At 39.1% G+C, this 288,358-nt stretch overlaps 15 protein-coding genes and 1 pseudogene across 20 annotated transcripts; 9 read left to right on the plus strand and 7 right to left on the minus strand.

Moving 5' to 3' along the window:
• The first annotated feature begins 5,294 nt into the window (after nucleotides 1-5,294).
• Nucleotides 5,295-15,843, plus strand: LOC115426835 (UDP-glucuronosyltransferase 2B10-like; annotated as a pseudogene).
• pdgfrb (platelet-derived growth factor receptor, beta polypeptide) lies at nucleotides 15,758-51,302 on the plus strand. The gene is made up of 23 exons (XM_030145614.1): nucleotides 15,758-16,440; nucleotides 26,134-26,208; nucleotides 27,190-27,507; nucleotides 29,390-29,647; nucleotides 31,425-31,555; nucleotides 32,618-32,783; nucleotides 33,909-34,089; nucleotides 34,477-34,592; nucleotides 34,752-34,875; nucleotides 35,006-35,217; nucleotides 37,234-37,328; nucleotides 37,466-37,598; nucleotides 39,251-39,355; nucleotides 40,314-40,424; nucleotides 41,735-41,891; nucleotides 42,122-42,288; nucleotides 42,741-42,853; nucleotides 44,405-44,527; nucleotides 44,691-44,802; nucleotides 46,394-46,493; nucleotides 46,590-46,695; nucleotides 48,564-48,835; nucleotides 49,857-51,302. The coding sequence occupies exons 2-23, from the start codon at nucleotides 26,160-26,162 to the stop codon at nucleotides 50,002-50,004; spliced, it is 3,297 nt and encodes a 1,098-aa protein (XP_030001474.1). The 5' UTR covers nucleotides 15,758-16,440; nucleotides 26,134-26,159; the 3' UTR covers nucleotides 50,005-51,302.
• Nucleotides 51,303-51,591: 289 nt separating this feature from the next.
• Nucleotides 51,592-65,317, plus strand: csf1ra (colony stimulating factor 1 receptor, a). 2 transcript variants are annotated; one of them, XM_030144996.1, is made up of 22 exons: nucleotides 51,592-51,899; nucleotides 52,248-52,317; nucleotides 53,750-54,037; nucleotides 54,709-54,996; nucleotides 55,098-55,234; nucleotides 55,564-55,729; nucleotides 55,812-56,013; nucleotides 56,421-56,536; nucleotides 56,665-56,776; nucleotides 56,861-57,060; nucleotides 58,248-58,339; nucleotides 58,462-58,588; nucleotides 58,994-59,098; nucleotides 59,263-59,373; nucleotides 59,824-59,980; nucleotides 60,065-60,147; nucleotides 60,266-60,369; nucleotides 60,713-60,835; nucleotides 61,146-61,257; nucleotides 61,389-61,488; nucleotides 63,431-63,542; nucleotides 63,892-64,038. In XM_030144996.1, the coding sequence occupies exons 2-22, from the start codon at nucleotides 52,266-52,268 to the stop codon at nucleotides 64,036-64,038; spliced, it is 2,934 nt and encodes a 977-aa protein (XP_030000856.1). In that variant the 5' UTR covers nucleotides 51,592-51,899; nucleotides 52,248-52,265. The 2 variants fall into 2 exon arrangements, with proteins under 2 accessions (XP_030000856.1, XP_030000855.1); XM_030144995.1 differs by having other exon boundaries at nucleotides 51,593-51,899; nucleotides 52,207-52,317; nucleotides 63,892-65,317.
• A 4,217-nt stretch (nucleotides 65,318-69,534) lies between these two features.
• On the minus strand, nucleotides 69,535-82,631 carry hmgxb3 (HMG box domain containing 3). The gene is made up of 21 exons (XM_030144994.1): nucleotides 82,436-82,631; nucleotides 81,775-81,934; nucleotides 81,481-81,655; nucleotides 79,426-79,935; nucleotides 79,242-79,349; nucleotides 78,765-78,899; nucleotides 78,384-78,628; nucleotides 77,906-78,015; nucleotides 77,732-77,809; nucleotides 77,482-77,564; nucleotides 77,261-77,368; nucleotides 76,991-77,134; nucleotides 75,949-76,256; nucleotides 75,647-75,774; nucleotides 74,989-75,120; nucleotides 74,690-74,874; nucleotides 74,365-74,587; nucleotides 73,839-73,972; nucleotides 72,563-72,682; nucleotides 72,180-72,389; nucleotides 69,535-71,035 (listed from the first exon to the last, which is right to left on the minus strand). Exons 2-21 carry the CDS (start codon nucleotides 81,909-81,911, stop codon nucleotides 70,451-70,453), a joined length of 3,858 nt encoding a protein of 1,285 aa, XP_030000854.1. The 5' UTR covers nucleotides 81,912-81,934; nucleotides 82,436-82,631; the 3' UTR covers nucleotides 69,535-70,450.
• Nucleotides 82,632-82,831: 200 nt separating this feature from the next.
• LOC115426776 (SLC35A4 upstream open reading frame protein-like) lies at nucleotides 82,832-84,676 on the plus strand. Its single transcript, XM_030144999.1, has 3 exons — nucleotides 82,832-83,114; nucleotides 83,462-83,560; nucleotides 83,734-84,676. Exons 1-3 carry the CDS (start codon nucleotides 83,100-83,102, stop codon nucleotides 83,929-83,931), a joined length of 312 nt encoding a protein of 103 aa, XP_030000859.1. The 5' UTR covers nucleotides 82,832-83,099; the 3' UTR covers nucleotides 83,932-84,676.
• A 42-nt stretch (nucleotides 84,677-84,718) lies between these two features.
• On the plus strand, nucleotides 84,719-86,141 carry LOC115426775 (probable UDP-sugar transporter protein SLC35A4). The gene has a single exon (XM_030144998.1). It carries the CDS (start codon nucleotides 84,749-84,751, stop codon nucleotides 85,727-85,729), a length of 981 nt encoding a protein of 326 aa, XP_030000858.1. The 5' UTR covers nucleotides 84,719-84,748; the 3' UTR covers nucleotides 85,730-86,141.
• Nucleotides 85,809-94,756, minus strand: LOC115426774 (kinesin-like protein KIF3A). Its single transcript, XM_030144997.1, has 13 exons — nucleotides 94,698-94,756; nucleotides 94,529-94,611; nucleotides 94,284-94,394; nucleotides 93,947-94,075; nucleotides 90,599-90,735; nucleotides 89,798-90,009; nucleotides 89,649-89,714; nucleotides 89,466-89,565; nucleotides 89,257-89,381; nucleotides 88,959-89,078; nucleotides 88,593-88,760; nucleotides 86,398-86,548; nucleotides 85,809-86,258 (listed from the first exon to the last, which is right to left on the minus strand). The coding sequence occupies exons 1-13, from the start codon at nucleotides 94,746-94,748 to the stop codon at nucleotides 86,191-86,193; spliced, it is 1,521 nt and encodes a 506-aa protein (XP_030000857.1). The 5' UTR covers nucleotides 94,749-94,756; the 3' UTR covers nucleotides 85,809-86,190.
• Nucleotides 94,757-101,968: 7,212 nt separating this feature from the next.
• On the minus strand, nucleotides 101,969-109,517 carry cd74a (CD74 molecule, major histocompatibility complex, class II invariant chain a). The gene is made up of 9 exons (XM_030145976.1): nucleotides 109,327-109,517; nucleotides 107,418-107,587; nucleotides 105,897-105,994; nucleotides 105,159-105,215; nucleotides 104,986-105,069; nucleotides 104,833-104,911; nucleotides 103,842-104,042; nucleotides 102,877-102,939; nucleotides 101,969-102,737 (listed from the first exon to the last, which is right to left on the minus strand). Exons 1-9 carry the CDS (start codon nucleotides 109,413-109,415, stop codon nucleotides 102,724-102,726), a joined length of 855 nt encoding a protein of 284 aa, XP_030001836.1. The 5' UTR covers nucleotides 109,416-109,517; the 3' UTR covers nucleotides 101,969-102,723.
• Nucleotides 109,518-110,923: 1,406 nt separating this feature from the next.
• On the minus strand, nucleotides 110,924-159,924 carry ndst1a (N-deacetylase/N-sulfotransferase (heparan glucosaminyl) 1a). Its single transcript, XM_030145974.1, is given in 16 exon segments — nucleotides 110,924-112,977; nucleotides 113,086-113,188; nucleotides 113,332-113,441; nucleotides 114,076-114,246; nucleotides 114,482-114,656; nucleotides 115,412-115,535; nucleotides 115,753-115,849; nucleotides 116,207-116,389; nucleotides 117,019-117,147; nucleotides 119,014-119,199; nucleotides 119,781-119,935; nucleotides 120,685-120,772; nucleotides 123,042-123,524; nucleotides 125,338-125,718; nucleotides 125,721-126,359; nucleotides 159,599-159,924. Coding segments are annotated over 15 exon segments (2,667 nt in total). The 5' UTR covers nucleotides 125,883-126,359; nucleotides 159,599-159,924; the 3' UTR covers nucleotides 110,924-112,857.
• A 1,837-nt stretch (nucleotides 159,925-161,761) lies between these two features.
• On the plus strand, nucleotides 161,762-167,534 carry rbm22 (RNA binding motif protein 22). Its single transcript, XM_030145975.1, has 11 exons — nucleotides 161,762-161,881; nucleotides 163,086-163,139; nucleotides 163,225-163,254; nucleotides 163,362-163,494; nucleotides 163,582-163,682; nucleotides 163,885-164,057; nucleotides 164,244-164,444; nucleotides 164,615-164,779; nucleotides 166,046-166,134; nucleotides 166,448-166,576; nucleotides 166,820-167,534. Exons 1-11 carry the CDS (start codon nucleotides 161,828-161,830, stop codon nucleotides 166,972-166,974), a joined length of 1,284 nt encoding a protein of 427 aa, XP_030001835.1. The 5' UTR covers nucleotides 161,762-161,827; the 3' UTR covers nucleotides 166,975-167,534.
• A 27-nt stretch (nucleotides 167,535-167,561) lies between these two features.
• On the minus strand, nucleotides 167,562-172,323 carry LOC115427426 (myozenin-2). Of its 2 annotated transcripts, none has more exons than XM_030145978.1 (6): nucleotides 172,198-172,323; nucleotides 171,076-171,148; nucleotides 169,947-170,107; nucleotides 169,644-169,725; nucleotides 168,824-169,004; nucleotides 167,562-167,942 (listed from the first exon to the last, which is right to left on the minus strand). In XM_030145978.1, exons 2-6 carry the CDS (start codon nucleotides 171,140-171,142, stop codon nucleotides 167,759-167,761), a joined length of 675 nt encoding a protein of 224 aa, XP_030001838.1. In that variant the 5' UTR covers nucleotides 171,143-171,148; nucleotides 172,198-172,323; the 3' UTR covers nucleotides 167,562-167,758. The 2 variants fall into 2 exon arrangements, with proteins under 2 accessions (XP_030001838.1, XP_030001837.1); XM_030145977.1 differs by having other exon boundaries at nucleotides 169,572-169,725.
• A 1,321-nt stretch (nucleotides 172,324-173,644) lies between these two features.
• Nucleotides 173,645-185,156, plus strand: LOC115426780 (soluble guanylate cyclase 88E-like). The gene is made up of 19 exons (XM_030145002.1): nucleotides 173,645-173,674; nucleotides 173,817-174,022; nucleotides 174,234-174,374; nucleotides 174,492-174,631; nucleotides 174,744-174,878; nucleotides 176,249-176,372; nucleotides 176,464-176,583; nucleotides 176,773-176,857; nucleotides 177,251-177,337; nucleotides 177,579-177,696; nucleotides 178,209-178,338; nucleotides 178,530-178,676; nucleotides 180,804-180,950; nucleotides 181,034-181,190; nucleotides 181,272-181,381; nucleotides 181,853-181,942; nucleotides 182,519-182,677; nucleotides 182,777-182,914; nucleotides 184,302-185,156. The coding sequence occupies exons 2-19, from the start codon at nucleotides 173,903-173,905 to the stop codon at nucleotides 184,452-184,454; spliced, it is 2,301 nt and encodes a 766-aa protein (XP_030000862.1). The 5' UTR covers nucleotides 173,645-173,674; nucleotides 173,817-173,902; the 3' UTR covers nucleotides 184,455-185,156.
• Nucleotides 185,157-193,352: 8,196 nt separating this feature from the next.
• Nucleotides 193,353-197,475, minus strand: arl3l1 (ADP ribosylation factor like GTPase 3, like 1). The gene is made up of 6 exons (XM_030145009.1): nucleotides 197,252-197,475; nucleotides 196,184-196,327; nucleotides 194,965-195,081; nucleotides 194,361-194,411; nucleotides 194,066-194,251; nucleotides 193,353-193,837 (listed from the first exon to the last, which is right to left on the minus strand). The coding sequence occupies exons 1-6, from the start codon at nucleotides 197,267-197,269 to the stop codon at nucleotides 193,790-193,792; spliced, it is 564 nt and encodes a 187-aa protein (XP_030000869.1). The 5' UTR covers nucleotides 197,270-197,475; the 3' UTR covers nucleotides 193,353-193,789.
• Nucleotides 197,402-201,167, minus strand: LOC115426782 (uncharacterized). The gene is made up of 8 exons (XM_030145008.1): nucleotides 201,108-201,167; nucleotides 200,950-201,004; nucleotides 200,798-200,866; nucleotides 200,660-200,707; nucleotides 199,194-199,223; nucleotides 198,853-199,101; nucleotides 198,610-198,708; nucleotides 197,402-198,400 (listed from the first exon to the last, which is right to left on the minus strand). The coding sequence occupies exons 2-8, from the start codon at nucleotides 200,999-201,001 to the stop codon at nucleotides 198,318-198,320; spliced, it is 630 nt and encodes a 209-aa protein (XP_030000868.1). The 5' UTR covers nucleotides 201,002-201,004; nucleotides 201,108-201,167; the 3' UTR covers nucleotides 197,402-198,317.
• Nucleotides 201,168-202,026: 859 nt separating this feature from the next.
• rgs14b (regulator of G protein signaling 14b) lies at nucleotides 202,027-223,924 on the plus strand. 4 transcript variants are annotated; one of them, XM_030145007.1, is made up of 19 exons: nucleotides 202,027-202,147; nucleotides 207,651-207,672; nucleotides 207,838-207,989; nucleotides 208,088-208,180; nucleotides 208,601-208,744; nucleotides 208,826-208,999; nucleotides 209,153-209,231; nucleotides 209,344-209,450; nucleotides 209,553-209,750; nucleotides 209,985-210,061; nucleotides 210,385-210,511; nucleotides 210,936-211,017; nucleotides 211,803-211,855; nucleotides 212,934-213,033; nucleotides 215,388-217,342; nucleotides 223,062-223,155; nucleotides 223,243-223,320; nucleotides 223,393-223,446; nucleotides 223,529-223,924. In XM_030145007.1, exons 3-15 carry the CDS (start codon nucleotides 207,846-207,848, stop codon nucleotides 215,657-215,659), a joined length of 1,650 nt encoding a protein of 549 aa, XP_030000867.1. In that variant the 5' UTR covers nucleotides 202,027-202,147; nucleotides 207,651-207,672; nucleotides 207,838-207,845; the 3' UTR covers nucleotides 215,660-217,342; nucleotides 223,062-223,155; nucleotides 223,243-223,320; nucleotides 223,393-223,446; nucleotides 223,529-223,924. The 4 variants fall into 4 exon arrangements, with proteins under 4 accessions (XP_030000867.1, XP_030000865.1, XP_030000864.1 ...); XM_030145005.1 differs by lacking the exon at nucleotides 202,027-202,147 and adding an exon at nucleotides 202,244-202,471 and having other exon boundaries at nucleotides 212,934-213,012; XM_030145004.1 differs by lacking the exon at nucleotides 202,027-202,147 and adding an exon at nucleotides 202,246-202,471.
• Nucleotides 223,925-226,311: 2,387 nt separating this feature from the next.
• On the plus strand, nucleotides 226,312-241,601 carry LOC115426784 (sodium-dependent phosphate transport protein 2A-like). The gene is made up of 13 exons (XM_030145010.1): nucleotides 226,312-226,478; nucleotides 227,639-227,706; nucleotides 227,815-227,979; nucleotides 228,394-228,537; nucleotides 228,830-228,973; nucleotides 230,836-230,947; nucleotides 231,426-231,621; nucleotides 231,796-231,891; nucleotides 232,055-232,142; nucleotides 233,380-233,547; nucleotides 233,696-233,812; nucleotides 240,088-240,212; nucleotides 240,602-241,601. Exons 1-13 carry the CDS (start codon nucleotides 226,363-226,365, stop codon nucleotides 241,193-241,195), a joined length of 2,133 nt encoding a protein of 710 aa, XP_030000870.1. The 5' UTR covers nucleotides 226,312-226,362; the 3' UTR covers nucleotides 241,196-241,601.
• The last annotated feature ends 46,757 nt before the right edge of the window (nucleotides 241,602-288,358 follow it).

Consider the following 288,358-nt stretch of genomic DNA (forward strand, 5'->3'; position numbering starts at 1 on the left):
TTCTAGCCTGTTTTTGGGGGTGCTGATCACCCCTAAATTGAATCCCAGCACCCCTAAAATTTGAGAGATTTTTTTTTATCATTATTATTATTATTATTATTATTATTATTATTATTATTATTATTATTATTATTATTATTATTATTATGTATTGAGCATATTGGGGTTATTGGCCACTACTGCCACCCGTTGTTGTGCGTAGGCATTACGCTATTCACTGTCCTGGGTACGTTGTGTAGAAAACAATAAAGCAGGCACATGTTGCTCCCTGTTCCCGAGCTGAACTGTTCCGTTCATTCATGTTGTATGAAGTATAAATTGAGGAAATACACAGAAGATACAACAAAGTGGCGACGAGGATTAACGGCATCCACGTTTGTTTTCCGGAATTAACTGACCGAGCTGGAATTTTGGCCGTGACGTTGGAAGGCTAACGAGCTGAAAAGCTAGCTTCACCATCCGGAAAAGTCAAAAAAGGTGCATGTCTGCATAAACGAAGGACTTGTGAGTACTGTTAAGCTAACGGGAGCTGCTACTAAAGACAGTAATTTACGAACGAGCTAAAATGTCTGGGATTATCGGCAGCATTGGTCCGTTTGATGAAAATGCAGAGCAGTGGAGCTCTTACACGGAACGATTTGAGTGTTTTGTGGAAGCTAATGACATCGACGATGAAAAAGTTGTGCCGACATTTTTGACCGTCATGGGACCGAAAACATTCAACTTGGTACGTTGCCTTGTTCAGCCAGAAAAACCCGGGAACGAAACCTACGACAGCTTAGTTGCTATATTAGCTGCCCACTTCTCACCTAAACCCTTGGTTATTGCCGAACGTTTTCGCTTTCATAAGAGAAATCAGGAAGAAGGGGAGTCGGTGACGGTGTTTGTGGCTGCGCTAAAAAAGCTTGCGGAGCACTGTGAATTTAAGGATGTGTTAAACGACACCATCAGAGACAGGCTTGTATGCGGGCTGAGGAATGAAGCAACACAGAAGCGTCTGCTAACTGAAAGTGCGCTTACTCTGGATAAAGCTATCGAGATTAGTGTGTCAATGGAGCTAGCCAGCAAGGAGGCTCATCAGCTTAGCACGAATGGAAAAGTGTACAAGGTCTCCACCGAAGGACACAAAGCTCAGCACAGATGTTATCGCTGTGACAAAACAGGACATTTTGCTGCAGAGTGTTGGAGCAAGGATGTGAATTGCAAAAAGTGTGGCAAAAAGGGACACATTGAACGTGCATGCAGAAGCAAAGGACCACAACAAACTAAGAACACAAAACAATGCTACACCACACCAAAGCAAAAGTTCAAGAAAAGACATTCTGTACACAATGTTCAGCAAAGTCAGGCTCCTGTGGACAGCGCCTCATCGGATGAGGCTGCAGTGTATGTGCTGTCAGTGACCGGAGGAGTAGAGGGATACTGGGTCTCTCCACTGCTGGATGGAAAGCCAGTGCGCATGGAAATTGACACAGGCTCAGCAGTCTCCCTGGTGTCAGATGCAGTTTACAAGAAAACTCTACAGCACCTTCCTTTACAACCATCCAGCCTCATCCTGAGAACGTACACCGGTGAGCCAGTGCCAACAAAAGGAGTCATCAGTGTCACAGTCCAGGTAAATGGTCAATCGGCTAAATTGCCCCTGTATGTGGTAAAAGGGAACTTTCCATCTCTGCTTGGACGCTCCTGGCTAGAGGAAGTCATACTGGACTGGCCTGCAATCCGCAGGCTGTGCAGAGGAGATATTGGCCTGACAACAGTGCTTGACAAACATCCTGATGTGTTCAAGGAGGAACTGGGAAGCATGAAGGAAATCACTGTCAAACTGAACATCAAACCAGACAGTAGACCGAAGTTTCTGAAAGCCAGACCTGTTCCTTATGCAATAAGACCAAAGGTGGAAGCAGAGCTGGACTCCCTGGTTAAGAGTGGTGTGCTGGAACCAGTCAGCCAAAGCGACTGGGCAACTCCAATTGTACCAGTTATAAAAAAAGACGATTCAGTGAGGGTCTGTGGGGATTTTAAAGTGACCTTAAATCCCGTACTGGAGGCTGAACAATATCCGCTTCCTCACATTGACGATCTGTTCACAGGTTTAGCTGGTGGACAAAAATTCAGCAAGATTGACCTGAACCAAGCCTACCTGCAGATGAATGTGGATGAGAAGTCGAGAGAGTTACTAACAGTAAACACTCACAAAGGCCTTTTCAGGTACTGCAGGCTACCATTTGGCATAACTTCTGCTCCTGCCCTTTTTCAGCGTGCGATGGACCAGATACTGAGTGGACTGTTGGGTGTTCAGTGTTATCTGGATGACATCCTGGTCACCGGAAAGACTGACGAGGAACATCTGAAGAACCTGGATGCCACGCTGCAGCGCCTGGCAGAATATGGACTCAGGGTGCGCAGATCCAAATGTGAGTTTTTCCAATCTTCAGTGGAATACTTGGGGCATGTGATTGACTCTAAGGGCTTGCACAAGGCTCCATCCAAGATTAAAGCGATTGTGGATGCACCAGCCCCCCAAAATGTAGGTCAACTAAGATCATATCTGGGACTGCTCAACTATTATGGACGTTTCATCCAAAATCTGTCATCTTTGTTGAAACCACTCCATCAGTTGCTGTGCCATGACAGAGCCTGGAAATGGACTGAGCAGTGTGAGCAGGCGTTTCTTCAGACAAAAACGGCATTGCTGGAGTCTAATGCTTTGACACATTTCGATCCAACTCTACCCATACAACTCGCCTGTGACGCTTCCCCTTATGGAGTTGGGGCAGTTATTTCACACATAATGCCTGATGGTGGAGAGCGCCCCATTGCATTTGCTTCACGCACACTCAGCGCAGCAGAGAGCAAATACGCACAAATTGAACGAGAAGCACTGGGAATTGTGTTTGGTGTCCGGAAGTTTCATCAGTATCTTTTTGGGAGGAAATTCATTCTTCTGACCGACCACCGCCCCCTCACTACAATCTTCGGGCCATACACTGGAATTCCACCATTGGCAGCCAGTCGGATGCAGAGGTGGGCCTTGATGTTGTCAGCTCACTCCTACGACATCAAATATCGAAGGTCGGAGCAGCACGCAAACGCAGATGGCCTCTCTAGGCTACCCCTACCAGAAAGTCATGTTGGATCACAGCAGGCTGACATCTTCTACTTCAGGCAGGTGGAGGACGCACCTGTCACCTCTGCTCAAGTGAAACGCCATACCAGAAATGATCCAGTGCTATCAAAGCTGTTGGACGTAGTTATTAAAGGAGAGCGTGGAGATCTCCCTGAACTGAAACCTTACATGGCCAGACGAAATGAACTGTCTGTGCAGGGAGGATGCCTCTTATGGGGACGCAGAGTGATTATTCCACCAGCTTTGCAAAAAAGACTGCTACAGCAGCTACACACTGGCCACAGTGGCATGGTTCGCATGAAAGAGTTAGCCAGAAGCTACATTTGGTGGCCGGGACTTGACGCACAGATCGAAGAGACAGTTAGAACATGTTCATCGTGCATGCTAATCAGCCGCATGCCACAACCAGCCCCTCTCCATCCATGGGATTGGCCAGCGGAACCCTGGCAACGTGTCCATGTGGATTTTGCTGGTCCTTTTGAAGAAAGGATGTTTCTGATAGCAGTGGATGCTCATAGTAAATGGCCAGAGGTGTCCATAATGAGATCTACAACGACAGAGAAAACCATCGAGAAACTTGGTGAAATGTTCAGTCGATTTGGCTTTCCTGAACAACTCGTGAGTGATAATGGACCTCAGTTTATCTCACAAGAATTTGAGAGATTCCTTGAGATCAATGGAGTACAACACATCCGCTCTGCCCCATACCACCCATCCACCAATGGAGCAGCGGAGAGATTTGTCCAGAGCATGAAACACTCTTTGAAAGCTTCACAGGGACAAGGCTCCCTCCACCAGCGACTGAACAGGTTCCTGCTGTCCTATAGAAACATCCCTCACTCAACCACAAGGGTTGCTCCAGCAGAGCTTCTCATGAAGAGACAGCTTCGCACCAACCTTGATCTTGTGAAACCGCCGAAGACCAAAGACGTTGTCTCTCGGAGACAGCAGGCTCAAGTTGAGAGACGCAGTCGAAGTAGTAAAGACAGGATTTTCCACCCAGGTCATCCAGTACTGGCTCGTAACTATAACAACGGTCCAAAATGGATTCCTGCTACAGTCATAGCACAAACAGGCCCAGTGTCATATACGGTTAAGACCACCACAGACATTGTGTGGAGGAGACATGCTGATCAGCTGCTTCCTGGAGCTACACCGCCAGTGGAAACATCACCAGGTCGTGCTGAGCCAGCAGAGCAGACCAGTTCAGCCCAACCCACACTCACCCCGGACCGACCGTGTGCCAGAGAGCCTGAATCTACTGCACCTGTTTCTTCAACTCTCCAAGAGTCTGAACTGTCACCATCATCCTCCATGACGTCTGTTCCGGGGACAGCCACAGTGGCTCTGCCGGATGGCAGTGCCATCCGTCGATACCCTCTAAGAGAACGGCGACCTCCTCAACGCCTTAATCTGTAGTTAGTGACTTACCCTGAAGAACAGGGCAGAATAATCCCTGGGGTAATGTCAGGGTCTGAGCAGTCTACCTCATTCCCTTAGTTAGAAAAAAAAAAAAAAAAAGGGACATTTGGGACATTCATGTTGTGAAATGTTGCATTTTGGTTATGCTGACTGAATAGTTAATATGAGAGATGGCATGGCTATATGCTTAACATATGTGTTTGTGATTTTATGATTTTGTGGAATTGGTTGCAGTTATATGGTAACGTGCAATACATTTTAGTTGTCACTGAGATACTTAGTCATTTATATTAATGCCATTATACTCTATTTCTCAGCAGCATTTCTAAGTTGTGGATGCAACTTGTTTACTAAGTGGGGAGGAGTATGTTATGTATTGAGCATATTGGGGTTATTGGCCACTACTGCCACCCGTTGTTGTGCGTAGGCATTACGCTATTCACTGTCCTGGGTACGTTGTGTAGAAAACAAATAAAGCAGGCACATGTTGCTCCCTGTTCCCGAGCTGAACTGTTCCGTTCATTCATGTTGTATGAAGTATAAATTGAGGAAATACACAGAAGATACAACAATTATTATTAATTTATGTTAAACTTTATGTCCATTTTTGACAAGCTAGCTAAACGTCAAAACCATATACAGTACATAGTTGAAACGTAATATTTTAACAACAAAAATACAGCCCCCCCCCCCCCCCCCCCCCCACACACACACACACACACACACACACCTTATCTCGAAAATGGTCTGGTCCATTCCACCCCTCCCTCCTCTCCCCCACTGGGACTCTGAGGCTCAAACTGGTGAGATTCAGTACCTAGCTTAAACCAGGATATGTGACACATTTCTTTACTTCTACCACTCATTACCAACACAGTATTATCATCACCAGTCCTTATTTTTGCTGTATTGAAACGTAGATCACTGTTTATGTTGTTAGGTAGGAGTTAGCTGATGTTTTTTCTAGCTAGGAAATGTTCCAGGTGGTTCAGTCCACCTCTGTCCTCTGTCTGAACTGGAGTCAGAGGAGCTGCTGTTGTTTCATGTGCATGTGTATGTATTAAAGCCAAGACAGACGGACATCCAGTCTCATTATGGATGTAAGATTGATTAAAAAAAAAAATTAAAAAGTTACTATCTATTATAATTTGGATAAATGTATCAGTTTATGTCTCTTATTAGATAGAGAACGCATTGTTTGGTTATTTGCCTTTTGGTTAACAGTACAGAGAGAGAGAGGGCTTTATTTATTAGTATTCTTATTAGTATTTTCTCATGTATGTCATTTTTCATCTAGCTGAATACAATATATTTGTGTATGATTGTCAGTGCAAAGACAGAGAGATGAAAAAAGGGAAGGAGAGGAGAGAGAGCAAGATCAGGAAGAACCGGGTAAGAAAACAGACAGATAATAGTGACAGAACAGTAACTGTTGTGCTGAGAAAGAAAAACATTCCATTCACTATATAATTTTATATCATGAAGGTTATGTGTTCTCCATACATTAAGTACTTTCTAGAAGCACACATACACTTAACATACATCATTGGACTTTATTCTAAACAGGACACAAGTTTATTTTTATTTATGTATTTGTATTATATAATACAGACAAGAAAGAAAAAGGCAGAGACAAACAGAGACAAGTCCATTTATATTTATGTGTTTTACATGTTGTGCATTTCAAGTAAAAGTCCAAAAAATAAGTACAAGGTCCATTTTTGGTACTCACAATAGGGGGCTGTTTTACACCGGAAACATACATATACTGTTTATTTGTATATATGTTGAGGAGCTGCTGCATCAAAATGAGTTGGCCTCCTTCAGAAATTAGAGTTAGAATATATTTATTTTATGATTCCAATCCATTTCTCTTTTAGTGTGGGTCAGCATTTAAATAACTTTTATCAGATTTGATGGTTTAGTCAGAGTTTCTCCTAGCCTAAAAGCGTTATGCTTTTCTTTCATAAATGTGGAGATGAAGGTCCAAAATTATGTTAAAATGTACAAAACAGTGACATTTCTCTTGCCTGGTTGGCCTGGATTCGGGGTGCTCAGCACCCCTAAACCTCTGATCCTAGAATCCCCCCTGGGTTTCATGATTATCCAACAAGTAGTAACACTGAGAAACTATTAAAAATAACTAACTATATAAATAACTAAAACAGAAAGGTGCAGTATTGTAGTAAAATAAAAGGAGTGGATGCACCAGCACAGTATAAAAATAATAAATTACACTCTCAAACTGTGAAGCTACAGCATATTTTCCTCCAGTAAAAACATGACAGTCATCATAGACCAGGGGTCACCAATCCTGGTCCTCGAGGGCTACTATCCTGCATGTTTTAGATGTATCCCTCTTCCAACACACCTGATTCAAATGATAAGCCTATCATCAAGCGCTGCAGAAGTCTGATAACGACCGTCAGGTGTGCTGGAAGAGAGAAACATCTAAAACATGCAGGATAGTAGCCCTCGAGGACCAGGATTGGTGACCCCTATCATAGACTTTTGTAAAACCATCTCTACTCATAGACTCTACAGTGCCTCCAACAGGGCTGTGCATGTACTCGCAGGAGTTATATCCATTAACCACTAAGTTTTTATTTTATTTTATTTTATTTTTTCTAAAATGTGAATATGAATTGAGCTGACACAAGAACCTAATATTTTGTGTCAAATTCAGACAACAAAAAGGGAAAACCAGGAAAAGGTTAGGTATTTATATATTATGAAATAAATAAATCAACTAGAAGCACTCGGAGAGCGCAGACCTCCGCCAAGGTTGATCAGTGGCCCCCCCTGTGGGCCCCCCCACCCCCGATCACCACCAAAATTTAATCATTTCTTCCTTATCCCATTTCCAACAAACCCTGAAAATTTCATCAAAATCTGTCCATAACTTTTTGAGTTATGTTGAACACTAACGGACAGACAAACAAACAGACAGACAGACAAACAAACCTTGGCAAAAACATAACCTCCTTGGCGGAGGTAATAATTAACATGTTTCTTGATTTAACCACTAGGAGTGCTGTTTGCTGGCTCACTAAATAATTTTAAAGTTATATAGCATAGTTGTACATTACGCCTCAAAACACAAGACACAATAAAGCCTGAGCATGTTCAGGAATCTGGTTGAAATGATAATTGGAATGAATAAAGTCAGGCCTACATGTATAGTATGAATAGATCCCACATGCAAAGACAAAAAAGAGAATTGCGTTATTTACTGAATGGTATGTTTTACAGGCATAAACTAATGAGAAACTGCAGAACACAGCTTAATGTGTCCTATGTGTCAAAATGAAAGTTACACCCATGCACTATTTCTTTGGAGATATATCAGTGTGAAGAAATGTCAAACGCAAAAATAGGAACTATCACTGTGTCATGAGCTCCTTTTTTAGAAATACTGTAGCCTGAGTTATTCCCCTTTTACCAAACTTTAGGATTAGCTCATTATGTAGTAACTGTCATTGGAGTGCTTCGATTAGCAAACACATTTTTTTTTATTATAGTAATGGATTACCATTGCTTTTGTTTTGTTACTATGTACAATTATGTAGCTGTATGACAAATTCACTGAGATTCTTCTCCTTTTGTCACAGTCTATATTTAACCTATATGTATATAATGAAAAAGCATAATTTCAAAACCTGTTGTGAACATGCAACTTGTGACAGAGTGACACGTATTTCATCCAAAATCTGCTGTTATGACCTCAGGTAATAGATAACAGATTAAGCTTTTTGTATCGATATCTGTTTTGCTAATGTAGTTTGTGGTTGTTTGTTGCAAATTAATATCAGTAACATGTATGTACCACTCAGAAATGATGAAGATGATGATGATGATGATGATGGAGGTTGAGTGCTTTATTGAACATATCAGTCCCCTCTTGGGTGTTCAGCTGGGTTAAACTCTGGTCTGTGAAAGACATATAGCTTACAATTCACATAATTTTCATCAAACCATTCAGTCTGACCCTAAGCAGTACAGACTCAGGGACTGTAAACCTAGAAGAGACCACCTCCATCAGGTTCCTGGTAAGACCCTGAGGGTGTAGATCTGTCCTCATGTAAACCTTTGCAGTGACTGAGTTCTCAATCACAGGCATTTTGGACCCTTTATATGACCACTTCCTATATGTCAGTACCTCCTGATTTTACCTGAGAGGATTACCCATAATTCATTGTGTTACGATGTTAAACCGTGCAGTGAAAACCCTGAACCATTGAATGAATGAATGAATCAGTCAATCAATCGATCCTTTCTTTAATCAGATGAAATCCTCACTGGGCTTAAAAATCCCTTTTTCCAAACTCAGACACAAAAAATGGACAACTGCAGCTACAATAAAAAGTAAATTTTCATTTATGATTTCAGTGCAAATTTAGAAGCAATTATTTTAACAGGGGATTAAAAATTTACATAAATGCCAGGTGTAATAGAAACACATGAAATTAGAGGAACAGAGGGATTTTATTACACAAAAATTAATCAATCATTTCTTTTTATTTTATGATGCTCCTCTTCCAAATCATTAAATTGATTATTTGATAATTCAGAAGTCCCAAACCCACAAACATTTACTGCTTGTACCTAAATAATGACACAATTTAACATTATTTGATTTATTTTAATTTAACTTTATTTTGAGCTGCAGGCTGTGTCAAATGAATTTTCCTCACTTGTTTAGTAAATTTACACTCATGCGTTCATCAGTGGTGTATTCTTGTCGTCAAGGTAACATCACATGATAGGTATGTGATGTACTGTCCCATTACTTTTATACTGTGCAGACTTTCACACTCAGACCATGACCAGCTGATGTGAGTGAAGTCTGTGGGGGTTTACTGATCAGGGTTTAGGGTGGACATTGGGACTGGGGTCTTCGTCATTTGTTTAGAGGTTGGTTTCTCTCTACATCCCATCTTACAATGACCACATGAGGGCACCAAAACCCAAAATTTTCCTGAGCTTCACTCTTTAGTAACTGAACATACCCTATGATCATAAAAAAGTTTGTTTCATCTCCTTGGCTCTTTGCTCTGTACTTTTCCACACTTAGCTGATGTACATTATGTATATCCCACTTGTCAAGCTCTTCTGTGTGTCCATCTGAACCTGCTTACATGTTCATGAAAGATTAATGTTAGTATCTTGGTCAGAACAGTCATTATCAGCTGTAGCGTCCATCAGCTGTTTGCATGAAGCAGGCATACAGTACAGTACAGCTAATGGAGATGAAAGTGCTACAGGAAGGCAATTGCAACACAAATACCACATGAAACACTGGAAATGCATTACTTCAAAGACATCAAATGGAAACAACTTGGCTAAAAATAAAGGAATGTGGTTTTAGCACTAACAGTATATATTACAGAGCATGTATTAATGCACTGCACTGACTCTGCTGTGTAATATATCCATTGTTTTGTACACTAATGTCTTCAGTGTTCACACCCTCTGGTTTTCTTTTCTTTCCAGGTTGTATAAATCTTAAGTATTTACATTGATGAGTGCTTACTGGAGCCGACAACGTAGGTACAGAGATTTATCTTAAATACTGCAGCGTAAACAGTTTTCCCACCAGCCTCCTCGTCCAGACATTCAGGTTCATAGAGGGGGAACTAATAAGAGGTTTCTATTCTGTTTTACCAGCTTTAAAAGCTCACATGTGTTAGAAAGAGAGCGGCTGTAGGTGCTGAGACCCACCCAGTGCTTTCATCCTCCATGGTCACACGTCCCATAAGACTGATTACAGTCTGCACCAGGCCTGCAGAAAGCAGCTTGTGATTTTGCTGGTTTTTAGAAGTTGAGTGACATGAAGGGAGAACTTATGATATTCCCCCCAAAAACGGGATTTGGCCTTTTATAGAGTGAGAGAGTTGAGTTCAGCAGATGGCAGAAAGCAGTATACATTTGAAATTTTCCTCCAAACTTTAGGCTCAAAATGTGCTGTCCTGGTGTGTGGATCGCTCTCTGCATCCTCTGTCCATGTCTTGCTTTTGGTGGGAAAATGTTAGTTATCCCCATAGATGGAAGCCACTGGTAGAACATGAAGATCATAATTGAAGAACTGCATTCAAGAGGCCAACAGGTTTCTATTGTATAGTCATCAGACAGCTGGTACATCAAGGAAACCTCCCCGTTCTATACTTCACTTACACTTAAAAATTCTGGATTTGATGAGAACTTTGTATTGACTTTTGTGGCCAAGTTAATGGAAATCCAGAGAGAGGGAAAGTCTGCCTGGATGAGCCTAAAACTCAAAAAGGAAATGACACAAAGGTCTCTGAAATCCATGAAAAAAAGCAAAACAATTGAGGTTCTTCTTCAAGACAAACATCTAATGGAGTCTATACAGGATGCTAAATATGATCTTGTCCTGACAGATCGTGCTGCTCCAGCAAACGCCATTGTTGCTTGCTATCTCGGCCTACGTCTTGTTTTTAAAGTTGGGTGGACTTCACATGGTGAAGGCCATATGCCAGTTGCACCTTCCTACTCTCTCTTACCTTCCAATGATGGGGACTGAGCTTCCAGATAAAACAAGCTTTTTCCAAAGACTTATCAATGTCCTAGTTTACTGTCCTCTCAAAAATTCAATATGCATTTACCACAACAAACTATGATGCTGTGATTGAAAAATATTCGGCCCAGACGTTGACTATGTGTCTCTGTTTCAAGCAGCAGACCTTTGGCTCATGAGAGTTGACTTTGTATTTGAGTTTCCTCATCCAACTGTGTCTAACATCTATATGAGAGGATTCCAGTGTAAACCTGCAAAAGCTCCACAGGGTCTGGAGGATTTTGTCCAGAGTTCTGGGGACTATGGAGTCACCGTTTTGTCTCAGGGGACTTTGATTGGAGTGCTTCCCCATGACCTGACTGATGAGATCATTGTAGCTTTTGCCAAATGACCTCAGAAAGTCATGTAGAGGTGCACAGGTGACAGACCGGCCTCAGTGGGAAACAACACTTTACTGATGACTGGATGCCACAGAAAAACCTTTAAGGACATCCCAAGACAAAACTATTTCTAGCTCACGGAGGAACTAATGGAGGTCAAGAGGTCATCTGCTATGGAGTCCCCATCCTGGGACCTCCACTGATGTTTGATCAGCGTGATAATCTGTTTAGGATTAATACAAGAGGAGCTAGGAGGGTCATTGATATTTTTACAATGAATCAAGACATCTTTTACCTGAGTATTCAGGACGTCCTGAATGATCCTTCGTACAGGATGAACATGCAGACACTCTCCAGACTCCACAGTGACCAGTCCATGAAGCCTCTGGATAACGCCCTCTTCTGGATGAAGTTTGTCATGAGACACAAAGGTGCAGCTCACCTGAGAACACAGTCCTACAGATTGCCTTGGTATTTTTACCACTGTGGATGTGATGCTCCTCTTATCAGTTGTTCTCATAACTGTGGGTGTCATTGTTGGGTGGATATGATCCTTGTGGTCCAAATTGTGTCTGAGACGAAAAAGAAAACATGATTAGCAAATAGTAGCCAGGACAGGTTGGTACATGCAGGGATGCTGACAGGGATTTGGGGTCCAGTGGAAAAAATATCACTTTGGACCCCATGACTTCAATGCTGCACACCCTAAAAATGTAACACTGCAAACATGGATTAATTTTCTGCTTACAATAGATTTTATGATTTTGTACAAGATTGGTGGGGCCTAGAAAATAGTAGAAAATTAGTCTACTATTTATCTAGAAAATTAGTCAAATGGCCACTTTTGTCCCCCTTATGGTGACCCCAGGTGCATCTCATTCTTTTAAAATCTTTTGGTTTCATGTCACATTTTCCTTTTGTTGTAAATACAATATGTGACCCACTGCTGTCTAATCTGACAGACTATCATGTCAGTCTGTCTGACTGTTGCTAAGGATTTTTTTCTGCATTAACATGGTCCTGTCTTTTAATTTGGTTGAAAGAAAAGGCAAATCTGACTAAATACAACTTTCACTTATAATTAAATTCTATATTTGCTCATTTTATTGTAATACTGCCAAATTTGGAATGTGTGATATGATATGTATTTTCATATTTCATTGGTTATGCACCATTTATAACATAATGCAAATCACACTTTATATGATTAAAAAACTGCATTTACAAAACAGGATAATAAATAACAGGGATTATTTGTATGGATGTTCTCAGGAGGACTGTGATATGTTATGTCCAAGACCCATAATGCCTTATATAACTTTTTGCAGATGATATGAGTTTTCTTCTGATGAAAGTAGTCATGGAATTCTAATAAAATAAAAAGGCCATTAGAAAAATCAGTGTTTACATTCTGTTTTCACACATGAAATGAGTGAAGAAGACATGAATGATATAAATGTACAATTCAGCCAAACACACTGGTTGTAAGTCCTCTCATGAGGTAGGCCACATTGGGAAGCCTTTGGTACTGATACTCTTCAGTGGTTGGTTCTAAATCAGAGGATTTTGGAAAATTAGGGAGACATTTGAACTGTTAGAGTAAATAATCCATATTTCGTGAAAGTGATCCCTCTTTTTCTCTTGATCTTATGAAGTATCAATATCCTAATTACCACCACTGAAACCACCTCTGAAATTAAATCTAAAAAACATTTGGACTTTGTATTCTTAATTCCTTTCTGTGTGCTACACCTCTAAAATACTGGAAACAGATTCATGATTTTAATCTATTTAGTTCTTGATTAACATTATTTTCATCAAGAAATAATTCCCTTCGATGGCTTTATCAAAATTTGTTACAGTTTTTCTGAATCACACTAAACCCCATTCTCTGACTTGGATTAATTTATTCCCAATAGACGATTCCTCTCATTTCTTAGCGTTTCTTTTGGCTTTTCTGCTTCCAGTACATGTATCTGGATATGGATGTAAGATATTTTGTCCAATCAGATATCACTCTCTATGTGTTGCCAGGGTTAATCTAATCTGCCCAGGGCTGTCAGAATCAGTAATGATGGTCCCATGTAACTTAAACTGTACAGCATGGGGACTGTTCCTTTAACCAATCAGATTTCAATTTCACCTCACAGGACCAGCTAGCTGGCCCCCAATGTCCTCAATGAGTCATTGAAGTTTTCCTGCACAAAGAAAAGAGGTTGGATTTTGTATGTAAATAATGAGCAGATCTGGTGAGTAGGCTATGATGTTTTCTGTTTAAATTTTTTATGTTTTTGTCATGTTATTTGAAAAATATTGATTGTGAACTGCTCCATATTATATACAGGGCACAGTTGGGGTTGTAGTGTTGAGGTTTGGAGTCATCTTAACTGGGTTTCTTGCTTTAGTCATTTTTATTTTGTTTTTTTTAATTTAAATTTTAAAATTTCAAATAGCAAAAAAAACCCAAAACAACTAGGAATGTTGTAAAAAAAAAAAAAAAGAAGGAAAAAAAAAAAACATTCGAAAAGGAGCAGGATGAAGTACAGCTTATTTACTCCCACCCCCTGACCCCATCTTTTTCTACTGATCACAAAGTCCCATGTCAGTTCTTCAAAGTAACTTAACAAATCTTACACATGTCAAAATAAATTCAAAACAATCCTGCACAAATAATGGTATTCACCCTCAATACACCAAATGTCTCTCTCTGTAAGGCCATTTTGTGTTTTTTTTGTATATATTGATGGTTTCTATAATTGTGATGTCATAGTGGTAGTATTAACAGGTGGACTAAATTCTGCCTATTTTCTGTTTGATTTTTGACTGATTTGTAGCAGAACTAGTCATAAAGGTGATTGCTATTGCTTTTCTATATTAAATATTTGCTTTGTTTCTGCAGCTCATATTTCAGATTTGTGCTTAAATCGAGGCTATGCGAAGCCTCTGCCATCAGATCAAACATTTCATTTCATCATCATCATCGATCACCTGTAAATTGGGTTCATCTCCAGGCCCAGGCCATAGCCCTGGTGTTTCCTGTTTCTAGTTGCACCCCTTATTCTTCAGGAACTGAAACAGGGAGGTAACTAACTTTATCTGAAAACCAGCAGAACACACGAGCAGCAGTCCTTATCAACAGTGAGAGACAGCAGAAAGGGGAATAGACTGGGCATTGTTGTTGCAGAGCAGCTCGGAGTCTTGTTTGTTAGGCTTGTTGCGGCTGTGTGGAGCTGTCGAATAAAATATGAAACAAAAACACCACCTAATGTCATTGTCACCCAACACTTAATGAATCATTTAACATGAATTTTCCATGTAGTGTTTCCTGTCAGTGGTTTAAGTTGCTCCAGGATGTTTACAGTGTGTGTTATCTCCAGCTGATATGGGTTTTGTTTGTGGTGCAATTATGATGCATATCATTGCTGCTTTATACTCTCTTATCTCTTGACATTGCATTCTAATTGACAGTAACAGCACTTGAAGTACATTTATTGGGTAAAACTAGTGTATTTAGAGCAGTTTTATTGCAAAGAGGTGTTAATTACACAGACAGACTTGGATAGATTTTAAGGTGGGACAATCCTGTGTGGTGTTGTTCACTTCTATCTGGTAATTGGGACTTCACGAGCTCTCTAATTACTGCTAGTAGGGCCTTTAGATTTCCCCTCACAATTAGAGGAGAACATGGGTACAGTCCAATTTAGCCTCCTCCCCTGCGTCTGCCCCTCCACCCCTCTTGTACCGCTTCCCGACCCCTTGTTCGAGAGAAAAGGCTTTTGTCTGCCGTTGAGTTGTGTTATACATTTCAAGCCGTCCATTCATATCCTGTGAAGGGAACACATTAGGAAGAGGGGTGAAGTAGAAAAAAAGACATATTTGCATGGTGTGTGCATATGTTTGAAAGTGAGAAGAGCTGAGAGAGCAGAGAAAGAGCGATAAAAGACAAAGAAAGAGGTGCTGAGTTATTCAATGTGGGCTACAGAGAAATAGAAGCAGTTTTAATGAAAAGAAAAGCTATAACGTGAGAAAAACTGTTTACTTGAAAGTATTCTATGTGTTTAACCTCACTTACACCTGATTCTAGAAGAGGGATTATGTAAGTGGAGTTATTTCCCTGAGAAACTGAGACTTCCATGTTTGTTTCCAAAGCAGGCCACCACCGGCTCTGCCAAAACCTTTTTTCCTCGGGCCCTCTCACTCGCTCACTCTCTCACTCTTTCTCTTCCTTTTTATTGTGTTTGTTGTTTTATGCAGGGTTAGATGCGGTCCAGATTTCTGTTGCCAATAGAGACTGTCTCAGTTCACCTCCAGTTGCTCGCCAATCCATTCATAAACAAATCAGTCCAGCTTGGGTCCTCAGAGCCGCCACCTAAGAACAACAAGCAGAACTTGATCTGTATTTTGAAGTTTTTTCCCTCTGCCTTTTCTCTGTCTCAGGTCGGTGTTTTTTGAAACTTCCCTCTCTAGCTCTTTGCTCGACTCCCCTTTACAATTCCCTCCCACCTCTTGCCTCCTCAGTCGTACTCTAGCTGCAGCAGGGCCGGACCACTGACACTCCTCTGTGTGAATCTGTCAGGGAAGGACTGTATACTTGTGCATCTCCAGTGGAGCGCTTTTTTTTTTTTCTTTCTTTTCTTCTTTCTTTTTTTAACTTACAGCTCTCTTTGGGGGCAGTGGCTAGGCTTTTTCAGAGTGTGAGAGAGGGGAGGAGACCCCCATGGTGCTGTGATTTGACTAAACAAACAGCCAGACTCAGAGCGGTACCTCCTCCAGTGGGCTCCTGGGACAGCAGAGATTAACCTCGCAGCCCTCAGACTCTGTACATCTGAGGGATCTATACATCTGAAGCAGCAGCCCCTGTAGAGACGACCAGCTGGAAAAGTCTCCTCTGATTTCAGAAGGAGGAGACCGACTGTTGGCAGGCAAACCTCGGCAACAGACTTATCTGTGCTTCTAGGATCTCCGTGAAGGTAAGAGGTCTGTCTTATCTGTCACTGTCAAGGATTTTACTTTTAGTCACAGCTGCTGGTCAGCTTTTGACAGAGGTGAAGATATACTATATGAAGCAATGAACATTCACTTAGCCTCCACAGGAAACCCACTGTGACAAATTAAATTTCATAGTTGCCTGTCAGAGGAGGATGCCCCTCAATCTCACTGAAGTGTTGGTTCTTAAACTTCAGCTAGATCTCAAAAGTGAAGACACATTTCTGGCTGGTTTTAACTCTACTTTTCTGTTGTTAGGTGATGTTGTTGCTAGTTTGTGGTATCTGTTACCACATATTTGAATGTGTACACATCAGGCATTACAATGTGAAAGGGTGCAAGCAACCTGTTCAAACATCAACATGGTGATGACTTGCATCTCTGTACACAGACACCTTTTCACTCTTTACATGGAGCAACTTTAACAATGTTTATCTTCTCGCTAAGGGAATGCATTTGACAAGGTATCCCAGGGTTTCAGACACACACACTCTGGGCTGTATAACACAAGCTGTTTGTATGCTCTTCACTTTGTGCTTCACTGCTAAAGGGGTTGTTTATACAGACCTCTTCAGTCACCCTGAGTGAACTGTCGGTCATCACTGCTGAACCATCAGGTTTTCTCTTCCCTTGTCAATGGACGTAACTGAATCAATCTTCTCTGCATAGCTACACAGAGAAGCCCATTGAGCAGCGTAGCTTCACAGTGATATCAGGTATGACATCTGTCACTTTCGCCAGGATCCTCTTCATCTGTTGTGGATTTACTTTAAGTGATAATACCTACCTGCTCTTGTAAAACACATTTATGGCTTCATGCCTCGGTCATCCTTTTTAGAAGTACATCCTTCATTGACTAGTGACTGTATCTTGTGTGCAGATGGCAGACGTAAACAACCGGTTGAATCATCTCCTCACATTCATCACAGGAGAAGGTTTTAGTACCTGGAATGAGTTACTTTACAGCAATGTGAGCTATTTCATGGCTTAAACACATGTGGCATGCATGTCTTTTCTCTCTAATCCGCCATATGTTTTGCACCTGAAAGCTCCGCCACTTCCCTGCATGTACGGTTGCTGCTGCGGTGTGATCTTGTTGATATCACAGTATCATAATTAACTTGTTGGTTGTAAAGAAAACATTGTTGGCATGTGTTTTGTAGCTGCTGCTCTCCTCTACATTTAGGAGTTCCCTTTAGAAGTATTTGATTTGTCTTGTTTGGCTTTGTAGATATTTCTGTCCAGGAATAGTGTGTTGTTACAGACGAGCTGTTGGAAAATTGCATGCATGTCATACTTTTACCATCAACGGTATTAGATGTTATTGCATTCATATCATAGTTTTACCATCAGCTGGATGTCTCCTGCAGGACCTGTCATAGCACCGCCATAAAAAAAATGGTCAATTTACTCACAAACTTCTACGGCGCACATTTGTAAGACATAGTGAAGTTTCATTTGTCTCCTGAGTGGTGGGGATTTCTCTCCTGTGCGTCAGGCTGCTGGTATGCACCACAGCAGAGCTCTACTCCCCTGCCCCGACGCTCTGCGCCCCAGTCGACTCCATTCCCCTGGCCCAGACCTAATCCTTCGTCATCAGCTGTTTCCTGGCTCTCTGGGCTCTTTGCATGCCAGCCACACTGAGAAAATGTGCTTCACATTATGACCATGCAGAAAACATGCCAGGAGCCTGATTCGACTCACTTGTTCTGATATGTAACAGTTTGAGGACCGTAGTGAGTTTGGAAACACATTGATCCCATTCTGTCCTTTTTCTGATTTATCATCTGGGAGTTAAACACACAGCTGCTTAACGGGCAAGTCAGCATGACACGGATTTGAGTGGAAGTTTTGAGCATAAAAAGTAACTCAAAGCACATCTTTCCACATGATCTCAATCAGTAATGAGAAAATACTCCTGATTGTATAATTGTATGTTTTAATTTGGAACTATGACTCATTCTCTGTTGGTCTCTTCTCGGCTGATTCATAGTTCATCATTCATAGTTTTTGACTGAGTTATTGTTTCTATGGAAAGCTAGCTGTCTTAGCCTCCTAACGGTCACTGCTTCTTCAGAGATGTTGAGATTTGAGTCATATAGCTTTAATGAAGTGCACTAAGTGGTTCTGTAACACAGCATCCTGTACGGCTGCCCGTCCATCTGGCCTCCCCCTCGTCCTCTTCTTCTTGCTTCCCTCCCACCCACTCACACAGGCCTGACAGGCAGCTGCATCTCTTCTTCAGTCCAAGAGCACAACCACTCCTGGAGGATGATGTTTCTGCGACGAGTTACAACATGAAGACTCTGGAGTAATTTTCTAACATGACTGAAAGGGAAGAATAATATACTTTTTTTTTTTTTTTTATTAAATGAAATTCTAAGAAATTTCCAGTCAGTTCAAAAAACATCTGTGTGTTTGAGTACATACCACAGTGGAAATTAGGTTCACCTCAACCATAAAATGCTACTGATCCAACATTACATTATGTTATATTACTGTTAGCCTGGCCATCCTACATAAGTTGTACCTTTCAGCGTTTAGTGCTTTAAGACAACTACACATTTTCAGTAGAATGTTTTTGGTCTCCATCAGATTCTGTTAAAACAGCCTAGTTTGTCTCTGGAGTTTCACTGTCCAGGATCCAACAATAACACACTGGATGTGCTGATACTGAACAGTGAGACAAGAGGACTAAGGAAAACAGCCTGTTGCTTTTTCAAGATAGGAATATTCTTCAACACAGTGGAAAATGAACTCCAATTTAGATTATTTTCAGCTGAAACAGGCAGACAAACATATATCACATTGATATGAATAAGCTGTTGTGATTTGATGTGGTAACTACAGTTTGAAAACTGGATTTATTCATGTTTAGCTCTTGAAAAGCAGCACAAAATCATCCGGAAATGCTTCTCTGTCTCTTTCTCTTCCATTATTTTGTTTGGGGAAATGAGTGGAATTTAAGGCCAGTCAGTCTTAATTATATTCAGCTGTTTCTGTTTCTTTCTTTCTGGGGGTGTGTGTATGAGTGGAGAGAGGTGAAGTGTGTGTACGCGTCCCCCATTTCTCATGAAGCAGGTTGGGAGGGGTTCTTATACCCTGAAGTGCTGGGGAGGGGGTGTGCAGGAAAAAGGAGGGAAGGTGGTGAGTTCCATGCAGATGAGAATGAAGAAGAAAATAACACGAGAGGATGTTGTTTGTGTGTATCTGTGCTTTGTTTGAGCAGAAACTGTTTGCACTGGCTGCGACTGCTTATGATCACTGAGCTTTTAAGTACGAAATTACAACCTAACTCAAGATTTACTCAACAGAAATGAAATAATGACTCAACTTCAATCACAACAGCTGCTTCAGTTCTTGATAACGTAATGTTTTTCCCCTCATTTGGGTTCTAGAACGAGTAGAAAATTAGATCATTAAGCTTGTATCAAACACAACCCACATCTGAGACGCTGTGTACAACCAACAGTTCTACCCAGAGGCCCTTTAAAACCCCCCTCCACCATCTCCACAAACAGCATTTACAACTCTGTTTGAAAGGGAGCTAACCAAAATCCACAGTTTCCCAAACATGTGTTACTTCAGTGTCTGTAAAGAGTCATTTAGGCTCCTCAAGCAGGACCACTCACATCGAGTCCTGAAGCTGAACATAAAATAACAGAGGGAGATTTATGACTGGAATAGTGGTGAGGATTTTTATTAAAAGTACCAGAATCTGATAATGTGCATTTGATATGGCTTCAGTGCAGCTTCAAGATCTCTGGTTACAGGATAGAATTAGATTTTTCGCTGATACAGATCCTTTTGCTTGCGTCCAGCTGCCTCAACAGATAAACCCTCTCAAGTCTTAACTACTTGCCAGAAAGTTACCCAACATTTGGCAAGAATATTTTAACACAGATGTTTCTAGAGTTGACAAATATGCTGGGTATTTGTGACGCTGATGTATGTTTGTCATTTGACCCAAACTGTCAGGCACTAAGTAGCTGTAGTTAAAGAAGGTGATTAAAGGTCCAGTGTGTATAATTTCAAGCATTTAGGGAGGTATAAATACACAATAGTATTGCATAATATTCATATTTATGTATTGATTTCATTATAATCACCTGAAAATATGGACTGCTTTGTTTCCGTAACCTTCGAACAAGCCTGTGGAGAAAGAGTCTGCTGTTGAATCACCATGGTCTACAGTATCCCTGAGTGGACATTTTCTTCTTTCCATTTCACAATCACTGACACCCAGTTTTAAAGGAGTGATATTTTGCTTTTTTAAATGGAATTTTACATTTTAAAACATTTCCCTGTGGTCTACATAAACTGTAAATGCTATGCTTGGGTCAGAATTCTTCATTAATTCAACTCCACAGGTCCATCTTCAACCCTATTTCTGAGTAATGACACCAGAAAGGTCATTTTGAGCGCTGGCCCTTTAAATGCACATGAGCCACTTCACGCCCCACCCCCTCCAGGTTGTTGACCATGCTTTCAGTCCCATTCAGCCACTTGTATTCGTTAATACAATCAACAACTGAACATTTTAGGTAATCGGCTCAAAGTTTGGACATATTTTCAGTTTTTACTACAACCGCTGCTGCTGATGAACAATTATGGTGTACTTGGAGAATGTGTTCGTCAGAAGTCTTGACCTTATATGCGCAAATGTCATGACATAACTATTTATAAAACGTAACAAATTAAGCAGGAATTGAAACAGGTTGTAGAAATCCACTCGATTTTTACCAGAATGAATATCAAGACAGGTTTGCAGCACCTGGAGGGTTCAAATTCAAACTTTATGAACTATTAGGGTCCAAATACACAAATAAATGTATCAGAGACTAATAAGAGTGGGTTTAGCAAAATATGACCCCTTTAAATCTTAATTGGGTTCTATGCAGAATTGAAATCAGAGGCAATTATTGTTCTTTTCAAGTCAAAGTCTTTCATCAGTGTTATTCAAGAAAGTCTCTAGTCCTTAAAATGGCCTGTTAGCATTGAATCTAACCTCATATTGTGATGAATATCATTGCAATAAATGCTTTAATTTTATCATTATGGTTAATTTTGTCATCTGTGCTTACAAAATGATTGAATTATGATGTCATGTAACACTACACACTTAGCCTTAAATAAATTATGTTGGATGTACAACTTAGATATACAAAGGCTTAAAGGGTTGTTTTAAAAGTGTTTAAAATGTCTTAAAAGTGCTGTTGCATTCCCTTCTCTATGAAAGATGGATTACTGTGATGTATACTCCAAAAAAAGAGTGCACACTTCATCACACTTGAAGCATTTCCTGCTTACAGTAACTCACATCTTCCAACCGCATGTTGGTGACATGTGTTGCATGTATTGCTGCACGCACTTTATCCCTCATTATTACAGCTCTTTGTCATGGAGAAAATGGGGGACTGCGAGGCCGTTTGGGGCAGTTCTGATGCTGAGGGACCATAAGGTTTTCCTCAGGGGGTTAGTCTATCGGAGTCAAGTGATAAAAATGGAGGTTTGTTTAAACTAAGACACTCTGGGTCATTTTTTTCCCACAGAGCTCGCCAAAGTCCTGCTGTTCTGAGATATGACAAGAAACCTCGACATCCGTCTAAACTAAAAAAAACAAAAAAAAAAAAGAAAAAAATAACCTGGGGGACCTTTATGGCATGTACATTTACTCTGCACTGAGGTTATTTTAGAGACGTGATTTAGTGCATGTCCTAATAAAGTGTTCAGTACCACTGATGATTCCTATAGTTGTTTGCTTTGGAACGAAGTTACCATTAAATTGGAGCTGTTTGTTTTGCAGATCACAGCTTCCTGTACACTTCAGTGCAGTAAACATCACTGTCTGTGATGTAAGCCTGTGTGTGTGCTCCCACTCCATGCTTTGATGTGGAGTTTGCCATAAATTGTATTCCGTATGTCTGCATGCTGCCCTCACTGTTTTTCCACTGTCTGGTGCTTTGTGTAGTATTCTTGCGGTACGTTGAAGCGCTGTCATGCTTTGTCATTTGTCTAATTGACCTCTTCTTGTGTGCTGATTGTGTATTTTGTTTGTTTTTGTTTGCTCGTTTTTTGTTTGTCCATCCAGTGTGTCATTTGAGGCAGTTTTTGCTTTAAAAAAGTTTCATTATGTTTTATTTTCTACTCATTGTGGCATGTTTTGTTGTCTTTGTGAGTCTCTAGTTAGTGGTGGTCTGCTGTGTCACTGATGCATCACTGGTTTACACCCACACAAGGCCAGAAAATTTCCCTCTACAGGAAATCAGAGCTTTCCAGCTGCACTACAGGAGGCTTCTTGGACATCTTTCTCGCTTTTGTTATTGATTTGATTTTTTTCCCCTTTTTTCCAAGTGCAACCTTTCCTCCCTTGGGAAGTGCTCAAGCAAACTCCTCAGAAAGCAGTTCCCACCTCAGCACGGACTGCTTCATCATTGCCAGATGTTTGAATCAAACATGCTGCTCTGGTATATATACTGTAGATAATCCCAGAAGTGGGATTACAGGCAGCTAAGGGAATTGAGTTAACACAGTCGAGCTGTATCCTGAGGCTGTGCGTGGGCTGCGTCCATCCCGCTGAGGGCGAGTTTACCATTCGTCCTTGTTAGATGGTGACACTTTGAGTGTAACAGCGTTGTTTGTGAAAACTGGGAAGGGTCAATCAGCCACCAGATTCCCAGCATCTGTGGGAAATCTCATACAGCAGGATCACAGTTTATCCCTCACGGTGATTACTGTGCCATCGCTAGAAATAAACAGACCTCAGACCTCTGTCAGACCTCCATGATCATTACTGGAATAGGGTATCCTGTTTCAAAGATTAGAAACACAACAATAAACTCAAGCGTTAGGGAAATGTTTTGCAGATTGTTTTAGTCTTAAAGACCCTGTACAAGATCTTATCCTCTGATTTAGACCCACTTGACTGGATGTGACTTGACAAATAGATGCTGTAGATTTTATCAAACAGCATTCTACTGTCTCTTAGAAAGGCTTTTAGAGTCTTAAGGGTCAAACTACTAGTGTTTGCATAAAGCGGGAAACAAAGTTGCTGAATTGCTGCCAAACCGTCTTGGCAGATTCACTAGTGTTTTATTGTCAGGGAGTGTCTGGACTCTCTTAACTCTTCATAACATTGTCTATTCCTTCCTTGAACAAAGACCTGACCAGAATCGCCATTAGCAGAGTAACAGCTATGTTTAGTACAACAGTTATCTCTTGGGCACAGGACTACTACCACCCTGATTCTTCTGTGGCAGGTTCCTAAATCTCCATCATCTTGATCTTAAAAGTCATCCTTTCAGTGTTTGAAGTGGTCTGCTGGCTCCCTGTAGGGGTCAGATTCCTCTGTTCAAAGTCTCCCACTGCCCATTGGTCAACATTAAACTTCATCATGTTGCAGTAGCCAAACATTATTTTTCCGTCCCATACAAAGACCAAAAACATGATTTGAACACACCTCGATTTTCGTTCAACAAGGAACGTTTTTCTGCAGGTCAAATGTAACTCATATCCAGCTGCAGGCCTGACATAGCTGTTTTTCTTGTTGTAGTAAAAATAGCGCCAGCAGCCAGTCACAATAAGATTTGTTAGTTCTAATACTGCCAAGTGACACATGCCTTTGGAGTCACCACTTTTGCCCGCCATCGCTCACCAGTAACCCCAGTGTCACTGTCACTGACACTGGAGTTACTGGCACTTTTAAGTGCTGATGTATGGCTTCCTCAGTCCCCTGTGGTTGGCCGCTGGGGTCTTCGGGATAAAGTGACCCCTCTGCTCTTGCCGTCGTCACCAGGAGGGTCCCTAGTGTATCACCCATCCTGGGAAAGTTTTAGGAAAATACTGTGGGAACGTGAACTGTACACAGAGACCAGTGACAAAAAAGGGAAGAAGGGGAGGTCTGTGTGTGTGTGTGTGTAGGTGTGTGTGTATGTGTGTGTGTGTGTGTGTGTGTGATGGGGAGGCTGGGATGTAATACAGCGTGTGCCTGTAAGTACACTGTGTGTTTTATCGTATATGTTGGCATGCAGTGTGTGCTGTGTGCCTATACAGATGTGTGTGTATGTTAAAAAGTATCTCTCCCTCTTTCCGTCATTCCTTGTTGCCTTTTTATTAGAAACAGAAGGCGGGGGAGGAAATGGTCCAGTCATGTTTTTGGAGCAACTCAAGAGCTTTTCGTTTTGGGAGCGGAAGTGCCAAAGGCAGTTAATTTAAAAAGACAATGTGTATCTGGTTAAAGTAACAGCTTTAACCTCACAACTACCAAACTGATCACTCATCTCTTTCATTGAACAACATCCACGTATGACTCATAACGAACTTCAGCACAAAGTCTAGAATAATCTTCAAGGTGATTCTGCCAAACATTCTCCGTTAATCAACATAAATGACAAGAACACTGTGTAATTCATGATTTCATAGGAAAATATAATCCTTTAAGCATGTTTAAATGACACAATGCACATAGATAGTCCAAGTTCTTAAAATAGAGCCCATAACACTGGATTGCATTATCAAGTAAAACACTAAGTGGCTGAGATTTCTCAAGATGCATTTTGAAATGTTTCCACTGACTCCCTCCTTCTTTTCCTCCTCCACCCTCGGTCTTCCCAAGGCTCGCTCTTCCGCCCTCTCTCTCTTTCCCACCCTCTTGCGTAGAAGCCTGTGATCCATCCTTAACTGTTTCCAGACATATGTGTGCTGCAAGCCTTAACCCCCATCCCAAAACATAACAGCAACCCACCCCTCCCCTCCCCTCCCCTCCCCTCCCCTCCCCTCCCCTCCCCTCCCCTCCCCTCCCCTCCCCTCCCCTCCCCTCCCCTCCCCTCCCCTCCCCTCCCCTCCCCTCCCCTCTTTCTTCTGCCCTTTTAGTCTTCAGTCCAGTTAGAACATAAGTCCAGAGCTAACTTTGGTTAATGCTGGCGTGGTAAAGATGCTAAGTATTAGTCACCTTTAACCGTAAAAGCTTTTGAATGAGTTTTGTGATGCTGATAACACATAGGTGTACAACATGATATCCCATTAGTATCACAAAACCATAGCAACCCTTTCAATTCTCAAAGTGCATTCCTGTGTTAGCAGCTGATGCGAATGCCCTCATTTTCACTTTTGTTTACACCAAAACCAATTAATGGCTCAGCACGGCTGCTAGAATAGCTCGGACACAGCATTGTTGCCATTGAGCATGTTGCAAAGCCACACACAGTGACCTGTTTGTTAGCAGGCAGAATGGCGGTGCACCAGGAACAAAAAGAGCCAGACATTGTCACTCTGTCCCAGTGCAGTGAGGCATCAAATACCTCCAGAGCGAGCTGCTTCTGCACCTCACACTCTGTGAGCCAGCCAGAAGCTATTAAAAACACCCCCTGACAGCAAACTCAATACTTTTTGTTTCACTTTGTACAAATAGTGCGTAGTTTTATGTTATTTCCTTTGACTAGAAGCAGATTGCAGTGACATTTATTTTCTCAACTCTCACTTAACCCTTGGGGTCTCATGAAGGCAGGAGCACGATCTATCATGTTGTCAAGCTGATCTCCTCTAGAAAGATGCTTGTTATGGTGTTATTTATCAGTTGGACTGAATGCAAACAAGAGCGTTCCTGCAGCTGTGTTACTTTGCACTGAATATTGAAAAAGTTAACACGAAAGGTAAAATCATTCATTCTGTCCTTGCAGAACAAAGTGCATTGACGACGTCCAACATGAGGAGTGTGACAGTGTCCACTCTACATCTGACACTCACAGTTACCGGTAAGAGCTTGTTTCTTAGTCTGCCAACAAAAACTGAAAATGACTGGAAAAGCAAAAAGTGATGCTACAGATACTGATAGTGGAGTATTTCACATTAAGTAAGGCATCAAAACATGACATAACTTACTAAAGTAAAATATAGCTAAAGTAAAATGAGTAAAATATAAGTAAAACAACAAAAAGTTATCTCAGCTCTTCTGCAGACTTCTAGAGAAAACATATACACAGAAATCCTGTGGTTTTACATCACATGATCAATCATCCTGCAAAATTATACATAATGTGCAGAGAAATAGTTTAAGGGAAAAAAAATGAATTTTTTTCATAATATATATAAGACAACTTTGGGGAAAAACTACAGTATTACAAATATATACAGAAGAGGGAATTCAACTAAAAAGTGTAGACCCAATATTTGGTGGAAAATTAGGTTACATAGCCATCATATATACTAGATATGTAGAGGTAAAGTGTTGAGGGAGTCAAAAACTTCACTCTATTTTATGTTTATAACAAATCTTATACATGTACATGATTTCATTTGAACAGGTTTAGAGGTTCTATTTGGACAAAGGACAAATAATTTTCTTTAGTGTAAAAACAAGTAGTATTTAACATTAATTTCAGGGTTTTATTTCAAGGTTAAGATGTTCTGACAGTGGAAGAAGTTCTTAGAGACAGTTTTATTTAATTGCAGTAAAGGTCAGAACACAGAGAGTAATTTGTAACTGGCCTTAGACATAACACCATACTTTGATGTGAAAGACAACAAATGGATATAAATCGACCTCTGTCATTATAAACACATCTGTCACTGACACAGCATCACTATCCTCCCACTTATGGCTCCAGACAACATGTATCCTTCATCATTTAGAGTCTGAACAGAATCTGTCCTGTGCTGTTGATTTAACCTCTGACCCCTCTGCTGCTGATTCCTTGACCTCCCACCTGACCTTTTCCTTGTTTTGTAAACTGCAGCTCTCCTGTATCTCTGTCCTGAGCTGAGCTGCCTGGACATCACACCTGGTGACAAAGACTTCGTCCTGACTCAGGGATCTTCCCTCACCCTGACTTGTACTGGCTTGGGGGAGACGACCTGGGAGTTTAAGAGGGACGATGTGCCTTATGTTCAAGTGGAGCAAACCCAATATGGCAGGCAAAGCTACCAAATAGTGCAAAGCGGTGACACATCCAGTGTTCTGACGCTGTGGGATGTCAGCTGGAAGCACACAGGGGTCTATCAGTGTATTGATCGACGAACCGGAGAGACCGAGGAGGTGGCGGTGTTTGTTCCAGGTGGGACGGTTTACCCATTCATTTATGATGAATATGTAAATTACTGTATGTTATTTCTATTGTAGTTTCATTAACATAAGGTAAGGTAAGGTAAGGTATGATATGATATGATATGATATGATATGATATGATATGATATGATATGATATGATATGATATGATATGATATAAGATAAGATAAGATAAGATAAGGTAAGAATTTATTGATACCACAATGGGAAATTCACCAATTCAAGTGCAAGAAAATATCCATACATAATAATAATAATAATAAATAATAATAGTAATAAAACTCTACAGGCTATATACAAATTTACATAAGAAGCACAAATGCAGTATGTCTGGTACAGATTAAAGAGAAACACAAAAGAGACTGTTGTGTTTCATCAGTTAAAAATATTAAAATGCAGCAAAAGTAGCTTTATTAATCCCATTGAATCTATAGAATAATGAATGTGATGATAACCAATAAAAAGGATTTGCTACCGAAGTTACACATGTAAAGGAATATCTGCAATGGAGCATCTACAAGTTGAATGGCAGAGAGAATTACAATAATGACTAGTTTTTCCTCTAAGATAAAACATAACAATGTTCCAATAAAAACAGAACATATTCCCTAAAATTTGACCTTCACCAGCCATATCAAAGCTGTCACCAAAACATGTCGTCCATCTTAAGAATATAAACATAGGCCTTTTTTTGTTTTGTGTCCTAAAATGACTAAGAGAAGCAGATCCACACTTTCATCTCCAGGACAGTTGATTCCTTTAATAGTATTTTTACTGGACTTCTAAAAAGAGCATCAAATGGCTCAGAGCACATTAGAGCAGGGCTTAAATCTTCGCACCGGCCTCTATTTAGTCACAGAATAGATTTGAAAGAGCTGGTACTGGTCTATAAATCACTGACTGGTTTAGGCCCAGAATACATTAGTGATACGTTCAAGGAATATAAACTGTTTCGGACTCTTAGATCTATGGACTAAGCCCAGAGTCCAGACTAAACATGGAGAAGCTGGATTTAGCGGCTACGTTGCAAACAACCCACTCTTTCCTTATCACACTGTAAGTCTAAATGTTTTTAGATCCAGTATTATTTTTGTGACAACTTGTAATTGAATTTCCCCCTAAATCTGACCATTCGCAGGTAATTTATCTCCTTTTATTATAATAATAACAACCTCTGGCTTATGTATTTTTCAATGACAGGCAGGTTTTTCCAAAATATATATTTAGTTACCATAAAGATGTTCATAAAGGCCCTGGAAATGCAAACATTATAATATCAAAATAGAGAAAACTGTAGAAAAGCCAAATATATCATTAACTGAACATAAAAACAACCACTGTCATTTTGAATCAATGATGGTGTTTCCTTGTTCACTATGGAGACGCTGAGCGTCCATATTGGTCATATCTGATACCAGTGAAAAACTGACAAACTGTATTTTACCTGGATTATTTGCATGTACTGATAGACTTAGTGGATCAAAAGTTATTAAACATTTTAGATCAGTAGATAGTTTTAGTTAACAGAGGTATCTTTTATTCTTTAGCTCTTTGTTTTTATTTCCTTGCATGTATGTAAAACATATTTTCCATTGCGTCTGAAATGCACCATATACATGAACTCACCTTGCCTTGCACATGTCCAGAAGAATCCAAAATAAACTATAAAGACATTTTTCTTTCTTTCATTCATTTTTTTCTTTCATTCTAATGATCTTATAACTTATTTTACTGATGCTATTTCAGGTATTTCTATCTTTGACTGTGAGAATTTTATGTGAGCAAATAAAATATTAATGAAAGTAAGACAGGACTGAATGTTTCATCCACATCCATCCATTTTCAATAATCAGTCACGTCTCCATCCACAGACCCTGATATGTGGTTCATAGAGACCTCTCATGGCATGGTCACTAAGACCAGCGAGGAAAGCACCATCCCCTGTTTGGTCACCAACCCCAACATCAGCGTCACCCTTTACGAGAAGGACACTGACCTGCCTCTGAAGGGCGTTTATGTCCCCGGTGAGGGCTACAAGGCGGCGCTGGAGGACCGGACCTATGTGTGTCGTGGAGAGCTGAACGGGGAGGTGAAGGACTCCCAGGCCTTCTACGTCTTCAGCATAGTGGGTAGGTGTTGAAGAACAGTGGTTTCCAAAGTGAAAATTCAGTTGTGTTGGAACTCCCCTAAAACTCTCATACACAGAGTTAGCACGTCAGCCTACGCCACAACAGTTAAAGTTAATGAATCTTCTCTTTTTAAAGCTTCATAATAAATCCCATAAAATATCCATCGCATTCCTCCAAATCCATGTAGCGTAGTTCTCTAAAATTCATTCCCACATCATCAAATACATAGTGAAGCTGCTAGGGTTGCTAAGAATAATTGCCTTTTATTGTTTTTATCACCTTTGTTTATCCAAGTTTCTTGTTTTATTGTTTACTGAATTGCCTTTTTATTGGTTTCATTACCAGTTTTTGCATATGTATATACAGGTCTGGAAAAAATTAAGAGACCACTGCATTTTCCTGTGAAGATTCAAGATCAAGATTCAAGATTCACTTCATTGTCATTCAAACACAATACCACCACGGATACAGTGCAGAACGAAATTACGTTTCATCTGCATTTCTGCATAAACACAAGAATATGAAAACACCTCAGCAGCCTAACATATCTGGGAACGGCTTACAGAACAAATAAATAAGTCAATCAGCATGTGTGCATGTATGACAGCCATTCCATTCCTTTGTCTGTTAAATTCCAACACAAGCACACCTTATTCTACTGAATAAACACAATCCATGGCTTATTTAAGAAGGAGAAGTATAAAAACCACTACTGGGGCCATCACTATCTTCTTACAATAGCCAAAAACGGTACTATTAGTACTGCAAAAGTAATTGGAATAAAAAAAAGTAACTATTGAAAACTACTGGACTTCTGCTCTGACAATGTTCCCAAACTCTGAGGACTGGTTTTTCTATCAGGACAATGCTCCTGGCCTCAGCTAGGTCAATAAAGGTCTGGATGATGGACCACCAGATGAAGACCCTGTCATGGCCAGCCCAATCTCCAGACCTGAACCCGCTTTGAAAACTTCTGGAATATAATCAAGAGGAAGATGGATGGTCACAAGCCATGGAACGTTGCTGAGCTTCTTGAATTTCTCTGCCAGGAGCTGCATAAAGTCATCCAACAGCAACGGTGGAGAGCCAAGACACATGAAAGCTGTCATTGAAAATCAGGGTTATTCCACCAAATACTGATGTCTGAACTTTTCCCAAGTTACAACATTAGTATTGTGTTGTTTAGAGATAAATATAAACTTGTTTTCTTTACATTATTTGAGGTTTGAAAACACTGCATCTTTTTGTTATTTTGACCATGTGTTGTGTTCTGAAAATACATGCTCTAAATAACAATATTTTTATTTGGAATTTGGGAGAAATGTTGTCAGTAGTTTAGAGGATAAAACAAAAATGTTCATTTTACTCAAACACATACTTATAAATGGTAAAATCAGAGAAAGTGATCATTTTGCAGTGGTCTCTTATTTTTTTCCAGAGCTGTATATTGTAAATAAGGCACCTACTTCAGTACACTTCAAGATATGTTGGACTTTTATAGGAGGATTGTTCTTTAAAGCATTGAAAGGTTAAAAAATATGACTCGATGCATATTTTGTTCCTGTGTGGGTCTATAAAGTTCCTGGTCTCTCTGGATGGAATTGTAAAAGACAAGTAATTTTTTGAGTTATGTTAGTATGAATGGATGAAAATAATTTTGGGGAAAGATGTTATTTTAAAACATTTTTATATGTGATTGGAGACTCTTCTGCATGTGGTTTTGTTAAATCATGTCAGTAATGCTTCCTTCTCCTCACCCCCACACTCTCTGTTCCAGTCCCAGAGGCCATCGACGCCTACATCACTGCATCGAAGACCGTCCTGAAGCAGGGCGAACCGCTGACAGTGAACTGCACGGTACACGGAGTGGAGCTGGTATTTTTTTCCTGGGATATCCCCAACAGTCAGGTGAGTGGGAGTGGAGCAGAACAAGAGCTTTTGTTCGGTTTTCCCCTCATGATTTCTGTCAGTTCTCGTGACCGAGCCCAAATTGCATCAAGATGTAGAGACACACCTCACTTTTGATCGATGATGGACTGTGAAAACTGGATCTTAAATGTGGAAAGTTTGCCACAAATCTGACAATTTTTTTCAGCACCATGTAGTGGCATCTCACAGATCATAGATTTACTAAAGAGAAACTCACTAAACCTCAACATGTTGAAGTAAACTCAGCATTATAACACAGTTAACAAACTGTATATAATAATCCATATAGTACAGATATACATCACCCCAAAACTCGATCCTGAATATTTATGTACATACTGTGTACTGATTGCACCTGTGGTTAGTCACTTTGTACTTGTACATGTGTAATGAAAATAAAGTTTAATCTAATCTAATCTAATCTAATCTAATCTGATTTGATCTGATCTAATCTAAATTATTCTAATGTGATGTAATTTAATCTATTTTATTCAAATGTAATGTAATCTAATCTAATTTATTCTAAATACTCTAATACAATGAAATGCAATCAAATGTAATGTAATCTATTTTATTCTCATGCGATCTAATGTAATCTAATGTAATCTATTTATTTTAATTAATGTTATATAATCTAATTTATTCTAATCTATTTTATTCTAATATGATTTAATGTAATCTAATGTAATGCAATCCATTTTATTCAAATGTAATGTCATGTAATCTAATACAGTGTAATGTAATGCAATGTAATCTAAGTTATTCCAATGTAATATCGAGTAATCTATTTTATTGTAAAGTAATCTAATGTAGTGTAATCTATTTTATTCTAATGTAACATAATCTAATCTAATCTAATCTATTTTATTCTAATATAATTTAATGTAATATCATCTAATTTTTTCTAAGTAATCTAATGCAATGAAATGTAATCTAATGTGATGTAATTTATTTTATTCAAATGTAATGTAACCTATTTTATTCAAATGTAATCTAATCTAATCTAATCTAAAATGCTATGTGTTTGTGTGTGTCTTTCAGGTTATTGAGGTTGATCCACTGACAGACGTCCTCTCTGCCATGAGCATGCGATCATGCCTGATCTTCTCTCAAACCACGACGGCTCACAGCGGAAACTACATCTGCCACGTCCATGAGGGAGTCCAAGATCAGACAGCTTCTGCCAGCGTCACCATCACTGTGCTCGGTTAGACACACACCAACTAAAACAAACTGCTGCTGGACAGATTATTATTGTGTTACTCTGTCGGAGAGAAGACTGCTTATTATGTAAACCTTTGCAGATCAGGGGGAGATAGGTGCCTCTCTCAAAGGAAATGAAGACCACTGATATTTATTTTCTGTTCAAAGTGTGAAATAAACCTTTGACACAGTTTTGACCCCGATTAATACCTTGGAAAGCAAAGATTTTTATTTTTAGACTTTTGTGTATGGACTCAAGGTAAACATGAAAAGATTGCATCAGTTGAGTTCAGCCAGTAAATCTGATATTTAAGCAGAACATTAGAGGCCACCAAAAGAAGAATTCATCCTACATGAGCATCTGTTTCTGCTTGGGTCTTGAGTGTCGCTGAATACACTCAGCGTGTGAATGCTTACTCCGTCTGCAGTGAGGTGTGTTATGTTTATGAAAGTCTTAAATATCTTGAACGGCCGTGCTCCACAGAGGCAGGATAGGACGGTTTAGTAAAGCTTCCTGGACGTCGCAGTGGAAAAAACAGATAATGTCTGGGCACGAAAGGTCAAGAGTGAGCAGCAGTGGTTCAGTGTCACCAGTGGAAGTACCCAGAATGCACTAAAACGTCATCAGAAACAAGACTAGAATTACTGTGTGAATATATAGTTTTATATTCTTTTTCTTAATAAATATTTTTATTGAAAAATATGGCACATCATGGCACAAAAATTTGAAAAATGTCAGTTATTGTTTGTGCATCACACAAATTGAAGTTTGTTTTTTTTTAAACAAAGTATACAAGTACAGAAGAGGATTAGGGCCACTGAAAAAAAAAGTCTAATATTTTTATTCTCGTTATTATTATGAGAAAAAATATTGGGCCCGTTTTTTGTTGTTTTTTTCCCAGTGGCCCTAATCCTCTTCCGTAATACAAGAGGTAAGCAAACCTACAAAAAAAAACCCCATAAAAACATACATAAAAAATAGATAATTAAGTAAAATTAAATATATAAAAAGAGAAGAGAAATATAATAATAATACTAGTTTTATATTCTTAAAATAAAGAAGTAGATTTTAAAGTGATGTCACATATGAATTAACACACAGACTGACAGTATTTATGTTTTCCCTCAGAGCGAGGCTTTGTGGATGTGAAGCCTGTTCAGCAACTAAACATCTCAGCCATGTTACAAGAAAATGTGGAGCTGGTGGTGGAGATCGAAGCTTACCCAACCCCTCAGGTGTTCTGGAGAAAAGATGGTGCCGACATTAAAGGAGACAAAATCATCATAACCAACCAGGAGCATGAGATCAGGTGGAGCATCAAACTAAACTGAACTGTCTATCTGCCTTTAAGCAAACACCTCATATTCACTGATACATTCAGACATTTAGCACAAGGCTCCGGAGGTGTTTAACTCTCATCCGTCATCACCAGATAAGGCCTGTTCAGGGAGAAACACAATACTCTCCAGAGGCCAGGACTCCATCATTCATCACACATGAGCCCTAAACACATGATGCCTGTCAGAACCCACTAATGTCACAACGAAAATGCAAACCAGTCTCTTAGTCTAAGGATAATGTTTTCACATTTTTGCCAATACACGTTAAAAATAAAAAGCTGAAAATTTAAGCTGCAGAAAAGAAGGTAAAAATCCAAATATGGTCCTAAACTTTTCCTGTTTTTCCTCAACCTCAGGTATGTCAGTACTCTCACCTTGGTAAGAGTAAGAACAGAACAGAAAGGCCTCTACACTGTTCTTGTTACAAATGGAGATGACAGAAAGGAACTGACCTTTGACCTGGAGGTCCAAGGTGAGAGGTGTTCAAAACTCACATTATATATAACCATAAAAACTAACATTATTTTAGTATGCCAGGCCATTTTCAGAACTCTTAAAACATAAAAAATGACATAGTTTGTTGTTATCTGTGTCAGTAATGATGAGTGACTGCTGTGCCTCCTGTTTGCAGTTCCGTCTCAGATTAAAGACCTCACCGATCACCACCTCCCTGGGAAGAGACACTTGGTGACCTGCGTGGCCGAGGGGGTCCCAGCTCCAGTCATTTACTGGTACAGCTGTGACAGCATGCTCAAGTAAGTCACACCACTTCCCGTTCACCACCACTGCTGGACACCAGAGGGCCACCCATGCACAGACATTTATTTGACTTTCCTTTTTGCACCACACTGTGATCCCACCCGTTGATGTGGTGTTCTGCTGCAGGTGTAGTAACCAGTCTACGCTGTGGCAGCCCCTGACTCCGGAACCAGAGGTCCTGAGCATCCAGACCAATGTCAGCTACAGCGAGACTCGGAAAACCAGCCAGGTGCGGAGCGAGGTGACCTTCCACAAGCCACAGCAGGTGACAGTGCGCTGCGAGACCACAAACCAAGCTGGACTCATCGACAGAAGAGACGTCAAACTGGTGTCCAGTAGTAGGTGTCATTCACACACTGTCTTATTTCATTTCTTTTCACATTGAATATATCAGTGTGTGTCTCTACATCAGGGGTTCTCAACCTTCTGCAACTTTAGTACTGAACACTTCTGATGTTTAGAATTCCTTCCCAAATCTATGAGAAATAAAATGGCATAAAAAACTGATATGTAAGTAGTTTTGATAGGATTAGGAAGGTGCACATCAGATGGACTGTTAAGGTTGGATGTTTTTGGGGCAAAGTGAGAGAGTCCAGCTTGAGATGGTTCAGACTTGTGCAGCAGGGAAGGGGGTGGGGTAGTGAATATATTGGCAGAAGGATGAAGATGAAGATGAGGGCAATGAGGAAGGCCAAAGAGAAGATTTATGGATGTGGTGAAGGAGGACATGCAGATGGTTGGTGTGAAAGAAGAAGATGCAGGAGACAGGGTCAGATGGAAGCAGATGATAATGCTGTGGTGACACCTAAAGGGAAGAGCCAAAAGTAGTAGATGCATATTTTAATACACCACTGCTAGCTGTAATGACAAGATGTATATTCTGCACAGCACTGTCTGCTGTTAGGAGTCTATATTTAACCCTAAAGACCCACTGTTACTTTTGCAGCAATTTTTCTCTCTATTTAACCTTTCTTAAGTGATTTATCACCATTTATTATAATATTATCCTCTGTCTTTTGCATTTCTCAAATAAAAATTTGGTATTTTCCCATATTTCATTTACAGATCATGTAGATCAGGGGTGTCAAACTCATTTTGGTTCAGGGCCCATATTTAGCCCAATTTGATCTCAAGCGGGCCAGACCAGTAAAATAATGACTTAATAACCTATAAATAATGACAAATCCAAGTTTTTCTTTTTGTTTTAGTACAAAAAACCCCCAATTAAATTATGAAAATATTTACATTTTACAAAAAAGATGTGAATAACCTGAAAAAACAGAAATTTCATTTGAAAAATTAGTGCAATTTTAACAATATTATGCCTCCACGTATTACTTATACATGTACATTACACACAATGTTACATAAACATTTGATAACAGGCAGAATATTGTTAAAACTGCACATTTGGGGTTGTTCATCTTTGTTTTTATTTATGTATTTATTTGCATTTTATTGTGAAAGAATAGTTTTTTAAATGTAAATGTTTTCACAGTGTAATGTTACTTTATTTACTCAAATTTTTTCCACATAATTTTTCACAAAGAAAATTTGTAGTTGTCATTATTTAGGGGTTATTGTGTTGTGATTTTTTACTTGAGATCACATTGGTCTATGTGTGGAACCTGAACCAAAATGATTTGGACAACCTGGGCTGCTCAGGTACATTTTTGCACTTTCATCCTGTGGGCCAGAATGGAACCTTTGGTGGGCCATATTTGGTCCCCAGGCCGCATGTTTGGCCCCCGGGCCTCATGTTTGACACCTGCAATGTAGATGGTCATAAAAGCTCAGATTAAAGTAAATTGTCATAATATCAGAAACAGAGAACAATAAAGAAAATATGACTTTTTCAACAAAATTTATCATGAACCGAAGATTAACCCAGTGTTTATCCACTGTCACTGAATCAATGTTGTAGAAGATGGCAGTGTTTCCATGTTCACTACAGAGCCTCTGAATGTCCAAATGGGTCATATCTGATGACCATGAAAAGATGATAAACTGTGTTTTACACCAGTTATTTACATGTATTGATAGGTCTGATGGATCAGAAGTTATTGCACATTTTATATTGGTAGATGATTTTGGTTGCCAGTGGTTGTTTGGGTCTTTATGGGTTAATGTATTCAGGGTCATATTTCCTCACCACACACTGTGAAACCTTTAATGAAACAAGGTAATATCCTACATTATTTTTAACCTTGAAAATCAGTTCAGTTTGTGCAAGATCTAGAGCAATACTGACAAAATCTACTACATATATATTTTTTTTAATCAAAGCTGAAGTTGTGACATCATGTTTCTGTGTTTCCATAGTCTAACAGTTGGTATCATTTTTCCTGTTGCAGCGTTGTTCTCCCAGGTGGCAGTGTTGGCTGCTGTTTTAGCCTTAGTCGTCATCATTATCATGTCTTTTATTCTCCTCATCGCTGTATGGAGAAAGGTAGGACCAACTGTTTATTCTTTGGACTAATCATATTCCATTACAGTTTGATGAATATAAAACCAAGTTATAAAATGCAGATACTTTTTTTTTTGGAAGTTTTCTACCTGTGTGTTTGTTTTTTTCGGTGTCTTCAGAAACCTCGATATGAGATTAGATGGAAGGTGATTGAGTCTGTGAGTCAGGATGGTCATGAGTATATCTATGTGGACCCCATCCACCTGCCCTATGACCTGGCCTGGGAAATGCCCCGAGATAACCTGGTGTTGGGTGAGTCCTCAGGGGGACAGGGGACCAATGACGGAGAATACAGGAATGTTAATTAGAATGTGAATTTTTCCCATTAAAGCCCTTTGAAACATGTGGCGATGCATTAAGTTGATTTGGATATACTGCCACAATGCAGCGTATATTGGATTAATTAGTTATTTATGCACAGAGGTAAAGTCAAACTCAGAAAGTAAAGAAAATTGCTTTATACAAGCTTAGTGAGCATGAAAATATAAACAAAAGACATTACATGACACATTAATACGGCAATGGTAAATCAGACAACATGTTACTTTTAATGGAAGAAAAACACACCAAATGTAGTGTGTAAAAACATTAAAATACTTTATTAAAGTTTTTTCCCCTCTCCAACTTGTATTTATCATTTGCATGGAATAAAAAGAAAAAAACAATTAGGATCATTTTTATTTCATTTCATTTCATAAACCCTACATAGAAAATCCTACATAATTAAAACTATGTCCGTTATTCACATCAAAATGTAGTGGTGCAAAAGTATACTAGCATCATAGATACAAATATCATTAGATTATTCATCCTGAAATATCAGTGTTGTTGCAACATGTTACTTTTGTTTTGGCTAGAAATGAAGTACTTAAAATCCAGTTTTATTCTCAGGGACGCCAGATAAACCTGAAGGCTCATCACTCGATTAATGGAGAGGAAAGAATGAAAAACAAGGGTCTGTTACACAAACTTATTTGGGGTTATTTTGGTCAAATCCTTGGGTTTTGAACCAATAAATTTCTATCAACCAAGACTACACACTGTTGCTGTGAAACATCAGAAGTCAAAATGCATAGAAACCACTAGTTTAATTAATAATTTCTTTTTTGAAAGCTTGTTATATTATCCTTTAGGTCAAACCTTTATTTTAAAATCAAAAATGTAGTGAAACTAAAGTATATAGTAATATTTTCTGATAATATCTGATATAGTGGAGTAGTATAGAATAAAATGGAAATAGGATAAAATGAAAAAATAAAGAACAAACACCTCATATTTGTACTCAAAAAAACATGCCAGAATGTGAAAATAGATGCCATCCTTTTTCAGGTTTCTCTAAAGTCAAATTACAGGAATTACAGAAAGTATTATTCCTCCCAGAACACTTAAAATACAACATGCAAAAAGGTCATTTGGGATTTTTTCAGTAATCTACAGCTATTATGTAATTCAGTGCAGTTACTCTGAACTTTAAAAAAATAACATATTGAATATTACACAGACTTTTGGTAATTTTTTTGCAGATTTCACCAGGTGACTTCAGTTCTGTGGGTGGTTTGAGTGGCCTTGACATAGCCTTGAATACTAAATAAAGTCTCTGTGGTCCTATTTCCACCCCATTTTTCATGCTCTTTTTAAACGTTATCCTTGGATGATGTGATGCTGGTAGTCAGCTGCTCCAGACAAAGAGGCAGCTCAGACCTGCCATGGTTAGACCTCTGCTGAATCCAAAATAATCCGGACCATTCTGTAATTATTCGCAACAAGCCAGTATCTAACCTCACTTTTCTTGGAATAACAAAAACAGACAGTTGTAAATTGTCACAATATTCTAATGAGCAGAAATGTTTCTTCTTCATTCTCCATTCAGAGTCTGTTCTATTGAGCCTGTCTTTGTGTTTCAGGTCGGACTCTTGGATCAGGAGCCTTTGGCAGGGTGGTCGAAGCAACTGCGTATGGTCTCACCCATTCCCAATCCAGCACAAAGGTGGCAGTGAAAATGCTGAAATGTAAGACATATGATGTGAGAGTGCGTTGTGTACTTTGGTGAACAATGTACAGTCCCCCGTGAAGCTGTCAAATATTGTGACACCAGTGCCATATTCCTGTGAGAGACGCATCAAGCTGAGCTGTAGTTAGTCTGCCAGAAGGGTTTGAGTTTCAGCCAATGGGGCATTGAGCAGTTTGGCATGGACGTAGGGTCTCCTGGTCTCAGTATGTTTTGTTCTCCTGTTCTCATACCTACCTCACATGGCCCTGGTTTTATCTCTCCTTCTGACACGGTTTCCAATTCCCTTCTACAAACTCCATATACATGTACAGCATTGTCAGAGCATTAAACCATTAGAGTTACATACACTATATGGACAAAAGTATTTGGACAATTCAGTGAACTATTGATGTTTATGTCTAAAATTGGCATGAACAGGACATCTTACCAGCTGCAGCCATGATGTGTCCCAATATTTTTGTCCATATAGTTCATAAACAACAATATTTCCTTAAAGTTTAATGGGACATGTTTTTTTCCTGAGTGAGATGTGAAGAAAGTAGATGCTTAGTTGTGGGAGAAAATTATTATTTACCGTCAGAACATGAAAAATATTTTAGAAATGTAGAGGTAGAACATTTAAAATCATAGTTATAGATTTAAAAGAAAAAAGATGAGTGTTGAGAGAAATCAAGTAAAAATCAACTCTGAGGCATTATGGAAGCGAAGATAACAATTTAAACAAGACTAACCAATGCACTGATATTTACCCAATATGAAACTATATTATGACATTTGTCATTATTGTTTTGTAGCCCAGGTACGTTCCACCCCACCTGAATTCAATATATCTGGATTCTTTTGTCCATATAGTGTACATATAAATACATTAATGAGCATTACAAAATAAGAATATTTTTATATGAGCCATTATTTATATAATCAGTCTTTCTGTCTCTCTGCTTGTTTTTGCACAGCCACAGCCAGGAGGAGCGAAACTCAGGCCTTAATGTCAGAGCTGAAGATCATGAGTCACCTCGGCCCTCACCTCAACATCGTAAACTTGCTCGGAGCTTGCACGAAACATGGTGAGCATCACAGAAAGACTCAGTGGTAGAATTAATACTGTGTTAAATTATAATAGGGGTCAGAGATACAGTGTAAAGGCACAAAAAGATGCTGTCATTATCAAGACATCAAACAGGGGGTGTCCTCTTTATTCTCCAGTCACATTTCTCCAGCTTTGAGCTAGACTTAAAATAAATTTCTTCGTTAAAATGAAGAAACAGACTTCCTTTCATGCAATGGAATGATTTCTGACCTCTCACAGAAAATAATAATGGATTAGATTTATATAGCGCTTTTGAATGAACGCATACCCCTCTGGTGGTGGTAAACTACATTTGTAGCCACAGCTGCCCTGGGGCAGACCGACGGAAGCGTGGCTGCCAGTCTGCGCCTACAGCCCCTCCGACCAACACCAAACATTCATACGCCAGTGTGAGTAGCAGCACTGGAGGCAAGGAGGGTGACGTGTCCTGCCCAAGGACACAACAGCACATAGACAGAGCGGGATTCAAACCGCCAACCCTTCGGTTATTGGATGACCTGCTCGACCATCTGAGCCATGGCCACCCTGAAAATATTGTCTGTGGTATCTGATCTAAAAACTGCACATAGAAAACCATGATTAGCAGATGAAACAGTCTGAAATTTTTTTTACTATTTTATGTTCTTAGATCAGGAACTTCCTATATTTTGTATCTAGTACTATATATATACTATACATATAATTCTGTTTTCAACGTCTGTTTTAAAAAAGATACTTTAGTTCTTAACACTTCATCAAATTATACATTTCTGCTTTCATCAGACACAATCACATACGACACAAACCATGTATTATACTGTAGGTAGATAGTAACATAATTTCAGTCTAGTTTCAAATGGACTTTTTTTTAAGACAGCAATACTTTAGTCAATAATTTTCAGATCAGCATGTTAGAAATGAATAATATGCATGTAACAGGGAAAACATGTTTATTTATTTAACACAGTTCATACAAATAGCAGTACAGTGTGCTGCACATAAATGAACATCCTAAGGAAGTAAAACAAGATTAAACAATAAATGTTAGAGGAATAATAAAATATACAATTCAAAGAATAAAAGAGTATATAAAATTAAAGTAAAAAGAATGAAAAGTGCATTGCTCCAAAATTACACCATTAAAGTCTTACAGTGCAATAATAACAGTTTCAGAGCTCAGAATACAGTAATAGTTTATTATTTTAAATAGTCTTGTCTTCTCTAAGGTTCTTTAAGAACATTGTCTACTTTAGTCTGTGTTTGACAAATAATTGTATTTCCTCTTTTTCTCTCTCATCCACCAATCAGGCCCTCTGTACCTGGTGACAGAGTACTGTCGCTATGGCGACCTGGTGGACTACCTGCACAGGAACAAGCACACTTTCCTGCAGTATTACGCCGAGAAGAACCAAGATGATGGCTGCCTCATTTCTGGAGGAAGCACTCCACTCAGCCAGAGGAAAGGGTGAGTAAGAGAGAAAAAAAAACATAAAATATCCACCAAATCTCTGCATAGAGGAGCATTCTGTACAATAAAGGGGATTTCATAATTAAGACCTCCGTCATGTCACATTCCAAGAGGAAGCCACAGATGTCTGCTCATCCGTAAAGTGTCATATGCCGCACAACCATGGAGAAATCAGCATTTAGGTCAGATAACTGAATTGCATTTCACATTTTATGTACCCCCTTCAGCTATGTGTCTTTCGGAAGTGAGAGTGATGGCGGATACATGGACATGAGTAAAGACGAGCCCTCAGTCTATGTGCCGATGCAGGAGCAGATGGACATCATCAAATATGCCGACATCCAGCCCTCTCCATATGAGTCCACCTACCAGCAGGACATCTATCAGGAACAAGGTTCAAAGTGTTTTTATTTGTTTGGTTTTTTTTTCTGAGTTGGAAATGAAGATAAGAGTGAAAAATTCAACAAACAGGAAACAAAGAGCAATGAGATACACTACTCTGTAAAGCATGATTACATAAGGTCAACTAGTAACCATCAGTTTGATTTGGATGCATGGTAACTAAGCAGGAATGATAGAACACTGAAAAAAAGCTATTTTTAATCAGTAAACAAGAGACAGTAACTGCTTTAGACTCTGTAATCAATGAATACAGTTTTCCTCTTGATCAAAGACCGAGGAGAATACACAGGCAAATTTTAGGGCATGAAACGGAGGGGGTTTTATTTCATCCGGTCACATGACAGCTGGGGTTCCCCCAGTATGAAGAAACACTCATGTCTTCGCTCATTAGACACCCCTCACCCTCTTATCCTGTCTGTTGTCTGATCTTGTGGTCATATTCAGGTGGTGGCCGACTGGACCTGGTCATCAGTGACTCTTCCATCCTCACCAACAATGACCTTCTGGGCTTCAGCTACCAAGTGGCAAAGGGCATGGAGTTCCTTGCATCCAAAAACGTATGATATTATAGATAAGTATCACTGCAAAAAGGGAGTTTCAAGAAAGTAGAAAAGCTTCAAGGAAGTGAAGGGAAAATAATCTGGTCAAGCATGTTGTTCATCAGAAAAAGCTTCATATAATCAGTACTAAAAAAAACAATGGTTTACTTAATATTCCACCAAAGGAACAATTATATTCCATATTTTAGGAGTGAAGCTACTTGTACAGTTTCACTTTTTCTAATTTTAAGGCCTATTATGGTCTTTCAGTGACAAGACATTTACTCTAGTTTTAGGAAATCCAATGGATTCTATTAGACCACTGGGAGATGTTTGCTTAAAACAAGACAGCATCATTATAGTGTTTATAGTTATCCAAAAATGTAGTATCTATTTGTTTTTGTACATTCTGTATATTTGTCTGCTGTCTGCAACCCCAACTCCAAAAAACATATTAAATGTTAAAATTGTAAAAAAAAACAAAAAACAAAAAACAGACTTAAATTATTTGCAGATCTCATCTCATAAACCCATATTTTATTCACGATAGAACATAAAAACCGAGAAAATGTACCACTTTAAGAAAAATACAGTACTGTGTAAGAATCTTAAGACACCATTAAGTTTGTTAATTCACCATTAGGTTTGTTGATTTAACAGAGTTATGATGATCATAATTATGGATTTCTCAGTCTCTTGGCCAAGATACAAACAAATGTTGTTGTCCTTGTTTCTAGTTGAATGTTTGTTTATATTAGGTCTATGTTTAAGTGTGCTCGTGTTTATGTTGAATTTGTACAATGTGAGCTTAGAAAAACCGAAGCCAAATTCCTTGTATGTGTTCACATACTTGGCCAATAAAGCTTATTCTGATTCTGAAGAATACTTTAAAAATATATATTATTTGTGTTTTTTCTTTCTAGTAAATGCTAAATTAAGTGGAAATTGTTAATTTGAACATAGCACATAAAATGGAGTTTTGGGTATGTTGCATATTTGCAACAACAGGCAATAATAATAATAATAATAATAATAATAATAATAATAATAATAATGCTCTGCACAGATATGAGGGATAAAAGACAAGCCAAGTCTGAGGAAAAACTGAAGGAAGCTTTGTATTATAAACCATAAGATGATTTATTAAAACTTCCACAGAGTCGACCTAAGTGAGTTCAAGATGTGTTGAAACAAACAGAGGTCACACTAAACACTGACATTACCTGGAGAATCCATTTACATCAGATTTTTTTTGCACATTTACATGCTTTTTTTCTTAACAAAGTGACTAAGACATTAAAACCCTGGCAAGAACAAACGTAACAGTGACCTGAGACTTTTGCACAGTTGTGTATAAGTTAATTATGATGGCAACAATTTAACTATGTAAAGATATGTTTTTTTTAAGTTCTACTGTGGTTGTGAAATTTGCACACCATTGCATTCTGTTTTTATTCACATTTTACATGGTGTCTCAATTTTTTTGGCTTTGGAGTTGTGCTATTAGGATATTAGAACATTTCCCTGGGGATATTTTATCTTCATTTGTGTGTGTTCACCTCACCACAGTGCGTCCATCGTGACCTTGCTGCCAGAAACGTGCTTATCTGTGAAGGCAAACTGGTGAAGATTTGTGACTTTGGCCTGGCCAGAGACATCATGCATGACTCCAACTACATCTCTAAAGGCAGCGTGAGTAGAAGTTCCTGCAAGAATCAATTGTATAAATAAGGCCAATAAAAGAGAGTGACTGTGCTCGAGGGATATGGGAAATGTTCTAACTCTACTCACACTGTTTCCAAAATAGACATTCAATTTCTCACATGGGTTTATTTTCTGTTTTCTCTTCATTCAGACCTTCCTGCCCCTGAAGTGGATGGCACCAGAGAGCATTTTCCATAATTTATACACCACCTTAAGTGATGTGTGGTCATTCGGCATTCTTCTTTGGGAGATTTTCACATTAGGTGGGTCATTCACACACATACCGCATGTACCTTAAAACATTGCTAACTGCTCAAGTTGATTGATTGACGTTTGTGGTATTTTTGCATTGGTTTCAATCCCTATGTGAGTCATTGACAGACAACTGACTCCAACCTAAATCCTTTAAGACCTACAACTATTTTTGAGGTGGCTTCCAAATGAACCTTTCTCTTCATTTAACATGTCCAAAGTGATTTATCACCATCTCTTATAGTATTATCCTCTACTTTTAGCAGTTTTTCCAGTGAAAATCCGGTATTTTCCTATATTTAATGTACTCATCATATACACTGTTACATCTAAAGTTGGAATAAAACATTTTTCCTGCTTTCATGAAATGATTGTGACAACGTGATTCATTCTTGCTTGATAAGATGTAACTGAAAAATGTATTTGATCATTGCACCAGGCCAAAGGTGATTACTGAGTGTGTCTGATAACAAAATTATTCCAACTTTATGGGTAACAGTGTGTATGATCATTACAGCTCACAGAGTAAATTTAAAGATGATTATGTCAAAACAGAGAAAACTGAATAAAAAGTGACTTTTTTCAGCAAAATATATCATGCACCATCAAAATATATCATGCACCTACAACCACTGTCATTTGGCAAACTACATGGGTTTCGTGGTGAATCCGTCTTGTAGAACATGACAGCGTTTCCATGTTGAAAAACTGTATTTTGCCTGTATTATTTCACTGTATTGATAGGATTAGTGGTTAAAAAGTTATTCAGAGTTTTAGATCAGTAGATAAATCGAACTTTAACCTCAAAAGAGTCTATTTAAAGTAAGATGAATTGAAAAATTAGAACTTGTTCATATAACTACAGTAACACAGCCCCCCCGCCCCCCACACACACACATATACACACATAAAAAAGGAAGACCGCAATGTCAGAATGAGAACTGGGTTGCACGAAAGATTAATCATCCTCAGTGGCTCATGTACGTAGGTCACATGGACAAAACCTGCGTCTGCATGAGCTTAATAAAGTTCCAGTTTAAATAATACAAAGGTGCCTAAATGACTGCAGATGAATGCACACAGGCCTGTAGAAAATATATCATTATATATCAGAAATGCATCAAAGGAACACACCAGTTTGTTTGAAGACTCATATGAGCTCTAAATCTTATTATGCACAGTCAAGCTTTGGAATCAGCATTTCCTTGCTATGGGTATTGTGAGGGTATTTGTCTTTTTTTTTTTTTTTTTTCTTAAACCCTCTTCCCACGATTTTTTGAAACTACCATGAAAACAAAGGAGACAGTTTATTGCATGTTCAGTGTAAGCCTGCATTGTGGAAAACAAACTCACAATCAATCCTCTGTAAGGAACCAAAGATTCTCTGTTTCAATCTAACAGCCATTGGACTTTTTAGATTATTTTTCTATAAAATCTTGGGCCACATAAACATTTATTGGCACAGCAAAGGACAAATATCTTTAATATTACCAGATATTTCTGTTCTGGGAAAATTCATAAAAGTATTTTAATAGGACAAGCTATGTGATTTGTATTTGCCGTTTTTTGTGTCACATTGTGGTGGTGTGATGTGTTACACAGGAGGAACCCCTTACCCTGATTTGCCCATGAATGAGTTGTTCTACAGTGCTTTAAAGAGAGGTTACAGAATGGCCAAACCTGCCCACGCCTCTGATGAAGTGTAAGTTCCAACATGTCATTAATGTTGCCTTTTCCAATATCTCACCCTCACAGACAGGAAAGCAGATTTAGATTATTTTTGTGTCTCTTGTTGTAGTTACGAGATCATGAAGAAGTGCTGGGATGAGAAGTTTGAGAAGAGGCCCGAGTTCTCCTTTCTGGTTCACACTGTGGGGAATATGCTGACAGACAGCTATAAAAAGGTATTTATGTGTCCTTACAGCCTCAAGTCCAACTCAACACTTTAGTTTTACTTCTGTGACAAATTTCCAACTTTCAAACTTTACTTTACACTTAGGTAATCTTATTTCACTTTGGCCTGTAGTGAATTTGAAGTCTGGGAACCATACAGACCAGAGACTCTGTGTAGATGCTTCTACACTTTGCAGCCTCAATGTCCCACTCCACTTAAAACCTTTAGTGGGATTTGATCTATGAGTTTCACTGTGTGTGTGAAAAGTGTGCAGCATCACAAATATTATCATTTATATCCACCTTTTATCTGTGAACTGTGGAAACTCAAAGCATTGTGCATTGAAAATGGACTTTAAGGAGAGCAGGAAATGTCTGTATTCAACAGTTAAACTTGAAATGAACAGTGTTTGCATATTCATAGATCACAGGGAAGTAAGTACACTGTGTCTCATAAAATTGAAATAATTTTGTTTTCAGACTCAATGCTCTGTTTATTCTTATTTATACACATCTAATCACCCTTGACTGGGAGCAAAAATCACATATTGAGTCCCAGTTACACTTTATCTATTAGGAATAAATCATGTTGTCACAATAATTTCATGAGAATAGATTAAAAAAAAAAAAAAAACAATTATTCCATCTTTATGAGCAACAGTGTATTAAAGCATTCATTATTTGTGCAAAGAACGCCACAATATTATTTTTTTTTTATAAGGCAATGGCTATTACTGCAGTACTGTGGCACAAAATATCAGTTTGTCTACAGACCACAGACCGATCAAAAGTTAACATTTGTTCTAGAGCCAGTCAGGGATACTGGTACATGAACTCATTTACCTCATGGTTTTGTTTTTTTACTCATTAGCCTCTTGTTACCACAGTACTGTGGTGATATATGGCGTATACTTTAGTTCATTCTTTTGTGGATTTTGCTACCACAGTACTGTGGCAATTGATGAAAGAAACGACTAATTAGTGATAGTATATAATATAGAATAGGAATTATTGTTCTAGATACTCTATATGTTGTTTTATGGTGTTCTTTGCTCTGGAGGCTGGAGAAAGTGGGTGGAACTACATGTTAGATAGATGCGGTAGTGTGCAGTGAGACTTCTTAGTTGTGTTTGGAAATCTTTAGAAAAAAAAAAAAAGCCACTTTGACCAGGAATTAAACCTTAGTCCTCCATATTGTTGTCCAGCACATTACCAAGTGAGTTAATTGTCAGCTGTACCTTGGGTTGACCATTTGCCATATGATTGCCTTGGTACTTTTCGGGATGTACATGACGGTCTACACCCTGATGCACCCATCACTCTGGAACAGGGTCAATTTGGAATCATCAGACCACATGGCCTTTGTTGAAACACAGTCCAATCTTTATGCTCTCTATCAAACTGACGCATGTTTGCAAATCAGAAGCTACTCGCTGCATCAAGTTAAAGAACTGAAACATATTAATTACTGCAGTAATTATATAATGGATTGATCTTACCTATTTGTTTAGTTAAATCCAGGTGGGGACTTTTTTGGCCAGGTAGTGTTCATACAATATCCACAAAATCCAATTACCACAGACAAGATAAAACAATCAATAAAGAGTTAATTAAAACAAATATAAGAACAGATATGTTAGATGTGTTTCTCTTTTAACACAAGGACTTAAATTTCCAGTCATATGTAAACATTTGGTAAATGTTACTGGTGGTTTTGTATGTTTAACAAAAAAAAAGAAAGAAGAAAAAGAAAAGGTTTTCATGTCTACTCCTTAAAAAAAAAATTAAATATCGGCTACTCTTTAAAATAAACGTTTACATCCATGGAAGCAGACCAAGGCACTACTCAAATAACCAAACCTTTGCCTCCTGCAAACAGAGATACAGTCAAGTGAATGACAACTTCATGAAGAGTGACCACCCTGCAGTCGCCCGCACCAAACCCAGACTCTCCTCACCGTTCCCAATCCCCAGTCAGACACTGGGATCCCCCGGGAGCCCCTCCTTCCCCCCAGACCCTTACAACCAGAGCCAGGAAGCAGACGCACAGGAAGTCATACCATCATACAACGAGTACATCATTCCAATCCCAGACCCCAAACCGGAGGAAGATTTTACCGACACAGACGTCCCGTCAGACAGCCCTGCGAGGTACGCAGTTTCTGGAAAGATGCTGCACACGTGTGCCAAATGCTGGGGTTGCATGAAAGATGAGGATGTGTTTTTTTTTTTTTTTTTGCACCACACACCCACTCATCCAGATGTTGAGACAATAGCTCCATTATTGAAGCAGAGACATGTAGCGTGTTTTTGTTTTTCATTTTAAAGGCCTTTTAATAACACTTTGAGGCATTTACATCTGAGGCTCATATAAAGTTAAAGAAATGTTAATAATAATTAGTTTTATTCTTAATATAGTTGTATGTTTGTATTTAATGGCAGGTCTTGAACTTGGCACTGGTCAAAAGTTTAGAAAAACCTTTAGCCGTGTTTAAGTTTGAGGTCTTTGGACTGTGTTGGTTGGCCCAGGAGTGCTGAGTGATGTCAGGCTGCATAATGTTAAAAATAAAATAATAAATATCCAGCATGGGGGCCAAACTGATGAAGACATGATATAAGAACCAGTTTTTCATTTTTCTTTTGGGGTTATGGTCTTTCAAACTACAGTGACAGTGCTGATTATTGTTATTTCTGTTTTTCCACTTTTATCCCAAATGCTGATTTTTTTCAGTACTGATTAAAACAGAACCATGAGATCAATCAATAACTTACAGCATATTATCTCAGTAAACTCCACATCAACAAATAGACAGGAAGTACTCAGCATTTATACTGAACTGACATTAGACAAACTAGGTTTGTGGATTTATTGCTGAGCGGAGAACAGATATAAATACTGTAAATGCTTTGATAATACATGAATATACAGGAATGTTCTTTTCATCCTATAAAATACAGAATACAAAAGGAAAAGAGTGCTTAATTTTCTTCATTTACTCTCAAAACGCATGTGTGGTGTCAACTTCAGTTTAAAAATATGCCTTTTGCTGAAGGGGAGGCCAAAAAAAGAAGACGCAAGGATCAGACGCTTACAAATACAAGCGGTGGTGTGTTGTTCTGTGATTCATCCGTGACTGACCTGTAATGCTGTACTGTCCTTTTCTGCCTGCAGCTCAGTGGCTCTGGAGGAGGAGACCGACTCCATGTCCCAGGACACGGCTGAAACCTTACCAGAGGAGGACCGGCTGGAGGAGACCAGCGAGAGAGACGCTCTGCTGGGTTCCTCTGGCACGCCCGAGGTAGAGGACAGCTTCCTCTAGCCACGCGTAAAAACCCTGGGAAAATGAGCCCTTTTCTGGGAAATCTTTTTCAAAAATGCCTGAATAAGGGAAACGTGATTAAACTAGAATGTAGCAATCGAAACTCAGAAAGCAGTCCTTGTATCTCCACTAAGAGCTCCAACAATCGCCTCCTCCTTCCTCAGAATTCATATCGTGCTTAGTGCCTCCAAAAACTGCAAACTGAGTTCTAAAAATCATCCTGAATCCAGTTGTTACTGGACATTTGCCTTAAATATGGTACTATCCTCACACTGTTACATCACATTTACAGTAACTAAATATCTAGAGCCCTTATGATCTATGTGCTTTATTATTTAGGTAAATTTAGGTACATTTTTGTTTTTTATTATTTCCACATCTTCCTATAATGAAAAAAAGTGTTCACAACCACTGGAAATATTGCAAAAGTAAGTGATTTATACATGTTTTTGCTATTAAGAGCAGTAGAGTCAACATTAATACTCACTGTAGGCTAATATTTCTTTGTTTTGTTCGTATTTTTGTATCATTACCAGGACATGGGATACAGACAGATTCTACATGCACTGTTTGAATATGAAAATATACTTTTTTTTTGTAATTCCTTTAGTTATATACCCTGTTACCAGACATTTCCAGCTTCCATTTTATTGTAAGAATTATATGAAATGTAAATGTCATTTGTGAATTTTGCATATTGTTTTCTATAGGTTAAATTCATAGCTGTGTGCCAGACTTGCACTTTATTTAGAAAAAAAAATTTTCATATGCAGTATATGTTTTCAGGATGTTGAAAATCAGCTCAAAAGCATTAACTTTAACATGTTTCACAATTATTTTAGTGAATATTGATGTACTTTATGTGATAACGTGTTACTCAACTGAAAATGATAAATACAGCGTATCACTGCCTTAGCACAGAGAAGTACAGATGAGTGCCTCTGAATCGACTGAACAGAACAGGACGGATTTCTATTTTGCAGCTAGTGTTGCTTGTTGACATGAAGGGCTACTGTTCTTACAAAAACGTTATAGCCATATGTGTACATGTACATAACATGATGCTTTTAGTCCTGTTGCATTATATAACATTTACTCTGCACAGTCTCTACTTCTAATACTTTACCACAATTAAAACAGCACATTGCAATTTTCTGTAGCATCAGTTTAAAATGCACAAGTTCACTGTATCACATGCTATGGTACCAAAGCTCTTCTTAATGTTTACAAATGTATTTTTTATATGTGTCATTTCTATGTTGTAATTGTGACAATAAATGTGTATTATCATATATCAATGCTGCCTTGTTTTACTCTGTCCTCTGGTAAAACAGCAAAAAAAACCTAAAACATAATACATTCAGCAGAGTTTATCAGAGAAATCTTTACAGTTTTGTATAAGAAGTCGCTTTTATGATCTTGTGTAGAACAGATTTTATCTGTCTCTTCTGTCTTTAAGCATGTTCATATCTCTCAGTGCATGTCTCTGATTCTTGGGTCAGATTTGTAAGAGTCCTTTGACCCCCCCCCCTCCTCCTCCCGGCTGTGCACTTCCCCAGTTAGAAAAGCCTGGCAGCCATGGTTCAGCAGTGATAGAGGTGATTAGTCTCACCTCCACGGATGTCCAGAGAGAATTCAGCCTTTCTGTGGCAAATTGGCACTGGCTCATTAATTTCTTGATGTGCTGATCCGCCTCCCTACACACTGGTCCCTCCACCCTCCACTTACTCCCTCAAAGATTTCATGTTTGCTGGTGACTTCTGTGGCTGAGAGACTGTAAACAAGCAGAAGGGAGAAGAGGGGCAGAGGAAAACACAAGGGAGAAAAGGGACTCTCATGACAGTTTTGAATGTTGGAAACATTTTAAGACACTGGTAAACTAAGGACATCTGCAGGTGAGTGAGCTTTAAAAACACAGATGGTGCACCCATTTGGATTATTCTTTTGAATGGTGAAATGCAAAGTTAATTTACTATAATTTGTTAATAGTCTTATGATATAGTCTTATGATCTTCTCTGTTTTTCTGTTTCCTTTTTGATTCTTCTACAACAACATGAGCATTGTAGTGGAATGAACTGTTGCTGATTTTATATTTAGGGTCAAAGCTGCGCTGACCAGTCAGAAAGGAGAAGTAGTAATAAGAGGAATGGATAATAGCACAACTACTGTGGTGGTTGTCTCATTTGTGTCTCATGTGGCAGAGATCAGGAGGAGATCTTGTTTTTGTGCATAATAACTGCAGGATCAGAGGTGATCCAAGATGCAGACCTTCCTCGTTCTGATGCTTTGGATTGTGGCCTCAGCTGCTTCAGGTAACACCAGTCAAACCCTTTTGACAACTTCTACTAAATGAAATATGAGCTAAATGGAAAAAAAATAGTACAAGTGAGAGATAAACACTGAGTATAGTGAAAATAATTAAAAATATACAATGTTTGGATGGAGTCAATATATATCAATGTAACAGCTCTTTACAATTTGTACATTTTAGACTAGATGACACATAACATTATGAATTAAAAGTCTAAACCTATAATGCAGTATTTCTCCCTATATTTGTCGCACCACAGCTAACCAATCATTTATGTATTCCTAAACAAAACGTTGTTTATGCAACTTCTGGGGTTTGATGCTGGGTTTTGTACACTTTGTGGGATAATCTCACAGTTCAATGCAGAGGAGCTTCATGACCCCTCTCTGAAATCTCACCCTCTGTTGTTTTTAATAGGCAGAACAGCAATCTGCTGCATCATGAGTTGTTTTGGGACACTCTTGTGATTCTTTCTTCCTTTTTACACTTTAACTTGGCACCAAACATACATAGGTATCACCCACCGGCCATCTAATTGCAATTTCATGTATATACATTTGAGAACATAACAACGTCTGTTTGGTTTATTAATGGTTGAATGAATTAGCTTTGCTTTCTGGTGAATTACAGGATGGACTGAAATTGGGGTCATTTTTGGGTTGGATGAATAGTTCATTGAGAGGAGGCGTTGGGAAAGGGCAGCTTTTGAATGTGGTTCTTAATAGGCACAAAAGTAAAGTGCTGATTGACTTGAAAATACATTTCATTTCTAGTCTCTCTACATATCTGCTGTTGTTAATACAAAAAACTGCTGAACATGGAATCTCAGTTCTGCTTCAAGGTTCAGAACATACTGTCTGAACACTGAAAACCCTTATAACCCTAACTGAAAAACCAATAGAAACAGAAAGCTGCAGTGTCAATGATACTTTAAAGAAGTCCTAAACAAACTCGAGATTCACTAGGCTTTAAATTTGTAAAGTAGTCAGAAAGAACTGTTCCCTGTTATCATAAATTACCTCTTCATTCCCTTAAGAAGAAACATTTCGTATCTTAAAGTGGAAGAAAAAAAACTTTTAGTATAACATTTTAAAGTGTACAGTTCATTCCCTCATTTCAATTATAGGGTAATTGTGTTTACAGTAACAGGAAGAGACTGGAAGTTTTCTATTGCAAGGAGCTAAAAAGCAGAACTGAGGCGGATTGAAGGATGTTATTCAGATGCAGGTCTTCAATCTGTTTCCTCAATTTAATGAATGGCCACTAAACTCAGTCTAAATTCTGGACCAGATGAGTTAAACTGTAATAACTGAAACAAAACTTTTCAAGACACAACTACTGAAAGACTTGCAGAACAACTTTTTGGATCTTTCGGCACAACATTGTACTTTCAGTCAATTAATGCATTAATTCATATGTTTATTCCATCTCAGTGCAATGGAGGCGTCCAGTGATTAAGTTCAACTCCAAAGTACTGGTGACTCCTGAGGTGGTGGTTAAATCTGGGACACCTCTGGATCTGAGGTGTGAGGGTGACGGGCCGGTGAACTGGAGAACGAGGCTCGCCAAACACAGACGGTACATATCCAAAGGCAACGGGAACATCCGCTCTTTAAAAGTGGAGCGTCCTTCTGCAGAGTTCACCGGGACGTACCACTGTTACTACACCTCTGGACAACATCAGCGAGAACTGACCTCCTCAGTGCATGTGTATGTGAAAGGTGAGTCTGAGCCCTGCTGGTCTGGTTGCAGAAATGTAGGACACCTATTTCTTATCTTTAACCCTTTCATGCATTAATTATGAGAACCTTAGTTAAGATTTTTTTCTTGAGTGTTTTTATTCCTCCATAGGCATGAATAAAACAATGTGATCAAGTTTTTTTTTTTTTTTTCATAGAGTTACAAAAATGTCCATGCATTTAATTTTTTAAGTAAAGAAATGTGTTTAAAACCCAATATCAGAAAGTGATATGAAAACAATGAAATAAAATAAAATCTGATGTTTTCTCACATTTTAACATATTCTAATGCTAGGTATTACTCTTTTCATGGAGATAATATGCAAAAAAAAAAAACAAAACAACTTTTTTTTCTAACAGATAACAATTGATTTCCATTCAAACATGTTAGTGCAGATCAGGTTTATCTAGAACAGTACAGTTACAGTAATGGTCTGAATGTCAGTGTATTATTATGGCATGGTGCATAAGTGTCCACTGTGTTGGCTGATAACAGAGAACAGCTGGAGAAGAACTGTCCACTGGAGTGACCACTATGCATGAAAGGGTTAAGTGTAGATGTTTATGGCTATGAATGATCTTTAGATTCAGTATTCTCCTCAGTGTTACATGTTTTAATATCTTCTCTCTATGTGTTTTTCTTACTTCACCAGATCCAAACCGTGTTTTCTGGACCAGCAGCACATCTCTACGAGTGGTAAAAAAGGAGGGTGAGGACTTCATGTTGCCCTGTTTGCTGACAGACCCAGAAGCCACAGACCTGGGCCTCCGCATGGACAACGGTACCAGTATCCCCCCAGGGATGAACTTCACCGTATACCGGCACCGTGGGATTCTCATCCAGAGCCTCCACCCCAATTTCAATGCTGACTACGTCTGCACCGCCAAAGTCAAGGGACTGGAGAAGACATCTAGGGCCTTTTCCATCAACGTCATTCAGAGTGAGACCACTTGACTCTTAAGAATAAAAGCTTTCACAGAGTAATATAAGGTGAAATATGCACAAAGGTCAACACTTATATATGATCCTCTCCTGCTTTAGAACTTCGTTTCCCTCCATATGTCTTCCTGGAGACTGATGAATATGTGCGCATTGTTGGAGAGGAACTCAAGATCCGCTGTACTACACACAATCCCAACTTCAACTACAATGTCACATGGAAATACACCACCAAATCGGTCAGCACCAGACTGTCTAGGGCCACTTTTCAAAGCGTTATATCCTCTTTAGACCCAGCAATACATTTGTGTCCTCTGTAGGGGGCAAGACTTTCACAGCTTTACTTAAAAAAAACATACTGTACACTGCAAAGGACATTCCATTTTTTTTTTTTTTTTTTTTTTTAAATTATCTGAAAAAAGTGTTGCATTATGCTTAAAAAGCATTTTAACTTTCCTGGGTCTTAAGAGGATATGTAGTTGTAGATATAGCGGTATACTTTTCATAGTTTTATGCAAACTTTTCACACTCATGACTTTAACCAGCATGTTTTTATTTTTGTCCTCAGAAGCCAACAATTGAGGAGAGGGTTCGCTCTAGTGGGGAGAATCGCCTGGACATAGAGAGCATACTGACCATTTCAGCTGTGGACCCCACAGACACTGGGAACATTTCCTGTGTGGGCACCAACGAAGCAGGGGTGAACAGTTCAACCACATACCTGCTGGTTGTAGGTAAGAACCAAAGACAGTAATACCACTTTGACTCCTTAGGATTGGACACTGTGCAGATGTTTCTCTTCATCCTTGTGAACAGACAAACCCTACATCAGGCTGATACCTCAGCTCTCCCCTAAACTGGCCCACAAGGGTCTGTCAGTTGAGGTGAACGAAGGGGAAGATCTTGAGTTGAGTGTGGTCATCGAGGCGTACCCCCACATCACTGAGCATAGATGGTACACCCCGACATCTCCCAACCCTTCAACACAGGACCACAACTTCATCCGATACAACAACAGGTAGAGTACCAGGGTATATAACTAACAGCAAGTGAACGCTCCATCTTTACGCTTCTTTATATCTTATATTGAGGAAACTGCAAAGGCTACACTTAAAAGACAAACAACAAATGTACTACAGGAAGGAGAAGCTACTCTGGATTTGGAATATGCTGTGTTTGCATTTGGGGTGAATCTGACAGGAGCATTAAGGTCATTATATCCCCTCAGGTCATGAAACTTCTGCTAGAAGGAAGAGTTCTTGTTTTTTTTTCTTGACAAAGATGGAGATGATACATAGGAACCGTCTGAATTGAAACCGCAACATTAGTCACTTCTGGTTTTACAGATATTTCTCTTTTTAAAATCATAGATTTTTTTCCCCTCAGTTTAAGGAAGTATTTTTTGTGCTTATTTTTTGTCCTTAGATACCTTGCTAGTCTGCAGCTGAAAAGAATGAATGCCCAGGAGCAGGGCCAGTACACTTTCTATGCCAAGAGTGACTTGGCCAATGAAACCATCACATTTGAAGTCCAAATGTATCGTAAGTGACAGATTGAACTCATCTAAAAGCAGTAAACATACTAATAGCATCATATTGTTGCATGAATAAGTTCTCCAGCCAAGCACAGCCCTTATGTAACTCTCAAAGTCTTTTTTTGTCACTGGCAGAGCGGCCTGTTGCAGTAGTGAGGTGGGAAAACATAACCACACTCACCTGCACATCTTTTGGATACCCAGCTCCTAGAATCATCTGGTACCAGTGCTTTGGAATCAGACAGACGTATGTATCGCCAACAGTGAAGTGAAGGTGTTTTAGGGACGTTTGCTGCTTTGCTTTAACTGTGCATGTTTTACACTTGAGCAGGTGCAAGGAAAACAACACAGGCATGCAGATGGCCATCCCACTGCAGGCTGCCACTGTGGAGGTCCAGAGGGAGGAGTACGGGGCCGTGGAGGTGGAGAGTGTTCTCACTGTGGGGCCTTCAAGCCGGAGGATGACAGTCGAGTGTGTGGCGTTTAACCTTGTTGGCATCAGCAGTGACACTTTTGCCATGGAGGTGTCTGGTGAGATCATTTGATTATTGGTTCATTAACTCTTTAAAACCTGACGTGTCATCGCTGACACACACTGCGTATATGCAGTTTGGATGGCTGTAACTCTTTCACTGTTTGTACAATTAGAAAAATGCTAATGGTTTCTGAAACCTGAGACGTTGCGCTTTATAGGTTTTATTGGGTCATTATGGTAATTTCCCACATGCCTTTACTAGAAGCTGCAAAAGAAGCCATTTTAGCAATATTATAACATGCAGTACTAAGTAAATTATTGCTAGATTTTTAAAGTCCTGGAAAAAAAAAACTGCTCTGGAAAAATGGGCAAACTGACTCACTCGCAGCATATTTTCTAACCTTTTAGTTTTATTTTAGGCTTAGGGTTTAAAAGGTTAAAGATGTGATGGCAGATGTCTGGAACACCGCAGTAGAATGATTCATTCTCTCTTAGTTTTATATTAATGAGCTGATTAAGAAACTAAATTTCCCCAGGGGATCAATAAAGTTCATCTGTATCTGTATCGGTTATTGTATTTATCACTGTAGAGTTGTACAGTCACATGAACGATGCTCAAGATTAAATCTAATGTGTAGCTCATCTGTCCACGGTCAGCTATCTTCCGAAGGAGGCTGAAAGTTATGAAACTGTATGACTGGCTGAATTATTTATTTATTTATTTTCAACATACTTTTTGTTAGGTTTTCTTTTTTATCTGTACAATACAATGTACGTGTTCAGATACAGTTCAGCAAGTTTCCCTTCCTCCCTCCCAGCTGCACGTGCACCTCCTTAAACCTCCACAGGCAACACAGGATAGAAACCAAAGAAAACAACAACAATCACTGTAAATAAATAATGCCCACTCCAGAATACAAAGTCACAGGTACAAATCCCAGTCAGAAACAGGATGATAGCACCTTAATATACAACATGAGGTTATGCATGACCAGTAAGTATTATTGCAGCAATAAATGTAACATAGGTTCCCATCTTTTAGTATAGGTGGTTTTCTGAAGCCTTAGTGAGAATGTGATCTGCTCTATTTAATAAATATTCCAAACTTTTTGAAATGACTGGCTGTTTTAACATAAAACTAAACACAGGTCCACATTATTAAATATCTTTGGAGGATTAGGAAGTATCCCCAGTCAGTCCAAATGTGTTTCATTTGTATTGATACTTTCCTCTGCTTGGACAGACAAACTCTTTAGTTCCACTCTGATGGGAGCAGCGGGCGTCTTGGCCATTCTCCTTGTGCTGTTGGTTTTTCTATTTTACAAATACAAGCAAGTAAGTTATTTACATGTGCAAAACAAAATACTGACGAGGCTTTTAATTATTTAGAAATACGGGTCACGTACATATAGTGTTTGTGTTGATTTTGTGCAATTTTCTCCACTTTTCATTTTCAGAAACCAAGATACGAGATCCGTTGGAAGATCATTGAAGCAAGAGATGGGAACAATTACACCTTCATTGACCCCACTCAGCTGCCGTACAATGAGAAGTGGGAATTTCCACGGGATAAGCTCAGACTAGGTTTGAAACATCTTTACCTCCACCGTAGACATTATATGACTGACTATGCACAGACTTTCATCACATTTTAGAACAGATCCATGGTAGGAGGCAAATCCTGGGATAGTTTTTTTTTTACTGTCTTTAACAATGAAGAGTGATCACCATGGAAACCAAAAGGAAAATAAGAGTTAAGACATTTGTTACCATAGTTACAGTCATTTAAACTTCCAGTGGCACCAACTTAGAGAGAGAAAAAATATATAGTTTGTGGTTTGTTTAATAATATTATGTCCTTATTGTTTTCCAGTTATCTTATGTTTAATGCAGCAGAAAAATGTTATAGGATAAATTAAAGCTTAGAAATGAATACTATGGTTCAGATCACACTCTTAACCCTTTATGATTGTTTCATTTTCTGAGCAGGAAAGATCCTCGGTGCTGGTGCTTTTGGAAAGGTTGTTGAGGCCACAGCCTACGGTCTGAGAAAGGAGGACACTGTGATGCGTGTGGCTGTAAAAATGTTAAAAGGTAACTCGAGATACAACTTAACAGAGAGAGAACTGTGCATACGAACCAGAAAATGCTCCACATAATGTGAAAAATGTGTCTCAGATGGCCTCCTTAAAGAATCCTAAAACACAGTCAGATGATCAGATGATATTATGGTAAATATATGTTGTGAACTTCTGCAGTCAGTGCCCATTCAGATGAGAGGGAAGCTCTAATGTCTGAACTGAAGATCCTGAGTCACCTTGGACACCACACGAACATTGTCAATCTACTTGGAGCCTGCACATATGGAGGTGGGAGAAAAAGTCTAAAACGAGTATTAGAGATTATAATTAAACCAAGTAATAAACATGCAATTACAGTTGTGGAAAAAATGATTAGACCACCCCTTGTTTTCTTCAATTTCTTGTTCGTTTTAATGCCTGGTACAACTAATGATGCATTTGTTCAGACAAATATAATGATAACAACAAAAATAGCTCATAAGAGTTTAATTTAAGAGCTAATATCTAGTCATTTTCCATGTTTTCTTGATAATAACCAAAATCACTTCATTTCTTACATCAATAGCTATGGCATTGTACTGCCAAAAACAGTGCTTTTAGGCATTCCATGTTTTCTTTTCTGTCTGTTTTAGTCATGATACACACAAGAGTTAGTATTTGATTGCATAACCATTGTTTTCGATGACTTTTGATGGTCTAACAATTTTTCTGTATTTTCTTGATGATGTGTTTCCTCAGGGCCATTGCTTGTGATCACAGAGTACTGCAGTCTCGGTGACCTCCTGAACTTCCTTCGCCAGAAAGCTGAGACATTTGTCAGTTTTGTCATGAACATCCCTGAAATGATGGAGAATGATTACAAGAACATCTGCATTCAGAAGCAGTTCATTAGAAGGTACATGCAGGTTTCTGAAAACAGTAGCTTTGGGCACTTCCAGTAGTCTGTCACATCCCTGTCTGTTTCCTTTCTCTCCAACAGTGACAGCGGCATCTCCAGTGCATCCTCGAGCAGCTACTTAGAGATGAGACCCAGCCAGCCGCCAAACACACAGACGCCTCAAGGTGAAACGCTTCCCGCGTTGTACAACTTCAATCTCCACTGAAACACACAGTCAGCATGCTGATCATGAGTCTATATATTTGCTGACTTACTGAGACACATCCCCTCCTTCTTGTTTAGACCCACTGTGTGAGGAGAGTGGAGACTGGCTGCTCGACATTGATGATTTGCTGAGGTTTTCCTACCAGGTGGCTCAAGGTTTGGAGTTTCTTGCTGCTAAAAATGTGAGTATTACCACAGAATGGATGGAAATATAACTACCAAAAATGGGAAAATTGCTGATTTTCTGTTCCTAAAAAAGGGCTTTACCCACTTATGGAACAAAATCTCCACTGTTTTTTTTTTTTTTTTTTTTAAAAAAAGCAACTTTCGTGTGGAAAAAGTATTACTATTTATAAAGTTAGATTAATTAAGGGTATAAAATCTGTGGTGTGGTGATGATGGGAATTTTTCAGGGCATTATTTATATTCAATGGCGTCATACTTTGAGCTGTGTATGACCATAAATACTGTGAGACATCATGTTCAGTTTTATATGCTTATTGGTCTTTGCATGTGTGTGTCCAGTGTATTCACAGAGACGTGGCTGCCAGGAATGTCCTCTTGACTGACCACAGAGTGGCAAAGATTTGCGACTTTGGTCTCGCACGTGACATCATGAATGACTCCAACTACGTAGTGAAGGGAAATGTAAGAACATCCCCACATAAGATTAGACTACATTAGAATACAGACAGGAACTGGAGAAGCACTCAGAGAGCGCAGACCTCCACCAAGGCAGATCTGTCCCCCCCACCCCCGATCACCACCAAAATGTAATCATGTAATGTAATGTTCCTTGTGCCAGTATCAACATTTCCTGAAAATTTCATCAAAATCCATCCATAACTTTTTGAGTTATCTTGCTAACAAACAGACAAACAAACCCCGATGAAACATAACCTCCACCATCCTTGGCAGAGATAATAAAACACCTCTTGTTGTGATGTTTTGCTTGAAGGCACGTCTGCCGGTTAAGTGGATGGCTCCAGAGAGTATCTTTGACTGCGTCTACACTGTTCAGAGTGACGTCTGGTCCTATGGCATCCTCCTGTGGGAGATCTTCTCTTTAGGTCAGAGCCTAGTGATCGATGAAGATACTTCATAAGATATTTATGTTTCTATTGAATGTGACATGTCTTATCTTATCTTATCTTATCTTATCTTATCTTATCTTATCTTATCTTATCTTACTCTCTATCAGGTAAGAGCCCGTACCCCAGTATGGCTGTGGACACCAGGTTCTATAAGATGGTGAAGCGTGGTTACCAGATGTCCCAACCTGACTTCGCCCCATCTGAGATGTAAGCTTCAACAAAAATACAGCTTCACATGACCTTGATTCCACCACATTCTGAATAAAAACGGAATGTAGTGATTTACAAATGTCACACACCCATATTTTATTCATAATACAACCACAAGAGTCAATCCACTTTTTCAATAACATCCAAAGAATAGACTTTACTACCATAACCCTTGACTAAATCAGCACCTACTGTTCTTCTACTCATCAGCTGAAGTTGTAACTCATAAACAGCTGAACATGTGAATACTGAATATAACTGGACCTGCCTCCTACTGTACTTTTAATGCATTTATTTATTGGTGCATTTTAATATATGTTTCCTGTCTTATTAATGTATTGGATTATTTGTGAAATTTTCTTTCGCTTCTAGAGTGATTCTGTTTTTAGCTGCCTTTTAATATCTGATCAGGGACAACAGTTGAAAATAAACCTGTTGGCTATTGACACAACAAATAATAAATAAAAGTGACTTAAGTTAAATGTGAATAATATACTTACCCAAAACATGACATAGGTAATTATGCAATGAGGCTAATGTTATGTTTCCATTCATTAAAAAGCATTGCCCCTGCCAAATAAAGCAATGAATGCAAGTACAATATAAACAGAGCATAGAAAACATTGAATGATTGAACTGAGGGGGAAAAATTTGATAATTTTGATTCTGATGGCAGCAACATGTCTCTAGAAAAAAAAAATCGGAAAAGTAACTTGTAACTAATAAGGTTAATCGTCAACATGTCTGAAAAGAGTATCTTATAGAGGCAGAGTCTCTCAGAAGTAAAGCTAAGCAGAGGTTGAACACTGTTACAAATTTCCCAGTTCAAGATGGATTGCATTTTTTTTTTTTGTGAGTCCATTTGTAAAAAGGCATTCGGTTTTGCCAATGTTACTCCACAGAGTGTCACATGATTATCATTTGAGTTTACTGGAGTATCAAGTGACTGTCAGCTGGATTTTTGCAACAGAGTCAAAAGTTATATGAGCCTACCTGCTATAAAAATGACTGAGAACCGAGAAGGATTCACACCAGTGTCACTGTTGTACCATCGGGGTTTATTTAAGTGTCCCAGCGACAGATTAATGAACACACTTGGTCTTAAATTTGCCTTTAACTTCTCAAACAGCACTTTTCATCACAACTGAACAAAGAGTCTCTTTTTCCCACTCCAGTTCTCTACCCTATATAACATCTGAAATAACTGACACATGAGGTAAACTTATGAAGTACTTTCATTATTCCTCATGTTAACTGACTTACTTTGGGTTATTTCTTAATCCCAAACTCAAAACTTAACAGACCTGAACTCAACAAGAGGCCAAAATAAGAAAATAAAGATAGTGTTTTTGCAAAGTATCACAGAGGGGCCTAACATCTGCGTCTGCTGATTTACCATGGCTGTCACACCACCCGGAATAACTGTGCAGTGGAAGGGGACTGAATCTGAGTCAGGGCCTAATCATCTGTTGTTCTGCTGTGAGTCAGGCCTCAGTTCTGCCTGTTAGCCACATGATCGCTGTGCTAGGAAGCCATGTAACTGCTATTTCACGGCAGCAAAATGAGACTGGAGGGGCAGCGGCTCTTGTGAACGAGTCTCTCTTATAAAACTGCGTCACAACCTCCATAACCCTTTACTTATTTGTGTCATTTGGCTTTATCAGTTGATCCCAGCAACACAAAATTCACAACACAAGCTAGGATATCCTCCTGAGACCCAGGAAAGTAAAAGATTTGGCTTGATTCGAAACATCATAATATAACAGGTTTTTCAGATACATTTTTTTATTTTTATCCTTTGCAGTGGAAAGCATTTTTATTCTTTCCCCTACAGAGGACAAAAATGCATTGCTGCATCTCAATATACATGGTATACATGTGTTTTAGGGTAAGAAAAACCTGATGCATCTACTGTATGTCTGACACTTTTTTCTTCCAGTTACATGATCATGAAGATGTGCTGGAATCTAGAGCCAACAGAGCGCCCGACATTCAGCAAAATCAGCCAGATGATAGAAAGACTACTGGGTGACCAGCCTGAGCAGGAGCAGGTGAGCGCTGTGGTCCGGTTTGATCAAAAACTGTCCTGGGATATGTGAAGCATAAGCAGAGTTGTCCTCAGGAAACCCTCATTTCCACTTGATTCACCTACAGAGACAATCTATTTAGCTGTGGTGTCAAACCACTTAAATAAATTGGATTTTCAGTTTTAGAACAAATCTTATTTGTTTGCTGTTCCTGAAATGCACATTTTAAAAGGTAGTACAAAAACATCTTTTTCTGCATATTGAATTAACAATAATGATGATAGAAATATTGGCTGAATGTAAGAATTCTTTCATTGTTACATTTAAGTAAGGCAGAGATTTGTCTTTCTTGATGATCCACGCCTCTCCACAGCTAATTTACCAGAATGTGCAGCAGCAGGTCACAGTGGGTGAAGTGTGTGATGAGCCCAAATGCTGCGACGGCCCCTGTGACCAGTCTTGTGACCACGAGGAAGAGGAGCAGCCCCTGATGAAGACCAACAACTACCAGTTTTGCTGAAATCCCTCATTACTGATCAATCAACCAATCAATCAGCTAATCATCAACATGCATCTGGAGAGCTGTAGTTTGTGAACTGAACCACAGCTTGTTCCACTGCCAGACAGTTGCAGAGAGTCGCCTTCACAGCTATTTTTTGCCTGTTATGCCTGTTTGCCAGACAGACTGCAGCTGCAGCAAGCATGTGACTCGCTTCTTTGGAGACCATGACTAGAAAGTGCCATGTCTAGCACTGACTTCAGACATGAAAGGAAGAAATATGTCACCACACCATGAGCATCTAGAGCTTATCCTAAAGTACGTCTTAATGGACTTGTTTTTCACTCCTTCCATCACACATATTTAGAGTAGGAGAATTTATTTGATTTATGTTTTCATGGGACTTGTATCTTCTATTGTTTATTAGTGTTCTATATTATGGTCACTTGTCATGTTTTTGTGGATTGTGTCAGCAGGTTCACTTCCTTTTCACCCCTTTATTGCATTTATTGTTTCTCAGAGGAAGAAACTTAAATGATGGGCTGCATGAGCTGATTTTGTGTTATGTTTTCTTCACAAATCACCTTTATGGAACGTCTATACAGTCTGCAAACAGTGCAAGTGTTTTTCCCTGGTTTTAATGTGGTAAATCAACTGTGGAGGAGGCAAAGAATGGCCACGTTGTTTTCCTCTCTGTGCTTTGGTCACAGCCGTATTTACTTGTGACACACTTACAGTAACTGTCGATGGTGGCAACATGTGATTGTTCCACTTCAGTCAAATTAATTAACCAGTGTTCAGTGTGATTTAGGAGCCAGGAATACAACTGCTCTGTTCAGGGAAATCTGTGGATCCGTCATGGATCAGATGAACAATGTTTCATGTTTGATAATGTGAAAGTTATTATTATTTTTGCGTGGCACAAGTTGATCTTCTCATTATATTGTAGAATTAGCTGAATGTTAGGATGTAAATGTTAGTCAGCTTACACTGCCAACTATATATGAGGATGTCGCAATAACAGATAAGCTATAAATACAGACTCAAACCTGTGTGACTTCAGGCGTTTCATATGTGCTTGCATCTGAATGAAATGTCCAGTAATGTATATATGGCAAGATGTAAATCCAGAATGATCTATATTTTCGCTGAGACATTGTGGGGTGGATAATAGTGCATTAATTTCTCATATATTTGTGGTGTGGGGTTTTTTTTTGTTCAAATGAGACAATGTTAAAACTGCACATAAATTCACTGAAAAACAGCTTAGGTGTGAATAAAGCTTTACCACAGAAACTCACGTTCAATGTAGCGATTATCTTTAATACTGAAATATAATGTATGCCTCATATATGAATAAATGTTTAATTTGGTGAAGACAGAAAACCTCGTGTCTCCTCACTTCCTATTTTTTATTGGATAAGGTCCAATCTTCGTTTCCTGTGGAGTGTTTCCCACATTGTCAACATTGCACAACTCTGAAAGCTTTGTAAGGAAGTATTCATTTCAGCGCTGAGACTATAAATGAGGTACTCCTACTTTCAGACACTTGCTTCAGCTATTTAAGGTGCTGGTAATCCTGTAGTTTTGTACAACAGTCTTTGTCCTATTGTGCATGAAGAATCCTCCACCAGTAACTCATTTGTTTACTGTTCGTTTAAGACAGATCATTTGTTAATTTATTTAATAAACAATAGCACAAATCCTTACGGGCTTCATCCTGTCCTTATCACAGATGACTTAAGTTCACTCTGCAGCACTGAGTTAAAAAATGACTGAAATGATTGTGTTTGACTGCTCTGATCATCATTAGTCTTTATGAGATAATTTATCTATAATAAAACAGCTCGGTGACATTTGCGATGATGTATTACAAGCAAAATGGATAGCACTGGGCTCAGAGAACTAATAAGTAAAATAACGCTGGTCAGTTTTTAAAATATATCACATTATGCTGCATCTGGTCCAGTCAGTGGAACTGAGTTGGATATTCACAATCCAGATGAATACACGAGGGGCTAGGGTGATAAAAGTAGAGCTGTAGGATGAAGTGCTGGTTTTACTGGTGACAAAATAGAAGAGTCAAATAATTTGTTTGTTAAAGAAATGCAGCGGGTGAAATATACGGCACTGATGAAATAGATTTGTCACATTTTCTTTCATTAATTAAATGTTATTTATTTAGTCAGAGACCTGCTAATCAGAGTCCCAGTCAGTCAGTCTGCGGCTCCAGTAGTGAACGTTTTCTCCAATGCTAACTTTTTCCTTAAGATGGCTAGCATTAGCTTGATAGCTAATCTGAGTTAATTTGACTGTTTGGGGTAAAAAAAAGAAAAAAAAAAGTTTCTTTAACCTCCTAAGACCCAGCCATGGGTTTTCTGTCCACATTTGTGGACAAGAGTTTCACAACTTTATACACACCAAAGAAAGAAAAGAAAACTTTCCATCACACAGGACATTCCATAAAAAATTTTAAAAACTGCATCTGAAAAAACTTTTGCATCATGAGGTTTCCAATATAGGCACTTATTTAACCCTTTCATGTATGAATTATGAGAACCTTAATCAAGATTTTTTTCCTGAGTGTTTTTATTCCTTTTTAGGCATAAAAAAAACAATGTGATTTTTTTTTTTTTTTTTTTTTTTTTTTTATCAATGTATTTTTCATGGCGCTACAAAAATGTCCACTCAGCTGAACACCATGTGTTTAATTTTTGAAGTAAAGAAACATGCATTTACTGACATACTGTGTGAAAACTATGAAATAAAACCATTTTTATCCTCCTGAGACCCAGCAATACATTTTTGTCCTCTGTAGGGGACAAAAGTGTGACAGTTTCACTTAAAAAATGCTGTCCATTGTAAAGGACATTCCATAAAAATAAATAAATAAAATGTATTTGAAAAAAAAACCCAAAACAAAACAAAAACTGTTGCATTATGTGGTTTCCAATCAAGATAATTGTTTAATGGAAAAAAGCTAAAATTTTCACTTTCCTGGGTCTCAGGAGGTTAATGCTGCTAATCTGATGTTTTCTCACATTTGAACATAATATAATACTAGTTATTACTCACTCAGATAATATGCAAAAAAAAAAACCTCTGTAAATTACAGTGTAATAACAATTAGCAATTGATTTAGATAAAAGAACAGGGAAGTTACAGTAATGGTATGAATGTCAGTGTATGTTGATGATGCATTAGTGTCCACTGTGTCGGCTGATATGTAACTAAAACAACAAAAACCCATGAATACACAAGAGAACAACTGGAAAATAACTGTCCACTGTAGTGACCAGTATGCATGAAAGGGTTAATAATAAAACAACAAAAAAAGCTTGTACTTTGCTGACATTTCCTGGGTCTCCTGCACTGCAAGTTTGTGGTCTGTTAATTATGTTTATGCTTCATGCGTGATAGTTTGCAAAGTAATTAAAGATTGAGACTACTGAAAAAGAACTAACATTAGCAGTGGTCATATTGGTCCACTTGCTCTTCATTCTTCCACATGAATAGTCCACCAAATTCTCCAGGAGAGACAGTGGGAGCATATGGAGGCAGGGGCATAGAATCTGCCGCAGGTGCCGCAGAATCCATGCCAGTGCCTCCATATGTGCATGTTCTCTCTCTTCTACAGACTACTATACTATGTGTAAAGACTGAAAGAAGACTCATCTGACCCATGTAATGTCTCAGTTACATTTCAAATTGCCATGCCGTGCTAACAGCGTCTCAGTATAATGCATTCCTAATGTTAACAATAATGAGTCACCGTATTTGTTTCTCAAACAGTTTATTAGCCCACCTGTTCAACTGGATGATCCACCTGCATACGGGCTAACATACTATGAACACACATGCATAATGTCATTAGACTGTAGAGAATATCTGAAATGTCCGTGCTTACAATAAGTAGAATTAAGTTAGCCAAACTTAGCTGAATCTTACCTGTCCAGGAGAAAATTAGCAACTTCAACGTCGGTATTCAAATTCTTCTCTGCTTTCAGCCGTCTCCATCTTTCAAAAGCATCTCCCATACATATCCTTGTTTTGTTTTTCACTTTGTCACGACATATTTGGGAACTGGGGGACCTCTGAAACATAATCATGTTGGGAAAGTCACTGGAAACAATCTGTTGGAGCTGGGGGGTTCACCTGGAATTCACATGGGGTTGCCTGAAATTTCTAAAAATAAAAAATAAAACTTATTAATATGAAAATATATAGTAAGTTGAGAGAGACAATCCCAATCCATAAAAGACATGACAAACTGTGAAGCTGAAACTGAAGCACTGTGGTTCTGTTTATCTGTCAAATGTTCATTGTGGTCGGTTTCAGATGCTGCAGCTCTTTCATAATTCATAGTTTGAGTTCTTGTTTGTTCAGTATTAATTGTCAGTTTTGTAAATCCAAGCTGGACTGACTGTACATATCCTGACCAAGGAAAATCAAATTCTCACTTTGTGCAGTAATCTACACCTGGCTTTTCTGCCTCCGTCCATAATAATATACATTATGTAGACTCATCTAAAATTAATGTTTATTTGCAACATAGTATATCAAACTATTACATAATCAAAAACAAATTAATTTTAGCAAAAAAAAAAAAAAAAGTCTCCATTTTGAATGTCTGGGGTCACCAGAAATGTGTGATGTTAAAATGGGGTCATGAGCCAAGACAGGTTGGGAACCACTGCCTTAAAGTCTGGTGACATATCAGGGCCACTTTATGATTACTTGAAATATAATTCTTACAAACAGCTCCTTTACAGGCTACTGCATCAAAGTTAGTGTTTCCATGTTCACTTTGGAGGCTGGGAAGGTCATAAGACAAATATGATATGAAAAGCTGTAGAAGTGCATTTTACCTGAATTATTTAAAGTTACAGGTAGGATTAGTTGGTCAGAAGTAATTTAATATTTTAGATTAGTCAGTGCTTTCGGTCACCAGTAACTGTAGGTTAAATATCAGAAACTGTTCTAAATTACATGGGTAATACAGTTTGGGTTCCTGGTACAGACTGGGCAGTGAAAGCAGCATTTATTCAACATCATTTTGATGATGAACAAGGTCATAAACAGTCTGGACACTATGACAGTTTAATGTATATTTTTCTATTTTTCTATATTTTGGGTTCCCAGGACACACTTCAGAGTAAATAAATAAAATAATTGTCATCAGTTTGAGGACATATGCACTAGGTGTCTGCTGTTCATAATCAGTCACTAATTTAGAGCATCGACATGATGTTAACAGAATAGATGGATACAAACGCTCCTTTTACTTTGACAAAACTGTTTCTTTGTGTGTGGTTTTACCAGAACATCTCTGGCCTGGGCACATGACTGGTGAGGGGTGATTCTGATAAAAATATGACTGTAAATAAAGGTTTGTAGTGGGACAGTGTGCTCATCATCTCAGTGTTACTGGTGTATATATCAAAGTACTACTGGTTACTGGTACTGGTTTAAAAAGAAAATAAGAAGAAGCAAAAAGAAGCAGTTCAGAGCAGAAAATGTATTAATGTTTTGTCATTTATTTATTTACATGAACAGTTTAATTTACAGGACTTGGTTCAACTACACACACGTTGGTTTATACTTAAATGCAGTGAATGCTTTTGACCAACAGATGTCCCCATTTAACCTACAGTAACTACATGAGTTCAGGATCGAATGAAAACAGATTTTCAGCCTAAATAAAACAAAGGCCACAAGGTTAATGACAGATTTGTTGCTTCAACAATTTTCAGTCAAAAAGGCATCAAGAGGTAAAAGAGGTAAGAGTAAAAATCATAAAGGAGAAATGTCTCATTAAAGGCCTGTAATTACATCATACTATTTATGATTTCACATAATACAGATAGTTGTGTTGCTAAAATCCTTTGTACATTCTTTTAGTCAGTAAACACACTGAATTAGATTAAGGACAGTTTCTATAACCTCCTCACACACTCTGCTCTCTTTGTACCATAATGGTGAAAAAAAAAAGTTTAATTCTTTTTATAATTTAATTTACTTAAAACATCTTTTTTACATTCTTCATAATAATGAGCTTGAGGTGGTTAAAATATACATTTTAACCTGTTAATTGAAATACATTGTGAATACTAATAAGCACTGCATTGTTTTCCCCCATTCCTGGCAGAACAGGGTTCAGTTTTACTATATTAGCACCATTTAATCCATATATTTCTTCTCACTTGTGACTTTGTATAAGCTTACATTACATGATATTTCTTGAACTTTAATACACTTGTGATTATTCTACTTGCTCATTCATTTTGACTTTCAGTGTTGGATCACTCTTCACCTTCATCTCTCCTTACAGTATCACCTCCTTTCTCTTCATATTGGCACGACTGTCTGTGTGTCGACGTTTTATTCCACCCATCTGCTTGTCTGTCAGTCCTGCTGTCCACCTTGAACATTATTATTCTGGCAGAACAACCTCATGTGAAGCCTCTCCTGTTTCTGCCTGTCCCCCCTCCTGAGCTTCCTTTTTCTCGGTGTTGATCTTTGCCACCCCCAGCCGGTACAGGGCATCCCTTATCACCACCTCCCCAGGTTGGCAGGCCGTCACCACCTGATTGATCTGCTGGTTGACAATGTCTCTGCTGGTGAGGAAGTCCACCAGGCGGTTGTACAGGTAGTAATATGCTGTATTGTTAAAAACCACAGGCTGCTGAAGCATACGGCTCACTGATTCACACAACTCTGTTGCGTCACTGCCGTCGTCAGGTTTGTCAGCTTTGTCAGCGTGTTGTGAACCCTCTTCTACTTCCGTCCCCTCGTTTTTGTCCAGTTCAGTAAACAAGCCAATGTACGGCTCCAGGTCTCTGCAGAGGAGCATTGAGTGGTGCTCTGGAGACGGAGGGTCCTGGGTATGAGCTGCTGCAGGAGGATGCACCAGCCAGCAGGAAGACGATTTAGTGATGGGGTGGATCTGCTGGTTCTCTGTTACTAAGGACAGGTCAGCGCAGTACGGCTGTTCCTGCAGCTCAGCACATGACACAAACTGAGGGACAAAATAGAGAGAGAGTCGAAATCAGTACCATTTGAGATTTTATAACAAGAAAAACAGATTATTTACATATCTATTATGCAAAGTAGAAGTAAAGGTATTATAACAAACAAAAAGACTAAGAAAAGAAAGAAAAGTGTCAGTAAAGATAAATAAATAAACTACAATGAACAATGTTAAACAAAGCAAAACAAAATTGGAATTGCAGGTATAAATCACCTTTGTTTTTCTTTAAAGAAGTTTAAAGTTTGATTTAACTTGGTGTAATTATTGAGCTCTGCTGTGGGACAATGTTAATGGTGTTCAGAATAAAACAAGTTTGCACAATACCTAAAAAAAGCTTTAATTATTACATGTTGTATAAATCAAGTCTTTCCTCATGATAGAACTATTTAAAAAAGTAAGCAGAGCTTACTAATACCCCTGTCCGGTCGAACAACACTTTGCCCCTTCCATTCACTGATGCCCTATCTACCCAGGAATTCTTTTTTTTTTTTGAGTCTTTTAATATTTTCAAAAAATTTGCAAAAAAAATCTAAAAATTGAAATTCAGCCATCAAATTGTACACTGCACCTCCCCTAGTGGGCAGGCGGTAAAACAAACTGAAAGACTAAAGTGACAAAACAAATATATATATATATATATATATATATATATATATATATACACACACACACACAAATATATAGAAACAGTTTTATTACATTCTGTGGTTAGAAACATTTTTGAGGTTATGAAGCTACTATTCAATAATATAGATTACAATTTAACCCATTACAGAAAAGGCTGACTGTACTACAGCGTCTTTTTTTTGCCACAGAAAACCGGTGTGGCATAAAATACGGACCTTGTAAAATTTGGACCTATTTGGAATTTGCGCATGCGCGAGCGCAGCCTTACCGGATGTCAGGTTCAGCGAGGCTTATGAAATAAGTACCTTGCGAGTAGAATTGTGCGCTTTTGGGTTAGGGTTAGGATTAGGGGTTACGGTTAGGGTTAGGGTTAGGGGTTAGGGTTAGGGGTCGCTGAACCTGACATCCGGTAAGGCTGCGCTTGCGCATGCGCAAATTCCAAATAGGTCCAAATTTTACAAGGTCCATATTTTTTCCCACACCGGCTCTGATTTAAATAACCAACCTCTGGTTTCTCAAAAGGGTCAGAGAAGCACCCTTGGTTCCTGCCCCACATCTGGGCTGCCAGATCTGGATACTGCATATCAGCACAGACTGCCACCTTCCGGGCACAGTCACTAACGTACACCGGAGGCCAGTAGCGGGACGACAGCAGCAGGTCAACGTGGTCCCGAGCCGTTTCCCCCCTAACCAGGCACTTAGAAGCACAGACCACCTGGACACAGATATAGGACACAACTATGTTATTGATACATTTAGAAAAACATAAAACTACAGCCTTTTAATGCTACCTTTGTCAGACAAACAGAGAAACCATATTTGTAGGCTAATGTGAGAGGCTACTTATGACTATGTAAATTATTATTGACACAGGGTTGCAGTTTTTACCTTGTGGGGGCAGATCTTGGACAATTTTCCAGCAGTGAGGTGTAGGGGGGGCTGTGGGGCTGTTGAGAGTCCGCCATGAACAAGTGTGTACAAGGAGATCAAAGAGGCCAACAGCTCATTCTAAGACAGAGGAAAGGAGAAAGGAGGCTTTTATTCAAACCAGTTACCACACAGACATAAATATATCACCCATGACAACATAAACATTAAGTTACAGTAACCAGGACAGACCAGGAGACCAGGAGCGAAGCCATCTTTCATCTAGACACAACCTCCTATCAAAGCAACCAAACTGCCATGTTATCACATGATTAGTGTGCTCACTTTAACAATAACTCTCATTCTATCTAGTATATTATAGGCTACAGCCGCCCCTTCTTGGATCGAGGCCTTGTCATGACAGAAAGACTTGTATGGTCTAGTCATTTTCAGGGCTACACTGTCAGCTAAGAGTCAGAATCATCCACACCAGAGGTGAAGATAGAGATAATAAAATGAAAAAATTCCATCTATGGAAAAACTTAAAAGAGAAAAGCTACTTAAAACAGGGACTCAGAGATGTACTGTTGAGCCATTTCTAGTGGGAGTGTTCGGTGGCCAGCACCTTGTGTTTGGGTTACCTACAGAACCTGGTTCAGCTCAGTCCAAAGTGGACCAGAACATGAGTGTGCGTGGGGTTCAACACTCATGTGAGCAATGACCAGGAAACCGGAGGTGGATTCTGTTTACAACATGAGCAGTGAGATGTTATTGGACTTCTGTGAGAGGCACGGATTGTCCACAACAAACCGTGAATAGACCCAATTTAAAAATCCAATACAGAAGCAGTTTCATATAGCTGGAATGTTCCCCAGAGGAAAAGTGCAAAGGTCTTGCTCATGAGTGGAGTGAAAAGACACCAGGAGGACAACCATAGGCAGAAAGCAGCACATGCAATGATGTAGTCAGTGTCAGATAACCTCAGTCAGTCTAACTGTCAGTCTGTCCAACTGGGTGAAATCCCTGGGACTGTCCCAGGACTTGCTGGAGAGATTATATTTCCTAGCTGACCCGAGAACAACTGGAGTATAAATAGTGCAAGTTGGTAGAGACAGGGAGACCAGGGCATCTGTGTTCCCCCTGTTGCTATTGCAGCGTTAAGGATGTACCAAGTGACGTGGTGAATGAATGTACAGATGGATGTATTTCTAGTAATTTAACTAGTGCCTATTGAAATCAAGCATATACACAAGCTAAAACTTGCAAACATAACAAGCACATGGTCATATACATTCACCTTAGCCATGGCCGGGGTGATGGTCACCCCACAGCGTGTCAGTATTATCCTCAGCTCATCCTCGCTGTGATCCTCAATGTTATTGAGTCTCAGGTGACCATCATGGATAAGACGTACCAACACTGATGGATCACCTGAAACAGGTTAAAACACCTCTCATGAATTTCAAAATATGTATAAAACAAGCCATCAAACATTAAAAATACACTTAAAAATATTACAATAATACTTAAAATATTTTCCTCATAGAATTCCATGAACTATGATTCTGTTAGAACTGTTTTGATGCTATCTGTTACATTTGCAACTATACTACAGTAAGGTACTCAAAACATCTAAGGCAAATAATAATTTTAAATGTAATTTATCTCCTGTTAATCTTGCTAGAGCCATGTATGACTGATAACATATCAGTATTAGGAATATTTTAAATTCTAAAATAAAATAATGCTTTATGCTCCCAATGGGAAACTCAACAGTCACAGGATTAAGATATTAAAAGGCAGATATTTTAAAGAAGCAGTACCTGACGGCTGCTGTGGGTGAGACAGGACTTTGTCTTTCTCTGTGTTGATAACAGTGTGACTCCTCATTAAAGGGGGAATAAAGGGAGCAATGATAGAAGCATCCACCCTTGTGATAGGGATGTCTGTGGGGAAAGCCGCCTGCTCAATGGCCTCACTCTCCATGGTCAGCCAGAAGTCATCAACGTGCACCTCATCTGAGACTGAACATTCAGGCCACGTAAACTGCAGAGACATCAGATCCACACAAACATAGCTGAATATCTGGGCTCAATTATTGCTTTTTAATTTCATTTTTCTTCCTTTAGTGTATCACCAATCAGTCACCTCGACATTTTTGAGCTCCAGGACGTTGTCTGTGTATCTCTGTGCAATCTCTAGCTTGGGAGCAACACCACAAACACCACAGATCATATCGTTGTAGTCACGCACTGTCAGACACTCAAAGGCCCAGTAGCCATTCAGGAGAAGCTCTTGGATTTGAGATGACTCCTCTGGACTGAGAGCATGAACTGAAGCACAGAATGACAAGGATAAAAAATAAGCAAGAAAGAAAGAGGGCCAAAATTCAGACAAAGGCAGGTAATATATCCATGCAGCTCAGGTGTAATCCATGCTGTGTTTACCAGGGTGATTGGGGACGTGGTCCAGTAAAGTCTTTGCAGCATGAGATGGTGCATGGCCAAGTTTGATGCTTGCTCTGATCCTTAAAAACAGGTCTATACTAACCAGTAATCTGTTCCCAATGTTGAACAAACCTGCAAAAGAGTGAATGGTTTCAAATGGTATATTATATACTGCTGTCTAACTGTGGTCGTCTACTTGTAAATAATGGAAACACTAGGAAAGTTGTAATGAAAGTATTTACTTGCAGCTTTAGGCATTTTACTGTGGTTTTTGCCAGAGGCAACATTTTATTTTGTCAGTTAATATTTGTTAATCAAAATATTATTTCAATGTCTCGTAAAACATTTAAGACTCCGTAGTGAGTGTTGTTTGTTGACATATGACTACTAAAACATGTTAAACTACAAGAAAAATTAAAACAAGATCAACACTGGAGTGCATCCCTTTGGTCAAGCAGGTCAATACTGACAAAGCAAAAGTAACATGTTATTAGATGCATTTTATGTATTACATGTAATTACCCTACATATATGGAGAAGCATCCCAGTTTAATTGCAAAAAGGGTTAAAGTTGACACAGTTTGATTTGTTGCACTTTAGATATTCTGTGTGCACAAAGGGATTCTGTATGGAGAGTGTTACAAGTGGTGTAGATTACCTGGATGTAGGTCAGTGAAACTGTGCAGGGCCAGGCACTGGAGGTTGAGACACACCTTAAGATGGAGAGAAGCAGTGTGGATCAGTGTCTCAGTAAGTAGCCAGCAGTCTTCTTGTCCTGCAACAGTACTAACACATACACACAGACATAAAAAGTCATCAGTTAGATACCTGGACATAAAGAAAATGTGCTGCTAAAACAAAAGAACTTGGGTATTTTAGAAACATAATTAAGAGAAAACAAGAATATTTATGACACAATAAACTAACACTACCATTCCCATCAAGTTTACATATTCTCACCTTTGACCTCCTTTGAAAAGAGGGTAGTTACACAGGACACACTGTGTTGCTGATGATTCAAAGAACTGAGGCCACCCAGACTCAATCAGAGTCTCTGTTTCCACGCTACCATCCTGCTCCTGATCACTCGGTTGAACCAAAACTATCTGGAGACTGTTGAGCTCCTGGATGAGTGTCAGTATTTCCTGGAGCTCAGTCTCACTTTCAGGAATCTGCAGCGAACGGCGCAAGAGTTGCAGCGTAGACTGGCGCTGCAGGTCCTTCTGAGCAGGACTCAGAGCCTGGTACGGGTCTAGTAAGGCCCCCCCCTAAAACATGAAAGGAGACATAATTGATCAATTCGGGAGCAGTGAGATAATATTATAAAAGTGATCTGTGAAGATGAGATGTAAATGTGAATAATATAATGTGTCTGGATAAATATTTACTTTAAAATTAGACTACTAAGACTACCAAGGGGAAAAATAAAATATAAGTAAGACTTTAGAAAGTACATACTTAACCCTTAGGTCCTCCTTGGCCATTTTTGTACATTTTACTCTTTTTTTTCATTTGTTGATCATTTTGGTTGTGTTGCAGATTTTGACATGAACTTTGGCAAGAGCTTTTCTTTTCAGTTATGCAGTATTTATTAAATGGAAAATATTCCATTTTTGTGTTGTTTTAGTAATAAATCACTCAGAATTCAAATGATTAAACTGGCATTTAAAGGGTTAAAATCCTGAAAATTGTTAAATGTTTGGTAGTTTTGAGCAGGGCGGAAGTTGTTTAACAGATTTATTTAAAAAAAAAAAAAAAAACAAGAAAAAATGTTGACGTATGATTTTATAGTAGTATAGTAGTTTTCGTGTGTGTGTACATTTTTGCCGCAAAGGTAACCAGACTACAGTAAATTTGAGGAGGGCATAAGGGTTAAGACATACTTTCAAGACACAGAAGCAAACTTGACACACTGGTAGGGAAACGTGTAAAAGATGCCATAAATTCTGCCTGTCTGACCACTGACAAAGGTAAAGGTAAAGCCTTTCAATGCTGGTCTCACCTTTGTTCTTCCCTTGGTCTTCTTCTGGCTTAACATGCAGCCACATTTAGGGCACACTGCAGGTTTGTGTCTGTTTTTATACATATAGTCACATGATGGGTTCTTACACCGACCCCTGCCTCGTGCTGTGGACAGCCCCAGATCCTAAAGGAAAAACAAGCAAGAAGATTAACGAAGATTAACGAAGATTAAGTAAAGAGAGTGACGTCAGTATTAAAACACACTTTGCAACAGGATAAAGCATTGTGAATATATACAGTATGTACATACAAAGTTAGAAACAGGGCTCTGTTTGAAAGGCACCAATGACAGGATGTTGACTCTCCTGTCAGTCAGCGAAGCCACAGTCTGGGCTCCATCTGCTGGGACAGATGGATCCTACGGAGAAATACAAACGTGAGGACACGTAGTAAAGGTTATTATTATTATTAGCAAACGGTGTGTTCGCTTGTCTGTGTTTGTAACTATGTGTGTGTGTGTGTGTGTGTTACCTGCTTGGCTGTGACTGTTGGGACCGTCTGGCCGAGCTGTTTCAAGGTGCTTGGTTTGAGACCAGAGAAACTCTCTTGAGCCACTAGAGTTAGAAAGCAACCACATCAGCTGAGATCAGGAATGTTACAAAGTACATCTGTATACATTTTTTCTTCTTTTAAATGTAATTAGAGCAGTAAATAAACACCAATAAGAAACATAAGTGAGTGAACACATTTAAAAGCTAATATATCAAAAGTTGCATATTACCAACAGATGATTTGTTGTTTGTGCTGGTAAATTTTCCTTTGTTGGGTGGCACAGTTATAATCTGGAACAAGGCACTGCCTAGAAACAGAAATAGGAGCAAATATGCAAATCCATTTGGAAACCACTCATTTTAACAGTGCATATATAAATACAGAGCTGTGCGTGTTTTCTCACCTGTGCTATAATACGCAGGGAGAATGGGTCTCACAGGTCTCTTCTGAACAACAGCACTGCTTTTGTCTTGACTTTGGACTGTCGGATCTTTAAAACAGTTGTCCAAGGGTCTAATCATCAAAAATACCAAATCAAAACACAGTTACAAACCTCTCATACATATATACATAAATAACCCTCGTCCAAACTGTATTGAAAAGCAGAAATATTACACATGGAAATTACTAAAAGTGTGGCCACTGTGTATAAATGCCTAAAATTAGATTTATAAACACAGATGCAAGTATTCCTGCTGCACTTACACTGGTGCTAAAGAATTGATCTGTAAACAATAAACACTATGCAGTTTCATGTGCAGGATGGTCAAAAATACATTGTGGTACAAGAGGCAGAGTAAGGATACAAAATATCTGATGGGCTCTGAGAGCTCAGGTGAGTAAATCAGTCATGAAATTAATTACTGAAACCTTAGTCTTACTTTGTCTGGTCTTTTTGCTTGGTGCTGCTGCCCTCTGGTGGCTTCCCAGCTGTAATTGCATGCTGCTTTCTGGAGCACCGTTGAACGAGTGCTTCCTTGTTGATCTCAGTCACTTTTGTTTTACTGGTATCAGCATCCCCCTCCTCAGCAGGGGACAGTGTGGCTGGGTAGCTTTCATCAGACTTAGTCTCAACTTTTTGTGGCGTTTGTTTGGATAGATCTTCTTTCACTTTTGCTTTCTTTGCCTGATATGTAAAAGTTAACAGAGTTAAACCACAGGTGATAATCAGAATTATGAAATACAACCCTGTAGTTTACCCAAGATGTTTTCACAGGATTTGACAAGCCTGACTGTTGGATCAGAGATTGTTTATCACTTACTGCTGGGATCCATTTGCCACCAAGATGGCTTCCACATTCAGGGCATGTTGGTGGCTTGTGGCGAGTGACGTACACAAATGAACAGCCAGGATTCAGACATCTCCCCCGACCTCTTCTTGTGTAAGTCTTTACAGACTGTTAAAAAAACAAACAGTGATAACAATAATTAATATGTCTCTCAACTGCTTTTAACCCTGCCTCTCATTTCTCCTGTCGATCCATAGGAGTGGTGCAATTATAACACAAATCATCACAATTATTTGAATTAAATGTAATTATTTTGCATAATCACCATAACCATCTCTGTTCACCTGTGTACAAACAAGTAGATTTGTGGCCCTTGTCATGAAGTGTACTGTATATTTATAAACTATTGTCAGACTTATACTATAGTAGAAAAAGAAATGGTTAAACACTGTTATTTGTATGGCAAGTAGTTTTAACTGAATTTTAAAAATGAGTAGTATGGATGCTGACCATTTTATATGATGGCTTGGCACTTTGCTCTACACTGGATTCAACTGAGACCATCATTACTGGACCCACAGAGCTGACACCTGTCAAAGTCTTCGGCTCCAGTAGATTCTGAATTGAGAGGAAAATTATTTTACATTTTCATATTCAAATAAGGCTCATGCTGCTGCAGGACATTAGGTCTCACCTGGGTTGGTATGATGGCAACCACCTGGGTAGTTTCCCCCTGTATTTGTTGCGCTAGCGTCCCACCATGAGGACTCCCAGCCACAATGGTCTCATTTCCTTTTAGTTTAAACCCATTCGTGGTGGTGTCTGCAGAGCCCTGTGTGACATGCATGCCTGAGGAGGTGGAAGGTCTGGTTGAGACAGACGAGGAAGAAGAGGGCAGGGCTTGTTGAAGGACTGTGGAGTGAGATGCCACTGCACTTTCCTCTGCCATGTCATCAATAGTGATGGACTGCTCAGAAAGTTCCATTTCACTCGTCAACCCTAGAGGTGGGAACCGTGGCTCCTGGGTGACAGTGACAGAAGGCGGGCCTCCCTTCAGTGTAGAATCCACAGGCTCTGCACTAACATCAGGCTGAGAGCATCCTGGCAGGTGATTTGAAGGGCAGCCTTTAGCCAAAAGAAAGTAATTGGCTCGGGGGAGGATCTTGCGGAAGCCTGGCAGGTCTTTGGATGGACTGGGTAAGGACTGACAAAAATACAAAGATTTGGTTATGAACACTGATAACTTTTGACAACATAGTAGATAGTAGCCATCAATGCAGCATCTGAAATCCCACATTATGTTCTACACTTACTATATCCACTATCATTCAAAACATATCTGTGTGAATGGAGTAGAGAATCTACATATTCAGACACACAATTCTGAATATTCTACATCACTTTCTGTGAGACTTTATGTCAGTAACATGTAACTATGGGAACCATTCCACCTCACCGCGATCAGCATCTGTAATATCTGATAGCTAGATGAAGCTCTCTCTTTTGGCTGTCAAGAAATTACTAAAGAAGCATCTTTGTCACCAGTTAAATCTGCGAGGGAAAACAATCTAACAAACAATTTAAAATACACATTCTTTTTGCAGTTCATAGTCCAAAACAAAAGACTAACAGATAAAGATAGATGACCTGATGCAGTTTCATGCCACAAAAAATTAAGCCACTTTTCTAAGCTTCTATGTCAAATTACGGAGTACAGCAGTAGAGTTATGTCTGGCTGAATCTGAACACTGATTGTAATTAGAGATGCCAATCACATATTTAACCCCCTTATCTCTCTGAAAACACCTATAAGCAGACAGAACCCCCTGATCACACAGGTAATGGGTAGAATTTTTATTTCCTGTTAGACTACTTTAAAATATACCAAATATAATAAGAAGATTTGGCTCTTTACCCAAAAATGCTTAAAGAAAAAAAGAAACCAAGTCAAAACAGCAGTTCCACTTACATCCCTAAACTACCAGAACAACCAAACAACTAGTCATAACAATATTACAGGCATCTAAATTATGTGCATTGTTTTGCTGAATATGAATATCTGTCTCATCGATCATTGGGGTAAGTTAGTGACATTACTGTAATCAGTGCTGTTTTGCATGGCAGCCTCAAAGTATCCTGTACTTGCTTATAGCAATGTTTCCTGGAAATAGTAGCCTATTCAATGCACATAGTCTTGTTTCATACTAAGGATTCACACATAATAAATCTCACTAAAGTCTCATATGCTGTGTTAACATAATCAATTACATGTTAGTATGGAATCACAGATGCAGCCCTATAATGAAACGAGTTCAAAGCCAACTCAAGAAAAGCACTCCTTTACCATAGTTGTAAGATAGAAATTGAGGCACTTCATTATTACTTTGCATGTTGTTATGGGTGCCAAATGTTTTCATTACAAATTCCATCAAACCAGTTGATTACACAGATGGTCTGCAGTGTGTAATCATCAAGAAGAGCTCTGACATATTTAATAGCCTATAACAAATCCAACAATTCATCATCTGCAAACTTTTTGATAAGATTGGCTTGTGTTGGCTGCTTGGCACTGTCCTTAAAATACCACTGCACTTTTTACTGACAAAACATTTTCTTAAGGGTTTCGAGTGTTCCTCAGGGACCTTGATTAAAACCACAAACCAAAATGTGTTGGCCCCTCATTGAAGATGAACTGTGGGAAGTTTTAACCTTGTGTGCTCATATTTAAAAAGGAGATTCAATAACTTACAATGTCTGTGCCCTCCTTCTCCAACTTGGCTTTCTCCAGGTAGTAGCCTTTCTCAGCTACACTGAGTCTCTTCCAGCTCTCACTGATGCGCTTGTTGATTTCAGATTGAGGCAGATTAGGGACTTCCTGTTGCATAATTTGGTGAACATCAAAGTAGTAGAGCAGGTAGGCGGACCTAAAACACATAGATTCAATATTTTCACAGTTATGAAAGGGCTTGATTAAGAGGCCAGTTCATGTTGAGAACAAGGCCATATTACTGTGATTTTGTTGTTTCTGGGCTATGCACATTACCTGGGCTTCTTAGGTTTATCAGTGCTGTCCTCTTGAGCTTTACTTTTCCTCTTCTTTGGGGGACTCATGTCCATTTCTTTATAACTGCTCTCCACTTCCTCAGTCACTTTAACCTCATACATCTCCACTTTCTCCATGATCTATAAGAAGCTTGAGCCAACTTTAGAAAAACAGTGTGAGAATATATTATTTTTAATGTTGATACTGATGAAGAGGTTTATTCTAGAAGCACAAGTGATATCATTGTACTTCAAGTGACAATATTTCTGCTACATAATATACATTTAATGCCATTATATAATGATATATTTATGCAGCTACAAGGCATGAATATACAGCTCCAGTTTCATGAATATGTGGAGTTTATTATATTTCAATTATCTTAACAAATGAAAAGCAAGTAGCTACGTTGTCTAATAATATCAGCGTTAAGTGCCGTTGTAACTAAGGGCTGGTAGTAAATGCGGACAGAAACAGGACAATGTCTTGGTCAGAATCAATTACAGGTATCAGAGACTATTCATGCATACTCCTCAGAAATATGGGGTTCAAATATTAAGGCACTGTTCTGCCTGCTTTAAAGAACGTTTATTGGCGTGTCTTTATACTGCTACACTGTCAGTGGGTTATCCAATGAAATGCCTTCTTATTGAAGTCTTACCTACGACGGCCCGAGGCTTTGCAAACTGCTCTGAGCAACCGTTAGAAAACACCGAAAACAAAAGCCATTTTACCGACGGTAGAAAATACTGAATTTGGTCAGTGTTCGGTATCATGTCCGGAATTTGTGATGCACAAATGTCTGTAAAGTATCTTCGTTTAATCGTCGACTTGTAAAAACATGGCGGTTTGTTGCTATGCTTCTTGGCCAATGAAAAACCGGAATAAAAAAGTACTGGCCAATCAGCGAAGACGTTTTTGACACGTGAAAGTAACGCTTGCGTCCCATAAACCTTCATTTAAAGATTGTGGTTATAATGGATCCAATATGTAGGATATGATATCTTCAAAATATTGTTTGAGTTTGTAACAAAAAAAAAAAAAAAAAAAAAAAGTGGTCTATGGAAATATTTGAAAACGTTTTGTATTCTGTTAAATATACAGTTATGTGTGAAGGATTCTAGATTTTTCTCAGAAAGTGTTAGCAGTAGTAAAGCTTTTTAACATGACAATGTATATGGACAGCATGTAAGGTAAAAATACGTTTAGTATATTTTTGACAGTGGAAGAAAGTGAAATCTAATCTTTTATCTCCAGACCAAACTAATCGCACTGAGCCGGAGGAGTCTCAGGCTTATGAGCTAATCATCGAACACTGGGCAAAAATGGCGGATGACAAGGTGAGTGAGCGGCTGTGTTCTAGCTTTAAATGTATTAATTTCACGTGTTTGGTCAGATGACAGCCGGAGTTAAAAGTATTAGAATGAACCTTTTCCTCTCAGCAGTAACTGGCCCAGTGATGAAATTAAGTTAGCATTGCAAAGACCGCTTCTAAAATGAAATTAATCGGTCCTTGAGCTGGCTAAGTTACCCTGTTACCCAGAAGCTCACCACCAAACTTCGAGGCAACTATTTGGCTGTGTTGTTATGTAAGCTGCAGATTGAAACCTCTGTAACATGTTGGTTGTACTTATGTTTTTATCAAACCATTTGTACATACTAATGGAAAGCGCTGTTTTTATTTTAGGATCCCCTGAAACAGCTGAAAGATTTAACGCAGCTTAAAAACCAGCTGGAGGAGATTCAAAGGAAAGTAGAAAACGAGATTTCTGTAGGAATACCTCAGGTAAGTGTTTCTTTTAGTCCCATTAGATGACTAATTGTATGAATTAAAAATGTTTAGCCCTGCATAACAACCTAAATTTACATAATGTATTTGCACTTCCCTCAATACCTATTGTCATTTTTCTGTTTCCTGTGTTTCTGTGCTGAAAATCCTTCTGCTGTTCTGTTTTGTAGGGAGGCTCTGTGTTGGGATCTCCTTTTCTGAAGGGCTTTCTGGCTGGTTATGTGGTTGCAAAACTACGCTCCTCTGCCGTCCTGGGAGTGCTGCTGGGAACACTCACTGGAATATACGCAGCACAGAACTATCAAGTGCCCAACATTGAAAGGACGGTAAAAGATTATCTCAATAACATGAAAAAAGGACCAAAATAACGTGGGCTGACTACAAGCACCCATGGCCTTTTACCATTGACGTAAAAGTTCTAAGAGATAAAAATATGGGTACAACTACTGGCTTGTGACAGACCATCCTTCAAGATCTTGTTTTAATGGATACAATGCTATAACTGGATTTTCATTTGGGACTCAAAGACTGCCTTTCTTTTCTATTTCTTGTTTTGCATTTTTTCAATTTCACGTTAATTATAGAGGTTTATTTTTCATTCAACTTATCAAAAGTTGTTGCCAGGAGCAGCTATACGAATTCTCATTTGCAAGGGCAGACAGTGTTTCCTTCACAGGGTCCAAAATTAACTCTGCCAATCTCATCTGCTAGTGGCAGGTAAAGTAAGAAAGTTCATCAGCCAAAAATAGTTTTTATTTGCTGAAATTGCAACGTGCAAGTTACAAATTCCTCTTTAGCATCACTAAAGATGTGTAGAGAAGATCAGATTTTTTAATTGTATTATTTACCTTGTTCTTTTTCATAATCCGGGGTGTTTTTGATTATTGTTGTACCTGGATATGACAGAAAGGATCAAGTAGTAGTAAGCTGCTCTGAAAGTGTGCTCACATTTGGGACTCGGCCTGTGTTAATTTTGGATCCTGTTCCCACAGTTTCATTGTCCAACTCAAAATAATGTACACAGAGTTACAGAGAGAATGGTGTATCAAAGTATTTTATTACAAATATTTAACTGGTTGAGATTTATATCTATTCATTGAAAAGTTGACTGAAGAGAGTTTTTTGCACTATTAATAGTATTCAGATTTCAGAGTAATTAAAGGAGTTTATTTAGTGTCATTTAAGATGATTGTGATCCAGAACGTGGGGCCTACATCCTCAGTACGACACAGGAAACAGTGGAGGAAGCAGCTCCAGTGGGCTGCCCTCTTTGTCCTGATGGTCTTCATTTATGGCTCACATGCACCACTCATCACACTCACCAAGATAAACGGTGAAGTCCCATTCAACCCCTCTTCATGTGTGGTGATGATCGAGTTAGCCAAACTCGTTATATCCTTGGCGACTCTAATCCTGACTGGGGGTATAGCTGCCTTACATGCTTTTCCACCACTAGTCCTTGTGGCTCCCTACGCAGTTCCTGCCATTCTCTATGCACTTAATAACAACTTAGTTGTAGTCATGCAGACCTACATGGATCCAAGCTCATACCAAGTCCTCAGCAACCTGAAAATTGCCTCCACTGCGCTGCTGTACTCCTTCTGCCTGGGCAAGAGGCTCCGGCTGGGTCAGTGGTTTGCTCTTGGGCTCCTCATGGTGGCAGGAGTCTGTCACAGCTATAGTAGCCTGGATGTTGGAGACCTTGAGAGGAAGGCCGAGGCTGATGAACGTCCCAGGCTTCATATCACAGCTTGGGGGCTTTTCCTTGTGCTGGTGTACTGCTGTGTTTCAGGCCTGGCTGCAGTTTATACAGAGATGGTGCTGAAGAGCCAGAGGCTGCCCCTCAGCCTGCAGAACCTCTACCTCTATGTGTTTGGCGTGGTCATTAACGGGCTGTCCTCATTCTCTGCTGCGACCAGTGAAAAGAGCTTCCTGGAGGGGTACTCGGGAGTGGTTTGGGCCATTATAGCGGGACAGGCAGCTAACGGACTCCTGATGTCTGTGGTGCTTAAGCATGGGAGTGGAATCACCAGACTGTTTGTCATTTCCTGCTCCATGCTGGTTAATGCCCTGTTGTCATGGGCCATGTTGGGGCTGCAGCTCACTCCTTTTTTCCTCCTTCCTGTTTCTATGATTGGGCTGGCAGCTTACCTTTACTACAGATAGAACCACATGCTCTATTTTAACCCAAAACCATCATGATTGCTCTTTATCAAAAATGCTTAGTTTTTCAGATGCAGTTTTACATGCAACTTCTTTGCCTTTTAACTTGCAGCCTTTCTTCTGTTTGGAAACTTGACTGATTTTTCACCCAGGCACATTTGTTTTATAACCACAGGACAAATAAATTAGTCAGATGATGGAAAAATGTAAGAATTTTCATCATATTTAAGGTTTAATTTAACTGATGTTTATGTTGTAAGTAAATTCACATTATAGTGTGAGTCTTGACATTTCAGAAGAGAGCTGCTGTATTCATCTTGTTGATTTGGTTTTTGTATCCCATCCTCTGCCAAAAACAGTCTCAAAGATAAAATACAAATGGTGTGTTAATATGATAATAAACTGTGAAACCCTGCTTTGCCTTCATGATTTACAGATTCCCATTGATCCATTCATTTGAGTCATTATTGAGTTAATGGTTCAGCTTTACGATCACTCCTCACAGCTAGAGCGTCCTTTAACTCTCCCAGAGCTGTAAAAGGGGAAGGGAAAAAAAAACATGTTATGGGAAGAAATATCTCTAAGCACTCTGGTTCTGTTGTACTTCAGAGGTTACGTTATATCTCTAAACTAACAGTCAGCCTGGAAGACGTTTAGATGCGTCCACTGACCTTTACAGAGTTGTTTGTTGTCAGCCTGCAGCTGCTGGTTCTGAGCAGACAAGTAAACGGCATCCTGCACAGCCTCCAGCAGCACACTCCTGTATCTGCTTTCCGACACTTTCCTCTGCTCCTCACTCACCTCACGAAACACTCTGAACACCTAGACAGCAGCAAAACATATCACAAACACCAACAAATGCATTACTTCTCATTTGCTTTTCATTTTTGTTTACACAGTGGTACAGTGTGTAACTTGATGCATCCATCACTGTTTATTCTCCAGATGGTACATTCTATAAAATTCTCTGTTTTAAACTGCACCTATTAAGCAAACATGCATTTTCATGTAGAAAACCTTGCTTTCTAACCAGCCAAGATACAGTCAGATCTATAAGTACTTGGACAGTAGCACAAATATTGGTATTTTACCTTGACACCGCCACAGTTGATCTAAAAGGAATCAATCAAGATGTGATTAAAGTGTGGACTTTAAGCTTTAATTCAAGAAGTTCCAACAAACATTGACAATTTAAGGAATTGCAACCATTTTAATATAAATGCATTTTCAGAGCCTTAGAAGTAATTGTAAACTGCTTGACAAGCAGTTTCATGTCCAGATGTGTCCTGTTCTCTGGTTATTTTATGACAAAGCAGATAAAATGTTTGGAGTTGATTCAGAATGTTGAATTCACATTCGGTAGCTGTTCACTGGAATCCTCAATATGAGATCCAAAGAGGGGTCAATGCAAGTGAAGGAGACTGTATTCAATAAATAAAACAAAAATAATTCTATCAAACAGAAGATCAAAAATGAGTAGCCAAATCAACAACTTTGTACCTTCTTAAAAATTAATCCACTGGTGAGCTCAGCAACAACAAAAGGCTTGGAAGACCATGGAAGACAACTAAACAGCATCCTTTATTTTACAACATCCAGCCAAGTCCAGAACACACATGAGGGTGTAGGTGTGTCATTATCAAAGTTCACAATCAAGATGTCTTCATAAAAGTAAATACACAGATTTAACAACATGGTGCAAACCAACAACAGCGGGAAGGACAGATTAGAATCAGGCAGAAAACATATGTATTTTAGAAAAAATAAATAAATAAAAAACTGCCTGAATCAGATTATCTGGATAGAATAAACCAAGATGAAATTGCTCCAGAATGATGGTAATAGAAAAGTTTGATGAGGGTAAAAGTGTTTCATGATCATGCTATGTGTCCAACATGGAGGGGGTGGAGTTATGGCATGAACATCTATGGCGGTCAGGGGTGTTTACTGATGATGTGATGATGATAAAAGGAACAGGATGAAATAAACGGGCCTGCCAGACAGTGATTTGTTTGGCAGATGGATAATGACCCAAAAAATACTGCAAAAGCAACACAAGAACTTCTGAAGCTAAAAAAAAATCTAGATGATCTTCAGTGGTCCAATCAGTCACCTCGACCCAAGAAAGCACTTTTCCAGTTGCTGAAGAATAAACTGAAGGAAGAAAGACCCTCAAAAAACCAACAATCTTAGTTTGTCCAATTACTTTTGGGCCTCTGAAAAGGGAGGGATGGTTGCAATTCCTTAATGGTTATTGCAACATTTTATTAACACTTGTTTGCTTCCTTTCAGATCCACTATGGTGACAGAGAAAATGACAAAATTTATGTCATTGTCCAAATACTTATGGACTCATAGACTGTATTTAACATCTTTAGTTGTGTTCAGACATCAGAGACTGGCTTTTATAGTTCCTTCTAACTGAACCCGGGTAAGCTGGTCTCCAATACTCTGCACCTCATTACAGGAATGATCTGCACAAGTCTGAACTGAGAAACATCTTTTAAACCAAGACTTTAAAGCTTCTGTTTTCAGTGAAACTTGGCAGGTACTTTAACTAAGAATGCAATATTCGCATGAGCATGGGAGTAGTTGTTATAGAGAGTGAATAAGTTATATTTAAGTAACTTATTTAAATGTATATTTATAATTATGTCATCCCCGTGTCTCATACAGATGAGAACTTGGACTCACTGAGGCATCATTATTGAAAGACAGTCAGGAAGGTAACAAAGAAAGAAAGAGACTTATTGACAAAAGGTGAAATTTAAAAAAAAATTAAATCTGTGGGTAATTGTGAAAATAAGACATATAAAATGTGACATGATTATTCGGATCAATGAACATCGAGCTCAAGCCGTCCCACCTGGAGACTGTCTTCCCTCAGACAGTGCAGCTCGGCCTGGTGTCTGTGGTATTGATCGTGCAGGTCTCTCTCCGCCTGCTGGGCCTCAGCGCGCAGGGCTTCTATCTGCAGCACCAGGACCTGCCTCTCTTTGGTCAGCACCAGCAGCTCTCTCTGGGGGCCCTCTGTCTAGCGCGAGAATGGATGAAACCATCAAAAATGCAGGGAAATAACAGAATTAAGTTGCAAATGCGATGCTTCCCACTACCCACAAAAAAAAAAAAAAAAAAATCTAGCCTTGCATTAATTTCCACTGACTCAGCATCCTCAGCTAAGATAGATCACAAACTGAATAATGTTAAACAACAGTGTATCTCATTATCTTACCGGTAGCTGTTCTTGTGCCAATTCTCTCTCCATCTTTTCCACCTCCTCCTGAATTAATCTCCCATGATCCTCCTGTAGTTGCCTCCTCCGCTCTTGTGCTTTGTTGTATTCCAGCTGAGACTGATCATTAAATTGGCAAAATAAATGGCTTACTGTGGGTAGCCCTCCCCTGCGCACATAAATCTTATTTATATGTTCAGTAGAGTATTCATACAAACTCGTAAACACATTTCAGAACCAAATATGCAGGTGTGCATTATTTAGCTTAACACTGCAGGAGGTAGATGAATTAAATTACTTGTTGACTAATATCAGCTTTATCTGTAGCGGCGCCGTGTTTCACTGTCTCATCTCTGAGAGCGTCCCTCAGTTGCTGGATTCGTCCTACCCGTTCCTGGATTGTCCTCATGTCTCCTTTACCGTCTGCAGTTTGTCAAACAGAAGACACGGGTCACGGCTGCCCTTCTACAGAGGAGTTGACCTATTTAGGATCACACACTACATTACCTGTGATGTGTTCTTCCATCTCTTTCCTCAGCTGCTCCTGTAAATGTTTCACTGTGTCTGGTATCTCCATTTGCTCACTATTATTTTCCAACTGATAATCCTGCCAAAACAATACAAAACATGTTTTACTATGTTGGTAAGACACACTTTTTGCTGTATAATTGTGATCATTTTAAGCCAAACCTTTGTTTTAATTTTCATCTTGTTGGACTCTTCTCGCCTCTTCTCCCATGACTGATTTTTCACAACCTGTTGGAGAGATCACACAGTGCAACTCACGAAAAAGAAAAAATAACACAACATGTAATGAATCTTTTCACTGACTAAAGTACCTGTAGGTCTTGAATCAACTCTGCGAGCTTGTAGGTGTTGTGAATTTCATTCTCCCCCTCTGACATCATCTTGGTTCTCAGGGCCATGATTTTTTCTCGAATCTCTTGTTCAGTTGCTTGTGGACGCCAGCGAACAACTGTCAGCTTTGTTACTAAACTTCTCACTTTCTGGGCCAAAACTAAAGCAGATGGGGTCTCATTGTCTAGAAAACCTGGGGGAAACAAAGCAGAGTTCGGTTTACTCCGACTTAACCCATAAAGACCCAGTGCTACTACTGTGGCAGTTCCCAAATACATTTTTCTCTATATTGAACCTTTCTTAAGTGATTTATTACTTATTTATCGTAATATTATGCTCTGTATTTTGCATTTTTCAGTGTAAATCTTGTATTTTTCCATATTTAATTCACTGGTCATGTAGATGTTCATTAAAGCTTAGAGTACAGTCAAAGGATATTATATCAGAAACAGAGAAAACTGAAGAAATAGGGATTTTTTTCAGTAAAATATATCATTAACTGAACATAAAACAAGTGTTTCCATCCACTGTTATTGATCCAACTCCATGGGTTTTACTGGTGAATCAGTGTTGTAGAAGATGAGGGTGTTTCTATATTCACTACAGAACTGATGACCATGAAAAGATGAAAAACTGCATTTTACACCAATTATTTCAATGTGTTGATATATTTAGTGGTTCAGAAGTTCTTAAACATTTTAGATCAGTAGATGGTTTGGTTGCCAGTGGCTGCTTGGGTCTTTATGGGTTATCTGAAATTGAACTTGCAGAGAATCATGTACCTTGAGGATGGATACAGTAGATGAGGACGGTCCTGCTATTTCCTGTCAAAGTATCTTTTAACAGGAAAGGGAGGAGTTTGTCATCGGTTGTGGCTTCACAAGGGATTTGATCCAAAATCTTCACCAGTGGGCTGACTCTGGAAAACATACAGCTATTACCACTGAGCACATTATGCACTATTAACAACTGATGGATTCAGGAGAGATGGTACCAGGCTTTTTTTTTTTTTTTTTGACAGCATTCATCAACAACCTCCAAAATCAGATTATCAATTATATTGTATGCAGATGTACAGTATATTTTCTTATGCATGTCCTGAATAGGTGTTGTGTGTGGTTCAACATGTTTTTTGAGAGACACATGCATGTTCTGGTTGTTTAAATTAAACTGTGTAATTTAAGCATGTGAAGGTTTATTTTGACCAAACACACAGCAAAAAAACACACAGCACAAGTCATGTGTTGTGTTGTATAAATGTGAGATGGGGGTGGGATTTAATAAGTTTTCTTCTTCCCACTCCTTTTTGAGCAGTACATATTGAATTTATTTTGTTATTACTAGTGTACATGGCAATTGTTATTTTGTCTTGATCATCTTTATTAATGTATTTGCTCTGATATTAGTTCCTTGTACACAAAAAATGTTTACATTTTTCCTCTGCTCAAAATAAATAAATGAATGAATGAAAAAAACCCTCTTTTGTTTAAAATCATTGCCTCCTGGTGCTTTTTAAGGCTAAAAACTCAAAAAAGACTGTTCTAGGTAACTTGCAAATGCCCATGTTCCTGTGACTTTAATAAAAGAAGCCTCAAATTATCACAACTTTCACCACAATTTTTTGAAAAAGCTGCTGCAAAATCAGGCATTTTAGGCCGCAAATATCAAAAACATCCTGCAAAATCCTGGAGGGACTGATTAATAACGTACTGCATGTATTTGGATGAAAGTGATGTTGTTCTCCATTGCATTTGTATATATAAGTTATTTATTACAAAAAATGTTTGTTATAACTGTGTAACAGCACAACAGGAAAGAGAAAAACTAAGGATCAGGCTCTCAGGTTGGGTGACCCTATGCTCTCATTGGCTGGTGTTCTGTGACGCTCCACTCTGATTGGCTGACGTTCTGTGATGCTGAACTGTCATTGGCTGATGTTCTGTGATGCTGCCCTCTGATTGGTTGGCGTTCTGTGACGCTGCGCTCTGATTGGCTGGCGTTCTGTGATGCTCCGCTCTGATTGGCTGACATTCTGTGACGCTCCGCTCTCATTGGTTGACGTTCTGTGACGCTGCGCTCTCATTGACTGGCGTTCTGTGATGCTGCGCTCTCATTGGCTGGCGTTCTGTGACGCTCCGCTCTGATTGGCTGACGTTCTTTGACGCGCCGCTCTCATTGGCTGACGTTCTGTGACGCTCCGCTCTGATTGGCTGACGTTCTGTGACGCTCCGCTCTCATTGGCTGGCGTTCTGTGACGCTGCGCTCTCATTGGCTGGCGTTCTGTGACGCTCTGCTCTGATTGGCTGACGTTCTGTGATGCTGAACTCTCATTGGCTGGTGTTCTGTGATGCTCCACTGTCATTGGCTGACGTTCTGTGACGCTGCGCTCTGATTGGTTGATGTTCTGTGACGCTGCACTCTCATTGGCTGACGTTCTGTGACACTGCACACTGACTGGTTGATCTTCTGTAATGCTGCGCTCTCATTGGCTGACGTTCCGTGACGCTGCGCTCTGATTGGCTGACGTTCGGTGACACTCTGCTCTGATTGGCTGATTGGCTGACATTCTGTGATGCTGTGCTCTCATTGGCTGGCGTTCTGTGATGGTGCCCTCTCATTGGCTGATGTTCTGTGATGCTGTGCTCTCATTGGTTGATATTCTGTGATGCTGCGCTCTCATTGGCTGGCGTTCTGTGACGCTGCACTCTGATGGGTTGTTGTTCCGTGACAGTGTGCTCTCATTGGCTGGCATTCCGTGACACTGCGTTCTCATTGGTTGACATTCTGTGACACTGTGCTCTCTAATTTGCTGACGTTCTGTGAAGCTCCACTCACATTGGCTTACGTTCTGTGATGCTGCGCTCTGATTGGTTAATGTTCTGTGATGCTGCTCTCTCATTGGTTGGTGTTCTGTGACGCTGCGCTCTCACTGGCTTATGTTCTGTGATGCTCCACTCTCATTGGCTGACGTTCTGTCACGCTCCGCTCTGATTGGCTGGTGTTCTGTGACGCTTCGCTCTCATTGGCTGCTCAAAACAAACAAATGAATGAATGAAAAAAAGCCTGTTTTGTTTAAAATCATGGCTTCCTGGTGCTTTTTAAGGCTAAAAACTCAAAAAAGACTGTTCTAGGTCATTTGCAAATGCCCATGTTCCTGTGACTTTAATAAAAGAAGCCTCAAATCATCGCAACTTTCACCGCAATTTTTGGGAAAAGCTGCCGCAAAATCAGGCATTTTAAGTCACAATAATGAAAAAAAAATCCTGCGAAATCCTGGAGGGACTGCTTAATATTCATCGAACTGTCACCTGTGGCAATGAGAGTAGATTTTGGTTGAAATACATGTAGCATTGTCACATTCCACTTCTGTTTACAAGAGGTTTAGAGAACATGTCAATTCGTAGGTTAAAAACTCTTTAGGCCATAATCGAATGCAATGACGCATTAAAAACGATGACAAACAGTTTGGTGGTTCAACACTGATACAAGTCAGTCTGTAACACAAAACCAATTCATACCTCAGCACTAACACACAACAAAACAATGACTCAAACATTATAGTCCAAGGGTTTTTTAGAGAGAAGACAGTCATTTGGAGTGTTATCTAATGGAATGTCCTGCACATTTGCTGGAATTAAATCCTATTGAAATGCTGTGGAATGAACTGAATTGCAAGGCCAGAAAAAGTACATCCAAAACAACTTTGACAAATTTTACAAGAGACATAACAATGTATTTAAAGTCATTTTTTGGAGAAACTAACTGTAAAAGTAACTGCAAAGGGAGGATTTTTGATGAAAAACCTTAACTGTTTTTTAAATTTTGATACTAACATGTTTACATTTACCCATTCATTTGCATATTCAATATTTATCTTCATACCATTAAATCACCTGGTTTGTTGCACATAAACAATAAAAACATGCATATGTCACCAAAAAACAATAAAACCAGGTGTTTCTAAACTTTTGACAGTGACGTATAAGCGCTGGATGACTTTACCACCAGTCCTTTACTGTCACAAATAGGTGACCACACACACAGAATTGTGCTTTTGCTCTCAGCTTAAATTAGTACATCATTTTTAGTTGGTCTGGCCTGTGTAATGGATAGCTCGCTGTAAAACTGACCCTCTGAGGTCGGTCCTGCTGGCTCCTCCTGCCAGGATGAACAGCTGCAGTCTGCTGCGGCAAACTTCAGACTCCTCCTCCTCTGGATGGAGTTTCCACTCCACGGATACTGAGAACAGGAAACTACATCTGTGGAGAAATATACACCGTGAACATGAGAATCGCCACACAGCGGGTATTAATTCATTCAGAAATTATGTGATGAACAACATGACCAACACTGGAGGAGACAATACAATTACTGATGCACCAACACTTAACCTCATTGTAATCAGCTATTGTAATGAATCAGTTAATTCAGTTAATGGGTTACCTGGCTGCAGTTAATGTGACCTACCTGCTGGAAATAGAGCCTGGACTGGCCTTCAGTGTCTGTCTGTGTGTTTCATACACAGCATAGGCTTCTTCTGTTGAGCTCACACACACCTCGCTTATACCTCCTGTTAGTCTGAGGAAAATACTGAGATATTTTAATTCACCACATCTCAATAAAACCTCTCCTGACAGGTGTAAGTGTTGCCCTGATCATTCATCAGTGTATGTTTTGTCATTTATCTGTGTGACATGATCATCCACACTGACCTTCCAAGAACTGGGTGACTGACTGGTTTTAGGCTTTGTCTGTTGGGGTTCAGGATGTCGACAGCGCTGCCGTCTGGATAAAACTAACAGGAAAAAGAATCAGAGCTCATTCTGGACCAGATTAATATGTGTGCAACACTTTTGTATGCAGTCAGACGGAGGCACAAACCTGTAGAAGTGACACAGAAATGAATGACTCTTCTTTCAGTTGTGATGACATGCGGTTAAACAGATTTGTCAAAATCTAAAACACAGTGGAGGATTATTTTAACAGTGAGTGAACGTAGCGCAGAAGTTTTCAGTTTTATGTGCTGTTGTGTTTCAGTCTTTACCTGTTTGATGACACTGTGGTCGATCAGAGAAGTCACGGTCTCTGTGGATGCTCCACATATCAGCACTGCTCCATTAAAACCTTTGAGTATGGACTCCATAAGAGGCTGCAGGAGGTCTGAGTGAATCCCCTGCACATTTACAGGCAGATGTTTAGGTTCCAGACAGGATGGGCATCTTGATAACTTTGTGAAGTTGAATAATTGCGCCAGTTTAAGTCAATTAGTAGTGACTTTATAGTTATCCCTTGCACTCCATCAAAACCAAATATTAACAGGGGTACCAGGTACAACAAACCCCGCCCCTTGCACATATTGTAGCTTATTTTGGTATCGGTCCAGCTGATGTCAGCATATCAACTGCTTCTATGTATGTGCCAGGTTTGAAGTAAACTGAAACATTTATAGTCATTTGAAATTTCACCCATAAGTAAATGGGGGAGAAAAAAGATTTTAAAAAATTCATAAAAAATGTAAACTTTAACCACCTTTTCCCAAAATGTATTGACATCTATTCTGGGTCACTGGCAATTTATAAACCCAGTTTGGTATGAATTCAACCAATAGTTTTGCTGCTTAAGTGTTAACAAACAAACAAAATAAACCGAACTAAAAACAATACCCCTTGCCTCTACTTCAGGGGGTGGGGTAATAAAGCATGACCAACCAAGGAAATAGACCACAAATACACCATTTCATTCTTTTTGAAACACTTATTCAAACATAACATATGCAGAACAAGGACAGAAACAGTAAAAGATCAGCTCCAACTCTCTCTAAAGTAAAACATGACTATCCTCCAACCCCCACCCAAATAAAAATGAGTTTTGACTTTGCTTAGCCCTTTGACAGATGGATTAATTGGTTATTCATGTGTATCCATATTCTCCAGAAGTCATAGTTTATGTAGGTGCTAATTACAACAGTCATTTTAGTAAGAAGGTCCTCTTTACCTGTATGTTGTCAACAGTAACAACTTGGTCAAATGGGAAGGACTTCACTGCCTGATGAAAACAAATAAAACAAAACAAAACAAAAACCTGGGGGTTTGCAGAAAAATAAACAACAGCATATTGAGTGTGTGAAGGGTCATGTTTTACCTCATCCTTTCCTGATGTGAAGTCCACTCCATGTCCATCTTCAGCTATAACTACACAGCTTTTATCCTCTAAAAACAGACATTTATTCACTCATTCAGCAACAGAAACAAAAGTAGATGAACAGCGTTGATGTTTTTGGATATCTTTACCTGGCAGTGTTGTAAGTACAACCCCCACTCTTACTGATTCTTCACACATCTGTAAAAACACAGATTGGTCAGTAACACAGCTTGATTTCTGTTTTAATACTTTATATTGGTATATTTATTATTAAAAAAAAAAAAAAAAAGAAGTACTTACAGGTGAATTCATGTTTCCAATAGCTGTCCAGTGCTCCTGTCTACCATAGACACTGGTTCATCTGGATTTCATTACACTGAGATGAATTATTAATGAGCCAGAATCTACTTTCACTGATCCAAGTGATCAGGATCCAGTTACTGAGATGGACAGAGGTCAGAGCAGGAATGAATTAAAACCCCTTTTCTTTAACTGTATAAAATTGCCACTGTATGAGTTCTAAGAACAAATGAGTTCACACGTCAGACTTCTTTGTTCATTCTTTGTATTTATACTTTTGTGTCAGACACCATTCATTTCTATTCATGAGCTCACCCCAGTGATCACTGAGTGGGATAGATGTAGCATCCAGAGGCACCTTCAGCCCCCGGAGGCGATGTGTATAGTGGAAAATTGAGAATCAGTTCTTGCTGACATGAAGTTAGATGAGGGCAGGGGTGAGAGTCGGGGGCGTACGGAGAGTCTGGAGGGAGGTGAGGCTGCCGTCTGTGAGGCCAGGAGATTTCAGGTGAAGCGATGAAAGAGGGGAATAAAGTGGCACGTTCAGCACCTCCATCTGAGAGATGGACTCCCAGACAGATCCAGATGAGTCAGTCACTTGTCAGGCAGGACCGTTTGAGCCCGGTAACCCACGAATGTAGCAACAAGAGAAAGTGAAAGAGCAAAAGATTTCATCGAAGAGAAAGGTCCACGCTGACATGCCCTCAAGCAAAGGGGTTATGATTTTAGAAGCCCACAGACTCAGAAAACCTCACCATCAGGGATAAAAACATGAATTGATTTTAAAGTTTTCAAAACAAGGGTGAAACAAGGACTTAGAGTGAGACATGTGTATTAGCGCTGTTAAAATTAATGCGTTAACGTGGATTAATCCATCATCATAATTAATCTGATTAAAAATTTTAACGCAATTAACCCATCTGCAGCACAGAATGACTCTGAACGTCTCTGCCAACACATCTCTGGCAGTTTGTCCAAGTAGAGTTACCGTTACGCATGCACAAATGGTCAGTTGATCTGGTAGTGACAGGCAGCAGAACCAACCCATAAAGATGGAAGACGCTAAACAGTACGTTGGCCGTCTGGATGGAAATATGAGGACAAAGAAACCAAGACGGAACATAAAGTATTATGCACACTCTGCAGGAAGGAGTGTTCGTTTCACTGAAGTACTTCCAGCTTAAAATACTACATTAATACAAAGCATGTTAGTCTGGGATTCTGCTAGCACTTCAGCTAACACGTCACCCAGCTTGTGACAAACATGTTAAGTGCAAATATATTTTCTTGTTTCTTGAGTCTGTTTGCTCATGCAAAATGAAATGCGATTAATATAGATTAAAAATGAATGATATTTAATCTTGATTAATTGAAATTAATCCACAGCAACCCTGTGATTAATCTGATTAAAAATTTTAATCGTCTGACAGCACTAGTAAAATGTAATCTAATCGAATATTATCCTCCTGTTCTGTTTCCATTGTTCTTAGTTTTAATGCTTGGCTGTGCATGTTTGTTAATTGCTAGCCTTCAAACTTGTTTGTTTTAATTTCAGTCAAATTGGAAAAACTTTCTATATTCCAAACAGCTAGGAAACCCACATACATCACATTAGTTGAAATTTTATTGTCTTAAGTTTTTATTAAATTTTCACAAAAATGTATAAACAGACAAATACAGTGACAAAATATACAGTCTGACCAGCTGCCTGGAATTCATGCAGTACAGTATGGTGTCGTTCCAGTCAGATAGTAAAAGCATCACTTACACTTTTTCCAGTTTTTGACGAAAGTGTCTTCTTTGGTTCTCAGTATATCAACTTGTACAAAACACAAATATTCTTGAACAATTTCCAGCCACTGATCTGGCTTTGGTGTGTTCATGCTAAGCCAATTCCGAGTAACAGCTTTTCTTTTTACTTCACATAATAGTTTTTTACCTATCACAACATCAACAATGTTCCTAAGATACATTACAAAGCAGATATTTGGAATTTTGTGGCCGAATTTGATTTTAATAGTCGCATTATGGTCTTATTTTGTACACTTCCAGAAAATGTGTGAATGGCTGACCTCCATAGTCCCACATAACCTCCAATAGTGTTGTGTAGTGAACATCCATCCATCCATCCATCCATCCATCCATCCACTTTCTGCAAAAGTCAGTTGCATGTTATTTTGAAGAAAAATGTTGAAATTTATATTCCTTGTCAAATAAATAAAATAAAATAGAATATTACACTTCAGGTAACTCTGGATGCACTAAAACCTTCCTCAGTTTTTAGAGCGCTTTCTCAGTCCACACAGCAAAGGTTAAATCCATGGTTTTGTAAAGCCCATCTAAAGTGTGTGGGTGGTGAATAAACCCTGGACTTGTGTGAATGAGTTGAGATTTAAAAGAAATGATCACTCCAGATGCTGTATTCGCAAACACTGTAAGAATCCCCTCACACAGCTCCAATCCTTTCCATATGTTAAAAATTTCTCGCACGGAGTCATGGCTTATGAGTGATTGAGGAAATAGGAAATCCTCAGAACAGCTCTCAGAGGAAGGAATAAAACCATTATGTGTGGCTGATCTCGACTCATTCTTCTAAAAGATGACTGACTGAGACAAAAGGAAGAAATAAAACCCGTTCTTATGGATAATGGGCATAGAATGGACAGTACAGTCAATAGGAGCAGTCAGTGAATTTAGTCTTTATCAAAACATGATGTAATTAACTATTAAGTACTGAACCTCCCAGTTAAATATATTATAGGCCATACTTTAAAGGTGCTATATGTAGTGTTTGAAATATAAAAAGAAATCAACATCTTTAACCAAAGTGTCAGAAAGTGATTAGGTGGGATGAGAACCATTAAGAAACAACACCAGACACAGCTTTAGATTTAAAGAACGGAGTTTGATGCTGAAATCACAGGTTCTTCAACATGGGTGAGTTTGATTCTGAGGCTTATAAAGGTACAAAGTTATTACCTCACCCTCTGAAGGGGAGGCAATGGGTATTGTTCTTTCTTTCTCTCTTTCTTAACACTCTAGCAGCAAAACTATGGGTTGAATTCATACCAAATTTGCTTTACAGATTGCCAGTGACCCAGAATAGATGTTATTATATTTTGGGAACAGTAGGTCAAAGTTTCAATTTTTTATGAATTTTCTACATCTTCTTTTCCCCATTAATAATGGGCGAAAGTTAACATATCTGTAGCAGCAAAACTATTGGTTGAATTTATACCAGACTGAGTTTATAGACTGCCAGTGATCCAGAATAGACATAGTTACATTTTGGGAAAAGTAGGTAAAAGTTCAAATTTTTTGTGAATTTTTTTCAATCTTATCTCATAATGGCGAAATTTCAAATGTCTATAAAAACATCAACTTTGTCTAAATTTACTTCAAACTTGGCACATATATAGAGGCAATTGATTTGCTGACATCAGCACACACATAGATATGATGACATCAGATGGATCAATGCCAAAATAAGTTACAATATGTGTGAGGGGCAGGGTTTGTTGTGCTGGCACCACTTGTTATGTAATGGATTATCTTTGCTATGTTCAGCGTTGATCCACGGTTCAGACTAAACTGTGACAGCTCTGACCTTGTTTGGACAATTCCAAACAGATCTTTTTCTATTCTAGGGATTGACATAATTGTGTAGTGGTCCTTGGAGAAGTCGGTATACTCTCCATTTTTGCCCTTTTTTTTTCTTTTTAAAGTAGTCCAGAAAAACGCCATTTTAGAAACAGACTACTCTATTTAGTTTACCCAAAAATCTGTCAGTAGTATTTGCTCACTATTATCAAATGATCTTGACTTGATCAGGAGCAGTTTGTAGGTATTACTGGTCACACAAGCAGCTGCATGAATGTAAATGTATTCAACATGAGACAAACACAGGATGATGTAGCCTTTCAAAACGTTAGCCTTTCATAACTTTAGCCTACTCACATAGTTTAACTATTGGCGATAAAATCTCTTTTCTAAATGTGCAGTCATATGACCAGTAGTTTAAAACAGTGACTCATTCTGAAACCACCTTAAAACTTACCTCAGAATTATGTATTCCATGAAAGTAGGTTCTCTCAATATGTGTCACTCATTTGAAAGACGTTTATTCTGCTTTTCTTGTTTGCATTTTCAATTATTGCGCATCTTTCAAGGAGACAAGCAGTGACCTGTCAATCAACTCGGATGGCTCTAGCACCTGAGGGATCCAATCAGGTTCCAGAGGTGGCCAGCGCTAAGCAGAGCCCTGGCTCTGGCACTAAATTAGCAATATTTTCATCGGCATGACCCGCCCTACTCTGCCTCTGATTCATGTTATTTATTATATTTTGTTATTTTGACTGACTGTTAAAGGAGCTTCATTTTAATGTTAGTTATGCCGTGTTGGCTCTACAGATGTGTGTAACCAATGAGCTTTACGCTTTATTCAGTGTGTGATCTAATCTTTGAATATATAGCATTGATTTGTTGGTGGTTTTGGTAGTTCTATGTGTGCTCTGGTACGTGAATTCCCTCTGTTGTTGAGAGCTTTTAATATCAATACTTTATATATACTTTATATCTGAGAATAATAGGAGAAAAATGGCTCACCTTCCATCTAATTGCCTGACTGCTGAGAAGTGGAGCACAAACATTAACCTGCACCATCTAATCTGTAGCGTTTCATTAATTTATTGTCAGCGTTTGGAGAATACTTCTTCTTTACCTCTGCCATTCAACCATTTTCTATTCTTACCTGAACTGTCCTCCTACTCTCAAGAGTTTTTCCCATTTGGAGCTCTCTCCTAAAGGCTACAATGCTTTGTGAGTAGCTCCTTTCTACCAGGATGTGGCCTCACTTTTAAGGGGAAATTGTTGAGTTTTGTTCCCTTGTTGCTGTGAGCAGCAACTCAGGGATTCAGGGACTAAATAATGATTAAGTGGGAAACTAACAGCTAGTAAAGATCTTGAACATATGTTTGGAATAGAGTGGAATTAATCTATAATACTTCAACAAAAACAAAACACAAAGAGGTGAAAATCCACCTTAAAACACCAAATGTCAGAAAATGTGTATTTGAACCACGTATTGATTCATGTTACAACAACAGATGCAAGTTTATCCTGCCAGACAGGTGATGTAAGCATCAATAATCTTCAGGATATGTTCAAAGGAAATTATTCATTTCAATTCATTGCATGATAAGCTATAAAATAAAATAATCTTTTAGAGAAATGCCTCACAACTGCAACTAGAATTTCACTGCACTAAAATTACTCTGAAACACAAACTTATTTTTTATATATATATTTTTCAAGTGTTCAGCAATCTATAATTGAGCAAATGCACAACTTTTGATCTGCTTTAACAGATGCTGAAGACATCTTGTACCTCAGAATAACTGAAATATTCATGCATCTATCATTAATAGTTAAAAAAATGACTTGCTGAACTGAGCATCTTTTTCTTCACCACTCAGTTTTGCAATCTCACCCTATTTTCAGACCCAATACTTTAAAAACTAATAAAGATACTTATGATTGAAGTTATTTACAGTGTTTACTTGGAGTATTTTACTTACTTTTTCCAAGTATGAAGGAAACTGGAGATTGTCAGTTGCACGTAGTAAATCAGATTTAAGTTTTTAAAGGCTTTTTGACGTCTGCCACTTTTATGAATAAACATCCTAGGTTGAACCATTGTATAATAATGCAAGCAGCTTTTACAGACAACTTTATTTAACTACATGGAAAAACCACATCCTTCAAAGAGTCACATAAAGTCCCTCTTCAGTAAACTCTTGTCCTGCAAAGTCACACTAATACCTGCTCTTAATTCAGATCAGTTAGCGGTGTTTACAGCGTTCAAACAACATTCAACACAAATCTGTGACACCTCTTATGAGAAACAGTGTCCCCTTCACTGATTAATCCACACATTTCTCTCTGAACAGTAAGGATGCTGTCTCTCGGAAGAATTTATTCTCTTCACATTTTTAAAGGTAATATTTCAATGCTTTTGTTCTACAAGTAAAACTCCTTTGTCCTCCACTGTGATGAGACAGAAACATTCATCTTAGAGACAGGTATCAGAAAAATATAAAGTAAAAGTCAACAGCTAAACTACTAAATAAGACTGAAAATGTTTTTTGGTGTAATTTGCATGAATTGAATTGATTTAACACACTTAATATACTGTAGATTATATAGATATCTATGGACTATATATCACCTCATCACTCTGAATGCCCACAAAAAATATCAAAAACATGCAAAATTGCCATGTGTAACAGTTCTCTATTGAGTTGATTTCATACAGCCAGCAGAGGGTTAAAAAATCAAGAGATTGCATGAAAAAACTTGATCAGACATTAAAACCATCACAGAATACGGGCTAGAATTAAGATAAAGTGTTGCTTCTTCGTGTCTGCGAAGGTTTACTTATTAAGCAAAACACCAGGCACTTCTTCACTTATTTTGCATCCTCTGAAAAAAGAAAAAGAAAACACAAGTGATGACATCTAGCTTCAATTAAATGCATGTGAATAAGAGAGCAAATTTTATCTGAACACATTGCCAAAGATGTAGAATTATGCAACTGAAAAAATTTATTCAATGAACTCACCTTCAAGACTGAAGGCCTTCTGCAGTGGCATGGCTGCATACATCGGTCGGCGGTAAGCTGGGACTAAAATAAAAATAAAAACAAAAATAAGATCAAATAAGCCAATTTTAATCCCACATCAGGGTAAATTTATCGTAGCAAACAGTAAATCTCAAAAACCACGATTTATTACGGTTAATGAACTACTGCCCCAGTTTCGTTTAACTTTAAACCACCTCGGTACCAAAAAATCTCTGGTTATCTTGGACAAAAAGCTACGTGTTCACCTGCGCAATTAGGCTAGCATTTCTTGACCACAAAAAATCCCCAGGTTTGTATTCTGGTTTTTCTGCTCTATGCTCTTTACCACAATTACTTTCCAAAGATATAAAATTGGATCTTTCTTGTTGCAATTGACCTTTTTTTCAAGTTCAGCACAGGCAGATGTGAGTTCATCAAAACCTCCCACACACACACATGAATCAAACCTGACACTGACTGTTCAGTACAAATAAGGATACATCAGCAAAAATAAAAGATTCTTCAAGCAAAACTTATGACATTACATTTTTTCTTCTCCATTCTGGTTTATGATGTATGATGTTCATCCGACATCTTAGATCAAGTCAGTCACACATTCATCTTCCATTTAATACGATTCTTCTCACAGTGTTACAACAGCAAAACTAAATTTCAGCAGCAAAAGCAATACTCACACATAGTTCTTCTTTGTATGCATATTTATTCTATCTTGTACATTGTATCCTGTATATATAGAGCCTGTTTGTATTATTGCTGCTGCCTGCCAAGCCAACTGCATCAAAACTTCATTTTGATGTAAAATCTGGATTGACAAATAAAGTCTAAGTCTAAGAACTATATTACCAGTAGATAACGCTAAATCTCTATTATAAATGATAAGAGAAAATGGAGTCATTGTTACTGCTTTAACTACACATTAAGTGTTGAATCTAATGTCCTTTTACCTTTGGGACAGTCAGCGTGGCCACGTCTCGCGGTGCCCTCGATGGCGGTGCCACTCTCGTCCACACACCAGCAGTAGTTGGTGGCGTGCCAGCACTGCATGGGTGTGTAACGACCCTGCTCGTCACACTGGGGCTTGTACTGCCCGACCAGGTGACTCTTACGAGCCACCTCCATCTGGCATTTGGTCTTGATCAAAAAGGCTGAGGGACATTTGAACAGTAAAAGATTATAGTTCTGCATTTTCTGTAACATCTTTGAAAAATGTAACGGTAATAGCACAAACAATATTTATCATTTGACATAAAATAATTTGGTCATAACATCTAACAGTCATGACTATTTAACCCCTAAAGACCCAACGCTGCTTTTGTGTCAGTTTCTAAATGAATTTTTCTCTCTATTTAATCTTTCTTAAGTGATTTATCATCATTTATTATGATATTATCCTCTGTATTTTATGTTTTTCAGTATAAATCATGTGTTTTTCTTATATTTAATTCACTGATCATGTAGATGTTCAAAAAAGCTCAGATTAAAGTTGAGGGTTATTATATCAGAAACAGAGAAAACTGAAGAAAAAGTGGCTTTTTCATTAAAATTTATAATTAACTGAACTAAAAACAAGTGTTTCCATCCACTGTCATTGATCAAACTCCATGGGTTTTACTGGTGAAATGATGTTGTAGAAGATGACGGTGTTTTCACATTCACTACGGAGCCTCTGAACATCCAAATGGGTCATATCTGATGACCATTAAGATGACAAACTGCATTTTACACCAGTTATAATTTGAATTGATAGGATTAGTGGATCAACAGGGATTAAATGTTTTAGATCATTAGACGGTTTTGGTCGACAGTGGCCGTTTGGGTCTTTATGGGTTAAACTACAAATGCATTAAGTAGAAGGTTAGGAAATCCAACATAGTTTGGATCAGAACATTAGCTGAATACAACAAAAACGACCACTGAGGATAATGTTGTAGATACCTGGCTGTGGAGTTGGAGCTGGAGGTTTCTGCTGGGCCATCTGGAAGATGAGCCAGTAGCGCATCCATGTCTCCAGGCTCTGCAGAAAGAAGAATATTAACAAAAACCAAAACATTTTACTGTATCTATCATCATCGGTGTATGAGGCCTCACCATCCACTCGCTCTCATTCATCTGCGTCTTCAGGCTCTGCAGGTTGGCCATGAAGGTCTTGTTGAAATGCGGCAGCTTGAAATCCTGCTCAAAACAAGGCGAGAGCTTAGCGACAATACTTTAATAACATACAACAGCTGCAATGTGGAGATACATGGTCAAGTTCTACACACCTGCATCAGATCCTGCAGCTGCTTCTCCACAGTAGGAACAGCATCCTCCTTCAGCTTCTGGTGTTGGGTGGGAGGGAAAAGGAATCAATGACCTTTCATTTACAACTTAAAGAAAAGATAATTTGCTTTTTTTTAATGGAATTAAGCATTTTAAAACATTCCCCTGTGGTCTACATAAACTGTAAATGCTATGCTTGGGTCTGAATTCTTCATTAATTCAACCCCACAGGTCCATCTTCAACCCTGTTTCTGAGTAATAACACCGGAAAGGTCGTTTTGAGCGCTGGCCCTTTAAATGCACATGAGCCACTTCAGGCCCCACCCCCTCCAGGTTGTTGACTGTGCTGCTCTGTCCCATTCAAACAACAATTGAACATTTTAAGTTTGGACATATTTTCAGTTTTTACTACAACCACTGCTGCTGACAAATAATTATAACATATTTAGAGAAATGTTCGTTGTACGTCTTGACCTTATATGTGCAAATATCCTGATGTAACTAGTTATAGACGTAACAAATTAAGCTGGAATTGAAACGGGTTGTAGAAATCCACTCGATTTTTGCCAAAATGAATATAAAGATAACTTTGCAGCACCTGGAGGGTTCAAATTCAAAGTTTTTGAACTATTAGGGTCCAAATATACAAACAAATGTACCAAAGACTAATAAATGTGGGTTTAGCAAAATATGACCCCTTTAAAATGTGTTTTCAGGTGGTGAAGTAGATGTAAACCTACTGTCATGGGTGTCTTGGATGATGGGGTGTCCACATCAGAAACATAGTCCATCATCAGGGGAAGGCTGCTCATGGGCACACGCATCCTCATTGGAGCGGCTGTAGAGGAAAGGGTGTGTGTGTAGAGGGTGACAGAGTAAAGAATGTTTTTAATGCAAAAAATAATAATACTTTAGAAACAGAACAAATATCATGCTATACAACACAAAAAGGAATAAATTGTGTGAAAATGTATTATTGCTAAAGATGAAAATACTAAATAAATCCACCACTTTATGTAAAAAAAAAAAAAAAAATTGGCAAAAATATGTAAATCAGGCTGAAACACAGGCAGCGCATAATCAAACCTATCTGATGAGGATTTCTTTTTAAATCCCAGTGACTGTGATACACTAGATGTGTTAAAATCTGGTTAATGCATTAGTCTACAGTGCATCTGGAAAGTATTCACAGATTCATGAAAGAACAATGGTGTGAACTGCCTCTAAATAGGTGAGCCAATATTGTAGGATCACACTGAAAGAGACCTGAGGCTGTAAATGCTGCCAAAAGTGCTTCAACAAAGTATTGAGCAAATGCTGTGAATACTTATGTACGTTTGTTTGTATATTGTATCGTGTGTAGAGCTTTGAGGTAAAAAAAACAAAAAAAAAAAAAGAACTTAACCCTTTCATGCACACTGGTCATTACAGTGGAGAGCTGTTCAAAAGTGTTCTCTTGTATATTCATGGATTTTGTGGTTTTAGTTCCACATCAGCCAACACAGTGGATGCTTATGTATCATCCCATACGCTGACATTCATACCATTACTGTAACTTTGCTGTTCTAGATAAACCTGATCTGCAGTAAGATGTTTGAGAGTAAAAAAAACACTGCTTATTGTTATTAGACTGTAATTAACAGTTGTTTTTGTTTTTTTTTTTTTACATATTATCTCCATGCAGGTATGTTAAAATGTGAGAAAACATCAGAGTAGCAGCATTAAAAATGTTTTTATTTCATAGTTTCCACACAGTATATCAGTAAATACAAGTTTCTTTGGTTCTAAAACTAAATGCATGGTGTCCAGCTGAGTGGACATTTTTGTAACTCCATAAAAAAATAGGCTAAAAAAATCAATAGAATTGTTATTTTTATACCTACAGAGGGATAAAAACACTCAGGAAAAAAATATTGATTAAGGTTCTCATAATTCATGCATGAAAGGGTTAATCTAGTTTAGAATAAGGCTGTGACAGAAAATGTAAAAAACAAAAAAAAAACTATAGTGCTGTGAATACTTTCCGGATGCACTGTAACTGCAAGTGACATAGTGAGATCAACAGAAAATGTGTATTTCTTCACCAGTGAGTCACCACAGTTTTTCTGCTGCCCAGCTTTAAAATACAGTTCCCTAGAGCTAACTTTCATTTCCTTCTTTGTCTTCCCCTGAATGTCCGGTGAAGCTACTCCTCGTCCCTAACATATCCACACTTAGTGCGTCCCCTGTGTTTATTTAGGTCATAAACTCTCCATTTTTACCCTGGGCTGAGCGTAACACCTGCTTCCCCATCTTCTCAGAGTTCTTCTGCAGCGTGTGAATCTGCTGCTTCTGGTCGAACACCATGTAAGCAGTGAAGACCTGACTGGCCAGGAGCAGACATGCCAGAGTGGTGAGGCCGGCGATTTTAAAGGCACGACTGTTGGAGCCCCTGAACCCAGAGAGAAGGACAGATGGGAAAATGCATGATAACATGACGACCACTTTCAGAATCATCAAAAAAAATGCAATGGTTTAATGTGATGTATGACATTTCTATGATGGAGAAAACACATCCACTTTGAGACTTAAAATACATCTGTGAGAAAAGGATGGATCGAGTTTATTAATCAATATAAAAGAGGCTTTACGTAACAGAAGAATCAATTGTTTTGTTTTTGCATTGACTCACTGATACACACTGACTGTATTTTTCTTAAGGTTAACATTTTTCTATTTTTTATGATTGTTATTATTTTTTCTTCTTTCCTTTTCTCTTCCTCTGTTTTGTTTTTTTTTTTTTTGTTAATTTCGGGGGTTTTGCGCTAATGTAGGGATCCATAGTGACAAATTGTGCCTATTGTCTGACTTGGGGGATTCCAAAATATTTGTTTGTGACATTTTCACAGCATGAATGAGTGTGATTCTTATTACATGCTGATTTTGGAGAGTAGAGATGCATGTGTTTCACCTTGAACTGTGGTATTATCCAATGGCAAAATAAAAGAAAATCAACCTGACTTCAGCTTAAATTATTTTATTTTGGCTCTAAGCAGTAGTACAAGTTTGGAAATAATTATTGGATTACTGTAACACAGTAGGGAAAACTCAATTAATATGATTTGTAAATCTCTCTTTTTTTTACACAAAGGGGAGGAAAACCTAGCAAAAAAGTCACTTTACAAATTTAATATAGGAATAGGCTGAATGGCAACAAAGCATCTATAAAGAAGTAACAAAAATAAAGATATGTTCAAAAAAAATTTCAACAAAAGAATCTTGTAGGGTACTTAATTTGTACAGAAAAGTAATAACAGGCTTCGAGGCTGTGGATATGTTTGAGGAAAAAAAAACAGATTTTTCTTCATGAGCCAATAGAATCTGAGGATCACTAGTTGCTAGGCAGATGTCTTCTAGTGATGTAGGGAAGTACATAACAAACCGCTTTACACCAAGTTTCAGATACAAAAACAGATTAAATGTTTCACTTTTTTAAACAATTCTACCACTGCATATTTAGTCACTTTAAAAACACTTAAACCATAATAAAATCTCAAATGCAAAACCAGGAAGTCAGTACAGAAGTAAGATTAAACTGCGTCATGTCTAATGGGAAGTAACATAGCTTTAATTATGTCTCTTGGGCTAAATAGTACATTATTATTCAGACATTTAGAATATTTTAAATACAAAGTTCTTTCATTTGCTTTCATGTCTAATAAAAATAAAAGATTGGCCATGGTTTAAGTTTGTGCCTAATTTTTAGCCAATAGAAGAGGAGCATCATGAGTTACCAGGCAGATGACTTCTGCTAGTGCAAAGGATAGTCAAGTTCATGACTAACCAGTAACCCCATATTCTACTATTTGTTCAACTTTTTCAGATTTACATAGTGCAGGGAATTATGAGATCAGTTTGAAAGTTCACAGAATGACATGATACATATGATGTAAAGTGAAACTAAGCTATGACAATAAACCTTCGAGTTATAACAATAATAATACTCTGTAGAACTGAATATTTTCTGATTACAAATATATTTATGTAGTTTCTAAGCATTAATTGTGATTTATGAGTTTTATTTTCTACTACACAAACAGATTCCTCCATTTATTCACATTATTATTAACCTGTAGGGGTTTCCATTTACCAAAGTGATGTTATTCTGCAGAAATAACAAATCTTTCTCACCCTCTAGTTTGTCTGGGCAGAATCAGGGTTTCTTCGCTGCCGGCCATGCTACCTGTGGCCAGAGGAGCATCTTCTGGAGACTGGGCCATCTGTCCTGCAAGTTCCTCTTGGCTTCTTCAGGAAAAGTAATAAACTAGACAGAGTCTGGATGTTCACCTAAATAAATCACTCTGAGAATGAGGAAGAAATTAAGAGGCAGGGTTCCTGAGAAAGGTGCAGAGATGAGGAAAGTCCCTCAGTAGGACGGTCCACTGGGGTGGCGTGTGTTCTCATTGGCCAGTTTACAACCTCATCACTTGTTGTTAGAGGCAGACAACTGCACCAGAGCAGTGGGGTTCTTTACAGCCTTACATTTACTTTCAGTAGTTTTTGTTTTAAAGTCAAACAAACATTGTCTATTCATTGTGTTTCCTTTATTTATATGATTTATTCCTTTGCTGTCATGTCCCATAGTTTTAACACGAAATACAACTTTCTGTAGTTTGTAACCCTCAGAACATAAATGTCCCTACTTTAACATCCTGGAACACAAGGATTAGGATCATTTCTCTAGCAGATTCTTCGTGCTTTCTCTCAAAAACTAATTAATATTGAGATAGAAAGTATTTTCTGGAAGAGTTTATAAATAATGGCCTCAAAGTCATATGAAATGTAGAGGAAAAGCACCAGGCAAAAAGACATAAGGAAAAAAACAAAAATACAGGATGAAAAGGATAAGACGTAACAAGAATGAAGTAAATGATAAATGTCACAAGAGACGCAAAAAGTCAAATAAAACATACCAAAAGGAGACAAAGATAATGAAAGAAAAATGACAAGTTAAATAAAACAGTGAGACAAAAATGGCATAATACAGAAAAAAAAAAAGACATGAGAAAAATGACAACGATGCAAAAAGACAAAGACAGGAGAAAAATAGAAATTACATTATTCAAGACAAAGTTGGCATGTCCTTTGTCTTATGAATATATAAGAATGAAAGACACAATAAGATAAAACCATAAGACAAAAAAGTTACATAAAAAGATACTAGACAAAATGACATGAGAGAAAAATGAAAAAAAAAAAGATGCAATGTTAGTTTCTTTTTAAATGAGGTAAAAAAAAAATTAAACAACAAAAACAAATGCTACAAAGAAAAAAATAAATAAAAAAGGACAAGACAAAAAACTACAAAGAAAAACATGAAAAAGACAATAAGACAAAAATTACAAAGGAGAGAAATGAGAAACTATGTAAGAAGAGGAAAAAAAAAACTGTACAAGATGTAATTCATGACAGTTTGACCAGTTTTTGGCCTGTAAGCTGAAATCTTTAGGGAACTACTGGTCTTTGGGTGTGTGTAAAATCACTGAAGTTGAAAATCTACAACTGGATGCAAACTCACTCTTCTTACCATGTTTGTACTACATGTCCGTACAGAGTTAATTTGCCCGACATTAGTTTTGCTTGTTGAAAGCACCTAATCATTAACGGAAACCGAAAGACAACATCAGGCTTTGAGCGACTATGTTTTCAGCCTGATGGGACAGAGGAGAAGTTTCCAGAAGTCTCCCTATGAGGAAGGAAGAAAAAAAAATGAAGCGAGAATACTCCATTTACTGAAAAATACAGTGGTGTTTTATTTGCAAATTAAAAAGCACCGACAATATTAGTTACACTGTAAAAATTATTGACAACAATTACAAATCTTTATCATACAGTCCAGGAGATTAGTACCATCGTTGCTGTTATGTGTTATCACTTAATACTTTAAATGGAGCGACTCAGTACCTCTGTACAATAGTTGGCAGTGAGAGGACATGAGGAGACAATCTTATCGACACACCTCTGTACGATGACAGACTCCAAACTCCCCCGAGTACAGCACTGACATTTCACACTACGGGAATGGGCTGATGGAGAGAGTAAACCCAAACACATTCAATAATTTAGGTCTACCGAGTGTTGCGTTTATGTACATTACAAAGTCAGGAAATAAAGGACCGACATGTGCATTGTTATTACATCAGAACATTGTACAAAACTATTGCAATAAGAGCAGCTTTTCGTTATCTATGCTTGACATCTAGTTGCAGTAGTAACACCTTAACCGACAACCAAATGTCTGTATAGTCTCACTGGGTGTACTGTTGGTCAGCCGGGCAACTTTACACGCTTTTCCCAGAGACGTTTTGTTTTTTCTTCCCAAACTTCGACTCATCTACCAAATAAAACAAAAAAAGACAACATATACAGTTCAGACAAAAAACCCAATGCGGAAAACCGATCTGAAATGCACAATCTTGTTCTGTACACTATGTGAATCTCTTGGACCAGAGTGCGTAGTTAACATACAGTAGCTAGCTTATGCTCTTCTTCACAGATTGTAGTAGGATCCTTTATGTTAGTGTGCTTTCCAGTAACCTGTACGTCCACAATGGATGTTCACGTGAGTACTTTAAATATTGTGCTTTCGACATGTATCCCACCATTCCTGCTTTAGTCAACTCAGTGGTCATGAACTTAAGAGGAGGCTGAGCTGAACAACCTCATCTACTGTACATCTGGCCTGCATGAAAGACTGAAATGGAAATTAAAAAAAAAAAAAGTTTAAGTTTGGTACATTCTACAACAATGCACTGCCATCAGCATTAAAGAAATGTTAAAACAATCTCCGGGCTAAGGGGGAAAAACAAAACAAAATATAACATAACATATATCTTTAAAAAAAAAACAAAAACAAAACCTTAAAAAGTCCATGTGGTAATATTTTAATGAAGATTCTGTCCTGGCACTTGTAAATGTGATAACTAGATTCTACCAAGGCCTATCAAATAAGGCTACAACATGCAGCCTGAGTCAAGACTCCAGATGTCCCATTCTCCTCTCATACAAACACTCACACAAAGGCATTTGCAACCAATGTCTCTGTCAATGAGGCTCTCATCCATTCAGTCAATGTTACATTGCCTGGTTTTATGTGCGCCAAACACCACAACTCATGGTTGGAAGCGAGGGTTCATCAGTGTTCACCTCTGTCACCCATTTTCAACGTTAAAGACTTCAGACTTTTGCCTTCCTTCGATTTTTCAGTTTTTACTTTATGTAAGGAAGAGAAGGTTTGACTACAAAGAACAGGTGATTATCAAACACTGAAGGCTGCCCCTGTACATCACAGGGCTTTTCTTCTTCCTCCTCTGCGGCAGGACGTACTGGAGGCCTTCATTAAGGCATCCGTGCTCCTGGTTTGCCTTGTCGGGGGTAATGGCATTTTGAGACTCCAAGAGAGAGAGAGAGAAAGCAGAGCACATTCAGCTGCTCAGCAGTCATCACTGAGGCTCTCTTTACTCAACATCCATTCGTTATGGAAGATCACAGTTGTTTGGAGTTGTATTTGGGCGACGCATCCTCTGATCTCCTATTTGATACATTTCTTTCATGGTCAAAACTACTTGGGATCTTCGGCGTTTCAGTCCCCCCACCCCCCCGCCCACAGCAGGGTGGAGCAGTGGTTCAGTGTGTGGAGTTGTGTTCTCCCCTGCCGTGCTGCTACCTGGTGTGGACCAGCTCTTCTCGGAGCCAGCTGGGCAGAGGCTGGCCCATCCTGTAGAGGAGCTTTGACAGCTCGATGTTGTGATCCCTATAGTACTCCCTGAGGAAACCCTGGGACTGAGGATGAGAGAGAGATACGATGAGATCACATACAAGTAAGACGGTATGACAAGACAAAACAGTGAAACGGAAACACATGCTTAAGTGTATGTTATATGATGATACCTCAGGATCCATGTCAGGGTACCTCCGCCCTTTACTCTTTCCCAAACACTTGGTTTTCCCTCCCTCAAGCAGCTGACACCAGAAACCTTTCTTAGGGTCAAACCTGTACGTTAAAGGAAGTAAAAAAAAACAAAAAAACATCGTCAGTCAGTCACTCATCGTTTTATAATGAATGAATTAATAAAATATTCACAGACTAAAAGACAAATGGCAGAGTACAAGAATGATCTGAAAGTCAATACTCACGCTAGGATTTTATGGTAGTTTATGATGTTTGCCAGACTTAGAAATTTCTGGATTTTGTCCATGACTGAGGCGGGTTCAGTCTTCAGCATTTGTCCGTCTAATACCAACAGCTGCAAGAACACAGGAAGAAACAAACATAAGTCTGGTAAAAACTCTGACAACCTCAAAAATATATCACTTAATTATTAAGAGATTAATTTTAATCTGTTCACATGAAGTCGATCACCAACTTGGATCAGTCAGTGACTTTTGGGTCATTCCCAGGATGCATCTGGGCACTAGGATGCTTGGCTACACTTACCTGTTTGTTGAGAACAGTTCTTATAGATCTAGAACTGCTTTTGAATCTGTTCTTAACCTCTGTTCTAGAAAAGCTTTTATTTGTGTGAATTTTAATGTATTTTGTGCTTGTTTTATTGCTGCTTTATTAATGTTATTTTATCTATAACTTTGCTAAGAACAGTGGTAAACAAGCAGCCCCACTGCAGCAACCTGAGGGATTAAATACTGTTGTGTTTGGAGGTGAAAGCCTGTCAGTTTTGAAACAAAAGCCATTAGTTTTTCACCCAAGTGACTCCCTCACATGCTCCCTTCCATTTGCAATCCACAAAGAAGTAAAAACAAAACAGTTTTCCTGCAAATATCCTTAAAATATGCTGCCAGCTACCATAAAGCTTGATTTTCACAGCGCTGAAAGACATATTTTACCTTGATACGAAGTAGGTTTTGCATGGATATACTGACCTGGCTGGAGTGGTAGTAGTTGAGCCAGCGCTCCATGTGGATCGCGTACCATCCCGGCACCAGACAGCGGTTCTGGAGGACCCGCAGTTTGACTGGAGCGTCGTGGCCTGCTGTGATGACCTCGTGGAAGGAGTATTTTAACGCCACCGGGTCATCGTGGGCTCTTTGGTGCTGCAGAAGATACAGAAGATTATTTAATTACATCTGATTTATCTCAGGACTCGTGCTGCACAAACCAAACCTAAAGATATCTGAAATAAATCGACAAATTTACTTCCTGCACAAGTAGTCATTTAGTCATGACTGACTCGTGCAGAAAGAACAGTAGTGGGTGGTGTAAAATCTTACACCTGAAGAGTTAACACTCTTTAGGTTCTTTTCAAGTTGTGGGTGGTTGATAACAGACCTGGTACCAAGAGTAAGCTCTGTCAGCTGGGTTGATGAGGATCGTGATAATCTTGGCTTTGGGCAGGAGAGCAGCAGCCCGCTGAGCAGCCACCTCAGAGTCGAAGTAGTTGGCACTCTTCTCAAAGTAGTAGTCTGAACTGGTGTTGGAGGGAAGGGGGAAGTACTCCATATACCTGAAACAAACGCATTCAAAGTGTTACAAGCAGCTATAGTTAATGTGGTCCAAACTGCTCTGTGTAGATGAAGATCAGTTCTCTGTAGGCTGTGTGGGTGAGCGCCCGTGTGCAACAGCTTGGCACCCCGCATACACCGAAAAAAAGAGAAAGTAAATCTAACAACTCTGTACAATGATAATATTTGGCCAGTCCGCTTACATAAAATTTCAGCCTGCCAAATCAATTTTGTTTTTTCGTGACTCCTCTGAGGCACTGTTATGTGTGGAATGCTGGTTCTCATTGATGCAGGTCTGAATCAATTAAACCTCCAGGAAAATGCAATAGGTATCATATATGTTGGCGTTCTGACACTTTGAAATGGGACTTGTGGCTAAATTTGATGTGTGAAACCCTAAAAATACATGCATTTTGCAGGAATATTGAAATTACTGATTTAACTTATGTATTGCAAAGAGACCACAGACTCCTTAAAGAGAAAAAAAACAAAAAAAACCCAGAACTCTTCTGAATGTTTATTTTTTGTTTTGACCACAGAGAGCCAAATTTGGTCTGCGCTTACAGATTAGAGCTTGATTCATAATTAATCTAAGATGTAGCAGGAATAACAGCTGCAAATCAAAGAATCTTTTTTTTTGTAAAGTGAAAAAACAAAAACAAAAAAAAAAAAAACAAAGTATGTAAACTCAAAAACAAGCATCAAATGGACTTAAACCTCTTAGGTATCATCTGTGTGAGTCTGTAAAGTTTCTTACCAGTCAATGCCTCTGTGGTAGTTGTGCCCATTAAAGAACTGGATCTCCTCAAAGGTTTCCTTACTGGGATAGTTACTGGTCAGGTCAGGATGCATACCCAGAAACAGGTAGAGTGCTGTTGTACCTGTGAACCCCAGAATGATGAGAAAAGCAGAGGTTTAAGGACACGCATTAATATAAAACACTACAGGTTAATCTATTATTGGATTTTCTAAAAAAGAAAAAGAAAGAAAGAAATCCTGACATTTTAAACCTCAAAGTAAAAGACTGAGCTGATTGAGAGCCTTCAGATTCTATTTGTACGCCTGTCCTGTAGGGGGTGTTAAAGGACTGCACGTCACCTGTCTTTTGAGGCCCGATGACAAGCAGTTTGGGGAAGCGGTCACATGTTTTCTCTTTAGACCAGATGTCCTTGTGCCTTTTGTCCTCGCAAGGATCCTGTAGCCACAGAAAGATAAACAATCCTTTGTTTGTTCTGAAGTTAACAACATGAAATTTTTTAAGATTTAGACTGTTGTAACAGCCAAAGTGTAAATGGTCATCTTAAATCTTCAAGTCGGCATTCATAAAAATATGGTAGCAGGGCAAAGGCATCCCTGTGCATCCATTAATTAAACAATGCAGTCCATTACCACTGTGTCTGCTACAGCTAGATTTCAAATCAATAATAAGAGGACTTTTTTTTTCTATCAATATCACAGGTAAATTGTCACTTTATTAACATTTATCACTGGTAAATAAAATGATAGATTCATACATCAATACATTTCCTTTTGATCATCTTCACCTACTCACCTGCCAGAGGGGATCTCTCTCTGAAGGAAACAGGCTAAAATATTTCTGAGCGAGCTGAATTGGCGGTAGGGTCTGCATTTTCAGGTTCGTCCACGTCTGGACAAACATCACCAGACTTTTAAAGGTGTACAGACCAAGGCGGTCGTTCCCATAGTTGGACAGATGGGTCATGAAAATACTAATCTGTAGATGGAGATGACAGTACAACAGGAAATATTACAATGGGGGGAAGGCTGGGGAAGTGTAAACTATTGAAAAAGCACATTGGAAATGTGCAACGTCATAAAAATCTGACTGAAAGATTTTGTTTGCTACAAAATGGGTTTTAATAGCCTCATTCACATCACAGTGATGCAGCTCAGCAATGTCACACCTGACTGAGTGCTTCCCATTTAAACAAAATGAATTTTAAGAAAAAGTAGATTAAATAAGACCAAACAATCACAAAAACAGCTTCAACAAAAGGACAAAACACATTAATCAATACTTTAGAAACAGTCTGCTTTAAACTACACAGTAAGAAAACATTATAAAGCAGACTGCAAACTATGCGGGGTGACATTTGTGCAGAGACGCTGATAAACATTGAAACATTTCTAAACAAAACATGCTGTGAAAACAGAGAATGTTCAAAAATGCACTCAGATAAAAGAACCATTCACAAAGCAATGCCATAATACAGACATCACTGTGTGAGTCAGTGAGTAGTCATTGTCCTCTCCCTTGTTTAAATTCCAATTTACACCACCAGTTAAATGGGTTTCCAAGTGCCTGAGACAAAAACTGTACATGTGTGGATTTGTTTGACTCACAGGGTTGAGCAGAACTGTGAGGAAGAGCTCCCCGCCATTGATGAGCTTGTCCAGTTCATTAGGACTTCCAGGGTAGTCCTTATAGAAGATTGTATGTGTGAAAAGACCACACGTCTGCCTCGGCAGCACCTATGATCGAAACAAAACCAACCAAAAGGGCAGGAAAGAAATGAGGAAAAAAGAATCATGTTCACACACAAAAAATCCAAAACAAATGAATACATATAAACACACACACACCATCATCCCTCCACTGAGAGCGGAGCAGAGCTGTCAGTACTCCAGGCGGTTACCCCACACATTGTTTGCTTTCAATAACATTCATATTATGCAGCTCATCTAGGAAAAGCAAACCTCTTATTCATTCTGAGTCTATATGGAAATTCATGGAAATGCGTTTACAGTTTGGAGTGTCTGGGGAACTGAATATCAATCATCAGTAAGCAGTGGAGACTGGCCATTCAGACTGCACTATCTCAAGGACGCGAGTAGAGCGCTGAGACCACACAGGCTGACTGAATGCCAACACTACAAAGGAACTGGACTGAGGCTACACTGTTTGCTATCAGCACTGAAGGTCAACCTGGGAAAGAAACAGATAAGATTTTCTCTTTCTTTCTTTTAAACCTCCTGAATCAAATCTGGGCAACTTTTATTTTGCTCTCATAATATGCTCATATTATTCTGCAGGAGATTTAAGTCTTCACTTTCTTTGGTGTTGACATTTGAGCGACTGATTGTTTGCGGACACTTGTTACACTGGTGCCAGAGATGTCAGTCTCCGTTATGTTGCACAGCCCTGCTACACAGCATTACCCATAGTTCATGGTTGTCTCTGTCAGAGGATAACGCCTCAAGAAGAGTACAGAGGTACAGCACACAAAAACATTTTTGGAGCTGAAAATGTTTTTTTTCAACCTTTATTTAACCAGTAAAAAGCTTATTGAGATTAAAAATCTCTTTTTCAAGAGTGTCCTGGCCAAGATAGCAGCAGCAGAAGTTACACAAAATAGAAATCACAACCATACATTAAATCATACATACACACTAAAAAATATACATAAAACATAATAAAAGTCAGTTCTAAAACCATACATAAATCACTAAGCTAAGAACATACATATAAAACACCATCAGTAATTTAAAAGGTACTAAAAGTATAACAATGCTCCTCAAAGCAGAACCTGATTCCACTTATATGACATAACTGTGACAAAAGACATCAGTGTTGTTTAGGTAAATTGGCAAATTTACAAAAATCAAAGAATTGTATAAAGCTGATGCGGAGGTAGGGTAACCTGTTTGAGTATTGGTGGTATTATCCATGTCATGTACTTGGTGGAAAACAAACAAAAAAAAATCTGCCCTTCAAAGGTTTAGATTAGATTAGTCTCTCTTTTCAAAGGCACCAGACTCCACTGACAACACTACTTTTACCTCCCAGAACTGCTACTGTGAATGGATCATTAGTTTAGCCCTGAAATAATGTCTAAAACAGCAATAACTGACTGACCAAGGCAGCAGATCTCTAAGGTAAAATTACTGTTTTTGTCTAAGGATTGTGGTGTTTGTGAATAGTGCATCATAGCTTCAGTTTGCTGTTGGTAAGTGCTGTTTTACAATAACATAAAGGAGAAAACATACTCTAAATGTGGTCACTGAACAACTCTGAAAGCTCAGAGTGGGGGTTAATGTTGATCAATTTAAGTAACTTCTGCAGCTTGATGTATAGAAAATAAAGGTAAGATACAGTAAAAAATGGGAAGATAGAAGGATGGATAGGAGAATAAATACAAAAGGCACTGGAGAGACTAGAGATGGAGGGGCAATATTTAATGAATGAAAGACGGACTTGTGTGGATGTAGATGAAGAAGAGAACCCTGAGAGCAATTATGGTCTGAAAATGTAACGAATGTTGAGAAGCCCAGCAACCGGCCAGAGGTAACAAGATAATGAGGACTTATTGGTGTCTGGGTGTATGCGAGTGGACTTACGCTAATTCCACTGTGGATGAAACCTCGCCGGAAGCGGGCAGGCTTCAGATGTGGGTACTCTTCTGTGCTGGTCACTTTTATGCCCCAAACCTTCTTCCAGGCATCGTACAGCTGCATGTGGACAGGGTAGACGCCAGAGTGATGGGGTGCCACCGCATAGCCCATGTTAGTGGGGATCCCATGCTCCTGTGGGTGGGGAAACAAAAGGTTCAAAATGAATGGGACAGTATTTTTCAACCTTGGGGTCGTGACCCCACATAGGGTCACCTGGAATTCAAATGGGGTCAGCTGAAATTTCTATTAATTGATAAAATCTTTTTAAAAATTCCAAATTTTTTATTGAGTCAATATATATTTCATTACAATTAGAAGACCACACACTTTTCCTAATAAATATCCGGTTCAAATAAAATGCAGGATATAATATCTGAGAGGGTATATCTTGACTGACCCGATCATGTGACTGCATGCGTTACTATGCTTCAACCTGCTCGGACACAGTCACAATCAGAAAACAGGACTGAACCGAGAATGGAAAGATTTCTTCGCCCGCCTGACCCCGCTAAGACATCTCAAAGAGAAAAATGTCTCTGTTTTGAATGTCTGGGGTCGCCAGAAATTTATGATGTTAAAATGGGGTCACGACTCAAAAAGGTTGGGAACCACTGGAATAGGAAATACTAAGCAAGGTTTGACAACATCCAGTACACGTTAAAAATAGCATATGCATAGGTGGTTATAACGTGACCTTTGCCCCTATGACTCACCATAGCAAATTTCTTATTGAGTAACATCTGCTCAGCCAACACAGACTGGTTGTGGAAAAGATGGGGCTGCATGTGACTCCACATATGAGGAAACCACCAGAACTCCTTCACATAGGAAAGCAGCAGGTCGTCTCCCAGGTCCTCTTCATCAGATCCTGGAGATTAGAGAGAGGAAAGACGTGAGGGTGAAAAGTCAGACAGGCACGGAGGGAGACAGCAGAAGGAAGATCATGGAGGTTAAAGGGAGAAAAGAGGTGACGGATTGAGAGGAAATTACAGAGATAAAAATGTGGACAGTGATAAAGAAGTGGCAAAGGTGAAAAGTGACCAGTGATGAAAAAAGGAGGAAATGAGGCGGAGAGGAAACAGACGAAAGTTCAAATATTAGAGTGACGGTGGTAGGAGGCAAACACAGGAACAGGACTTCCTGTACTGTTAAAAGGCTTAGATGCCCAAGCAAGCACTCTGGGCACCACCTGAACCAATTTAAAGGAAAATCAATATAGAGAAGATCAAAACTAACTAAATGAATTTTCACACTAATGGGTGTAGTTGGTCCCTGGTGGAATTCTTTAGCAATTTTTGCTTTGTTTCATCTTTCAGGTGGTGTTGACTTATCTGCTCCAGCTTTTCAAAATGTTTATAATCATAATTTCTGGATTTATAATAATAATAAAAATAATAGCTTGTATGGATGCAACTCCCCACACATGTGCCTTGGGCAAAACTGTTGCACAGTGAAAATGAATGCATAGATCTTAGTCTTATGCCATGAAATGTTCTTCAGAATGGACCACAAAACCCCATGATCCCCCACAGCCACAAACGACTGACAAATACAATGAAGCTGAAGAAATGGGATATTATTACAGCAGAGTTACCAGTAGTAGAGGTCGCATCTTACCTGCATGGAAAAATTTCCCTGAGAAGCCCAGATTGAATGTGAAGTTGGGTACATGGGTGCGTAGCTCCCTCTGCGTCTCTAACAGGGCCTGGAGTGGTAGGAGGAAGGGATAGTGAGTCAATATACGATGTGCTCATACTGGTTCACGAGTACATTAATGAGGAAGCACAAACCCGAGCTCACTCGTGCCCACATACATATTTCATTCTGCAAGTTTCTTTCAGTAAACATCCAACATCCACTCCCAGTTGCCTCACTCCTCTCCTTCATTCTGTTTGATATTTTGCTCTCCTCTGATTCGGGTGTTTGTTTCATTTGATCTCCATGTTGGATGAGACTCCCAGCACACACCCTCTCTCACTTGCTCAGATTTCTCCATCTTGTCAGGGTGTGATTCGTTCCTAAAAGCTTGCTGTTGCGCTGCCAGTGAGGAGGCCTTGATGCTTTCTCCACAACTTTTTCTACACCCGCAGCCTCCACATGCGAGGGGGTCTGTTCTACTCTGAGGGGACACAGGCACGGAGCTTTTCAACATTCTTTGTATGTCTCTGGGCCCCTGAAATATTCATTGCTGGGGAGCTTCTGTGACAGTGTGAGCAGTGGGGCCTGTCAGCTTTGAGCGGCCTACTGGGACAAATGCATTCAAAAGGAGAGGAGGGAAAGAAGGGGTTTCTGTATGACTGGCAGAGGGTAGCACATGATACGTGTGAGGCAGTTTCTTTATTCCAGTCAAAGGATGAGTTTTTTAAAAGAAATGGCTGAAGAATTTTTAAGTGGTTTTAGTTTGTTTTGTGGTAATTTTTGTTCAACAAATTTTAGCACGCTATATACAGTCATACTGCTTTTGCACCCGAAATTAACACACACAGAGTAGCCAGTAGACAAGTATGCAGTCTGTTTTTATTTGGGTTCGTTGTACTTGACATTATGAAGAGAGAACAGTAGATTCACTTTGCTTTCAAACTGAATCAGGAAAAGTTCTCTCACTTCGTGCTAGATGCTACTGTTGCATCTTTCACAATATGAACAACAAAATTGCTTACACCTTGTTCCCGATGGGAGAAAAAAGCTATTTACACACGTTATAAAGTGAAAATGAACTGAAAATCATGTCACCCAGGTTTTGTGTTTTCATCACTACTGATCATAGCTAGAGCCAATACTGTAGAATAGAGATGGGAAGATTATCCAATATGTACCGACACACCGACATACACGCGCACTGGTAGAGAAGCTGCGAGTGAATGAAAATTTAGAATGATATCGAGATGCATCAGTTATTGAATGTTTGTGTCAATAAAATTTGATCCATTCAATAGAATATATTTTTACTTGCATTTAAAAGTCTTACCATTTATTTGGGTAACCTTTTTCTTTTCTGAAGACCCACGTTAAAGTGCACTGCGGATTCGCGAATGTGTACACTGCACACTATAGTATGAGCTACGTGAATGCACAGTGGCACATGCACCTTGGATTAATACTATACTGATTCGGCGAGGGAGCAAGAAGTTAGGATGCCCCCCTTTTACGTCTTAGTTTTCTTCATATGTAAATATCTGGGATTTTTATCTTTATTTTAATTCTAGTAAAATGTGGAGAAAATATACCTAAAAAGATGAAACTAAAGAAATGCTTTTTAAAATGTGTTGATAAATTCTAATCAATTTATTTATGGAGAAAAAGTTAGGACACCCTCGTCTTCATTATGAAGATAAAGATAGAAAAGATAAAATCCTGAAAAAGCCTCTCTAACAATCTTCATTTGGTTTGCATCTGACCAGGTGCATTCAATCTGCATTTTAGGCATCGGAAGGCATAATGAACACAAGTGTGTCCCAACTTTTCCTCTTAAATATATTGAATTTACCAACATGTTTTAAAAAAGTATTTATTTAGTGTCATCTCTTTTGATATATGTGCTCCATATCTTAGTATTGTTATTAAAAAAATCTGAATCTCAGACATTTATATGGTAAAGAAATCAAAGATTTGGGGGGGCTTCCTAACTTTTTCACGTGACTATGTGTGAGGCACGTGTTCTGAAATTGCACAACAGCCAGTTTGTGAAAAGTCATGGTTTTATTTGATCAGTAAATAATCTTGTGCTTAATCGCGTGATTTGGGTATGAATTGTATCATATCGCAAGATGCCACACACATATCTTAATACATCGGATCGGAGATGCTGTATCGAGATGCCTATCGTATCGGCCTTACAACTAAGACTCCCAACCCTAAAGCAGAGTGACATGATCCAGGAAAAACATATTTACTGTCAAGGCTACACTTTCACACTAAAGATGTGAAATGAGATGCTTTAGTCAGTGTGAAAAAGGTATCAGATGCAAACTCACCTTTACATCAGGCACCTTCATGCGGGTTCCCTCCTTGCCAACAAAGATATCATCTATATCCACCAGCAAGTAGCGCTCTAGGGACAGTGAGAGTCTCTTTCCCGTCAGAAAGGCCACAGCATCCACAAACACCAGCTTGTGCAGCCAGAAGACCAGGTTGTTGCCAAACAGGACCCTCTGAATACCGTCATGAAGCCCGAGGTCCTGCACCACTGAAGGGAGCAGGGCAGCGTTCTGCCCCATCGAGGCGACACTCTCAGCTGACTGGGTCTTAGCCAGCAACACGGGTTCGTACGTAGAGTGGTTGGACTGGAACACGGTCCAGTCGTCTCCAGGGAGCGGACCTGGCAGGGGCTGCCCAGATCGAGTGATAAAGAGAAGGGGGGACTTGGGGTTGACTGTGCAGTCCTTCAGACCCAAATTGGAGTGAAGAAACAGGGGGAAGCCTTTCAGCTGTGCACTGAGCAGACTGTTTTCATTGGCCTAATCAAAACAGAGACAGAGAGTAATCACACAGATTCATCATACACTGGAATGATGAAGACAGAAATGTATTGGATATAATTCCCCAATTTCTCCAATCATGTGCGAAATAAGGAATGTCAGGCCTACTCAAACGTGAAGGCAGGAGACAGCTCCTACCTGCTATGCTCAATCTGCAATGCTGCAAGATTGCAGTCAAAATGAATAACCTCCTGCTGTGTGCCGAGGCTGAGGGATCCGTGATTATTCATTTAGATTTACCCTCCTCAAGTTGCCATTCTCCAATTCTGTCACATCTCTACTGCTGCAGATACACAAGTCCTACTCTCTCCTGCACTTTTACTTTGTAGGCTTCATCTTAAAATGTTACCACCATGTGTGAGTGGGCGTTGGACACAGCATTAATAAAGTTAACACTGACCTGATATGTGTGATGTCCACATGGTGGGCACAGATATTTGCCCATCATGTCTTTTAGAGATTTACCTTTTTTTTCTTTTTTTTTTTTTAAATAGAGTTATAAACTGAATTTGTTCACGTTTCAGACTGCTGGTCAGAAACTGTGGTTTGACATTTTGTGGTAATTTGTTTCCATAGACCAAACTCTAAGTAATGTTAAGAATTTATATTTTATTAAACTAAAATGTCAGTTTGAGCTTCAGTAACCTGCAGTCCACACTTAATATAAAAAAAAAAAAAAAGCTTTTTTTACAAAAAAAAAATAAAGTTTGATTACAACAATAACCAATCTTTTTTTTCCCTCCAGAAACACAAAATAATATTCAATAGAGATTCCTTAATATTGGAGGATGAGGCCCAGGGCATGTTACGTCTTTGTCATGCTTATATTTCAATTTAAGGCGTTCAGTGTGATATGATTATATACATCATATAAATGTGAGGAAATGAGGCACAGAATGAGTTAATTCTGAACAAGAGGGCTCCAAGCAGCCAAGACAAAATGAGGAGTTTGTACTAGGTTTGGGTCATATGACGGCACATGAAGTGTGATGGAAGAATTCTGTCCAAAAGTAGTATTTTGTCTGCAGGAGATATCACTTAGTCCCTCTGCTATATTTTGCCCTTTATTTTAATGCACTTTTATGGTTCTTACTGAGCCATTATGCTGATACAGATATCTGTGTTAAATTAAAACTGGCTGGGAATATTGGCCATGATGGAATATGCGTCCTCTTTGGAAAGCTTTGGGTCAGAGAGCAGATGAACTGTTGTGTGTCCACATCATTGGGATGCACACATCGGCTCTTCATCTCCTCCCTATAGACAGTAAATCCCGCCAGACTTTTCTAACCTTCACCTACACCGCCTAGCATCACTGCACCACCCTCCATGCCTCCCCATCTCTTTCTATATTCTTTCCATGGCTCAGAGACGGTGATTAAAACCATAAGACCTGAAAACTGGCCTTGGGCAAACAGGCTCAGCTAGGGATTACTGGGAGAGGAAGAGAGAGAGAGGAAAAGAGATATAGAGGATGAAATAGTTAGAGAGGCTGAGGATTGGATAGCTAGAAGTAAAACAGAAGGAGAGAAAACAAAGGAGAAGAAACAAGGGACTGTGAAAGAGGAGTGAAGCGGGCCAGATTGCAGAATAAAGAAAAACAAGAGACTGAGAGAACATAAGAGTAACAGTGCAGTGGGACTGAGTGATATTGAACCAGGCAGGTCTTTCCAACCCTGTGAATCCTATCTCCTTAGAGACGGTGGAGACAGATGGACAGGGCAGAAGGTGTGAGTGAGAGGAAGGAGGGGAGGAGGAGGGGGGAACAGAGGGAGTGTTGTGTTGTCCTAACCTTGAAGAAGCCAATGATGCCCACTCCATATTCCACACAGTATTTGTCCAGCAGCTCTCTGTTCCAGGCATCCAAGTTGACATACTTGAGAATGTTCTCATAAATCACCAGTGTGAAACGCCCCCTCTCCTTGTCCGTCAGTGTGGGCATGTCTCCCTTACCGGGAGAGATCTCAGTCCTGTACCGAAACCGGCCAGACTCCAAGATGGCCACAATCTCCTGACCCAGCTGCGAATACTGGCTTTCCACAAACACCAGAACCACTGGATCTGTCCTGGTTCCTCCGGGATCCACCCCGGGGCCCCCTGAGACGCTCCGCAAAGGTAGCAGCCGCGATGGAGTGACCCTCTGGTCATCAGAGTCAGCAGATGCCCCCTCGGACCCAGAAGTGCCCCTCCTGATGGCTCCAGCTCCCGCTTGACGCCATAGAGGAAGTAGGCAGAGATGAAGACGCTGATGGTGCAAAAGAGGAAGAGGAGGAGGAGGGAGGTCTGCAGGGGGAGGAGACGGACCAGCCGACGGAGGCGTGTCACACATCCCAGCATCGTCTCAGACCACACCACTCCGCCCCACTGGCCCAGCAACACGCCTTGGGGACAGTCTCTCTCTGTGCAGTTAGAAAATATCAAGTATGGACTATTCACAACAAAGTCAGTCTTGTTATCAAGTGAAATACAAACGACATCAGGGTAGCAGCTGCAGCAGCTACTGGAGAAAGAAATGAGACGGTCTCACGTTGGCTCTCCCTCATTTTGCAGTGCTGCTTATGTCACCATGGCAAAGAAATGGGGGGCCTTGGACCACTGGTACACACTTATACCTCAGAGGGAGGGCTGGCAGGCCGAGTCACTGGTGGAGAAAGATGATGGAAGACTCCATCACCTGTCCATCATGCAAACCTGCCAACCATGTCCCAGCTTGATTTTGCGCCACTCTTTTGATTGGAGGATGATCTCTTGAGGAAACTAAGGTCACACAGGTCATCTCAGCTGCACCATTCCCTCAGGACAGAATCTCCTGACCTAGAAAAACAGCAACACAGAAAAATACAGTTATAATCAGAAACTTCAGCTCCTATGGAACAAATGACACATTGCGTTCTTTTGTTGTGTAGGCTTATCACTGTGTGGGTGATATGTGTATATTCCCCATGCCAACTAGCCAAAAGTTCACTCCAAAGTATTCTCTCCTTGCATTCACCTACACAAAGTAAGAGCTGCCAATTTCCCCCCTACACACACACACACCTAACCCCTGTATGCACAAATGTACACACACACACACACACTTGCTCATGCAGCTTCCACGCAATCAATAGTCAGAATGTGAGTGACAACAAAGCCTCGGGGTAAGCCAATACCCAATTCAGTCCAGTAGGACTGTGCAACTGCATACAAGTGAAGCCATCACCCGCGGGGACACTCGCCTTCTATTTCCTTCAAATTCACACGACACCGAAACTAAAATGGAGTGCAGGAGAAAGAAGAAAAACAAAAGGAGAGAAAGGGAGCAAACAAAGGCAGAGTAAAGGATGACGATGACCAACGGAGCTGGCAACAATAGGATCCTAGTTGGGTCCCCTTACCGTATTTATGACACATCCACCTAACTCTGCAAACCTATCATAATACAAGAGCCCTTTAGTCAATTTCCATCAAGCTAAGTGTGAGCAGTACAAATTCAGAGTCTAGGAACAGTGTGAACTAGTCCCTTACAAAAACATCATTTCTCCATTTAGAGACCCAGCAGAGTCAAGAGACAGACCATCATTACCTTTGCATGGAAATACTCCGTCCATTAAACTGGAGAGCTATCGAGGTGCACATGCACACAAAGCCTTTATAAAACCCTAGACACCACATTAGTGTAGAGTCGCAACCATCTCAACCCAAAGACATTAAACAGTGCCCACCAAACCCATCAAGACTCATCAGACTCAAATTAGACATAAAATAGATTTGATCACGCCATCAAAGGGTTTATTAGGAACACTATAAAACAAGGTTTAATTAAAGGTGAGTAACATTAAAAATACAAGAGTGGCCATACTTTGCACAGCATACTGAATCCTATAGACGACCATCATCCATCTGACAGCATTACAGTGGATACATTATTGACAGTGAAGCCTAACAGTGGATTATTTAACAGCATTCCATATAGGTAATCCTTTTATTATTCAAGTACATACTATAGTACGTGGGGAAAAGTTGGGTCTCTATAGTGTCACTTTAATGTAATCATGGTCAACATTCTGGCGAGTAGCTCTGCCCCCACCAGCCTCTGAGCTAAGCTTAACGGGACGCTTAATTCTCCCTGTGAGCACAATGCAAAAGATCACCCTTCTTTTTCTCTGAGTCGTGTCCAAGTTTCTTCCTCACAGGCAGACAGAGTCTAATGTAAAGAGAGGCCATGAAAAAAACAGTAGGCGTTGAGCGAATATATCGCAGTGAACAGATGAAAAAACAACAGGCCTGCTCGCTTGAAGACCCCCCCCCCCCCCCCAGGACTCTGTTTGTTTGTTTCTGAAGGAGCCACAGTTCGTGCCACAGCACATCCAAGTATGATTAACCACAGGAAGTGACTGCTGTTGAAAACACTGACGCAGAAAAGAAGAAAAGAAAAGGACTTTTAACCTGACACCCAGGCCTGTTTTTTGGCGTTTTGGACAAAAGGGGCTTGCGTCGCCACTTGTAGAATCAACCTGCTACCATGAGTCTTCTTATCACCGAATTCTGCTGAATTGTTGACAAGTAGCTCTTTTTGCCTGCTGACTTCTAAATTAGTCGTTTCAACACTACTAAAATCATTCCATGATCATAACTTTTACACATTCCTGCTGCCACCGTTTAAGATTCTGTGTGAGAGGTAACTACAACACAACTGAGGTGTTAAAGTTCACACATTTCAGGCAGAGAAAACTGGTACCATAGTTTGTTTCTTGATAAATTTATTTAAAAACCTTATGTGATTTTGCATTCATTGGTCCTACTGTGGTGTATGAAAAAAAAGTCTTTATAAATGGAGGCAGAATGCATATGTAAACATTTACCCTGCCAAGCTCAGCTCTTTAAGAAAACAGCTATTTTAAAGTAATTTTCTGTTGATGATTAATCAGAGTGGAGGACATGTTATCTTTGGCCAATGTCCGCAGGGAGACAATACGCTCTGCATGGATACTAATGATACTGTTGACATGGTTTGAGAGCAGATTAAATGGTGACACAACACAAACAAATATGGGCGCAGAAGGACCTGACTTCTTGCCCAATTCGCACCAGTGATGACCGCCTCCTAATGTTGACCTTCAGTCGGTGATACAGAGAGTTATAACTGAAGGACGGAATGTGGGGGAGAGAGTGAGACTGAGAAAGGGAGGGAGATGCCTTTAGAGTAGTCAGAAGAGGGAAATAAAAGGGAATGAAGTTACCAGGGGTAGAGATCAATACAGTTTTCAGCAAAGCACAAATAATGGGCTTTTACAAGAATTTATTCTGTTAATATATATATATATATATATATTTTTTAATTATTTTTATTCAGGGAAGTGAAAAAAAAAGTCAAATAACTGGCACTCCTCTTCAGTGAGTGTGGTGGGTTTATATGCTCCACATGTTTGTATTGATGTGACAGGAAATCTGCAATGTGTGATAACATTTCTAAATGCTGTGATGACATACGACTTGGAATAAGTATTAATGTGTGCATATTAGCTGTGAGCGTCTGTGTTGGTAGCAGAAAACTTTCCTTTATCATGCCAAGGTATTTACCAACTACATCTTCCTTGGTCTTCTGTCCTTCATCAGTGATTAAACTTGCTAACCCTGCAGTCCTGATTATCTGGGACTTGATGTGATTACAATATAGGCAGTGTGGTATCTTGTAGTTTATAACACCAAGTGTCTCTTATTTTCCTACTGTACCTGTAATATGTGAAGCAGACTGATCAGGAGGTCGTTGCCTTTGGCAGTGTCCTTACATGATGGTTCACCTACACCAGTGCTCACTGCTCTGTTAACCTAAGTGTCTCTGGAGAGGAAGAGCGCTATTTTTACCTGTGCTATCAATTTTAGGTTTAGAGTCCCATCCTCCTTAGTAACTGTTGCTATGCACATCAAACTTTGACACCAAGTGCATCATGTCATTGTTATTTCTGAGGGGAAAGAAAAAAAAAAAAGATTAGATCGATAGATCGATAGATCGATAGATAGATAGAGTTAATTTGACCTATGGAAAGTCTAAGCAACAGACTCGAGATTTTGTTGATATTATTTTTCTGTCCACATCCCCTCCAGTATTTCAGGACTACTATAGAAATTTAACATCATTCCCTTGACAATATGGCTGATCATTTAGCTCCCCTCTAAGATCAATGGTCAGTAATGAACCTCCTAAATGTACGTATGCAAATAACATAGTCACTAACATTTAGCTATTGAATGACTTTTGGCTTCAGAAATTACAGCCTCTTCTAACTCTAGAGGATATCTGCTGTCAGACTAACAGGTTCCATTCCAGGTATATAAGCATTTATTTAAAACATATAAATTAATAACTGTACTAACTTTCCATTAAATTATGTTTTTAATGTTAAAGATGGGGAAAGAAAGAAAATAACTACATTGAAACAGCATTTAATAATTCAATAACAACATTTAATAACAAAAATTGTATTAATAATTGAGTCATGATACACTCAATGACAGTCATCTCCAGCACACAGTGACTCTGAATAGCTCTGGTAACACATTTTGGGCAGTTTGTCCAAGTAGAGTTACCGTCGCACATGTGCAAATGTGCGGTAGTGACAGGCAGCAGAACCAACCCATAAAGATGGAAGACACTACCACAGCAACCACTGTTCCGTGGTATAAAACCTTAACATTTTAAATTCAAGACTTTAATATGCATAGCCTAAAGTGTAGGCCTATTATGGATTTTTTGTGGTGGTGCGCCACATCAAAACCTTACGAGCGGAAACACTGTGTTAAGAATGGCAGTGTACCGTTTCTAGTTGATAAATAGACATTAATCATTGGCACACCTGAAGTGACTATATATATATATATATATATATATATATATATATATATATATATATATATATATATATATATATATATATATATAGAATATAAAGGTTAATGCGCTTCCCCAAAACACCTCCTGTTTTTAGTTATGGTTACTAATGTAGGACTGAACAGTGGACATTTTATGGAAAGGCTTGTTGTGTAATGTTCAACTATTTCTTTTTAATAATCAAATATCAGTATTATTTTGTACATGTTTGTTTCAACATTTTACATAATTTTACAGTGTTTGTGATTATTATAATACCCAACCGAAAAACACTTGCATATCAAAATGACACAATAAATTGTTATGTCAAATACAAAATGCTGTACCATCTAAAAAATGCAGATGCTGGACTCTATGCTTATCCTTAGAAGCTACAGTAGTGAGGATCAGGCCAGCTAAATCCAGTACAATACATTAAGCTGTAATGGAGATGAGGATACAGCTGAATAGAATAATGGCTAATGGATCTCAAATGTCCGCACGCCCATCTCACCTAATGTGTCTTCCACTTTATGCACTATGTATACCTTAGAAGAAGCCAAGATTCAACCACAAACCACCTCCTTCATCCAAAATAATAGATGCAAAAATGCAGAGGAGGTAGAAAAGAGAACATGAATATTTTATGTTTGGAAGAAGCTGATGAGCGCTGGTATAGCCAACAGACATATCCATAAGGTAAAAAGCAGCCAAAAGGTGCACAGAGACCACAGTATTTCAATCTGCCAAAGAGTGTCAGAGCCTTAACTCATGCATAAAGGAAAGGCAGATGGAGACTAATGCATAACTGAAAGCCAACCTTTACATTCTCAATGACAGAAATATCTCACCTTGAATATGCGCTCTGTACCTGCACGTGTACGAAAAGTGTTGCTAAACAGAGGTAGCAGATAGACCAGGGAAGAGGAAAAGGTGAAGGACAAAAGCAGTGGGATGGATGTGGTGATCAACAACCAAACCTTGTGGAAATGGAATCAGACTGGTTGTGAGATGTGAGTGAGAAATACACCCCTATGGCAACGATCAATCTCAAGGCATTGAATACATCAATTAAAATATGCCCGTCATTATTTTCCAGCAGCTGAATGATGGTGACAGAATGAAGTGGTGGTGAAAACAATAGCAGGTGACAACAGGGAGAACAGACTAATGCATCTCCTCAGGGTGGGTGGTCACTCAAACCTGCTCTCTCTACATCATGGGAAGCAGGCCAGAGCCATACTGCTAGATTAATGAGAGACGGCGAGGAGCCTGGCCCTCAGCTGGAACAACTCTCTGGATAAACAACACTAAGGTTGGCCATATGTAGTCTCACACATCCTGCTCCCCCTTTTCCTCCACCTCTCGCCATCCCTGGCACTGCTGTTGCACTTCTTTTAAAGTGTGAATAAGACTAAAGTATCCCTGGGTGTGTGAGGGTCTCAGTACATTAACACTGTCAGGCCGTGTTGGACTAGCTGTAGGTGATCCCTTCGACAAATAAACTTTTAAAGCAGCTAAACCTCAGAGCCCCTCAGGAGCTTAAAGTGCCCCTTCTCCCCCTTGTTGCCCCTCTCCCAAAGCTGTCCCCTCGCTGCTGACTGACAGAAATAAACGATGACCCTCTGTGTCCCTGGCAACCGCAATTTCTCCATGGAAACAGCACAGTTACGTTGTCCTGAAAGGCAATTGCATGGAAACTGTTTAGAAGGAAATAGCGAGAGAGGGTAATCAATAGGACAATTATCAAAAGGCTGCTGTTATTGTCACTTTTCAGTCTTTGTGTATTATGTGTCTGGATCACAGCAGAGAAAGACTCCAGAGACTCATTAAAACATCTGCAAACACCCGCTATCTCACAACAAAGCATTTAGTGTGTTTTCAATCCCAGCCAAATTTGTCTGAGTTTTTGTGCTAACACTTAAGCAATCACAAGACAAGTTTGGTCTGAATGTCTGAATTTTGTAGCAGGGCAGGGGTCAAGGTTAAATGGGTAAGAATAACGCCAGTGTAATCCCTAATCTGTAATCCAGTTAATCTCGACACTGCAAACAGTACCAAATGTGCTTATGCAAGGTCTGTAACTGTGCAAGATGCCTCAAAGGGATTAAGAAAGGAGATACAATAGAGTGAGGATGGTGGAGATTCAATACTGACAGAAGAGCAGTGAAAATGCAACATGCCAGTGGTTCTGTCTTGTCTCTCAGCCCACTCAGGGATGTTCCATTTAGACATCTTTAATTAAAAGCAGAGGTGATAAGAATCTACTCCAAGGGCCGAGGTGAACTCTTTGCATTGCCACGGAGCAGTGAACACTACAATTTTTGCATTTCCATTGAACTTTCTACCCTTTCTTACAGGAGATTAAACTTCAAAAAGCACAAATTCTTATCTGCCTTCTGAAGCCCTTCTTAAGCACTGAACATGTAGAAACAGCGCACATTTAAACAGCTTACATTTACAAAGCCAGAGTCATAGGTTTCTCGTCTTAAGCCAGCCTTGGCATTCATCAATATAGAATCAATCAAACTCAAATGTGAATTCCATTTTATGCATGCTTTGTGGCTGGTGAGATTCAAGGCTTAGGCCGTGAAATAACGTGGAACACTGTGCCATCTTCTCACTCCAGCTTCCGCCTCCCACCCTTCAGCCAATCTGAATGCACAAGCAGGCAGTTTCAATCTAGCTGCAACACTTACACCGACACATCCTCTCCCTCTGTCTCATCAATTCATTTCATGCCACTGCGTGAAGGACAGAGGACTCGGGAGGGAAATGTAGTTTTGCCTTCTAATTCTCCAGAAAGTGACTTTCAGACCATTTCCCCTACCAAACCATGCGGCTGAATTATCACATCATTTTTCAGTACCTCAATTTACTGTCCCCAAGACTGAGGCAATTTCACAGAAGAAAAATGCCTTTCCTCAATTCGCCTGTGCCCCTCCAATTACATCTCAAGGCCCTACTTGAAGACCTCGATCCCGGCGCTGTCGTAATTGAAATGATTGCAATGTTATTCGCTGACGCCGTAATGGGACAAAGAGGCAGAGACTCATCTTCAAATCCAGACAAGGGAATGTAATTACGAACAGAATAGTAAGACAACAAAAGTGGGTTCAATGACAATTTGGGAGAATTGGGCTCATTTCTGTACCTCTACTGTACTGGATGGAGACCCAAAGGTAGATCCCACCCTTCTCCCATTAGAGGGATTGTGTCATGTCTCATCAACACAGATATCCTCCTCCATGAAGATAACCTGAGCAGTCACAGGCATAATGGCGTGATTACACATTCATATTATGTGGGGACGATTAGGACCAAGATGAATAAAAACATGGAAGGGGAGAATAAAATATACATGGCACTCTCAGAGTCTATTTCATCTCAGGCAGGCTCCCAAACCTCCCATCTTCTTCAGATCTGGGATCTCAAGCACCAACTATAGGGACACAGGGGGGATCTGAGAGCAGCAGGAAGTGTAAAATGGATTACCTCACAGTGGGAAAAGCAGTGTGGTTGAGCTGTGGGAGCCCTGGGAAAACTGTGGCTAGGTGAAAACGAAGTGGGAAGGATCATTAGAAAACGGTGAAGCTGAGATGTGAAATGGAGACTTTCCACATCGGCATTACTCCCCTGGGCAGCCCGTAGAACGACAAGACTGGAACCAACACTTTCATCAATAGCCTTGATCACCTTCACGCGGCAAATAAAAACCACTACCACCACACACATACACTCTACTGCTGATAACCACCAGCAGCTCACTACCACACTATATCTATTTATAGCCACTCTGTGCCCCATTTACAGGCATGGGGACACTGGATCTGTACAATAAACAACAGATGAGAACATAGAAGACATCATTTGTATACTGCAAGCCTTTATTAGCAGCTGGGAGGTAGTGAAGGGCAACAATGCTCAAGGACGGCAGAGAGGAGAGATATAGAAAATATAACTGCACATCTGTAGCTGCAGATGAGCTCCATTAAAAACAGGAAAATAAATGTTTGCCGTGTGCAGATTATTCAACAGCCAAGGTGTTGTGTGTGTGTGAATTGACTGCAATCTCACTGACATGGCTGCACGGTAAACATATTAATCAGATACTGAGAGAATGGACTGATTAAGTCAACAAGAAAGAAATAATTGACCCCACTATGGAGTCTTTGCATACTATTGCATCTTTGAGTGGCATGGCAGACTATTAGCCTGTAGCCACAGCAGGTGAAATCCTACAGCATGTGCCTGAGCAATACATAATTTTCTTTATTCGTCTTTTTTGATGGTTTGACATCATGCATATGGATGTCCTGCAGGGTTGAAATTATTCCGATGACATGTTTATGTGCGGAAATTATAGGAAGGAGATGAAGCGGTGAACAACCCACTCCCTGTACACTTGCAAGGAAGGGGAACCTCAGTCTATTGGATTTCTGCAGGGAGAAATAGGCTTGTAGTGCCTCGGACAGCCAGCACAAGGCACAGGGAGGTGGTGGCAGAAGGAGGAAAGGGTTGGTCATTTATCATTTTTGTCAGTCCTGGTAGAAAAGGGAGGTGGGGTAGAGGGGCTTTCATATAAATTGAGTGTAGGTGGAATCAATGTGGCGTTGTTGGTGAGAGCGGGGAGGGGTGAGAGAGCCAGATCAATGCTGGTGGGAGTGACTGTTTGTTCCCATTGTTTATCTACTGTCATCTCAGGACGCTGCTGAAGGACAAGGGAGCATGGCGGGTAGCGCAATGTCTCCATTGGGACAGAGGACTCATAATGGGTCTCCTCTTATACAAACAATAGACATCACTCCGAGGTGAAAGTCACACTGCTCGTGGGTAAGACACGCCTGTGCGTGTGACTGAGTGTGGGAGTCTGGGGGTTCGCAGTGGAAGGGGCGAGTGGAGATAACAGTAGTCGTCGTTGTGGTTTCATGCTGCAGGGTCTGCCGATCAAATCAAGCGCCAATTCAGTTGAGAAAACCCTTCCACAGCTCCACAGAATCTCTTACTAAAGCAAAACCGTTTTATTAAGACTTTTACACCTGCAGCCGAACAGCAATAACAGGTCTGCTGACCTGAAGTGAACCAGAGATGCCATCAAACAACTATGCTCATGATGACCGCAGACAAATAAAAGAAAACGACCAAGCTAATAATAAAATCCCCAAGCATGCTGTAACACAGGCTGTGGCACACACATAAACAATATAAATGTCTAATCTACTCAATCAATCTGTGAGAGGTGGGCCAAAGCGGCAAGGCAGAGGATGCATCTTGGACTGTAATAGGGTAAGTAGAATACCTGCTCATGATATGATGAGCTAGATTCAAGAGGCTACATAGTGAATTTCAGGTATTAATATTCCCAGGAGAGCCCTGCCTCTACCCTCCTCTTTCCTTTTACCCCCCCCCCCCCCCCCCCCCCCCACACACACACACACACACACACACACTTCCTCTTCCATCTTCCCTTCTTTCATGTCCAGATAAGAAACGGCCTGCACTGATCTGACTGTGATTCGCGCAGCAGAAATGTGTTCCCATGGGAATATCACGGTGCAGAAGAATAGCTGACACAAGAGATGAGATTGTGTTGCGCTGCCCATATTTTTGCCTCCAAGATCAAACAGATAGGATTTTTCCTCCTGCATGAAAACAAGCTCAAAATCATCATCCAGCTTTCAAAGCATAATCAGGAACAACCGATAAATGGGTGGAAGTGGAAATTCAACTAGAGGTCTGTATACAGTATGTTTTACATAAACAAACAGCTCACACTTGACACATGCGCCTATCAAGGTAATTGTAGCTACTAAATATGCGAAAATTACAACTGCAGAGAAATACCCAACACAATCATTGGCTTATCGCAATAATGATAATTACACTCCCACTTGTAGCCCCAGTCATGAATCCTATTACAAATCCTGTGTGTGTTTTTTAAACCGAGTCTCTGCTTTAGCTCGTCTGTTCTGTTATATTTTGTGCCTCGGCTAAAGCCTTAAAAATGAAACCAGTTGAATTCCTCAAATATCCTCTCTTGGATTATTTCTTTGCTGTTTTATGAGATTCATTCAACTGAAAAAACACAAGAATACATTTCCATAAATTAATCAGAATTAAGCAGAAGATGGTATTTCAATTCCCTACCCATGTCCTTGATGGGCAGACGATAATTGTAATAACTGATATTGAATCATGGTCATAAAAATAGCCGTAACTGACTGACAAGGTTTAGACAGCACTTCACCAGCGTAGCCTCCTCTCAGAAATATTGTAATAAGTAATTAAATACGGAGGCTTTCGTGACCAGAAATTTGTCCAAATCTAAATCATGAGGATAAAACGGTTGTTCTAGACCAGGGTTTCCAAAAATTATCAACTCAACGAATAAAAGAGGAAATTTGTTGTCGCATTAGGACCTAAACCTAACATCAACATTTTAACACTGTTCCATGTTCAGTTCAATGCTGAATAAATCCACATTGAACAGAATATCAGAATATGAGTCATAACCGCTGAAATAACAGAATAACAGCAGTCACTTCTGATATTGGCAGGGAGAGTTAACAGTGAGAGACATACTAGTCACAAGAGACACACAAAGCAATTCAATCATACAAAACAAGCACACAACTAATTTACTTTTCCAATGTCTTTTGAAAGTCTCTTGAAATGAAGTCATCTACCCAGTTTGTACAGTACCTTTAAATACACTCCATCCTCTGTTCTGAATTTCAGCTGGCTTTGGTGACGGCAATTTTTATTGTCTCTTCCTCATATTTTTGTTTCAACATCATGCGATCTTACTTGCAGCCTGAGAGCAATCATGTTTTTGGGTTCGGGTTCATGAGAAGGGAAAATAGCACAGCATCTGAGCTGAACACACCCATGTGGCAAAAAAAAAAAAAAAAAAAAAAAAAAAAAAAGAATGCTCTTCTATTTAATTTAGGAAGATTAATTCACATATCAGGACATTGTTATGCATTTTACTCAGCTAATTGGCGCCCCAGTAAAAATGAGTCCACGACCCAGTTTGGATGACCCCGAGTTTGGGAAAGGCAGCGCTAGATAAATACAGAAAAAGCGGAAGCAAGACACTGAATTATTAGAGAAGGCAGACATTTAAAAAAGGACTAAATCTGGCACAGCTGCAGGCCACCGAAAGAAGGCTGTGGCAGCATGAAGAAGCTACAGGGTTTCTCAGCTGAGAGATGGTAGACACTGTGCATTCAACAACTGTTGCCTGGGTGATTCACTAGTTGCAGTTTTATGGCAGACTGGAAAAGAGAAAGTTGCCAGTGTTTAAAAAAAAAAAAAAAAAACTGACATGACATCTCAGCTTGTGTTTGCCAAGAGGCATGTGGGAGAATCTCAGACAAAGTATGTTCTACAAAGTGATGAGACCAACATTAAGCTTTTTGGCTTAACGTTACGTTTGGTGTAAGCCAAAACATGATACATCCCTACAAACTCATCACCACCACTGTAACGCCAAGTAGTTCTGGTCTACGCTGGGAGGAAAAGAAAATAAAAGCAGAAAACCTGCAGTGACATCTAGAATTATTTATTTTGCAAGCAGAAATCCAACTGCTCACAGGTTGTAGCTCCTTAAATGCGAGCATTCGAGGGGTGGATTGCCGGTTGAAATACATAACCTTTTCTAGGGCTAGGTGATATTGAAAAAAATCATATCATGATAATTTTTTTCATATGCAACGTTATTGATATCTATCATGACACAAATCTGATCACTATTTTTGTCAAGCTTTTTTTCCCCCATTACTCATACGTTAGTTGTGAAGACATCAGAAGGTTATTTTTGATTTAAAAATTATTTTCTGTCAGAGGTTGAATATGACAGATGTGCCGAAGAACATTATACAACTGTTTCAGATCAATAGAACAGGTACATATACTTAAAACTAAACTAAATGTCTGACCAGCATGTAAAAGCTTTCAAGTTTTAAAAGAGAACACAAATAAAACAGACCATCTTCACCAAACAATACTGGGGGTTTATACATGGGGGTGCATTCCTTAAAAGCTGTAACTGGCGTAAAACCAAAAGTGAAACTTAAGGAAAAGGTGAGTGTTTGCATTCTTCTCACAGGCTACATGTATTTGTTCGGTACACCTCTGTATTGTATTGAAGGCCTCGAACCAAAACGCTTTGCCCCCTACTTTTTGAGTAACCCGGTCGCACGAGTTCTCAATCACATTTTCTCCTGAGGGAACACCCATTACCTCCCACTTCAGCCCAAACAGTGTGTGTGCTGCGGCTGCTTTTATGCCTGTGCTGTGCGTGTCAGTCTAACTTGACGTGGCTCTAGCGTGATTGGTTCGGTGCGGTGCTACTTAATTATGATTGGCTGTTCTTATGTTTGTCAAAACGTGATCGAATGAATTCTATCAAAACTGTATCGAGCATGTCTCATATTTCTATCAAGGAGAAGTTATTTCGCGATATATATCATTAGCCTATTGTTTTATCACCCAGCCCTAACATTTCCATATACTTTTTTTTAAACAACTGACAATTAATTATGGAAAAAACAGCCTTAAAACTTCTTTACCTAATCATAATTGTATGAGATGTTTTTAAAAACCATTATAACATATAAGGGAAGGTTATTCCCTTATTATTTTTTCCTGGCAGTGTACCTGTCTGGTCTACTTTATGTGCTCCCTTCTTGTTCCTTAACATAAACACCTCTGCCATTGTTCACCCTGATCTGTTATGTAGTTTTACATTGTCCTTGCTTTGAGAATCTATGGATTTCAGCTGCTCACTCGGCCGCTCTACCTAACACGGGCCAAACTGCCTTCCCTTCCTGCACTCTGGTCCTGGACCAGAGGGTGAGGCATGTGTGGGTGTCACAGAGCTGACAGGTCTATCTGGGTTCTGTCTACTGTGCTGCTCTTCCCATTTCCCCTCTTCACTGCCGTCTCTACAGCTGCTGTGTATTGTACCGTGACACCATAAGTACACACACACACACACACACACACACACACACACACACGGGTATCATGTTTACAGAGGGGGGAAGCTGGAGCCTGTGCACAGGGTCAAGCCCTCACAGTGCATGCATGCATGGTGCCCAGGAACACACAACACTTTGAAATCTAAACAATATTTCATTTTTTTCCTTTAGTGATGGAAACAGGCCAAGAAAGTGGCAGAGTGAGGGAGACGGTGAGAAAGAAGGGTGAATGTGTATTTATGTGGGAAGAGAGCTATGCTTTTCCCTGTCAGTTCAAGGAAAACCTGTCAGAGTTATGGATTAAATGCCACTGTGCAGTCCCATATACACGAACACACACTCGCTGACAGTTTAATGATGTGTATATGTATGCGTGTGTGTGTGTGTGTGCTTGTGTGTGTATGTTGCAGGGTGTTGGGCTATGAGCTTAGGCACACCCGATGTGAAAAGCAGACCGTCACATATTGTGTTAGCCATGTGAAATCTTAAATCTGTCTCCTGCCGCCCATCCATAACGGACCAGCAGCTGCCAAACTCAATGTGGTTCAGGCACACGCCGTCACCATAAACCCTATGTAGCACATTTCTCATTTGTTGCGCCTCTCAACCATTTGCTCTCCTGAGCACACAAACAGCCGTCCCCACTCTTTTGCACACATACATCACACAATAACTTTAGCGCACACAGGGATACACACTCCTACAAACAGTCTGGTAGAGTGTTTTTCCTCCTGCTGATTGTAACAGGTGTGGTGACGGGAAGTGGGGGTAGGAAGCGGTAAGCTGATCCAGCCATGAAGACCCACTCCTTCACTCCTGCCAAAACATCCCCAGTCCCTCTGCTATCCTTCACCTCCTGAAGGGAAATTTCCAATCAGTCCTGCAGATCAATACACCCTAGCCTCAGGATATGAGGCTCTAAAGCTAACTAGAAGCACTTAAGCAGAGGAGAATCTGTATTGATTACAATGGGTTAATGAGACCTTATGTGCTGGCTACGCTTTTTTTGAGATTGGGAATGCGTGACTCAGTCAGCTAATTGATACAAATTGGTAACAAGCTTCTAACCTGGGCTGAGATTTGATAAAGTATTATACGGTGTATACTCACGATGACACTTCACAATGCATACAAAGGTGAAGTAAGGTTGAGTGAAGTAATGATAATCTCTTAAGATGCTCAATCAGATGAGAGCACAGTGCCACATTGAATCAGTGCAGACTGGAGTAGCCGACCAGAAAAAAAATGCAAAATGGTAAATCTTTTATCTGCACTGCAAGTGAAAATACTGAGGACTACGATAAGGTTCAGAATGCCATGACATCTTTGCTCCAATATCAATAATTCAGCACTGCCTTTTCTAACCCTTTAATTATACATCAGTGTTAGAATAACAATAGATGGGAGGCTCACTGTGTTCCGTCTTTACAAAGGCCGTGACAATGAAACCGGATGGAGAAACTTTAGCCCTTAGGTAGATGATGGAAGAAGAAGGAAGCAAAAAGGCCTTCAGGCTGCTTTCCCCTTCTGTCGACCTGTCATTTATGATGTGTCCGCCTCACCCACTGTGTGATCAGAGATCAAAGGGTTAACTGAAACTGTGGCCTATAGCCCTTTGCCTACATTATTCAACAGCTTGTTACAACAGCCTGCTCCCTGATCTCACACATAGGGAGTCAGGGCTGAAACTCCGGGGAGGGTACACCGGGGACAAATAGCCGGATTAAGAAAAGGGATGACAGAGGGAGCAGGGGGCTGGAGAGCAGAAAGATGGCAGAGAATGAGGGGTGGACCTGAGGGAGGTGAAAAAAGGCATGGAGGAAAAAAAAAAAACAAAAAAAAAAAAAACAGGGGGCTCAATGGGATGAAAAGAAGTATTGAGAAAAAGGAAGGATGAGAAAGTGGTGAGAGATGGGAGAGTACAGGTGGGTAAAATAGAAGAGTAGAGTCGTCTGTTCAAATGTGTCCGTTGCCTGGGGAGACTGATCAAAATCACTGAATACAGACATTTAACCTTTGACCACATACCTAATTTGTTAGCCAAGCTCCACTGTTTCTCTGGGAGATGCAAAGGTTTTAAACAAAGTCTAAAAATGTTTTCATTTTGGGCTTTTCAGAACACTGAGGCAGAAAATGCCACAGTCCATTTACTTACATCTCAAATAGTGAAATGTAATGGTGATGGAAGGCTTTTTGTGCTTTACTGACAAAATCCATCGCTTTCTTTCAATTTCAGTCTCAATAGAAACACAGCTGAACTTCAGCTCGTGAGTGTTGTCAAACAGGTAGCACAGCAGTGTCCATCGGCTTTGAGCACTTTGGAATCAGTACTCAGACACAAACCCTAAACAACAAAGCAAAACAACATCCATCAGATGAGTGCTGAACTGACAGTGACCATGTTTTGGGAGTGCCCTGTTTATAGTCCCAGACTCGCGTCTCTGCTCAGTGAGCGGGCTCCTTTGTTCATTAATTGATTGGCCTCCCCTGCTGGGCCTCAGTAACTAGGTTACACAGATCCATGAAAAGAAGAGGATTGGCCCCCCCGGTGAAAAGCAGAGGAAAGATAGAAGACTCCGGGGCTGGAATCCGAGTGTTAATATAACTAATGGAGTGAGGACGACAGTAACTTTATTGAAATCACCCTCATCTAATTAGAGCAAACAGCTGATGAGAGCAGGACGAGGGACGGGAAGGAAGGTTGGATTCCATTATGCGAGGCTGATGTCACCGGCGTATCAACTGTAAGGGCGAGGCTGCAGGAAGGTGATGTGAAGACAGACGGGGGAGAGACAGCACGCCGTTCATTATCCAGCTGTCACTAACAGATCTCTCTCAGTCACACCGACAGGTACATCACTTTTCTCAGTGCCACCTCTACTTCGCGCTATAAGCGGATGAGAGTTTTCACTAATACAGTGGAAGCAGTTCAAGTATGAGCGTATCAGGACATCGCTGCTGTTGTGGATATCTGTGTACTGGGCCTGTGGTGTCAAGTCCTCCTGATGAGAGGAAAGGCATCACTATTCTTCAGCTCAAGAACTTTTAAAATGCTCAAAAACACCATTTAAACCACCACACAAAATGACAATATCCATCATTTTCTGAATGTGACAACTGAACAAACTCATCTCTCACCTCCAAGTGAAAGTATGTCTGTCAGTCAGTCCATTGGACACGATTAAATTCAAAATTAATTTTCTAAGCTAGTCTACTCAGATCGATATTATGCTTGATAAGCGAGTACTTTTTGTGCTAATGCAGTTCATTGTGATGTCAAATGCAATATGAACAGATCATTTGACCTTATGTTTTTGTTCTACATACTTCACTCCCTGAGGACAAGAGAAAAAGCTCAACTAGTGGGAAAAACAATGTTCTGCGTTGCTGAAATACAAGTAGAGGGCAGTGTCAGGTAGTTTTAAAAGAAAAACTGTTCAATAGACAGTTGCACTAAATATACAGTTGCATTTTCTTTGACTTGAATGTAGGTTAAAAGGCATTTCAAAGGTTTGTGTTGAAGCTTTTCAAAAAAAGATGGCATGTAGATCTGTATTTTCCAAATCCAAGTAATAGGTCTTGTTCTCCTTGACTACTAATGGTAGACTTTGGGAGAAAACAAATCACAACTGATCCCTCATTCTTATATCAGATAAACAAATTTAATTCATTTATAGATTCCAAGTCTTTATTACATGTCATTTATTTGATAAACTGATGTCAGACTGTTTTATGTACAGTATGAATTTGATTACTGCCCCTTCAAGGCCAAACTGATGCCGTCTGAGAGCTCATCACTGGTGATTATATCTAGTGTCTGTGTGGACAAAAATCTATTTTGTTCAATAGTGTTTTTTTTTTAAATCATAAGGGCTGTGCAGAGTTTAAGCAGAGAGGAAAAAAAGAAATACTGGAAGCATGCCCTCGGCAGCTGTTGTGGGTTGACCTCAGACAAACTGTCATGTCAAACAAAACCATAACGACCAAAGTATTTCAAAAACTCTTACCCAAAGGGTGAAAGGCTATGTTTTGGAGAATAGGAATAAAAGAGCCAACACATCCTTGATTTATTTTGTTTTAATACATAGTTAAATTGAGCGACCTCTGTAAAATAACCAGAACGCTTCTTACTTCAGATTTAAAGTGTCATGAAAAGCTCCTCACAAACAGTAAATTTCTCTCTCAGCTTTTTAACTGCTCAAATATCGGAGATAGAGCAAGGTTGCGTCCTCTCAGTCTGGACAGGGCGCAACAGCTGAACCAACCCCGCATGTGCATCTGCATCTGCTCTGCTTACCACACAGGATAAAATTCTCCAATATGTAGTTTATCCCTCAAGTGACAGGACTCTGATCTGCCTGGTAACACACAGGGCAGAGAGGACTGAACACTGAAACAATCAGCCAGCCTGACCAGTAGGAGTGTGCTAACAGCAGTCAATATGTGGGGTGTGGATGTCATGGCCAAGAGGCTGAAACACAAAACAAAATCAAACAAGGCCCCAAGCACCTTTTGAAAAAAAAATCTGAGTATGACTCTGCAAAAGAAAAAAAAAAAAAATGCTGGCATGGTACTACTCAATCCAAGTGGGGCGTGACTGCTTGCAACATAATCTTAATGTATTATTTGATCTTCCCTCCCCTTCAGTGATACAGTCATAATGCATTACAAACTCCGCTGAGGCCTGAGCCCCTCAGTGGCATAACAGTTGACCACTCCTCACAAGAGATGACTTCCAGGTCACATGAGGACAGTGCAGTGAAGCTGAGGTTAATGTTACTGTCACCAGCAGCCAAAAGGAAAAAGCAGGAGAAGGAAAAAATGAGAAAGAAATCCTCAGCATTTACTTGTATTCTTTTAGACTGAAAATGACTTGCTCTAAATTGCAAGGAAAAGAGCAGCCCACCTTTCACTGACGGCCCCTCTAATGGCGTTGTCTTTAAAACCTTTATCACTAATTCATTACTTCTGATTTTGCAGCAGGAAGGGTTGAAGCTTTGTCTTCCACCTAATTGAGAACCAGAGGCTTCAGGCTGTAATCAGTCAAACCTTCTACAGCTTTCCTGGAGTCGAAAACAGTGCTATTGTGCAAGTGGGCTGTTCACTATATGTACAACTTCAAATTACTTTCATTTCAGACGCTCCAACATGGTGATTGACTGTAGGAAAAATGTCAGGCTTTAATGAACACTCAGGTTTTCTAAAGTTGGTGCTTGTCAAACTGAATTCTGTCAACAAGTGGCAAAACATTTAAAAGCTGAGCCATATATTCAGAGCTGATTTTGATGCAACTTTCATCCAGTCAATAGACAGATTTTCGTCAATGGTGCCCCTTCTTTGCACCTCACTCCCACCTCTCTCCTCTAACGTGGAAGCATACACAAGTCTAATTAGCTGTGTCGTATCCCTTGATGACTCTGCCATTTCCTCTCACTGGGAAGATTAACCACCACAACACTAATATCAGCCTCCACATCAACACAATTAGGCGAAGAGCGAAATGTGAGGCATGTCGTCACTGCTCCCAGGCTTCATTAGGGCACACAAAAGACAACTTGCCGACAGACGGGCCGTTGTTTCTGCAGGTTGGACCGGCTCTGAGCAGGTGTACTTAGCAACCCAGACTGTCGCTATGGGATGTGGTTAGACGCTGTCCTAGATAATACAATATGGCTGGGTTTATTGTTGGAAAAGAGCTCACCTCAAGTTAAAGACCACCTCCCTTAGACTTCACTTGAATATGTGTTGAATAGAGTCAAACTGTATGTGCTGAGCTGTTAAGGTGCTTTTTGGGTTTTAAATAGGCTACGCATTAGGGTTTCTTTGGACTCATAACTCATAAGCATCATGTATTAAATATCAAAATGAAGATTTGAGTTGACTGTCAGGGCTGGAGCATGCCTCACTCAGCCTGAAACTTTTGCCAATCCACCAAAGTTTTAAGGTGAGTACAGACAAAAAAAAAAAGAAAAAAAGAAAAGAAACAAAAAAAATATCACAGAATGCCAAGTCAGTCTGTCAATGTCATCCAATTCCTTTCTGGTTGTCTCATAGGGAAGAAATTTAAGAAAGTCAGAAAAGACAAGCTTTCATGCAGCTTGACATTAAAGTCGACTGAAGACAATCCATTGTTTTAAATTCTTTCCAGATGCTCTGTACTTTAAACTATTGCATTTTTCTGGCTATGACTTGTCATTCTTTCAGTCAATTTTGGAGCTTCCTATAAGTTCCCATCAGCCAAGTCACCACCCAATGGATCCTTGTTGAGCAAGTGAACTCCTGGGACCTTTGAGTGTGACTGTCTTCTGCTCTGTTACGAGAAATATTTAAACCACTACTGGAAATTATTTTAGGTGGAGAGCACAACAATCCTCACAAACACACTGAGGGAAAAAAAACAAAAAAAAAAAAAACAACCCACAATTCCCCATGGTCTACACGCTGTTTATTAAACAGCTTACTCATGCCAAGAATAAATTTCTAGAAGGAACACCGAGTATTTCTCATTTTCTGGGATTTTTGTTTTGGCTTGTTAATTGTCAATATTACATAAGGCTTAAGAAGAAAAACATGAAAAAAAGACAAATAGGCACAATAGCCTGCATATTGTAAGGCATATGGTTGATGTAGTAAATTATGCTGCATCATCAGTTGTAATAAGGATGTCATTAGTTAAAAGAAATATTCAGGTAGTTAAATATAAACCTATTACTACATTAAAAACACAAATGACATTGCTGAATTATGAATGGCAATGTGAATACTAACTATTCACAATTAATTCTGACTCAGTTTTGATATTAAGCTTGCTTTTTGCCACAAGTCAATACAAAACTGCACTTTGCAGCTAGTTAACCTAGCTTAGCATACATTCTAAAAAAAGGAGTAGCCATTTTTTGTAGGCTAGCGCTTCCACTATGTGGTGCCGGCTCTGCTTGACTCGACTACCTGGTACTATTCCTGGAGACCATTTCCATTACAGAACACTACCAACTTTAGAGAACCTGGTCGCCATAGCGACACTGCGCGTAACTTCCATGATGTCTGCTCAGAGAGTTGCTGATAAACTCACTCATTGCGTGTTGCCTTGTCAAGCTCATGTGGAATCTTTTCATCGGCCACCAAGGACAGAAATGTCTGAACCTCCTCGACCAACTACTGTGTCATTTTGTGGGCCGTCATCATGGATTATCCTACCAGTATATTTCCTGTCAACTTCAAAATCCGTTTTTTTTTTTTTTTTTAATGGCGGGTCACACATTGATGACGCAATGACACAGACATGACTCTCTGACCAGTCAGTGGTCTGCAGCATTTACACATCACATTTTAGTATCTCCGAGTCAAGTCAAGGCGGTACCACATAGTAGAAATTCGGCACAACTCTACAGGGCCTTTGACCAAAGCACCAGAAAGTGATGAGATGGAATGAAACCCACTAGCAAACAACTTTTAGAGTCAAAGAAAATGATGAAGTGATGAAAATGAGAAGCACTGTTTTCTTCACTGGACAAAGCGCTAAATGAAAAGAATGGAGTTTGATGCTGAAATCACAGTGTTTCTTCTACACAGTTGAGATTGATTATGAGGTCTATGAAGGTATAAAGTTATTATGTGATGTTATTATCTTTGCCAAGTTCACCATTTGTTGATTCACAGTTTGAAGTAAACTGTGACAGTTCTGACCTTGTTTGGATGATTCCAAACAGATCTTTGCTTCAACTATCAACAACACAAACCGTACAGGAAAAAAGGTGATTTGTGGTTTTACTGTTTTCAGTCTAATAACAAACAGAGCTATAATGTCAACTATCAGTTGATGCAGCATATGAAGATTATAAGACAGTGTTATTTTGACTGACTGAAAATAACCAGCAATGAGCTTTTGTTTGAAGGAGAAAACATGATGATACCATAATTCACATGTGTGTAAACAATGAGCTTTATACTATTCAGTAAGTGATACAGTCTGTGGATACACAGTGTTGATTCATTGGCGGTTTTGCTAAACGTAAATGCATTGTGGTAAGTAACTTTCTCCAGCTGTTGAAAGTTTGCAATAAACTTTGAATACTACATATAACCCCTTCAACTGCATAATCCACTGGTAGGCAAACAACAGGTTACAGATTCTTAAGGGATTCTGTGTAGGACTACTTCCTGTCTATGCAAGTCCAATAGGTTGTATGTAGCCATGAAGCCAGCCAAGACATAAAGCTACATAAAAACACAACCTTCTTTGGCAAACAAATGGATGCAACATGTGAATTAGTGAGCGTAAGAGATGGATTTTCTTGCCTTTTGATAGAGCAAGAACAGCTGTTCTCCAAAGATTACAGTCTTTGTGCTGAACTAAGCTACCCAGCTGCTGGTGGAAGCTTGAAATGTTCAAACAAACTTTAAAAGTATTATTGATCCCTCTTGTGTTCATGACAAGTGTAGATGCATAAAGTAGTCATATTTGTAAGGGATTACTTGTGGGTGCACTGTGACTACATCTGAAAGCGAAGAAACTAAAGAGTTAAATAAAACAATGCATTGATCTAAAACTGAATATCTATATAGGTTATGTTGTATATTGTTTCCCAGTGAAATGATAAAACCAGATACCACCGAGACGGCATAAAGGCTAGAATGAGCCATGGTGTCAACATGTCTGGATAAGCCTTCAAAAGCTGATGTTGTAGGATTGTTGGTAGGTGATGTTTTCATTGTGGACTTCAGACCACCTAAAGGTTTCGAGGCAGGAGAAACACTTTTTTTATCTCATGAAAAATAGACACAGACAGGATGACAGAGAACCGATATTCTTATGATCAGATATGCTGTCAACTGACATTAGAGCACACAGCAGATATTTGCAGCTTTCTGGAAACATCTGTATACTCATAGAGGACTGTCAGACAGACAGGGTAAACAACATGCTTACTACTATCTAACACCCCCATGCTAACCATGCACGTCAATCACATGAATCAAGCTTGTGGTTGCAATTCATATGTGGATGAAAGGCTCTGAAATGGATGCTTTAACAGCCTGGAAAGCAGCTACACAACATGAACAAAAAAGGCAGAGAAAAAAAAGAGAGAATAACAAAAAACACAAAAAATGTTCAGTTAATTGAGATGTTTTGCTCAAACAACTACAGTAGATAATTTAGCGATAACTTGAGCAGCAAGTTCAAAAATATATAACAAAAGAGGGAAAAAAAACATGAGAAATCTGCCACAGAACAGAGGCATAAAGAGTAGAGGAGAAAACAGGCAAAAGGGGAAAACAAGAGAGCTAGAACAGAGTAAATCTAACAAAAGACAACAGAACATAGTCGGAACACAGCGGAGCCGAGCACAACACACCAGAACAGGCTGTAATTGTGTTGTGCGGGACTGACCCCAGCGCATCCCAGCAGGCATTGCATGATGAATGGGCCTGGCGATGACTACATCCCACTTCCCTCCTCCTCCTCTTCACATGCTCTTTTCTCTCCCTCTCTTCTCTGTCGCCACTATTAGCCCTCCTTCTGTCCCTCCCTTTGCTCCCCTCCTTTCCCCAAAACCACACTCTATTCAGCTGCTGCCATCCCACAAGATTAATTTGCATTCAGTGCACTTAGTCCTCGTATTGTGCTCTGACACAATGACATATTACAGTGCACAGCACACCTATTAAACATATAGTCAAGCTTGAGGGACGATACTGCTTTTTGCAAGATGGTTATGATAGAGTACAAATGTGTATAGCAAGAGGCATGAGGGTACAGCTTGATCAGTTTCAACACACAGCAGCTCTGACACACAAGTCACAGTGGAATCATTACAGGAACAGTTAGATAACCTCAATTAATGATTCACTAGACCCTAACTAATAAACTGGGTCAGATTGTGTTAGCAGTGGTAGCAAGAGCAAGGAGACCTTCAGGTTAGGATGTCTGAGAGGAAATAGCGGCAGAAGCATGACGGGGGGCGGGGGGGGGGGGGGAATTAAAAGTTAAAAAAAAAAAAGTGAGTGAGGTGTTGGTGTTACTTCACTACAGACCCTGAGGAAAGAGACAGTAATGCATGGGAAATGGGCTTTTTCCTCCAGCTTTCTGCTCCTGTTTTCCTTCTACAGTTCCATCGTTCCTACGTCCAAGGGGAGCAAAAGAGGGAGACCAAATTTAATTTGCTACACTGTCTCTAGCCATCACCCTTGTGCCTGGGGGCAAAAGAAATGGATTCTGGAATTTAAAAAGATGAGCGAAATAAAGAAATAAAACAGGGCACTGAGGAGAAGCCGTACGAGACAATAGCACAGAGGGTGGCTGGGAGAAATGAGAGCAGAGTAAAAGGAGGGGGGAGCAGGAAGCTTGGAGATTGTTATGTGGGCCAGATATTAACTGTATAGTTATCATAAGCCAGCTCTGAGGCCTAGCCATCTGTGGAGGCCACAGGGTTACTCAAACAATCAGATGAGGTGGGTGATGGTGGCTCCTGCTGATGGTACGACGGCAAAACACGGAGGTGGCTGAGGGGTTAACAACCCATTACCTCACCCTGCTGCGCCCCCCTGGGAGACACAGTATGGTCTGTGGTGATGTGTTCACTTTCCTCGGAGCCCAAGCACACCTTTGGGCTGTTACTCAACAAAGGGGAGTTCTGCTGAGTGACATCACCGCAGAGACAGGGTCTGTGTGTAGCAGCCAAATGGGAGACGAGGGCGTGGAGGATGGAGACTCGGGACTACGTGGGAGTCACATTACTCCCCTCCAGCTTTTCTCTACCTGTCACATAAGCACTTTGAGGACTCAACAGTAAAGCCAGAGCCTTGACAACTTCAAACGCCTGCTTTGCTGGGGGAGATCAGAGGAGCCGGAGGGATAAAGAAGAATAAAGAAAGGACGAGGAATCTAAAAGAAGCAGGCTTGCTCGATGTGTAGCCTCAACATTGTATTGTGGGATGTCTTGAATTTCATTAAAAAGATTCTTGCCTCAAGTTCATCCACTGCTCAGTCTTCACAGTGGAAAATGAAAAAAAAAATGTTGGGCCTCCACCCCGGCCCATTGAGAGCCAATGATCTCTGGTCAAGCTGCAGCAGAGAGTTGGGGGCCATTACGAAGAGAAAACAAACACAGACCTCTGGCCAGGCACACACAGTCCAGCCCAGACACCTGTGTCCCATTCACCAAACATATCCGGCCACTTAACACTTCACAGAGGGGGTAGGGTGTTTGTGTTTGCAGGCTTGCACACCCCACTATGGTTACTTTAGTGTAGCCTCTTTACCCAAACAGTCTCCAAGCCTGTCTGGAGGGACCAAAAGCTAGTAGCTGTAGAGCATCCCACTGAGAGCAGCCAGCCGTTACACCACCTGACCGTCACAAGTGACCCTGTTCGAGGCTGAGCGAGCTGAATAAAACTGAAAAACCTCGAAAAAACAAAGCTCATTCATCCTGCTGTCATTTGCAGTCTCTGTCCATGCTCCTGTCTAGGTGCCCCAGCTGTGTCTGTACTGGCCTCCGGGTTGCCAACACCTGTCCAGTGCAGACATGGACTGGAACACACACACACACAAACCCCAAAGAAACACACATTTCTACCACCCAGGATGGATGAGAGACAGCAGGCTGGGCAGACACAGCACCGCCTCGGATCAGTGGAGGGGTACACTTGGAGCTGCCAGCAGCTAAACCTTGGGTCGGCACCATTACAATACTTTCCACCTCAACAATTCAAAATGGAGAGGAGGTATGCCATCAGCTGTGGTCAGTTTGTTACGGTGCATTCTCAATGCCTCAATACAATTTAATGAATTAAAATGGAGATGACCCATAACCCTGGCAATGCACTCATAGTTTCCACCCAAAGATTAAACTAGATCGTGCGGCTGAGCTGTTTAGATGCAGTGGAGACCAATCGCATGCCACAGTGCTTTGTTTGCAGTGAAGCCAAATGCACTCACAGATGGGAACCAACTGGACACCAGATGACTTGCTGTGGTGTTGTGTCGTGGTCTGCTTTGGGGCGAGGGCGAAGAGAAGAGAGCAGGGGCACTGGGCACCAGATGCCTCGCTAAAGTTAACCCAGCCCTTCTGTCTTTGCAGGATATCATGATGCTCTGCTCTTCAGGCAGCACATACAGAACATGTCACAGACCCCAGCGTTTTTATGTTGTGCTGTTGTCCTGGCTGATAACATTCTCCATCATCAAAATGAGGGAAAACTGAGACCTCTGTGAGATCTTGTGTAGGTGTTCACTCTTCAGTTTCCTCACAATATCACTGCCTATCACGACAGCACTGTAAACACCAACTCTAGTTGGTAAACACGGAACACGCTCTCCCTGACAGTATCAGGTCACAGCTGTGATCTTGTTTGGGCTTTAGGAAAAGGAATGAGTTCAAATAATGATACATATTACACTATTTCTGAGTCCTGGATACGAGCTGTATGTTGTGATCAACACAGTAGTATAATATATGAAACCGCAACGTGAGTGGAATAAAATATTTCTCATTTCCCATTTCTACACACCCAGTTTCTTGTTATCACTACGCAGATATAACACATATTCACTCTAATACAGCAGAAATCCTGCTATTTGTGTATCCAAAAGTTTACAATGTTCTACTTGTGTTCAAGACATGCTTATTTTAAGTTGTTTTTAAGATTGTGGTGTTGCATTTGTTTCAAATGACAACAGAGAATATATATATATATATGAAAAATATCTTGGCATAACACAGTAGATTTCACCAGGAGAACAACCTACAGCCACAAAAATTCCATACAATTAAAAAAAACCTCTTCAGAACAGTTTAAACAAGACCAAACACTTTAACGTCTACGGTCCATGTACGTTGCGGTTATTCAATTTCTGTTTTAATATTATTAAATTAAAAATGACTGGTATTTTGTTTTAAAATTGGTAAACGAAAAACGGTTTGCATCCTGTTACTCATAATAAAATCAACAAAACGGAAAACTGGAATTGAGAAAATTGTTTCTTTCTATTCCCATTTTGCCATAGGTAGGAATTTTTTAATGACCCGGAAAAAGTTGTTTTCCCGAGTTTTCCCACAAAACTAAGGAAGGCGTTTGTAGTTCAGATTTGTTAGGTGCAAGAAGATGTCTTAAGATCAATATTTAGATTTTATTAAGCCTCTGGAGTTTGAGTGTATTTTGGCTGTTTCTGAATACTTTGTGTCTCCAATGTGAACTCCACACTCAAATAGCACGTAATTTTTCAGATGCACAAAACAAAAACCAACTACACTACACACTCATACTGCACTACTCACTAATTACACACTCATAAGAAGCTGTAACATGGATACAGCAAGATCTAGACAATAAAAATGTTTGGGCACATGTAAAATTGTTGAAAGTTTGTTTCTGTAATTTTTGTAAAGTTTCGTTATGCAGATTTACATTTTTTTTTAATAACAAATATGCTAAAAAAAAAAAAAAAATGAAGTCCATTTTTCCTGTTTCTAGATTCACTTCTGTTCATTCATCTGTATTCAACCTGCTGCAGTTCTGTGCCCCTGAGTCCATAAAACACATCCAGTCATCATTCTACCAGTTCACATGTGATGATACAGTATAGAGGAAGAAGATGGAGCTGATAAGTGAAGTTATAAGTCTTAAACAAATGAGAAAGTAATGAAGTTTGGTGCTAGCAAATGTTAGCATCTTAGCTAATTAGCGCTTACTGCATCGACTTCATAGGATTATCATGGGTTTACTTGATATAGAATAAGGCTTTTATGAGGTGTTTCAACAACTTCATACTTTGTTTCAGTGCTTTATTTGTTCTGTCCAGTTCAGCGGAAGGTAAATGAAGTAATAATTTACATCCGTGCACAGCAGTCTTCATGAACTGAAGACGAAACATGATTGAAAAACAGACCGCAGCTGTTAACAACTACAGAACTAACACAGTTCGCCTCAACAGAGTTCAAACCCTATTTCCTCCACTCCGGCACATCAGAAAAGCAGTTTGAGATGGTACAAAAAGAAAGTGAGGATTTGTTTAGATGCGGAACCAGGAAAACAGGTGACTGTTACGTCATCTTTTACGTTCCCACTGGTGAAAAAGTGCATCACATGGACCAATCACAGAAGTGCATGCTGCACAACACGTAACTTGGTTACTGAGCAGCCAGAAAAGTTGTGGAAGTAAATGCGACCGTAATAGGATTAGAACTTCAAGATTTCAGAGATTTGTGCATATTTAGTGGGGTTTTTTTTGGAGTGTATAATTAGTGAGTACTGCAGTGTGAGTGCGTAGTGTAGTTGGTTTTTGTTTTGTGCATCTAAAAAAAATGACACGCTATTTGAGCATGGAGCACGCACTGGAGATGCAAAGTATTGAGAAACAGCCACAATACACTCCGACTCCACAGGCTTAATAAAATCTTAATATTGATCTAAAGATATCTTGCATCTAACAAATAAGAATTACAAAACGTTTTCTTTGGTTTCGTGGGTCTCGTGGGAAAACGACATTTTCAGGGTCATTAAAAAAGACCTACCTATGGCAAAATGGGAATAGGAAAACAAAATTTTTTTCTAATCCAATTTCACGTTCTTTTTTTTAAATTAGATTTTATTTTAGTTTCTTATGAATAACAGGATAAAGGCCGTTTTACGTTTACCAATTTTAAGACGAAAAACAAGTCATTTTCCATTTATTAATATCAAAACGGAAGTCAAAAGGCCGCAACGTACATGGACCATCTGCGAAGGTTGGACTGATTGCCAGCCTGTAATACCAGACTGCATTACTTTTGGTAATATGTACCTAATAAACTATAAACTGAGTACATATTTTTATAACTGTTGACAGGAAAATGACTTGAGAAAAACATATTATAACCCTGAACTCATTTGTTCATTCAATCATGACAGAACATACCAACCTGATTACTTTACTCACATACTAGTCATATAAAGGTTAAGAGGGTAACTCACTTTATTATACCCATAGGGGTTTCAGTCTCTGTGTTTTACCCATTATAATACACACACAGTACCTAGCATTAGCATTAGTGCATAGCACACATTAGGAGCAGTGAGCTGCAATTAAAAGGTGCTGGTGGACAAACTCTAGATTTTCAGCAGTAGCATTGTCAAGAATTAACCTATATCTACAGGGTTTTTTATGGCAGGGTAAACAGGAGGACCTGGAGGAAACCCTCATGTTGCAAAGAGAACAGGTAAACTCAACACAGAAAGATTCCAGTCAGACTGAGAATCAAACCCAGGGTTTGACCTTCTAGCTGTGAGTTGCTAAGCTAAGTGCTAACCAGCAATTAAAGACTAAATGTGATCTCTGGGAGACAGGGTTGCCCATCGATTTTTATCATTTCTTAGGCCATTTCACATATGTTTCAAATTGTAATGAAGTTGTCATTCTTCACTTTAATTTCCCAGCCTTTCTATCTAGTGCAAAAAAAAAGGAATTCCTCCTCTTAACCCTTTTGTTTATGCGTTTTAAAAACAATATGGTACACAACTAATGCATGTGTGGCTGTGGGTGTACATATGTTTATTCAGCAGTAGGTGAGAGTGTGTGGGGTTCTGTGGGGCAGTCAGATCCAGGCGAGGCCACCAGACAACTGGGTAAACACACAGCCCTGCCTTCCCCTCCACCTGTCTGCCTCCACACTCACATTAGTGAGCTTTTAGCAACAAGCAATATGATGATGTTAAGGCTAACGTCCAGCAACTCAAATATTTCATAACATTTACATAGCCTGACAGGAAGATTTACGCATACTACATACACTGGTATAACAGTGTTTACCTAAGATTTCCTGTTCTCTCCTAGTAGTACAAAACTCTGACCTCAATACATAAATGTTCAAAGTTCCTTAAGATCAATTGAATATGCTTCAACGCAATAGCGAGGCAACACCCACTCACCTCTATCTCTTGGGGAAAAAAATCCTCTCTGAATGGCTAAATGGACAAAGGAGGAAAAAAAAATCTAATCATATCTGAAGACTGATAGCACTTACAATGAGGACGGGGTTAGAATATCCTGCAGTGAAGTGGTGTGTTCCCATTACTGCATCTCTCCACCTCTGAAAATGGCTTCATTAACAGGCCAGTGCAGAGAGCTCCCTTGCCGAGTGTATGAACGCGCTGTACCCCGAGGGTCTGCCGGAATGGCTGAGGTGAAGTCCATTAACACCAGAGATCTTGTTTTTTGACCACTAAATAAAACAGGGCATTTTTTATATGTCTGCAGTATAAATAGCTTTTAGCTTAGGAGAGCTGGGAACACAAATTTCAGAAGGCTGAAATCTCCACTTTCAGCAGATTAAATCTAAAGATCATCTTGCTTATATATTCTACGTTATCATATGTTTGGTTTTTAAAAACAAGAAAAGAAATCAGGAGGAACGTAGTTGAGAAACCTAGAAAACAAGTCCATGCCATAACTTGTCCAGAGAGTAGCTAAGCAGGCTCTAATGACTTCTGGGTTATTTGTCAGAAGTCATTTAAGTGCCAATCATTATCCAGTTTAACTGCCACTACAGGCCTAATCAGAGTACAACGGCGTATAATGTACCAAAGAAAATTGAGTGTTTTCCTACTGCGTCCATAACTAAGACTTGTTCTGGATCACAGTGCTATCTAAATGCCTCAAACTAATATAAATGTCTCTATCCAAGTAGTGGGGACGAGGTGGGGCTTGCTAAGCCTTTTAAAACTCAGACTGCCTTCTGTTGGGGATAATCCATATCTCACTAATCCTGTACTGCTCACATGGCATACTTCCTGATCCCTCAGGCAACCAGAGCTGGCTACCTTTGAGCCTATGACATAGCTCTTACTTTCCCAGCACTTATACTCCAATCATGTGTCATCTGATGAAATGCTACACCCCAGTCACCATTATTCGGCTGGATACAGGAGCCTGTGGAATGTATCGGATTCCTGCCTCAGGGGGTACGCACCTTGGAAACATGGTCCTACCTCCATCGGCTAGCCTCTCCCGCCTTTCCTCTGCCTCTCTTTTCCATTCAGCAAAATTCCACTAGAGGCCTGCTTGATTTACTTCGCCTCATCGCCCAGCTGACATGTGCTCACATTTTTTGACGCACGTCTCACAACAGAGGAAGATGTGAGTGAAAGTTTAGTGTTACAGGACTGTTTTCCGTCTGTCTGCTGCCTCCCTTATGTCAAAGTCCAGGCCAAAGTATAAACGCTATAAGGAGCGCCGGTCTTTGTCCAAACTGTTGCTGATACTAGCTCACACTACCTTGCCACGCTTGAAAGTAAACATCAGTGCTCGACAAGAAATTCAAATTACAAAACTATTTGGGTCTCCACTGCAACAATAGAACAACCACTCTCAACCTATCTCCCCTCTCCAGAGAGCAACAGTTATGCCGTGCAGTGCTCAGGTCTGTAGTATTGAGTATCTCTGAGTCACTGGCCTGCGTAATTCAGTCTAGGGAATTATGACAGTGGAAAATCATTTCCCTGGGCCGGGGATAGGAGGCCATGGCTAATCGTTCAGTAATCTGATCTGCCTGCATACTGTAGCATTCAGCCGCGCCGCTAACCTAGCCAGCCAGTCACACATGTGGACACCCCCAGTGCCTGCCAACTATCTGATGGAGGCTAGTACTATTCAAAAACAACTCTCCAGGTTTTCCAGGGGATTACAGATGCTATCGGATCATTTGCTAATACTCAGTTGTGCTGTGCTGTTTGAAATGTATTTACCCTGCTCCTGCTCTCCAATACCACTCGGCATAGCACAGCCTAAGCCAAAAAATGCCACAGCTACATTCCAGGCAGAAAAAGACACTTCAATACAAACTACTTTTCTGGCTGCAATGATACAATCTGCCTCTTACATTCTGGCATATTAATCCAAAAGCTTGACTTAATGAGGAAACATCGGGGTTTGTCTGTCAAACAACAGGCTATTTTGGGTTCGGCTCAATTGTAGATTCCAGTATCTGGTGTTTCCAGTGGTGCTGTAGTATTATATGAATAAGAACCATAGGGAGCACTACTGTGGCACAAAGCAGTGTTTATGTGCAGCAAAAAGAGTTGGGGGACTTGAGTTTTTGGAAAGATGCCTGGCTTCAGTCCTACTCCAAAGAGAGGTCTGCCCCCCACATACTGAGTCGGACTACAAGGGGCACTGACATGGAAAAATACAAGAGCTGGCATGTTGTTGGGCACTGCAGTCCCCTAGAGCCTACAGTTACCTTGTGCAGCATTATGGTATGGTTACTGCAGTACAATTAAATCTCAAGTCGTCTTCATGGCGATATAAGCTGCAATAAAACAGTCACAGCAATGACTGACAACAAAAAATGGTCCAGTGCTCAGGCCTAAAATCTAAAATGATGAATCAACTGTGATCATGTTTCATTCTGATAAACTGCCAAACGCTGCTTGATGACATAATCTGTCATATACTGTCATGCCAAGAGTATTTTATCAACTGCTATGTGTAGGCATTGTAACCTAGTCGCAGTATTTCAGAGGCATATCTAAGTGAAAAGATGGTGATATATGATCAAATGGCTGCAGCAGCAGTGGCAGCCTACATCAACTGTAAGCGCTAGATCACAGCATGTTTGGCAGCCAGTGGGAGCAGTCAGATGGAGGGTTAGAACAACCAGACAAACAGTTGGCATGGTTAAATAAAATGCAACTTAAGATTCAGCTCTCCACAAATTTGACAAACAAATGACAGCAACCACACTTTTCTTTTTTTTTTTTTTTTTTTTTTTTAAAAATCCTAATCTGCAAATGGAATAAGCCCTACATGTTTTAACTAATGCAGCCTGGAACATGTGATAAACACCACATGGCTTGAAAAGGCAAAAAAATGTGAGGCACTGGTCAAATAAATCTCCTGATACATAACACCAGAAGGACAGCACTTTTCACTTACAAGAATGTCTTCAGCAGCTGAGGCGAAATGCAGGGAAAGTCCTTATAAATCTGCCAAATGCATTTTGAGTGTGAGTCATTCTCCTTTAGTAATCTCTTACTCACATAGGTGCACGCTTTCATGCGCGCACCCCAAGGCAGTGGATTTCAGGCAGGTCTGGACTGCCCCTTTTGCTACAGAGCCAGTCAGGTGTTTGTAGTATTTAATAAATGCAGCTATTTTGGTGGAGACATACATTTGCCCCATCGAACACCAAAACAGAGTAACAAAGCAGTCTCCTACAGCGGGGACCAGGATCACCTTAGATTAGAGGCTGCATCACTGGTGCACTGCCGGCTACAAATGCCACCTTGTCTGTGCAGATTCCTCACCTTAACAGTCTCAGTCTCATTACTCTACCTGTTCTGTAATTCACAGCAGTGAACATCTTTTTTTATGTTTTCCCCCTGAAGCAGAATTTATGATTAAATTAAAGCCTGTTTTATTAGCAGTAGTAAAACCATTACAGTTTCACCATAATATACTTTGAAGAAACTTTTGCAATCATCTGCAGGAGGATGATTCCTACAGGTAGTCACACAATAGTCTGATGGTTCATCTGCACAACACAGCCTCACCATCACTTGTGGTAATTAACCTGAGTTCACTGAAACCCTTTAGGTAATGTGGAACCGCTGTCACGGTGCTGTTTGTTGCCCATCTTTGTTATGTGCAATGCTATTAGATTAGGTGACACACTATCGTATCGACCTTTAATTAGAATTTGCACACCAAATCGTTCGGCCTTTTCAAGTCCTTCACCGCTGAACACAGTGGAATAACAATTGGAGGCAAATAGCGACATCATAACCAAACAGTTAACTTGATCCAATCACATTAAGGTGGTTTTATACGTTAAAGCTGCTGCAAAGTTACACAAACAAATAACTTTGTCGTCTGGTACCGGGCTGCTTCAGGGGATCGGGCTGGATAAAGGAATTCCGATATTAAATCACAGACAGCAGGAGCCGGACGCGGATCTACCCAGAGAACAAACTTCGACCTGACCCGCTTCAACAACCGCGTATCCGTCTCCGTCCGCTTCCACACGGACACACCGAAACCCGCACCGACACCCCACCGTAACACCGGGGCTTTACGATCCGAGCCGAAGGAGAGAATCAGGCCGAAAAACTGGCCTCATTCTCCGTCTGCGCCAGACAGCGTTCACTAGCCTGGCCTGGGAGAGACACCGAGCGGCGGGGCTCTCGGTTCTCGTAACCAAACATGTGCGAAAACACCGAGACCAGACTCGTGTCGATCCACTCACCTTGCCAGAGTCTAGACGGATCCGGGACCGCACAAGCCGACCGAGACCAATGCGGGTTTGAAACACGCCGGACGCATGTCGTCGTCGTCTTGCTTTGCTGTCGGCCGTGATGTGGAAGCGGCACAGCGGACTCGGCTGGGAGAAATCGGGAAATCTGAGAATGCCCCTCTCTTTCTGCAGCTCTGTGCACCGGCAGTGGCCCATAACTGTCGACAGGAGGCGCCAACATAGCACATTTAATTGTCTCTGATATGCGCATACATGCATAGGCCTAACTACACAAATCCTCAAAGAAATCAGAGAGCGATCCTGAGCTATTCATGCAGAGGCTTTACATATACATCTGTGCTCTTAGACTGACATTAGATGGCCTTGATGTACTGAGATGTACTCTTCCACTCTGAGGTAACTCTTCTGTGCAATGATGCTTGAAATGTGTCAAAAGTTTATTTTAGTGAATAATTTTCATGAAAGGATAAAGAGTTTGATGGTGGTCATAATGGTTTCATTGGTATATATCATCATTATCCATCAAGGTCACATATAGCTTTTAACCATCCATGAAAAAAACAAGTAGGAACAAAGTCACTGTGACCTTCTGATAAAAAAAAATAAATAAATACAGTAAATACCTATTTGATGATTAACTGGAAAACAAACTGTTACAACTCAGTTCTGGGTTGAACACACACAATCAACTGTATGTGCTGGCCTTCATTAAACATACAGGTCTATAATAGGTTCAGATGGAATTTCAAATAATAAAAGTGATGAATGACACAAACACAGGAAATATATATTAAGAAAAATGATCAAAACAAACATTCATTCAGTCAGATTTGAACTGTTCATAATTTGATCAAAAGCACAGATGTAGCACACCTACACATCCTCTGACCTTGTGACTCATGAGGTTGGTGATTTTGATTACAGAGTGGCTAAATCCAAGACAAAGCCGTCCTTCAAACAGCTTTGGCTGTCTCATCTACATCACATGATGGAGGAGACGGGGTCACACGACTCATTAAAACAAAGAAGGCGATGCCCAGAAGGTTTACTTTGGTGTCCCACTGAATAGTGGGCAAAGGAAAAATCTGTGAACCCTGTTAGACGTGGGAGGGAAAGAGTTCATTTTAAAACCTTACACAGTTATAGTGGTCATAGTGATTATAGGAGCAAAGGATCATTTAGCCTAAACAGGTCACCTGGTTAAATCCTACCAAGAAGTCAGAAATCCAATGTAGCATAAGAGAATGTGTATTTTACCTAAAACCAGCTTTAAAATGCAGCACATATTCCTTGTCTGATCTATTGAATGAAACTATGAAAGATTTGCCAACATTTTTCAACCTGTGTGTAATCCCTGCCCTCTGACTCTACACCCCAACCCTGATCTTAAATAAACATAAATGGCTTAATGTCAACCTGTAATCACAAACATCCTTTACTCCGCTAATTGGAGTTTCACACAGCAAAGACACCCTGACCTAATCTGGACAGGTGGGCAGCTAAACTGTACATGGACTGTACAATTGGCTTACACAAGTTCTTACACACCCACATAATTGTCTGCCCATGTGTTGATCTCTCACTGTCACACCATGTAGGCCACATCGCTTAAGAAGTTCCACATTTAACAGATGTAGTTGTAATAGACTTTCAGTATTATCACATGACAATTTAGTTAAAAACATACATTTTAAAATAAAGCTTAACCTATATCAAATTTTAAAAAGGATCTATTTAATTTGTCTACTATTGGATTGTGGACCTGTCACTGTATCATGCTTAAAAGGATGGCATATGTTTTCCTTCTAAAATAAATCTGCAGCTTTAAAGATTAATAAATATAGTCCACTTTAGTAAAACTCTATGCTTAGTTCTGAAATGTGGTAAATCATTATGGAAGTAGCACAACATATTATACAACTGGATCTAAATAGCATAGTAGCCTACTTACAGTTTTCACACAGACGCACACACTTTTCCCTCTTCTTTAGCCTACTTTAAAACCTCAAATGTCAGAGAAACTCACGCTACTCAGCATTTAGACCTACTTGTCCTATATTTATTTGTTTCATTTCTTAATTAGGTTATTGTGTATACCTGAAGGTTTCCTGAAATAGGGCGACACCTTAAGGTGAGACGTGGCAGCTTGGCGCGGTGCATTGTGGTCTGACACCTCTTGTGTCGTTGGTTGTTTGGCCCGTTTGGCTCACACTCTGCAAAATGGCGACGTCCCTGGGATCCAACACCTACAATAGACAGAACTGGGAAGACGCGGTATGTTTGATCGGCTCCGTAATTTAGAAGATTAAGATTTCGACTATAATTTAGTTATCACCAGTTACGTTCAAGGTGTTCATACTGTCGCGATATCCTCATAGAGTAGCATTAACCCGGGCCGTTTGATGGAGAGCGAGCTAGCATTCTGTTAGCATTTCAAGCTAGTAGCATTAGCAAAAGCGTGGCGGCTTCCTTCTTTAGCATGTTTGAGTTATGTTAGCTACATATAAATTAGACATTACGACTTAGTTCGGCCTCAGTAGTACTGGGACAGATAGAATGGGCAGTGATATGTAGAGGTCTCTAAACACTCATGTCCGCTAATTAAACTTGGTTTAACACAAAGTCAGTTGTTAGCGGAAGGCTGGTGCTTAGCCTTACGCGCTAACATTATGTAGACCAAGCAACGGTACGCCGTCGTTGTTCATATTACAACTTTGATAATCTTACGAGGTAAAATTATCTATCAACCCTTCAGACCCCGACTTTTGTGATTTGTTTTTATACCTTAAAGCTGTAGAAACCGATAGGCTGCAGTAATGATGTATAATACCTGCCTAGTAGCTAGGTAATTCAATCATGTCATTTTCTAAAAGACGTTTCACATTTCTGTAGGCAAATGTATTTATTGCCAAAGGGCTGCTATCATTATAACCATCTTATTGTACTATTAATACTGCAGCCACTGTAATGTCGATCTTAACGTTGAGACATTCTAACTCAGTCTCTTCATTTAACCATACACTTGCTGTATATTTGAACCTCATAGTAATCCTATTACTTTATAAGGCAAAAACAGCTTTCTCCTTCTGGACCATGACACAGCAGGGATTGTAGCCAATGTTGGTTTTATTAAGTAACCAGATTATAAACTCTGCAACCTAATGCCACGTTGTTGATGCGTTTGACACGAGCTGCCTATATTTAGGTGTTTGGCTTATACTGTAGGTGGATTTAAGGAAGGGCCACTTTTCAGCAGCTTGCACTTGGGCTGAAACAGCATCCTCCAACAGATGGTAAAGTGGGAGTGAGTCAGCCCCATGGCCCTCCCTGTTTTCACACGTTATTTTGCCAAGGAGCCCAAAGAGAAATGATGAATGTTGTCCAAGTTACAGTTTTAGGCCATTTACATCATTATTACTCTGTAAAAGGTATGGTGTACTCATTACTTAGTAGATATGTCTTGTGCTTTGCCTTTTAGGATTTTCCAATTCTTTGTCAGACATGTTTAGGAGAAAACCCTTACATCCGTATGGTGAGTAAACAAGATTGACCCATTGTAAATTTTATGTCTTTTCAAATAGTTGAACAGTTTCAGACTTTTATGCTTTGTTTTACAGACCAAGGAGAAGTATGGAAAAGAATGCAAGGTATGTTTGGCATATATGATTTAAAATTTGGTTGTACAGAACGTCACACATTAGTCACTTTTTTGATTTAAATTAAACATTAACATTTTCTTGTTCTTGCCTTTTAGATTTGTGCTCGACCCTTTACTGTGTTCCGATGGTGTCCTGGGACACGAATGCGTTTTAAAAAGACGGAAGTCTGTCAGACTTGTAGTAAAATGAAGAATGTTTGTCAGACTTGTCTGCTCGACTTGGAGTATGGTGAGTCTTCTTTTGATTGGGCCTTTTCTGACCATGGCTCAATAAAATTCTGAAGTTAACTATTTAACCGCATCTTGTGTTTGATAGGTTTGCCTATCCAGGTTCGAGACACTGGCCTCTCTGTTAAAGATGATGTCCCTAAGTCAGATGTGAATAAAGAGTATTACACACAGAACATGGAGAGAGAGGTACATTTACTTTCTAATACATGATGAATAAAGTGATCAGACATTTGGATCCTATTGCCATCTGCCTCACTTTGATCATAATGCTTTTGTAAAATGTCCCCCATAATGGATCACAACGAGACACTTTTTTTACTAAGATTTTGACTTAAGCGGAATTTAACTTTTCCATGAGTTTCACGCATCTTGTTTTGTCTGTTCACAGATCGCTAATTCAGATGGCACACGACCAGTAGGCCAACTAGGTAAAGCCACCAGCTCTAGTGACATGTTGCTGAAACTGGCCCGAACAACACCTTACTACAAGAGAAACAGACCACACATTTGTTCCTTTTGGGTGAAGGGAGAGTGTAAGAGAGGAGAGGAGTGTCCATACAGGTGAGTGATATTTCACACATGTACAGAGGAAAGTGTGGCAGTCTCTGTGGAAGATTTAGCTTGAATTAAACAATTCTAAATTATAATTCATTATGGTAATCAGCACAATGTTTATTTGTTGTCCATTATGTGAGTAAATTACATTTTTAGGTTATTCATTTTATTTCATACTGCTTTCACACACAGGCATGAAAAGCCCACAGATCCTGATGATCCTCTAGCTGACCAAAACATAAAGGACCGTTACTATGGTATCAATGACCCAGTAGCTGACAAGCTACTAAAGCGAGCCTCAACTATGCCCCGTCTTGACCCACCAGAGGACAAGACCATCACCACCCTCTACATAGGGGGTCTGGGAGACACTGTCACAGATGGAGATCTTAAGTAAGACCTTCTTAACACAAGTTCTAGTGGAAACTAATTTTAAAGTTGCATTTTATGAGTCTGAGGAGATAATTTTAAATCAAGAATGTAAGTACGTAAATGTTACTGTGAATTTGAAACATGACTTTCAGTACATTATGTCTGTCTGACATTAATCTATATTCTTACAGGAGTCACTTTTACCAGTTTGGTGAGATTCGCACCATTACTATAGTCCAGAGGCAGCAATGTGCTTTCATCCAGTTTGCCACACGACAGGCAGCTGAAATGGCTGCAGAGAAGTCCTTCAACAAGCTTATCATCAATGGACGGAGGCTTACTGTCAAGTGGGGAAGGTGCGTACTTGATCCTGACCTCAAAGTAAAGCATTAGGGTGTCCATTACTCTCTCAATTCCCCTAAATCTCTGTCCCATAACACTAACTGCACCTTTTTTCATTGTGGTGGTGAAAATTAGTTAATTTTGGCTCATTGGACATTTGGTATCATTTCTGATTATCCATAAAGATAGATGAATGGAAAAGACCTGAAAAGCCATATTAATGATTTACTTGGTGGACATACTTATGAATATAATGTTGAGGATTTGATAACGGTAATAACTGCTAGATTATTGTTGATTAAAATCTATATCATAATACTGGAAGGTCTCAGAGCTCTGTGTGTGTGTAACTGCGGTTCTCAAGAATTGAGACATTTTTAACTGGTCAAGTTTGGTACCTACAGTTGAGGAATAGTCCCATCTTGATATTAAATATCTTTTTTCTTTAAAATTCACTTTTTTTGAGTCAGGAGGGACTGACTTAATTCACATTGCATCATGTCTCTGGCAGCGCATTTCAGGCAGTTTTTCAAAGTAGAGTTACCGTTGCACATGTGCAAATGGGCAGTTGATCCAGTAGTGACAGGCAGCAGAACCAACCGATAAAGATGGAAGACGCTCAACAGCACATTGGCCCTCTGCATGGAAATATGAGTACAAAAAAAACCTAGATGGAACAGTTGACCAACATATAGTATTATGCACTCTCTGCAGGAAGGAGTCTTCTATTCACCTCTATTTAGTGTATTTGCTCTGCTATTAGTGGCTTGTACACATAAAAAGTTTAGTTTTTTCTTCTGCTCAAAACAAATGAATGACTGAAGCACTTCCAGCTTAAAATACTACATTAACACGAAGCATATGTTAGTTGGGGATTCTGCTGTCAGTGTGTTTATCTGCGCAGTTCAGACACATTAAGACGTCTTTAACTGGCCATTGAATAAAATATCCAAATCTACTGCATTTTGTTCCAATTAGTGAAAAGTCCTTTGGGATAAACTTGGGGGAGGTATAATAATTCAGGACATTTTTCATATCTTGGTATGTTCAAGTTCACATTGCGAAATGGTCCCACAGCTAGAGGAGTGGATTTATCCACAGGGATTTAAACTAGCTTCTCTTATAAATATGGTAAAGGAATTGTGGCTGCAGTAGTTAAATAGTTATAAAATAAAATGGTTCATCTTATTGTAGTACATATCGCCAAGTAAATATAATTACATTTTAAAAAATCTTGTATTTCAGCACAGTGCTTTGAGACTTAAATTGTTTCTTTTTAGGTCTCAGGCTGCAAGAGGGAAGGAAGGTGTCAAAGATGGAGTCAGTGAGATGGGCACCAGACTCGATCCTGTACCTGGGTTACCTGGAGGTGAGTGTGTGTGTGTGCGCATGTGCATTCATTACCTCTGCCAAGGAGGTTACGTTTTTGCCGGCATTGGTTTGTCTGTCCGTGTGCAAGATAACTCAAAGTTATGGATGGATTTGGATGAAAATTTCAGGAAATGTTGATACAGGCACAAGGAACAAATGATTAAATTTTGGTGGGGGGGGGGGGTTTCACTCTCCGAGTGCTTTTCTAGTTGGTTAATTTGCTCGCTGTTAATTTCCACCTCTTTGATCAAACATAGATTGGTCAACTGTATCTTTTCATCAGTGAATTTATTTGTTTCTCTGTACAATAGCTTTACCCCCACCACCAGCATTAGATGAAGAGGCTCCTGCAAACTACTTCAACCTGGACCCTAGCACCTCTCCAGCTGTCATGAACATCGCTCTTCCTCCACCACCAGGCATCAACCCCCCTCCTCCAGGTAAGATTACAATCACAAAGATGCAGCCCTCAAGTAAATGAAAATATCATCTGCAAAATATAGTCTTCATGTAAAATGTGACACTTTTACAGATAAGTTCTGTTATGTCTTAAAAATGTCACTACACCAGATTTGTTTTAGAACAGAACAATTTATTTATCATCTGATGGCAAGATGCATGTGAGTTAATCCAAGTAACAATGAATATCAAATAGATGATTAAAGCTGTATCCTCTTCTTCAGGTTTTGGACCTCCGATGTTTCACCCCATGGGTCCCATGGCCCCACCTATGCCCCCTCCTATGAGCATGAGACCTCCTGGTCAAATCCACTACCCCTCTCAGGATCCCCAGCGTATGGGTGCCCATGCTGCACATGGCTCGCGCCATGGTGATTAGCTGCTAGTGTGATATCACACTGATTAGGCGTCCTCCTTTTCTCATGTCAAACCAGGTCAGGTGTCTTCAGATGCTTTTGTTTGGTGTAAAACCTACTAACCACTCCTGGTAGAAATGCACTGCATGAAAAGCATCTGATTTATTCTACCACCTGCAATGGATTGAACAAAACTGAACGTGTTGTCTGTGTTGGGAAGATGACAACCAGCATCTTGCAAAATGTTAAAAGTACCAGAGAAGCATCCAAACAGTGAAACAAAAAACACTTCAAACATGTAGGAACTGGCCAATATGATCAGGGTCATCTGGTTTTAAAGGGCTCCTGTAGCTGGAGCTGTTGTACATATAAAATGTATACTTAAGGTGAAACATGTATTTGTTATATTGTGCAAAGTATCAGGTGGATTAAGAGGAGCATTTTTAAAATTGTTCATTTTCGGTTGCATTGCCTTTTTTATTTGACACAATTATATTTCACAGCACAATTACTAGGTTATTGTAAAGCTTTCTTTAAATGTTCTCATTTGTCATTAAAATGACCAGTTTTGTCATTTATCATCTCAAAGTGCACAATTCTCATTATTTGTGTGTTTGTGAAGTGTGTGGTGAGTGGAGAATCTGAAGTGGCCCCACCTGGTCAAACCACTGAGCCGTAGCCACTTTTTATTTTATCATGCAGGAGTGCTTTCCCCCTCCCTGTGCCCACTGAAAGAGGGGGTCATCTTTGTGGGTGGTGAGGTGCAAGAATAGGGCAGTGCTTCAGTCTTAAGCTTATTAGCACTTTTCATAGTTCATTAGATTCAGGATTGTAATTAATGCCCCATCCCTTGGGTGCTCTGTTAAAGTTGGGCCGTCTACACATGCGATCCAGAGCGATACCAGGCAGGTTCTGCTGTTCCACAGGTTCAAAGCCAATCACTGGGATCACCCTCTTGCTGGCCATCATTCCTCCAAATGGCATGGCAGATCTGAGAGAAGATGAGGGAACTTATCAGGCTGATGCCTTTCAGTTTCATATTGGCAGAAATATAATTCAGGCTGTGGTAACAAATTGCACACTCCCTAATAAGGAGGAAAAGTTAATACCCATTCTGGTCATCTCTGACACTGTAGAGAACCACGGGGGGTTGAGGATGATTCAGATTCGGTTTGGTGAAAATGGGCTGCTCGACTTAAGTATCAGCTCTGACTTTTAGTTGAATCCAAATTTAATTAAGGCTTCATAATTTCATCATAATCTTAAGGGCGTAAACAGATCCCTCCTCAGGGGGTACAGTACCAGACTGGCTGGTGGAAACAGACTGCAGGCAGTATTAATGGAGTAAAGTCTGACTTTTTCTTTTATATTTTCTATTTCTCCATCTGCCCAAGCTTAACCTTTGTTCTGTGTTATACTGTGATGCAATTCCTTGTGTGCCATGAGAAAAGTGATTCCCTTTCATGGGCAATCTGTCTTGTGGGGGCATTAAAAGCTCACAGAGCCCCAGGGTTTCATCTTTCAAGAGCCAGGGTTAAAATAGCCATCACACAGCTACAGTCCAAGGAGGTGCAAGCCAAAGACTGGATTAATTTTCAAACTGGAAACATGGAGTGGTGCCGAGGGAAGAGATGATTGTGATGGATAACATGGTTAGGTCATCTGAGGGTTTATTTGAAGATGGGAGGGTCAGAGGGCCAGTGCTTCCAAGTGAAAAGGATATAACAATTTAGCTGGACTGGACATGTCTTTCCTCTTATCAGGGGATTTCTGATAGCAATAGGCAGACGCTGTTATGTTCCCTAAATCGTGGATTCGTTTCACTGAGCAGGGAAGCACATTTGTAGAGACATATTTAAAAGCTGATTTTACCTGTTGAAGCACCTGTAACTGGCAGGCTGTGGGTCCTGGGGGAGCTGGGGCAGCTGGGTACTCGGGGTATTCAGATCTTCATTGCCACCCAAAGCTTCCCTCCAAGGGGAGCAGTAGGATTTAGGGATTACTGTTGTGTTGAACTTTTCATGAGGAATTTCCTTCAGAGGGCCAGAGTATCCTAACAAAGAAATGTTTAATGTTAGATGGTACAAAGGGACTGTCAAATTAAATACACTGAAAATGATCATCTTATTTGAGAATAATGGGTAATCCTTAGATTTTTCAAACTCAATTTTAAAACCCATTTAATCCACTATAAAGAAAGCCCAAGCATAACACTAACAGATCAAATATGTACATGAATCATTTTGATGGCACTGTTGTCAACAACAGGAAGTATAGTAATTAAGTCTCAGTGTGAATCCCAGATAATAAACAGCTAAGCTCACTGTCAGACTGAAAGCAGTGCCTTCTGTCAGGCCAAATACACAACAGCACTCAGCAAAGATGCTCACAGATAATTGCTTTCTGCACATTCTCATTTCACCCGGCACTGATAATAATAAAAATGGTTTATTTGCTCAACATGAAAGGTAAAAAACAAGCAGATCACAGTGAATCCATGCTTTAATGTCGGCTTTCTCCACATTCTGGCATTGCCCATGCGTTTGGCACTTCAGTGAGCTTGTACAGCTTGTGTCACTCTGGGGCATCAATCCATTCTTCACCTGGTGTCACCATTTACCTGGAGCAAGGACGTCAGGGTGGCCCTTCTTTGCTATAGTCTTCTGAAGGTTCATGACCAGGCTATGCTTACCAGGGATGAGGAAAGCCTGGTTCTCTTTTCCTCTCTGTGGCTCTGATGAGATCAGTGGAGGAGGAATGGCCTCAGGATGAGCCTGGGAACGGGACAAAGTTAGATTTCTGTCAACTTGTTTACTCTGCAAACAATTTATTAACATTTCATTTTGGCATTATTCATAAGGGTAATTGTATTAAAACTTTATAGCTTCATGACTCCATGTTCCAGACATGGATTAGACTCAGTCCAAGACTAAAAACATTTTTCATTTAGTTTCAGACTCTGTGCTGTGTGCTGTGTTTTCTGTTGGTTCCTTACATTGTTGATATAAGTGACATTTCCAGAGTTCTCCAGTGTGAACTTCTCAACCCTCCTCTGTCTCTCTTGAAACATGCGAGAGCCTCGATTAGAAGGGAGGTTGAGCTCTTCCATCATCACATCTTTTGGAACACTGATCTTCTTCCCCAGGTTGAGATGCTCTGGCATAACATGATAAATGATCAGAGATACCTTTTAGATACTGACAATTTTATGTCCTATTTGATTTATGTGGTGTTATATCAGGTAATACTATCCTGCATAAGCACATCATAACATTTAGCTGCTGCACAAAATAACATGATGGCAACAACTTCCAGATATCTAAGACAAGTAGAAGAATTAATATGGACTAATAAGGGTTTTTGGTGCATCAGCGTGTCTTCTCCGATCCTCTTATTTCTGTCAACTTTCAACAGCTGGGGGGCTGACATGAAAAAGCCCAGCCCTTGCTCAGCATCACTTAACTGAAATCCACACAGCTTTAGCTCAGGGTCTCTTCTCGTATTATATCACAGCAGAGTGGAGGGTCTGAAATAGCCTTGAGATGATGTCAGCTGGTGTGTAATGTTTGTTGTGGGCTGAGGTTGCATGGGTAACTGGGCATATAAATAGGATCTTTGGATGAAAGACTCATGTACGACTGGATGGCCCTCTTTCTTGCATAATGTTAGAAGAGGTCTGGGTGTACGCCACCCTGGAGGGGCTGCCTTTGATCGCTGTGTGAAAAATTCACTGGTGAGCATCACATTTTGCTGAGTTTTGAGGAACTTGGTGTTGAAGCAAAGCTGGCTCACAGCATCGGAAAACAAACAGTGTGACTGGGATGGTCCCTGCTGGAATGTTTGGAGAATTCCAACAACACATGGGCACTCCTGGGAATTTGAGTGCACCACATGCCATGTGTCCTCTGGCAGTGGACTAACACACTTTGAAGTTTAATGAAACCATGACAGTCCTGACTATACCAGCACGGCACATGGGTGAATCACACTCACATTTTGTTGACATGGTGTTTAAACTTACATATATCCTACTTTCTATGAAAATATTGTATGCGGACAGTCTGTGCACACATGTTTGTATATACTTCAGCAAAACCAAACAAACATATTTCACTCCATCTTACCTCCTCTGACTTCCTTAGACAGAGCCTTAGCTTGCAACATCCTCTGCTTTGTTGTGTTATCCATCATCTTCCACTGACAGATAGACATTTTCATTATGATGATTCATCACTTTAACATATCAATCCACATCAGTTTTTCCCTCTATAGGTTTCTAAGACCTTGCACAAACTATAATGTTACAGGGTGGGGAAGCAAAATTTACAATGAACATTTAGGTTTTTTTTTCTCAGCAGGCACTACGTCAATTGTTTTGAAACCAAACATATATTGATGTCATAATCATACCTAACACTATTATCCATACCTTTTCAGAAACTTGCCCATATGAGTAATCAGGAAAGCAAACGTCAAAGAGTGTGTGATTTGCTGAATGCACTCATCACACCAAAGGAGATTTCAAAAATAGTTGGAGTGTCCATAAAGACTGTTTATAATGTAAAGAAGAGAATGACTATGAGCAAAACTATTAGGAGAAAGTCTGGAAGATACTATTAAAGAAGAATGGGAGAAGTTGTCACCCCAATATTTGAGGAACACTTGCGCAAGTTTCAGGAAGCGTGTGAAGGCAGTTATTGAGAAAGGAGGACACATAGAATAAAAACATTTTCTATTATGTAAATGTTCTTGTGGCAAATAAATTCTCATGACTTTCAATAAACTAACTGGTCATACACTGTCTTTCAATCCCTGCCTCAAAATATTGTAAATTTTGCTTCCCCACCCTGTATGTCTTTGCTTTTTTAAATGATTATGACAAAGAAAATAAAACAGATATACTGTTTCTTTTGTTAACCGCTGAGTAGTTGTAATGTACATCGCAAGCAAGTTTATTAAAAAAGGTGACACCCACACACTTGCTCCACAACCTTTCCACTTGGATCTTCATCAAGTCAGACTGTTTCTTTGGTACTGTCTCCTCTTTTCAGGCATACATATTATAACCTGCAAAGTGTCAAATTCCAGCAAAGACTGCAGTGTGCATTTGGTTTTCTGCCCTTTCAGCATCATACAAATTTAATCAGTTCCCTCTGCTTCATTTATTAAAAGATCTAATAAGTCCCACACTTAAAATTCTCTTTTTTCTCTGGTAGAAGTTACATTCCCGTTTCTCCAGTTCTTACCTGTCTGTCTGCCTATTCGATGGTGGAGTGTGTCTGGTGGTTTATCCTTAACTGGGATGCTTCTTCACTCCGGTCTCAGTGTATAAAAGTCATCCCAGGATGCCTTGGGCACTTACTTCACTGGGCTATTTTCGCAGGGGTTCGAGTGAGGATGCGTGGGTGGGGTATAAAAGGGGTGATCACAGGGAAGGGGCAAGTATAAAGATTTACATCCTGCACTTTGGCCTCTTTGATAATAAAAATCTGATCCCCTGTGTATGTGTACTAACAGCTGCTGTTCAGACAGGCCAAGCATCCAAACAGACACTCGTACTGTACATACACTAGTGATATTCCTGCACTCTCTTTCATTTCTTACTTCTGTGTAGTGTTTTTTTTTTTTATTTATGTATTATTTATTTATTTATTTATTTTAACTTAATGTCTTTGAAACTGCCCACTTGCTTTCCCACTCAGACACAGAATACAGGAGCAGCTGTAAAGCCGGTGAGGTCGAAGGTTGTGATTCCTCTTCCAGTTCGGGGTCAAAGGTCAAACTCCGTGGCAGTTTGCGCTTCCATTTTTAATGCTCCGAGTCCTTTGATGTCCTTTCCTTTCACACTGCAGTGAGTTATGTGAGTTCTCCACATCTCTAAGGTTATCTGTGCGTCTGAGGTTATACTAAACAACAATGCAGTGCTTCCCCTGTTGCTTTTCCAATTATAGGTTTGCTTACCAGCTGCTGACTTGTGAATTCTGCATAAATCCACATTTGTGTTTCACCAGAAAAGAGATCCTTTAACCATATACTTGTTTGCACTTACTGAACTCAAGTTAGTCTTTATCAAGTAGCTTTTTCCCCACAAATTGAATCATTGAGCTCTACAGAAGCCCAGAGGGAAAAAAACAACAACATTTCTTTATCCCTGTTGAGATTGGATATCGATTTTGCACCTGCCCTGCTCCACAATACTTTTGTCCCCTAGTGGGAAGCCTCCAGGCCTCTGAAAGAAAATGTGGAGTCATCCTGAGTCATAGCAAATCATCTGCAAACAATGGAGGCACAAGAGTTGCGGCAGGTTTGAGGTTTATTTGTGTTTCTTTAGTTTTGTTTCCTTTTAAGATTGAAATCTATGAAGTCTGTGTCATGCAAAGCCTCAGTGATTATTGTCTGACATGTCTTTAAAAATTGAATAATCATGAAACCCTGTGATTTTAGTAGTCACTTCCTTGTAAATGTCGATTACAAAAACGAAAACAGAATAGATTCCGGTGATTGGTGTCATCTGTGTTTGAGAGGTGGCATCTGCAGTGTGTTCGTGTCACATAGAGGGAGGTGCACAGCCACCAGGCACTGACAGCTGACATAAGAACAATAGAGGCTCATTCAGACTTAAGGGCTTGTGTAATTAAAGAAGCTTTAAAACCATTAGACCTGTTAGCTTTCAGATGAAACCATATTTGGCTGGCTAGTCTGAGGAACTTCTGAACTCCACAGGTAGTGTCAGAGCAGGCCAAACTAAAGCAGTGCTTTGCGGTATATGTCTTTTTATAGTTTTACGCTGAGAGCTAAATGCATTAAAATTCAGCTTGCAGCACTGAAAAAGTCATCATTCTGAACTTTTCTTATTTGCTTGCAGGTGCCTTTGGGAGGACTGTTGGAAGTCAATCAGTTTGGGAGCTGTTTTGACAGCGCTCAGTTTGAGCTTCAATCCAGAGAGACATAATGTACGGGCTGCTGTGTGAGAGCCTCCATGACTTCATCAAGGAGTCATACGGAGATGATGTGTGGAAGCTGGTCAGAGAGAGAGCAGATGTCAGATTACACTCTTTTGTCACTCACCAGGTAAAGTGTGTGTTTCCTGTAGAAAACAGAGACAAGTTTTCACTAGTTCTTCAGCTTGTGTTTAATGTAACACCATATATTCATGCAGTGATATTCATATATTTATGAGTCATGTGTTTAAGACCTGTTTACTTCCTATATCACTCTCTGCTTTGTTCTGAAACTTCACAATTCTGACATCTCTTTCTAATTTCTGTGTGTGTTTCTGCAGGTGTACAGTGAGAGTGTGATTCCTCGGATTGCAAAGGCAGCCAGTGGAGTGACAGGCACACCCTACAATGAACTGATGAACTCCTGGGGAGTCTATTTCTTGGGTTTTGTCGGAAAATATGGATATGACAGGATTCTCAAGGTGAGGAAAGATCGTGCTTCATTTAGTAGATGTGAGACAATGATTAAATATGTAGATGCATTTGCATATTATTCAACCAATGTAAAGCAGTTTGTAACATTTCATTTGGGGCCATAGGTGTTGGGTCGTCATGTACGCGACTTTGTCAACGGCCTTGACAACCTCCATGAATATTTGCGCTTCAGTTACCCAAAGGTGCAGCCCCCAACCTTCTTTTGCCAGGAGGAATCAGCCACTGGAGTCACCCTCCACTACAGGTCTGAGAGGAGGAGGGTAGAGGGGTTGAGGCAGACAGAGGTGCAGATGACTAAAGAAAACATGAATCTCAGTAGAAAGATATTGAGTGTGTATCCCTCTGTGAAACGGCAGGAGTAAACGTAAGGGCTACCTGCACTACGCCATGGGGCAGCTAAGGCAGATGGGAAAGCAGTTTTATGACACAGACATCCATGTGGAGGTGCTGTCTGAGCAGATGGTGGGAGACTATTCTCATGTTACCATGAGGTACGTATGCAAATACACACATGCAGAGACAACTATATAACACAATTAAAAAGAAATAAATAATAACAGCAATAATAATATTTGAAAAAATCTTGTCACATGTGTTTTTTTTATTAGAATTTCTTAGTAATCTCAGTGTTCGTCTAACATTGTATTAGTAAAAAAATATTTCAGTTAATTTTTATCTAGTTTTAACAGTAATGAGATAAAACAAGGGTTTGCGTAACATCTCAGTAGAGGAACAAGATTGATTTCCTTTAAGTGAGACCACTTTTATAACTTCTCAATCTCACATTATTACGTCTTTCTTAAATAATTTTTTTTTTGCCAAAAATAATTTTGATTTTTCACACCAGGTATTTCACTGGCTAGACCTTTATTATACTTGGAAAAAATCTAGAAAAATCTGCTTACCTAATCGCCATACTTTTTCCATTATTCACTTTATATAAAGCAGTTATATTTAATTATATTAATTAATTTAACCAGGAAGGACTCATTAAAACTAAAAATCTCATGGCAGCACATGTGGCTGGGTTTCAGGCATTGTTAACCAAACATACAGAAATGTGCAAAAGTCTGTTGAAATGAACAGCCTACATATTTATTTCTCATTTGCTTTTCTTCATGCACGGCCTTAAAAGACACACAAAAAAACTGAAATGGGCTTTAAAGTCACTATTTAGTGTGACCTCTGACCCCATGACAAGAGGCAGCACAAACAGTTAAAAACATCTGATGTGTTGAATGAAACCTGGCATACAACATCAGAAAATTATATCACGAAAGGGTTAAAGATATGTCACACTAAATATTACCACTTTCGTTTATAGAAGCTGTTTTTCCCTGAAACCTTTGTTTTTACTGCTGTACGTACTTCACGTATATCCAGATTGGATCATAATACAGAGACACAGAAATGCATATGTGTGGTTATTACAACTTTACTAAACCAACAAACCTAATGTTGGCCTAGGACTGCATATATGCACATTATCTGATATACAAGGCATGCATAAAAGAACAAATGTAAGGAAATTGTTAAAATATGTAAATAAATTAGTGAAAATATCCACAGCCAGATGTTTCTGCCTCTGTGTCATTTAAGTTTCAGGTCATACGGTGTTTGATTCCAAGCACATTTCCACATTTCAGTGCAGAACTATGAAACAGACAGAAGCAATAAATCCTGAGCCCAAACACTGTAACCACTTTTCCTTTTTTACAAGCTGTTCTGAAGATGGCTTCTTTCTAGAGGTGATATTTTTCCTGTGCATATTATCATTAAACTTTAGTTACTTTGTTGACGTGTGTGTGTGTGTGTGTGTGTGTGTGTGTGTGTGTGTGTGTGTGTGTGTGTGTCTACACAGGCTGAACTTTGACAACTCAGCCTACCGCTACATCATGAAAGAGGATGAGGAGGAGCAGGAAATTCTGCCCATTACCTCAGATTTCTTCTTTGAAGTCTTCCCCTTTAACATAGTCTTCAGACAGGTAAACCTATTGAGTTACAATCCTACATTTGCTGAAGGCACTTAATGATGTAAATGTGTTTCATGATTCTGAAGTCCTCATGATTCTTTAGGATATGGTGGTGCACAATGTGGGCTCAGGCCTAGCCACTGTCTTCCCTGATTTGGATGGGAAAAAGATCAATGATGCCTTTTTGCTGGCTCGCCCCCTAGTGGAGTTCACCTGGAACATGGTGAGATGTCACTTCAGATCTGTTCGTTTCATGTACCGTAAGTAGCCAATTCATGTGAAACTGTAGCCTCAGTGTACAGCATTAAACAACAGTGCATCTTCAAGTATCAGATGGAAGGTTCCTGATGTTTGCTGGAAATCCTAATCACTTGTTACATGACAGTATTTCACTGTGTGACTATATACGCAGATCATCTCCCATCCCAACAACCTGTTTGAAATCATGTCCAAAGAACCTGTGAAGAGAGAGAGGAACCTCCACAACCGAGTCCAGAGTAAGAGGGGGAGCCATGTAAACACTCACAGCGGTGTGTGTCTGGTGTGCAAGGACTAGCTGGCATGTGGTCAGATCAATTTCATTGCAGTCAGATGCAAAAGACACACTCAATTCCAGTTTGATTAAATGCAAAAAAAAAAAAAAAAAGAACAGGTGTGCAATAAAATTTGTGACTCTTCTTATGAATACCAACATTTAACCTTGACAAAAATGGCTGAATTTAAATTTAAGAGTTTGAGATGTTTTGCAGTCATGGAGATTGAATTGTTTGATGTCTTTATTGAATATAAATGAATTGAATGGACTAGAACTGATCCAAGCCCAACTTGTCAGGGGTGGAAGATGTCATTATGAATGTTGTGGCTCTCATAGTTTACCCTGTTTTCCAAAGATTCTGACTATGAAAACGCCAATCGCTCTGCTGATGTAGACGTGGAGCTCATGGCTTTCCAGTCCATCATTGGAGATGATTACAAAGGTAATGATGTTTCTGATGAAAAAGATGCATTTAGTATTGACACCCTGCATTGGCTGGACTAACAATGTCAAAAATAACACCAGTAAAGACGAACTGGCCAATGCAAAGTGGTGCTCTAAAACGCTTAAAATCCATTAGTATGACATTAACAAATTGCACTTTTATATCTGTTGCTAAGATTTAACCCCAAACACTTTTCTAAATGGCTCGCCTCTTGGCATTTGATCACGCTCCCTTTCAGACGGTAACAGTGCTAATGCGATGGAGAGCTGGGGCGATGGGAGCCGCTGCCTGAAACTAAAAGGACAAATGAGATACATGCCAGAGTGGGAGTCCATCATCTTCCTGGGAACCCCTGTGTAAGACCCACACACATACAGTATAAGTACTCACATACAACACACGCATATCTTTATTAAAATGCTGCAGTAGAAAAGTAAAACATTCTGAAAAGCAGAAAGAGCCAAACTGAATTACGGGTTTGGAAATAAAAGCCTGGGCACTGAATCAAATCAGGGGCCCATTCTAACAGCACTTACCATGCATGAAATGAGCTGCTAATTAGCTTGTAATCAGACAGTGCAGCTCTTGTGAGCCTAATGGGAACCCATTTGCAACTGAGAGTGTTTTCGACAGAGTACATTACCAAAACATCTCCCTCCTCCTCTAAAACATTTTGTTTTCCAAGCAAATGCCCTCATATTTGTATTGGCAAAACTAGAGAAATTTTAAAGGTCATATCGCACTGTTTACTTGATTATTACATGAAAAAACTGCACTTACATTTTTCTTTAAATCTGTTTAAATGTATGGTTAAATTGATATTTCCCTTGGTCTTTCCTACTCTCTTTCTCTCTTTGTGTGTATGCAGGATGGAGAGTCTCAGTGCTATGTTCAAGACAGGCCTGTACATCAATGACCTGAGCATGCATGACTCCAGCAGAGACCTGGTGCTGGCGGGCACACAGCAGTCAGAGGAGCTGAAGAGAGCGCTCATCCAGGTTCACTGAGCTAAAGTGCAGCTGCATTTTATATGTGTGATCAGCTCACTTGTCACTTTGCATCATGTACACTTCCTCTGAAACCCTTCTGTCAGCCCAGAAGTCCCACTACAGCTACAGCCTGCAGAAGTAGATGAAAGAAAGAGACGTAAACTCAGGTTCTTCCTCTATGTTTCCCATTGTGAGAATAGGAGCAAAAGAAATCCAGTAAGCTGGAGGAGAGCATGAAGATGTTGGACTATGAGATGAAGAAGACCGATGACCTTCTCTACAGGATGATTCCCAAACCGGTGGCAAAGAGGCTGCGCAAAGGAGAACCAGCTGTGAACACATGTGAGGTCAGAACTGGATCTGAAATATTTTAAAATTGAATACCTGGCCAACAAAAACAGTTACAAAGACATTTTTTCCTCGGACCACCTTCAGTTTCATTAAATGGCATTGTTCTATCATAGAAGTGTATATGCAATGTCACAATAAATGTCAAACTGTTTATTTCCATCCAAACTTGCAGTACTTTTATTCAAATCTTGTATTGGTGATAAAAGTCAGACCATTATGTAATATCTTCCCCAGTACATTTCAAAGATTCTCGGTGTAGTTCAGGTCTGGACTCTGTGGAGGCTAATCTTTGTGTGAAATGATGTCTCATACCCTCTGAACCACTGTGATGAATCATGGTTCATGAATCATTCAGGCAATCAGATGACATTTTTTGGACACATACTGTTACTGAACCAATTGAATCAACCCCAGATCAGAACACTACCACCACAGACTTGTACTGTAGGCACTAGGCATGATGGGTAATCACTTCATGTGTCTCTCACTCTGAACAGGGTCCATCTGGACTCAACAGACAACATGACCTTTATCCATTGAAATACAGTCCAGTCTTTATGCTCTCTGTCAAACTGATGGTTGTTTATGAAATGAGAAGCTACTCACTGCATCAGTTAAAGAAAATGTTGTAGATGAAACATATTAATCACTGCAGGCTCTCACTTCTTCTGTTCTGCAATAATAATGCAATATTTATTCACTATTTATCAAAATATAATTACATTATTTTTATATAGACTTGGTCCATAGATACACATACTATTTACACAGATATACATACTGTGTTCATAGGCAATGAATACTGTTAATACTGTTCATAGATATACATTTATGTTTCATAGGTATACATAACTGCTTTCATGGGCAATACATACTGTTAATATTGTTAATATCATTCTTTGATATGCATACTGTCACATACTGTTAATACCATAAATTTGGATCTATTGATACTGTCCATTATATTTTTATTCAACTTAACTCTATTCTATGGAAGCGGAGAACGGCCTTGAATTTACATATTATTTTATGGTCGCTATCTTGTGATAATTAATTCATTCATTATCTCAAGGTAGCAAAGTTCATTTTCTTGTGTTACTGTAATTTACCGGTAAGTTGTGTGCTCTGCTCTGTACAGCACATGTCAGCAGCAGCTGTTGAAGGCAGCGATGTGGAGGATGTGGTACCTGCTCACATCTGAGTTCTGTATATGGTTCTCTATTATGAAATAACAAAATAAATTAATTCATTATCATGAGAGAACGATCTTTGTTATCTCAAGATAACAAATTAATTAATTCGTTAAAATGAGATAACGACCATAAAATAATATATAAATCCACGGCTGTTCTTGGCTTCCATACTATTCTTACATTACTTTTAAAATTTATATTCTATTTTATTATCTTATTTTTAGTTTTGTAATTTTATATTCACTGTATTCTTATTCTTGTAGCACTGGTGTTTTTGTTAATATTGTTGCATTGACTGGAGTAGCACTCCTAATTTCATTGTACGCACAATGACAATAAACACTATTCTATTCTATTCTATTCTATTCTATTCTATTCTATTGGTTAAGCTTAAATCATCACAGGCAGTGACTTTTTGATTTATTCACTTATTTCAGATTCAGATGCTACATAGGAATCACAAATATAACAAGGTTTACATTTATGTCTAAAAAACAACATATTTTTTTATTTTCTGCATGAAAAACAGATAATTGTGCTCATGTTACTACATTTATTAATGGTTGTTTTCAGTAAAAAGTAGTTTTAATGATTTCATAACATGTATGCATGTACAGAATCTGAATGTAGGGACATTTTTAGAACAGTCTTGGAACCTTATACAAGTGAAAACCTTTTTAGTGAGAGCAGCATATTATTAGTACAAAACATCAGAGGAGTCAGAAACTGCCCTGTGTACCTGTTACCTGTAAGTCTGTGGATGAGTCATGTGGTTCAAGGCTCCGACTATGGATCCGATGTTCCTGATTTAATTCCCAATTTGCATGTCCCTCCCATCTGTCTTTTTGCTCTTGTTTTCCTCCTCCTTTCTACTGTTAACTGTCAAATGAAGACACAAAAAAGTCAACATGAAAACATCTGTCTCCCCAGGTATTCCCTGATGTCACCATTCTTTTCAGTGACGTAGTTGGATTCACACGTATTTGCAGCCACATCACCCCGATGCAGGTGGTCTCCATGCTCAACACCATGTACACTCTGTTTGACACACTCAGCGAGAAGCATCGTGTCTTCAAGGTTTGTGTGTTCATTTCTATTCTCATCGCTATAAGTGCTTTTATGCATATGTTCTGATGCCTAAGACTTGCTGACATTACCAGGTGGAGACCATTGGAGATGCCTACATGGTGGTTGCAGGAGCTCCAGAGAAGACCAAGTACCATGCCCATAATATCTGTGACATGGCCCTGGACATGGTGCGCTCCATCGACCACCTCAAAGACCCTTCCAATGGGAATAACATCCAGATTCGCGTCGGTGTGTAGGATACACATGGACCAGTTACTTCATGTAGGTATTCGTTTGACTCAGTGGAATGATGTTTTGCTTCTGGTGCAGGAATCCACTCTGGGATGGTAGTTGCCGGGGTGGTGGGCCATAAGATGCCACGCTATGGTCTGCATGGTGACACTGTCCACACTGCATCTGCAATGGAGAGCAATGGCAAGGTATGCAAAGACCAGGATCACTCAGAATATGATATGCACACAACAGAAACACAAATATTTATAGATTTAGCAAAAATGTCTTTTATTTAGTGAAACAGGCAAACCGTACTCATAACAACCAGTGAACATACAGGTGTCAAAGACTGATTTAATAGTGTTACTATGAGGAGTAAGTAAAATAAATGTTAAAGGCAGGAAAAGACTTTGAGCTCATTACTGGTTAAATCGACTCATTATTGGCCAAAATATCGTATTTACACCAAGTTAGACCTAGTTTGCCAAAATCACATAACCTTTTCAAAGAAAATCATGCTTGACAAGAGACCTTTTCTTTCTGTTTTGGAGAATTGAACTGATGTCCCAGACTTTTTACTGTCTTCAAATTCCTTAGTCTTTTTGCAGAGCAGAATGCATGTGATGCATGACCATTTTAGAAATTAACTGTAATTGTTTATTCCTTTACTTCATCAGGAAATGCACATCCAGCTGAGCAGCGCCACCTACGAGCATCTCAAAGGAAGCCACTTTATTTTTGAAAGGAGGGGCATCATCACCATTAAGGTCAGATTTTAATACCATCACCACAGCAACTACACCCATCACATTAATCACCCCCAAATCATTGCCGTTTACTGTAGACCATGTAAAACAGCTTTCTGAGCACTATTTACAAAGTACGTGACTCAACATCGTTGTTGTAATTTGTGTTAATGGTAGATTTGTCTGTCAGTTATCATAATAAACCCAGCTGGGTCAAAAATAAAATATATAACATAATAACAACCGCAGTGTTTACACTCTGGGGAGCCGACACATTAAGCATTCAGCGCTGGTGATTGCAGCTCGCTTGTTGATTTTTCTAGTCTGTTTTGGTCTGACTTTGCGTCTGTACATAGAGTGATAATGGCAGGATGTGACTCCTGAAGGTCTCAGAGACGACTGATTAGAGAGGCTAATCTTAAAAAACAAAGTGACTCATTCTTTGAAAACTGCTGCCAGAAAACCGAGTCCTATCCACACCAGAAACACACTGTATATGTATATATGTTTGCATGAGTGAAAATGTGAATAATTAGGGGATGTTTATGCCAGAAACTTAAATTCTTCTCTTTCTTGTCCTGTGTGTCCATCCCTCAGGGGAATGTGGAGATTGAGACGTACTGGCTGAAAGGGAAGAGAGACAAGGATGGGAATGCACAGGCAGCGTGTCCTCAGTTTGAGACCCAGACCATCAGTAAGGCCATCAGTAAAGCCACCATCTCTGGGCCTGAGGCCACAGGAGATGAGGAGGGACTGGTATGAAGGAGACACACTTATATGGCATAAACTCCCATTTGTTTTATTGCCACTTCCATTAACTCTGATTGGATGAGTCTCCATCTGCCTTTGCCTTAGGTCTTCCCCTTGGTCGCAGGAGAGGATGAGGATGATGTCAAGTCTATTCGCTCTCATCGTATCAAGATGGAGATTTCAGGCCACTCTCTGGAAGAGTCAATGGAGGAGTGCCGTGTGGAGGAAATGTCTGTTCATAAGGTGAGCAGAATGGAGTAAAGACAAAATGAAAACTCAACCTGTTTCCTGAACTTTTAATGTCTCATAAAAAAACAGAAACTTTAATTCTCATTTCTTTTTTTATACTGATGAATAAATATTGATACCAACTTAAAATATAATATACAAACCAAAATATCACATTATCTGCCTCAGATTCCCTGTACAGTTTAGATGCAATAGTAATTTCCAATCATACCTACAATGATTGTAAATAAACAGCAGTAATAGTTACAGTGATAAGTAATCATAAGTGGTTAGAGTGATAAAAATGTTTTACTAACATCAAAGTAATAGTGAATAATAACAAGAATGACAGTAGTCATCAGCTCATCATCATCACATTATTATTGTCATCAGAGATGTTAACAATAATAATAATCTATATTATAAAAGCCAAGTGGCCTCTGTGTGTGTGTGTGTGTGTGTGTGTGTCTGGGGACTCACACAAAATCCAGAAAGAGCTGACTGCTGCAGTTTTGCATACTTACGTATTTTTGGTCATGGAACAGACTAGCGAAAACGGCAAGTTGATAGGACTAATATTTTGGGAGATATTAGTAATTTTGGAATACAATAGCTTTATAATCACGTTGCTATACTCAGAACGCTTTGGCGGTGACTGCTGGACAACTGCGGTACAGCATGCACAAATATACAACAACATAAAAACTACCTCATCTAGTAATACTTTTAGAAATATTATTATAACATATGTGTTTTTATCATTATTTTTCTTTGTCTTCACCCTCTTCTTCTTCTTTGCCTTATTGTTATCATTATTATTATCACTCAGAACCACAATACCAACAATGATTGCCATTTTTATAATTATCACAAAAAAATGACTCTTGGTTATAGATGACAAACAGAGAATAACAAAAAATAAGATGAAGTATAATGTAATATTCATACATAGATTTTCACTAGATTATGATCACATGAAAATTGGAATATTAGATATACAGTTCAGAACAGGTTTCATCATTTCTTTGCGTGTTTTATAACAAGTGACCTTTGCATTAAGGTGAATTACTGTCACTTCAATGACTGATTTTCGACCAGAGCTCACATCCTCTGACCTAAAAAGCTCCAAATTGTCAAACCACACTTTGTCTAATACAATTTTTGAGGCCACAGTCGGGAAGTCAGTTGTTTGCAAACTACAACTTCACCAGTATAGTAATAATAACACTGTAGGATAATATTACAGTATCACAGCGGTAATATCACATACTTGACCTTTAGGAATACCAGGTGGTCTGTCTGCATGCAGGTGGAGACTCACAGGGAAGGGTTGAAATTCTTTTCTGCTCTTTTGCTTTGAAGTCGTTACTCTTTGAGATTAAACAAACTGTTCTTTCCTCAGTCCCACTTTAAGGATGCTCTGCAGGACGACCTCCAAGACTCACACCTGGAGATGGACTCACCTGCGTCTGACAGCAGAGACTCCATCACAGAGTCCCGCGACAGCTCCTGCGACTCCCGCTGCTCCAAGAGCGCCATGTGTTCCGTGTCCTGAACCGACAGACGCTAGATGATGACATAGCCAGTGATGTTTCTGACAGCTACTAAAGCGCTTCTTGTACTAACTAAAGCACTGACTGTTAGTCCAAATGCCACATAGGAAAGGAGTATTTGCTCATATTTTGCCTTTTTGACTGCTGACGTTAGGGGTCCATGGGACTTCTCATAGTGACAGCCATGAAAATCTCTAACAAGTTGTTTGTATTTGGTCTCCAGTGGCCTTGTGTGGTGTTGGATTGCACAACAAAATTGTCAGTGTTCATATAGGTCTGACAGTCCAGAAACTGACACTAGTGGTAAATTTCCACTTTTATTAACCGCTGCCTCGGAGCTGTTCCAGCCCAGAGTGAACGAATGTTTTTTCAGATTAATGCCTCACATCAGTCACCTCAAAGCAACAGCCACTAAAAATGCCACCAGTGAAACATCTTCTGTGTGCCAATTGTGTATTATTTTTAGTACCAAAAGTGTTCACTGCCACTTAGTTCAGCTGGACACAAGCTCAGTAGTTTCCTGCACTATTTATTCTGTTGCGCCTTGTAGAATTGACATCTTACTTTTCCCAGTGATGAAATCATTCTCCAGATCTGCTCCGTCTCACTCTCTACTTACTCATCATCATTGTTCCATATTGGTCTCGTCAAATACCCATTCACGGCACAATGTAAACTCCTGTCAGCTCAGTGAAAATAAAGCGAGATGGCAGCAGAGAGAGTCTGTGTGTTAATGTAATTCTTGTCACTCATAGAGATTGGCATTCAGACTCATATTTACATTTAAATGTATTGCACACATCTTAATGAAGACGTTTCTTGACAGATACGACTGTTTTCACCGCGCGTGTGTGTGTGACATACGGATGAGTGTCACACAAGCTCCTTTGAAATATATACACACTCCCTTTTACGTGTTGTATTTTGCTTCACAATACATGAAAGTATATTTTAGGGGACTGTCTTGTGCACAGAGATGATCCTTCAACTGCAAAAACAAATACAAGCTCTTCAACTGTCTCTTCAGTAAAAACAGTGCAGTGAAGTGTAGTGTAGGAGCTCCTTTACTGAAATACTGGAACTTCCATTTTATGGTATTTTATGCGACTAGTCCATTACATCTCAATCTGATAGTTTTAGTTACATAAAGGATGAAGGTTTAATACAATACTAAACACTGTAGAAGATTACAGCAGTGTTTTCCAGCCAAATATTTTCCCACCTTGTTTAGTTTCAACAAATGTTCAGATTAAAGTCCAAAAACTAAAAGCTGTTCCAATTACATGATGAGCCCTCATGTTTATCTGGTGTCCCTGTTAAAAATGTGGACCTAAACTAGATGAAATTGTAGCGGTAAATATATGAACCCTTTGAAAATGCGTACTTATCTTTGAGATTTTGTAATAAAATGTGATCTGATCTGCAAGTAAGTGTCAAATATAGACAAACACAATGTTCCTAATCTTAGGCAATACATTAAAAAAAATTGTATTTCATGTATTTATTGAATACAGATCTTAAACACTCACACTGCTGCTGGAAAATAATACTGAGTGTTTTGGAGTCATTAAGCCCAAGGGTTCACTAACATTTTCCAGTAGCACCGTGAATGTTTAATGTTTAATAACTGTGTTCAGTAAAAACATGAAATATTATGCTTGTTTGTTTGGTATTATGTTAAGGACATTGTGTTTGTCTAGACTTGTGGCACAGATGCAGATCAGATCACATTTTCTGACCAATTCATGTCAAAAACTAGGACATTTCAGAGGGTTTACATACAATACTGTGCAGACATATTTATTCATTAGGTTTGTTGGTTTAGTAAAGTTATAATAACCACACATTTGTATTTCTCAGTCTCTGTATATGATCCAATCTGGATTTATGGGAAGTATCAGCAGTAAAAACAAAAGTTTCAGAGGAAAAAACAGCTCCTATAAACCAAAGTGATAGTATTTAGTGTGACCTTTGCACTTAAAGGTCCTGTGAGGAGTTTCTATGTGATCTTGAATAAGTCTCATTTTTATATATATGCCAGATCGTAGTCCGCAATGAAAATAAGATGATTTCCAATACTATTTCTCAGCTTCCCTGTTCAGGTCAGACAGGACCAGACTGATTTATGGCAGACTTACGTTTCTATGACAACACCACACCAACCGGCACAGTTTAGCAGTGAGAAGTAAGCTGAACGAGTGAGGAGTAAGATCTGTCCTTTTTTCTGAAGAAAGGGATTTCTTGGATTTATTTGTTGTGATGGTGGACACCGGAGCTGGAGCTGGACTGGCAGAGAGAAAAATGACAGAAGAGCTGAGGAAAGTTAACGGTAGAGTGATAGAGCATGGGATAAAACACCGGTAAACCTCTGCATTGCTTTTAACAATGGATAGAACTAAGGGAGTTAAAAGGAATGAAAACAGAGCTGGAGTTGGCCCTCTTCCTTATACACATTTATAGAATGCTTCTGTTCTTTATACATATGCATTGGAACATTGTATTTGACTATTATGGCTGTTGGTAGATCAGTCAAACATTTAGTAAACGTTCTGCATTAGCTGGAGGGCTAATAGTGCTAATATGCTACAGTCACAAAAAACACCACCGATTCCGGCTAAAGGTCTTGCTGCAATCCACTTCAAATGGACAGTCCTCACAGTACCTGTAACACATCTTTAAACCTTTTGTTCAGACAAAATGAGATTTACTGCATTAATTTTCTAATGTTTTATACCAGGTTTCATTCAACACATTTCAGGTGTTTCTAATTATTTGAGGCACTTCCTGTCATGGGGTCAGAGGTCACACTTAATACTGACTTTAACCTTTAGAACCCATTTCGTTGAGTGTTTTGTGTGTCTGTTAAAGCTGTGCAAGTATTTTATGTATTTTCTTGTTGCGTCTGAAAAAAAGAGACTGAGAAATAAATATATATGTTCATTTAAACCTGCAAAAACAACAAACTGCGAGATGGCCCAAGACTTTTCCACAATACTGTATCTTTTCTTACCTCTGTAGCTCTACCTCCAGCAGCCCTAACAGTAGCATATAACATTACCATGGATTCTTCACTATTAATTGATAACTCACACAGTCAGACAGACCAAATTAGTACTTTTACTTCAGTTCGTGGTGTATTGGTAACTCAGGTAAAAGATCTGACCACTTTTGCCTTTACAGAATAAAAGGACAAACATCCATGCCACTGACACACAGGTAACATAAACATAACGTGAACACAGTGAGAAGGAAGTCAGATGTCCATTTTTTACCCAGTCCAGTGTCCCAGTCAGACAACATTCCCCACTGACTGGCCATCAGAGGAAGTGCATCTGTAGGTGGCGTCCTCACGATCCATGCTGCATCCACTGTTCCTTTGTGAGTCTTTAGATGAGGACCTGATAGAGCAATGGAAGCAGAAAGCATAGAAGAAGGCCAGCAGCAGGAGGAGGCAGACCACACAGAAAATGACAACGATCAGAATGGTGTGCACTTGCATGTGCATCTCCCATGGGAGCAGCGTGGTGGGCGGAGGCCTGGGGGTTGCCATGCTCGCATTGAAACCAGGAGTCAGTGTGGGTAACTGTGGCATTGTGGAGAACAGGTGGGCGACTTCCGGCATGATGGCACGATGTGTGTCCTGAGTGGTCCAATCCTACAGAGAAACATGATAATGAATTATATGCACAGATCATGAGGTTTTTGTATATTAAGAATTAACAGCAGGTGACAATAACATAGAACATGATTTATTTAACACATTTCTTTTTACATAACACAATGTTGGACCTTGGTTATGGATTAGTTTCTTATATTTTAAAAACAATAGATTCATTGTCAGACACAGATCTTTGTTTTTTTCTTACCTGGATTTCTTGCGGCAGTGGGTTCCAGTCTATCTGAGCAGGACTCGGGCTTTCTTTTGATGACCAGTACAAGGGAAAATGAAAAACTGGAGAACAACAGAGGGAGGGTTGGACTGACGAAGAGAGGTGGCTGGCGGACCAAGAATAACAAGGAGTGTTGCCATGGAAACACTTGCTGAGGGTCCTCCAGTAACAAGTGACATCATATCACTTTAGCATTAAGAATTTATCCAAAGGGAGACAAAAGCATAAGGCAGTGGAGTGAGTTATATGTGCAGGTCTGGAGCCTTGTGCATACACTTTATCAAATGCAGCCTAAAGATGTAGGCTTTACTTTAATGAGAAGAGCTGTGATGAGGAACAAATGATATCTGCACAATCCACAAGGAGCTTTGAAACACTGATCAAAAACAATGAAATCAATGTATTCAGTCACTTATCTGTGAGGAGCAGAGCCACCTCATCAGCCTTGGGATCAATCCACCTCTCAAACACTGCCACCTGTTGGTTTAAGTAGCAGCAACTGAGCAACACATTAAAATAAAATGCAAACTCAAGTTGCCACCAGCCTAGCTCCTACACTGTCTGGAGTCTCTCAAACCATCATCACTGATCCTTTAATACAATTTGTAATTGGTCCCTCGCCTCCTGCTGCGCTCCCAAAACAGGAGGTGAGTTGTCTGAAAACGTTAAGGATTCGCTCCAAATTTGAGTTACCATGGAGATGACTGAGTTCTTTCATCATTTTATGCAGATATTCAATCATTTTGTTAACACTTCAACCAGAAAGCTGTTTTCTTCCCTTAACACCAGACAAAAGAAAAATAATAATTAGCATCATTTCTTGTAGTGGAGGATGTGGAACAAAGGCTGCCAGCTGATGTGATTTTTGAGTGCTTTCAGATGTTTAATTACAGCCTCAGACAATACAGAGAAGACCATTAAATCTGACTGCAGCCAAGAGGAGGTGGCTGTATGGAAAATGGATGAACAGAGGAGGACGAGCAAGGTCATCTCAAAGGACAAAAATACGGGATGTAACCAGGGATGTAAATATCTGGGTCTAATTTATGTATTCATTTACTTTTTTTAAGATCCCCAGGAGTTATTACCTCAGTAAAAGTTGTTCCTGGGGTCTACATAAAAGTGCAATATTTAGTTCAATCTCCAATTAATATAACAAAATAACAAGAACATTTGACACAAAATATTCAAATATTTCAATGTTGACATTAATAAATAAACTAACATAAGAGTGGACTATCAACTCCAGCCCCACGATTTAATATCACAGTAAAATGAGCCCAACTGCAACTTCATTAAATATGTAACTGATACTCAGTCCAGTATTACTTTAGAATGATTCAAATGTTTAAACAATAAAATCACTTTTCCGTCATGATCATATATAGCCTAAACTGACTTCTTTCTGAGTATCATCTGTTTTTTTTTTTTTGTTTTTTTTATGCAGTTAAATATGGTGGTAACACAAAACTATCCCTATCCTGGAAAATATTGAAGACGATAGTGCTTAAAGTAATGAAGTCTCAAACCCAGCCAGCATGTCCATGTGGGCCCCGGAAGGGTTACAATTGAGTTGCACATAAGGGTCCCATTTGGGTTTGTCCACAGTTTCCATGGTGGCCCCACATGTGTTTGCCCATATCAGAATCAGAGACCTGAAAATCTCATATTATTTATTCTTCACAACATTTATCCCACGATATTTATCTTTCATGTCATTTGCACTACTTAAATTCTATGTTTTACAAATATCTTCGTTTGCAATACTTTTTATTTTTTAAAGTAAATAACTGTGCCTTTTACTGATATGTGTTGTTGTTTTACTGATATTTGTTGTCTGTCTATAAATTCTTGCGCTGAACCTGAGAGGTCTACCTCAATTTCATTGCACTTGGTACAATGACAATAAAGTGATTCTGATTCTGATTTTGATTGTGATTCTGATATGGGCAAACACATGTGGGGCCACCATGGAAACTGTGGACAAACCCACATGGGACCCTTATATGCAGCCTAATTATAACCCTTCTGGGGCCCACGTGGACATGCTGGCTGGGAAAAAAGTCTGTTAAAAATATTTATAGGGTGGACTAAACTAAACAAATACATGTTTATATGCTCAACTTGAATTGTCCAAATATGTGACTTCAATACTTTTAGCACCAAGGTCTTCATATTCTTTAACCCTTCAAGATGTAGAACTATTAGTGTATATGTGGTGACTTCCAAATGAATTTTTCTCTATATTTTACCTCTCCCATGTGATTCATTTATCAGTCATTTATTATATTATCCCCTGTACTTCACATTTTCAGTCAAAGTCAGGTGTTTCTCTGCTTTTAATTCACTGATCATGTACATAAAATCTAAGCATAGGTTATTATATCAGAACAGGGAAAACTGAAGGAAAATGTGCGTTTTTCAGCAAAATATATAATGAATTGAACATTAACCCCGGCGACTCATTCTTTTAAATTGGAAGAATGACAAACCCCCCCCTCCTTTGGCAGATGGATATGTGATGTCATGTTGTTCCTTAAAATTGAAAAGATTAGATACACATTGAATGGATCAATGGGGAAGTTTAATGTGGTATGGCATCCTTTTATTTCTTATGTAGAACAGCTGACAATGCATCTTGACTCTGGATAATGTGTGCTGTGTATAAAGTGATTGGGTAACTACATTGCGGAACCCTTTAATTTTTTAATTTTTTGTTTTTATTTTGTGGCATCTTATACCTTGACTATATGTCTCAGTGTTTGTTTTAGTCTTTACATTGATCAAAAAAAAAAAAAAAATTAAACATTAAATCACCATCTACAACCACTGTTATTTGTCGAATTACAAGGGTTTTATCGGTTGCAAAGTATTGATTGGATCAGTGGTTTGAGAGTTAATAAACATTTAAGCTCTGTAGATGCTTTTGTGGCAGCTGTTTAGATCTTTGCAGGTTGAATAATTAGTTTTTGGTAGCGGTAACATGAAATGCCCCATAAAAGTGTATCTTACACTATAACAGCATGTAGCGTTTTTATGTATTAACTAATAAAATAAGTATCTTGGTTATTAAAGAAAATGCAGATTGATTTGAAGTCAAACATACAAACTTAAAACAACCTAAAAAAATGCAAACAAAAAAAAAAGTCAAGTCACTAAATCCAGATATCACCATACAACTGAGAATTTGTTTTTTCAGATTTGTGCAACTTATATCCTCCTATATTTGAGTAACCTGCAGCCATTTGCTATCATATAATACCGCGTGATGATACTTCAGTAACAACTGTTATTTGATTCATTGTGCAGATGGAAAGTGTGCATCCTGGTGTGATTCTTCTGACATCACTGATCTTACATAAAAAAATCTCTGAACAGACGATGAAGACATACTTTACATTATTTCCTGCTTTCACGTGCTATGGGAATTATGGTAAAAACTAGTTATGGACTTGAAAGGTGCACATGAACGGCCCCTCATGTCATATTTTCCACTGGGGAACTGGGGAAAAAAAGTGATACACGATTTGTTGAAATGAAAATTGAGTTTATTTTTTGTATTACTGCTAAGAAATGGATAGTTTATTCTGATTTATTGTTATGAAATGGACAGTTTTGGGTTTTTTTTTTTATATGTGTATTATTGTCATGAAATGGACAGAGTTTATTTTTATTTTTGATATGGATATTATTACTGCTATGAAAGGGACAGAGTTTATTTTGATGTGCAATGCTGTTGCTAAATGGACAGGATCTATCCTTGATATGTATAGCATTTTTGTGTCTGATATGTGTAGGATTTTTGAGTTATTTATGGGATCTGATATAGGAATTTAGGGTAGGTAGAAGGATGGGGGTAAGGGGGCAGGAGATTATAAATTAAACTTCATCCCGCTCCGTTTCAAATGTTTTCCTTTCTTTTTATATAAATCTTTTTTTGCTTTGGTTTTAATGTTATATTCAAACCAAAAAAACCAAAAATAACCTTTGACCTTTTTGAAATGATGGAAAGCAATGTGGAATTAGACGCGAATGACAAAAAAAAAGTTTTTTACTAATGTTCTGCTGCTGTTATCTGATGATTTTGCACATTAATAGCATACACAATGTGAAAAAAAAATAAAATCCTCTCCAAAAATGCTGTAGGAGATGAATTCACACATCAAAAGCTATTTTACCCAAGTAGCAGTTATTGCTAAATTATTTGTCAGCCATTTTTCATTTCTCTATAACAACAAAAGCACAGTGCAGTCGTGATTTTGAATAAACAAATGGAAAGGATCATCTTCCCAATTTTGCATGTGACAGCAGCAAAAGTTGCTCACACTACTGTACGTATTGTGTTTGTATTTCTGCTGAGAGAACACATGGCGTTCACATCTGGATATTACATGTCATATGGACAAGTACCTCTCAGCGACAAAGTAATAACAACCTCCTGCAGAAGTACATATTACTGCCAGATAGACTGCATACTCTGCAGTGGTCCTAAAATGAACACACACTGTAAAAACCAACATTTGGAGCAAAGTCTCCAGCTGCAAATTAGTCATCCTCTCTGTGTGTAATTTCCTGCACTGTTTGTTCTTCCGTGCCTTGAAAATTTGATAACTTCTTCCACTATGCAAATATGTAACAGTGAAATCTCCTCTCTTTCTCACTCTTCTTTAATTAGTTTTTCTTTCATACTAAGTAAGTACTTGTCATCTTGGTGTGAAAATAAAACGGGTTGACAGCTGAGCAGTGGCACAGCGGCTTGTTTTTGTTCCTGTTGTCATTTAGAGAAGAAGTCAGTGTTTACTTTTGCATTTACATGTTTTCTGTCCTTAATTGACAGTCTCTGAACCTATTATTTGTCTATTAAAAGTCTTCTCTTATGTTTAGTACCGTCGTAGCATCTTATACTTATGCATAAATGTACAAATGTATTATGCGTCTTAACAGCTTTTCATTGACTCAAGGACTTTTGAAAAGAAATGGCTGCATCAACAAGACAGATGACAGAAAAGATAGCAGAAACAACTAATCATTTTATTGTCAAAAATCTCAAAACACATACTTTACACTCACACTGAACCAATCTCTATGTAACTGTAAAACCCTAACAGAACACTGAACCTGAGTTTTTCCTCAGTGTTTAAGAAAGCACACAGATTCACCAGACAGGGACCTCTGGGAAAACGGGAAAAAAACATACTTCAGAGGAAATACCAGTAATATTAATAAGGACCTAAAACACGTCATGTAGCTAAAATGCCTCTAAAGTTAGTGACATTTGAAAAAAAAAAAAAGTAACACAAGTTGTAAAAACAAAGTGGTGATTAAATTCAGTGATGGGTGTGGGATTTTTCATCTTTATCAAATTAAATGTTGAGTCTTAATAAAATCAGCTGTTATTGTCTGTTTTGAGTTTGACAGCGATGCTTGGTTTCTGTTGGAATGTCGGTTTACTTCTTCCTGTTTACTATGTTGTTGCAAATCCAGTTCATGCCATCCTGTTGGGAAATAAAACAATCCAATTAATTCCACTGTCATGTCAATACAGTTTGAGGATGTAAAACTGCCAAAACATCAGAATGATCAAGACAAACAGGTTGTTGTCAGACAGAATCAATTGTCGGTGCTATATCTAAAGAACGGGAGCCCAGGGTGGATTTGTTGTATGATTAATTAGGGCCCATCTAATGAAAAATCCATAAATCAAAGTTTGAACTTGGTCTGACCTGAACTCCCTCCCCAGATACAGCTGAGCAGGCCTGGATCTGCCACTCTCGGTCCCGGTACGTGTGCAGGTTGAGTCCTTCTGCGATCTCGCTGGCTGGCGATGCTGTGGCCAGATCCTGCTTATTGGCAAAGATGAGAACTGGAACACCCTTGAGGTTCTCCTCGTCAATCAGCTCGGACAGCTCCTGCACACGGACATTTTAGTTTTCACCCACAACTGTGCCTTTCACATAATCCTGTTACTGTGACTGTCAGCATACGGTGAATACATCCAGAAATAGAAACTTTGCTCACCAATCCCGTCTCCTCAAAACGCTTCTTGTCTGCACTGTCGATAACGTAAATCTACAAGAAGGGAAATCATGTTAAGTCAACACAGTATATCCATAAACAGCATTTTGTCCCAATACAAGTAACTGTAATAATATGCAGCATCTCTTGATTGACAACAAGGAAAGAAAATGTATTAGAACATTTATTTTCTTTATACCTTTGCAAGATTGAACAACATTATAGTCTCTATCAGAATACAGAAGGTCCTGATTTACAGTATATGGTTTCAAGTTCTGATTTTAAGATTATCTAAGAATAATGCTTTAACTTTGTTTTCATGCAACAATATATACATATTTTTATACGCTCTTATACCATTTTGTTGATGGGGATTTATTGATAGATTTGTGTATGGACAGAAAACCTTTGTGAATTCATAAACTCTATATTTTTTTATTCATAAAAGAAGAGGAAGAAGAAAAATGTAAAGAGAAAAACAAATATACTACTACTACTACTACTACTACTACTACTACTACTACTACTACTACTAATAAAAATAATAATAATAATAATCAGCGTGTCCAAGTGTTTTGTCACAGTAGAATTAGGACCAGTTACTCACCAAAAGGTCTGTGTTTTCCAGGTACTTTTTCCAGAAGGGTCTGATCTTTCTCTGTCCTCCGATGTCCCAAACATTGAGTTTCATTCCATGAGAAGCAACGCTCTTTATGTTGAAGCCCTGAAACCAGAGCACAGACCAGCAATCAGCACCTGAAGAGCTTTACAAATTGTTGTGGAGTAATTCATAAGGAGCCTGAACGCAGATGTGTGTAGTTTGTTCATTAATTACCGCTGTGTGCTGTACTCTGCATTGTAACCTCATTAAATCCCAGCAGGAGAGCAACATGCACTTTAGCTGTTTTTAAGGGAAAGGGTTCTCTGAAACCTTTTTTTTTTTTTTTTCATAACCCAGCGTCTTCCAGCTTCAGACGTTGAGGTTGTGTAACTACTTTATCCTGAGAGGAGCAGCTGAGGAGCAAATCTGAGGATAAGACTGGAAGGATCAAGTGCAGAGTGTGTGTTTATGTGTCAAGTCTGATATAGATTTGCAGTGATTATTGCCATCTCATACTGGGGACGTATTCTCTGATTACCGTCTGATGGCCTGTCACAATTGTCCAGGACGTATCAAAGATAGTAATGTAAAACTATTAGATAATCATATCAGAGATTAAATAATCACATCAGAAGAGGGTGATGAAAAGAGATGGCACCACAGAAGAGGTTTTCAGGAAATGTATCCTGAGACAATAAATCATGAAATTCATGTAAGGCAATGATTTATTAGTGAATATTAAACATATAATATATAGTCACAAGGAGTTAAAACACACATCTTTATTTTACTGATTAACAAAAGCACATGAACTTTAAGACCAATTATTTAATTTTACAATATGCTACAAAAGCAAAGGTCATGTGAATCCTATTACTGTGAGCGAGCGCGTGCACTGGCCCAGCTGGTCTCATAAGATTAGATTCAATCCCCCCTGCCTTTTATAATGCTGGGTTACAGCACAATGTAAATGCAAGGTACAAGTCAAAAAAAGCAGCACTTGAACAAGAAATGTGGTGTTTTCTTACAAAACCATTCAGTAATTCAGAAATGACATATAAATGATAAACAGAAGGTAATGATTTAGACCCAATAAAGTGTCTCAGCTGCTCATGCTGTGACCACTTTAATGTTTTACCAGGCAAAAGTGTGTTATTTGCTGCTTATTACAACTAAGTGATTCAGTTCTGGTTGTTGTAAAGGTGTTTGTAAATTGATTTCCTACCTGTGTTGGCGTGATTGTGTTCACATCTTCAGAGGCCAAGCTCTTAAGTAAAGTGGTCTTGCCAGCGTTGTCCAGTCCCAGGAGCACTATCCTGACCTCCTGCTCCGTGGTACCTTTCAGTTTCTCAATGACAGAGAGTAAGCCCTGCATGGAGGGAGGGGGGTGTTCAACAGTCAGAGGAGAAGGCCAGAAAAGGTAGAGATGTCCAAACTGTACCGCCACTAACATTCACAACACCCCTCATTATTTATAGAGTATACTTATCTTGTGTGGAAGTCAGATACTGACAGGTCATTTGTCATTGGAAATTTCAATTTTATAGTATTTCTGTGCAGAATACAAAAGCAAGTGGCTATAGGGCTGATGGAAATGGAATCAGACAAGGCATTTCAGCAATATTACCATGAGAAAACAGCTTTTTCTTTTTCCATAAGGTATGTTACGTTGGCAGAAAAAAAGAAGTGCAGTTTTCAGGTTTCCTTTATGTTTAAGCCTGATGAAAATCCCACTGACCTTTATTATTTCAGGTCAAATCCACTTTCCTAGTCCTGTTAAGCACATAGGTATCCATCTACCTTGCTCCGCCCACCTACAGGTCTCCAGCCTTCCTTCTTTGCATTTATAGCTCCTTTCGGTAACAATTAATCTGTTGCCTCATTTAGAAAAGCACCGGTGCTGATCAGAGCCTCATTCACATAATGATGCACTGTTTAATGTGATTAGTCCGAAGCAAAGTTGCACAACATCAGATAATGTATCAAGATATCATACTTCAAATGAGGTCCTGTAGATTAAAACATACTAGGTCATAGATGCATGACTGTATGTGTGATTACCTAGTATCACACCTACAATAGGACATTAGAGATTCAGTTTATATGAATGAGAAAAGCCATTACTTAACAGTCATGTCCAACACAATTTGGAAAAGCTGCATGAATCAACAGAAATGTAGAAAACCATTTATGACCCACACACAGGGACTTAAGGTCAGGTCTTTCAATTAAACAAATACAAAAGGGTCACATCTGGTTTGGTAAGTCCATTGCTGTAGATCAGGTCACCTACCTTTTGAGCTTCTCCCATGGTGATGTGTTTCCCGTGGCTTGGCTGGAGGGCAGCAGCTACATTCTCCAGTGAAGCTCACACAGGTGTGTTAGCTATCCAGGTCACCCAGGTTAGCTATCCAGAACTGGGAGCAGCCGACTTTGTTTCTTCTTTCTTCTCAGTAAACTCAGGTGGGTTATTCAAGCTATGAGTGCATGTGATAGTAATGTCTACCTGGGTGTCAGTTGCTCCTCAGTGTCACTGAAGTTACCAAGCAGGAAGAGGGGGAGGGTGGATGGGACCAGGATTAGGAGGACAGAATTAGCCCTGGTCATCCATGCAAAGGCCACCCCACCCCACCCAACCTCCTCCCTCCTCTGACTATACCTCCATCTCCACTTTGCAGTGGCTTTACCTGGATTATCCCTTAGCCACCTGTTATAGGAGGAAACTGAATAGGCAGTATTTTCTGATGCACCCACAGAGATATTGCAACCTGAAAAAACAGAAGGGTTCATTTTTGCCATATGATTAAGGTGTAGAATACTACTGAATGAATACAGAAGAAACACAGTGGCAGTGTGCATGTAGCCAAACATGTAAAGGATTAAATTATGCAGCTAAAGCCACGAATTTATTTCTGTGTTCAAAAATCAACTCTTAAATCCCACATCCATCTCTCTCTTATGAATGAGAGGATAGCATTATCATCCCATGTATCCATTTCATGCCTGCCATCATAAAGCCCTTCTGTGTGCAGCGTGCATTCCTGTGAGTTGAGCATTCAGCAGGATTAGTTTTACCACGCCTGCCCTGCGTCTGGATTAAAACATTTGCAGGCTCTTTTCCTCAACTGAACAGGCTTTCTGGTCAGGGGGCGTGGTTATCGTGAGCACTGTGTTACACAATGGATCTACCCCGATGTGGAAATGGTCATACATTAGAATTGAACCTCTGCTGATCACACATAGCCTTGAAGACAGAGCTGGAAGTTTATTTATATTGCTTGATAAACACTACAACAGCAAATTAAGAAAAAAAAATATTAGTGTTATTTGATATTGAATGCAACAGAGGGGTATATTATTCAGGACTCCCTTGGTGCCAATGGGGCTGGACCGGCGTGCCGTGCAGCCTCTGCTCGCTGCCTCTGCCTCCTCATGCTTTTTTCTGCAGACAGAGAGAGGGTGGGGTCATATCTGATCAAGTACACAGACACATTGGCATTGTAATTTATTATAATTCCGTGTATTTCATATGTATAATATCAAATGATGGATGCATTATTAATAAAGGCATAAAGGTAAAAGTGCTTCATGTGAATTCTCTAATTCTATATTAGGCCCCTATTGCAACTTCTAACAGGAACTAACTCTTACCATTGTCTCTTTTAAGCTTGTACTTCATTAAGACCCCCATAATTACCACCAGGGCCAAAGCTGAAACACCACTGATCACCACGATGATTACAGCACCGTCTGGAGAAGAGCACATTGTGGACCACAGACAGAAAATGAAAAAATCACACACAATTTCAGCCGCCTAATGAATAAGTTAAAATGTACAGTCTGCTTCATAAAGAAAGACATGCACTCAATCAAAAAGCCAAGATTTTTTCTTACTGTTTACAGTGACATTGTGTGATGCAGACTCAAAACTGCCACATGAGCTGGTTACGTTGCAGACGTACTGGCCAGAGTGGTGGGTTAACAGTTTTTCAAGAGTCAGTTTGGTGCTGTTTCCCTCAATTTTCCTCCCATCCTTTTTCCATTTGAGTTCCACAGGCTCAGGGAGGTTATGGATGCATGTCAGAGTGATGCTAGCACCCTCATTCACCTTAGATCCAGTGCCGTTGATAGACACCTGAAAGTCTGATGAGCAGAATGAGCTAAAGGGAACACTGATAGAGTTGAGCAATCATACCGCTAACACTTTATAAGATCAGAACATTGTTACAGACTACCTTTTGTGCAGTTGCGTGGAATATCAGCATCTAGGCAGAGTTTCGTAAACACAGAGAAAATCAAACAATACAATGGCAGTTTTACACCCTCCCGCACTTTGCTACTTTGACCAGGAACCAAAACCTGGTTTTCCACGTTGCAGTCCAAAGTGTTACCTATTGAGCTAAATTTCCATTAGCTTAAGTGTGGACCTATTTGCTATCTAATTGTCTTGGTACTTCTCAGGATGTGACATTTACATTTAAGCTTCAGGGTTAATTAAGATTAAAGCATGACTTTCATCACAAAATTTTTTTCAAATGTGTCACACCCCAGTGATAGCCTATTTATCACTAATCCATTCATCTTTTTGTGCTTATGCACCTCAATCACTTCCCTCATGGTGAACAGCTTCGAAGATGACTCCATCATAAACACAGTCTGCTTGTTTTACATAACAAACCGAAACATCACTCAGGCCTTTTCGGAAATTTTGTCGTGAAGTGCATTGTGGAAATGGGAATTCTACGCAGCGGCAATTTTGCTGTCTCTTCATGAGTGCTGAACCCAAATGTGACCTTTACCTCCATCCACCAACTATACTTATTGTTTAAAACAACCCTGGTGGACTATGTAATTTTACATTGTAGCGATCTGGCTCATTTTCTTGCCGAATCTGTGAGGAACCACTTTCGCTTCCCACACTGCACTTCGCATCAAAATTTCCGAAAAGGCCTGAGTGACATTTTGGTATGTTATGTAAACAAGCAGACTGTGTTTATGATGCAGTCAGTTGTTCACCATGAGGGAAGTGATTCAGGTGCGTAAGCACGGAAAGACTAATAGATAAGTGATAATAAGGCTATCACTGGTGTTTGACACATTTGAAAAAAAATTTGTGATGAAAGTCATACACTGCTTTAAAGTGTATATTGTGTTGTGAAATATGATCGTAATGCACAGTATGTTCTGTAAATAAAGCAAGCAGTCCTGCTGAGCAGGAATATGACAGTTTGGAGAAGGTAATCACATATGTATAGCACCTCCCCCCTTTCCATTTTTTCTGGGTCCGCCACTAACATATATCTCATACGTCTTATTACCAAAAATATATTTAAAAAGTACAACATTTTTGTTTATGTATAAAACTATACTGAACATTTCTAAAGCCAACTTCAATCTACTGTCACATGAACACTTTACGAGGGCTGTTCAATAAGTTCATGGCCTCACCCAGAAATACTGGTTGTTATAATACAGGATGTTACATTCTTTCGTGATGGGATAGTGATGCTTGAACATCGATGGACCAAGTGCATTGCTGTAAATGGAGATTATGTTGAAAAATAAAATATAAATTATCAGTCTGTGTTGTTCTGTTCTGGGTGAGGCCATGAACTTATTGAACAGCCCTCATATGTGATCAACTTCAAACTAAAAAACAAAACAAAAACAAAATTAAAGTTCATAAAAAGAAAATACTAACCATTGTAGCACTGACTTGTATTGTGTGAGCAGAGCAAGTCACAAGGATCTATACGGAAATCAAAGATAGATTCAATTATGTATGATATACAGCCTTTAAACATGGTTGAAAAGTCTTAGTTGATATTTTCCTTTTTACCTGGCACAGGTTCTCCATTTGAGGTACATTTTAGACATGTTGAAGGTACACAGCTCAAGCAAACATCAGCTACAAATGAGATAAAATAGAGAGTAGATATGTATTTACAGAGGAAAAAATCTATAACATTAAAATTCAAAGTAGTTTCTTACTTCTGAGGAGGTGACCAAACAAAATATACAGCAGTATGTCTCTCATAACCATCCTCTGGTAGAAAAAAATCAATAAACTGTGTTAGCTGCAAGTTTCAGAATTGATGTGTAAAAGAAAGATAAAACTAAGCAGGGTGAAGGAAAGTATTATTTATTACCTGTGGTGATGCTGCTCACACAGGACTGAATGATGACCTGCACTGCTTTGCCTAGGAGCCCGGACAGAACTGATCATAAACACTGATAGGGATGCAAATAAATTCATCCCTGGAACTTAACCGCACAAACAAGACCGCTGTTTGTGTGTTTGCAAGAGGAAATGTTGGTATCAGCGTTGAGATGATGTCAAATTAAAATGATTCACATCCATCAGATCTTAATAGCATAGATTATGGACACAGAACGATATATGAATTATATTTGTATCTTTATACGTTACACACATTCACATATAAAATGAACAAGGCAGATGTAAAGCCTGTTATCATACACACCACTATCCATCAATGTAACACACATTCATTTAAAATTACATCCTCTATAATATGTAGAAAATGTAATATGTAGTGCTCTACTTTTATTTTGTATCAGTATCGAGTAAAATTGTGTTGAAGGCATTTTTAGTATGTTTCTTAACACAAAGTGTGAAGTCAGTGATAGCAGACGATGTCTTAGTATTGCAGATGTTCACACATTTTGTGTTACCCATCCTGACACATTCACTGGGTTAAAATTATTAACGGGAGAATGTGTTAAAAATGAACTTAATAAATGTACCAAGAGTTGATGCCACACTCATCCTAAGAGTGTATGTAGTCAACTATAGTATTTTAAAACACCCAAATGTATGATGTCACAGGAGTTTTTATTTGTGTTGTGGCCAGTAGAGAGTGCTCCTGTCCATCCATGTTTATTTCTGAACACTTTAGGGTTATAGAGCCTACCCATGATGCACTGTTAAGGACTCTGATGCCCTCCCTTGGCATTATCACATCTAACGGGAAGTTTAGATTTCCATTTAACCATGTGTTTTTATAATATTTAACAGTACCAGAGAAAAACCCACAAGGACAGCATGCAAACCAGACAGGAAAATGACTGTTTGCGGAGTCAAATTGCCTCTGTTCTACCAGGGCTCTGAGAACAGTAATGGAAACAACAAACTGCTCTGACAACACATCAACAGTGGAAAAACAAGGTAAAGCATTAGCATACTTAACATTTCACCATAACAAAGTCTGCTGCTGTAATTAATTGTCCTGCTGCACCTGAGCGGCTGCCTACTGCGCATGTCAGGACTCACTGATGACCGTCAGGTGCAGCTGTTAATTAGTCTCGTGCTGTACGTGCTCCTGTACATCAGGTGCGTCACGTCGGCTCGCTTTGTGTTTACCTGATGATGGTGACATTCAGAGGACTTCATCACAGGCTGATACGTCTGTCAAAAGTTGCGCTGCAAAAGCAATTAAGAAAAAATGCCAAATGGTGCACAGTTTCCACTGGGATCACGGCTCACGTTAAGGTATGACAGTCATTCCTCTGTAAGAGAGGTGTTGTTTTCACTCATTTCGGTGTGCGTGTGTGGGCATGTTTTTGCCTGGATTTGGAGGACTTTAAAGGTCTGACAGCTGTGTGAGGACCAGTGCTGCACCCTGGAACGCAAATCAGGACATTTTAGAGGGAATGCTTGGATTAGGTTGAGGATAATGGCGATGGAAATGAGGGTGTGTTGATTTTCACTTTGGAATTTTTTAAATTTATTTATTTATTTATTTTTGCAGGGTTTAGAGTACATTTTACCTGAAACACTTTACAGTTATTTGAGAGCATTAACCAAGTTCCTCTAAATCAGGGGTGTCAAACATCCGGGCCAAATGCGGCCCGCCAAAGGATCCAGTTTGGCCCCTGGGATGTTTTTGCCAAGTGCAAAAATTCCACAGTTTTGAATTTAATTAAGCCAAAAAAAAAAAAAAAAAAAATTTGCTTGAATTAAGTAAAAAATCTTGAATTAAGCCAAAAAAAACTTCAATCAAGTAAAAAAAAAATCTTCAATCAAGTAAAAAAAAAATCTTCAATCAAGTAAAAAAAAAATCTTCAATCAAGTAAGAAAAAAAATCTTCAATTAAGTAAAAAAAAAAAAGCTTCAATTTAGTAAAAAAAAAAAAATCTCAAATTTTACAAAAAATCTTGAAGTAAGCCAAAAAAAATCTTCAATTAAGTAAAAAAATCTTGAATTAAGCCAAAAAAAAAAAAAAAAAAATTAAAGTAAAAAAAATCTTCAATTAAGCCAAAAAAATCTAGAATCAACAACTTCATTTTTTTTTCTTTGTCTTAGTGCAAAAAATAACATTAAATTATGAAAATATTTACATTTACAAACTATCCTGTAACACTAAAATGTGAATAACCTGAACAAATATGAACAACCTGAAATGTCTAAAGAAAATTAAGCACAATTTTAACAATTTTTCTGCCTGTTCCTCATGCTTTTGTGTCTTTGTAGATCTGATCCATAATGCACATGTAGAAATGATAAGCTGAGGAATAATATTGTTAAAATTGCACTAAATTTTCTTACGTTTTTTAATTTAAATTTCAGTTTTTTCTTTTTTCTTTTTTTTTTGTTGTTGATAGTTTAGAAAAGTAAGTACTTTCACAATTTAATGTTTTTTTAGTTTGTTTTTTTTTTACACTAAAACAAAGACAAAAATTAGGAGTTGTCATTATTCATAGGTTATTATGTTGTTATTTTTCTGGTTCGGCCCACTGCAGATCAAATTTAGCTGAATATGGCCCCTGAACTAAAATGAGTTCGACACACCTGCTCTAAATGATTCTTGTCATAGATTAAATAGACTGTAACCGAAACAGCTAACATTGAACTTCTCCCTAAAATCTCCAAGTCAGGATTTTGTTTAAGGAGTTGTCTCATCTGTATTATTTAGAAACTGTAATAATAGAGCTAGTGTTCCAACTGTAAATGTTTCTTCCATTATTTAAATCTTTAGGTCCAATAGAAAGCTGTAACAGTTTGCTAACCTGCTAAATTGGCCTTTCACAGTTCCGGTTTATTCAATAAAACAAACACTTTTTTTATGCTTGACTTGTAGATTCCACTAACAAGACTGTTAAATGACTTTGTTAGGCACTACCTGATGAAATTTGGCTGCTGGCTCCCATAGCTCCGCCCCTTTGGACCAAATATGGTTACTGTCGAGGGACAATTTGAGTCTCTGGACGATGTGAGCCACACATGCGTAGAAGCATTTATCTCTGTCACCCATATTTTATGAGTCACTATTGCAGTCTTGTGGGTCAAATGCCCTCTACTGCTGAGTTTCCCCAGATTTCGATCACTACATATGTCAGCTGGATAGGATCTCAGCTGTGAAAGAAACCGAAAGTAGGCATATAACTTGACTCTTGAAATCCCTTCTGTTTGGTAGAAAGATACTCCTTGAAAGTCTCTGTACTTTAACCTAATTTGACTCATACAACAGTGATTTGTCCTAGTGAGATTACCGTAGCGAGCTGTAAAAGATGGCCGACAGAGATCAATTTTTCTACGCATGCGCGACTCACATTGTCCTGACACTCAAATCGTCCCTTGATAGTTACTTCTGGATCCACAAAAGCCAACATGATGACGGACACGTTCGCAAGTACTGGCATCAAGAAACCAATGTCCAGAAATTCTATATGTTGTGGACTCAGATTTTCTCATCATCAAGTTGTGATCCACTTTTATGAAATCAAACCACATAAATGATCAATTAGAAGCTGTGTTTTGGTTCTAAATGACATAAACATTCTGAGATTTTACTTCTGACACATCATACACTTTTCTTTGTCAGTGTTTGTAAATTCATATTTAACTCTCTGAGGGTCATATATGTTCCCTACAAATGACAGTGTAACTTCTGTCATTTTTAGTCACTTTAAAACATTTGTGCTCTACCAAGGTAACCACCAGCTACTACAAGGCTTTGACACATCTAAGTCTGAGATAGAGTGAGATCAGATAGCATTTAAAGCGATAAAAAGCAAGAACGTTTAATTTTTTTTTTTAAACAACTAATTTTGTGCTCAACTCAGAACTAGTCTGCAACTCAGTTTTCAGTCCCAATCCACCAGTTAAGAAACCTGGCTCTAGATGCTAATATGAAGCGTGGGTTTCTAATCCTGTACATGGTGAAGTGATAGGTATTTTTTTTAGTAAAGAAGTAAAGTTGAAATGAGACATCTAGAATGAACTGCCTCTCACAGTAACAGCAGGTGGGCCCAGAGGAGTGTAGGGTTGAATGAATCTCAAGGATGTCTGAGTTTTAAAAGTTCACAAATAAAATTGTAAACGGCAACAATGACGAGCGCTAAAGTTGAACAAAACAAGCAGGGCTGTAGGTGCGAATTGCTATCTTGTTTATGAACTCAAATAACAGACAGAATGACTGTACATCAAACACAGTGTGCGTCTGACTTGTCTGTGTTCCCACATCATAGTGTTTCTCAAGACGTAGGCTGCGAACAGTTTGATCATAGTAACCATACTTCCTCTTTTGTGGCTAGTTGCTATGGTAAGACTTCCCTTCCAGGCAGGAAGTGACAGGAAGTCCAAAGTGATGAGTTTTTGAGTGTGTTTGTGTGTGTGTGACAGAGTGTGCATCATATTTAGGGTGGAGCACTTCACTGTGTCCCTTAACAGTGTTCACATCGCATAAGACTTCAGCTTTTAGTCTGGTGAGTGGGCCACCATGGCGAAGAACTGCAACTCTCTAGGGATTCCTGTTGGTCACATGGTGAGTTTGTAAAGCTTTTTTGGCTCTGCTTTGGGGTCCATTTGGTTATTTATTTAGTAAAAATGACAAAACGGTGATGCTGCTACTGCTGTTCAGTATTATACATTTGACAATCTGTGAACTAGGGTTGCATAAGACACAGATGAGTGTTTGTGCTTGAATATGTTTCCTTTATAATTTTGTAATTGGGTGAATGAACTTCTGTTTTTTCACTTTATACTTTCATTTTAAACTTATAGTTAGGCTCACCATGCTCCAGGTTAAAATGTGTTTATCAGAGCAGTTTTCTGGTTGGCTTGTGTTGCCTCTGCCTGCTCCTCAGCAGGGCCTGAATCGATCAGGCTGTGGCCACAGTTGGTTGATACTGAAAACAGACTGGGCCTGCCTGAGTCAGAAGCGGAAACCTTATAATGCCCGTTTGCCAATCTGTTATGTGTAGGCTGAGTCAGTCTCTGACTGCAACAGCCTTCGTAATGGTCTGATTCTTAAGATGTAAGTGTACCCAAAGGCGTCCCCCTCATCAAGGTTTGGAATTTGAATCTTTCTATCGTTTTTAAAAAAAGGGAACTGTATGTCCTGAGCGGCAGCTTGAGTGTAAATTGCCCATGCGTGTTTGCAAATCTTATCCTTTTGCACAAATCATTTGTAGTGAACCTTGCTGGGGTTAGGCTATGTTGTTAGTGTTTTAAAAAATAAGCAAATCATTTGTTTTCATCAAAACTAAAAACTGTATGTCAAATTCAGAGTCATGTCCTCACCTACTCCACTGGTCCTGTGATAAGACAGGGGGAGGACTAAACCATCATGACGTCTGTTTTGCATTGATGTTGCTGCTTCATTTGTTTGGCTCTATCCTCAATATCAGCAAAAACAATATATAGGCAAACAGACTAGGTTAGATTACAAAGCAGGTAAACACCATGTAACATCATCAGCACGCCCCCTAGCTTGCTTTGACTACTGGACAATGACCTGCTGTTTTCACACATTGGCTGAACTGAATATACATGGACATTGATAAACACAAACTGTTTGGTGATGTGCTGTCACACATACGGCTCCTCCATGTGCTTTATGGAGCATGTGTCAAAGGAGATTCACTTTTTGTTCTAAATCCACCATGTTTTATTTGACTTTTTTTTGTTTTGTTTTGTTTTTGCTTTGGAGACAAAGTTTTAGAAGTGAAGTAAGAGGATGAAGCTGCAGTTCAGTTCAGGCCTCTAGATGCAGCCAACCCATTAACCTTATTTGGTCAGTTTATAAATTGCCAATATGTGTTACAGACTTATGATAACAGGAGAGCTTCCTGTTTCAAAGCAATAAAACATTCATGAATGTCTTCTCAAAACCTCTCTTTTTGACACTGCTATATTCTCTGAATCTTTGTAGCCGTTTGTCACGCTATAAACTTTGTACACGCCAACACACCACATGCTGACATGGTTTTCAATGCAGGTGTGTGAATTTAGTGTTAGTCTTCCTACATATCAAAGTGTTGTGAGTCAGACGGAACAATGAGATGTAGCTTAATTCAGCTCTAAAAGCTGAATGAGAACTGTCGCTGTAAGTGTCACAAACCACTTCCCGTGAAAACAGCAGTGCTTGATTGCACTGTTACAAATACAAGGGACAGAAAAAAGTATGTTGCAGCCAGTGTTCACATTTTACTTCCTATGTTTACCCGTGTTCTTCTGAATGTTTAAGTTTAATATCTGTGAAGCAGTTGATGTACAGTATGTTCAATCATCATGGATTTAATGATAAAGCTTTACTACAACTGATTATTACTGATTGTATCAATATAAGAATTTGTTTTCATGACTTTCTCACCGAGTTTGGTGACTAAGGTTGTGTTTTTTTTATTTTGCTGTAGTAGTGTTCTAAACCATGTCTCTGTCTTCACAGAGTCAGGCAGTGTCGGACGGAGGTGAGTGCGAGCAGCCCATGTGAACACTGACGATCCCTTTGACCTTATTTGTACAGAACTCAACATGTCCATGCAAGACAAGGCAAACTATCTGATTCACTCTCGTTCTTGGTCATGCTTTTCTGTGCCGATAAAGGGGTGTGCTTGTCTCTGGATGTGTTGTAGAGTTGAACATGTCTGCGCGGGGCTGTGGAGGCAGCAGCTCCAGCCTTCCTGGTACTCCGGGCGGAGAGGCCGACGTGGCCAACAGTGTGCTGAGCTGGGCCGTCTCATTTGAAAAGCTGTTGGAGGATCCCTGCGGTGTCCGCTACTTTACGGTGAGACATAGGCTAGCTGTTGGTACCGTAATTTACTGTCAGTGAGTGTGTCACATGTGTTCATACCCTGTGGAAACCATGTCCATGTTTCTCCACAGGCCTTTTTAAAGTCTGAGGTGAGTGCGGAGAACATTTTATTCTGGCAGGCCTGTGAAAAGTTCAGGAAGATTCCAGTCACATCCTTGGATGAGGTAAATTTGTATTTCCTCTTATACAAGTGATAAACAGGATGTAAAATGTAATCACCTTTAAGACTTATTTGGGCCTTTTCCATGGAAGTGTTATTCTACTAACAATGTCCAGTTGTTAAAAAATGTAGGAAGACCATAAACTAATATGAAGGTTGAATTCAAACACATCAGCCATGGGTCTGTGGCCGCCCAACTCTGAAGACAAAGAGCCTTTAAGTGACTTATTGATTGTATTTCCTGCAGTGCAGATGCTTGGAAAAGATTGATTGGGATTCTTGGTATAGGCAGTGCCAGACACACAAAGAAACTGTCTAATTCATGTATAGATTGGACTTTATATAGTCTCAGATAAATGCGTAAAATCCATGTCAAAATTCATCATCTCTTGTGTATCTCATGTTGGTTGTCTTGTATTTTCAGCTGAAGGTGGTAGCTCAGTCCATCTATAACACGTACCTGTCTGACAGTGCACCCTACTGCGTTAACATTGACGACACAGCCAAGACAGAGGAGAAAGACCTTGAACAACCCACACCGGATATGTTTAATAAGGCACAGTCACAGGTCGGTCTGGGCTCTGATGAAATACATTGGTGGTTTTGGTGTATTAGCTGACTGGTGTCCACTGTCCCTGCTTTTAACCAGATATTTAAACTGATGAAGATGGACAGCTATCGGCGCTTTGTGCGCTCTCCCCTCTACCAGAGTTGCACCTTGGCTAGTGTTGCAGGCAAACTTCTACCCCAGCTCTCGTCAGAGCCGGTCCTCATGGGATCCTGGGATAACATGACCAGAAGCTCCTCCATAAGTGACATGAAGGTAAAGAGATGGAGAAGGAATGTGCAGAGAAGAACAGAATAAAAAAGTGGAAGATTAAAAAGAACAAATAATAAATCCACTGCCAACAAGTGTTTCATAAATACAGCTTGCTGACACTTTTAAATTATTATGCGTCATCACTGCTTCAAACAGAACAAGAAGTCAGACTCTAACAGCTTGCCGGGTGGAAAGAGTGCAGAGAAACAGCGGCAGAAAAGAGGATCCTGGGGAGGTAGTGTCTGTTCCAGATCTTGTGTTAAATGCACATCTTTGAACATTTTCTCACAAAATCTCTCTGTGTGTCATGCTCTTTTTTTTTTTTTTTTAATTTTTACTTTTAATAGAAATAGATGCCTCTACAGTCAATGTTTTGGTATCCCGGAAAGAGTCTCACATATCAATCAAGTCAACGAGTAGTGTGGAGCTGGGCTCCCTCTGCAGGCAGATGGAGGTCAGAGCATTTGGGAAAGGGTTTTATACTGTAACTGCTGCTGGTTTAACAAATGGGAGGGCTGTGCTCCTTACTTGAGTTTTTGCTTAATTTTCTGTTCAGAATGGGCGATCCTCAGACGGTGGACGGGCACGATTGGATCTAGAGGGGGGCTACTGCTGTGTCTATCTACCTGATGGCAGTGCCTCCCTGGCCCCAACACGCCCAGGTTTGCCCATCAAAGACATGCTGGCTGGTCTGTGTGAGAAGAGAGGCTTCCCACTGAAAGATGTCATCATTTACTTGCACGGCAAGGACAAGGTGAGACCTCAGTAGCTTCATCTTCAGCGCCAGTCACAGTCCGTGAAAACATGAATGAGAAACAGGCTTTGAATTAAGTCAAGTAATTCTGTAATACACATCATGACAAAATGTCTCCCCTTTGTAACATATCCTCTTCATTACTGAAACTACTGTAAGCAAACTTATCCCCAGTTGATGCTGATAATATCTGCAAAATCCACTTTCTCTGATTCATGGTTTCTCTCCCCACAGCAACCCTTGTTACTGGACCAGGACTGCTCCGTACTGAGAGATCAGCAGGTCTCTCTAGAGCTCAGGGTGACGTTTGCGTGAGTCAACCATGACACTTCCTTTGTTTCGTTTTTTTCTGTCTTATCACCCTAACAGCATTTCACACCCTCATCTCCTCTGCAGCATGACGCTTCTCACCATATTAGAGGGATATCCTTGAGTTAACACCAAACACAGAGCCTGAGTAAATCTTTTAGTCACCATTTGCACCAAAAATGTAATCAGTTGATTGGCTACAATGTGGATTTCCTGCTCAACATTGGGTGGTAGTTTTTGTGTTTTTTTTTTTTTTTTTTTTACAACAGACTTTGTGCTGTGTCTTACTGGTGTGTGAAGAGATGTGTGTGTGTGTGTGTTTCAGGCTGGAGATTGCTTTCACTGGTAAGACAGTTGGGATTATGGTGAAGTCGAGTAAGACACTGCAGGAAGCCCTGTCTGCAGTCCTGCAAAAACACCATCTTAAGCCACAAGAAGTCGTACTCACCATGGTGAGTATCTAGTGTACAAGGATGACACAATAAGCTTCATTTCAACTGTAAAGAGTGTTACTTTACCAGTTACTGTTGGATAATGAATTAATTACTATTTGTTGATTGTCACTGATGAAAAACAAATGACATGATATTGTGTCTAATACATGTTGTCACATTATTTATACCCTTCATGTTTGTAATTGAAAGCAGTGTTCATTTTTATTTTATTTTTTACATTTACTTAAAATTTGTCTCTCCTGTCGGCACTCATCTTTCCCACCCACAGCTCCTATTGCTAGGCAACAGTTTACATGTCAATATGCATGTAGATATTTATTTCAGATGTGTAATTTTAATTTGATGGCTGAAAATGGAATGTTACTGTAATATAACGGCATTTATTTGGTAATTGATTAAATGACCAATTTCCTGGCTTTAGGTTGGAAGTCATGAGCCAGTGAACACGAGCGCCACTGTGTTCAGACTGGCCAATAAGACGCTACGCCTCGACAAAGCCAAAGGTGAGTACGTGACATTTTAAAACCCAATATCTTACTCTTATATGAACCATGTCTGTGTCTGAAATAAACTAAACTAAACCAGAAGGAAGAATTTTGTTGCTCAGTCTCAAGCATAAGCAGCCACAGAGTGAAAGGAAACCTTTTGGCCTTTGCATAAATGAAATGATTTCAGACAAATCCATTGTGTCATTTGTTGATACTGCAGTGATACATCAGTAATGCTGCATTCACTCCCTCTGACCTACTGTGCCCTTTCATTCAAGTAATTGTTCTCATCAAGCGTCTTCATTTCTGGGCTCCATCTTGTTCTTAGCCGGAGGAGTAGAGTCTTTTCACTGTCCACTCGAGTGCCCTGGTTTTTCTGTGTCGCTGTCTGCCTGTTCCTCGTTCCCAACTCTGCTATCTTTGTGTCTTTCTCTCACTTTCCCCGTTCTCTGTGTGGATGCTATGTCTGAGTCCATTTGGTTTGTTGAGTGCTGTGTCACATTGAGTTCACTCACCTCATTTCCCAACTGCTGAGAAACCAGAACCAACTTCAGCTTCGATCAGAGCTGCCTCCCTCAGCTCCATTCTCCACATTTAACAGGAGAGAAAAGGTTCAGTTAAAGTGGGTGAAGCACAAGAGGACTAGTTTAATACTTGTCAGGAATATTTTATCTGGCTGATGTCACCCCTTAACGCATTGGGAGAGTTCAGTAGCGTCAGCAGCAGCCCTCTGACTACTTTTCAACTACAGCAGAAACTATCATCACAAACTGAATTGTACCCATGTGCGTTTTGTGCAGGAAAAGAACAAACCATAACTTCCAAAAGCAGCGGGACTACTGCAAGCACACAGGTGAGGAAATGTTCAGAAACTGCTGAAAACTACATGGAAATCTTATTTCCAAGTGTGGCATTATACAAAGAGGTCAACTGGTAATAGAACAGTAATAATTTCTAACAGGAAAAAGTTGATAATCAGTCGATATTGGTGACAGCATCATTGTTGTTGTTGGTAATTTACTTTTATTAGAGACTAGAGATCTATTGAACTCACTTTGTCAGTAATGAATAAATAAATCTGATACTGAACGTTAAACTAATTATCAGAATTTTAGGTGTAACAAAATTTTTTTACCTCTTATTTTCCATCAGTCAGTAATTCCAGTCTGATATTATATTAGCTCTCATCTATTAACTGAGCCAGTTTCTTTCAATAACAGAAATGTGTAAAATGTCTATTGGTGCCAAGAAATTGACCAAACTGTAATCTGTGCACTACACAAAATGAAGCAGTTTTGCTTCCTCGACAGCTGGGAACCTTTTTTCCCCCCTAAACAAGGGTAAGATGTTTATAGTATTATGTGGAGGCAATATTATTTAATTGAATTTTTTTTTTTGTCCAATTAAATTTTTTTTTCCCTTTTTATAATATGGGTTTCTATTATACCTAAATCCTTAGTGAAACTTACATGTGGAATGTGTTGATTTTCCCTCCATTAGTGTACACTATACAGTCAAACATATTGTGACACATTACACATGCAGCTTGTAGGACTTTAAATTTCCAGTGGTTTTTCAATATTATCACAATAAATATGTTCATGTCAGTTACCACAATAAATGTCGAATGTGCAAAATTTTGTTGTAAGTTTCCGATGATACTGTAAATAAAATAAATAATCCTAAATATCAAATAAAAGGTGTATTGCAGTGGTATTTATCACAATATAAATTATGTCATTTGTCATTATTGTTTTGCAGCCCAGCCTTAATTCAGACTTTTGTCCATATAGTAAACCTACCAGATTTCATCGTGTCATGTGCCTATTTAATTGTTAATTTTTATAATGTTTGGATATCAGATCCTTTGAAACAGTTTTTAATGCATCAGTAAGATTGGACTTGATGTTTCTTGTCAATCTTTCTTTCAGGTTGGAGCAGCGAGTGCAGGTGGTGTGGAGACCCTACCGTCCTCGCAGACGGACAGAACCAAGACTCAGCCCAAGCCCAGTAAGAACCGCGACATGGATGGTAGGACACCCCAGCAGTATCTTGTGGGGTGGGGTAAATAACACATGCTGATGATGATAAATAATAGATATATGTCAAACATTAGATTTGTGTTTGTCCAAGGAGGCTGACTGTCTTTTTTTGTGTTAGTAAGGAGTGAGTGTAAACAAGTCTAGCAGGCCAACTTTTTTGGCAATATTTAATTCAATATATTATTTTATCAGTATGATGAAATACTGTCTGTACCTACATCACTACTGCAAACATGTACTTGAAAAGGATGGAATACTTTCGTCTTTGCATGTGTAGAAAGAAATTTGAAGGTAGAAAAAACTATATAATGGTGGATTTGTGGTTTTACTGTGGCTGTTTTCTGTCTGTAAACAGAATTAAGCTAATAAAGCTATAAGCTGAAACAGCCCATGAAGATTATAAGACACAGTTATGTAGTTATTATAAAACCTATGAGCTTGAGTTTTCATTTGAAGCACAAAACGGCTTCATGAGTCCACAATATAGATGAGTTTTACATTTTATTCAGTGGATGTTACAGGCTGTGGATACATACATAGTATTGATTCGTTGGTGGTTTTGTTAAGTGACTTCCCCCTGCTGTTGAGAGTTTGGAATATCAATACTTCATATAACCCTTTTAAAGTCTACTTCCTTGCAATCCATATTTATTTATAAAGCACATTTAATACAATATGTTGTATTAACAGCCCAGCTGGTCATGAAATCTCTGATCCGGGTGCAGAGGTATTGGTTTTTCCTGGAGCTTTGACACCATTTTTTGGGGGAAACTTTGTATTGAATCCTGTGCTGAATCAACGAACAGTATCTACACATGGATTTGGGCTATGTGCATATTGATGGGATCAACGGCTGCTTGTGGCTTTTTGTGTCAGCACCAAACACTGTGACTATTGAAGTGAACACGACCAGAAGGAAGTCATTGAAGCTTTTAGTGACAGATTTCTTTGGAACTGGAAAAAGTGCTGTTGGTGTTGAGGCTTTCGGGGACAGCAGCCTGTGACAGTGACATGTTGGCTGTGCTCTGGTTGTTTTTTTTATCCATGTTGTTCATGTCAAAGTGAACAAAGAGTCTGCTGAGCTCTTCTGCTGGTAAGACGTCACCTGATTGGGAGGGGGTGTACGGTTGCTACTGGCAAAATGAATAAGGTACTTTATGACTTTCTATCCCATTATTGTTTTTTGTGAAGTGTCCTCAGTCTTCTGTTCATCAGCAGTTTGATGCCCCTAGTGCCCTGTCAAAACTGTGTGTTGCAGCATCACTGTTGTTAGATATTAATGTACGAAGTGGCATGGCACCAAGGGTGCTGGTAGGTAAATCCGACATTTATAGAAATCAGCCACTGGGACAACATTCAGAGTGCAGAATTCGGAGCACAACATTCAATACACTGAACTGTCACAGAATTGACAAAGAACTGAGAAGTAACATGGGACACTGCTGCATCTAACATGTAGCTCCACCCACCTTCCCCAGCTTCAATCTCACTGACTGCACAGAGCAAAGAACACCATAAAACAACATATAGAGCATTTAGGACAATATTTCCTATTCTATACTATATACTATCACTAATTTGTCGTTTCTTCCTTCAATTGCCACAGTACTGTGGTAGCAAAATGCACAAAAGAATGCACTGAAGTATACGCTATATATCACCACAGTACTGTTGCAACAAGAGGTGAATGAGTTCATGTAACAGTATCCATGATTGGCTCTACTACAAATGCTAACATTTGATTGGCTCTGTGGCAATAGACAAACCGATGTTTCATGCCACAGTACTGTGGCAGTAGCCATTGCCTTTTATTTATTACCCGCCTATAATTAGTTATTTATGGTATCTTAGTGAGACTGAACTCTAAAAATCGCTAATAGTTAAAAATTATTATTTTTTAAAAATTTAACCAGGAAATATCCCATTGAGATTAAGATCTTCTTTTACAAGGGAATCCTGGCCAAGATGGGCAGCAGCAAATACAACATACAGTTACAGGATTACATAGTTAAAACACATATAACAGACACATTTGATAATAAACAGTTAGTAAAAACAGAATTTACAAGCAGATTAAGAAAAACAAGCGCGAGTTATGTAGTCGGCCTCAGGAACTCTGGACTTACGAGCCCTTAAAAGATAGTCATCTAATATATCCCAATAACACTGACAGACTGTGTTGCCCATTGATATGTTACTTGTTACCTTTAATATTCTGGAGTGTTTAAATGTGTTGTTTCTCTTTGCCTTTTGTTCACCTTTGTATTTTGTTCCTACTTAGTATCGTATTGTATCGTATCATATCATATCGCTGCAGTAAGCATGTCATTTTGTGTTTGCCAGGGTTTATTGACATGCTCTCCAGAGCTCAGTGCCACAGGGTTGATGACCAACGAGGTCTTCTGACTAAAGAGCAGCTGGAGGTCCCCCTGTTTCTGCAGCTGCCCCCAGACCAGGGACAGGATGCGAAGCCAGATGAGACCAGCTCATCCACCACAGAATCCAAACAGGACTCGTCTGAGAAGGCGTCGTCACCCACAACTTCAGATGGAACCGTTGAGGAAACCCGTGAGTCTACATCTGAATCCAAAGACTTGAGGGAAACTGCAGTCTGAAAGATGGACAAAGATTTAATCAGAAACAAATGTCTCTCAAACATCATGTTGATAAGCATGTCAAAGGACAAAACTAAATTTTAGAATTAAAAAAAAAAAAAGCACTTTTTTGTATTGTTTACACATAAGCTCAGCGGTACGAGAATTAACTGATGAGGAGGAATGTAAAGAAGGTCATGGCAATCATTTAGTGTCATTTTTAACACTACACAAGCCAAATGTTTGCTATGAAATGTTTAATGTACAATTATGTCTCACCATTTTAAAGAAGTTTTAGCTCAGTATTTCAACCTGAATTTAACTTGTGTAGAATAATTTTCCCTGGTGTCAAATGTTGAAAAGTTTGAGTAGCAGGACATTGCTTTTAACTCACATTAGTTGCTTTTCTGTTGACTTAAAGCAAAACACATATTATGAACAGGAACCATTGACTGTCCAGAATGGTTGTAAAAGTGTATTGCACGTTTTTGTTTCTTTTGACGACTGAGTTTTGAAAATGTAAATTAATTGTATATTTTATTTTGTGTGCTTAATTGCTGTTGTCAGGTTTGTTTATTGTACTGTACATAAGTGCATTCTGTTTGCTGTGATGGTGCTTTGATAACCCCTGGTCAAGCTCTGTTTTTCCTCTCACTTCAGACCCCACCTCAAGGTCCAGATCAGTAATTACAAATGTGACGTTAAAGGGAGTGAATCAAATCCACTTCTCACAGGTTGTATCCAAAGAATTAAAGTGTTTTATGTTGAGATGTGATCCTCTGGTCTGAATTTCTTTCTGGGAATAGATGTCAGATCCCCACTATTTTACCCTCAGTCAGGAATTTTTTTGGATGGATCACTGAGGTCGGGTTCTGCCTTGACATTTGCTACGTGATTTGATTTTATATGTGGTGCAGCCGGAGCTCATATCCCCAGCGGGTTGAGAGTATGACTCATGCAGTTTAAAGCAAGTCAAATCCATTTATGTACAGGTGTCAGTTGGAACCGGCTTCCATTGTATTTCCTATATATGTGAAGTCGTCAGAGAACTCCCTCTAAATTGGCATCATATAATGATGTCATTTTGACACAGTGACGGGGGAGTGAATGACTTTGCGATTGGCTCAGTGTAGCCAATCACTTGCCTCTTCTGTGTACAGACCTGTTGCTGTAAACTGCTTAGTTAAGGAGCCGGGAAGGCTATTACAGGAAGTATTTGGCAATTAAATATGTGGCAAAATAAATGAGATGAGTCATGGATGATTTCATCTGATGTAAGCAACATGCATATTTCAGTATGTGACACGAGGTTTGGAAAGCATCTGATTCACCCACCTTACCCATACCGTCACCGTGTAGCTGTGATTGACACTGCAGTCTGTGTGATTAATTAACCTGTGACAGAGTAGATTGCTTTTTAGGTAGTCACCCAGCTTCCGACTGCCAAACTGGCGACATTAGCATACACAGAGCTGTGATTGGCACACCTGGTGTTAAATGTGTGTGTGTGTGTGTGTGTGTGTGTGTGTGTGTGTGTGTGTGTCCGTCCATCCATGCATGAGTGGTGCGTCGGCGGAGCTATGAATGGGCAGAGAGGGGTGTGCTCTCATAGACACCATAGCAGCAGTGAGATGAGGAGTGCCATCCACTCCACTGCACGTCTGTGCTGAGAGAAGAAAAGAGAGGGAAGAGGGAGAAGAGGAGGTGAGTGTCTGAATCTGCCCCTGGCTTTTTCACTAATCTTGTTTTTGGGGTGATCGCTGTGCTTGTTCAATCATATTGTGTTTGCCTTTTCTTTATCTCTCTGTCACTGCCATCATTCATTCTCTCCTCTTGTCTGTTACTCAATGAATCCCTGTCCTTGATTGCATGTCTTTTGCTGTCTTGAACCAAAGCTTTTCTTAGCCTCATTCATAGAAACATTCACATTTGTAACGGTGAGATAGAGTGCCAACGCTGTGTGCTTTCTGCTTTTGTTATTTACTGCTTCCAGTTTGAGATTAGTTTCATGCCTTAGTGTGTTTTACTTCACTGGAATAGATTACACAGGCATTCTGAGTATCTGGATGTGTCTGTGTGTGTGTTTTGTTTGTTTGTGAACTGAATCCTCAGCTAATGGGATCTCTGAATGATGCTCACTGTGCCTTTGAGAGTCCTGCAGAGGAATGCATAAGTGCTGTGAAACAAAACCCATCCATTAGATCAATGTCTGCATGTTACTGTGCACTGAAAGATTCTACTCGACTGGTGAAGGACACAGTCTGTGCCTAGTATGTTCAAACTGAAAATGATAGTGGATTCATTAGTACTCACTCAGTTATCAGGTGAGGTACACATGACCGAGCTACGACTCAGCCAGGGAGCAGCTGCTTTGGTCGACTACTGACTAAATTCACGTTCCTTTTGGGAGAACAATGAGCTGTATGTGCATTTGTGTCACACCTGAGCATCAGAGTAGACATCTCCATCCATTCTAGGACATAGTGTCCCCTAGAACATCTGGCTGGCTTGTGCTCATTTATAGGCTGCCTTTGCACTTTGTCCACATCACCACCTTTACGTACATATATCTGCTTTACACACACACACATTATACATACCACTCACATGCTGCTTCATTAGCATGTTCAGCAACACAGGAGACACTAGTATCACTTCAGTATCACCTCCTGGACTACACTGACAGAGACTACTTACCCCAAAAATGTGGTTTTAGGTTTTGTCAATCTGTCCGTCACTGAAGAGCTGTCTGCTGTTAAATAGATGTGTGATTCACATCGGATGGTCACCAGCTGGAAACTCAACCAGAAGTGAATGAACATGCAGTCACATGGCCGGTGACAGACCTTGTATGATAACATACATGTAGACGTTGGTAATGACGTACATGAAGTCTGAATCTATTGGCGTCTGTTAGATACATCAAAGAACAAAAATACTGGGACATGTCAACACTTTCAGCTCACAGAACTTTATATTCCCATTGATGTGAAATATCATGATTGAAATGTTGATGTCAGTTGTCATTAATTAACATAATAAATGTCAAATCAATATTTCTTTAACGTTTAACAGATGATTTTTCTTCCTAAGAAACCAGACAGTCACTTAGGATTTACAAAGGAGTATTCATGGTCAGAATGTGACAAATATTTTAGAAATACAGAGTCAGAACATTTAAAAAATGACAATGTTGAGTAACATTAAGGAAAAACAAGCACAAAATCTGAGGCAGTTTGTTAGTATAAATGACAATCTACACAACATTAAACCTAAAGATGAAAGAAAGACACTGATTGCAATGGTATTTATGAAATATGAGGTTATTTTGTGATAGTTTGTCATCGCTTTGTCACCCTGCCCCCTGTTAATAGGGTGTTCCAATACTTTTTTCCCACATAGTGAACCAGGGTATGCTGTCAAATACACACAAGCTACATAAATGAAAACAGAACCTTTCATCTGATTAATAAGATGTTTTCATTGTGTAAATTAAATGTTGTTAGTTTCATAAAGTCTGGATCTCAAAACCTTTGCATTGGTTCTTAATCTCTCAGCTAAAGTTGATGTTTACTGTATTGTGTAATTTTGTGTTTTTTCCTTCCTGTGCTCGGATGATGACTGATAATGACAATAGAGCAGCACTTTGTTCTAGGATGTGATAAATGCACAGATCTACGCCAAGGCTCCCAGTTCTGTAAAACAAATGCTCTGTCTTGCAATGTGTACATCAAAAAAAAAAGAAACAAAAAAACAATAAAAAACAACCATTTTCACCGATCTGGTTCATGTTTACTCATGCCCTACTCTTCCACTAAGTTTCATGAAAACAGAAAACATTTTTCTTAATTTGGCTGACAGACAGAAATAATCTAAGGAAAAAAACAAATAATATTGTCAGGATAACGTCTTGGTAGAGGTAATAATGAGTGTCAGTCACTAGATCTGTCTGTAAAGCCTACATGGTGGAGGCCATCCCAATTTCTAGTCATAATTCAACACATACACACACACACACACAATTTAGCTCATGAAGTTCTTGTCATTTCCTGTTTCTCACTTTGGGAGTTAAGTGTAAGATCTGAGCTGGGCTAATCACGGTCATTACTAACGTTACACACTCAAATCCCTTGAACAGATTTAGTTCTGCAGATGAAGTGCAGGTGTTGACATCTGCATTTCATTAAAGACGGTTTGTTATTAACTTCTCTGCCTCAGATTTATCCTCCGTTCTTGCTGTGTCTCAGTCAAGTGATGATGGCAGGAGTGAAACGGATAAAAAGACTGCGAGGCAAAATATTCTGTTTGCCCATCCTTGCAGAAAGAGTCGTTGAGTGCCTCTCAGAGTCAAAGTTTCTGTACTACTTTTGTGTGTATGCGGTCACGTCCACATAATACTCTACGTGCATTTGTGCATGTATGCATTTCTGTATGCATACCACTAAGAGATGTAATGTTTTTTGTGGAAGTGTCACCTTGGCTGTTGTTGACTTGCTCATGTGGATTAATCAATGGAGAAATGTTTGTCAAAGCCACAGGGCTTTTCTGTTTCAGCTATAAGGAGATGCATGTCCACCCACCTCGGTCTAGCCTCTAAAGTCTTTTGCCTCAGCTACAATGGAAGGATTCCTCATCTACAGTGATGGAGGAATACAGGGTGAAGATACAGGGTGAAGCAGTCGAATCCTTCTTATGTAGGTCATTTCCCTCCATGAGCTGGTCAGAGAGACCACTCAGGGCTCAGTGAATGGCTGTCCTCCATCAAGGCTGAGATTATCCTCCTCTGTCCCTCAAAGGCTTGTAAAGCACATGTTCGAGTAAATGCATGCCGTGACCTTTGATGCCCCAGGTTTTGCAACTGCACCAGCATGTTTGTGTGTAAGAGACATAGGTTTAGTTTTTTATATTTGGGGAATGAATTACATGAGGGTGAGGAAATGCATTCTGGGGAATTTTCACTCACCAGTATGAGTCTTTTCTGTATCAGTTTATGGTTGAAATGCTTTTATGGAGGAGGAAATCACAGGATTCAGGCAGAAAAGGTCAACTTAAAATCTTTGCATCTTATGTTAATCTTCCTGTAGATCAACCCTTCTAATTCAATATGATCTATGCAGTCTATGTGTGTTCTTTTGTCCTGTTTTGTTTGGGAAAGAATCCTCTTTAAAGGTATGTGGAGCACCTACTCATGTTACTGATCATTAATTACTGTCAAACTCCATGACTTTAACAGCTCATGTGAGTTTCAGCAGGATTTCTGCTCCTATTTAAACTGTCTACACAGTTGGGGCTTGACCTCCTAAGACCCAGCTATGGGTTTTCTGTCTACATTTGTGGACAAGAGTTTCACAACTTTATACAAAAAAAAGAAAACTGTCTAACACAAAGGATATTCCATAAAAATTTAAAAACTGCATCTGAAAAAACTGTTGCATCATGATGTTTCCAATATAGGCATTTATTTAATAAAAAACAAAAAAGGCTAGTACTTTGCTGACATTTCCTGGGTCTCAGGAGGAAATCACAAATGACTAAAAACTAGATAATTAAACATTCTGATATTCTTAAGTGAGCAAACCACTGATCAAATTTAATAGAGGATGAGATTTTGTTGAAGCCTCTGCGCAGGTGTTCATGATTTTTGCCGCAAAAGATTCAGTGCATGCATTTTATTTAATTTAAAACATTTATTTTATTTTTATTTATTTGCACATCACTAACAACAAGAAAAAAAAAAACACTATTGTGCAGAGGATAGAAGCCAAAAAGGCTTATATAAATACCTCCAAAAAATGAACAACACACGAAAAAGATAAATCCGATATAATAATAATAATAATAATAATAATAATAATAATAATTAAAAAAAATGATCTAAAACATTAAATTTTTTCTTAAATTAGGGTCCTTTTCAGATCCTTTTCAGATGTATGGGCTTGTAATTCATAGTTAAAGATTTTGTTTTAGATTTTGGAAATATAAAGGATCCAAATGCAAAGTCTAAACATTGTGACATGAATAAATAATCTCATGTCATGGTGATTTCTTAAATCTTCATATCTTCAAGTGTATTCAATGGGGTATGTCCCTCAAGTCCAGTGAGCCCCTGTAGTCACCTATAGTAATATACATGACACTTGAAAGAAGCCCTGAGGACCCCTCCGTCAGTCCCTCTGCTATAGATTATTCTGTTTTGTTGCCAGGTGAGATGTGTTCAAGGGGTTTGAATATCACATTATTTCCTTTCCTGCTGGGACTTCATATTAGAGTTGCCTGTGCTTCATGACAGTTGACTTTAGCTGTCACAGTGGGTGAGTGAGCTCCTGTTGATCAGCTCCCATTCATTCTTAATGAACCCTGGGCTGAAAGCTTCCTGTTCAGCAGAAGGTTGAACCGGAGATCAGGGTGGCAGACAATTCATTGTCAGTTCAGACAAGTACATTTGTACGTTTTGTTTTGTTTTGGCTGTGTCAACATCAGGCCAGACCTCAAGAGATTCACCAGAAGAAAAGTTACATCTACACCCTGATCGGTCTATTTCATCACGCCCTTCTCAACAGACATGTTTATAAGACGAGCAAAATCATTCCATCACATATCCATCACCCTTCATTTACCATCCTATAATAGTGCCCTTCATTTAAAGCATTTGAGAGCAGTGAATTTCACATGCACTTCCAGGGATGGTAAATGTTTCAATCTGATGTCAGGTTTCACATAGAAGCACACATCAGCAGGAGGTGCCGAGATCACTGGAGAATAAAATTCTCTCTGGCAAGTTGATCCAGACCCAGAGGGCTGGCTTTGTTCGCTGAAGTCCACTGAGGCCTTTCAGTCCAGCTTTAGCCCTGCAGCCATGTATAAAAATGCATGTTACACCTCCTCCCTCATTAAAGATATTTTCATCCTTTGTACACAGAATTTTCATCTACATACCCACCTGTTGTTAAACATGCCATTAAAGAGGATGCATATTGAGGGGCACGGGACTAAAGCCACTAAACAAATCAGTTTGTGTCTCTTTAGTTGGATTAAACCAAAACCTCATAACTTTGAATCATTAAATAAGAACGACAGGTAATAATAATAAAGCATGTATATAGTGTGACATAATTACTATCAGCTCTAAACCCCTGAACACACAAACCCAGTAAAGCACACACGTCATACAGTTAGTAGTAAAAAAAGTCACTGTGTCTCCATCTAGTGAAATAAAGCTGTAACTGCAGACAAATCTGCTGTTTATCTGTAATTTGCCTCCTTGTTAACAAAAGACAATTTACTGTAAATAAACAGTGAATATGTGCTGAAACTTCATAAATCTAGTTAAAATGAGGGCGATATCTTAAAAATCTCTGTCTCAAACCCAACAAAATACTGCTGCATCGCTCCATAATCTCCTATTTCTCTCATGTCTTTTTAGCCAGTTTTCCAAAATACATCATCCGCCCTATCAAGCCATCAGCACTGACTTTCTCCTGAGATTCAAGTCGACCATGGAGCAGAAGACAAATGAGGTGTGTAACTGTTTGACGTGCAGAACATTTCAACCATCACAGCCCTGTTTAATGTGATTATTCCTCCCTCACTCTCTAACTCTGTAGTCTCCCACCACCACGTCTCCTCAGAAGCAGATGAAGAACAGGTCTAAATCTATAGAGGAGACGCAACAGTCAAAGAAGGTGAGCAGCAGTGGAGCGTGCATTAATGCATGTCTTGTACAGTATATGATTCCTTTGTCCTTCTACTTACAGGCCTTTTCCTCACAAAAATCCCTCCCATGCAGACCAGAGCTGGACAGAGTGAAGGTGAGTTATGTGCTTGTACTTGTTCATATCTATAATGTAATACTGTATGAGTAATTTGATGAGGTTTTTTTCTGTGTTGCAGGAGATTCCCGATGGCTCTGACACGCCTTCGTCCTCCACCGAGCAATTAAAATGATGAATGAATTTTAAATAGCTCAGTAGGGTTACAATGATGTTACATCATAAAAATCATACATCATAAAAAACAACCTTCATAAAGATGTTAATGTGCACACAGGGAGACACACAACATATAAACATAATATTAAACTAGATAGGAATGCATCCCCGTGGTTCATGTATCATCAGAGAAATTGCATTACACATGGCAGGACCTGATTTGAACACACACACACACACACCAAGACAATCGCATGAAAACAAAACAACACCCATGATGACTTTTACTGTACTGTGTTTGTGTGTACATACCAACTTGAATGTGTATTGACATTAAAGTGATGCTGTTCAGTGAACTGACACATCTGATGCTCTGTATGTATCTGCAAAACACAGCTTTCTCTGTGAAGATCCAACTGTAAAAGGAAGTGAAAAGGAACGCGTTTTTATCAAACTGGATGTGCACATCTTGTATGACGCAGTTAAACACGACATGTTCATGTGACATGGAGCCATCTGGACTTCCCACTATGGAGCACATTCTTAAATAACAGCAATGAGATCAAACAGGTACATGCATGTACATATAAATCAGCTGGAGACAAATGTGCAAAAGTGCAAAAACAAGCATTATTTGATTCAAAGCTAAGATTCTACTAATGTATAATTAAGATAAGATTAGATTGGATTCATTGTATGTAATTAATATGTATGAAAACATAATTTTCGTGAGAATTTGTCTCTTTGTGGCCACGTCATTCAGATCTGCAGCTAACGTTATTGTCATTGTTGAGAATATTCTTTAGAGTGGTCTAAAAAATTTTCTGTAAAGCTGAAAATGTCATTAAATGTCTTGTTCGATCCATAACTGGAAGATACTCACTTCACTGTCACTGAGAAAGAAAGAAACCTAAGAATAATCACATATAAGAGGCTGAAATTAGATCATTTTAACGGTCTTCTTCTTCTTCTTCTTCTTCTTCTTCTTCTTCTTCTTCTTCTTCTTCTTCTTCTTCTTCTTCTTCTTCTTCTTCTTCTTCTTCTTCTTCTTCTTCTTCTTCTTCTTCTTCTTCTTCTTCTTCTTCTTCTTCTTCTTCTTCTTCTTCTTATTATTATTATTATTATTATTATTATTATTATTATTATTGCTAATCAGAATAATTGTTCTTTCTACTGCTACCTCCTGATCCTGCTACTGATCTGAACAAACCATGATGTTGAGCTAAAACACAGATTCTTCATTGGCTGGTCACTAATAAGTTCACACCTTTATGTGCAGGTCTTGAAAAGATAGTGTAATCCCAAATTTTGGTCCAGAATTACACAGGGAAACTTAAAACATCCAGCAAAAATCATCTGAACTACTGTGGCCACATCATTAAAAGTTTGGTGAATGCTTGCATTATCATGCATCTCTGCTGCAGCAACTTTGTCTTCATCAACAACCCACAGCACATCAGTTCACGTACCACCTGCCACACAGGAGATAATTAGCTGAAATGTTTTATGATCCCGTTTGCTCCAATGACAGTCTGATAGCAGAGCGGCTGCATCATATGGCATTCCTCTGTGTAAGATTAGTGCAGGATAACACAGCTCTGTGCAGGGGCAGAGCAGTACCATTGCACTTCGCCTCCAGCACACAGCAGGTGTTTTGATTGACAGGAAGGTCTACGGTGACCCAGTGGCCTCTGTTTGGTTTATCCCCAGGCTGAACGATGGCGGTAACCTCTCCAGACTTTGCACATCTGGAGGGGGGATTATCAGCATGGATGGGGTTTTACTACCAAGCTCTGGAACTACGCCAGAGATTTAGCCATGTGTATGTATTAGTGATTTTCTGCATGTCCATATGTGCATGTGTGGTTCTGTTACTCTTTTCTTCTGCTTAATGCTGCACCAAATCTCAAGGATTTCTCCCCTCTCCACCACTGACAGCAGCAGTAGCAGCAGCTGCAGCAGACTTGGCTCTGGTCCAACTGCACAACAACAGAGCTGTTATCTCTCCCTGGCTTCCAGCTCTCATAACTGTTTAGAAACTAACAGCGTAGTCAAGAGGGTTATTAAGTTTGTGGTGTAAGTCTGGGTCAGCAAGTTTTAGAGATCTGGTTGAGGGCACTGCTGATACGACAGAACACTAGATGGACTAATTATTAATAATTAGCCTCAGTAACTCAGGCCGTCACAGCTGTCTCTTATGGACGTGAGGACATTGCTTGTGTGTAGTGGGGTGTGTAGAAAATGTGTGTACGTATTTGTTAAGAAGATCATCTTTATAGTTCATATCCAATCACAACATGCTTCATCTTGACTCCTGGCGAAGTACCTAAGAATTTGAACATTCTGCACAAGTCAAGAAGATTACTGTTTGAAATACTTCCATTTACTTATCTCATGCTAGAAATTATCATTTAATACCCAGTATTTCGCTCTTGGACCGGGCTATGAATGTGATGGAAACATGTACTGAATCAGAGAATGAAAGGACATGAGGAGCCAAAAATTGCTAGGCTGATGTGTTTCTTCTAATATTTACCACTAGATGTCAGATTTCTCCTGCTCTTCTATCTGAATCTGAGAGGACGGCAAACACAGGGACTAGTAATCACATCAAATTCACATCACATCAAAGTGTTCATCTCAGGATTTGAAAAACAGCTGGTAGAACAAACAACATACATCACCTAACACAAAATGTGCGGTCCTGACTTTCCCTCCTCATGCATCATTAAGTTGAGGCTTTATGTTATTGATTAACAACAGGGCATCTGACACAGACCACGTAAATTGACAAGAATGGAGGTAATCTTTGACACCTTCAGCCATGATCATCTATTTAAAGATGATTTACACCTCAGTTGTTGTTCCTTCCAGGGGTCACACACACAACACCTAAGACTGTTCCAGACAAGGTAAGACATAATGCAGCACACATCAAACTCAAATGCATAGGACACATAACATTTTCACAGTAATACTGTGTGAAAAGCTCTGACACCATTTATTAATAATCTGTTTCAAAGCTAAAACATCCTTTAAAAGTATTGACAAGTCAGCTGACGTTCACTGACAGCAGCCACTAAATGCATTTATCCTTTTATTTTTGTTCTTCAAGTAAAACTTAATTTACAGTGATTTTGTGGTGGATAAACAGCAAAAAAAAAAAAAAAAAAAAAAAAATGTATCTGTGAGTCACAGGACCAGACTTGAAGGCAAAGTCACGAACAGTGAGACAGAAACAGAGAGTAGCAGACTGGTAAACAGATGAGTGTGGGGCAGGTAGACAACATTTGGAAAGATGCACAGATACACACAAGGGATGTGCTCAAGTACATTCAAATTGTGTTCAGCTGCAGTCTATTGAGCTTGCTTCACACGTATACGCCACATACGCTCACACAGACATATGCTAATAAGGCCTCTACGCACATCACAACCTGGAGGAGGATGCCACACTATCAGAACGATGCAGCGACTGTAATTACAGTAATTTTAACTGCTGTAATTACTGAACTCACTTCCATCCTCTTTGCTTTTAAGAAAGACATTAGCACTCCCTCCTCCCATGGAGTCCCCAAAATATAGCAAAGTGGCTGACATGAAAAGGGGAAAAACGGTTTCTTTAAAAAACTGAGAGCATGAAAACCTTGGAGGGGAACTGCTGCTCTATAGACGGTGGAGGGTCCCTTTAGGAGGCGACTCGCAGCTGCAGGAAATGGAGGAGAAGACAAGTTACATAAATGCTGATGTTTCCTTATTGATTCTGACACAGTGTTCATTTGTAGAGATGCTTGATGATGCCCGGAGGTGTGAGTGGTTTAAATTTGTGATTTGACCTCTCATTGAGGCCAGCTGTCAGTAACATACAATGTGGGCCATCTTTGTTGTCCTCTTTTTGCTTGTCTGTTGGTTTTAGTTCTGAAGTGAAAGACAGGATTATAAAAAGACATTTTGGTCTCCTCTGGCTCCTTTTTACTGCTGCAGGCATCTGATAAACATATTCACACTCATGTTCATTCACTCTACAGTGGTGTCATCCTGTGATTTTAATTACCTCCATTTCTCTGCACAGCATTCAAAGCACTATGTCCTCTCGATCCATAACTATAGTGTCCTCTGGAAGGAGCACCGATGACAGTGGTAACTTAGGAGTTTCCATTTCTATCATGTCGTTTTTGAAGTTATAGCTGAAATGCTTCAAGGCTGCTCTTCACAGCTTCAGTCAGTAGTGTTCTTGGTTGTTGTCAGGGTTAAGGATGGAGCCAAAGCTCTCGCTGGAGGAGGAGGACAGGGAGTCCGGGATCGGTTCCACCCTTGACCTCACCAGCAGCTCTGAAGGCTACAACCGACATACCAATCACCTGTCCAGCAAACCTTCAATCAGGGAGGCAGACAGACTCCCTAAAGAGAATGGTACAAGGACAGCATGAGGACAAGCATCACAAATCTACTTCCTGGGTTGGCACTGGGTCTGATCTCTGTGAAAAGGCAAATGAAAGCAGAAGCTGGCCCACATGCTCATTAGATAAGGACATGCGTGGAACCAGCAGGAGCATGGAGTCTGGGCAACAAAGGCAAAGCCCTGCTAATTCTCAGCAGCGTTTGGTTAATGCGGGCACTGTAGCATGTCAGATAACTTTGCTCTCTATATGTTTCCATCCAGATAGAAAAATCATGATAGTGAGATCAACATGTGACATGCTAACCAGAAACAGATCAGATGTTTTGTTTGTCAGCAGTATTTTCTGTTTAAATAGGCCAACTTTGGCTGCTTTTCCAGGTCATACTGTGAGGTTAAACATCTCTCCGGTTGTTGTCTTTGAACAGAAAGCTCTCCACAGGTCTCAGTGTGTACAGACAACATCAAGCAGCTCCTTATCAATCTCTCCAAGATCCCTCTCCTCCTCCTCCTCCTCTTCCTCTTTGTTTGCTCCTTGGACACGCTGAGCTCTGCCTTCCAGTTAGCAGGGGGTGAGTACTATAACCCTCAGTGCCCCCTTGGCAGGTTGATGGTGACTCAGTTAGTTGATGTTTGAACAAATAAGTGAAGTGAGTCACTGCGGAATAGTTCATACTGTCCTACCGGGGCCCTGCTGTATAATTTAACTGCAGAGCTTCTTCCGGTGACCTTTTTAGATTTAGGGAAACAAGCGATCTGATCTTGTTTAACACTGCTCTCGGCCACCGACCTTGTCCTCTTCTGAGACAAACACTGTGTATGTGTGTCTGTGTTTCTGTGTACGTGGGTGGCATATTTAACCAGGTAAAGTAGCCGGGGACATTTTCCAGGACAATGCGGTGCTGTCCAACCCTGTGGCAGGGCTGGTGGTGGGGATTTTGGTGACTGTGCTGGTCCAAAGCTCATCCACTTCCACCTCCATCATTGTCAGTCTGGTGGCATCTGGATGTGAGTAAAGGCATGAAGTGTGTGCAACACTTGTAGCAGGAATTCATATATCTTTGAATAAAACCCAGGAAGAGAAAAACATACAGACTGACCTAATTCAGACACAGATATACAGTATGTGTGTTTGTGTATTCTATTCTATACATACCTATGTGCTTCTGCAGGCTATTATTTTGCATCCAAAGAAAGATATCACAGTGAATCTCAAAACAGAAAGTGGAAAAAAAACTCCCATAATGCACGTGTGGCACTGACAAATAAGTCTAATTAATGTGTCATTAATGTATGATCTTAGTTTTGTGGCTCCAAGCCAAATCCCACGATGTGTTCCCTGTGGAGGATTTGACAAATTTGCATCTTGATGTGCTAGTTAGCACTGAAGACCAAATTAGTAACTATAGCTTGCAACAACAGATGAGTAATTATTAAGACAGAGGAGGATTAAGCTCTGTGCATACACATTGTATTAATGCAGCGTAAACTGGCCAATGCAGTAGCAGGAACTAAGTGTAATCATGCTGCATAATTTACCACAAACTGAAGTGTTTAGGTGTCTTATCTTAATTATTTAGACTGACTGACTTTCCTGAAAGTGTCATTCAAGCAAATTCAGGTGTAATGGGTGTAAAAACCATGTGAGAATTATTGTAATCCTGCGGTGTGGACCACAGGGATCACAGGGCTAATCACATCAAACCATTTGACATCCTATAATCCTCCACCATCAATCAGTCAACAGGTTAGACCAAACGTGCCAAGGATTCCACCTTAAACAACCTATCTCTAATGAGTGCATGCAATGAGATCTCTTCACTTTCTCTGTGGTGAGAGTCGGTGATATCAGTATGCCACTGCCGTCTCTCTGCTCAAAAGCCTGTGTGCAAGAGAGCAAAGAGCAAGATTATAGTTAATTATAAGGAGTAAAAGAAATGCAGAGGCATGGATGATAGAAAATGTGTGTCTATTAGAGTGTGTGTCCTGTAGGTCATTACTATTAGAGATGCCTTCCACCATAAACCTCACTGCAGCGTGTAAAGCTGAATCACTCACTGGATAATTACAATCACCCTTAATTTCCATTACAAGTCATGTTGCATTCATATGATGCATTAATATTCACAATGAAGAAGACATTAAGCTATTTACATTTTCGTATTATCTCTCTATGGACATTTTTCTTCTCAAAATATTATTAGCTGCATAATGAAAGTCATCCTGAAAAAGACAAATAATTATTCATCAAGGAAAGTTACGGATAATTTGCATATCGGATGAAATGAAACGTATTTGTGTCGGCTGTATCTGTATCAGTCTTCTTCAATGAATCACAGACAACATGGCAAACATGCACTGATTAAACAGCTCCGTCTATTATATATATATATATATATATATATATATATATATATATATATATATATATATATATATATATATATATATATATAAAACACATGTGAAGGAATTTACATGCATTAATTGCTTTTTTCCCATGTGTGAATAGAATGACGTACTTCTGTGAATCTCCAAAGCATAACAATTATACTCACGTCCAAGTTCCTACTCTGCTCCTCTACAGTGTCATCAGTGTCAGAAATGGAGTTTAACGACCAGCTCACAATCACAACCTTCACATTAACACACAAGTATGTGCAAATGTAACGTGCAAATAGGTCCGCACTGATATTTTTTTCAACAGGTAAAAAACAGAAGCAGAAAACAATCATGTGTAGGAATCATATATGGAATAATGGAATAAAGTACTTGCAAAACCCAACAAAAAATACACTTCTGGGGTGAGATTAAGGTGAATAACACTGCACACAATATAAAAGCCTTTTTTGTATCATCTCACTTCACAGTGCTGGAAGTGAGGCTGGCTGTTCCTGTCATCATGGGAACCAATATTGGGACTTCAGTCACGAACACCATTGTCGCCATGATGCAAGCAGCAGAGAGGACGGAATTTCAGCGGTAAGTGCCGGTGGTAAGGAGGGGGTAGATGAAGAGCAAGGAAGAAGATATTGAAATGGAAAAGTGAAGAGGACAAATGTGGTCAAGGAGGAAACAAAAGTAAAATATCAAAAGTGCCGAGGAGAAAGTAGAGGATGATGAAGGGAAACATCAGAGCCCTCAGTGTGTGTGCACATTTGCATAACAGTCATAATAATGGCACCACTCCACATTGATCCCACACCAGTAACCCTTTGGCATTAAAAGTAAGGCACTGAGCAGATGGCATGTTACTTAATCTGTGTCTGCAAAAATAAATATAATTTATTAATTTTTCATGATATACTCACACACTCAGTCAAACCTAAAATGCTCATTATGTCAGTCATCGGAGAACGCTGAGCCATGAAAAGCAGATTAACGAGCAATCATTCTGAGTAGTTGAACATACTGATGGTTGACCCTAGTTAGCACTGAAACTGACTGTGACCCACTACAGGGCCTTTGCTGGGGCAACAATCCACGACTGTTTCAACTGGCTTTCGGTTCTGGTTCTGCTTCCGCTGGAGGTGGTAAGTGGCCTCATGACCCGCTTGTCACACCTGATGGTCACCGGCTTCAGTCTCCAGCCGGGGAAGGAAGCCCCCGAGCTGCTTAAGGTCATCACTGAACCAGTCACAAAGCTCATCATACAGGTAAAACCCCCAAACCATCACTATTTTCATGATAGATACAGTGAAGTGTCATGAAGTGAAGTGGGTCCACCCTGTGATGGTACGCAGGGTCAAAGTCTCTTAGTCCTTTAACCTTCATTTCCATTAACTTTCTGAATTTGAAAGATAAAAAATAAATCTTCCTTCCACACTCAGCTGGACAAATGTGTGATCACGGGAATTGCCATGGGAAATGAGGACATGAGGAACCGGAGTCTGGTGAAAGAATGGTGCCAGACTGACCTTGTTATGGTAATGGCCTGTCTCTGTGCCGCTGTCTCCTGTTGTATCTCACACTGGCGCCAAATACAGCCTGTCACAGCTGCCAGTGAAAACTGTGCTTCTAATTTATGTGTTCATCACACATGTTCAGTTTTTATTACCTTTTTTTGTTTGTTTCTTTTTTTCTCTGCAGTTCCCTATGAATTTAAGCACAAACCATGAAAACTGTAACCCTGGTTATCACCATTCACAGGATGGAAATGAGCTCAACACTCATAAGTGTGAGTTGTAACTCAGTGATATCTCTTACCCACACACTTTTGTGAACTGAGTGAATCTGCCAAATGGAACTTTTACTACACATTTTCTTCTCATTATTACTGTTAACCCTTTATGGAGCACTCATAGAAATCCTCTGAAATTCAAAATTGCAACCTTAGTGTATCATTGCAGAACATACAAATATTTTATTACTTTTGTAAATTTGTTTATTTATTTATTTTTTCATGTAGAAAATCAAGGTCATTGAATTTTCCATATTTGGTTACTTACTCGTAAGTAGCAAAAAAAAAAATCCAAGAAGTATTTATAAAAAGGTACAATAAAAACAAATGTAAGATGAAAGGAACATGTATTTAAGAACATTAGAACAACATTTTTAGAACATTACAACAACATAAGACCCCTGTCCACATCCACATTCTCCCTTTGAACATCATTCCTTACATTACCATTACTTCATGGTACCTAACAAAGCAGGTACACTCACTGTTCATGCAGAGGTGGACCTTACAGACCCTGTAGACCACATTGGACCTGAGATTGTTGCCTCACTGTCCTAAATGTAACTGTTGCTGTCACTACTCCCTTTTCCATTGACCCTCAAATTGTGCGAATATGACGTGCATAAAAATTTTCCAAATGGAAAAATGACAGTTTTCGCCAAAACTCTGGTTTTTCAATTAAAAGTTTTTGCACTGGCAAGAGGTGGGTTTTTGGGTGACGCGAATTTGGTAAATCACGCAAAACTGCAATGAAAGACCTTTTTCTGCAACTGGAGTCACATGAATAAAAAAAAAAAAAAAAAAAAAATGTTGACGGATATAAGCAAAGAAGAAGAGTTTTAAAAGAAACATGGCGCAGTATGTGTGGACACACCAGAACACTGAAGCATTTTTTATACTTAGTACAGGATAGAAGGTTAATATATAATAATAATGGATATATCTGTAAATCAATGTGATATTTATGTTCGTTGGCATGTTCATGGAATGACTTCTTATGTCATCTCGCGTTACTAAATAAACACATCGTCACATTTATGATTTAATGGAAAAAACGACATTACGTACTTCTGTTTTTTTGACATTTAGTAAATATCGGTAAAGTTTTGAAAATATATCCAGTGGAAAAGCAACTACTGTCTTGTACTGCATGCATAAATAACCAAAAATAGTCACTTGCCCAATAAAGGGTTAATACAATATCTTGACCATTGTTGGTGCTTCTTCTTGGCAGGTAGGCATTTGTTTGTGTCTACTGAGCTGTCAGACCTCACTGTTGGCCTGATCCTCCTGGTGGGCTCCCTGGCTGTCCTCTGCACCTGTCTGCTGCTTCTGGTTAAGTTACTCAACTCTATTCTCAAAGGCCAAGTGGCAAAGATCATCCATAAAGTCATCAACACAGGTGAGCATGCCTTGAAGGTACAGGAGTATTTAGTCAGTGTATTTGATCGCTCAATATACAAAGACCTAAAATCTGCCTTGGATACTAATCTCATTATAAAGGATTACTGACTGTGCATATATTTCTGTTTCTTTTTGTATCATAACAGACCTGCCGTATCCGTTTGGTTGGCTGGCAGGATATGTGGCCATGTTTGTGGGTGCAGGGGTTACGTTTTTGGTCCAGAGTAGCTCTGTCTTTACGTCAGCCATGACTCCTCTGGTAGGTAAGTGAAATGTGTCTTATCATCATTACAAATTAGTATTCATAGAGTATCAGAGAATATGTGAATCTGAAAAAATAAAAGATAAGATATTTTTGATAAACATGCCCATATGACACAGAGTAAACTGTTAACTGTAGGAAAAAATCGAAAACAATTTATGAGATGAAAAGCTATACTGCCATTAAGCATTGGAGATTTATAATTTGATTTGTTAGGCTTACATAAAATATGATATCCAAAAACACTTTACCAAATTGTTATGTAATATCCACATCTGTTATGAGTGATATGGCAGATGCGGCTTTGAAGGCTAAGAATTAAACCGATTGATTTAATGTTATACATACTAATCAACTGAAGCAGGTTTAATGACTTACCAACAACTCATTCTTTTCTGGAAAACCATGTGATTTTATTAACTTTGAAATGTAAACATAGTGAATGTAGGGACTGCAAAACCTGAGGAAATGTGCAAAATACAATAATCCACTGTTTCTACCATTTTTTTTTTTTTTTATAAGAGACAAGAAATCAAACTCATATACAATCTACATAGAGACATGATTAACTTGTGCTTTAATGAATGGAAAATGGATTTAATTTACACAGTAGCTACATGAAACATATTAAAGAAATATTGTTTGTTGGATGGTTTTCACTACCAGTGACTGGACATGTAATTATATTCACCGTAATTCTTGTATAAAATAAAATCTGCTTAATTATTTACACATTTCAAAGTGGCCTTGTAGCGCCACATTATGTAATAATGGTGCAATATGTTATAATGTAACAATTTTTAGAATAAGATGGCGTATTTTGTAATAAAAACCTTGAACACATTTTATAATAAACTTTGCCACATTTTGTGATAACTTATCATATATTGCAATAGTTTTTACAAAATGCAGGTGTAGCACTTTTTTTTTTTTTTTTTTAAAGGAAAAGTAATAATTTGGTGCATTATTGTGTAATAAACCATCACAATTGAAGCCTTGACTGGAAAACCATCATACCAGCAAAACAACATTAAGCATTCCAGCTTAATTAGAATTAATTTTCAAAAACTAGTTGGTTGTTTCATTGATCAAACCTAAATCAAATGTAACTGTATTCATTATAATGGGAAATGTGTTTGCAAGTTAGAGACAAAAGCTAAATTAAGTATGACTGACAAGAAACTTGCTGGTGCACTGACTTTTGGAAGACACAATTATGTAAAAAGTTATTACAAAATGTGGCAAAGTTGATTACAAAATGTGTTCAAGAATTTTATTACAAAATGTGGCATGTTATTACAAAATAAGGTGAAAAATTATTACATTATTACATATTGCACCATTATTACATAAAGCGGTGCTACAGACCTTCAGCAGAAATAATCAATAACTAATCTATATGCTCTGATTGACTTTGCTGTTGGTTGTGTTTATACATGTGGTCAGGGGACTCTGCAGACCATTAAAGAAAAGCGTGACTTTCAATAATTTTTAATCTTTAAGCAGAAAAAAATGAATATTTAAACTCCATCTCTGCTCTGCAACGGCCCTATTACAGCTGAGTGTTCAAGGGGAAAGAAGATACAGATACATTATTGTATGAATGCCAATGGCCCAAAACAGATAGCTTCAGAGACAAATTACAACCCAAGAACTAAATGCTAATAAGCCATTCTGCATTTTGATGCTTCAGAGCCTCAACTGACTGTTATTTCCAAAGTAATAATAACTTAAAGTTTTAATACGTTGTTTCTGATAGTAAATTAAGAAAGAATAACATTTTTACTGACCTGGATTAAGTTTAAATCGAATCCTCACTTTCACTCATTCGTCACAGTCTTAGTCAACTGCTGAGTTCAGTGAGTTTTCTGTAGTTTGAGATGAGTCTATACCTGGATAAAATTGTCTGGAGGCGTTTCCAGCGTCTGTCTGAAGGTTGATGCGATGTGGAGTTTCTTCTCATCTCGATCTGCGGTTTTGGCTCGGATTCATTTGGTGGATGCCTTCAGGGAGGCTGTGTCTTGTAATGTCTTATTAAACTCGCCTCTAACTCTGCTGAGCATTAGATGTTATCCTTGAGTGTGCCAGTTCCATGCACAGACCATGCAGAGACGGGTTACTTGCCTATACCCTGCTTCTGGCGTTTCAAGCTGTGGCTACTCGGTATCTGTACTGATGACCTCATACCATTATATATAGATAGAGTAGCAGTTTAGTCACGATTTTTCCCACATATCTACTGATAACATCATTACTTAACCATCAGAGTCAAGAAACTCCAGTTCCATAATATAAGGACTTTCTATTGTCTAATCTGTGGTCAAGCCTCAGTTCTTCAGTTCTGTTGGGTGGAATTACCACTGTAAACTATTTCAGTGCCTCATAAATTGGTCTGCTTTTTTCAAGGCTATTGGTTCCAGCACCAGATTATAAATTTGTAACCCCAGCATCTAAGACGCCATGTAATAGTATTAAATCATTAACAGCAGTGACCAAAGATTTACTCCTTTGCTTTTGTCGTGCATGTGACATTTTTTTCCCTTTCTCATGGAAACAGGGATAAACCTTAAATACCCACGTTTAAAAATAACAATTTTTCCACCAAGAAAAGTCCAAACAAGGCAACACACCTGCTTATTTGTCCTTGATTGAGTTTTGAGAAGTTTGTTGCATAGTACATGTTGCATAACTATCACTGTATGCCACTGGCTAAACGAAGCATGTAAAATCAGTGAAGAATGAGTCATCAGCCTGCTCCACAGTGATAAATATGTGATGGGAATGTTTTTTTGTTTTTTTTTCATTTAAAGCAGGAAACTTACCTCCCCAAAAGGATAAAAAAGACAAGGCATTACGCACATGAAGGATGTTTTCCAATCCATGTTTTCCAAATAAATTATCTCTGTTGGATCCTCTCATCATTCCCCACTTACGTTTAACCATTTTTACGTCAGTTTTCAAAACCATTTACATACAATGCCAATTGGTTTCAGTGCTTTTAGTCAGATAAGTTCTCCAGCACTCTTGCCCTGCTTTGGTTGTCAGTTGCATTTGAGCATCCAGTCAGTTGACTGTCATTAGTCATCTCTTCTGGCAAAGCAATATTTCAGCCTCCCCGCTTTGCTCTTAAAATGTTGGCTTTTGTTCATCTTCTTAAAAAGCAAGGAAATAACAGCAAAGACAGATGGAGGTGAGATGCAGCAAATGACACCTCGGACATACAGCGCAGCTCTGTGTATTTTGGCTCATGGTCAGTAAAAAACATACCGAGGCTTTTACACTTCTGAGGTGTGGGTAGGAAACACCACTCAGAATTTACCTCTGTACACTGTGTTCAGTCACAGACTGGCATAGTTGGCAAGTTAAAAACCTCAGGCGTGCATGCAAATGAGCTCTCGCAAAGAGGCAGTCTGGCATCAACTCTGGAAAAAGCGAAAATATGGCAAAAGTTATTAAACATACAAAAATAACCCTTCCACATCAGCATGTTAGTTTCTGTTACCTTTCTTGGGCTGACTGGCTCAAGGAGGTGGAAGAAGTCTAAGTCCTCTAACAGACCGTTGCGCAGTCAAATCCATAAGTATTTGCAGAGTGATTTGCAGAGCAATTCCACCTCTGTACACCACAGTGGATCTGAAATGGAGCAGATAGAAGGTCTGCAGTTGATTCCAAACGTTGAAATTACATTTGGTGGCTGTTCACTCAAATTCTCAATATGAGGTCCAAAGAGGTGTCGACGCAAGTGGAGGAGACTGTCATTCAACTGAAAAAATAAAATAAATCTAACTGTGAGATAGTGAAAAGTTTACAAGAGGCAAAATCAACAATTTAGTGCATTCTTAAAAAGGAGGAATCCACTGGTAACCTCAGCAAAACCAAAGGCCTGGAAGACCACAGAGGACAGCTGAAGTGGATAACTGCAGATGAAAACCCCTTTACAACATCCAGGCACGTCAAGAACACAGTTAAGGAGGAAGGAGTGTTCTGGCATGGACATGTATGAGTTCTGGTGGAAGTGGGTCACTAGTGTTTGAATTCTGACACACACACACACACACACACACACGCACACACACACACACACACACACGCACACACACACACAGAGCCATCATCTCTGATAAAGATGATGCTTCACGTTGCAGATGGATTATGACCCAAAGATACTGAAAAAGCAAACCAAGAGCTTGAAATAAATAGGATTGTCTTCAGTAACTAAAGCTGTTGTAAAGACCAGGTAAAGCATCTTCAGGAGAAAACTGTGTTTGATGATGTCCATGGGTCCCAGACTTCAGGCAGTCACTGCAAATGATTTTATCCAAGAATTAAAAACAATCCACATTTTTATTACAGTCCTGGTTTGTCCAATTTCTTTTGATCTTCTGAAAATGGAGGGACTGCATTTAACACATAAAGACCCAGTACTAATTTTGTGACAGTTCCCAAATGAATTTTTCTCTCTATTTAACTTTTCTTAAGTGATTTATCACCAGTTATTACCCCGCCCCCCAAAGGGGCGAAATTTCAAATGTCTATAAAAACATCAGTTTTGCTTCAATTAACTTCAAACTTGGCACATATATAGATGCAATTGATATGCTGACATCAGCACAGGCATAGACATGATGACATCAGCTGGATCAATGCCAAAATAAGCTACAGTATGTGTGAGGGGCGGGGTTTGTTGTACCTGGCACCACTTGTTATAATATTATCCTATGTATTTTTCACTTCACTGTAAATCATGTATTTTCCTGTATTTAAATTATTATAGCTAATTTATATGCTCATGAGAACTCAGAGTAAATTCAAAGGTTATTATATCAAAACAGAGAAAAGTGAAGAAAAAGTGACTTTTTCTGTAAAATCTATCATTAATTAATCATAAACCCAGTGTCTCCATCCACTGTCATTAATCAAACTAGATGGGTTTTACTGGTGAATTAATGTTGTAGAAGATGACGGTGTTTCCATGTTCACTACGGAGCCTCTGAACTTTCAAATGGGTCAAATCTGATGACCATGAATAGATGACAAACTGCATTTTATGCCAATTATTTACATGTATTGATAGGATTAGTGGATCAACAGGTATTAAACAGTTTAGATCAGTAGGTGGTTTTGGTTGACAGTGGCTGTTTGGGTCTTTATGTGTTAAAATGGTTGTAATGGATGAAAAACTGAAAGTCCATTCTCCAAACACTTCTCAGTTGCTTCATTTCAGATCCACTGTGTTGGTACAAAAAGACAAAATTTGTGTCACTGTCCAAATACGTATAGACTGTACTAGTATTTGAGTACCTACTTTCATCTCTTGCCTTAAACAGTTCATGGTAGGTTATTTTATGCAGTTATGTGCACACTTTGCCTTGGTCTGTACTTTCCATTTGGATCTGATCCGTCCTAGGTTTGCAGACATAATTGTCCCTAAATCTTGTCCTTCCATTCTCCTACTGGAATGTGCATATGTGTATCAGCTGATATGTTGGTGTACTGTAAATAAGATTGGTACAACAGTAAGAGCATTCAGAATTAGACTCTTAAATCTCTTGTATTGAGCAATCTCGTCTCACAAACTTGTTCCAATAAATAAATCCCGTGTGATACAATCAGGTTTATCTGGAGATTTTACCTCCTCAGTAAGAGGCTACAAAGCTTACAATCTGGACTATTGGAACATAGCCATAACTCTTTAAATAATTACAGTTTAACTCTCTATAAATGTCTTTAACTGCACAAACAAAGCATGTCTACAGGGAGCTGTAACCCGACCTACAAGAGCCCTTATATTAGAACACTTACCAGTCAGTTCATATTTTCTGTATTCATTTGAAGTGCAGCTTGACTTATAAGCCAGTACATTTACTTTAGGCACTTCCTTTCATAAAATAAATACTTCCATATTCCTGAGTGACTATAGAATAGATCGGATGTCAAGAATATGATTTTTAAAATAAAAACTATTTCACTCAAGGACAGAAACGCTGAACAAAACAGGATAGTTTTAAGACACTTACTGAGGGATACAGTTATGGGAGTGGGAGGCTAAGTTCAAAGAGTCTGGCAAAGATAGCTCATGAGGTCCTTTCCCTCCAGCTTTGTTCAGGGGATTCTTCACTTGGCACAAAGTGGTGTCAAATGCATTGCAACTAGTTTCTCAGAAAGTTGTAAATCCTCTGCAAATCTTCCTTCAGAGGGATAATAAAAGCCGTTTAAAAATATTTATTTGATGCCCTCATTTCTTCCGTCTCGTCATGTCTCTGCTGTCTTTTCCAGGCGTTGGTGTGATCAGTCTGGAACGGGCATATCCTCTCACTCTTGGGTCCAATATCGGCACCACGGCCACAGCCCTGCTGGCTGCTCTGGCCAGTCCTGGGGACAAACTGGCTGCAGCCATACAAGTAAATCTTGTCATATGGCAAATAATGAAATACTGTAGTGAAAGCACCATCAGTGCCTCTGCCTTAAGGGGAAGAGTATATTCATGAATATATTTTCTACTGATTAGGCTCTAAGTGATATATAGGAGTGCAGATGGTGAGAGAACAACAGGGAAATCAACATATATCTCTCACAGATACACACAGTATGTCAATCTGAAACAAATCTGTAGAGAATTGAAAACAGATTGCACATAACAATAATAATGTTTATATTTATATCTCGAATCATGGATTTATGCATAAGTTAGCCAGCAAGAGATTTTAATGAATGCTGCAGAGAGAGTGCTGTTTATTCTTCTTCTGTGGTTTGTGACAGTGAATTACTTTGTCTTGAATGTCTCTCTTAGATCGCTCTGTGTCATCTCTTCTTCAATGTGTTTGGTATCATCCTGTGGTATCCTGTTCCCTTCATGCGACTGCCCATAAAGATGGCTCGTGTTCTGGGTGAGCGCACAGCCAAGTACCGCTGGTTTGCAGTCCTCTACCTTCTCCTCTGCTTCCTGCTCTTGCCTTCACTGGTACTGGGCCTGTCACTGGCCGGATGGCAGGTGATGGCTGGTGTCGGGGCTCCTTTCCTAGGCATAATCCTCTTCATCACTATGATAAATGTGATGCAGACCCAGAGCCCCCGTCATCTGCCCCCCAGGCTTCAGAACTGGGACTTCCTGCCACAGTGGATGCACTCTCTCAAACCTCTCGACCGCTTGATTACCAAGACAAGTGTCTGCTGCAGCTCGGCATGCCAGGATAGGCAGGGACAGGAAGAGGAGGATCACATCTGTACACAGACATCCTCCGTCAGCCCTGGGACGGAGTCAGCCCAGAGGAAGGCAGAACTGGCGTATGACAACCCGGTCCTGGACTACCTGGATGAGACCAGACCAGGTGTGCGTGTTCTCAAACTGAAAGGGTTAGAGAGGTGCAACAGCACTCCATTGTAAAAGGACCTCAATACTCAATATGGTGAGAAAAGCAGGATTAAGAAAAGCCCTTTTGCAAAGATGTGGAAATTCACCCGTGTCTGACTGCCAGAGATAACCTTTTAAAACGGTCTCAGCTCGAAAACCTAAGCCCTATTATCAACCATCTATGTAGTCGATATGGTCACATGACTATATCAAGTCTCAATATGTGAGCATTAGCAGGCAAAGTTTGTACAGCTGAAGATGTACAAATGTGCATATGTAGTGAACACTTCTGTTTATCTTCGTCCGGCTGGGTTATTCTCATCGGCTTATGAAGAGTTTTGTAGTAGTTAAAAATGAAGAACAAATGGTCAGTGGATTCTCTGTAACCTGCTGTTTCAAAGCCAAGCATGAGGTCATTAGCTGACATTGGCCACCTACATTTTCTCATTTTACTAGGTTATAAAAAACAAACCACAAATTGTGTCTGGTGAGTTTTTTTCTTTTTATCCTGTACATCTTCATACCACAACAACAACATATTTTCACTTCCACAAAATATCACTGAGAGTATTAAACCACAGTGGTGCAGTGGATAGCACTTGTGTCTCCCAGCAAGAAAGTCCTGGGTTTGATTCCAACACCAGTCGATGGAGGTGGGACCTTTCTTTGTGGAGTTTGCATGTTCTCCCCGTGTCTGCGTGGGTTCTCTCCGGGTACTCCGGCTTCCTCCCATTATTCAAAGACATGCACTGATAGGTTAATCACTTAATCTTAATGGCCCATAGGTGTGAATGTGAGAATGGTTGTTCGTCTCTGTATGTCAGCTCCGCGATGGACTGGTGACATGTCCACAGTGTACCCCGCCTTATAAGCTTCAGCGACCCCCACGACCGTAGTGAGGATAAAGTGGGTTCAGATAATGAATGAATGAATGAATGAATGAAAGTATTAAACCAGAAAAATAGTATAGGTTGTGACTGTGTCATGGATGAAGTTGGGGTCAGTTAAAGCACAAAACCAACTTGGGTGAAGTTATCAAAAGGATTAAAGAAATGATTCAAACTTATTGACACTAGTTGCTCTGTATCCTGTTTCATGTTTCATTTACACTGATACAACTCTGTCATGTCCAGTGTTGTGTAAATTATTTGATATATGTCATTAGCTACTATTACTAGTGATTAGATGACACCAGAAACTGCATTTTAAAAGCAGTTTTTATCTTACTACTATATTTATTGCTCTTATTAATCTGCATATGGCTATATTATTTTAATGTTGCTGTAGCACATTGTGGGACAAGACACCAGTCAAATTTGATCTATTAGACCACCCATTACCACTATGATGAACAGTAATTAGTGGAACAGGGAGGTGGAAAACATCTTTGTGCATGGTCTCTGTTTGTCACAGGTGTTTGCTAATTAGCCCTGGGAAAGTAATGGACTCCGCTGTTGACAGCACTCACATGTATTCAATACACCTGTAATCAGTGGTTTTAGTTTTCCTGCTTTATAGACTGTCAGATCAAGTCTTTGTGTTAAATCCAACCTTGGCTGTTAAAAGCGCTTCATTGTCAGTCAGAGGAGCTGCTGTCAGAGGAGTCGTTTTAGTGTTCTTATTATGTCCATATTTTGCAGCCAATTCTGATTGGTTGGATTTGTTTGGTATGATTCCTCTCCTTTGCAGTTTTCTTTATAATGGTGCAGAGCTCAGTGTTACATAAAGAAAAAAGAAAAAAAAGAAATGTCATTTTTTTTCAGTGTTATGGATAATGAATTTATTAAAAAATCTTCTGGGACCATGAAGTGAAGACAAAAAATTATTCAAAAATACTCTTTCATTGTTAAGACAATATGCCATATATGACTTCAGAAATACATTTTTGATTAAAATATAACACGAAGCAAACAGATTGCATCTTGAATTTTTGCTGACCAAGAAAAGTCTCCAGAGGAATGATTAAAATTTTCCAATTTAGACATTTTTTCATGATTTTCAGACAGTAAAACCTCAATTAATCGGATTAATTTGATACATAGATGTATACCGCACAGACCTCTCTATCCTCAGATACAGTTAATGGTCAGAGTAGAAGTGTTTCATGCCTGAATCCAACAAGAGCCATGTCCAAAACTGTCTTTTAGAGTCAGCATTGGACATTAAACTGTTCCTCGACTTACACGACTAACGCTCTGGACACACACTTCCGAGATATGTTACATGAAAACTGTTATGGTTACAGTGACAATCAGGCAGTCATGGTGACATTTGGACCCAAAGCAATGATTAAGGTTTGGGAAAATGGGTCAGGAACAGGCTAATATAAGAAGAAGTCAGAGAAAAAGGAATAAAGATAAACAATATTTTCCAGCCATTTCCACCCCTAGTCTCCTCCTTCTAAAGACCGTCTCCATTTAACATGATCGGCTGCCCTGTCACCTCTTTATATGATGAAAAACATACAGAAAAACCCTCTCACACACTGACCTTTGTTTCCTTCTATTTATATTCAGCTAATCCAGTTAACCGTTGACTCTCCAGTATTATAGAAAGTGAAAACCAATGCCAGCCTCCATCCCTGTTCTATGAATCTACTCCAACAACTGTTTTTTTTTCCCCCTTCCATGTAGTATCATGAAAGTCCTGCTGACAGTCACATGGGAAAGATAATCTCAGCAGATGTAATGAAAAACTCTCATCAGCAAGTGCATAAATATTTGATCAGTATGTTAAAATGCTCATTTCTTACATAAGCATGAGCGGGTGACTGAATATACGCAGCATCTACAAAGGATGCAAAGAACAATTCCATTACATTTGTTTGTTGATGTTATCTGCAAAGGCCTGTATGCATGTGTGTACCTTGTGTGTGTTTGCTGTAGTGTTTGGTGCTTGTTTAAGTGGGTGAGCATGCACACAGGGAAGGTGTTGTTCAGTGTGTGAATATGTGTTGTTTTCTGTGTTGTCTTGTTAGAACTGATCATGCATTTAAGGAAGGGTGAAGTCTGCTGATTAAACAAGCGAACACATCCACACTTTCACTTTTAAGGCAGCAAACAAAGGAAAGATACTTTGAAGAACATGAAAGTGCATGTAAAATAGAACACAAGGGATTTTTTCTTTTGTCGATAAAGAACTTCAGAACTGTCAAAACGTTAGCCTTCACTTGGTCTGTGTTGTACATAAGAGCACTTTTCAGTCGGAGGATGCGTCATCTTAACTGTTTGTTTAAAGATGCTGCCGCTTACTCTGCAGACACTTTTTATTTCAACAGAAGCAGCTTTGTCTCATCATTCTCCTCTGATCCTGTCATGCCAGAATTTTGGTATTTTAAATTAGAAACAACAGTTTCTACCAGACGTGTGAGTCTGGATTGCACTTGCATCACATAGTGAATCCTGCAGGCAACTGGAGATGAGTGTGAGAGTAAAGGGGAGGGGAGTCCAGCACTGTCCTCACAGAAAACACACAAACATCTATAGCCCCTTGTTTGCACAACTCGTCTCTAAGTGGAAGTGATGCAAGTGCTGACTATCTGTGCTGTGGGATTTGGATCGGAGCTCGGTCCAGCAGGGTTAGGGTTATGAGTTTGCCAAAGCCAAAGGTGTGTCTGCTGATTTGCAACATGGAATCGAAGCTGCCAGATCTCTATTTATTCAGTCTCTTGAATATCATTACTAGATAAGAAGTAACACTTTTTATTCACATCAGGTTACCTACTCTCAAATTCCCTTTTTTCTTTAGCTAGAAAGGATTTGTAAGGTATTTCAGTGTCTTCTCACGTCTGTTATTTCCCACCAAAATATAACTCACATTCATTTGCTGTATGTCATTCAGGTGGTATGAAGTTGTGCGTGTTTGTAGAAAATTCTCTATTTACCTCAGAGCCTGAACAGCAGTTCCTTTCAGCACAAGTTGCTTTATATCCATATAAGGTATTGTCACAGAACATTCTTCAGTAACTAATTGTATGAACCCATTCAACCCTCAAATTCCTGCTTCCAAAGCATTTCTGCCACACTAAGATGCTGATGCAGTGATATCTTGTTGTGTGATCTTATTGGAATATTTCCCAAAGGCTTTACAATGTATTCAATCAATATAATCATCCAGAGACATCATTACTGTTGAAATGGAGCATACTGTGGCAAATTGTGTCAGCACTGCTATCCACCAAAATATCTTTCATTCTGCATAACCTGAAGCAAAACTTTTTTTTTCCTATAGACAGATTTAGCCAAGGGGAAAACTTTAAAAGCTTTACTTTTTTACAGTTTTTTTTTTTTTTTTTTTTTTTGCCTCAGTAATAATATAGTAAACTCAGAAAGCATCAGTTGTCTTTTTAAATTATCCTTCATACAATGATAATTAATGGTACTGGCTTCAAATATAAATGAAAAGAAGACAGTGATCACTACAAATGAAAGCAGTTTGCAAAGATGATAATAATAGCTTAAAAAGAAATAGCAGTTAAAGACTCTGGTTCCATTCAGAAGATGCCTCTTTGGCAAAGAAATTATTAAGTCATGATGAAAAGAACATTTTCCAAATCTTTTACGAATAAACATCACAACAAAATCATATGCAGTGATGAAAAGAGCAAATACATCACAATATGCTTTATGTAATATCCCCACAAACATCAACAAGATGTAAAATAAATAATGTTTTATTAAAGGGGAAACAAATCAATTAGTGTTAAATACTCATAGATGATTTTACTAAAGATTGCTGGATGGGATTATACTTATCTCTGAAATGTTTTTGTCAGTAACAGAACTGAAAGTGATTCATTATTATTCAGCCCCTTGTGTGAAATCATACTGTTCTTTCATGGCCGGTGGCTGTTATGAGGTCTTTCGGGGCTACTTGTTTACCAAAAACCTGCTGAAGCTGCTGTGCTCATATTTCACTTTACATCCTATTTAGTCTCATTTTACTCTTATTTATTTGCCTTGAGTCCAGTAATATCCATGTAATTCTTTTAACAAGCGAGGTAGGACTGTGCTTAATATTATTCTGAGGATGGATTTAAAGAGGTCAAATTTTGCTAAACCCACTTTTATTAGTCTTTGGTACATTTATTTGTGTATTTGGACCCTAACAGTTCATAACGTTTGAATTTGAACCCTCCAGGTGCTGCAAAGCTATCTTTATATTCATTTTGGCAAAAATCGAGTGGATGTCTACAGCCTGTGTTAATTCCTTTGCAATTTGTTAAGTCTATAATTAGTTATGTCGCGACATTTGGACATATAAGGTCATCCGCTACCAGATCTTTACCCTCTAGAATTGATTAACAAATCAAAATATCAATACTTTTGATACTTCAGTCATTTGAGGTAATGTATATCAGGAACACAGTGTAAAGTAACTAAACTATTAAGATTTTGTCTAAATGATATGTGATTGGTGGGAACTACTTCTTCTTCCACCTGGGTAAGTGTGTATTGTGACATTCTTCTCAGTCAGTCAACTCTGACTCACTCAGTCTGTACTAGGCAAAAAACAGAACAGACTAAAAGGGAAAACAGTAAATATGTTATTGTTCCTTAACAAAAACTTGTGAATGAGGGAAAATGTCAGTGTTGGATGCTTTTGTTGAAGTGTTACATGTTCAGTATTTTCATGTTTCATGTCAACACGTTCATGTAACATGAATCAATATGCAAGTTTTCATTTTTATAATAGGTCTTAATAATTAAACAATAATCACTCTAATTTCTTGTATTCTTTATGAAGTTATGATTTGAAATACTTTTTATTTTTTTTAGGTTTTCCAGACATCAAGTGTATTTGTTCAAAGTATCAGATCAGTATCACTGATACGAGGGCCGTTCAATAACTTCATGGCTTCACCCAGAAATACTGGTTGTTATAATACAGGATGTTACATTCTTTTGTGATGGGATAGTGATGCTTGAACATCGATGGACCAAGTGCATTGCTGTAAATGGAGATTATGTTGAAAAATAAAATATAAATTATCAGTCTGTGTTGTTCTGTTCTGGGTGAGGCCATGAACTTATTGAACGGCCCTCGTACCAGCCTGAATTTTACTCAGTATTGGATCGGAAAGTAAAACTGTGGTATCGAACATCACTGGTAGAAACGGGACAGAGCAGCACAGTCAACAACCTGGAGGGGGTGGGGTGTGATGTGGCTTATGTGCATTTAAAGGGCCAGCGCTCAAAATGACCTTTCTGATGTCATTACTCAGAAATACGGTTGAAGATGGACCTGTGGAGTTGAATTAATGAAGACTTCAGACCCAAGCATAGCATTTCCAGTTTGTGTAGACCACAAAATGCATAATTCTATTTAAAAAAGCAAAATATGACCCCTTTAAGTGAGATTCTCTGTTTTCAGCCAGTGACCCTCATGCAATGAAAGATATTCGTGCTTGTACATACAGACCCAGGATCAGACATATGTGCCTTAATCTGCTACCAATCATTAGAAGAGCTTGGGGTCTCCATATTTTTGCTATTCTGGGATTTTTTATGAAAATCATGAACAATAAAGAACAATTTAGCATAAAGTCAAGACATTGTGTTGAAAATGATTCATGTTCCTTTAGTCAAATATGATTAAAGGAGGTGTGGAGACAGAAAAATGACTGCGGCATCATCATGTTTGAGTTGCACTATTATTATTACCTCCGCCAAGGAGGTTATGTTCTTGCCAGGGTTTGTTTGTTTGTTTGTCTGTCCGTTAGTGTGCAACATAACTCAAAAAGTTATGGACAGATTTGGATGAAATTTTCAGGGTTTGTTGGAAATGGGATGAGGAAGAAATGATTAAATTTTGGTGGTGATCGGGGGTGGGGGGGCCCACGGGGGGGGGCCACTGATCGTTAGTGTGCAACATAACTCAAAAAGTTATGGACAGATTTGGATGAAATTTTCAGGGTTTGTTGGAAGTGGAATAAGGAAGAAATGATTAAATTTTGGTGGTGATCGGGGGTGGAGGGGCCCACGGGGGGCGCCACTGATCAGCCTTGGTGGAGGTCTGCGCTCTCCGAGTGCTTCTAGTAATTAATTATATATTGAAGTAGCATTGTCATTATATCAACATCTGCACTGTGTGAAGTCAATGACTCACATCAAATGAAAAAGGCTATAATTGAATTTATTTATAGTGCAACTCTGGCCTCTGGGGGGTTAAACATTAAAGAGGAGAATAAGATTTGGACTCAAATCACCCAGTGTCCATGACATAATTATCTCAGCAGAAATAGAATTAATATCAGGAGGTGGGGGGAATTTGATCTGAAACATACACACATCTGTATATATCACTATTTCATTTCAATTCAATAAATAACCTCTCCATTGTACATAATGCAGTGTGTTTTCTAGCTGCAAATCTTGCCTGCATAGACAGAAAAAGTTAACCTGGGGTGAAAGCTGTGGTCTTGTGTAGTTAGAAAGTTTGATTGCTGTCAGAATGCTTACAAATGCATTTTCAAAAGATTTTTCTGAATCAACTTGATGCCCTTCAGAGGTTTTTGTGGTTTCTTTTAGCAGCTATTTATCTGTAGTCTCACATAATTACTACATCAGCAGTATGAATATACCTCCAATACAACTGGAATACAGAGGGCAGACAAAGAGAGAGAGGAACAAAACACATGCTTTTGGGGCATAAAACGTCATCCACCTTGTGTCTCTCCCGATGAGTGAAAGTGGGTGGTTGATTTAAAATATGAACGTTAATGCTTTCAATGTTGTTGCTGTTATTGTAAGGAGCCTGGTTGTGGGGGTCATTTTTCTGAACATTAAACTGGTCATACTGACTGTTAGCTCATGCAGTCATGTTTCACTTGCATTACAGAAAATGCCGCTTATTCCAGTTTAAATAGGAGGTTAGCATTAAAATAGCATGATTATCCTTACTTAGAGCTATTTGCGACCATTATTTCAGAACATGGAGCTCCATACTGATGCCCACAGTCTCTGAAATGTTTTGATAAACAGGTCTGTGATTAGAATGGATCCTGAAATTGCATATACATCAAGGAAATTATGCAATAATAACTGCGTTTGTATGTGTGTGTGTGCACAGTGAGAATTGTTCTAACCTCTGGGCCATATGTAGTTTTGCGCTTGGTTAAGAAATAATTCCAACTTTGTCGCCAAAATGAATCTTGCATAATATGTTCATACATTCCAATAATTCCAATATTTGTTGGGTCAAAGGCTTGATAACCACAGTTTACACATGCCAACATTGTGAAACCGTGATGTTTCTAATGGAGCACGTACAAAGACGTGACATTTTGGAAGATACTGAGAAACAGCACAGACAAATGGGTTTTTTTCTTTAGTGTAAGGCCTCACATCTTATGTAATTATTTTCTTGAAAGTGATATGAGTGTTGACAAAAATAAGAAAAATAAAGTAAACATGTTGATGATAAAGAGCTGCATGAAATGTCACAGTGTCAGACTGTTATTGTAAGCTGCCAGTTGTGTTTCGGTCATGACAAATCATAACTGGAGGGAGAAATAGAAGTAGAAAATATGATTAGACAAGCAGGATAGTTTCCAGACATTAGGACAGACTAACCCCCCCCCCAAAAAAAACAAAAAAACACAAAGCCTCAACATCATGGATTGATGAAGTCTAGAAGTCCAATTTTACAAGGATTCTGTGTGTCTGGATATATTTCCTGTATTTGCAGTGTCCTGCAGACACACACAAAACATGCTTTTTGTTGTAAAACCCTTTTAAAAAATGAATATGTTCGTATTAAAATGGTTTTTATTTTAGATTTTGTTCTTCATCTCTGTATTTTGTGCAGTTGTTTTGTTAGTCTAAGAGGATTTTGCACATTTAATTTTTTTCATCTAAAATATTACAATCATGAATGTTAATAAGCACATCAACAAACAATCAAATTTAACAGACATAAGACAGATGACACAACACATTTTGTATCTAATGAATGTACTACACGAAGACTGAGATGTCATGTTTGAGTTTCATAAATGTACCATAAACTCTTCAACCCTGTGTTGTTTTGATGCTTGAGTGGTGATGAGAATGTAAATGATTAACCCTCTGAGACAAAAAGTAAGATAACTTGTGAGGTCTTGTGCCAAAGCTTGAGCAACTATTAAATAACTCCTCCTTGCATTTAACCCATGAAGACCCAAATATCTACTGGTGACCAAAACCATCTACTAAAGTAAAGTATTTAATGCCTGTGAACCACGAATCCTATCAATACATGTAAATAATTGCTGTAAAATGCAGTATGTCATCTTTTCATGGTCATCAGATATGACCCATTTGGACATTCAGAGGCTCTGTAGTGTACGTGGGAACACCGTCATCTTCTACAACATTGATTCACCAGTAAAACCAACGGAGTTTGACAAATGACAGTGGATGGACACACTTGTTTCATGTTCAGTTGATGATATCTTTGTTGAAAAAGTCCCTTTTTCTTCACTTTTCTCTGTTTTGATGTAACAACCTTTGAATTGACTCATGAACATCTAAATTAAATTTAGGAAATTAAATATAGGAAAATACATGATTTACTGTGAAAAATGCAAATTACAGAGGATAATATTATAATAAATGGTAATAAATCATTAAAGAAAGGTTAAATTGAGAGAAAAAATCATTTGGAAACTGCCAAAAAGTAGTACTGGGTCTTTATGGGTTGATAACTTCATTCAATCTGAAAATCCCGCTTTTCACGGCCTTGGCTGGTTTAATTTCCACCTGGCTTCACATACTTGAGGATGGTGTAACACAGTTGGATGTGACAAAGTACAAATATGTCCATATATGTCCCCTCCCCACCCATCACTCATCAGGGTAAATAAATCAGACAAAAATAGGATGGGAATGTGGTCTGGCATTATGAGCAGGAAAAACCACAGTATCCCCCACTCGACACCTGAGAGGAGCTGACAGTAAAACAAAAATACAGACATTAGTATTCAGAAATACTGACACCTGCTTGAACTCTGGCAGTAAACAATGTAAAGTGGGTGGGTTTGAGAGTCATTTAGAGCTATTAATTTTAAACATGGTGCAAAAGTACTTTTCTGGGTGACCCTGTGTTTGCTTTCTATGTATAGTGATAAGGAGACTGCATCCCTGAAAATGCAAAAAAAAAAAAAGCCATTAGCAATGTTTTCAGCATGCTATTTTGCAAATTTTTACGTGACAGGCACCAAAATTATCATGCGTTTGAAGGAGCCCATTCATTTACACCATAGATTGTATAACACTGATGGATGAAGGGACTCTGATTCCAACTATTGATTTCTGAATGTTGTTTTGAAGAAGCAATTAGCATTTTGGTGTCATCATGTTGGCTCTTTGGAACCAGAAATGACCATATTTGGAGAAATGGGGTGGAGTTACAGGTGCTAATGGCTTGTAGGTGTAACCTTAACCGCTAAAACTAAAGTCGAGTCTATTACAAAAAAAAAAAAAAAGTGAACTCCTAGATTAATTAGATGGCCCAAATTAAACAAATAACCCCAGAATGATCCCTGAAAAAAACAAACCAAAAATGAACAAAAAAACCCCCCAGTATTTTCAGAGAGATGTTCAATATAATGCCATGTTTCCACTGCGTGGTACCAGCTCAACTCATCTTAGCCTTTTTGCGTTTCCACTACATAAAGAACCTGGAATCTGGTACCTGGTACTATTTTTTTTTTTAGTGCTTGCTTGGCTGAGGTTCCAAAATGGGTGAAGAGATACTAAAATGTGACGTGTAAACACTGCAGACCACTGATTGGTCAGAGAGTTGTCGCTGCCTCATTGCATCATCAATGCATGACCCACCATTAAAAAAAAAAAAAAAGATTCAGAAGTCTACAGTAAATATATTGGTAGGCTAATCCATGATGACAGCCCACAAAACTACACCGCAGTTGGTCAAGGAGGCTCAGACATTTCTGTCCTTGGTGGCCAGTGAAAAGATTCAGTGAGCTTGACAGGGCAACATGCAATGACTGAAAGTTATGCGCAACATTGCTATGACAACCACTCTAAAGTTAGTAGTATCTTGTAATGGAAACAGTCTCCAGGAATAGTACCTGGTACCTGAGTCATGTCAAGTCGAACCGGTACCACGTAACGGAAACGCAGCATAAGTCAAAAAAAGTCAAGGGTTTTGGACCTGACTTAGTGGCCATCTGTGGTATTACACTTCAACACACTAAAACAGGTTCACATCGGCTAGTTTTCCTACCCCCTGACCCCAGTACTGATGAGGATCTGGAGTTGGTCACCAAGCACCTTCAATGGCAGCTCAATGATCCTAATATGTGAGCTGTATGTGCAAATGCTAATGCTACGTATTGTGTGTGTTTTATGGGTAAAATGCAGACTGAATTTCCCTACAGGGATAATAAGCAAGTTAACCTTTTAACCTAAATTTAAGCACTGGCTTCCTTTTATAGCTGATGTCCTTGCCTCTTTCCCAGTGTTTCCTACAGAATTAGATAGGCTATTAGATATGGGTGGGGTGGTTGATAGTGAATCATCATCATGATCTTTGTGTCGTATGATGGACTGTTGTCTGTAGATTCTGCACGTCTTTATTTATTTTCCTCTACTCCCCTTCATTTCTACTAACACCTTAATGTAAATTGAGTTATCATCATATTCAGGGTTAGTTTCCATCAGTGTAAGTAGATTGTAATAAATAACAGAATGCAATAAAAGAATATTAGAATAACATTATTTTGGTACAGTTTGATACAGGCTGTATTCATGCAAAAGAAGAAGTGTGAAATGAGTGAACAGTAGCATAAACTTGTCATTTTCCTCCATTTCTGTTCACTGTATTCAGTTCAATAGGACTGCTCCTGACTCACAGCTTTGCCATTTGAGTCAGATGGGACATAGTTATGGGAATATATTTCATCAAAATGAATTGATTGCATATAATGAATACAGCACTGTCATGAAAGGCTCCAACAGAAGCTGCAGTCCCGGACAATTAACGTAATCATTCAGGCCATAGTTAAGATCCATACCCCAGTGTCAATAAACATTTGGCTGCAGAAGATGTGTTTGTGTTTTTCCTGAGCTCACCTTTGTACACTGGTGTCAAAGAAAATGGTGAAACCAAAAAGTGTGCGGAATGAGATGCACATTAAGTATCATTATTGTATTTTTGGCTGATTTTGTGTCTGTTTGTGGTGAAATTAGAATATAAAGAGCTACACTGTATAACCTCCTTGCTGGAAGTAAAAATGTTATAATTACGCAACATGAGCTTAATATTCTTGGGTGGATGTTAATATCTTTGAGGCATAGTAAAGTCTGTTCAGAGGTGTTGATTTTGTCATGGGATGCCCAGATTATGAAACTGTAGAAGTTTCATTAATTACTGTCAGTGGACCGTAAAATCAACCACTACAGTTTTAACTCACATGACCATAGAGAATGACTTAACATACATCTATTAAAATGAAAGTCTTCAGGTAAAATGCAGTTTACTAGCTTTTCAGCAGCATGAGTTGTGTAAACTTATGCTTACAATCATACTTATGCTTACATTTATACTTATACTTAGTCTTATACTTATAATTATACTTATACTTACACATATGCTTATATTCAAACTTACACATATATATTTATACTCATACTTATGCTTATAAAAGTGCAGCATTTTTCAGACGCACAAAACATAAATCAACTACACTACAGACTCACACTGCACCCCACACTGATTATATACTCAAAAAAATGCTATATATGCATGAATCTCAGAAATCTTGAAGTTTGCTAATCCTATTGCTGTCTATTTCCCATCACTGTTACTTCCCCAACCTTCCTGGTGGCGCAGCAAACAGATTATGCACAGCGAAGTATGGACTTCTCTGGTTGGTCCATGTGATGCACTTTTCCACCAACAGTAACCAGTAATATGTTTTCTTCCATTCAAGCACTTCCTGCTTGCAAGATATTCCCTTAGAGGCCCATTTTACCATCTCTTCCTGCACCAAACATGCACCAAATGTAATGACACTATTGCCAAAAAATTATGTTTTTCTTGTGTGTCATAAGTTTGGTTTTACTTGTCCTTTTAACACGGTTGACTTCACAGTATTAGTTTGACATCTGCGCTTTCCACACAAATTGAAACAGAGATTCAGCTACCAAATGTACGCTCTGCCATCTTTGGAGCTAATAGAGCCACCTGATGTAATGGCAAACAACACCACAACACAATCAGTAGGAGAACTATTTATATATGCAAGATTTTGAGGAAATTGTGTTCATAAAATGTAATAAGTAACAGCATAAACTGTAGAAATGTAGTGGAGTAGAACATTGCCGCCTCCAGCCGTACGTCCATATACCCTGTGCATACTGAGTGAAGTTTGACAGAGAGAGAGGTAAGTAAGGTACGTCGCAGTACTTACGGAGAACCCCCCAGTCTTATGAACTATTCACCCCCCCTCCTGTCTTATCCTCCCCTCCCCCAGTTTGTGTGGTCTATGCATACCTCACAATTTCACTCTGCAGGCATACCTGGAGTAGAAAATACAGATAACTGCTGCAAAATATAACGGAGTAAAATCAAAAGTATGTGTTATTATTTTTACTTAAGTAAAGTACAGATAGGTAAAAATGTACTTAAGTATAATATTGAAGTACTTAATTGTTAGATTCCACTACTGGTTGCGTCTCACTCGCACATTCAGAGGCTTCATTGTGAACGTAGAAACACCATCATTTTCTGCAACATTGACTCATCGATAAATACCATGTAGTTTGACAAAGGACAGTGATTGTAGACACTTCTTCCTGTCTTCAGTTAATTATAGATGGTGCCAAGAATGTCACTATAATGACCTTTGAATTTACTCTGAGCTTTTATGAACATCTATGTCAGGAATGTCAAACTCATTTTAGTTCATTCACCACAGTAAAATAATAACAGCAGAAAAAAGTAAAATTACAGTATAATAATCTTTATGTCTGCAAAGTTTCACTGAAAATGTGAATAAAATGAACAATCTGAATTGTCTTAAGAAATATAAATGCAATTTTAACAATAGTATGCCTTTGTTTATCATTTACATATGTAAATTACAACTTACTGATCACAGTGGATCTACAAATACACAAAACACTTAGTAACAGGCAGAATATTGGTACAATTGCACTGTCTTCTCTTAAGACATTTCAGGTTGTTCATATTTGTTCAGATTATTCATATTTTTGTGAAAGGATAGTTTCTAAATGTAAAAATTTTCATGCAATTTAAATTTTTTCAACTAAAATAAAGAGAAAAATTTGGAATTGACATTATTTATAGGTTATAATGATAGTATTTTACTGGTCTGATCCACTTGAGATCAAATTGGTCTGTATGTGGAACCTGAACTAAAGTGATTTTGACATTTTTGATTGTCAGTATCTTCAGTATAATTTTCACATTTCACAAATGCATCCCACGGGCCAGATTAGATCCTTTGGCAGGCCAGTTTGGCCCATGGGCCGTATGTTTGACACTTGTGAGCTATGTGATCAGTAAATTAAAAATGGGAAAACATCTGATTTTTATAGAAAAATGCAGAGAATAATATTATGATAAATGGTGATCAATTTCTTAGTACAAGTTAAATGTAGAGAAAATGTCATTTGTAAGTTCCCACAGATTCATCATTCACCAGTTAATTCTAAACCATATGCAGCAACAGCAAATTGCTTCTTGATATTCATACAGTCAATATACATGCAAAGTTTCACAAAGATTGATGTATTTGCTGTTATGTTATGCTCTTCCACATGCACAAGCGATACCAATATCCCGTTTCCCGTTGGTGTCCAGGGTAATGACATGATGACTCCAGAAAAAAAATGAGTCAGTTTAGTTCTAACGTTCTGTGTTGTAACACAGTCAGATGGAGTTATTTATACAAACGGGTCGGCAGACCTGCTCTACTGTCATTTTCACTGTGGGTTTGTATTTTTAGTTGAGTTTTATTTACCACGGATGGCTCTGAACTGCCAGTCACTGTCATCAGTCTCTTTAGAAGTAAGCAAATGTCAGTGCCTCACATATCTACTGGCAATAACCATCTTTGATATGAGGTTTTACTGTAATGTAAAGTGAGTCACTGTGGCCATTAGACTTGTTTCGTAATGGTTTGTGAAATGTGACACATGGTGAAGCTTTTCTAGAAATGTTGAAAGTTTTATAATGCAGTCTTTATTTCCTGCTTTCACAGTGTGCATGCAGAGCAGAGGTGTTGGTTTTCTAAAGTATTGCTCCCTAACAGCACATACAGATGAACTCCAGTACTGTGAATGTGAACCTATGGCAGTGGTTATAGCTCTTAAGCAGTGTTTTTCAACCTTGGGGTCAGGACCCCCATGTGGGGTCGCCTGGAATTCAAATGAGGTCACCTGAAATTTCTTGTAATTGATTAAAAAAAAAAAAAGAATGAAGAATGAAGAATAGACTTTATTTGCCATTTGCACAGATACATAGCAGTATAGGTACATCGGAATTCTTATGCATTTCCCTGAGTCAGAATGAGGAGTTAGAAAACAGGTGGAGATATGACAAAAAAAAAAAGACAGATACAAAACATAAACACAACTAAAAACCTATAGAAACAGTTATTGCACATACAAGCACAAATACACATTTGTAAAATAAACTATTAATAAAAAAATACTTTTTACTTATTAATATAAAAAAATAATTTAAAAATTTAAAATTAATTAAATTAAAATTATTAATATAAAAAAACTTATTAATAAAAAATATATAGTGAGTTGACAGAGACAATCCCAATACATAAAAGACATGACAAACTGTGAAGCTGAAACTGAAGCACTGTGGTTCTGTTTATCTTTCAAATGTTCATTGTGGTCAGTTTCAGATGCTGCAGCTCTTTCAGAATTCATAGTTTGAGTTCTTGTTTGTTCAGTATTAATTGTCAGCCTTGGAAATCCAAGCTGGACTGACTGTACATATCCTAACCAAGGAAAATAAAATTCTCACTTTGTGCAGTAATCTACACCTGGCTTTTCTGTCTCCTTCCATAATAATATACATTATATAGACCAGGGGTGTCCAATGGATTGGACACCCCTGATATAGACTAAATGTCATCTAAATTTATTTTTTATTAGCAACATAGTATAGCAAACTATTACATGATCAAAAACTAATTCATTTTAGCGAAAAAAAAAAAAAAAAAGTCTCTGTTTTGAATGTCTGGAGTCGTCAGAAATTTCTGATGTTAAAATGGGATCGTGATCTAAAAAAGGTTGGAAACCACTGGTTTAAAGCCTTCATCCTCTGTCTTATAAAGCTGAATGTCTTAGGCCCTGTCCACACTAAAACAGATATTTGTCCAGATGTTTATTTTCCCCACTGTTTTTTATTTATATTTTTCTAAAATGCTGTCAACACTGCAAAGCAAAAATAACCAGTACAAACAGTCAGACAGACAGACAGACCGACAGGCCATTGTTTGAGTTGGACTTTAGACTGTGGACCTTCTGATAATATTGGACATATCAGACAGAAGTTTTAGCCTGTCATGAAGTTGAGCAGCAATGACAAAGTTAAGTTAAAAACTTACTGCTAACTTAACTTTGCACTTGCACTTCAAAAATATGGGTTTTTGAAGTGCATTTTTATATCATACAGATTTCAACCCAACACCCCCCAAAAATCTTCCCATTACTGACCTAAAACGCTGTTTACGTAGGGACAGAAAGACCAACTGTAGAGAAAAAAACAAAAAAACAAAACATCCGTATTAGTGTGGACATTCATTCACAGCCAGATTCTGTTACAAAAGTAGAATAAACCCACAAGACTGTCTGTAAAAACAAATGTGCTTTGACTTGGAATTCTGGGCCTTTTAAACAGCTACTGTAACGTAACTAACAGTAAAACAGGAAAATTATTTGAGGGATGTTGAAAGTATATTGCTACTAATATTTTCTGATTTGGTACAAACCTTACACAGTACAAACTTTGCTTCTTATATGTTCCTCATAAAATGAAACGTCATTGCAGAGCTGGCATATATATAAAGTATTTATGATGAGTATGTGGGAATGGATGGACAGATGGACGGACGGACAGATGGACAAATGGACGGATGATGACTATATGGACTAATTCCACACTAAATGTTAGGTCTATCTTCCTTTTTTGTGTATATTCATATTGTTGTACATTGTATAAATGCATGAAACAAATACTTTTTCTACTTCGTTCTTTGTGTTTATCATTTGTAAACATGTAACATCTGAGAAGGTGGCTTCGCTGAATGTATTTCTGTAGAAGTGTGCAGATCTACTGTGCTTGAAACATTACAGTTAAAATAAATCTTGGTATAAGTAGCTCTATTGATATGTTGTTTTACTCCCGTTATATTGATATTAGGCATCCTGCAAGATTATTCACTACCAAGAAGGGTAGAGGAGAAGAGAGATTCCCAAAGTGTCTTGTTTGGCTGCTGTGTTTGTAGATGAGTTCATGGCACATCTCTGTTAGAGGATGTGCTGGTTGGCCTCCGTTACCTTTGAAACTCAATATTTCTGGAAGGTTTTGACAGGATGTTGAACATTTACCACAAACATTCACTCGAATGCAAGAATGATCTGAAATTACTTTGTTGACACAAGGTCAAAAGTCTCTGACCTCATGTTTGTCCGTTTTTATAATCACAATATCCCAGGAAAATGTTTAAATTTGATATAAACATTCATTTGGACTCAAAGATTAAGTTATTTAGGCTTGGTGGCCAGAGGTCAAGGTTGTTCTCACTCACACAAAACACACATTTGGCCAAAACTGTTGGTAGGTCAGAGAACAGCATGAACAGACTATTATTATTTTTTGAAAGATATTTTTGGGCTTTTATACTTATAATAGTGCGTTGACCTGTGGGGATCCACGGGTTCTAGATGTGGTAGTTTTTATGCTTTTGTGTGTTCTTGCATTCTGTACCGTGTTTGTCCAGCAGTCATTGCCAAAGCACTCTGGGTATAGCAATGTGATTGTAAGGCTGTTGTATTCCAAAATTACTAATATTTCTCAAAATGTTGGTCCTATCAACTTGTCATTTTTGCTAGTCTGTTCCTTGACCAAAAATACATAAGTATGCCAAACTGCAGCAGTCAGCTCTCTCTGGATTTTGTGTGAATTCTCAGACACACATACACAAAGAAGCCACTTGGCTTTTATAATATAGATTAGAGACAGGAAATAGAGAGAGAATGATGTGCAGCAACAACCTGGAATTGAACCCAGGTTACAGCAATAAGGTCTTGGGCCGTGTGGGATGTGCTCCAGGTGAGCCACCAGCACAGCCCTGCATGAACATATTATGATGTAAGAACACTGGATGCATGTTATGGAGGTTAAGGTTCTTATAGACTAGACTAGACTAGACTAGACTAGACTAGACTAGAATAGAATAGAATAGAATAGAATAGAATAGAATAGAAAAGAATGCTTTTACTGTCATTATACATATGTACAACGAAATTAAAAGAGACATCTCTCTTGTGGTGCATAGTGCAAAACAGTTTAAAAGAAAAAAAAAAGTGTAAATATATTTACAGAGTAAAAACAAGCATGTCAACCAATGAAAAAACAGTACAGATAAATATATATTGCACTTTACAAAAGTAAGACAGGCTCATGTCTCATTTAGTCCTCATTTTATTCCCCCACTGTATGAACTAGTCTCCCTTCCTTGCGTTCGTTCGTGACCAGGAGTCATGGATGAGTGCACCTCAGCTCATTTGTTTTGGTGGACAACCCTTTAATCACATGCACATGGACACCATCAACAATAGCACAACATGGAAATGCAAAAAACATAAGCACACACAACAGAGACCAAATGATCCATCAAAATGCTAAAAAGGGAGACAGGACAATGTGTTTGTTTATCCACTGGGTCTGAAACCACAATAAATGGCCACTTTATCACAGATGTCTCAAACACACACAACACCCATTCTGTATGCTGGGTAACATGCAAACACACTTAGACACAGCAGTCTGCCTCATAATAATAATCAAATTTGAGAAAGAGCAGTAAATCATTAGTGCAGCCTGTTTAATTACAGCGACGTATTAAAAGTCTCAAGAGAAAAACAATCTTTCTCCTAATGGGACAGTTCTTTGCTTGTATTGCACTGTTGCACTCCACAGTATCAGCCTATACAGAAAGCTCAATGTGAGAATCATTCCCCACTAAAAACTCACTGTGGTGGAAATTTAAATTTTACTTTTTAATTGAACAGCCCTGGTTTAGCAGTTATTAACCGATAAACCCTAAATCAAGAGAATGATCTACATTTTTTATGACTTTACCACTGTTTTTCCCACTTTTAGTCATGTGATTCTTCATATCAGATTAATGCGGTGCTGTTTATTTGTAAAACTGCCCTGGACTGGTTTCCCCAACAGAGATGATTTTATCTCAAAAATGGTTTCATCTCGCTGAACTCAGTTTCTCTGTTCTCAGTATATGTGTTTCCCCGAGGAGATATTATTTATCATCATAAAATCTGTAACAGTGTAGAGCTGGCAATGTGTATAAGTGGTATGTTTAGATCAAGGTCAGTCGAGTTGCACTGTACAGCAAATATTTACAAAGACAGGTTTTCTTTATCATTCTTGTCTGTTCTGCCTTCGAACTAAATATCTATCCAAACTAATGCATCCATTTCTTGGCTTCCTTTGGATTTTCATGAATATAAAATACAAAAAGAAAGATGTATTTTCTTTTACTTTAAACCCCATTTTCCAGATATAATATAATTCTTTCATCACTATAATTCCATGCCCTGCCTTGTCAGCTATTAAAATGTAAAATTAAGTAGCCGGCTTTCAGACCAAGATCAAGTATTATTCTCACATTAGTTCAGTTTTGTACAAGGCTGTGGATGGCCCGGAGCCAGATTATATTAGCGAACCGTTAACTTCCCTCTGTCCTCTTTGGCCTCTTAGGTCCACTAGTTTTGGCCATGGCTGCCTTTGTGAAAAACACAACAGTACTAGAGTCTGTTACTGTCTTTTTATATGTCTGAGTGCATTAAATCACACTGGAAGGGAACTGTTATCCTGGCCATCTAATAAATGTCTCTAACCTGCACATGAAGCTTTGTCCGTTTTACTACATTGTTATTTGTGTGTTGTGTTAACTTGAAGGAGTGTGTTTCCATTTACTGGTTTGTTGTATTTATTTACCCCAGGAGAATCCATTAATACCTGAAACAGCTATAATTTATAATCTTTAAGTCTTTAGTGGTATTTTTTTTTTCTTTTATGGCACTGCACTACAGTGGTATATACTCATTAAGAGTTTGGTGTAGAGCCAACGCTATAGAACACTAATAAAATAAACAACACTCCATCATTTTTATGAGATTTACATAAATATAGTCTCTATTCTGAACGACGATATTCTTAAAAGTAATGGAATTATTTTTGACATGTGTGCTTTGGCTGTAGCTCTTATGGCTACTGGCTTAAGTGTTGTTTTTTCCAGCAGTATGTGAAGTGCTGTTATGTCATAAGAGCGCTCTCCACTGAAATGGATCAGAGATTACAGCACATGTTTTTTGATCTGTAAAAGTCAAGTGGTGGCTGTCTGCTTGTCTCATCCAGATCATATGGGCTTTAGGAAAGATCCTGAAAAAAGTCTGACAATAAAAGACATTCTTGTGAATGTATAACCGTCGAAGAATAATGAAATACACGACGGATGAGAACACAGAAAGAACACACTTTCTTCACTTAATTTACAGAGGGTGAAGTAAAGTAATTTGGTACACTTATGATAGATCACCAAGAAAACCACATAAAAGGCTGAAGATTACTTTAAGTGCTACTTTTCTTCTCTTTTCTGGATCTCTGCTATATTTCTATTTCTTCACATCGATGGTAGAATCATGAAAAATGAGCCATCTTTCCATCTTTGGCTGTTTAAATGTTAGAAGCCAGGCATCAAACATCTTATAATATTGTTGCAATGAATGTTCTTCAGATTGGATTCTTAAAAGCACATATGTACATACATTTTGTTTGACTTTTGTCCTGTTTTCAGTTTTCAGAACTGTTGGTTTAGTCTGAATCATGAATCAACAGGTGGAGAACTTAGCAAATGTGATAACACAGCATAGTAAAGAGACACATTGTGATTTCAGTATCAAACTTCATTCTCTTTCTTTAGAGCTGTTTCAAGTGTTGAAAACATGAAAATATGGGAACGGTTCTATTTTTTTTTCGACCACTCTGGCTCTGAAAGTTGTTTCTTGCAGCAGCTGGTGATCATTTGATCAAGGATGTTTTGTGAAAAGCTTCGGTCATTGTTGTGTTCACTGTTTACTGCTGGGTTTATAGTTGACCACCTGTCTTTCCACATGATTAAAGAGTGGATAGAATTGTCCAGGTGAGCTCCCGTTTGTCAGCGGACTAAATGGAGTGAAGTTGTGAGGATGGAGAGGTCAGCTGGTTTTCACCTCACCGTGTCACATTCTGCTGCTCTGGTCAAAAAACCCCCTGGCATTAGATCTAAATACACAGAGAGACCAGCAGACGCTCACCCTAGTGTGGGCAGACTCATGGCCACAGCGAGTCACTGCCCACACTAGGGGTCACAATGACAGGCAGTGCATGTCTCTACATTGATATTAATACATCAGCTCTTTAAAAAAAAAATGATATAGGTGAGACTTGTATATTTAAAGTAAAAATATATCCCTTCACTGCAAAAAAGGTCTGTACCAATATATGACAATTAAACTCATTACTGGATTCAAATGTTTTATTTCAAGTACAATTATTTGCCAGTGTAGTAAGAAAATGGCATTTATCAAGTTTTCTCAAAATAAGAAGATAATATCTAAGGATTATGAATACTAAGATTCCTATTTTAAGGAGACTATACTTGTTTTAAGTCTTCATAGTAAGATTTTTTTTAAATCTATGGTAAAACAAGTAAAATTTTGTTGAGAGCAAACAGTGACAGTGTCCACCATACTCATCCCCCAGCAACGTAGCTTGTTTTGTTATAAATGTTTCTTAAAATTAGTTGTAATATCTAAGTGGGTTAGCTCAAATTCTTGGAACAAGTCAAATCCTTTTAACAAGATTAAGTCTCAATGAGTAAATAAATAAACAAAATGATCTTTCAAGGTAAATATTCCAAATTCATGTGAGTTTATCTGAGTCAGATATTCCTTTGTTGCAGTGTTAAGAGCCCAAGTTATAAAACCTTATTGGTCCCATTTTATGCAGCACCTCAAATTACCTGATTTCACCCTAGTGAAGATGATGTTCCTAGAGATAACGTCACAACATCTACAGGAAAATACACATCAATAAAGTCTTGGTTGTGATGTTACGTTTACCTAATTACAAATGACAAAAGACAGACTGCAGACAGATCACTTCTGCCTTTGTCTGTGATTCCCATACAGATATGCAAACAGACAGATGGAGAGAGGGACGTGAGTTCTTTTCAGTCCAACCATGTTGCTTGTTTTGGGTCTCTCTCCCTGTTGTTGACAGTTTGTTGGCGACTCTGGTTAGACAATTAATTTAGCCAAAAATGAGCGACCCAGATGTCTCAGGAGGACATTTTCCACAGGGATCAGGTCGTGTTATTGTATGTAGAAATTGAAATGCTCATGTACTAATGAAATAATCATCCTGTTCTCACCTAGAAAGAATAATAAGATAAAATCCCAGGGGGCAGATTTGAAGGATTTCCTCTCAAAAATGTGATTCTGGGGAATGGTTATAATTCATTAGATGATTATTTATTATATGTGCTGTGAATCTTTATTGATGAAAAAAATGTACAATCGCCTCAACCCTGACCGAAAGTAAAAATATGCTTACTTAATATGCAACATGTACTGAAAAACTGTGGAATTAGCTTTTTCAATGAATCTGTTTTTATACATACTTTAAAAATTGAGCCTGTTAAATTATAAAGAAGGTTTAGCAACATTTTTTGCCCAGGACAACAATTAGTGTTATCAGTTCACTCAAGCCGGTGGTTCATTTGAGGGGAGCAGAGCGGTGCTGCATTCAGGGTGAATTTATTTTCTCTACCTCAAGAACATCAAGCCCTGCACAATAACGCCTGCTGTCTTTGTGTACCTTTTTCCCTCTGCCCCATGTGGGGAAAGGAAGAGGAACTATACAATTTGAGTACACTTTTCGAAGGCATGTGTAATGTTTGCTTTGGTCTCCTGGACTCGTGGGAATTTGTTTGATCAGCTCCTACCTTTCCTCCACCCTTCCTGCCACCTGACCTGCTCCCATATGACTGCCTACAGCCTTTTTTAAATGTCATGTTTGCAGAACAGCATTATTTCACAGTCAGAAATGAACTGTGGGCCTCATGTAACCCACTATGTATACTAGTTCTATTTCTTCCTGTTAGCAACCTGTATGTAAGAAGCTTGTTGTTTTGAAGCTTGGACATTGCATTTTAATGCACTTGTGGATTTTTGGAGACGTTGCCATACAAGGACAAGTGGGTGGAGTGGAGCTGAGGAGAGACAGGTAGTGATAGGCTACTGATGCTAATTCGCTGTCATGGTAAAGCAGTAAACTTCATGAAACATTTGTAAGTAAATCACTTGACAGTCTTTGTCAGTGTAGTCTATGAAACTTCTGTTAACAGAAAAAAAAAAGGTTATTCAGTAAATAGAAGCTCTGAAAATCCAACTCAACAGGCAAGTGAGCTGTCAATCACATCTGTCAATCAACGCCCATAGCAAACATTAAAAGACCATGAGTAGCTCTGAAAAGTTATTAAAAAAAGCAATAATTCACAGAACAGAATACTAATATTAAAGGGTCCAAATAAAACAGATTAGATTAAAATGACTCCTAGAAAATATTTACCTCTATTTCTGGGGAGAAATTTGATGAAAGTCAATGAAATCAAAATAAAAAAAAAAAATGAAATCACATGAAAATAGGAGCCTGTTTTTTTTTTTTTTTTTTTTTTCTTTTTAGCCTAGTGGCCATCATTGATATTAAACACTGAGGTTCTTCCGCATCAGCTTCACTTTTAAACCTCCACTAATTCTCTACATTCTGTTACAGCATTCCCATGGAATCCCTGTATTTGTGCCAAAAAGGGATTGGGCTGATTATCTCGACAAGCAGGTAGTTTCCTAGAAATAAATGTGGCTGGATGAGCAAACACTGGTCAAAAAAGCAGAGATTGTTCAGAGCTCTGAAAAGTAGGATTTTATTCATTCTCAGTGCAGCGGATTTATAAAGGCAGGATCATTAATATCCTCCAAACACAATACAACTTACTTTTATTTCCTGTTCTCCCCTCCCACTCATTTCCCAGGAAATTGGTCTTTCTGTGACTCCATGTAGTATATGTGTGTGTGGATGAGTTTCACTGTAGGTTCACCAAATGCCCCACCAAATTTCACATTTTTTTTGTTTCATTTCTGTTTGACCGTGCATACATTCAATTTGTTCTGTATATTTATTGCTGTATATTTGTGCAAATGTTCTGTATACAATATATGTGCAAATTTCTGTGCATACCCTTCTAGCTGTCTGTCCATCCTGGAGGAGAGATCCATCCTCTGCTGCTTTTCTCAAGCTTCCTTCCAGTTTTTTGAAATTATTATTTTACTTAAAGCAAAGGTTGAACAACAGAGTGCCGTGTGTCATGTGGATTCTAAAGCTCGATGACATTGTTACACTGATGTCATGACTGGTACCCATATGACCTGTGTCCTCTAATCGCCTTCAGTGCCTTCATGACAACACACACCAACATAAAATGCTGGTTTATGCCTTCGTTGAAATTAATGGATGAACACCTGGCCGATTTCATCCTTGATGCTGGATGTGGACGAGGGTCAGAGGTTGCCATGACGACACCATCAGGCGTCTTTTCCACTTTGCAGTCTGTGCTGAACAGTAATTGTGTGAAACCCTACTACAGACACAGATCGGTCCTGTTGGCCCATCTGTCGGTGAATAACACTGGCCATGTCTTACACGTGACATTTTATGAAAAGGCCCTCCACTGCCCTCCTCTCCTCTTATGTGTTCATCACCCTCACTCTCATCTGCTAACCTCTCCTTTCCTTCCTTCCCTCTTCTCTCTGAAGTGGGTGCACAATGAGCAGAATGAATCCATTTTAATTGACAGCTTCCTGTTGCACTATGGCCTGGCTATGTGCAGTGGGTAATGCATGAGGAACCTACCTGGTTTGGTTTCCAATGAGGAATGACACTGTCAGACACTAATGGTGAGGGTGTGTCGGTGTGTGCGTATACAGTAAATGTGTGTGTTTGTGAGCACATGCATATGCTCACCTAACTGGGCTTCAAATGACCACTGACAAAGCCAAATGTCCATCAGAGACAGCTCGCATGTCAGGGCCTGTATATGGACTCATTTGGCTTTGGTTATGTGCTCCAGTGAGCAGGAGTCATGAACAATGTCACAGTGGCTCTTGTTTCTGGAAAAGGTCAGTTTCCAATTGTGCTATTAATTATTAGAGAATAAAACATGGGGCAGATAAGAACACTTTTAAGTAACATATTCAAATAGTCAGACAAATCAAAATTAAACTGACGAAATGGAAGATAAAATGAAAAGAAAGTATTTTAAGATAAGCAGAATGGACAAAAGAAAGTTAAAAGACTGAGACAGACAACAGAAACTGGGAAAGGGAACAATACAGTCATAAATGTGTGCTGATGTAGCATCATATAAAAGAAGCAGCATAAAAGATTCATGCAGAACACCAGCCTGACACGAATAATTTCTGCTGCCATTTTCTTGTTTGCAGTTATTGATTTTGTATCGATGCGCAGGTTTGACGATAAACAGGCTTTAGGTGTCACGAGCCACTAATGAAACAAACAGTAATGGGGCTTCACAGCTCTTTAGGTACCTGCTTTCTCCATAATGACGCTCAGCGCCTCAGAGTGATTATACCAGCGTGTCATCTAACCTGCTGAATGCACCGGTCGCTCCGGCTGCTGATATTACAACAGACACTGTGCTCCTCATACATCATAAACAGGCTGTTGTTTGAAAAATAAGATACATTATGTGACTAGAGTTCTCTGAGTTGTGAGCTTTATGCAGGAGTTGGCTGCTGATAGAAATGCAAGATAATGCCAGACTGTGGACAGGACGGAAGAAAAGCACAGAGGCTGATGGTGGGGAGATTTTAATTATACACAAAACACAATTATTTTCCCCCAAATGAGTTTTCTTCCAGAGTTTAGAACGTTGATTGCAGTGGCATTTTCTTCACACAATTTTTTTTCTTATCTTTTATTTATGTCAGCGGATTATTTCGGATGGTTTCGTGTATTCATCACTAGAGAAACATTCAAAAACAAGCATGAATGCTCCAATAAGGAAAGAAATTAATTTAATTTCCTTTCATTCCCTGATCTCTGTATTTTATCACCTAAATTTTTCAAGCAGTAAGTGTCGTGAATGTTTCACATCGAATTTCAAGGCGGATATAAGGTAATAGATCTACTTATTCAAGTTGAAGCTTCAGTTACATAAACATAGACACATGCCTGTGACTATCTGCTATAAAGTATATCATTTACATGGATCTATTTGGGCATAATTTATGTAGTTAGAAGAAAAAACATAACTATATAAAGGTTCAGCACAAAAGTTCCAAAATGCTAATTTGGCAGTGTTGGGCCGTCAGTGTTGAGGAGACTTAAACTACGTGTAGTTGAACTGCATTTTGCTGTAGCTTGCTGGTAGTTAAACTTCATTCATATTTTGTACCAAGTCAAGTAGTTCAAGTACTTTTGGGGTAATTTTTTGTAGTTTCACTACTCAGTTTGCAAACAACAATTTTGGGCAGCAATGTAAAATTAAGGGCTTTTATTATTTTTTTTAATTTTTTTTAATATAAATTGTATTTCACCAATGAATGCAAGACAGTCCCTTTTTCTGTCCTCCTGAATTACTTTGAAGGCATGATCATGTCACGGCATGATAACCAACGCTGCCTCTGACTGGTTTGCCCTCGCAGCATTCGAATGCTTCGCAGATGTACGATCATTACTAATGTCATGTGGTCGTCACCACTATGGACAACCCTCCCACCAGCACCACCCGTGACAGCGACATGCTGCCCCAACCATGGCCATATTTTGTTTCATATACATCACACATATTCTCAATTTAATGCTGAAAATAAAAACTAGCTGCTAAAACTACTTTATCTAGCTGTAGTTTTACAAACTACATTTCTCCAGGGGTAGAAATGTAGTTTGTTTGAACTACTGCCATGATGAACTACTTGTAATTTTACAAGCTACACTTGCAAAATAGCTTCCCCAACACTCTGGGCTGTCATAAAAAAATTAAATTAAGTGTGTGTAAAGTGTCTTCCTTGAGCATTTCTTAAGTATTGATTATCAGTTTATTAGTAGTTAGTTTTGTTGAGGTTGAACTGAAATACCCTACATTCAAACAGTCACTCTAACACCTTGGTATTTTCTTCTTGGCCTTTTGTTGAAAGACCACACAAGCAATGTACAATAAGTTTTAGTGACAGAATCATTAGCCAATCAGATTCTCATGTTAAATGACAGGACGACCCCGTACCCTGTGATACCATTAACTTTTATAACAAATTTCCTACATTTGAACGTGAGCTTAAGCGAAAAGAAAATGTCATTCCCTGTCAACACCAGATCTTGTTGCTGATCAGCTAGCACCAAGCATGACAAGCTAGTTTACTGACCGTGTTTACTTTTTAATAATACTAAAGGGACACGGAAACCCCCTGGCTTTTGCAGCCTGAACAACATCACATATTAAACACCAAGACACCGAGCACAATGTCAGTAGTGCATCTGTTAGGTGGACTTGCACCTGAATGAACAGAGGAAACTTGAGATCAACATCCCCAGTGAGAGAATCAGAAGGAACCAGGACATCCTGAAGCATCTTAATGACTTCATCCTCCTTTTGAAACAACCAGAACTAACTTATGGGGGACACAATGAATCCAGAGGATCACTGAATGCAACCCACTACTTACTATATTAATACTGTTAGCTGAATGTGACGCTGACTCAAAGCATCATTTTGCCACAGCCACAATTTTTACAGGGACGTCAGGTAAAAAATTCAGGATGATCTAATTAATGCAGTGGCCGAGGTCATAAATGATCAAATCAGAAGAGATTAAACAAAGTTCATGGCAGTTGTGGTCGATAAGAAGCCTGATTTAAGAAACAAAGTGCAGCTCTCAGATTGGAATAAAGGAGAGACTTTAAGGATGTTACAGATAAAAGCCCAGGACTTAGCAGGGTTCAGGATCTGCTGCAGAGCTACAAATGTAAATCTAAGTTAGTGTCCCAGTGCCATGATGGGGCAGCTATAGTGGCACCACTGGGGCTAAGTGTAGTACAGTCTTGTGTAATAAAGTCCCTTCTGTACTGTTCTGCATATACTTTGAACCTAGTGATGTCCCATTAACCCATACAGACCCAGTGCTACTTTTGTGTCAGTTCCCGAATGAATTTTCTCTCTGTTTAACCTTTCTTAAGGGATTTACTGCCATTTATTATAATATTATCCTCTGTCTGTTGCATTTCTTCAATAAAAATCGGGTATTTTCCCATATTTAATTTACTGATCATGTAGATGTTCATAAAACTCAGATCAAAGTTAATCTTCATAATATCAGAAACAGAGAGCAATAAAGAAAACATGACTTTTTCAACAAAATGTATCATTAATTGAGCATAAACCCAGTGTCTCCATCCACTGTCATTGATCCAACTCCATGGGTTTTACTGGTGAATCAATGTTGTAGAAGATGATGGGGTTTCCATGTTGACTACAGAGCCTCTGAACATCCATATGGGTCATAACTGATGACCATGAAAAGATAACAAACTGTATTTTACATTAATTATTTACATGGATTGATAAATTTAACCCTTTATAGGACACTCATAGAAATATTCTGAAATTCAAAATTTATACCTTAGTGTTATTGGAGGACCTAACAAATTTTATTATTTTTGTGAATTTTTTCAAAATGTTTTATTGTCATGTAAAAAATCAAGGTCAACGCAGTTACCATATTTAGTTCCTTGCCCATAAGTGCCAAAAAAAAAAAAATATCCAGGAAGTATGTAAAAAAAATACAAGAAAAACACACGTAAGGTGAAAGGAACATTTTATTTTTGAACATTAGAACAACACTTTTAGAACATTAGATCAACATAAGTGCTGATCCAGACCCCTGTCCACATCCACATTATCCCTTTGAACATCATTCCTTACATTAGTACCATTACTTCATGGTACCTAACAAAGCAGGTACACTCACTGTTCATGCAGAGGTGGACCTTACAGACCCTGTAGACCACATTGGACCTGAGATTGTTGACTCATTGTCCTCAATGGAACTGTTGCTGTCACTGTTTTGTAATGTATGTGGAAATGACCAAAAAAAGCCACTTGCCCAATAAAGTGTTAATGGATCAGAAATTATAAAACATTAGATGATTTTGGTCACCAGTGGTTGTTTGGGTCTTCATGGGATAATGTTCCACAAATCCCGGTGGTTTATCTGCATTTTTTTAACCTGTTCTCCCAAATTCCAAATATTACAGAATGGGCACATACTTGCCTACGGTGAAGATCTTGACCAGGAAACTACATAGTGCATCTGGACACCTGGCACAGTTCAAAAGTTTCAACTTCTGTTTTTTCTCTTTTTCTATACTGGCATTTTCAATATTGCTGATGTGCTCTTTGGGATTTTACAAAGCAAGACCTTAGACTTGCAGTTTTGTCTGGCCAGAATTGCAGATTTTTTTCAGAGCTTTGAAGGGGAGTGAGCTAAATTCAGTGATATCTTGACAATCCTGTGTAGAGGATGAGGCAGCTGAGAAAGTCTGGCAAGTGCACCCACTACAGGGAGCTTCACATGGCTGCGATCGACAACATATTGGCTGAAATTAGGGACAGATTTGAAGATCACAGAAGACAGATGTCTGTGGGATTGCTGGATTCTGAGGTGGTTGAAAAATTCAAGCAGACCTTTCCAGACCTCTCCATCAGAGTCCAGAGCTCTGGCGACTGACCAGGACAGACTCAAACTTGAGTTAAAAGTCTTGCGTCATCATGCACATATTGGTCTGTGTCTGAAAATGTGTATTACATATTTGTACATGACTGCATTGCCTGTACTATGATTACCAAGATTCAGGCCCTGACTGAAACCCCACTGTACACACCTGTAATTTGGTGGTGATGTACCTTGACTGTGAGTTTAACAGTTTAACCATGAACATGTCAGAATGTTACACAGTCATGATTCTAAACTTGCATGTGTTGGAGGAAGCGAAGGTGACACAGATGTGAGATGTGCTGCAGACAGTAAACTGTGAAAGCCTGGTGCAATATTTTGGACTTTTTTGACTCTCATTTTTATGTGGTGTGGAATTTTGCTTGGTGTAGCTGATGTAACCCTGTTTGTGTTTGCAGACCTGCTGAGACACAAAGCAAAGACGATTATGAGTAAACTGCTGAATAATGAATTCCTTCACTCTAAGATTGTGTTTCATTTGTGGAGTTATTCATTATTTTAGAAGCTTACAAGGAGACTTTTTTAAACTGCTCTTCTCTTCTGTTCTGGAGATTGAGGGATGCACCGGTGAAGGTAAATAAGTATTACTTACCAAGATAAAGGAATTTCTTTAAAGGTCTGATTAGGAAATCTATTCTATTCACATAATCATTTAGATTTTTTGCTAATAAATAATAATAATAATAATAATGATAATAATAATAATAATAATAATAATAATAATAATAATAATAATAATAATAATAATAAAAACCGCAAGCGGTGTTAAGGCCCTCGCCCTCCCATGCGACCACCTCCCCACGCAACTGCTGAGGCCACCGACAGCGAGAGGACACTGTATGGGCTCGATCCGGCATTCTGTGAGATAAGCACAGTTTTATACTTCTGACAATGACCGCTCAATCTCGAGCTCATCACAGCCACGCCCAACATTTGATCAAAAATGTAGGCGATAACTTTTGGTCACACATGTGTGTAGATGATTTTCGCCCAGTTTGGTCCAAATTGGTTGTAAACCCTAGGAGGAGATGATGAAAGTATGAGGGGTGGGATTCTGACAAAACCCCATTCATTTCTAAGGCACAGTTTTGGTGTTGTCATGGCAACACAATTGTAAATAGGGGTATGTTGTCATTGGCTTTTTGGTTCAGTTTGGCATGAGGAATGTGTGTATGAAATTTCTTGTTCCTAAGTCAAAAAATTTTTTTCACTTCCATTCAAAAACTGTAGGGGGCATCAGAGAGCCATTTTACAAACCATCTATACAATTTACATATCATCGTGTTCAGGTTGTCATTCTGCACAAATGTTACATTGGGTCCAACTCAATCTGACACTCTGTGTGCGAGATATACACACTTTTATACTTCTCAAAATGGCCGCTTATTTGTGAGGTCATCACAGCCACACCCAACATTTGATCAAAAATGTAGGCGATAACTTTTGATCACACATGTGTGTAGGTGATTTTCACCCAGTTTGGTCCAAATTGGATGTAAACCCTAGGAGGAGATGATGAAAGTATGAGGGGTGGGATTTTATCAGTCAACAATTCCATCCAATATGGCCGACTTCCTGTTGGGTTTAGGGTGGGGCCATTATGTAATTTTTTACTTGTCTTATCATGAGATATGTATGGACCAAGTTTAATGTTTCTATGTTGAAATTTTTTTTAGGTGGGTTCCCATTCGCGCAATGTATTTTCATATTTTGAGGGGGCGTGGCCAAGTCATTTTTCAATATTTTGAAAATTCTTCTTGCTGGAAAATTCTACTTTTCCACAGTGTAATTTTCAGTCTGTGTACCATTAGTGGAACACAAAGAGTTTTTCAGCAATAACGTCCTTGTGGCAAAACCCCATTCATTTAAATGATACAGTTTTGGTGTCGTCATGGCAACACGATTGTAAATAGGGGTGTGTCCTCATTGGCTTTTTGGTTCAGTACTGCATAAGGAATGTGTGTGTCAAATTTTTTTTTCCTATGTCAAAATTTTTTTCACTCCCATTCAAAAACTGTAGGGGGCACCACTGAGCCATTTTACAATCCAACAACAGGAATTGCATATCATCGTGTTCAGGTTGTCATTCCGCACAAATGTTACATTGGGTCCAACTCAATCTGACACTTTCTTTGCGAGATATCCACACTTTTATACTTCTAAGAATGGCCGCTTCATTGGGAAGTCATCAAAGCCACACCCAACATTTAATCAAAAATTTAGATGATAACTTTTTATCACACATATGTGTAGGTGATTTTCGCCAAGTTTGGTCCAAATTGGATGTAAACCCTAGGAGAAGATGATGAAAGTATGAGGGGTGGGATTTTAGAGGTCCACACTTCCATCCAATATGGCCGACTTCCTGTTGGGTTTAGGGTGGGGCCATAATGTAATTTTTTACTTGTCTTACCATGGCCTATGTCTGTACCAAGTTTCATGTTTGTATGTGGAAAAAAATTTGGGGAGGGCTCCCATCCGCGTAATGTATTTTGATTTTTGAGAGGGCGCCACTGAGTCATTTTGCGAAAAAAATTTTTGGCGACTTCACAAAAAATTCATTTTCGCCGGGCTTGAATTTTTGGTCAAATAAAATTGACTTTTCGTTAACGTTCAGGGGGTCAAATTTGCATGCAAAGCGGTGACAGAATAATAATAACTGAACCATGCGATTTTAATAGGCCCTCGCCGACATGTATGTCTGGGCTCGGGCCTAATAATGGATTTCTTTAGCACTTGTCAAGGCACCCAAAGAGCTTTACAATACTGATCCATTATTGAGTCACTCACATTTACGCATTGGTGGTGTGAAGGTCAAGTTCTTAAAGTTTCCACCTGCAGTTCATTCTAAATGTGCTCAAGATAATAAATAAATAAACAAACACCCCCAAGAGGTGGGGGGTTGTATCATTGTGAAGCAGGACTCTTATATGACGCTCGTATGACGTAAAGAGCAGTTGAAGACGTCAGTGAGGATGTATCACTGTAGATGTCAGGGCTTTATTTGGAGGAATAAAATAGTTCAATGGGACAGTGGACACCTTATTCTTAAGACAGGGTTTGCTGAACCTGCGTCATGATGCATCAGTCTATATTATGGTTTTACATGTAAAATACTGAATTGGGTTGTATAATATAAAACTTTATTTAGTGCTGTAAAAGCAGATTCAAAACATCATCAGAGGCTTCTAGCTGACTGCAAAATGCTAGTGAGTACACACTACTGCTGGTGGGCGACTTGTGTGTGTGTTCCTGTTAAAAGAATTAGCGCAGAGGAGTATTGTGTGTACAGAGAAATGGCAAGCTGAGAAATGGCACAGTAATAAGAAGCGCATTGTTAATGTTTCTGACAATTTATATAACAACTGATATCCATTATGACTTATTTATGCAGTATTAAATCATCTAAACGTCATAGAGTAGCTGTTGCACAAGAAATTATGCTTGAGCGTAAGCGACACCCAAAACCTCTGCTACAAAGAAAATGAAATTAGTTTTTTCTTCTTGACACTGTCATATGGAGCAAAAAGAAACTGTATCCCATAAGGAAAAAGAGCAGCAGAGACCTAACACCTGACTCAGTCTGTCACTGAATATGACACACATATACAAACACACACACACATACACATACACACACCTTGTTTTGTTTCCCTTTACTTTGCTACCTCCTCCTCTCTGTCAGCTCGATCTCCCTGGAGCAGTAGTCATCAGTGTTTCTGTGCGTCTGCCTGTAGGACATGCACAGCTGCCTCCACTTCATCATGATGTGATCATTTTGACCTTTTCTGCCTAAGGGACTGAGCTCTGGTTACCAGACCTCCTCCTTCAGTAGATAAAGATTATAAGAATGTGACTAAATCACACCTCTCAGATACACACCACTGCACCATGTTTCAGCACTAGGATTCCTTAAAACCACAGATTTCAAAGTAGTATATATATAGTAGTAGTATAGTTTTCTCATGTTTTTTTAATGGTTAATATACCAGTATGTAGAAGCTCTTTAAATGAAATGATATTTTTAATGCTAAATTATTGTTATCCATGAAAACATATTATCATTTCTTGATTAAGATGTCAAATTATAGTTATTTGCTTACATTCCTGAACAGAAGTATTCATTTTTGTGTTTGAATGTTATTCTTGATTAATTTCTGACCTCTCAGAAGCCCAGTGAGCCGGCTCAAATTTGGGAATAAAAAGGTGAATCATTCCTGTTTAAAATGGTAAAATATTGAGAGTTCACTAAAAATGACTCTGTATTAAAGCACTTCATAATGCTGGATGGTCTCTAAGACAAATAGGGAAAGGTGGGCTCGTACATATTTTCTGTAGGGTATTAAAAAAAAAAAAGAAAAGAAAAGTGTTTAAAAGAAAAATATCTGGCCTGTAGACTTATGTAATGATAATGATACTTATGACCACCCACAACTTCCTAAACTCAGGGTCATGGCCAAAATGGGATCATGAACATGTTTTTATTGGCAGAATAACATGCAAAACCATCCTATGACATGTCAATTATATTTCTCAAATTAAAACAGAAGGGCTTTGTGTTTTTGCTACACTGATCTGTTCAATTCATTACCCGAAAGAAATGTGAGATGTGAGGCTTTACCAAATCCTTCTGAAATAAACTGGAGAGCAGTGTGATTTATGTGGAGAGGTGAAGAACACTTAAAACCTGAAATAAATAGGACCGTATCTCAAAACTGAAAAACATGTCTAAAACCAAAGACAGTATTGGATGTTGTGTTTGTAGCATTTCATTAACGGATAATTTTAGCTGCGATTATAGACTGTATTTAAATAGTAGATGGAGGATCTGTGACATTGCCTGTTGTTTTGCTGTTTTGAAGTCAGAAGTTTGCATTTTGGCCATCACCATGTTGGTGTTTGTGAGCTGGAAGTGACCATATTTGGGCGAAAGGGGCCGAGTTACTTCAGGGGGTCAAGGGTGAGCTAATGCTAAATGCTAGCTTGCTGTGTTAGTAGAAGTGTAAACTTAATAAAAGACTGGATAAAAAATGAATTTGATGCTGTCATTAGTGGAATCTGTAAACCACATTTGAAGTGAATCAGGGAAAATATGCATTTATTAAATAAATGGTGCAGTTGTGTAGTGGTTAGCATGTGGAGAGGGTTCAACTCTCAGTTGGACTGGAGCATTTCTGTGATGAGTTAGCGTCATGCTGCTTTCCTACAGGCTGGGGTGCTGATAAGGGGGGGTAAACGTGACAAATTCATGGGACCCAGTAGTTGAGGGGGGCCCATAGAACAATGGAAGGGGCCCAGTCGATATAGAAGTTGTGGAAATTTTGTGTGAGATCCACTGCATAAGAGAGGCGAACATTCAAAGAATGTAAGGTTTCGTTTTCGTTTTCACTGCGTCATAAGTGACATTGTTTATGGACCACCCCCCATCTGATAGTTTGAGAAGATAGTCAATTGCTGTAGGGTCCACAACGATTATGCTGTCATGGGGCCCATAATTGGTAGTGGTTCCCCTGCGTGCAGGTACTCCAGTTTCTCCTACCATCAAAAACAGCCACATATGGGTTAATTCTCCTTTCAGTGCACTTGACCACGGTGCTGATGAAGATCTGGAGTTAGTCCCCAAGCACCTTCAGTGGAAACTCACTGCTCCTAATGAGCTAGGTGCTAATGCTAATGCTAGGTGCTGTGTGTATTGGGATGGGTAAAATGCAAATACTGAATTTCCCCATGAACACATTTAACCTTTAAACTTCCAATGTTTTACTCGGCAGATGAGTTAACTGTCATATAGACCTGTCAATCAAAGCCTGACGCAGCAGAGGTTGACCTCAGATCAAATAAACTGAGCAATAATTTAAAGATAGACCACCAAATCACTTATTAGACTCCAAATATATATATGAAATTAATATTAATGGACTTATTATTTTTAAAGAGATGTTCAATGATGCTGGTCAAGGCTCAGCATGTCAGATTTCTACCAACTTGTGTGCTTAGAAGTAGTTTGTGCTTTGGGTTTGTCATCTGTTAATGTTAGGTAGCTTCATTTAGTAGGTAGCTTCATTTAATGACTGTCATGGCCTTTTTTTTTTCTTTTATAAAAATCCTTATTGCTCCCAAGCTTCTCATTTTCTCTATTCTGCTCATCAACAGGGACAACAGTGTACAGCACTTGCTCCAAACACCATGCAGACTCCGACACAAACATCTCATAAGCATCTTAAGCATGCACATTTAACTCATTAACACTGTAAGCTTTCAGGGGAAATCACTTTTTGTCACTGCAAGCCAAGAAGCTGTTATGTATATTTTATGTATATTGTCCCTTGACAAACAGTGGAAACAGTATTGATACTCGTTCGTAACCTCTGAAGTGCATGGACCGTACACTGGACACTGACTGGACAGTCCAGTCCAGAGGTTGCAGCAGCTTTTGCATGTCCATGTGGGAGTGCTGTCAGTAAGAGGAGGCTGTTGTCCTGATCTAAGCCCTCTCCTCTCTCCTCCACCAGCTGCTGTATGTCTCTGCTCACTTCCACTTCAGTCACAAACAAGCCAAATGAGAGTTGATGCCATCGTCTGGCTCTGAGTCGCAAACAGACTGTAAGTTAAATATACAGAGCATTTATTTGTGCTGCTGTTTGTGCACAGTGGATTGTTTTTTTCATCAGTGTATGTACAGTATGTTTCATGATCACATAACTGACAGTACGTGAACTTACATGGCGTGAACCATAATTATTTTAATCCTCCTAACCCTGTTTAACTGATTAGTTTGTGTCTGCTCTATCCAGCTGTGTCATTTCTCTGCAGGTGAATACTGAGCCAAACAGCCTTAGTAGAAGCATTAGAACAGTGTTTTCTGATATGCCAATCTATATGTGCAAAGACATGTATGCAAATTTATTACGGAAAAATATTATCTATAATCCAATTATCTTTATTATTGTTCATTATGTATTTACCCCAGTGTAAGTGTGCTAACCTTTGCTGGGAGACAAATTAGTGAAAGGTTTAGCATCGAAGAGTAGTTTGTGCTTGTCTATTTAGGTTATGTATATGCCATTTATTGACATTAACCATCTACTTTGCCAACATTTTTTCTAATATAACAGCCACAATACACTGATTTCTGTGTAGATGACTGGTGCTGTTTTCTTCTATGAAAATGTTTGTTTCTTCCTTAGATCTTCACCATCTCTCTCCTTCTACAGAAGCTATAATATGCAGCACCAGCTACTGTTCACTCAGAAATGGACTTGGCTAATGTCAACAAATGCACAGCACAAGACTCCAACACAAACTTCATAAGCATGTGCAGGGTGACTACACTACACTTTATATCTTGACATTTTTTCCAAGTACTTGAAACAAGGTACAGGACATTTATGTCTCGCACCCACGGGAGGCGTGATTCTTGTCTGTCACGAAGAAGGTAAAAGTACTTTGATAACAACAGAGCTCAGATAACTAGAAAAACACTCCACTCGGCCAACATCACCAATAACTTAATGCCAAAAGGCTTGAAAAATGTGACACTTATTTCCATATATAGCACTGCACATGATAATGAATGTGGAGGAACATCTGGTGATGCTTAAGGTCTGATGAGGATTCCTGAAGCACCACATCCACAAGTACAGGAAAGAAAAAACAACACTTCCCATACTCAGAACTCCTCTATGTGGATGGCCATTTGGAACACGCTTACTGCATTATGTTTGATTCACTTCTAATCTACACAAAGCCTTTATTAAACCTGCCAGAGTAGGTTGTGTCTGCAGACACACTTTAAGACAGATGTGCTCCAGACGTTTGGCAGTTGTTGAACTTTGAAGTATTTGATACTTTCACTGACCACTGAAAACCTCCTGTTAATTGAGTACAGATGTGTCAGCACACACTTGTCATGTGTGTTGGGAGAGAGCTGAGAAACTGGTTCCTTAAATGTTAATGTATGTGATCATTACACGAGACTTCACATTTATAAGCATATTTAATAGTGTCTGGCATAGAAAAAAAAAAAGATTTTTTTTTGTCATTAATCTATTTATTTTTCTATCCTCAGGCATATTGCAGTGACAGACAATGAAGGACAGAGGAGATGACATGCAGTAAAAGGCCAAACCATAGCACTGAAGTCTAGTGATATGGGATGTGTCTCTACCAGGTGAGATACTGAGACACCATCCTTTGACCTATTTTTAGAACCAAATGGGAGTTACATCAGTATTATTTAATGGTCACATTTATCTAAAAGATGCTTCAAAGCCTGTGGACTGTTGCTTTGGGTTTGTTTAACCTTTCAAGTCCTAAAACAGTCACCAGCTAACAGAAGTATCTACTGATCTAAAAGGTTTTGAACCTTCAATCCTTTAAATACATGAAAATGATTCCAATAATTCTCAGCTTTTGATCGTCATCAGATATAACCCATTTGGACATTCAGAGGCTCCATATTGACTGTGGAAACACCATTTTCTTTTGCAACAATGATTCACTAATAAAACCCATGTAGTTTGATAAATGAAAATGGATTTAGAAAAGTCACTTTTTTCTTCAGTTTTCTCTCTTTTGATATTTTTCTATATCATTCATTTTTCAAGGTTAAGATCTAAGAATTAGTAAGTAAATAATTTATTTAATACTCTACATTAAATTACCATTAATTGGGTTGGTTATGTTTTCAGTTTGTTTCTTTTTTTTTTTGGTTTAGTTTCACTTCTTTATGTTTTTGCTTGTTTGCCTTTTTGTTTTTTCTTTTTCCTATATTGAATACTGGGTAGCTTAATTTGTTATGTAAGACAAGCATTAATATAAGCATTATATTTCTGCCTGTGCCTTTTCAGTCACTAACCTGTAGGTAATGTTTGTAGTATTGACAGTGGTTGTATTATGTGATGACTGAATAAAGAATTTCATCATCATCATCATCATATGATCAGTAAACTAACAATAAGAAAGTCATTGAAAAGTGCCAAATGCAGAGAATAATACTATAATAAATGATGATAAATGCAGATAAAAATTCATCTGGAAGTCACTACAGAATAGTTCTAACTCTTTAAGGGTTAAAGGAAAAAACACAAACTGTGAAACCTCACTAATCATTTATGATATAAAAGTGTGTAATGCATTGCTGTCTGCCTTCATGTTCTTATTTTCTTGTTTTCCAGTGTTCCGGATATTTCTGGACGTGGACTTTTTGGCAGTAAGTGTGCTCCTCCAGCCATTAACAGCATTGTACAGGGTGTGTGGGTGGTGGTGTTCTGGTGGTCTCGGGTTCATCTTAGTCTCGACCATATTTTTACTCGGCCTTGTCTTGAATAGAGAGGGCTCAGGGCTTTTTTTCTTTTTCTAAAGCATTCAAACACAATGACTGCAGAGAATACTTTGGAATATAACCACTGTGAAACAATCTACCTCACCCCATTTACACTCTATGGCAGATGGTGGTCGCTAAAGCCTGATAGTTTTTAACACTTCAACCTGCTTTCTCATTGTGACAGGGAACATGGTTGGTCGGAGCAGTACAAAGTGTGTCTCTTAAACCCGAAACAATGAGCTTAAATATTCTTACTGACTCTTTAGGGGCCGTAATTGCAGTTTCTGTGACCAAAGTTGCAGTGTTTCCTGCATTACAATGAAATGGTTACACACATTTACATTTAGTCCCTCACTTGGTTATTGAGCAGCTTTGAATCTTAATTGTGGGCTGAGTTCTTTACTTCGATAGTGTTTTCCGACAGCCTTTGTTGGTCTGTTCCAACCAAATGCTACAGCATCTGAGTCTATTAATTAAATTCTCCTTCCACTGACGGGGTAAAAATGTAGTAATGAGTAAAATCAGGTGCTCTAATGTTTGGATGAAAACCAAGTTACAGGCTATCTGGACATGTTGATGTGGAAATAAAATTTTCATTTACGCTTTTTTCCCTCCACACAGAGACATTTTCAGACAAAAATACATGACATGCACCCGCTTAAAATTCCTGAATAATTTCCAGCTTGACTTCAACCCGTTTATGTTCTGCGTGTCCTGACTAACCATCGCTCTCTCTGTGTTCATCAGTAACGCCTATGAAGACCACAACACAGCTGCGGGGTCTTTTATACTGTCAACTGAGAAATATTCTTGATGGGTTTATGTCAGCAATGAAATGGCCCACGTATCGGTTTACCCGTGCATCATTTTTTTATATTTTTCATCTTCTACATCTGCAGGAAAACCCAATTCAATCTGGTCTCCTCAAGCTGTAACATCACCCCGGTTGGAGGATTTTGAATTGAATCCAGGCACTGGGGATAAAATGCTCCGAATTTCTACACTGCTGTCATTGTCAGGCATTGTCGTCTAAGCCACCTGAGTGTTGCATAATTCATAGGTAGAGCACAGAGACCCATCACTGTAATAAGCCAGTGTGACATGAATCCTCACCTCTGCCAGCAACGAACAGGATGATATGTAAAATGGACGTTTTTATTTTTAATATTAGTTTAGTCAGCGGAAACCTTTTTTTATAGTTTTTTTTTTAAATGTGGACACAATGACCATAAGCGACGTCCACCTCATCTCTGACAAAGACGTTTTCAATTTCTGATCCAATCACCCCAAAAGAAAAAATGCTCTTAACAGCTATAAATATTAAAATATTTCAGTGGGCCTTTTTTTTTTTACAGGGATAGTTGGAGAGAAGCCAAAAATCAGGATAGAAAAAGATGGGGGAATTACATGTAGCAAAGGTATCGAGCCAGAATCAAATCCAGGACGACGCAGATCATTATTGTTTCAAGTGTTTGTGTTTGTGTCTGCCAAAGAGGAGGAAATCAGAAAAACCTGCATGTTGTCTAAATCTTTTAGAGCGAGGATGCTGGAGATGTTATTTTATGGGATGAGACTTATCAAGTCACATTACATCACTTGTTTTGTTGCTGAACAGTGAGGATTCTAAAGCCACTACATTTCTTTCCAGCATATAATTATAACAGTATGCTGCCGTATTTGTGGTCTCGTGTCTTTTTCCGTCTTTATTTTCTTTTGGATTCTCACTGTTTATATTTGAAATGTGTTATTTTCCTTTGTTTCCCAGACCACCTCAAAGCTTTACACCAGCAAATGCACATATGTCTGGTTTATGGTGAATTTTGATCATATGTCTGCATAGGGGAACAATGAAGCCCAGGTCAATATGATGGAGAGGTGTGTGCTTTGGCTCCTCTGAGCCTCTTGTAAGGCCTCGTAATCCACGACACTCTTCTCCGCAAAGACCTTCAAAGGTGTTTGCGTCTTTCCTCGGAGAATCGTAATTCCCACCTCAGGCTAAGTACGCCTGTCCGTCAACAAGAAACACTGACTGGAAAATCTTCACGGGGAGACACAATTTGAAAGAAAACAGGTTGACGAAAAACTGGTGGTTCCAATGGGGATAATTAAAGATTAGAATTTCTCACCGATGTTTGACAACCAACCTCACTACACACATTCAGCTTCCTTTATAAATTAAAATAAATCTGCTTAATGAGGGCACATTAGCAAAAGGTCACATTTTACACTCAGCATGATACCATAGCTTCCACTTGTGAGACTGAGATAAAATAACAGGAGATGATACACTTTGGCACCGTTGTTTTAAAAACACTGCACAGACCGCCCGGGAAGATGTGTTAAAAGAACAAACACATGAATTCACAGTGTCTGATGTATATCTGTGTCTATGGATACTAATTTAATCATAAAAACCACAGACGTAAACTTTAACCATCATCGGTTCAGAGCCATTTACAGCACAGAGCAAAACAGTATACATCTTGTCTTGTTGGCATCCATCCATCTATCATCTAAAACTTTAATTTACCTCCTAAGTCCTCCCTATAGATCATCCGTCCTCCTCTATTACTCATATATGTTTACCTGTCTGTGTGTGCCGGCAGCTTCCCCTCTACTGTATGTGTACTACGTCTGCCTCACCTCTTTTTTCTGATGAACTCTATTCCACCATCTGCCTGCTAATCGGAGCGCGCAGGAGTCCCCTCCCCACACCTGCTCTCCCTTCATGGTTCTTGGTTCTCAGTTGCAGCAAAGAGTCTGCCTACTCATTTAGCTACCAGTGAGCATAGCACCTACATCCACTTCACAACAACATAACAAGGTTACTGTCACCCACATCTGTATCCCTCACAGGAATGTTTCCCACAGATTATTTCATGTGATTCGATATACTATACAGCGCAGCCAGGAACTGTTTTTTTTCTTCTTTAATATGCCGCCTGTTTTAACTAAATGTGCAGCTTTAAGAGCTGAAGGCTCATCCTTTGCTTAAGCGTTGGTGCGTCTTTTAAAGGTTGCTCTCATAGCGTCTTACTCATCAGAGCTGATCCCTTTGGGTTTTATGCAATGAAAATTGAACACAAAAAGAAATCAGAGTGATTTGATCTCTGATACTAATCACAACTCATCATTTCCCTTGTGCATGTGTATGTGTTATCTAGATTTCCAATAATGATTTATGGCTTTGTGAAAATCCCGGAGCTCATACAGGTAGTTTGTGTTAATTAAATGAAAAGGGTCCCATGTGATAAAATGCAAATGTGAAGTCACATGGTAATGACAAACAGTGGCTCTGTCAGCTTAGCTAAAATTTGTATGCAATTACATGCATCAAAGCATGAACAAGCACGAGCCTGCGCTTCTGCATAAGCCGCTACACAGATGTTTTATGACTCCTACACATGTAGCGTGACTCAGGGGACTATTGTAACAAGAAATTTTATTACTTTCCTGACTTTCAACTTTTGTCTCTTCACTCGTATGGAGAAACAAATTCATTTTCCCAGTGAAGAGACACTGAGGCACTTTGACATGTGATATACTGAACAGAAACTGGAGGAGCTATTATTTTTGCTTTATAGGTTCTAGCTTTGTATTTGTAGTTTATAGTTACTGGCAGAGGTTTGGATTAAATACAGTGAGGCTGACGGTCTGCGAGGATCAGATTGCATGAAGGAGAGCTCAGCTAGGACCTCCACAGAGAACGTTATGTCATCACATTGTGCCATTACATATTTTATACTAAAATGTCCGAAACATGCCAGTTTTATACAGGATGTTTAAATATGGTATTTTTTCTGATCCAAGATGTTCTTGTAATAGTGAAAATTTGGACTGTATACATCAACAGAAGATTTGCTCTGCACAAAAACATGATAAAATGCTTTTATATTTACTTTATACTATTATAGGTTGTACTGCCAAGTATAACTATTATGACATAATAGACACAGGTGACCTGCAGGTGCATGAAACTGGATGCTGACATCTAGTGGGCAGGTAAAACATGGCAGAGTCTGTTAACAACAGATGGATGAGTAAATACACGCCACACACTGTGTCCCACTTCTGAGTTTAGACCCTATGAAGTCCACATTTCTAGCCTAGTATCAAGCCCTGAAGGCCTGCTCCAATTTATGAGCAGCTTGAGACTGGAGGACACAAACACTGCAGGGGTATTTCTCCTTAAATTATTGATAATTTACCCAGTTGACCCTGAAAATAGTAATTTAAATGTATTGATTGTGTTTGATTTTGCTGTCTGTCAAAAAAACACTAAGCCTTCATGGGTTATTTCCGGTTTTGGATTGTAGTAAAATGTTGGAGAAATTACTTCAAAAAGTCCTCATCATTTTATATATTTATGTGTATACACTTGTATTCTTATAGAGCTTGTATTCTTATAGAGCTGATAATTCAGGAAGGGACTATATCAGTCCTTCCTCCTTCAGATTCTGGTTCGGCGGTCCCCAGACCTGAGAGACGGATGTCCTGTCAAACCAACCTCCAAAGGCAGATAACTGAAAAACTATATTTTACTTCCATCAACTTCAATGTGCAACACCTAAAAATACCTTTTCTAAATACCATCCCAAATTTAGTGGAGTATATTTATAAGCTGCTGTATTTCATGCAGTTCCCTGGGTAATATACTTGATCTGAGCTAAAGGTTTTTCCAATACGACTTCAAGTGGAAGCTTCATCTGTAGATGATTTCCTTCTCAGAAAGTGGGCCAAGATGACAAATCCTAATCTGCTCTAGAATAAATATGACGCCTGGGTCAGAGGTTAAATTTCAGTAATGGCTTGTTATTCAGTATAAAAGACTCCATATACAGTATTATTTTTTTATTTGATACTGTGCTGTGGGTCTAAACTATTGCCACTGTTGATGATGAAAGCAGTCCTGTTTTGAATATGGAGGTTTTACATGAAAGATTTTCCATTAAACTTTATTTATGAGGTGATGCATGGAAGGATAGGCTATAAAATAAAGAATTAAACTGCAGGAATTATCAACTGCAATTCCTCTGACCTCACATATTTTAACTACTACTGCTCATAGTTTGGGAGTAAAACGCACATGTGACCCAGAGGAGACAGAGCAGCTCAATGGCCCTGGAATGTAAATCTGGCAAAATACCAAACACAAACTTTATTTTGTAAAGAGGAGATTTGAGCAGCGGGATAAGCAAAGAGAGACAGAGGCAAAGAGATGCAGTAGAAAGGGGTCAGAGGTCATGAAAATAAACATTCTGCTTGTTTGGACTGGTTTGTGTTGCTCTCGCTGTGGGACATTTGCTTTTTTTCCTCAGGGTGTCATCAGCTAATGTTTCATCACTCCTGCAATTTTCCTCTTGCTTTGTTTTGTTGCCAGAGTGGATTTGTGACAATCTCCATTACGTATGTGGAGCCACTATCTTGCACAGCTGCTCTCTCCTTAGCGATCACCTTCAATCTTTGATTTATTACTTCCTGTTGTCTTTGGGATTGGCTGAATTTCTCCACACTGTCTGGATCTACACTTTGAAGCTCCAGCTCCTCTGGTGCTCGGGAGCACTGACCTCAAGGCCTAGCTGCGAGGTCTAAAATAGTATGGAGTCAGGAAATGAGATTCAGGACGGAAAACAAAGAAGACTCTCCTTCCTAAGTTTGACTGTTTGTGGTCAGGTTAAAGGCCTGTGAGAAAACACCTCAGGAGGAACCTTAGTGACATCTGCAGTGAGAGGGAGGAGGCAAACATGAGGTTAATACGGTTAAAACTGCATGTAAACACTGTGTCATTTGTCCAAACAGATGATGATAGATACATGTAATAAGTTTAAAACCAGAGCCAAGTCTCAGCTGGGCGATTGTCTTGTGGAGTGAGTGGTCAGGCCTCATTAAGGCCAAGTTCAACCCAGAGACTGCGGTCAGGACCGGGGTAAACCTCCTCCACCCTTCCCACATCTCCCTGCACTTCCTGTCCAAACATCTGGTTCCATCTCCTCTGAAAAAGTGATCATTTATAATTTCATTCATTAATTCTGTCTCCAACTGAATTACTGAAGGCAGATGGTCTCCACTAGTTGGTATCACAAAATATTTGTCTCAAAAATCTAGATAATACTTTTATATTTGCTTTTAAATGTAATTCCATGGCACCTTTTCTACACCAATTCATGAATACATTCAACGTCTGAATAATCTTCCCGACCAGTATGTATAATATTTGCAAATTCAAACAATAAAATCTAAAGGCCATACTGTAGTTTTATATCTATTTTCATTAAAGTTTTTTGATGCATATCTGCTGGATTCCCATTTTTAATCCCCAAAGATCCCCACAAATTCTCAGAGAGATGCAAATTTGATCCTTCTTTTAGGGACAGGAATAAAAACATGTTATCCCTTCATAGCTTAAAGAATAAAAAAAACATCTCTGTTACGGATTAAGAGAGCCTGAGAGCTGTAAAAATGCAGTAATAGTTTCCAACTAATGGAGACAAGGCAATGATGCACACACACACACACACACACACATTTTCATAAGGATTTAGACACTCAACAATGAGGGAAAAGTCAAGGTTGAACACTTGAAACAGATCCATTCTATCTCGACAAGGTCCTGTTTGCGATAGTTATTTTCTTTATATATAGTGAATATACGTTTGTAGAATTTTATTTACATCAAATTTTATAGCACTATGTTGATAATTCATGGTGATCATCAGACAGATCTACCATCATGATGTTTTTGAAGTGTGCAGTGCAGGTTATCTGTTTCCTGTCATATTCAGATTAATGTTGTTCGACTGAATCTATGACATATGATGAGCATTACTTCTATTCTGCATGATTAAAAAGCCTCCTACTGCGTTACAGTTTCCTGTGCTTCACCCAGGGATGTTCACAAAGACTTAAAGGCCTGGGGCAAAGAAAAGCATGGGGCCCCTTTAATTACACCCTCGACATGTACCCCCATCTGGCAGAAAAGTTGTTGGTTATGTCAAACAAACAAAAACATACCTATATCTTGTTTTCAACTGGTTAACTTTTCATTTTTACCTCATTTTTTATTTTCTAAAAATCCATCTTCCCTTTGCTCTGAATATTAGTCGAGGCATATTTGTTATTTTCTGCTGCTGATATAATGGACAAATTTGGCTTGGATGATTTTGTAGAAAAACACAAAACTTTTGTGATAGAACAACTTTTTTTTTTTTTACATTTGTTTGTATTTCTGAGCTGTTGATGGAGCAAAAAAAAAAACAAACAAACAAAAAAAAAACGTGGCATCTTTTATATACTGACAGTAAAAAGGCTGAAATGATTTAAATTATATCAACAGGTTCAAATGAAGGCCTAGTAATACAGGAACATTACATTATATGTTTTTTTTTTTCAGTTGGCAGTGACCTCCTTTTGTGTAATGGTAAGATCTATCTGGTGTTCTTTCTAATAGACTAATAATAAACTATATAATGTCACAGGTCATCCTTTTAACGGTGCAATGTGTGAAGTAGGTAGTGGTGGGATGTATGTGCGTGTGTTGGTTATTGATGGAAGGGACAGAAAATAAAGGGAAACAGAGAGCCAATGTGACCCCATCCAGCAGGATGTAGTATCATATTGGCCTTGACCCAGAAAACCCAGGAAAGCGTGAGAATATACTAGGAACAGCTCTTACTGACAGGGATCGTGAGAGGTACATATATAAAAAATGTTCCTGGGAAATAA

Source organism: Sphaeramia orbicularis, chromosome 10 (genome assembly GCF_902148855.1).
Source record: "Sphaeramia orbicularis chromosome 10, fSphaOr1.1, whole genome shotgun sequence".
Taxonomy (NCBI): Eukaryota; Metazoa; Chordata; class Actinopteri; order Kurtiformes; family Apogonidae; genus Sphaeramia; species Sphaeramia orbicularis.

Coding starts and splice junctions, on each gene's coding strand:
- hmgxb3 (XM_030144994.1), bottom strand. CDS start 81,911: ATGGAGAAAGTGGAGATGTATGAGGTTAAAGTGACTGAGGAAGTGGAG. Junction 74,588..74,689: donor TGGAGCTCAAAAATGTCGAG/GTGACTGATTGG, acceptor ATGTCTCTGCAG/TTTACGTGGCCTGAATGTTC. Junction 72,683..73,838: donor TCACCCCGGCCATGGCTAAG/GTGAATGTATAT, acceptor CCTCTGTCTTAG/AATGAGCTGTTGGCCTCTTT.
- LOC115426784 (XM_030145010.1), top strand. CDS start 226,363: ATGGAGGTAATCTTTGACACCTTCAGCCATGATCATCTATTTAAAGAT. Junction 228,538..228,829: donor TGCCTTCCAGTTAGCAGGGG/GTGAGTACTATA, acceptor ATATTTAACCAG/GTAAAGTAGCCGGGGACATT. Junction 233,548..233,695: donor CCATAAAGTCATCAACACAG/GTGAGCATGCCT, acceptor GTATCATAACAG/ACCTGCCGTATCCGTTTGGT.
- rbm22 (XM_030145975.1), top strand. CDS start 161,828: ATGGCGACGTCCCTGGGATCCAACACCTACAATAGACAGAACTGGGAA. Junction 163,140..163,224: donor AAAACCCTTACATCCGTATG/GTGAGTAAACAA, acceptor TTTGTTTTACAG/ACCAAGGAGAAGTATGGAAA. Junction 163,255..163,361: donor AGTATGGAAAAGAATGCAAG/GTATGTTTGGCA, acceptor CTTGCCTTTTAG/ATTTGTGCTCGACCCTTTAC.
- LOC115426774 (XM_030144997.1), bottom strand. CDS start 94,748: ATGTCATCACAACTGAAAGAAGAGTCATTCATTTCTGTGTCACTTCTA. Junction 94,076..94,283: donor CCAGGCTCTATTTCCAGCAG/GTAGGTCACATT, acceptor ATTTCTCCACAG/ATGTAGTTTCCTGTTCTCAG. Junction 89,566..89,648: donor AGATGAAAATTAAAACAAAG/GTTTGGCTTAAA, acceptor TTGTTTTGGCAG/GATTATCAGTTGGAAAATAA.
- LOC115426775 (XM_030144998.1), top strand. CDS start 84,749: ATGATTGTGATCCAGAACGTGGGGCCTACATCCTCAGTACGACACAGG.
- pdgfrb (XM_030145614.1), top strand. CDS start 26,160: ATGAGGAGTGTGACAGTGTCCACTCTACATCTGACACTCACAGTTACC. Junction 35,218..37,233: donor CGTCAAACTGGTGTCCAGTA/GTAGGTGTCATT, acceptor TTCCTGTTGCAG/CGTTGTTCTCCCAGGTGGCA. Junction 39,356..40,313: donor GGCAGTGAAAATGCTGAAAT/GTAAGACATATG, acceptor GTTTTTGCACAG/CCACAGCCAGGAGGAGCGAA.
- csf1ra (XM_030144996.1), top strand. CDS start 52,266: ATGCAGACCTTCCTCGTTCTGATGCTTTGGATTGTGGCCTCAGCTGCT. Junction 56,777..56,860: donor TGCTTTGGAATCAGACAGAC/GTATGTATCGCC, acceptor ACACTTGAGCAG/GTGCAAGGAAAACAACACAG. Junction 61,489..63,430: donor GACTTCGCCCCATCTGAGAT/GTAAGCTTCAAC, acceptor TTTTTCTTCCAG/TTACATGATCATGAAGATGT.
- LOC115427426 (XM_030145977.1), bottom strand. CDS start 171,142: ATGATGGATAACACAACAAAGCAGAGGATGTTGCAAGCTAAGGCTCTG. Junction 170,108..171,075: donor GTCTAAGGAAGTCAGAGGAG/GTAAGATGGAGT, acceptor ATGTTATGCCAG/AGCATCTCAACCTGGGGAAG. Junction 169,726..169,946: donor ATGTCACTTATATCAACAAT/GTAAGGAACCAA, acceptor TCCCGTTCCCAG/GCTCATCCTGAGGCCATTCC.
- LOC115426776 (XM_030144999.1), top strand. Junction 83,561..83,733: donor TTTCTGTAGGAATACCTCAG/GTAAGTGTTTCT, acceptor TCTGTTTTGTAG/GGAGGCTCTGTGTTGGGATC.
- LOC115426782 (XM_030145008.1), bottom strand. CDS start 201,001: ATGGTTATGAGAGACATACTGCTGTATATTTTGTTTGGTCACCTCCTC. Junction 198,709..198,852: donor ACACAATGTCACTGTAAACA/GTAAGAAAAAAT, acceptor GCTCTTCTCCAG/ACGGTGCTGTAATCATCGTG. Junction 198,401..198,609: donor CAAGCTTAAAAGAGACAATG/GTAAGAGTTAGT, acceptor CTCTGTCTGCAG/AAAAAAGCATGAGGAGGCAG.
- cd74a (XM_030145976.1), bottom strand. CDS start 109,415: ATGGCCCAGTCTCCAGAAGATGCTCCTCTGGCCACAGGTAGCATGGCC. Junction 105,995..107,417: donor GGTGTTACGCTCAGCCCAGG/GTAAAAATGGAG, acceptor TTTCCTCTACAG/CCGCTCCAATGAGGATGCGT. Junction 105,216..105,896: donor CATCCAAGACACCCATGACA/GTAGGTTTACAT, acceptor ACCCAACACCAG/AAGCTGAAGGAGGATGCTGT.
- arl3l1 (XM_030145009.1), bottom strand. Junction 195,082..196,183: donor ACACAATCACGCCAACACAG/GTAGGAAATCAA, acceptor CTCTGGTTTCAG/GGCTTCAACATAAAGAGCGT. Junction 194,252..194,360: donor GTTTTGAGGAGACGGGATTG/GTGAGCAAAGTT, acceptor GTCCGTGTGCAG/GAGCTGTCCGAGCTGATTGA.
- LOC115426780 (XM_030145002.1), top strand. CDS start 173,903: ATGTACGGGCTGCTGTGTGAGAGCCTCCATGACTTCATCAAGGAGTCA. Junction 177,338..177,578: donor CATTGGAGATGATTACAAAG/GTAATGATGTTT, acceptor GCTCCCTTTCAG/ACGGTAACAGTGCTAATGCG. Junction 178,677..180,803: donor CAGCTGTGAACACATGTGAG/GTCAGAACTGGA, acceptor CTGTCTCCCCAG/GTATTCCCTGATGTCACCAT.
- rgs14b (XM_030145004.1), top strand. CDS start 202,346: ATGATGGTGACATTCAGAGGACTTCATCACAGGCTGATACGTCTGTCA. Junction 208,181..208,600: donor CAGTCACATCCTTGGATGAG/GTAAATTTGTAT, acceptor TTGTATTTTCAG/CTGAAGGTGGTAGCTCAGTC. Junction 211,018..211,802: donor ACGCCTCGACAAAGCCAAAG/GTGAGTACGTGA, acceptor CGTTTTGTGCAG/GAAAAGAACAAACCATAACT.